The sequence below is a fragment of the Muntiacus reevesi genome, chromosome 1 (assembly GCF_963930625.1).
Source record: "Muntiacus reevesi chromosome 1, mMunRee1.1, whole genome shotgun sequence".
In the NCBI taxonomy this organism is placed as follows: Eukaryota; Metazoa; Chordata; class Mammalia; order Artiodactyla; family Cervidae; genus Muntiacus; species Muntiacus reevesi.
Window position 1 is genome coordinate 246,406,749 of NC_089249.1, and position 277,376 is coordinate 246,684,124.

General features: G+C 42.3%; 5 protein-coding genes and 1 non-coding gene across 9 annotated transcripts; 4 read left to right on the top strand and 2 right to left on the bottom strand.

The window, feature by feature from the left end:
* The first annotated feature begins 5,128 nt into the window (after positions 1-5,128).
* NIPAL4 (NIPA like domain containing 4) lies at positions 5,129-24,068 on the top strand. The gene is made up of 6 exons (XM_065918999.1): positions 5,129-5,347; positions 8,553-8,792; positions 12,849-12,905; positions 14,984-15,074; positions 18,995-19,155; positions 20,543-24,068. Exons 1-6 carry the CDS (start codon positions 5,311-5,313, stop codon positions 21,169-21,171), a joined length of 1,215 nt encoding a protein of 404 aa, XP_065775071.1. The 5' UTR covers positions 5,129-5,310; the 3' UTR covers positions 21,172-24,068.
* Positions 23,891-114,109, bottom strand: ADAM19 (ADAM metallopeptidase domain 19). Of its 2 annotated transcripts, XM_065918997.1 has the most exons (23): positions 113,913-114,109; positions 111,217-111,302; positions 103,548-103,618; positions 76,879-76,957; positions 71,477-71,553; positions 61,594-61,777; positions 60,741-60,806; positions 55,130-55,201; positions 51,545-51,711; positions 49,502-49,586; positions 48,693-48,832; positions 46,587-46,764; positions 44,727-44,816; positions 42,145-42,340; positions 40,789-40,897; positions 39,348-39,552; positions 38,306-38,383; positions 38,079-38,187; positions 36,884-37,028; positions 35,965-36,049; positions 35,448-35,672; positions 28,271-28,423; positions 23,891-27,448 (listed from the first exon to the last, which is right to left on the bottom strand). In XM_065918997.1, the coding sequence occupies exons 1-23, from the start codon at positions 113,977-113,979 to the stop codon at positions 27,395-27,397; spliced, it is 2,721 nt and encodes a 906-aa protein (XP_065775069.1). In that variant the 5' UTR covers positions 113,980-114,109; the 3' UTR covers positions 23,891-27,394. The 2 variants fall into 2 exon arrangements, with proteins under 2 accessions (XP_065775069.1, XP_065775070.1); XM_065918998.1 differs by lacking the exons at positions 103,548-103,618; positions 111,217-111,302; positions 113,913-114,109 and adding an exon at positions 100,249-100,302.
* On the top strand, positions 61,357-61,429 carry TRNAG-UCC (transfer RNA glycine (anticodon UCC)). Its single transcript has one exon. It is a non-coding gene; the product is annotated as a tRNA-Gly (tRNA).
* A 51,010-nt stretch (positions 114,110-165,119) lies between the features above and the next one.
* SOX30 (SRY-box transcription factor 30) lies at positions 165,120-204,098 on the bottom strand. 2 transcript variants are annotated; one of them, XM_065919003.1, is made up of 5 exons: positions 203,090-204,098; positions 201,267-201,506; positions 199,820-199,999; positions 190,210-190,702; positions 165,120-166,861 (listed from the first exon to the last, which is right to left on the bottom strand). In XM_065919003.1, exons 1-5 carry the CDS (start codon positions 204,096-204,098, stop codon positions 166,480-166,482), a joined length of 2,304 nt encoding a protein of 767 aa, XP_065775075.1. In that variant the 3' UTR covers positions 165,120-166,479. The 2 variants fall into 2 exon arrangements, with proteins under 2 accessions (XP_065775075.1, XP_065775076.1); XM_065919004.1 differs by lacking the exon at positions 190,210-190,702 and having other exon boundaries at positions 166,611-166,861.
* A 25,499-nt stretch (positions 204,099-229,597) lies between these two features.
* On the top strand, positions 229,598-236,585 carry THG1L (tRNA-histidine guanylyltransferase 1 like). Of its 2 annotated transcripts, XM_065919005.1 has the most exons (6): positions 229,598-229,790; positions 230,634-230,810; positions 231,719-231,888; positions 232,687-232,775; positions 233,972-234,079; positions 235,115-236,585. In XM_065919005.1, exons 1-6 carry the CDS (start codon positions 229,600-229,602, stop codon positions 235,274-235,276), a joined length of 897 nt encoding a protein of 298 aa, XP_065775077.1. In that variant the 5' UTR covers positions 229,598-229,599; the 3' UTR covers positions 235,277-236,585. The 2 variants fall into 2 exon arrangements, with proteins under 2 accessions (XP_065775077.1, XP_065775078.1); XM_065919006.1 differs by lacking the exon at positions 229,598-229,790 and having other exon boundaries at positions 230,689-230,810; positions 231,723-231,888.
* Positions 236,586-238,804: 2,219 nt separating this feature from the next.
* On the top strand, positions 238,805-251,382 carry LSM11 (LSM11, U7 small nuclear RNA associated). Its single transcript, XM_065919000.1, has 4 exons — positions 238,805-239,251; positions 243,572-243,711; positions 245,634-245,717; positions 246,183-251,382. Exons 1-4 carry the CDS (start codon positions 238,807-238,809, stop codon positions 246,591-246,593), a joined length of 1,080 nt encoding a protein of 359 aa, XP_065775072.1. The 5' UTR covers positions 238,805-238,806; the 3' UTR covers positions 246,594-251,382.
* The last annotated feature ends 25,994 nt before the right edge of the window (positions 251,383-277,376 follow it).

Here is a 277,376-nt window from a genome sequence, read left to right on the forward strand (position 1 = left end):
TCCCACACAGAGCAGGACCAGGAAGAGGTCTGGGAAGAAGTCTCTGGGCTCCTTAAACCAGTGCCTGGGTTAAGAGCACTACTCTGGGGATGCCCAAGCCCAGCTTGAAATTTGGTCCCTGCCTCTGTGTGTGACCTTGGCAAAGTCCTCCCACCACTTCTCTGGACTGCAGTTCCTTCATCTATAAAATGGGACTTAAAATGGTACCCAGTACCCAGAGTCAGGAATTACAATGCCCAGTGCCTGCACAGAGCTTACCATAGAGAGGAAGGATTTGATGTGCTGTTTTAATAATCATGATTGATGCCAGTTGCCTGTGGACCCCATCTCTGGGCACAGTGCTCATTCTTAGGGCCAATCTGAGTGCACTTGTGTCCATTCTAAGCATTATTTCTTAGGCATCTTATGAGTGTAAGACAGTAAAGCTCTCTTTGAGGCCAGCAACCATCCCGGGGAACCACCTAGAGAAGGAGAGTGGGCTGGCCTCTGCATACCAACCATCGAGATTCCTATGATTCCAGGTCAGCCTGGAGGAGGTGATAGCACTCTGTCCATCCCCTCCGTGCCCTGAAGACCAGCTCTCCAGGACTGGAAAGGACCATAAGCTGCATCTTTTCCAGCCCCTTTACCTGGTTTAGGTTGCCAGGAGGAAAAGTGGCCTACCCAAGTCTCATGGGATGTTACTAGACTTGGGACTGTAAGTAGTGTGTGTGGTATTGAAGAGAGTGTCTGCCTTTAATTCTTGGCTTCTCACATTTCAGGCTGTGTCCTCACTGGACTGGAAAATGGGGAAAATAATAAACCTTTGCTTCCCACGGTTGCTGCAAGAATTAAATGAGCATACATAAAATATATAGCAAGCCCTCTACAAATAACATTTCTATTACTCATGTCTTTACTCTGTGTTCTTCCTCCAGTGCTTTGCAGCCACACCACACTTGAAACACCCCGTATATCGATTTTGGAATATCCTCTCTGCTGTGAAACTATGTGGGAATAGGAGCATTGGCCTGGGATGCCAGTCTGGAAACCTGATTGGAACTCTGCCTCTGGGGCTCTGCGTTGCTCTGTAACCTGCCACAGGTCATCTTTCCTCTCTGGCCCTCAGTCTCTTCCTCTGTAAGAGCACTGTCCAATAAGAAAAAGAATGTGAGTCACATTCTATATATATTGGGTTGGCCAAAAAGTTTGTTTGGATTTTTCTGTAAGATCATATGGCAAAACTCAAATGAACTTTTTGGCAAACCCAATAATTGTAAATTGTTCAGTAGCCACTTTATAAAAAGTAAAAAGAAGTAGAAAAAAAGTAGTTTTAATAATTGATTGTTGTTCATTCGCTAAGTTATGTCCTACTCTTTGCAACTCCATGGACTGCAGCACACCAGGCTTCCTTGTCCTTCACTATCTTCTGCAGTTTGTTCAAACTCATGTCCATCGAGTTGGTGATACTATCTCACCATCGCATCCTCTGTCACCCCCTCCTCCTTCTGCCTTCAATCTTTCCCAGCATTAGGATCTTTGCCAGTGAGTCCATTCTTCACATCAGGTAGCCAAAGTATTTGGAGTTTCAACTTCAGCATCAGTCCTTCCAATGAATATTCAGGGTTGATTTCCTTTACGGCTGACTGGTTTGATCTCCTTGCAGTCCAAAGGACTCTCAAGAGTCTTCTCCAGCACCCTAGTTCTGTGTTGTACCTAATGTCGTATATCCAAGAAATAATCATGTCAACATGTAATCAATACTAGGAAATTATTGAATGAGATATTGTATACCTTTTTTTCTTATTAAGTTTCTGAAATCTGGATGATTCTCGATCTGGGGCAATTTTGACAATTGTCTGGAATGTTTTTGGTTATCAGAACCAAGAGGGGTAAAGGATGGCAGGCAGAGGTATGTGTGTGCGACTGGCATCCAAAGGGCAGAGACCAGGGATGCTGATAAACTCCCTACAGTGCATAGGACAGCCCCCCACAACAGAGGTTATCTGGCCCCAAATGGTAACAGTTCCTGTTTTACACATAAAGCACAGTTCAGGTTAGCCACTTTCCAAGTTCTAAATAGCCACATGGAGCTGGTGGCTACCATACTGGACAGTGCAGCTCTATAACATAAAATATTTGGACATGCACTTAAAAATTTTAGCCAAATTCTTAGGAATTTGGGTTTTAGTAAATTTGTTTTCCTGATCATCCCTGAATAAGTGGCCAAATGAGATGTAGCTGGTTCGCCCATCCCTGGCTGGCTAAGGACAGAGCCCATCTGTCTCTGACTGGTTAGACTCTTCCAAAGCTACCCGCCCTGCCCTGGGAGACTGAGCCTGGGCCGGACAGTGGACCCTGTTGTTCTTTTCTGGGGAGACAATGCTGCAGGCCCTGCTACCTGCCTGACAAGGCTATTGTGGCTCAGGGAGAAAAGGGCTTTGTCAGGACAGCAGCCGAGCAGCCTGCAGTTCAATGGGGCCCTTTATGTCTGCGCTCCGGGATGTTCGACGCCGGCCCTGTGGAGGCTCCACCCCCTCCTAGGACAAACAGGGACCCGGAGGCCCAGAGAGGGTGTGGAAGGCCCTCCAATAGATCCCGGTTCCCTCCACCTCAGCCCTTTGCCCTAAAACTTGAAATCCATCTAACTCTGAGAGGCCCTGCTTCAAAGCACAGAGCGAACTCAGTATTGCCCTTAAACTGGGCAAGGGGGCCCCGACCCATACTCTGAAATTTAGCAGCTCCACAAATCACAAGCATGTATACAATTAATGTATTAAAGAACACACATGTATTTGTCTCCCACGATCTAGGTTCAGCTCTGGCACAAGGCAGTGATAACCCAAGATCTTCTCTTGTGACTTAAAAAGCCCAGGCCAAAGCGAAGCACTCCATCTCTCTTGTCCTGTGTCCTTGGAGCAATGCAGTGAAAGTTTGAGGGTTGTACCTTGGCCAGCCTCAGAGATGGCTCTGTTTTATAGCACAGGTGGGATCTGAGTGGCAGAAAGGCTTGGCTAAGAGTGTGCGCATGCTCAGTCGTGTCTAACTCTTTGCGACCCCGTGGACTGTGGCCCGCTAGTCTCCTCTATTTTCCAGGATTTTCCATGCAAGAATACTGGAGTGGGTTGCCATTTCCTTTTTCCAGGGGATCTTCCCAGCCTAGGAATCGAACCTGTGTCTCCTGCATCTCCTACGTTGGCAGGCGGATCCTTTACCACTGCACCATCTGGGAAGCCCAGGTAACAGAAAAGACAGACTAAATTCTCTTATCATGTCCTCCCTCATTCATTTTTCCTGTAATGAAGTATCGTTTCCCAGGAGGGCCAATCTATGTCTTGCTGCTGTGCTTTCCAATTCACGCTGGTCTTGAGAAGTACTCACCTGCATTTGAACTCCGGCACCACATCCCTCCAAGGTTAGGGACAGGCTTGGATGTTAGGAATAAAGACACATGAACTTGGATCTGTTGCTTCCCTTTCCTTTGTAATCTCTGGACCTCTGCCCTACCTACCCTACGCTAGACCCCATGGTAAAGTTTACAGATAATGGATACACACAGACACACACACAGACAGAAAGGAGCAGAAAGGGCTGTCTTATTTGACAGGTAAGGAAACTGCTCCTTCTGGAGACAAAGTAACTTTTTAAAGTCATTCAGTAAGTTAAGGGAAGCCACATGCTGGAAGAACCCATCCTCTAGGCCCAGCTAGAAGGCCACCAGTAAAGGGGGGAGGGTGGTGGTTGGGGAGACAGCTGGGGGCATAGCAGCTCTTTTACTCCTGACACCCTCACTTACTGGCTATGGGACCTTGTGGTGTTGGGAGGGGTGTGTTTCTCAGTATTTAAAATACGACTTTTTCTATTCCTATATAAGATGTTATTATGGGAAACTGGTGACAGGTATATGGGAACTCTCGGTAATATTTTTTTAACTCTTCTATAAATTCAAGATTATTTCATAATCAAAAAATTATACAATTTTCCCTTATCTATACCATGGAGAGTAGCATCCACAGAAGGCTTCAATAAAATATGCCTGTAAGGCTTTAGTACCTGTTTGGGAGTGAGGACTCAGTAAATAACTACTTTAAGAAGCTATTTCCTCCAGGAGGCCAGTGACCTAGCAGAACTGACCACAACATGGCACTCCCATGTCCTCACTACTCAGGAGCACAAGATTATTTTGGCCTAAAATGCCAGGCTTGGTGTGGCTGCTAGGAGCATGCATTTCACTGGGCTCTTCCACTTCCCAGCTGGGACCCTGGGGCAAGTTGCAAGATCTTTCTGTGCCTCAGTATCCTTTCTTTAAATCATAAAGCTGCAAGTAAGATTGTCCTGAGGATTAAATGAACTGGAGACTTTCCAGCACTAAGGCTGTGACTGGCCCATAAGCAAGGAGTGCCCAAGTGTTTTTATGGTCTGGCTCAGTGTTTCTTGAACTTTTTACTAGCCCCCACAGTAACAAATGTATTTCCCCTCAGCTCCATTTTTCTTTTTAATGGTGATTTGGAGAGCCCCAGTCTCTGGGGAGTTGATCCCATTTTGTTTCCCCTATTAATGATACATAAGGGTCTTAGGGGACAGGAAATATTTCTGATTCATTTTGATCTCTAAGCACTTCATTCCCTTCTCTCATTCAGTTTACCAAGTTTCCGCCCCTCATTCATTCCACATATATGTATGGACCATTTGTTGAGTACCTACTTTGTTTGCCTGTTACCTATTAGTGTCCCCGTGCCGATCAGACGTAGGTTGAATGAATGAATAAGGCAGGGAGGCGGGAAGGCAGGCAGAAAGGGGGGGAAAAAAACCAAAAAACCAGGATCCCAGACACCCCTGGCCCGAGAGGGCTCAAGCTGGCAGCAGAGCCCCCTTTGCCACCCCCACATTCCCACTTCCACCTCGGCCAGAAAATTGCTCCCTCTGCAGCCAAGCTGCAGCCCATCCACTGTGTCATCGGGGACGGAACTGGGTGTCGTCTGGCATCGCGCGGCGGGGCGGCGCCCGGGGGCCCGCCCTCTCGCACCCTGTGGTGTGCGGTGGTGATCCTTCGCAGTGCGCCAGGCAGCCTTCACACCCCAGGAGGGCATGCACCCCTCCACGCGCAGCTGGAGCACAGAGCCCCCGGACTGCGGAGTTGCCCAAGAGGCCGGGTGGCTCCTCCCCGGGGACCCTCCCACTCTGGGGCGCGTCATTCTCCCCACCCCCGGGTCCCGACCCCAGCGGTTCCTCGCACCCTGGCCACGCTGGGACAGTTCTCAGCCACCTGCCCCGGAGCCGGGAAGCCGGGGCGCCGGCAGCCCGTGAGTCGGTGCGCGTGCCCAGAGCCCCATGGAGCTGCCGGCGGGCAACAGCAGCTGCGAGAACGGTGCGTGGGGCCGGGGGCGGGACCGGCGGGGACCCGGTGCACCCTGCACTTTGCCTTCCCGTCGCGCTGCTCCTTTCTTCCTCGTCCTCTCCTGCCAGGGGACCCCAAACGGGGCAGGGGGTCCTGACTTGTCCCCCCACCTAGTTCTCAGGCCCGTCTTGGGAAGGAGCAGGATTCTGGCTGACTTTCCCCCTCTTTGGACCTGGGGGGGCGGGGAGGGGGTGAAGAGGGGGGAGTGGGAGAAGGAGGCGTGGCTTGATTGTTTGGAGCTGGTCCATCTAAAGGATTGAGGGGAGGGTGTCGGGGTTTCTTTTATGTGTAGTTGCTTTGGATATTAGTTCCTGCCAAGGCCTGTCTCCCTGGGACTCACCAGAGATAGGGGAGTGGGCACAGAGCCCCACCACCCCCAAACCCATATCCACCTTTTAGGAAAAAGAGGGAAGGAACAACCCGGGAAAGGAAAAGGAAAGATGCTGAGCCTCATGCTCGAGTTATGAACCTGGGGATTGGACTAAGCTCTTCACTTGTATTATCCCAACTAATCCTTAACACACCTCTAGAAGGCAGGTAGATATTACCACCTTTGTCATCGTTCCAGAGACAGGCAGAAGTTGAGGCTCTGAAAAGTCCGATGAACTTGCTCAAAGTAATACAGTGGGGATATGGAATATAAAACCAGGGCTCTTGGATTCTAAAACCTGTGCTTACACCACTGTGCTCACCCCATTTTCTGGCATATCTCCATTTTTCTACCTGTCTTGGTTTTGCAGCCTGTGGAATATCCCTGTTTTTCTAACTTCTCTTCTCCAGTGAAGCTTTCAAATCAGGCCTGTTGGGTGTTAGCTGTCTTTGGTTTTCTGAACAACAACATTTTCAGCCTCACCTTCCCCTGGGGATACTTTCCGGTCCTAGCATATTCTAGGGGAGAAGTAGGGATCATCTGACCCGGCATCCATTTGTCAGCGGCGCATCCTCCTCAGGATTGAGTTCCCTTTGGCCCTCAGCCTTCCCCCCCCCCCTTTTTTTTCACCCCTATGGGAAGACTTGACTTGATGGTGGGCGCTAAGCTCCTTGGCTCCTCTGACCTCCCCCAAACTGCCAAGTCCACCCTTTGGCTCCACCTGCTGGAAATGTACCTTCAGGAGGGCAGGGGAAGGGCGTGGGGATGGGCTTGGACTTCCTCTGGGGAGTTGCCTTCCTTGGCTGGCATCCTCCGAGCTCTGGCTCTTTTCCTGAGCTCAGGGAACTCCCAGGACTTGACTCCTGTCCAAGTTGAGGAACAGGAGTGAGCAGTCAGGACAAGTCTGATTAAGGACTCAGATGGTTTCTCGTCTCCTCTTCTCTGGATTGTGACACAGGTGTGGGGAAGAGAGGTCTCCCACTGCAGAAGATGCCTGGGTGTCTCCTGCTGGGTTCCAGACTCAGTTCTGCCTCCAGGCTTTTGTGAGACTCAAGCAATTCCTTCCCCATCTCAGAGCCTCCGTTTTCCCAGCTGAGAAGAAAGAAGGTTAGATGGTCTGCTGCTATTCCATACTTTCTATGCTGTGGAAGAGAGGTCAACATTGCCCTTACTTTGTTCCACTAAAATGCCACTCTGTGCTCCAGATGTGCCAGAGCTAAAGCTGCCTTACCTTTTGGGCATTGAGGCTCTTCCAGTGCAGGCCCAGAGGTCTGGCTTGGCCCAAGGAGAAGTGCCAGGCCCAGCCTTATATCCTTGGCATGGGAGCTTGGGTCTTTGTAACACACAGTTTGTAAAAGACCTTCTACCACCGAAAGTCACAAATTCAGATGTTTCAAGGGGCCAAGAACATAACAACAATGACTGAAGAGAGCTGGGTCTGGACTCTGGGGAATCGGAAAGATCGTGTCCTATCTAGGGGCAAAAACCCTTGCTGAGCTGCGGCCAGCGGTCACCTGTGTGAGAGTGTACCCAACAAGGTAAGCAAAGGCAGCCCTGAAGTGGAGTTTTTGTGGGGAACCTCCTGATTTTTAAATGTTAGCAGTGAGTTCATATTTTAAGATAACCTTCAAGAGGCTAAGTGGAACCCAGCCCCCTTGCCACCTGCTTTGTGGAGGGTATGTAGTGACCAAGAGCATGGACTTTGGCATTCTATTCACTTGAGAAATAATCCTGGTTTAACTGCTTATCACCAATGTAACCCCAGGTTACTGAACTTATCAGGGCCCCAGTTTCTTCAGGTAAAACCCTGGGCATCATCACTGTACCATTTCTATGACAAGGATGCTCCTAGAAAGTCCTGGAGTAGTGGGCCCTGTGAGTCCCAGCCTATATTTTGTACTGATTCCTTGAACCTGAGCAGCTTCATTCTACTGACTAAGGGTCTGCCCCTCATGCCCAGGTTTGTCCTCTTGTCCTTGCTGTTTGGGCCAGAAGAACCAGCAAGAGTGTGCTGGCTGAAGGGCATGAGAACTGATGACTCTTGCAGACTTGGGGACTTGGAAAGAGAGCCTAGACAAAGCCTGTGTGGGATGGCAGGGACCCTGGTTCCTCTGAGGCCTGAAGGAGGCCCCAGCCACTGACCATGCACATCAGAAGTCTTCGAAGTAAGACCTGGGATGGTTTGTTCTCCTAGATAAAGGTGCTGGTATTTCATCACCTTCAGGCCTCAGAGGGGCTGTGCACTCCAGCCTCACTCCCTCCTGTTACTTGTAGGGACTCCCTGCTGTGGCTGGAGTTAAGTATATGTAAGTGAAGAAGCCTCTGGAAGGGGAGAATATGTGTGCTCCTGAACTGTTGGAGGTCTCTGTGCCCGGAAGGTGGGAGATGTTTCCTGTGGAGGCTAGGAGGTTGGATTCAGTGATGCCTGAGAGCTGGGGGGACCCCTGTTTGGTGTGTGGGAGCAGCTTTCTGGCTTAATGATGAGCTGCTGGAGCTCCAGAGTCAGACAGCCTGTGTTCTTAGACAAGGTTCCTGACCTCTCATGCCTCTATCTCCACATCTATGAAATGAGAATCAAAGACAGTGCTTACCTGACATGTGGTTGGAGGGACCTGATGAGTTCATAAAGTCCCTTGTCTGGAGTAAGCACTCCGTGAACCCTAACTGTTCCTTTTTAGTTTGGAGCCCGGGATGTGAATAGAATGCGGCAGTAGCTGAAGCGTGGAGTCTGAAACAGTGGCCAGTCCCAGTGCTTCTAAAGCACACACATGTCCCCACCTGACTCTCTCACCATGCTCTTCCCAGGTTCCCTGATCAGCCTGTACTGCTCCTCCCAAAGAGTCCTGTGCCAGATCGTCAGTGACCTCCAGCCCGAGGTGCCCAGCAATGTCACCTCCAGCAGCTGGCAGGAGAGGTTCAGAAAGAACTACAGCTTCTACGTCGGTCTGGGGCTGGCCATCCTGTCCAGCTTCCTCGTCGGCAGCAGCGTCATCCTCAAGAAGAAGGGCCTACAGCGACTGGTGGCCTCGGGTGCCACGCGGGCTGGTAGGCTCCTGAGGGGGCAGGTGCGGATGGGGTGTTGGGTGGTGAGCCCTCAGCCAGCCCTGTGAGCCTCTATTCATGGGCCCACTGGAGCAGCTTGCGAGCTGGTCCTAGATGGGCACAAAAGGCTTGCTGTCAGTCCCATTGGGAATCTCCTCCACCAGCAGGAGACCCTCCTTTATAATCCAGTAGTTCATGAGAACTACATGATCAGTTAATTGGGGTGAAGACAGGGAAAAGTCCCAGGGCCAAGACTAAGAAACCCCATGTCTAGTTCCGTTTTTTGTTTTTGGCTGCCCCAGGTCTTAGTTTCGGCACTCGGGATCTTTGATCTGTACGCGGGATCTATATCTGTGGCATGAGAACTCTTAGTTATGGCATGTGGGATCTAGTTCCCTGACCAGGAATCAAACACAGGCTCCCTACGTTGGGAGCATGGAATCTTAGCCACTAGACCACCAAAGAAGTCCCCTGGTTTTATTTCTTACCAGTTGTGTCATTGTAGGCAAGTCATAACTTCCATAAAAAATGGGAATATAAAACTTCTGCCCATAACAGTGTCAGACAGTAATGTGTCCTCACTTACTATCAATCTGAGCTCCTCTATAGGCTACAAAAGAATTACTGAGTCTCTGTCCACTGGGATTTGCTTGTTTGGAAAATAAGATGTGTATCCATGAAACAGTTGTTCAGAAAAGGAATCCTATGTAAAAGAATCTCTCCATTTAGGGACATCATTCATTATGTCCCTACTGTGTGTCAGGTGTCATGCTAGACCTGGGGACACAGTGCCCTTGTGGGTCATTGGGTTGAGTGAGAGAGATAGGCAAGTCAATGAGCAATTGTTCTGTAGCATGTTAAGTGCTATCATGGGGAAAATGGTTTTTCCAGTAGTCATATATGGATGTGAGAGTTGAATCATAAACAAAGCTGAATGCCAAAGAATTGATGCTTTTGAACTGTGGTGTTGGAGAAGACTCTTGAGAGTCCCTTGGACAGCAAGGAGATCAAACCAGTCAGTCCTAAAGGAAATCAGTCCTGAATATTCATTGGAAGGACTGATGCTGAAGCTGAAGCTCCAATACTTTGGCCACCTGATGCGAAGAACTGACTCACTGGAAAAGACCCTGATATTAGGAAAGATTGAAGGCAGGAGGAGAAGGGGATGACAGAGGATGGGATTGTTGGATGGTATCACCAACTCGATGGACATGAGTTTGAGCAAGCTCTGGGAGTTGGTGATGGTCAGGGAAGCCTGGAGTGCTGCAGTCCATGGGGTCGCAAAGAATCAGACACAATTGAGCAACTGATCTGAACTGATGGCAGTATTTTGGAGGGGCATGTAAATCTTAGGCTTGGAGGGTAGGGGAGGCTTTCTGTAAAGGCTAATTTGAGGAGCTGAGACTATATGACATGGAGATAACAAGGTGGGAAAAGAGAAAGATGTAGAATTCCAGGCAGAAAGAACAGCACGTACAAAGAAAGGCCCAGGGTAAGAAAGTGTGATTGATATTAGAAGTTGCAAGTATCATGGAATGGCTGGAGCATGGAGGGATAAGGGATGGGGTGAGGGCCAGCTCATGAAAGGTCTTGTAAACTAGGCTCCAGGGTTTAAGTGTAATTGCAAGTGACGAAAGTTTTAAGCAGGCGTAAATGATGTAGTTTGATTTATGCTTTGAAAAGACCCCTAGCTTCTGGGTGCAAACTGGATTTGGGGGTAAGACTGGAGGCTAAGAGACAAGTTAGGGTAGAAAAACAACAGAACTTGGGCAAGGAAACTGCGGTGGGAATAGAGACAAGTGGTGGAGTCCAGGGATAGTTTTTGAAGGTAGAATGTACTGAGTTTGATGGTGCCTGACTCGAAAGGGAGGGTGAAAAAATGAGTCAGGATGATTCAGAACTCTCCGATTTGAGCAAATGGAAGATGATGGTGCTATTTTCTGAGATAAGGGATTCAGCAGGAGCAGGTTTATAGGAAGATGATGTGTTCAGGTTTGGATGTGTCCAATTTAATGTTCTGCTTGACACTGAGCTTTGGAAGCAGACTCCTTGAGTACCAACTGTAGCTCCTTGGTTCCTGGTGATGTGATCCTGGGCAAGAAAACTCATTTTTCTGTGCCTCAGCTTCCTCATCTGACAGACTAGGGATAGGAATAGTCCAGGCTAAAGAATTGTTGTGGAGATATGTAGTGTGTTTAGAGAGATGTGTGGCACAGATTAAGCACTGGTATTAGTAATACTGTGATCTAAGTGGGAGGGCCTGCCACACAGCTGGATACCCAGGACTAGAATCAGATGTGCTCTAAAAATGGAGAGCTGTGAGGTTTGGGGATAAAGTTGGGGTCAGCAGTCATTGCTGCTCTATCTATCTCTACTTCCGGACAAGTGTTCCAAAGGCCGGAGACCTCCTAAAGTCCCAGAAAAACAGCGGCTTGCACCCAGGAGAGAACAGGGCAAGTATCATTGATCATTCAGAAAGGCAGCTTTCCTGGAATGAGTTTTTTGTTTTTTTTTTTTAATCTGCTATTTTGATACCTTCTGATTTTTCAACTCAATAAAATGCTCTCAGAGCTCTTAGCTTTTATGAGAGATTCTGACTCCTTTAAGAACCTGATGAAAGCTAAGGGCTATCTTAGAAAAATGGGTATTTACAAAAAACCACATTCAAGTTTTAGACAAAACTGTCTAAAGCCCATCCTCCTTCTCCTCCTCCTCATCGTTAACCTTGAGTTTTGGCTGTGTGCAGGCTCTGAGTCCATCATGTGACCAAAGCAGACACAATTCTTGGCTTCATGGAGCTTCCATTTTAGTAGGGGAAATGCCAGAAAATAAATAGATCAAATTATAGACAGTGTCACTGAGGAGAAGAACTGCGTGTGATGGGAGAAAAGCCCAAGGGAGGGCATTTTAGGGGAAGCAGCGTTCAAGCAGAGGCCTGTAGAGTAAGTCAAGATACAGGCAAGTGTTGTTAAGAAGACTATTCTGAACACGGAAAAACACACACAAAGCCCTTAAGGCCAAAACAAACTCATCATTTCTGAAGAACGCAAAGACAGCCGGAGTGGCTAGACTATAGTAAGAAGAATGGTGGGAGATGCCTTTGGAGAGGTGAGCAGGGTCAGAACCACGATCAGGCTTGTTAGGAGTTCTGGTCTTTATCCTAAGAGTATTTTGAAGCCACTGGCCAGCTCTAAGCTGAGGAGTGACATAATTGTTAAAAACCCCTGGCTACTATGAGAGGAATGGATTATAAAGGGACAGGATTGAGCTGGAGGAATCCTAGGAGGCAGTTGCCTCCACCCACCCAGGCCAGAAGTAATAGTGCCTGGGAGTTGGGTGGTAGCAGTGGAGTGGACACGTGTAGATGCTTTTTGGAGACAGAATGCAAAGGATGGACTGGATGCAGACTATGGAGTAGTGGGAGGGGCCAGTGTGATTCCCTGGTTTCTGGATCAAGCAACTAGATACACGGAGATGCCCCTTACTGAGTTTCATTTGGCCGGTTATTGTTGTTTTGGTTGCTAAGTCTTGTCAACTCTTTTGTGACTGTATGGACTGGAGCCCACCTGGCTCCTCTGTCCATGGGATTTCCCAGGCAAGAATATTGGAGTGGGTTGCCATTTACTTCTCCAGGGGATCTTCCCAACCCAAGGATCGAGCCTGCATCTCCTTCGTCACAAGTGGATTCTTTGCCATTGAGCAAACTGGGAAGCCCTCATTTGGTGGGTGGGAACATTTTAAAATCAAGAGTTCCATTTAGGATAGAGTCTGAGATACCTGTGACAGACCCAAGAATTGTCGAGTAAGCAACCGGATACACATCAGGGCTCAGAAGAAAGGATCAGGATGCATACATGAACTAGGGGCATGAGCATCCAGATGGAATTTAAAACTTTGGAAAGGATGCACTTGCCCAGGAGAGGGCCCAGAAGAAAGCCTGGAGGATGCACCACAGCTGATGTGTACTGAACCTTTAGAGACTGAGGAGTGAAGGGAGGGAAGGAAAGGTCCTGGCAAAGTGTGGCCAACCTCTAACTTAGTTCCCATTCCTTTCTACAGTGGATGGAGGCTACGGCTACTTGAAGGACTCAATGTGGTGGGCTGGATTTCTCACGAGTAAGTAGGTCCTTTCTCTCTCTCTCTTTTTTGGCTGTACCAAGTCTTAGCTGCAGCACACAGAACCTTCATTCCCCAAACAGGGGTCAAATCTAGGCCCTGTGCTTTGGGAACTCAATGTCTTAGGCACTGGACCACCAGAGAAGTCCCTGGTGAGTGGATTCTTTGCTACTAAGGACAGTACCCTACTGATGATAGAGGCAAAGATGAAAGAAGGAATAGATGTCTCTATTGTGCAAAATATGCATCCAAGGGCCAGATTTCTAGGGGGGGGAACCTTGATAGTCTTTGCAGGTAGAACATTTCACCTGGCATCTCAGGATACTTTCTCCATCCACAGTCATTCATCCACAAAGCATCTGTCCCCAGAGAGGTTTGTACAGAACTGGTAATGATAAACGTATAATTTCTCAACTTCCCCTGAAAGGCAGGGAACTATGACTGCCTGTCAGAGTCTCCCAGACTCCGACAGGGCACAGCCCAGGACTCCTAAGTCGGCTGTCCCATTCCATAAGCAGTTGTTGTCTCACTTAGGATGTGACTGTTCTGCCACCTAAGGTTTGTCCAAACTTGCACATTCACACATTTCCCCCCACTTTCCACCACCCTTTCTGGCTTTCAAACCCTAATTCTTTGGGTTGGATGGAGAAGTAGTGAGCTTTCTGTTTATAATCCCCTTAGTCAAGGCTGTGGTTTTTCCATTCGTCATGTATGGATATGAGAGTTGGAAAGAAAGCTGAGCACCGAAGAATTGATGCTTTTGAACTGTGGTGTTGGAGAAGACTCTTGAGAGTCCCTTGGGCTGCAAGGAGATCCAACCAGTCCATCCTAAAGGAGATCAGTCCTGGGTGTTCATTGGAGGGACTGATGTTGAAGCTGAAACTCCAATACTTTGGCCACCTGATGCGAAGAGCTGACTCATTTGAAAAGACCCTGATGTTGGGAAAGATTGAGGGCAGGAAGAGAAGGGGACGACAGAGGATGAGATGGTTGGATGGCATCACCGACTCGAAGGACATGGGTTTGGGTAGACTCTGGGATTTGGTGATGGACAAGGAAGCCTGCCATGCTGTGGTTCATGGGGTCGCAAAGAGACAGACATGACTGAGCGACTGAACTGAAGTCAGGTTTTAATCCCTGTCTTAGCCAGAGTTATCACATTCATTACCTGCTTTCAAAGGGCAGACCCAGGTCATTCTCTGTGAGCAGAGAGACAGGAGTCTTCAGACTGGAAACTCATGTGGGGAGAAGTAGACCCTTTGGGAATATCTGTCTAACCACCTGCCTGTCAGTCTAGACTATCCACAACTACTGTGGGAAAGACAGCTCCATGGACCATTTGGTACCTGGAGAATCGATGACTGTGGTTGTTTCTTTATTTGATAATTAACACTTTCTAGTTGTTGTTGTTCAGTCACTAAGTCATGTCTAACTCTTTGCAACCCCAGAGACTACAGCATGCCAGGCTTCTCTGTCCTTACCATCTCCCAGAGTTTGCTCAGGTTCATGTCCATTGAGTCAATGATGTCATCCAACTATCTCATCCTGTTGCTTCCTTCTCCTCTTTGCCCCTTAATCTTTTCCAGCAACATGGTGTTTTCCAATGAGTAGGCTCTTTGCATCAGGTGGCCAAAGTATTGGAGCTTCAGCTTCAGCACCAGTCCTTTCAATGAATATTCAGGGTTGATTTCCTTTAGGATTGACTGGTTTGATCTCCTTGCTGCCTCACTTTTTAGAACTTACTTTAATCATACAGACCAATCATTGGTTTGAGATACCCTTAACCGTGCTTAGGCTAGAAGCCAAGAGACCTCTAGAACAAGAAGATGCCATGTGACCCTGGACTCTAGGCCACCTCCTTATCTTTAAAATGAGAGGATTTGGTCAGGATGGTCTGGGTCTGACCTTTAGATGAGATTTTGCAGGGAGAAAATGTAAGGATCGGGATTATAATGAATGCTGGTCTGGGATTCTGTGAAGGGGTGAACACCGAACAAAGCTGTCTCCACCCACATTCATTTGGGCTGGAGATGGTGCATCGGAGGCACGGTGATCTCTTCTCTCCCTTCATTTCCTAGTGGCTGCTGGGGAAGTTGCCAACTTCGGGGCCTATGCATTCGCTCCTGCCACAGTCGTCACCCCTCTGGGAGCGCTGAGTATCCTCATAAGGTTAGTCACCTCTCCTGCTCTCTCTGACTCCTTCATGTTTTCAGTTGATGTCTGAAACTGCCATATGGGGTCAATTGCTACTTGCAGTCAGGGACCTGGGTCAGTCCCACCTCCCAGAAAGAGGCTCTGCACTGGGGATTGCATGCTGCATGTTGTTCTAACAACCCTTTGGTTGCCTGGGCAGTGAAGGGGCAGGCCAAGCTCCATCCAGGGAAAGGGCTGTCCCTGCCACCAGGCTGAAGGTCTCATGTCAGGGTTTTGTTGCCATAGTAGGAGCAGCACACCCATTGAAAGTACAAACCCTAGATTAACTGTCCCTGAGTTCTAACCTTATCTCTGCCACTTTGTAGTTACAATACATGGCAGGTCACTTAACTACTCTAAGCATCAATTTCCCATCTCCTAAGTGGGGATGTTCATAATACCTGCCTGAAGGCATTGCTTCAAGGCCTCCATGAGATAATGCACAGAAAGTGCATAGTACAGAATCGGCACTGAAGAAGAACCATGGCAAAAATGTGTTTAGGGTTTTTGTCGTTCTTGTTTAGTCAGTAAGTTGTGTCCAACTCTTGTGACCTCGTGGATTGTAGCCTGCCAGGTTCCTCTGCCCATGAATTTTTTTTTCATTTATTTTTATTAGTTGGAGGCTAATTACTTTACAGTATTGTAGTGGTTTTTGCCATACATTGACATGAATCAGCCATGGATTTACATGTGTTCCTCATCCTGAACCCCCCTCCCACCTCCCTCCCCATCCCATCCCTCTGGGTCATCCCAGTGCACCAGCCCCAAGCACTTGTCTCATGTATCCAACCTGGACTGGGGATCTGCTTCACACTTGATAACATACATGTGTCGATGCTGTTCTCTTGGATCATCCCACCCTTGCCTTCTCCCATAGAGTCCAAAAGTCTGTTCTATACATCTGTGTCTCTTTTTCTGTCTTGCATATAGGGTTATCATTACCATCTTTCTAAATTCCATATATATGCGTTAGTATACTGTATTGGTGTTTATCTTTCTGACTTACTTCACTCTGTATAATGGGCTCCAGTTTCATCCATCTCATTAGAACTGATTCAAATGTATGCTTTTTAATGGCTGAGTAATACTCCATTGTGTATATGTACCAAAACTTTCTTATCCATTCATCTGCTGATGGGCATCTAGGTTGCTTCCATGTCCTGACTATTATAAACAGTGCTGCGATGAACATTGGGGTACACGTGTCTCTTTCAGTTCTGGTTTCCTCGGTGTATATACCCAGGAGTGGGATTGCTGGGTCATATGGCAGTTCTATTTCTAGTTTTTTAAGGAATCTCCACACTGTTCTCCATAGTGGCTGTACTAGTTTGCATTCCCACCAACAGTGTAAGAGGGTTCCCTTTTCTGCATACCCTCTTTAGCATTTATTGCTTGTAGACTTTTGGATAGCAGCCATTCTGACTGGCGTGTAATGGTACCTCATTGTGGTTTTGATTTGCATTTCTCTGATGATGAGTGATGTGGAGCATCTTTTCATGTGTTTGTTAGTCATCTGTATGTCTTCTTTGGAGAAATGTCTGTTTAGATCTTTGGCCCATTTTTTGATTGGGTCATTTATTTTTCTGGAATTGAACTGCAGGAGTTGCTTGTATATTTTTGAGATTAATCCTTTGTCTGTTTCTTCGTTTGCTATTATTCTCTCCCATTCTGAAGGCTGTCTTTTCACCTTGCTTATAGTTTCCTTTGTTATGCAAAAGCTAAAGTTTAATTAGGTCCCATTTGTTTATTTTTGCTTTTATTTCCAATATTCTGGGAGGTGGGTTATAGAGGATATTGTTGTGATTTATGTTGGAGAGTGTTTTGCCTATGTTCTCCTCTAGGAGTTTTATAGTTTCTGGTCTTACATTTAGATCTTTAATCCATTTTGAGTTTATTTTTGTGTATGATGTTAGAAAGTGTTTGCCCATGGAATTTTCCAGGCAAGAATACTGGAGTGGGTAGCCTATTCTTTCTCCAGGGATCTTCCCAAACCAGGTATTAGGCCCGAGTCTTCTGCATTGTAGGTGATTCCTTACCAGTGTACCACCTTTAACCCTCACAGTATCCCTACTAATTAGAAAGGAGGGGAGGCCTGAGGCCAAGAGAGGTTAAGCATCTTGGCCAAGGTCACCCAGATCCCCGGAGACTGAGCCAGGATTCCCTCCCAGGCAGTCTAATTTCAGAGTCTGGATGCTTAATCACTAGGCCATGTTTCCTGGAAAATGTTTGATGATTTTAAAGATAACTGCTATTACATGTGTGTGCTTCCCATTGCCCTGTTTCTCCCAAACTATAAGACCCCTCCTCTGTGGGGGTCCTGAGTCCCATTTGAAGCTGGCTCTGATTGTTGCCCTAACCATGGTGCCAGCCCACCACACCCAATACCTGTAATTTCCTGTTTTGTTTTACCAGCTTGAAGGTAATCTTGCAACATCTATACAGTCAAAAACCAGATAGAGCCGTGACTCACACCGCATAGTTGGCTGATGTAGCTGTGATACCACTATTGCATATCTGTTTAGTTTACAAATTCCCATTCCATGTAGTTAGGAGAGGCAGGGAACCCTTCACTTTGTGACCCTTGCCTTTGCTAAGGCCACCAAATGCTGGTAAAAAGGCATCGTGGGTAAGATGCTTTTGGTAGTTTTTGAGGAGAGATGGGAAACATTTAGAGGAGCTTAGACAACAGTCTCCTCTTTTCTGATCTTTTTAAGCAGGACTTGTGAAGCCTCCTGGCTGACCTTAGGTCAGCCAACAGATTTTTACCCTAAAGTAATGCCACCCTTGTAAAGAAACAGAAGCATGCCCCAGTGATCATACTTGTCTTGTCCCATTTCCCTCCCATCTTCCTTCATTTGCCAGCTCATTTGGAGGAATGAAAGTCATATCACCAAAGAACAGCAAGGAACTGAAGGTGTTTTGCCCAGAAAAGACTCAAGTCATAATTCTTCTCAGTGAGATGTAGAGGGAAACACTATAGGCTTTATAATTAGAATTTGAGCTCAAATTCTGGCTTGTCTCTTACCAGTTGTATGATCTTGCCACCACTTAAGCTTCTATGGGACTCATTTTCTCATCTATAAAGTGGGCATAAGTATATTTTTTACTTCTCAGAGTTGTAAAATGTTAGTGAGGCAATAAATAGAAAGTTCCTAGCATAATGCCAGTGCAGGAGATGCAAGATACATGGGTTCGATCCTTGGACCAGGAAGATCCCCTGGAGTAGAAAATGGCAACCCACTCTAGTATTCTTGCCTGGAAAATTCCATGGACAGAGGAGCCTGGTGGGCTACAGTCCGTGGGGTCACAGAGTTGGACACAACTGCACATGCACACATGCAGTGCATGCTGATAAAGTGTGCTCAAGACACAGTGCCTGTAATGGTCATGATGGTTGTTTATACTGGCATATACAAATGGAAGAGGGAATGTTGCAAGGAATAAGATATGGGACAAGTAGAAATTACCACATTTGGGTAATACCTCATAGAATGAACCTATAATGGATTCATCTGCATTGTGAAGGGGTGAGCTGTTTGCCACGAGAGATATACAAGCCAAAGCTGAAAGCGTTTAACATTTGTTTGCAGTGTTACAGAAGATGTGCTCATTGGGTAGGAAGTTAGACAAGAATGCTCTGAAGGGCTCTTCCAACTCTTCTGTTTGGGGATACTCTCCGTCTCTAAAATGAAAGAAATTCACGTGGCTGTTGTCCGCAATTCCTCCAGCCTACACTGTAGCCCCCCCATAAGTAAGTTTTTATTTCAGACATTTTCAAGGGGTCCAGAAAAGCTCCCACGTGGGAGAGCAGTGAACCCTCGCTCAGACCCGGCCTTTCTCCAGGATTCTGGGGCCAGCCTGGCTACTCTGAGCCCTTTCTCCTCTTCTGCACACAGTGCCATCTTTTCCTCATATTTCCTGGGGGAGAGTCTGAACCTCCTGGGGAAGCTAGGCTGTGTGATCTGCGTGGCTGGTAGCACAGTGATGGTGATCCACGCCCCCGAGGAAGAGAAGATCAGCACCATCATGGAGATGGCTGCCAAGATGAAAGACACAGGTAGGTTCCGACTCCCCTTGAGCAGGAAAGTGCCGGGGGTGAACCCTGGGGAGGGGCTGACTGGGTTATGGCAGTCTCAGGTGCTGCCACCTGGAGGAGGAGGAGGACGCGAGTTTGGGGAAGAAAACTGATGGGCTGGTACTAAGGCTCGTTTACAGGGTCCCACTCTGGTAGGTATTGATGCTGTTTATTATGTGATGGGTACTGTTCTAAATGCTTTGTTTGCATTGTCTTAGTTCAAATATCGTAGACTGGGTGGCTTATAAACAACAGACATTTTTCACAGTTCTGGAAGCCATCATCAAGTCCTTGATAAAGCCCTATAGTTTTGTTCATGGACATCTGTGTCCTCACCTGGTGGAAGGGTCAGGGGAGCTCTCTGGAGTCCCCTTTAGAAGGGCCACTAATCCCTTCATGAGGGCTCTACCCTTATGACTTAATCACCTCTGGAAACCCTCACCTCCAAATACTGTCACATTAGGGATTAGGTTTCAGCATATGAATGGGAGGGGGAAGTCAGTCAATTGAGTATATTATCTCACTTAATCTCACAGAAAAAAGCTCCTATAGGGAAGGTCCTATTACTATTCCTATTTTACAAAGAGGAAACTGAGATCTTGGGGATTTAATGAAAACTTGTACAAGTTATTAAAAAGTTGTGTTGCTGGGACCAGAATCCATGTTTGGTTCCAGAGCCTAAATTTCCTTTTTTAACAACACAGATTTGTCTTTTTTTTTTTTTACTTATTTTTATTTGGCCATGCCACAAGACGAGCTTCCCAGGTGGCACTAGTGGTAAAGAATCTGCCTGCCAATGTGGGAGACATAAGAGACCTGGGTTCAATCCCTTGGAAGGGAAGATCCCCTGGAGGAGGGCACAGCAACCCACTCCAGTATTCTTGCCTTGAGAATCCCATGGACAGAGGAGCCCGGTAGGGTCACAAAGAGTCAGACACAACTGAAGCGACTTAGCATGCATAGTATGAAAGGGCTTCCCAGGTGGCGCTAGTGGTAAAGAATCTGCCTGCCAATGCCGGAGATGCAAAAGATGTGGGTTTGATCTCTGGGTCAGGAAGATCCCCTGAAGGAGGGCATAGCAACCCACTCCAGTATTCTTGCCTGGAGAATCCTATGGACCAAGGAGCCTGGTGGGCTATGGTCCACAGGGTCGCAGAGTCAGACACAACTGAAGAGACTTAGTTTCCCTACCAGGGATAAACCCACACCCCTTGCATTGCAGGTGCAGAGTCTTAACCACTAGACTGCCAGGGAAGTCCTCCAGAGCCCAGATTCTTAATGTGACATCCCGCTGCCATGGTGGGGGGGAAACTCTAGATGCTGATGGCATCCTCCTGGCTCAGGTCCTCTCTCTTCCTCCCCAACAAAGGGTACATCGTGTTCGCTGTGTTTCTGTTGGTGTCCTGCCTCATCCTCATCTTCATCGTCGCCCCACGTTATGGACAAAGGAACATCCTCATCTACATCATCATCTGCTCTGTGATCGGGGCCTTCTCCGTGTCTGCCAGCAAGGGTCTGGGCATCACCATTAAGAACTTCTTCCAGGGGCTCCCAGTTGTGCGGCACCCTCTCCCCTACATCCTGTCCCTCATGCTGGCGCTTTCGATCAGCACTCAGGTCAACTTCCTCAACAGGGCGCTGGACATCTTCAATACCTCCCTGGTGTTCCCCATCTACTATGTGTTCTTCACCACGACGGTGATGACCTCCTCCATCATCCTCTTCAAGGAGTGGTACAGGATGTCGGCCGTGGACATTGCGGGCACCCTCTGTGGCTTTGTCACCATCATCCTGGGTGTATTCATGCTTCATGCTTTCAAAGACCTGGACATCAGCCAGAGCAGCCTGCCCCACATGCACAAAAACCCACCTGCCACTCCTGCCCCAGAGCCCACTGTCATTAGACTTGGAGACAAGAATGTCCTGGTGGACAACATGGAACTCTCCAGCACCCCATCACCAGAAGAGAAGCCCAAAGTGTTTACAGCCCATTCGTAAAGCCTGAAATAGAGAAGTGAGAGGATGAGCCCCATGGTACAGCCTGACTGCTTGATTTCAGAGCCACCTGGGTTACTTCCAACACAACTCTTACCAATGGGCTCTTTTCTTGAGACTTTCATTTATACCTCATCGCTGTTTCCAGGAGAAAAATCCCTACTCAATGAGCAGTGGTGATATAACTTCCTGGAAACACAGCCTCAGTGACCAAATACCCTACTTTATTGGTGCCAGCAGGTCCCCTGGACCTCCCTTCCCACTCGTTTCCTCTGTGTTGTGGGGAAGAAGATCGGATTTGACCCACTGAATGTAGCGCAAGCCAGGAACTTCCCTGAAACGCTGGTCATCAGGAAGTTCTCCTCCTGAGATTGACTCACTGGCCGCGAGTTCGAGGCCGAAGTGCACCTGGCTCCCCGAGGCCCAGAGAGCAACTCGCCATGCCCCCCATCCAGAACTAACAGACACACAACTCTCGTCAAATGTCTTGTTGCTGTTGCCACCTCATCTTCGGAGACAGAAACAAGACCTCAGCTGACCTTCTTACTGTGAAAGCCTCCTGATGTCTCAGGGAATCCCTGCCACCAGCCCCATTCCCAGAGCAGCCAGCCTGGAGCTTAGCATCTGCTTCCATCCCACCACCCTCACCCTTCCCTCTCTGCTCAGACTCTCGCAACCCCGCTCCTCTGTCCATGGGATTCTCCAGGCAAAAATACTGGAGTGGGTTGCTCTGCCCTCCTCCAAGGGATCTTCCTGACCCAGGTATTGAACTCGTGTCTCTTATGTCTCCTGCATTGGCAGGCAGGCTCTTTACTGCTAGTGCCACCTGGAAAGGCCCCTTCCCTCTCTAGATGCACCCCAAGGAGTTGGTCAGAGACATTCAGGTGGTTGTCCAAGAACTCAAAACAACACACCACCACCACAACAAAAGGTGCTTCCCAGCCGAGCTGTGCTGGCCAAGTCCAGAGTTTCATTCTGCCTCACTCTAAGAGTATAGCAGTTGCACCATTCTTAAAAGTAGCCTGGTTGTTGAGTAGAATGCACTTTCCTTTTCCTCAAGGAGTAAACCACAATATGATTTGGGGAGATGGGGAGAAGAGTGAGGAGCAGAGTCAGAATTTGGCAGAGAGCAGACACAAGCTCTCTGGAAACCAGGGGCTAACCTGTGTTTATTCTGGTGGCCGACCAAGAACCCAGGTGGGAAAGGTAACCTCTGGGTGTGTGTGTTTTTTTAAAAATGCAGCATGCAGGATGTTAGTTCCCAGACCAGGGATTGAACCCATGCCCCTTTCAGTGGAAGCACGGAGTCTTAACCACTGGACCACAGGGAAGTCCCCTTCTGCAGTGGAAGCTCAGAGTCTTAACCACTGGGCTGCCAGGGACGTCTCCTCTGGGTAACTTCTGGGCTGAAGCCTTAGAGGCTTGGCCAGTGGCATCAGCTTTGAACTTCAGTGACCAAGTTGGGGTGTAAGCTAGGTACAGGGTGTCATTCTGGCCATGGACCAGAGTGCCGCCAAGTCCCCACTCTACTGAGGAGCTGCCCACCCTGGGAGGAGGTGTGTCACAACTGCTGTCCCACCACTGCTTTGGGGACTGCCCGTGGTCCCCCCACATATGGCTGGAGGCAGTCAAAAAGCCAAGAGCAGCTGGAGAGAGAATTAATATCGTCTCCCTTCCGGTCTTCTTCCCAGCAGTAAGAATGTGACAGTTGATTCAAGGACCATTGATATGGAGGTAAGGGAGTCAGTATATTTGTCAAGAAGGAAGCCCTGGCCTTCAGCCCCCCGAGCTGGTGTAGAGCCCCCTGTGTAACTCCATACCTGTGCCTGTGTTTATGTCCCGGGCCCTCAGCACAGCCAAGCCCAGGCCAAACTCCTGCTGGCCTTAGAGCGCCAATGAACAGACTGGCTTTCTGCACGCATTGCAGCCTCAAAGCTCCAATTCTGAATGACTGTGGATTTCTCTCTATAACTAAAATCAATGCAGCCCGTTGGATGTTGAGAATGTCCGTGATCTGAGGGCCCTGAGAGTGTGGTCTGCGGGGTCAGTAATAAAGACCTCTGAGTGTGTTTACATCTTGGCCCTCCTTGGACATGGAACAATTAAACTGGTTCTTCTAGTGCGGGGGGTGCCCAGTCTCTGGAGAGTTGTGGCTGTCAAGGAGGTCCTGTCCCTCCCGTGTCTTCTGCAGCCCAGCCTTCACTAAAGAGGGAAAGGTTGTCTGGGGAATACAGTCCGCCGAAGACTTCTGCACATCCCTTGTTTTTTTGTTGGTTTGTTTTTACCATCCCTTGTTAATGCCTGAGCCCTTAGGAGGAACCAATCACAATGCTAAGAGCCTCCCATGAACACTTTGAAAGTGAAGTCGCTCAGTCGTGTCCGACTGTTAGTGACCCCATGGACAGTAGCCTACCAGGCTCCGCTATCCATGGGATTTTCCAGGCAAGAATGCTGGAGTAGGCTGCCATTTCCTTCAAATCCTCAAGGTAGGTCTGTATCACTCATGTCCCGAGTGACCCCAGACCTACTTAAACTAGGCCAGCCTTTGTCCAGGTGCAAAGACCAGCAAAGACCCCAGGCTTCTCTGTGACTCAGGTTCTCCCACGGTGGTCTGACAGGCTGGGTGGATGGTCCCTGTGGGAACTCTTCTGAGGAGTCCTCAGGGATGGATCCTATCCAGGCTAGCCAGTGCAACATGAAAACAAGAGCTGTCAAACCAGCCAACATTTCAAATGACAATTTAATTAAATACAAACAAGGAAAAAAGGCACCATGGCCCATTCAAGTATTTTGCATAGATATACAAATATTGTAAACAATTAATAGGTGAATGAGAGAAAAGAGGATCTGTTTTCCGTGAACAATCTCCCAAATAAAAAGAAAATTCACATTGCCCTGGATCCCAGACACAGACGTACGTACACACAGTGGGTAGTGGGAGGGGTGTGTGGAGGGGTGGCTCTGGGGGCACTGGGCGTGGATTCTGCAGAGCCTCGCCTTTACGAGGCTCCCTAGGGAGGGGTGGGCACCATTCCAGTTGGCATAGTCTTGGTTTTCTTGGGTGTCCTGCAGAGCTGTTGTACATATATTTAACGCAATCTCTGACTTTAAAACCAGTCCCCGATTTAAAACATGAGAGTCTTCTATACCCCCGGCAAAAAAAAAACAAAAAACAAATTCTGACATGGGTAAGAGGCGGCTTTGTTCTAAAGGATTACAGCAAGATACGGAGAGGGGTCATGGCCACAGTGGATGGGGCTACGACATCACTGTAAGATCTACGAGACACTCTAAGGTCTGCAAGGCTCTCAGAGCTGGGGCAGAGAGAAACTTTTCTTTTACAGGGAGTAGTAAACAAGGCTAAAAAGAACTGGAGGTAAGCAGGCAGTTACCACTGGAGCCTAGTGCCTGGGCTAAAACCCACTGAGACAAGGAGAGTCAATGCGAGCTCCCTTGAGGTTTACATTTCAGAGATGCCTCCCAGGCTCTTAAGGAAAACAAGTCTAGGGTTGAAAAACTGGTAGGAGGCTAAATTAGCTTCTAAAAAGATTTACAGTCTCCATCTGAACAGAAGGCTGGTTAAATCACTCCACCAAGCCTCAGTTAAGATTCTTTCCTCCTCATCAGACCCTGAGCATGGACTTGCTCGCGTGGACTCGCCCTCGGCCAGAGCCGGCATCAGCCCCTCCCCCAAAGGCTGACCACAAAGTCTGTCCCTGAATGTGGTTCTTTCCAGCCATGCTCACTCCTTCCTATAAAAGGCCTCTTCCTTCCGAGCTGTGAGATGCTTACAGATCTTGCAGCCGCTCAGCTCACCCGAGCATTCTCCTAAAGCAACTGCCCCGGGCCCCTGACTCAACATTCCCTTCCCCAGTCTTGCAGTAATCCCTGCGAGTAAAGTCTTTCCTTCCCTAAATCCATACTGGGTTTTGTCACCTCCAAGCAGCACATGGACACAGGAGGGGAAAAGCGGGCCACAGTAGCCAGTCCTGTCCCCCCGGGCAGCCTCCCTGGCCTGCCAGAATGGTGCCTCCTGCCTCCCTGAACAGAACAGGAGAGTAACAGTAAATAGAACAGGTTGCCAAAAGTCTTACCAGATTTTAAAAATTCAACCATCTTCCAGTTCACAGTACAATTTTTATCACATGGAGGTGGTATTAAAATAATGGAAAACACACACACAAGAAAGCAACAACCCAGGTCTCTTTCCGGTTTGGTTCCAGGGAGGGTGGATTTCAGATTCAAGAGGCTCACACCTCAGAGCCTTCTACCTCCTAATGTGGGGGAGGAAAGCTGGACAGAACCACAGGATCATTGGTGAGGCATGGGATTGGGATTAAGAGTGATTTTGGTGGGGGAGGTGTTTTAGCCTTTCATTTTCTGGGACCCAGCCTTGAGGCCTGGGGCATCTAGAGTAGCACGCTTAAATGGAAGGCTGTCCCCTGACTTCACCAGGAAGTGAGGATGATGGATATTGGGTATGGGGCGCAACCAGGACCCTTGTCAGCAAGACAGAGGTGTGAATATCACCAACATCATAACTACCTGATTACCTGAGGGAGGAGAACTTCATTTCCTGAGCTCTTCCTAAATCCACCCCAAGAGTGCCCCAGGTGCACAGCCCAAATCTCCCACCTGTCTCCAAACCCAGAACAATGATTAAGCACCCATTGTGTATGGAGAGCTAGACTGGGGCCCTGGGCTAGTGATTGGGGGTGAGAACTCAAGCCTCTTCCTTGAACTGAGGTTTTCAAGAGCAAACATCTGTTCATTGCAGGAGGTGGGCAGCCCCCAGATGCCCAGCACCTTTCTGGGGTGGGAGACAGCCCCAGAGAACCTCGCCGGTGACTCTGACAATTGTCCCAGCCTGCAGAGCACCGCACAGCCCCCCTCCCTGTGGGGAGGACAGGACCAGAGGAAAGAGCACAAAGAAGTGGATGAGGAATCATCTCGCTGGTCCCGGCACAGACTCTGTTCCATCAAGGCTGCATCTCTAGGGAGCGCTAGAGACAGGTCTGCTCTCTGCTCAGAGGACAACAGTCCTGCCTCGTCGGTGATCAGCCTGGGGATAGTTGGGGTTCCCAGGACATCCGCTCCCTTCCCTACACCTGCTGCTGTCCCTGAGGACCATGCTTAGATTCAGGGCGGGGAGTGAGAAGAAGACCTGAGCTCTACTGAGGTCACAAAACCATGGACAGTAAAGCCAGGAGCTCACAGCCATGGCCCGAGGCCATGCCAGTCATCACTCGAGAAACCAGGAAATCCCGGGGCCAGCTGTCAGGCAGGACCCTGACCTGCAAGTCACAGCACCAGGTTCCAGGAAGTCGGGACTGCTGGGGAATCGTGTTCCACAGCACCACACGTTGGGCAGGTCCAAGAACGCAAAGAGAAATCAAAAGCACGAGGCACTTGGAAAGTGCAGAAAAGAGAAAACAGAGCAAGCAAGAATCATGGCGAGCGGATGGCGACCTTTGGCTTGACGGCTCAGAGGGGCCCAGGCTGTGCTCCCCCTGCTGTCTAAACGCCTACAAATAGTACCTGTCTGAGTCAGAGTGACCCGTGGGAATATGGGGAGGTAGGGGTTTGGGGGTGGTGGGGGTGGTAAGGAGAGGACTTGATTTGTTCACATGTGAGCACTGAGCCAGGAGTTATGACCTTGACCAAGCCCTGGGCAGTGGGAGGGACCCCTCGATCCCAGAGCTAAAAGGGAGGCTAAGTGCCCGCCTCCAGCCAGCCTGGGACCACGGAGGAAGATAGAAGCAATAGAAAGCTCTCACGTGTACCCTCCGCCACAGACGTGGATGGATGGCTTCTCCAAGTTGAGTCCTGGCCTGAAGGTCTAAACCAGTTTCCCAGCTGGGCTCCAGCTCGGACCACCGGCACCAGCTGGACTGGCACCCCTGGGGGGGATGGCCCAGCTGGAGGGTGGATGGGGGAGACGCAGCCATTCGTCCTCCTCCGCTTTCCTGTTCCTACCTGGGGCTGCATATTGCACAAAACAACACTTGGATGCCGTGGGGTAGTAGTCACTCTGGGCCCCTGAGGAGGCCGAGGAGGCACTGAGTCAAGAAGGAGATTTTCAGAGATGCGCTGGTACCAGGAGGAGGGGGGTGGGGGAGGAGGAGCTGAGAGGTGGCCAGACATGCTTCTTCCAGAGCCCATGGCTAATGGCTCCTCTGTGGTATTCAAAGTCCTCAAGGGAAGGGAGAAGCCCCTGTAGACGAGTCTAGATTTTCGAGCTAGTCATCCCCACAGCCCTCTGTGATCTGTATTCAGGAAACTGGGGCAAAAAAGAGAAGAGGGAGAAAGACGTCAGATCCGTGCGGATTAATGGAATCAGTGGGGCGCTGTCCTCTTGCTTGTGACAGGTGAGCAGACGTGACAGACAGCGGGGAACGACGGTTTCTACAGAAGTCTGCCTACGTGTCTTCTTGTCCATCAACTCTCCAGTGAGAGGCATGATGGTGCCCCCACCCCTCCTGACCCCAGCTGATCAGCTGTCCCCACTCCTCCCTCTCAGCAAAGCTGTACCTCAGTCTGCAGAGTTTGCAGGGCCTCGTGGGAACACAGGGCAGTCAGCCAGCTTCCTCACTGGCTCCCGTCTGCCCCAACCCCCAGGACTGGCCGCACAGAATACGTCAGCTTCAGGGAAGATATATTAGGAAAGGCCATTGTGCACACCCTACCAAAGGCTGGCAGTTAATCGTAATTAACTGCCTTGAGCCTCACAGCAACCCAGGATGGGGGTTGTCTACTGCTGCTTCCTAAAACCTCTTTCAAGATAGGGCATCGGAGACTCAAGAGTGACTTGCTCAGGGCTGCTCAGCTCATTAGCTGCAGAGCTGGTTTGAACCAGAGCTCAGCCTCCTTAACATCAGCTTTCGTGTGAAACTAGAACTCCCCTATTACCAGGGGGTGATACCACCAATTTAAGGGACAGTCATTCGGGCACCAAGAAATGCTAAGCTTTTTGTCCTTGGCTTTTGTTCTGGAAGTTCAGCCTTACCCAAGAAGCATGAACTGGTCTGTTTTCTCAACCATATTTTTGCCCCCTGGATCCCTCTGCTCTTAGCTTTTACCTCAGGGGTTTCTGAGGACTCACCTTTGGGGCAGCTGCCACCAGGGGCCGGGTCTGCTGAAGCCTGGAGGGAGGGGGCCGTAGGATGGAGGCGCCGCTTGGCCTAGGGAGGTTCTTGCGGCCTGGCACCGGGTTAGCCGGGAGCGCCTTCTGTGGCGGCCGAGGCCTGGAGAGATCCTGTGGAGAAAGCCACAAGCCTCACTCAAAGGCCAGAGGCGCCCGTTCAAGAGAAAGCGTCCTCAGTATGTTACAGGCCAAAAGCAGATGAGAAGAGAGATATACCGTTTAAAAAGAATCGTCCCATTTATAAAAACAGATTGTGTGCGTACATGTTTACCCGCTCAGGAAAAAAAGCCTTTTTGGAGAGCAAGTTGGCATCTATTAAAATCAGAAATCATACTCAATTTAGAAGTGATCATTCTCTGGCCTAATACATGATTCCACTTCCTTTTACCCATGTTAGAGAGCTACTTGCACAGGGCCACAGAAATGAAACTGCAAGGATGTTCCTCAAAGCACTGTTTGTGACAGCAAAAGAAATTATAAATAATTAAAATTTTCATCAACAAACTACTAAAATTACACAGTGACATATGAGGCAGCACTTTAAAAGAATGAGGCAGGCTGATAAGTGCTGAGGTGGGAAGATGCCCAAGAGGAATGGCAAGGTGTGGTACAAGCTGTAGAGGAGAGTTGAGAGAAACAAGACACCCTCCCTCTGCCCCCTGCCAGTGTAAATGCAGAGGGACGGGGGAAGTCAGAAAGGATGAGGACCAAATTGATAACAGAGGTGAGAGGTTACGAGTGGGCTGTGCATGGTGAGAGGGGTCGTCCAAGTGAACATTCAATTTTTTTTTAACATGACTATTACCTGTGCAAATAAAATTTTTAAAAGAAGAAATCATATTTTCCACATTGGTTGTCTGTGGGTGGCACAATTCTTTCCTTTGTACTTTCACACTACCTTCATGTTTTACTGCCTTCTCAATAAGGCCTTCCCTAATGGCCTTATTTAAAATTATAACACCCTGCAAACCACAACCATACACCATCTATGGGGTGCAGCAAAAGCAGTCCTAAGAGAGAAGTTCATGGTGATACAGGCCATCCTCAGAAAACAAGAAAAATCTCAAGCAACCTAGCCCACTACCTAAAAGAATTAGAAAAAGCAGAAACTTGGTTTAAACAAAACTTAAAGTCAGTTTATGGAAGGAAATAATAAAGATCGGAGAGGAAACAAATAACAGAGATTAAAAAACAATAGAAAAAAAAATCAATAAAACCAACAGCTGGTTTTCTGAGAGGATAAACAGAATAATAAACCCCTGGTCAGGCTCACCAAGAAGAAAAGACAGAGGACCCAAATAAAGCAAGAAATGAAAGAGGAGAAACAATTACAGACACTGCAGAAATACAAAAAATCATAAGAGAAAACTCTGAAAAAAAAAAAAGAAAAAAAAAACTCTGAACAATTTTATACCAATAAATCGGACAACCTAGAAGAAATGAACAAGTTTATAGAAACATACTGCCCTCCAAAACTGAATCAGGAAGAAATAGATAATTTGAACAGATTCATCACTAGAAGTGAGACACAATCTATAATAAAAAACAAACAAACAAACAAAAAAAAACTCCCTGCAAACAAAAGTCCAGGACCAGTGGCTTTACCGGAGAATTCTACCAAACATACAAAGAAGAACTTACACAAATCATTCTCAAACAACTCCAGAAGATTAAAGAGAAGGGAACACTCCCTAAGTCATTCTATGAAGCCACCATCACTCTGATACCAACACCAGACAAAGATCATCAAAAAAGAAAATTACAGGTCAATATCTTTGATGAATGTAGATGCAAGAGCCCTTAACAAAATATTAACAGACTGAATCCAACACATAAAAAAGATCATACATCACGACCAAACTGAATTCATCCCAGGGTCACAAGAATAGTTCAACATATGCAAATCAATTAATGTGATACACCACATCAAGAAAAGACAAAACCCACATGATTGTCTCAATAGATGAAGAAAAAGCATTTGATAAAATTCAACATTCATTCATAACAGAAATTCACCAAAGTGGGTATAGAGGGAACATATCTCAGCATAATAAAAGGTATTTATGACAAACCCACAGCCAACATAATACTTGACAGTGAAAAGCTGAAAGCCTTCCCAACCACAATCCCGGACAAGGATGCCCACCCTCACACTTCTATTCAACATAGCACTGGAAGTCCTAGCTACAGTAGTCAAGACCAGAAAAAGAAATACAAGGTATACAAATTGGAAAAGAGGTAAAGTAGTCATTATATGCAGATGACATGATACTACATACAGTAGTACATATACATGATACATATACATATAGAAAATTCTAAAGACTCAAACCACTACAGCTGGGATGTTCAGTGGTTAAGACTCTGTGCTTCCACTCCAGGAGTGCAGGTTCAATTTCTGGTTGGGAAATGACACGCCCCATGGGGCAGCCAAATTTTTTTAAGTAATAAAAATAAAAGGGAATAGGATTTAAAAACCTGTACCACCCCCTCATTCAGCATTCCCAGACCCCTTTATCCTAATCTACTTTTTCTTTCTTGGTATATATCACTTATCCCATTCTACCACAGTATACTCCCTTATTTTTTATTTTCTCTCTGTGTTCCCCATTAGACCAGAAAGAGGAGCAGGGGTCCTTTTCTGTCTGATTCAGTGATACAGCTCAAGCTTCCTGAACAGGGCCTCGTATACAGTAAGTACTCAACATACATTAGTTGAAAAAAAAAAACAACAAAAAAACTCTGCACTAGTCAGAAAAGTTTAAATAACTATATTTCTTCTGTGATCAAAAAAACAAATTTTAAGGGGCAAAGACTGGACCATGCCACCACTCACAGATCCCCAGGCTGGTACAAGAGAGAAGCTGATTCTACAAGTGAGGGTTTCAGGGCCTGCTGACTTGGATGGTTCCCCTTCTTGAGAAGGTCACAAGCGAGCATAAAAACGGCTAAATGGCAAGCATGGGGAGAGGGTGGGAGTAAATCAGATATTTTCTGCAAGAAGCTTCTCAGTAAGCAGAAAACTGGAAGCAGAAATGAGTAAGAGCAGCAGATTCTTGGGACCAAAAAACCACGCTGTCCTGCTCCATTCCTTCCCCTAAGGACCAAGAGATTCAACAACCTTCCAGGCCAGACAGCTGCCAAACCAGAGCGGCTGCTGGAGGCCAGGACAGAGACATTCTGGCGGAAGCAACAGCTGGGTGCAGATGTCAGGATGCAGTGGGGAAATGCTGTGCGTGTGTGTGTGTGTGTGTGTGTGTGTGTATGTGTCCGTGTCCACTAACAGAGGTGATCTGGGCAGGAACCTCGTCAGCATGGCAACACCGGGTGTGTGTGTGTGTGTGTGTGTGTCTGTGTGTGTGTCTGTGTGTGTGTGTGTCTGTGTCCACTAACAGAGGTGATCTGGGCAGGAACCTCGTCAGCATGGCAACACCGGGTGTGTGTGTGTGTGTGTGTGTGTATATGTGTGTGTGTGGGTGTGTATGTGTGTGGGGGTGTGTCCGTGTCCACTAACAGAGGTGATCTGGGCAGGAACCTCGTCAGCATGGCAACACCGGGTGTGTGTGTGTGTGTGTGTGTATATGTGTGTGTGTGGGTGTGTATGTGTGTGGGGGTGTGTCCGTGTCCACTAACAGAGGTGATCTGGGCAGGAACCTCGTCAGCATGGCAACACCGGGTGTGTGTGTGTCTGTGTGTGTGTGTGTCCGTGTCCACTAACAGAGGTGATCTGGGCAGGAACCTCGTCAGCATGGCAACACCGGGTGTGTGTGTGTGTGTGTCTGTGTGTGTGTGTCTGTGTGTGTGTGTCCGTGTCCACTAACAGAGGTGATCTGGGCAGGAACCTCGTCAGCATGGCAACACCGGGCCTCCCCAAGCAGGGTCGTGCCACTGGCCACGTACCGGAGGCCTCACCTGCGGATGTTTTTCTGGGGTGGAAACAGTCCCTGAACTGCTCTGGCCCAGTGCTCCCATTCTCAGCAGTGGCACCTGTCAGTCAAGCTGCACAAACCAAACCAGACATCAGGCAGCTGTGCACGTGGGGATCATCCCCTCCCAACCCTCAGCAGTAACTGTTCCCCAAGTCCTGTCTATTTTCTTTTATATACACCCCTCATGGGCTTCACCCTGTCAATGCTACCATCGCCTCTCCCCTGGACACAGTTTAAATCTTGTAACTGATAATGTCTGTGCACTCAGCCTCATCCCCCTCTGATCAATTGCCACCATAGTGGGCCTTTCATTTTTTAAAATGACTTTTTAATTAAAGTGTAATATACATAAAAAACATGAGTCATAAATATACAACCAAATGAATTATCAGAGTGAACACACTAACGTAATCCTCACCCAGGTTTAAAAAAAAAAGGGAAGATTAATAGCCCCAGAACCATCTCTGGGCCCTCTCTTAGGCACTGTGCCTCCCTCTTCCCTAAATGTAGCCCAAAGTGAGATCCCAAAGCAAATCTGATCACATCACCCACATCCCACCCCTGCCCTGTTCCCACTGAATGCAAATCTGATTTGTAATCCAGGCCCATTGCACAGTCTGGCCTGTCCTGGCTCTCCAGCTTTTTATCATAGCTCCTTGGGCCCCAGGCAAAGGGGCTCTGAAACTCCTTCCCTCTGTGGGCTCTCTTCATCACAAAGCTTCCCCACCAGCAGGTCCCTGGTCTTAACCTCTCCTGCCCTTCACAGCCTGTGAACTCCTGCTCACTCTAATGTCACCTCCTCAGGGAAGCTTTCCCAGATTTTCCAGACTAGATCAAGTCCCCAATAACTCTCTTTGTAAGCAAGCTGAACCTCTCCTTCACAGCACTTACCACTACTGTAACTACACACATACCAGTGTCTTCCCCAGCAGGCTGTGAGCTCCAGGAGGCAGAAATGGCTTCTGCTTTGCTCACCACTGCCAGGTACAAAGTAGAAGTTCACACACATGTGCAGAGAGAGCAGAAGAGGTTAACAAAGCTTGGCCTACCACCTCTCAAGAGGGGTCCATGTCACCAGGCTAGGAGGTGGTGGAGCTGAGACCTGAGAGAGTGGACCTCCCCAGAGCCCAACCAGGACCTGACACTCAACGTGGTGAAGGGTTTGGAGTCAGCCCTAGGTGCAAGTCCTGGCTACCCTACTTACAAACCACCCCGTGGCCTGGCCCCTTCAGCCCTGGGAGACAGCCCCCGCAAAGAGAAATCGAGGGCAGCAGAGACTCAGTCCTGGGACGGTTCCCAGGAAGGGCGTCTGCCCAGACTGAATCCCTGTAGCCCGCCCTCAGCACTGTTGAGAAATCCCTGTTTGGGCCTGAAGCCATGCTTCGGGTGTGTATTTCGGGGTCCTCTGGTCTCCCCTCATACCCTCGTCTGCGCGTGGTTGCTTTCTCCCCTCTTATTACCTTTCTCTATCCTTCTCTCTCCTTCTGTGCCCTTCAAAACTCACATGTGGTCACTCTAACCCCAGTGTCTCAGAATGAGAGTGTATTTGGAACATGGCCTTTAAAGAGGTGATTATGTTGAAATGAGGCCATTAGAGTGGGCCCTAATCCAATCTGATTGCCGCCCTTATTATAAGAGGAAATGTGGACACACGGAGACATCGGGGCGTACACGCACAAAGGAAGCACCACATGAGGACACAGGAGAACGCAGTCACCTGCAAGTCAAGGAGAGTCGCCGCGGAAGAAACCAAACCTGCTGGACTTCCAGCCTCCAGAACTGTCAGGAAATAAGTAGTCTCTGTGGTTTCGGCAACCGCCTCCCACCCCCCAGTCTGTGGTGTCTGTTACAGTTGCCCAAGGAGCCTAACACACTCTTCATGTCCTCTTCTCTCCTCCTCTCTCTTTCTTATTGCTTCTTCTCTCCCTGTCAGTCTTTCTTTTCTCTTTCTGTGTGGAATTTTCTATCCCACTCTTGCCCCAGATGAGAAAAATGAGAGAGCAGCAGCTTTGCAGGGTTTCCCAGGTGGCACAGGAGCAAAGAATCTGCCTGCCAAATTCAGGAGATGCAGGTTCGATCCCTGAGTTGGGAAGATCCCCCTGGAGAAGGAAATGGCAACCCGATCCAGAGTTCTTGCCTGGGAAATTCCCAGGATGGAGGAGCCTGGTAGATTACAGTCCACAGGGTCACAGAGTCGAACATGACTGAGCAACGGAGCATGCACTGCAGCAGCTTTGCATCATCAGAGAACCAAACCTGTTGCTTCTGACTCTGCTGAACCATGACACTGCCATGTGCCAGGGACCCCAGGACCTGGAGCCAACCACAGTCCTTAGGGGCAGGGACAGCCTGGGCCCCCTGGAGTCCTCTGGACCATGCCCAAGAAACAACAGTCCCAGGAGGGAAATGGGCAAGTCCCCTACCCCAGCTGAGGGTAAAACACACAGGTGCTTCCGGAAGGCACCATGCCTGGCCAGCACCCAACATCTGTGTCTGTGCTGTAGGAACTCCTGCCAGAAGGTACAGTGGAGCCATCAGAGCACAGACACGCGGGTAAACAGACTGCTGGGCAGGATAGCTCTGCTTCTAAAGAACACCGGTGATGGGGGGGTAGCCCAGATCCTGCCCACCCCTCCCAGAGCCCAGGCCCTTTGACCTGGCCCCCAGATGAGCAAGGCATCACCCTACATCCCTCAGGAAGACTTCCCGACTAGTACAAGGTACTGATCGGCACAATTTGGTGGAATAAGTACTATGATGAGGGACATACAGGGACACCAAACTTGGGCGTGGGGGTCACAGAAGGCTTTTTGGAGGAAGCAGCATTTAACAGGAAATCTAAGAATGAACACAAGATGTTGATGCAAAGGGAAGAAAGTGTATGTGGCAGAGGAAACAGCATTTGCAAAGGCCTAGCAGAGAGTAAAAGACCATGGGGCACTGAAACACTAACTGAACATGCATATTTGGGGTGGAAGATGGGCGCTGGCTTATCACAGAAGAGGCCAACCAGGGAGGAAGTCCTCTGCAGTATATTTCTCATCACCTCACACTCTGTGTGCCCAATATGGACCAGAATGCAGAAAAGGCAGCCAGCCCAGGACTCAGCAAGCTCTCTCTTCCCAGCCTCCATCATCCCTCATTCCTCGTGGCTGATGGCTTGACAAGCGGCGCTCCTGATGCAGGGTTGCTGAGAAACCACTTACCTGGGAGAAGACGCACTTAGGGGCGGGGGGCACTGGCCGGCTTGGGGGTGGGCCCCTGGAGGACTCTTTCCTCTCTACTGATGGTCTGGGCCCTGGGGAGTTTCTAGCAGCCTTGCTGAGGTGTGCAGGCGATGGCGCAGGTGGTGACACGATATGCAGGTAGTCTGGAGGGGGCCGGGGAGGAGGCTGGGAAGGCTTCCGTAGGGTTTCAGGGGTGTTGGTCACCTGTATGCATAAGACGAGGAACGCCTGAGACACAGGAACCCTTAATGCACTTAAAAAGCTTGAAGGTGGCCTTGGGTGTCCCACTGGCACAAACAAAGACCTTGGATTCCAGAGGTCAGATGCAACTTTTAAAGTCTTGAGTGGATGGTAGAAACAGCTGACCATCTCTCAGGCCAAGAAAGTGTCATTTATTACCAATCCCAAGGGGCCCACAAAGGTGCTTAAGGGAAAATCTAGCAGAGTCCTAAGAGAGAAGGTCAAAGTAGCAAAGTTCATGGTGCAAAGCCCTTACCTTTCGCCAGCCCTGGGGCGTCTGCAACTTGAATGTCGGGTTGGCGTGGCCTGTTCCACTGTTCTGAGATGCCCTGAAGGGACAACTAGTAACAAGGAAGGAGAAGCACAGGTTGTTCATTGAAGGTCACTGCCTGAGTTCGCTCTGACCCAGGTGTGGCCAGCGAGCAGCTCAGTCTTCCCTGAATCTGCCCTGGCAGAAGTGGGATTGGCCCTCCTGAAGCCCAGCTCCCTCAGCATGGAGACAGTGGCCAGTGGAAAACTCCCAAGGAAAGATAGTTGGCCTCATACACAGCACAGCGTGTCTCAGTATCTTTTCTTCATCCTTTTAAGACCTTTTCCCCGCAAGAAGACAAGGATGTTACCAGCCATCAACCAATCTCCCTCAGGCATCATTCCAGGAGGACCTGGGATTTAAAAATCTCGTCTGGAAAAAAGTATGATTTATAACAGAGGACTTGGAGACTATACATCTTCAATACCCACAGGAATGAATTACTTAGGGAAAAAATTACTCTTTGTCTTGAGTTTATGTCTAGCCACCTCTGTGATTGACTTGAGCTAGTCAGTTTTCCTCTGTTGCCTCACTTTCTGGGCTTTAAGATGGGGAGGAAATCCATTAGATACAGGATAGGTTTCATTTCATATTTCAGCTTGAATTGGTTGGGGGCATTCTGCTGAGAAGGCTTCTGAAGTGATGACCAGGCTCAATCAAGCTTACTTACAACATAAATCAGGTAGTAATGTTTGCCGTGGTCATGGAGTGTAACAGAAGGGGAGAGGGTGACATGCGCTGGGCATTTGCCTTCCAAGTAAATGACACCCACCACCACCAACTTCTTTTTTTAAAACCAGGCACTGCTTTCAGAAAGCTGTGACCCCCAAGTAGACCTCAAATCCCTCACAGCACCCCGTCATACCTGAACTGTTGCCTCAGCTTGGAAGGGAGGGCTAAGGACTTGAGGTAGCCCAGTTTGTTGTTCTGTTTACAGCAGCGGTACATCATTATCAGCGCCACCAGCACAAAGATGGCTGAAAACACTCCGGCTACCACAGGACCAGCGCCTTCCAGAAACAGAACCCAAGTGGCGGATTTAGAAGCAGTTGGAGCTTCAGTAGTGGACTTCAAATAATATGTTCCAGATACTCTTCAGATCCTTGATTTTCATTTACCTTGTACTACTTATTTTAACTTAAAAACTATAACAAAAAAACACATAAAATGTCCCACTGGGAAGTCACTAATATCATTACTAGCTTCAATAATCAGGTCAACTTGCTTGGCAGAGACTTCACAGTAAAGTTTCTCCGGCTACTTCTGCTTAATTGAAAAGCATTCCTTTTCATATAAGGTAAGGAGCTCTATTATTCCAGCCCTATTATTATTTACCATTTGTTTTCTGCCTAAATCATGATTTTCCTGGACACAAAGCAACCACAAAACACTGGGACATACAGACTGATCTATGATTAGAAGTCTCACACATAATCCACAATTTCACATTTGGTTTCACCAAACTCGCCTCAATGTTCTCACAAATTATAAATCTAAATGTACAAAATATATATAGACCAGTGATACACTACTTTTAACTGTTTTATATATTGAAGTTTCTCCCTTGAAAGATTTTGCTAAAAAGAAAAATTTTTTTTTTTGCTATTTTTTTTTTTTTAAGTTTTGAAACCAAAGAGCTAGAATCCCTGAAATATATTTCTGAGTTTCCAGCTCCTCATTTTAAGCTTTGTCCATCAAAGGGCATCTAAGTCACTATAATGTGACCTAGGTTCATGATTAATTTTAAGTGGCTGAGAAGGGGTAGTTGCTACCACTGACCCCCAGAGGGAATAGATTATTCAATAACCTGTGGTCTGTCTTAATCTCTCTGTAAGCAGGAACAGGCTCCTCAACAGAAGGGAGACAAACAGAGGAAGAGCAACTGAGCTGGGCCCCACACCAGGCTGGAGCCTGGGCCACTCATCCCACTCAGCCCCTCTTGTTCTCTCATTTATAAAAATCAGGATGACAGTGCTGACTTATAATAATAATTCATCTGCATTATGCCACCCATCCCTCCTCACTAAGGCGGGCAGAAGCCACGCAGGCCGGCCACTCACTCTGGGGGGGCATGGGCCCGCTGTCGATGCTGCCCCCTTGGCCTGGCGTGTTGCAGAAGGGTGGGGCCCAGCCCCGGAAGCAGTGGCAGTTCTGGTTGTTGTTGCAGACCTGGAGTAAGGGCAGGGCAGGGAAGAGGTGTCAGCACCCTAGAGAGCTCTGGCCTCCCACAGTGCCTGCCCCCATGGACATCATCGCAGAGGAGCCCCAGAACCCCCAGCATATGTACCCCATGGCCATTGCACTTCTTCGCACAGCCTTCCATTTCAAAGAACGAGGTGTTTCTGCACTGCCCCTCAAAGCAAATCTGTAATGAGAAGAAGGGACACTGGTTGGCGACTGAGAGACTGAGGTTTTGCATTCAGAACATATGGGACACAAAAAGGCAGCCTGCTTCAGGTTATTATAGTGGAAAAAACAACCTCAAAAGCCAGGGACAGGATGGCAATTAACTAAGTTCTGCTATTTCTCTCGCGATGAGGGTGCAAACAACAAATATTACATTTTAAGAAAACATAATAATATAACGCGTGTGCGTGCTCAGTTGCTACGTTGTGTCCGACTCTTTACAACTCGATGGACTGTAGCCCACCAGGCTCGTCTGTCCCTGGGATTCTCCAGGCAAGCATACTGGACTGGGTTGCCATTTCCTTCTCCAGGGGGTTTCCCTGACCCATGGGTTGAACCCGAGAGTCTCCTGATCTCCTGGCATTGGCAAGCAGATTATTTACCACTGTGCCACACCTGGGAAGCCCATATAATAAATATGTGTTATTTCATTCCATATTACTATATATTGGTTATATGTTAATTACTTAATTGTATATTAATATGTGCTAATTTAAATATTATACTTAAAGATAATGACCATGGTGACAGCCGTTTACTTTGTGCTAGGTACTACACCGAGTGCTTCAGACGTGTTTTACAACGTTATTCTCAGAGTTAACTCTCAGATAGCCGCTCCAGGCTTTCCGGACTCCTAGTTTAGACCATTTCATAATTCATGTGACAATTAATGATGAGGACAAAAGAGATATAATAGCCAATCCTTCTAAATGGTTTACAGGGATTATCTCATTTAATCCATACAACAATTCTATGCGGTGGGTCTTGCTCTTAATAATATGCTCTATAAAGAATGCAAGCCACAGGGCTAGAGAGGTTGGAGAAGCTGGGATTTGAACCCAGGCATCCTCTGTCCAGACTCCCACTTCAATCACTGCGCTCTGCAACCCAGAGGCTGAGTGAGGCTGGAGGAAGGAACTTACGTGATTATGGCCACACTTGGTCCCGGTCATCACCAGGCCAGGGTCCAGCATGTCACCCTCCTCCTCAGGACCTCGGTAGACGTGGGTGCCCCGACATCGAATCTGCCTTCCGTTTATCACAATGACGGTGTCGATGGGCACTGCATTAGACTCCAGGGGCCGGGCCTCGGAACTCTGACACTGGATCTTCCCACACTTGGCATCTCTGAGCCCAAGAGAGTAGGAGGGAAGGAGATGGAATCAGAGACAGAGAAGAGCTGGGATGCCAAAAGCTTCGATCTTTCTCGACTGGGACAACACGTTTGTATGGGGGAGAGGCAAAAGGCAATGAGTGTGCTGTAGGAATTAGCCGGAATTCCTCTGTGTGGTCTTAGACCAAGGATAGGATGCTACATACTTATTCCCAAGCAGATGTAGCCAGAGGGCTGGCCTTGGGAAGTCCTCTTTACCGCAAGAACAACTGCCTGATCTGAGCAACCTAACCCCTTATGCTCTTTGTACCCCATGCACCCAGAAGAAGCCTGGTGTCATCCCCGACCTCCCTCCTCCGTCCTATATACCAACCCAAGTTCACACCACCATCCTCTCTCACCTAGACACCAGGAAACTGATCTCCCTGCTCCAGTCTTGCCCTACAAGGGCCTAATTTCCAAACTGCTCTTAAGCCAAAGTCCAAACTCCCCTAGCCATGTACTCAAGGTTTCTCATGATCTGGTCCCTGCTTAACTAGCCAGGCTCATTTCTCAGTAGCCACCCCCCTCCCCACTGCACCCCAACATTATACTTTAACTATATCAAGTTGCTATCAGTTCTTCTAACTATATCAAGTTGCTATCAGTTTCACCAGTTTTTCTCTACTCATTTCTCTGCCCGGGACACTCTCCCAAGTACCAGCACCATCCCTCATCCTATTCAAATAGATACTTTTTCTAGAGCACAGCTTAAGCATAACTTCCCCTGGGAAACCACCTCAGTCCACTAAGGTGGGTTGGGTGGCCCCCACCATATTTCCTTTATTATACTATCCTGCTAAGTTCCATATACTCAGCCTAGTATCTGGCACATGGTAAATCCACAATAGATAGTGGATGGGTGTGTAGGTGGATGGATGGTTGAAATGAATGAATGACTGGGTGAATGACAGGCCATTCAGATGAGGATGTAATTAATGCCATGCGGAAATGACCCAAGGGGGCTGATGGGCTGCCCTAGTATAAGAAGGTCCCAAAAGGAAATGTGACCAGCCTTCTAGGAAGCACTGTATCCACACCCTCCCTCTGACTTCCTTAGGGCTGAATGGTGCATTGTCAAAAGGGCCTGGAAGAGATTTTCTTAAGGGCCCACTCTAGGGCCGGTCAAGCTGATGAGTGGGTGGGAGTGACGAAAGAGCAGGACTTGCTTTGTCATCCTCATCTTATGGGGTCTGCCCTATGGTCATCACCTCATGTTGCACTTCTTGTGTTTCCCATTCATGTCCTTCCCACAGTTTCCAAAGGTGTCCCCTGCCACATTCACCTTCTCGAAGCAGAGATCAGGAGCAGGCCAGGCCCCTGGGTGGGCAAGAAACATTCATCAGCACACTAGCCAACTTTAGTAGAAGTCAGAAGCCCCCAAAGGACAGAGCTAGCCATTGGCAAAAATCAGGAAGTTAAGGAAGTTTTGTGGAAGGGAATATTCAGCCTTTTCTTTACCCCTATCTGTTATTCCACCCCCACCTTCTCAAGACCTACTCATAAAAAAGGTTTTATATCAGTTCTTTACACTTTACTGAGGTTTTATATCTACGGGAGGTTTGTGTGCTAAGCCTTCGTTCTCATGAAGAAGCCCTGTCTTTTTCAGGTGTTTTTGTTTTTGCTCTTGTTTTTAAATAAAGGTAATACCTGCAGAAGATTTTTAAGAATAAAATATGTCTTTCAGTTTTTTCTACTTAGTCATTTCAGTTCCTACATCCCTAAAACCTGGAGAAGCAATCAATTAATAGTGTATTTTCTAAAAATAACTTTATCTCTACCGTCTAGATACAATTCTTGTGTATCTTCTATAGATAATCTATCTAATAAAGAGTGGCAGCATAGTCTATTCACATGATTTTTTTTTTTTTACTTAGTACATACAGAGCTGCGCCCTTTTATTCAGCTTATGGAATCCCAATCTATGGGTGCACCAGAATTACCTTAACTGGTAGGATTTATTGAAGGATTTATGGGTTGTTATTGCTCTAACAATGCTGCAATAAATATCCTTGTAAATCTACTTGGCCAAATACAAGGAATGTGTAGAACACATCCCTAAGCAGTAGTATGAATGGATCCAATGATAGGTACCCTTAAAATTCCGGTATCTCCAAACTGCTTTCCATTGGGGTTGTACCCATCTGTTTCCCCACATGTATAAAATGGTTTTCTCCACAACTATATTACTATTGTTCTTGTTACAGTACTATCATTCCAACTTATCATATTAATTCTTCAGTCTTTGCTAATATGATACATAAAAAAAAAAAATCCCATCTCATAGTTGATACTTTGCTCACAGCTCCATCATCCACCTGTTTTGTTGGATTATTCTTATCCATTCACTCACTGTGAGAATTTAAAGCATCAAGGAACTAGGAAGAACACTGTCTACTGCCTCCTGCTGAAAGTCTACCTTGAGGCAAGGGGATTAAAAAAAGGTAATATCTGGAGATGCTCTTTTAGAGCCTGATTCTAAGCAATCCAGAGTGTCTGAAGAGGGAGGCTGGCAAGGAAGCAGTGGGGTGGAAGGAGGGTCGTCCGCTCCCTGGGGAGAGCCTTACCAGGGCCCCATAGCTGCTGGCACTGCTCCTGGTAAGTGAGGCACATGCCATTGTAGCAGTAGGCCTGGCCGTCCTCGCAAGGGGTGCCGTCCATCTGGTAGAAGTTGGTGGGGCACTGGGGGGACTTGCCCGTGCAGAACTCCGGGAGGTCGCACTGCCGTGCCTGCTCACGGCACAGCGTGCCCGGGGCCAACAGCTGAGCCAAGGAACAAGAAGGGGGGATAAAGTCAATCTCCCACCTATCTATCCTCAATCCTCCCAGCAAGGGCTCATGAGCATCACTCCCATGGAACAGAATTGCCCATTACCATTATTTCAGAGCACTTTTTACATGACCTCACTAGCTTCAACCACCATAAATCATCTAACACAGAACATCTAACACTTAGTTTCAAGGTGGTTTTACAAATGTTAACTCTACATAGAGTCTTAAGAATCAGGTAAGAAATAATATTTATGTAACTATTTACAGTTCACTAAGAGTTTTAGTAATAACAGCTACTTTATGGAGCTCCTACTTAAATGCCCAGTACAAATAATACTTCATTTAGTCTTCATGACAGTCCTATGTAACGTAATTATCCCTGTTTTACAGATGATGAAATCTGAGGCATGTCTCCAAAATCTCATGGTTAGTAAGTGACAGAAGAGCAAAACCCACTAGTATATATGTACAGATACACACACACACACACACATAAACTAGCATTCATGCATCTTTGAATTCACAAGCACTCTGGCAATAATACACATTACTGAGTCAAGCTCCAGGCTAAGTATGTTACACATGTTCATCTCATGAGATCCTCACAATGCCCATGAGCTAGATGCTGCTATCTGCCCCATTCTGCAGATGAAATGACCTGATCAAACAGCACACCTTGGGCAACTGGTAGAGTGAGTTTCTGTTCGAGTCTTCCAGCCTCCCTGGGTGGGGGGCGGTGGGGGTCAGTGTTATTAGTACTCTTCCCATCTTACAGATAAAGAACTCAGGCTTGGATGGCTAATAGGTTGCCCCAAATCACACACAGGGCTGGAAATGAAGATCTCAGACTCCAGGGCTTATCTTTTCCCACACAATTGTCTGCAGGGAAACCCTTTCCAAGATCCAAGCTGAAATCCTGGGACCTGGAGATGAGTGCTTTCCACGTTCATTCTCGGACCTCAGCCTGAGACCCGAGGACCTAACACAGTACAGCCTCTCTGAGGGATGCCGGGTCTGTCTTAAAGTCAAACAGATGGCGTGGGAGTTCCCCTGAACAGCAAAGAGACCTATGTCTGACAACAGCACCCACCACACTGCTGGGTGACTCCACACCACCCACGAGGCATCCAAGGAGAGAAGGTGGGAGCAGGCCAGCTGGGCAGCTTGCTGACAGTCTCGGAGCAAGGGTAGCCTTCGATGCATCTCCCCACCCGAGAGCAGGATGGAGGGGAAAAGGACCCACCAACCCTGGAGCCAGTCTGCCTGGGTTCAAATCCCAGCTCCTTAGCCAGCAGACCTCTGTTCATGCACTTTCTCATGAGTGCATGAGGATAATAACCCTCTCGTGGTTATTGCTAGAAAGTCATGCTAGAAAGAATGTTCTAATAAAGCACTTGAACAGTATGGGGAACATGAGGAGCCCTGAGCATGTGGTGGGTGGAAGCACAGTCCATGATCCGATCTAAAACCCTGGGACCAGATGGGCACCAGACTTCACAGATTTGAGAAAGCAGACATTACACAGATGTACATACATATGTAAATGTGTATATCTCTCTATATATACATACACATGACATTTGTATATTACATAACCCAGAATCAAGGCCTAGGATTATACCTTATAATCAAACACACTAATGTTTCTGCAATGAAATATACTATTGGCTTTAAGTGTGATTTTTTTAAAAAGACGATAATTAGATTTACGTCAATTCAGGTCCAATTTTGCCACCAAATGAGTTAAAAAAAATTTTTTTTTTTCAGTTTTTAGAACTCCCTGAATTTCAGAATTGTAGATAAGAGATTGTAGACCTAGAATAACATTAGTGGTAAAAATGGTGTGATCTTCCAATCAATACTAAGAACGTGGGCTCCAGAGTCAGAGAAACTTGGTTCAGCCCTTCCTCACTGTTTAACCCTGGAGAAGTCACTTATACCCTCTGAGCCTCGGTCTCTACATCTTAAGTTGAGGATATTAACGTACACCCCATGGGGTTCTATAAGGACTGAACGAGATGACACATATAAAATTCTCTGCACTGTGCCTGGCACCTAACAAGCAATCTATTAATGTTAATCAACACTGTGATGAGGAATATTATGAACACCAAATAAAATCAAGCCTACTCTCTCCGGACATTTTTTAAAAAAATTTCCCACTTTCCAGGAGGCCCACACAGCCTTCTGGGATGATCTGAACTCAGTGAGGACAAATATAGAAAAAGGCAAACTTTGTTCAAAGGCTCTTTCTGGCTCCATGTTTCTGAAACTTTGACACCACCACTTCCCCAGGACTGAGGCTGAATCCTGACCATCAGCCCCTGCAGAGCCTCGGACTGTCAGGTCAGAACTCCGGGCGGGGAGGGCCCCTTACCTTACAGCGGTGACAGCAGGAGCCGTGCGCACACTCAGCCCCCTCTCTCAGGGTGCAGTTAGCAGCATTGCAGCAAGGGTTATCGCATTCCTGGGGAGGCAGCGAGAGGGGGTGTGAGGCTCCGAGGCAGCAGGGCAGGGAGATGGGAAACAAGGCAGGATGAGGGGTCTTTACCCCCATCCTACCTCCTGTGTCCCTGGAACTCCAGCTCCCTGGAAAATCTCTACCCAAAACATCACTTTATAGCTTTATCATTAAAATAGTATGTATATATTGTAGAGAATATACATAAGTGGAATCATCAGTAACACACAACTTAGACACAACTGCATTTTGACACATTTATAAACATATAGTTATTTTACAAAATCACAGTATCCATATTGCTTTTAAACTTAATATGCTACACCCACTTCTCCTTGTAATCATGGATTCTTTTAAAATGTGATTTTTCGCATAGTACTACATTATAAGGAAATGTCATGATTTGTTTTTCTCATCCCCAATCCAACATCCAGAGACCGTGTCTTCCTGGAATCCAGGCAGACCTGTTTTCCTTCCCTTCTAGCGCACCAGGTGTCTTCCCACCCCAAGGCACAGTTCTCCCACTAGCTAAAGTGTGACTTCCCTCCTTGTGCCCCTCGCTAACTCCTACCTCAGCCTTTGAGTGTAGGGTCAGAGTCACACCCCTGCCTGAGTAGGGCAGCTCCCCTCACATTACATACACTCCTAGCATCATGCTATTGGTTCTCCTAGTATTTACAACAGTTATATTTATATTTTTGCAGCTGTTTGGTCAATATATGCTTCTGGCTTTGGACTATATACTCCTAAAGGACAGGGACCATGTCTACTTTTTTCTACCTATTTATTTTCCTATCCCGTGCACATGACCTAGTATCACATACTCATCTGTTGAAGGAGAAACTGTTCTGAATATAAGCCACTGGCCAAGATCACTCATAGGCTGCCCCTCAACCTCACTGGACCCTCCATGATAATACAACTCTCTCCTTTCTGAAGGGTCTGGGCTAATCTGAACGCATGCTGGTGCAGGTGGGAAGCCTTTAAATGGTTCTTGTTTTATTAAAGTTATATGCTGGCATTTTCAAAAAGTCAAACCATAGAGAAGATTAAAAAAGCAAATAGTTTTTCCCACATAGACAGACCCTCAATCTCATCCCCATAGTTTATTCTGAATGCATAGACTACTGACACATTCTCCCACAAACTGTTCTATACGTTAGCGTTCATATTTTCATGCTTCATAAAATAGATATGAAACTATCCAGTTCTGCTTTTGCAGAACTGCTAGCATCTGTTAGAAGTGACAGAGCTATGATATGCCCACTAGTATTCATCCTGAAGATCAGAAGGAAGGAAAGGGCTTGTACACCACCAGTTCTGCTCCTTCTTCCTCCTAGAAGCCCCTTTCAGACTTGACAGGACTTCCTATATCCCCTTTCAATCATTTCTTCTACAGGTCAAAGAGCATGAGCTTGTTATTTTAAGTATCCTTATAATACCCAGCTTCAAGTTCACGTATCTGGCTATGGACAGCCAAGGAAGCCATCTGTAGCTCCACTGGCCAAGACTGTGGTTTCTGGGTAGACCAGATGCCCACAAGGAGAACTCCCCTGCATTTTAGACACAGATACTGTCAACCTCAAACTGGGAGAGTCTACATAAATGGCTCATATTTAAGGCTTACTCCCCACATGTTATTTGTGATGGGGTCTTTGACTGCCACGTGTATGTAGGAAATGCCTATGACTAATTTTCAAATGCATGCTCTTTAACCTTGAGATTTGAAGCCAATGTAAATTCTTCCCCTCCCACTAACACGGCACGACACCTTACCTCCTCCTCCCCACAGTCACACTCTTCCCCATCTTCCAGGTACCCATTTCCGCATCTCCGGCCTCCATACAGCGTCCTGGTGTCTGGCATGTTGGAGAGACACATCCCCCCGCCTGACTGCAGATACCTGTCCAGTTCCCTCCTGTTGCATCTGTTGAACACTCTGGGAAAGGGGTGCCTGGGAGGAGAGCCAGGGTGGAATCAGCTAGGGGTCTAAGCATCAAGCTGCCAGAATTTCATCAATCCTGCTGCCCATGAAGCTGATTCCAGCTACATTCAGACCCTCCACAGGCCCATGCACAAACATTCTGCCCCTTGAGAACACCACCTGTACATTAACTTTCTATGAACTAAGAAATATTAACCACCCCATAATGTTTTTTTCCCCCTTTCTCTCCATGGAGGATTTATTTGAGAATCTGAAGCAACAATTTCAGCCCTTTCCATGAAGGAGTTGCAATAAATAAAGGATAACTAGTATGTTACAATAGGTCTCTTGAGCCTTAGAGCAGAATAAAAATCCAGCCAACCCAAACTTTTCCTGAAGCTGATATTAGATGGAGATTTTCTTAGAACAGAAGGCCAGGCCAAAAAAGGCCAAGTTTATGGGTTTAATTTCTTTGTTGGGCCAGTGATCTGATCTCTGCTCTAACGATGCAGGCAGCACTCCAAACTCAACCGCCCAACTCACAAACACATGGTCTGTATTGCAAGAATGTGAAAGGCCCTGCATCCCGCTATTGGGGAAAAGAATCAGAAGTCATGCACTCCTTGGTGACAGGTGGGTGCCATGATCTGGGTGTACAGAGGAAGAATTATCCTGATCCCAATTACCTAAACCAAGTAAAGGTTAGACACTGGAGGGTTTCTTTCAGTTGTCAGGAAAGTCACAAAAAGCTTGTCACTAAAAATTGTTAAATTACTAAAATGACTGAACAGTTTAAAACAAATTGTAGTAATTAACATAACTCTTTCAACCACCTGTCTACAAATAAGATTTTTAGATTGAGAGAGAAAGAGGTGGACTTAACAGCAAGCTCAAACCCTGTTCAAACAACAGGGATCTGAGCACGAACCATGGAGCTGTCTCCTGCATATCAATACCATCCTTTGTGTGACACTTTTTCCACGAAGTGAGGAGAAGACACTGGAACACCAAACAAGCTGCATCTCCTCTCAGAGACACAGCAACAGCACTCCCTGAGGAGCATGAGCAGGCCCTAATGGCTTGCCGTAGGAGGAACACAAGCTCCCACCATGACGCCTTCTGAAGAGTGACTTGGGTCCCTGAAGAACCCGGTGCTCTCTGCTGTGTGAGTCCAGACACTGGCTAAGTCCTCTGAAGCAAATTCAGAGTTCTCTTTCAAAGGCTCTGGTTTAAAGACCCCTCAGGACTACAGTGAGATGGAGGTTCCTTGTCCCTGTTCCTTGTGGTAAACGCAGCCTGCAAAACCCCTGAGGAGTCACCGTGGGGTGTGAGGCTGCTAGCCTTCCTTCTCCTTATTCTGGAGGCGACATCAGCACTTCCAGTCAGGCCTAGGCATGACAGCCCTGATCACACTTCCTTCACATGAAGGGATGAAGGGTTGTGGCTGTTATAAATGGGTTCCCAGCAGAAATTTGTGAAGTGGAAAAGACACATGTGGTCAGACCAATTTTACAGCTGAAGACCCCAGAGGCAGAAATTCAGTGAATCTGAGGTTTCATCAGCTTCCCTGGTGGCTTAGTGGTAAAGGATCTGCCTGCCAATGCAGGAGATGCAGGTTCCATCCCAAGGTTGAGAAGACCCCCCTGGAGAAGGAAATGGCAACCCACTCCAGAATTCTTGCCTGGGAAATCCCAGGGACAGAGAAGACTGGTGGACTGCAGTCCATAGGGTTACAAAGAGTTGGACTAAACAATAACAACAGGTTCTACCACACCAAAGTTTTTGCTAGAAACCTGTGCTGCTTCCACTGTTTGTTTTCTTGGTCTTCTTCCCCTTCTCTCTTCAAGACCCGTGTCAGAAGTATAACAGAGGCTCCCTGAGCCAGGAGTAACACTTGGGCTGCACTGGCCTCTCGCACTCTGCCCTCCTCCCCATCCTCAGCTTCCCACTTGACTCACCCGGTGGCAGCCGCCATGATGCACCCACCGTCAGCTGCGCTGGCTGAGCAGCAATCCGCGGAATCGTGGCTCATGCCGAAGTTGTGACCCATCTCGTGGGCCATGGTGGCGGCCACGCCGATGGCATTCTCAGAGTGGTCCTGCTCAGGGAGAGCGTTCAGGTCAAAGACAGCTCCCCTCTGCAGCCCTGCCTTTTCCTCAGCCAAGCTCTCCACTGATAATACAATTGCTGGGCATACAGGCTCAGGGACTAAAGCCCATGATCTTGAGTACCCTGCAGCATCCGTCAGTAAGCACAGGTGGACAGAGAGGGTGGCAAAATAAACGCACAGCAGCCTCCTTGCTGTCCACTTCACCGGTCAGAAATAAATAGCCCAAACATTCTCAAAAATTCAGAGAGAACTTCAAAAGAAGGCAATAATTTCCTAACTGTGACTTTGAGACAGGTTCTTGCTCCATAAAGATATACAGAACAACCCGAGATTTGAAATAAAAGCATTTTTAATCTCTGTATCTTAAAATTTATCAGCCCTGGTCTGGACCATATAAGAGATATAGTGATGTATGATTCATGCAATTGCTTCAGGGTTTTCCTGAGTTTGAGAATTGGGGATAAATGACGATAAATGAAAATCCATCCCTTAGTACCTCCATCTCTTAGAACTTAATACCTTCATTAAAAAAAAAACTTCTCTTATGTCCAACCATTTTTCCTGTAATACTTCACACACAATTATTTTGAGAAGATGACCTCCTATTATGTAAGGCAGTTTTCCGCTTTCTGCAGCATTAATAATGGCTTGACTCACCATGTTGACTCCTCCAGACTGGTACACGGAGCACATGGCCATGAGGGGGGCCAGGCCGATGGTGGTGCCATGAAAGGACATGCCCCTGCGGGAAGGAAGGAGGGAAGGTGACTAGGGTAGGGGCTGAGGGGGCTGCTCCCATGTGCCCAGAAGCCATCATGGCCTTCCTTGGCCCTGCTGACATTCTCAGATCATTCCCAAGGGGAGAGGTCCTGCTACTCTAAGTCAATGCGACAATTCCCAGGTCACCACACCTCTCAATTCCTCTCACCTACTCACTGCTCTAGACAAACAGAAAAGAAAGCAAAAGGTCACTTCTTCCCACAGTATGGCCATAATCCCATCCCCTGGAAGGAAATGGGCAGGGCTTGCAAAGCTGCATCCCATTCCTGCTACAGAGGAAAAGGTCAGAGTGTAGAGATGACGGAAGGGTGGCACAGGTTCTGCTGCTGAAGTGAATCATGCCCACTTCCGCCAGCTGCCAAGGTCCCCCGCCATATCCCTGGCTCTGTGGTATGTGTATGGTGGGGGGGTGGGGAGGGGGACGGGGGGGGGCAGTCAGGGCAGCAGCTGTGGGCGTTGATGTTTCACTCCTGAATCACTCTGGGGCCAAGGAAACAGATGTGTCCCATCGGGACAGAGTGCAGCTGGGTGCGAGGATGAGCTGTTTCTGCCTTTGTTTTGCGACTGTGACCCTAATCTGCCAACAGCCAACTACATTCCCCTAGTTTAATACACTCATTTCTCAGCTGCCTGCATCCAGCATAGGGGCAAAGGAATGAATAAAATACTGGTGTTTTTGTGCATGCCACAAACCATGAAATTTATTTAAAGGATCTACATGGAAATTCATTACATCACGCTTTCATATCTCTGTGTTTGCCTTCTTATATAGTCCATTATATCTTAGAGAGCCAAGATTATCGTATTTATTTTGGGATCATGAGAACTTAGTTTAGAATCAGACACATAGTGGGTGCTTAACACATGTTTGCTGAATTCAATGCAGATTTATCTTTAGAGAAATAATCTGAAAAAAAAAAAAATACATGCAAATCTCTAGGAAGCCCTATTGGTTGTCTGATAAACTCAGACATGGCACTGAGGAAGTTATACTGGAAACTGGATTCAAGGTCTTGCCCAAAGCAGGACACCAGATTTTCAAAGATCAGGCCAAAGCTTCGGTAATCAAAGACTCTTCCCAGGTAAGTGAGTCATCATGAAGCAAGAACTCAGGTTTTTGGTAGAGCTATTTCCTCAGTCTCTTTTAAAGCATAAACAAAGGTTTAAATGATTGCTGTTTCAGAGATATTTAGGGAACAGGGGAAAAAATGGTTTTATTATGTATGTGCTTTTTGTTATAACTTCCTCAGAATACCTTTGGAAGTCAGCACTAATAAATACCAGATTGTCATCATGGGGGACTGTCACGGGCTGCCATGACCCCATCAGTTTCTGTCCTTTTCTCTCTGGAATTGAACAAACTCCAACACAGCCACCATCTCCTACCCCCACCCCCCCATGTCTCCTTCCTCTCAAACACACTATTCCTGCAACATCTGCCACTTGACCACCTCGCAGTTGGCCCTGAGACCCTGGGAATGACATGAAGGACAAGCCGAGGAGGCCCCTCTCCTGGGCCTGCATGGGGAGATTAACTCCTGCACTAGAACAAAACGCCATGAAGATCAGGGTGAGCGCCTTAGAGAGTCTGTTTCAAAGCAGCCGTGACAGTCAGTCAGTCACTTTCCAAATACACACCCAGTTGATTCAGAGACTCAACTCAATATGTCTAAGGCACTAATTTTCTAATTTGGGCTGTAAACACTTCTTGGAATTGCTATGACTCGGGCTTTTTAATATTTTCCTGAATATACTGGGCACAGAGCACATGCCTGAGGAATATCTGGTTACTGGAACGCAAAGTCAGCATCGCTTAGTACAGCCAACTGTCAACACTGGGGAGAAAGGACAGAGCACACGCCCTGGGGGCAGGGGCTTTGCAGCCAAGGGCAAGGGTAACACACGGAAAAGGCTACTTACGTGATTAACTGCGCGTTGTCATGGTTCTTCCGGGTGAGCAGTTTGCGCCTCCAGCTCAGAAATGACCAGAGGGTAGAGTACGGGTTCTCTGAAACTTCACACATGTTCCCATGAGTCCACACTTCCAAGCCCACGAGGGCAATCCGGATATTCAAGGATCGGTAAAACTGAAAACACACACGGAAAGTCACAGCGTCATCTGTCGGCACCGCCTTCCTAGTCCAAGTGCTCAGAGCTCAGGTTCCAGATTTCTCTTCTCTACCTGCCTCTAGGGGAGGAGGGAACAGGTGTTGCTCTTCAGATTTCTCAGAAGGGGGACAGCCTGAGAGAGGCATAACGTCCTGAGAGCAGCTCTGCCTGTGTAGCCGAGCTGGGATGACTTAGCTTAGAAAAACGAAGACTGAGACGGGACACAGAGTTGCTTTCAGACATGCACAGGGCTCTTAGTGGAGAAAGGACCAGCACTATCACACAGGAGCCTAAAGTGGGGCTCAGTTAACAGGTAAAACAGACAGGCAGACACATTTCATTTCAAAATAGGAAAAAACTTTCAAAGCTGGTCAAGAGCTAAGCCTCACTGTCATCTGTAACAAGTACCCTTGGCTCATGTGTCTGGTACAATCACCTCACCCAATTCCTTTCATGGCCCTTATTTTTATATATGTCTAAAAAGTTCTCTTGTATATGAATATTTAAAACAACTTTATTAAGGTATAATTTATATATCATAAACCCACCCATTTTAAGGGTAATATTTTTAGTAAATGTACCAAGTTGTAAAGTGATCACCATAATCCACCAAATCTTAGAGTATTTTCATCATACGAACAAGAAACCTTATGTCCATTTACTATCATTGCCCATTTTCACCCCTAGACTGGGGTAATAACTAATCTACTTTCTATCTCCACAGATTTGCCTTTTCTAGATATAGTCCATAAGTGGAATTATATAATACATGGTCCTGTGTGTCTTCTTTCATTTAGCATGTTCTGAGTCTCATCCATCTTGCTGTCTATATCATTCTGCCACTTCTTTTTTATTGCTGACCAGTATCCCATGCCATGGATATACCAAATTGTATATGACTTTACTGAAAGACGTCTCCCACTCATTTTGGAAGTAAATGGGTATAAATGATAATATACACAAAGATGTGCTTACTCTCGAAATTTCCTTCCCCATCACTGGAAGTTCTCGGGTTTTGTAAAGGATACCACAAACAGGTTGTAAGCATGAGACTGTAAATGTTCCAAATAATCCTTATGATTTTGTGCAATCCAGAGATCCTGAAATTCTATAAATGAGACCTGACTCTTGGGCTCCTTAAGGCTAGAGCTACATCTAATCTTTATTACACGCTATCTTTCATCTCACGCACACATAGCAGGAAGAAGGTTTTCTTTAAAGCTAAGTACTAGAAGGCGTAGATATCAGAAATTCCCTGACTGGCTAAGCCCTAGAGAATACTGAGGCAGCAACTGAAAAAAAAAATCATCATGGGGACTTTCCTGGTAGCTCAGTGGTTAATGCAAGGGGGCACGGGTTCAATCCCTGGTCAGCAAACTAAGATGCGGCATGCCTCATGCTTTGCCCTAAAAGAAAAAATCATCACAGGTAAACCTAGGTCATGTAAGCAGGAGATGTCATCTCAATCCAAAACTGGCAGGTACAGCCCCTGGTAAAAATAACAATCGTAGCACCAATGTTTATCAAGCACTTTCTACATATTAAGGACTGAGGCTTATAGAAGTTCAGTAATTTGCTGAATTCTAGGCAGGAAGCTGGCAGAGTTGGGATGAAGACTTGGATTATTAGACCTCAGTGTCTACTCATGACCCTACATTGAAGGGCTGCCCTATTTACCCATCCAGAGAATCAACTTGCCCCCAGGAAACTGTGGTGTAAATGGTCTCCAGATTCAGTAAAATATCAGTTGATTTCAATGGAAATTGTGATTTTCCTGTTTTGTGCCAGGTCAATCATTCCAGAAAATGAAGGGTTTGGGTTCCAATTCAAATTTGCTTCACTAGGGAGCTTCTCGAGGACTTGACTTGGCTTTTTCATAGGGAAGGAAAAACATTTTAGACTGGGTTCATGATTCGGCAAATGAGTGCAGCGCATTCCAGTTTTAGTCCTGTAACAGTTCAGTCCAAGGAGCTCGGTCAGCAAGCCTGAGAGAAATGGGCATGCCTGCCCTCACCCCAGCCAGGAGTGACCAACCTCAGCTGCAGATGAGAGAACCAAGTCTGCTTCACAAAATAAACCAGCAGGCAAGGTTGGGGACTTCCAGCAAGGATGGGGCTGGCTAGTGCCTCTCTTCTCCTTCCACTTTTCACCAGCACCCCCGATTCTAACACCCAGGCCAGCTGCAGAGTCCACAAAGGAGACCCAGCCAAGCCTCCCACCTGAAGCGTCTCCAGAACAATAGACGTCACGTGGGTGATAACAGGGTCTACCCCAGGGAAACAAGCTTTTCTTATTTTCCCAGATGCTGAGTGTTTGGGTTGTGGGATCATTTCGATGTTATTGTTGAGGAGTTGAAGGCTAGAGAGAGGACTGGACTGGGTCCCTGGAGTCCTCCCTTCCAGGAAATGCCAGTGTTTGTTTAACTTTCACCTGTCAATGACCAGCACTTCTAAAGCAAAAATAGAGGGCATAGACCCTCCCATCCAATGACTCCAGAACACTACCAAATTTGCTTGTAAATCCCTAAAAATATTGAAGTTCTCTTCCTTATCCTCCAATATTAAAAAAAAATGATTCCCCCTTCAGACTTGGGATCCATGAATCCCTAGCAGACCAAGAGTTAAGCTTCAGACATTTTCTGAGTGTCCTGAGACTGTATAATAAATGTGATCACATTCTCACAGAGACCTGCAATACCAAATGATTAAAATCTACTTTTTAAAACTATTTACTACTTGCCTATCAAGAGGTCACTGTCATTCTAGGTTACCTCTTCTACTTCGTTCTGCATTCTTTCATATAAACAAAATATTTCCAAGTCCCAGACCAGCCTATTCTAGTCAAATTAAAGAATCTGGGTATTTCCTAAGAGCATGTTTTAAAAGAGCCTGACCTAGGAAAGCTAACCCTTTGCTCAGCCTTTCTAAGAGACAAAACCAACTAATTTTAGAACAGTTTAACAGGCGGAGATGATACAGATTGACCCCAAGCAATCTACTCTTCAACTTTTAAGGCAGGGATGAGGGTGACGGTGTCAGAGGACAGTGCTCTGGGTCCTCAGCCCTGCTTCAGCTTTGAGGAGTCTGTTTTCCTGGGACTTTTATATTAGACGCTGAAAAAAGGAGTCCACTGAAAAAACACAAATAATTGAAAGCTATTGGTTTAAATCAACCCTATTTTGTAAATTAAAAAACAAAACTGCAACCCAAACAAGACAAGTTACTTGGCTAGGTTCATGCAGCTGATGACCTGTCGTGAGCACCGAGCCCCTGCGGCATTGCTACTGCCTCCTGGAAGCTGCCAGGGCAGCCGCTCCAGGAAGAGGCATGCCAGCTCCTACTGGGCAGCTCCGCTAAGGTGCTGGCACCTTTCCCACAAGTACACACCTGGTCTCACCTTATCAACGTAATTGGCGATCTCCATAAGCTTGTGTTTGGTGGCATCTTGGTCCCGTCTGTTCTTCTGAAACTAAATGGGACAAGCAGAACTAGGTGAGAACCCAGAATCCTTCCCAGGATCCCTCGTGTGTCCCATTACTTGTCTGTGAATTCCTTCATTTTCTCCCATCTTCTGTGAGCAGTCATTTCCTTAGGACTATCTCCCTGACACACACATGTCAGTTCAGCGAAGGCAGAACCTGAGTCACATCCATCCTGGTATCTCCAGCTAACAGTTCAGTGCCGGGCATATAGTAGGCATGCAGTAGCTGTGTAGTGAACGGAACTGTCTTCCTCCAGCCTCTGAGGTCGACCCTGTTCTCCTGTCCCCCTAACTACAAGGCCTTCTGCAAACTCCCACTGGGGCTTAGAGGAGGGACCAATCCAGTCCTTTGCCACAATCATCACCCCAGCATGGAGCCCCCATCACATGGATCACCCAAGGACTCCATGCAGGTGATCAGTCAACATGGTCAAACTGTTACTGAACACCCACAGTGTGCAAGGCACGGCACTTGGTGGGACACAAAGTGTGAGGTCCTGGCCCTAACCTTGAAGGAGCTTCAGTTAGAACACAGAGGGGATCAGAAATAACAACGAAGGCAGATTTTGTATTTAAGGAGTATGAGATTGAAACAGGCTGAGAACACCTACACAGAAAGAACTTCAATAAGAGGCCACATGAATGACAAAAAATGAGTGCTAGCAATGAGGATCTAAGACCCTGGCAAACAGGCTTCATCCGGCACATCACTGTGCCTTCCACAGTGAGAAGGATTCTGAGACTGCAAGGGGCTCAGCAGGAAAGAGTGCTGTGTTCGATCAGAAATGTCTGCCATGGGTACCAGGAGAAGCACATTTCCATAGGTAGCCTCACATTCATCATGCCTGCTTCAAAAGGATAGATCATGTTCAGCTGCAATGATGAACGAATGCTTCATGGCATAAAGATAAAATTTGCCACAACTGCAGCCTAAATTTGAAAAGAACAGGTATGTCCCATACACTGCTGTGGTAACACAGAATTACTGTGTTACTATCTGAATTACTCTGGATATACATGAATATATGTTACTTCAAACCTTCACATCCTTCCTCCACAAAATCCCACAAGAATATTCAAGAACAAAAAGAACACACACCCTGGGGTATTTGTCTGGATAGGGGTGTGTCTCCCCCATGATACAGGGAGAAACACTTTTCCTTTTCTCCCACTGCTTTGGGACCCTCCTGGGCCTCCATCAGAACTGCAACCAACTCACTTTCCAGACTGCTTTTTACACAGTTAAGTTGCATGTAAGACTCTGGGACTCAGACCTTTCCAAGGTGTCAATCCTGAAGCTTCTCTTTACAGTCACTGCATTTCTAAACTGGTCTCACTGCCCAGCAAGTGCTGCAGCATTTAGCGAATACTCATTAGAACATCAGAGGCAGACTTCATTGTCTTTCAAATATATTAATCCTATCTTCAAACAACTACCTGATAATACCACCACGGTTTAAGGAAAGTATCATGCTGTCCTGAAGAGCTTCAGGCAGGAGTCAGTCAACATTTTTTGGTAAGTGGCCAGGTTGTTAATATTGTAGGCTTTGCAGTCATACTGTCTCTACCAGAAAGAACTACTCAACTTGGCCATTCTAGCTCAAAAGTAATCACGGACAGTACATGCATGGATGTGTTTCAGAAAAACTTTACTTATAAAAACCTGGAGTGGGCTGGATCTGGCCATGGGATATAGTTTACAGACCTCTGATGTAAAGAAAACAGCACCTCCCCTTTACACTTTCTGGGTAGACCAGACACTAAAGCACAATGCATCACCTGGTCTTTCCCAACTGGCCCACACCCTGTCTGTATCTTGAAAGTCCTTGGCAGGCCTGTTCTCACAGCTACCCTGTCTCCCTCTACAACATCCCATCTTGCTCTTCCCCTGTCTAGGTCTCCCACTTTACATGAGGAATGAATAAGCTGAAAACCACCCCGGGGAACTTCCCTGGCAGTTCAGTGGTTAAAACTGTGGGCTTCCAAAGCAGGGGGAGCAAGTTCGATACCTGATCGGGGAACTAATATCCCACATGCTGTACTGCGTAGTCAAAAATAAAATAAAAAGCTTAAAAAAAAAAGTACCTGCTCTACCTTTCTAAAAACAAATAAACAAAAAACAAAACAAAAAAGCAAAAGACAAACCACTCCAAGTGCTCCAAACTAGGCCCATGGAGCTGCTTGATCATTTCTACTGCTAAAAACCCTCTCTCCAGGCAGTAACGCCATCCTTGTCTCTACTCCCGATGCCAAGTTCAGAGCCCAGGAGAAAGAAGCCTGGCCTGTCTCAGCACCAGGTTATAAATCACAGATAAGGTAGCCCACCCTGTCCCTGTCCTTACGTCCTTTCAGATTAATTCATTGTCAGGAATACATTGCTGCCTGTGGAGGATACGAGGCCACTTGGAGAGGGAGTAGGGGAGGAGGAGGTGATGGGGGGAGAGATTTGTGAGCCTGTGGGCCCAGCCTGGCCTCTCATATCCTCCACCCACCCCTGTCGTAAATCAGCCAAAGCCGGGACCTGGGAAGTTAGCACAGAGCCTATCCACCATCCACAGAGTGGCAAGAATCGTGGCCTGTGGCAACACCTGTGAGGCTGCTGGTGGAGGCACTGTCTTCTAGAACAGGAAGACAGTTCTCCAGGGTACCATAGTCCTGAAGGCACCTGGGGCTGACACTTTTCCTCTAGGGGTTTTGCTGTGACTCTGGAGGTCAGGAGACTAAGGACCCCAATTCATACCCTGCCCTCACTTCTCCAGCTTCTAGACTCACACTCACTGAAATCTTAAAACCCAGCACCAAGAGTCCTCTGGGGAGACTGCAGGGCCAAAGGGCAGCCTCACCCCAGCTTTACTTTAGAGCAGCTGTGCTTCTACACGCTTAACTATCGGGATCCCAGGAGCTGAACAAAGATTCTGTGGCTCTAAAAAGAAAGGATATCCCTGGTCGAGTGGCTAAGATGCTGTGCTACCACTGCAGGGGGCACAAGTATGATTTCTGACTGGGGAACTAAGATCCCACATGCCACACAGCATGGTCAAAAAATAGGGGGGAAAAAAATGGTTTGAGACTACCATATTAGATGACCTTAGGTGTAAGAGGGTCCTCATCCCTGCTTCAGCTTGGAGAAGTCTGTTTTCACTGGACTTTTATATTAGACACTGGAAAGGAAATCCTACCAGGAAAACAAAAATAATCGAAAGCTACTGATTTAAATCAACCTTAGAGGAGCTCAGCTTTCAACCAGCAATCCTCCCACTAAGGCAGGTCTGTGAGTCAGGGGCCAGGGCCATCAGCCCCTCCCAGACTGCATAGCTGTGGCTTTCAAATCACCTTTGGCTTTTGCTCCCCACACCACTCCCCCAACCTGCACACACACCAGTCTTTGGAAATGAAAACAAAAGGAAAAAAAAAAAAAAAAAAAAGGCTGCTGGAACAACCAACACCAACATCAGTTAAAAAGCAAAACTCCTCTCAAAGCAGAACAAGATGTTCCATCAGCCTGGAGGGCCTGGCACCTCCTTCTCTGTCCAGTAAATGACTCTATATCCTTGCAGACACTCCAGGGTCACCTCCTGCCTCCAACACTGGAAGGCAGCTCCCCCAGCATGAAGTCAAATGTTCTCCCCAACCCCATACAACCTCCGGGACCTGTGTTGTGGACTAACCACCTGAGAATAAGCCTCTGGGGAGCTTGGTCAGGAACCCATCTTGTAACAGGAGGTAAAGCGGCAGGGCACAACTTCTGAAAGAATGACTGAGCCCAACCAAGGACACAACATAAACTGATTAGAATCAAACGGGACCAAAATGGCAGACAAGACTAGACCCTAATCAACAAGTGAAATGACACACCCAGAGGTGATGTGACAGTTCCACTGTTAAAAGACCAAGGAGTGGACGGTGGCCCAAATCCTGGAAATCTCCACTCCCTCCCAAAAATAGGTGGAATAATCCTCCCACTCTCTAACATCGGAAATTACCCAGCCTATAAAAACTAACCACACCAAATTTCGCTGCGGCATCCGCCCTCTGTGATGGCCAGCACTCTGTCTGTGGAGTGTGCCTCTCTCTGCATCTGAATAAAACCACTTCTTATCTATCACTTTGTCTCTCACTGAATTCTTTCTGTGATGAGACACCAAGAACCTGAACCTCATTGGGTCCTGAAACCAGGTACTGTGGGTTTGGGCTGGGTTTGAGTCCCAAGCAGGGTTTTGGCTGGGTTCGAGTCCCAGCCATGTGGGTTTAAGTCCCAAACTGGATTTTGTCTGGGTTCGTGTCCCAGTCTGAGGTAAACGGTTTCTAGCTGGATGGAGTGTGACAGACAGGAGTTTGACGAACGCTGTCAAAGGGAGCCCCAGGTGAGGTGCAACGCTAGAACTAGGGAGCGATCAGTTCACCTCACCTTCCGTGCCTGAAAGATATGTCAGTATGTGGTTGAGCCACTACACAGAGTGATAATGAGGTAAAATACGGCTAACTTAGGCAAACCTGGGGTCTGACCTCGCTCTTTAGGAGTCAGCTTCAGTACCACCCCCTAAGGAAGGTTCCCCCCGGTTTCCAAGACCATGCTGGGGCCCTCTTTATCTGTGCTCTAATCCTCTCCAATGAGCAGTCATCACACTTGGAACTAGAGAGTTTTTATGCTGCTCCTATAAACTCTGCCATGTGGGGGGCAGGTCTGTATCTCTGGGGTCTAAGCACTGTGCTTGACACATAACAGAGAATCAAGAAATCAATGACTAAACGAAATGAAAGAGTGAGGGACACGAGTGTTTATTAAATTTTAGAAGCCAAGGCACAAGAGAACCTAACTTGAAGAATGTGGAATTAAAGGCCAAACAGCTACTCCTTTAGGTAAGTTGCCTGTGCATCAGGATCACATGGAGGCTTGTTGAAACATGGATTGTTAGACCCCAGCCCCACATCTGGGGATTCAGAATATCTGGGTGCAGACCCCAAATCTGTATGGTCACAAGTCCCTTGGTGCTGCTCATGCTGCTGGACTGGGGATCACATTTAGGGAACTTCAGTTTAGGTACTCATTTGGCACCAACACAATTATAAAAATGGATCCACATGTTGGCAGGAAATTGTTTTCAATCAGATAAATGCACTCCTTATCTTTGCAAAAAAAAAAAAAAAATTTTTTTTTTTTTTTTTAATTTCCAGAGAGAATTCATGGACTCCCAAAGAGTAAGCACAAAAATCTAAGGATCTTCCAGGTCTGGTCGAGGAGTGTTAATCCAAATAACAGTCTTTGTCCTGATTTTCTGATTAATGTATTGAAATTGAACGGACTTCTCCTTGCTTTTTTTCCCAACTATGTTTAAAATAGCAAAAAGAGTCTTTGGTCAGATTTAAGGTCAAAATTACATGATAAACCAGAAGAAGATGCATTTTTTTCATTATTTCCCCCATTCAGCATTTTGGCACTTCAGCATTTCCCCAAAGCAGTTTGAAGGCTGGAATGGAAGTGATTAAGAAAGTGATTTTTCTGTTAAACCCCACTGCCCCTCCTTACCTCTGCATAATCAGCCACAAGGTAAAGCTCCACATACTTCATGGAGTGTAAATCTTCCCTTTTCATCTAAGGAAGAGACATAAGCACATCAGAGCTATGGAAATGGTGGACTTGGCCTCATTTCAAAACACTGCTCAGAAGTGGTGGAGTTAATAAGCAGTGAACCTCATTACCAGGTTCCAGAAACAACTCAGCTATGATCATCTCGCCATCACCCTCACTACACCTTCTGCCCACCATCTTGGTTATCACTGGAGGCTGCTCTGGGACACCGGGTCCAGCTCTTCAGTCTCCAAAAATAATGAGCTGGCTGACCAGTGCAGACAGAACAGGGGCCAACATACTGTGAGGGAACATGCTGACAATCAAATTCCCAAAAATATTTAAACCACATAACTCTATCTTTGGTATAAATAAATACAAGCATTTTGTGCATGTGGTTAAGCGGCTATTTCAAAAAGGGAGGCATAAATTTTTTTTCTCACATTTTAAAGTTTCTGAAATCAGCACCTTATTTTAAATGAAGTAATGTTTTCCACCATAGCAGTTATTCTATCAAATACAAGGGTTTCTAACACTCAACAATGACTTAGACTAAAAAGGAAACGCTGGGACTTCCTTGGTGGTCCAGTGGTTAAGACTCTACACTTCCAATGCAGGGGGTGCAGGTTCAATCCCTGGTCAGGGAACTAAGATCCCACACGCTATGTGGCGCAGCCAAAAAATTATTTTTAAATAAACGAAAGGAAAAAGCTGTTGCCTCCTTCTTAGCCATCTCCATTCAATTTAGATCCAAGGAAAGGGTGCTCAGAAGGGATTATCTCCTGGCCGACTCTTGTACTGAGAAACTCACCCTGCGAGGTCGCTTCTTGGTCTGGTTTGTAAACTGGGGGACCCAGTCCCTGGTGGTGGGCTCGAATCCACAGTTCCCAAGAGGCAGCTTGAGATGTTCGGATCTGTAAATACGGTGGTGGCTCTCGCTGTCAGGAAGGGGCTCGATGACGTAACTGAGGTTACTACTCACTGTTATCAGTCCTCTGTCGACAAAAGAATTGGAATCTCTGGTCAAAGACTATGGTCCTGGAAAAGCCCCTTGCTCAGGCCTCAGTTTCCCTATATGCAAAATGGCACAGCTGGTTTTGATCACTGCTTTTTAATCTTATTATGGGGCCGTGCACTCCCTGATGAGAATCTGATGCAAACTCGGACCTCCTCTCCAGAAAAATGTGGACAGGAGATGTGGTGCACAGTTTCAGGGTGTGAAAGCCTATTACGGAGAAACCTGAAGGTTCTAAAAGGGCTGGAACAGGGACAGTTAATACTTGTAAAGGATGGCAGAGCTAGAATTCCAAAAAGCCTCCCAATCCCAAACATGGCATACAGCAAATCACAGGTCAAAACTTCACAGGCTGAGAAAGAGATGGTATGTTGACCATAGGAAGAGTGCTGGTCTAGGGGAGAGGAGACCCAAGTTCTAATCTTAGCTCCAATATTAAATTGCCAAACGCTCTTCAACAAACTTCTTCAATCACTCTGTGCCTCAGTTTCCCCAGAGGCAAATGCCAATGTTAATTTTCTAACTTCACAGGACTCCTGGGATGATTAAATGGAAAGACAAGTATCTTTATTTTTGGAAGCCAAAGCTAGAGTCATCAGCTACCAGCCCCAATTACCCTGGATCAGCAACGCAGCTCTGTGGTGAGGTGGTGGCCACAACCAAGCATACGTGACTACTTTTTTCTCTGGGTTATAGATGCTAGCCTTGAACTCAGAATAAAGATGTACATTTGTTCATTATATTCTTTCACTCATTGAGACCTTACTCTGTGTTAGATGTAATCTAGACACAATCCTTGTCCTTGAGTAACTCATTCCATTGGGGGACAGACAGACATTCATTCCACAAATGCTTCCTGCTATGTGCCAGGCATTGTGCTAGTTGCTAAGGATGGAGTAGTAAACAGGACAGATAAGATGCCTGCCCTCATGGAGCTTAGAGTCTGAACATGGGAATAAATCACTGTAGCATGTAACAGAGAAGGCAAAAAGCTTTCCCCACCCTTAACCCTGATGGATTCGACACAGCTGCATGGAATGCTGCATCATTGAGGCTTCTGGGCCCTTTATCTGGATTCGGTGAGAAAGAGTGCCATGACTTATCGCCAATCACTATCACCAATATCAATGGAAGGGACAGCAGAGGCCCATGTAGCAGGTATCTACCATCCTTGACACTACAAGATAAAAATTAGAGCAAGGGAGTGTGACCAGAGCCCTGGGGAAGGAAGATCCCAGCAATGAATCCCAGGAGTCCCATAGCATTTTGTGTGCTCCAAAACCTCAGGCTCTCTCTACCCAGAAATTTCAGAAGGTAAAGGACCTGGCAGGACCTCTCTTAGGCTGTCTCAGCTTCCATCCCCACCCTGGACCCCTCCAGATCCCTGCCCAGGTTTTGCCCTTTGGGAAGAGCCTGCGAGGCTCTCAGGAGAGACAGCGCCAGGTCCTAGTCAGCAGCAGCCCTTCCTGGAATCCATCCCTGGTTGACCTCGTTCCAGTGCCAGGGAGCCTGACGACTTTCCGGCTGCCTCGCCCAGGCTGACACAGCAATCCCGAGCCAGTCCCCAGCGGGACACCTAAGGTGCTCTCTGAGCAGCTGGGGGTGGGGATGGAGCAAAGACTAAGGGTCACATCCGCTCCTGAGTCCAGACGGGAAAGGGCAGAGGGCAGAGCTGCTGCGGGCATCCTGTTCCCAAGCTATCTGCTCATCTCGGCTGACCAAGGCCCCTCCCAACCCCTCAGTTTCCCCCAAAGGCTGCAAACACTGGAAGCAAAGGGCTTGACCACAAACCAGGTGACAGCTTTGCCTGCATTCTGCTGTGGCTATGAAAATAACTCAGTGGGTGGAAAGCCCCGTGTAACTGACAGGGCATCACCTGAACAAGCCTCTAGGCCAAATAGGACAGACCACACAGGATTCTGGTGCACAGTGAACAGCAATCGTGGTGGCTATAAATCACTGAGTCTGTGCTATCGACCATGCACTGTGCTAAGTATTTTACTCTTCATACAAACTTCTATGATTCTTACAAATATTATCCTCATTTTACAAATGAGAAAACTAAGGCTCAAAGAGGTTAATTAACTGACCAAAGTCACACAGACAAGAAGAACCTAAGCAGCCTGGTTCTATGTCCTGGGATCTTAACCATGACCTCACACTGTCTCTGTCATAACAGCCCTGTAGAGTGGCTATCAGTGACAAAAATCAGCACCTCTCCTCTGAGGTGTGATTGGCCATCACTCAACTCACTCGTCGGGAGTAAAACACCAGCTGGGAGAGGCATTGTCTACTTTTCATTTTTAGATACCATTTTGGGGAGAGTTAATTATGTGCCAGGCTTCGCAGAGTAAAGAGTCTGGAGTAAAGAGTGCCCCTGCCAATGCAGGTGTTGCAGGTTCGATTACCAGGTTGGGAAGATACCCCCGAGAAGGAAATGGTTACCCACTCTAGTATTCTTGCCTGGAGAATTTCATGGACAGAGGAGCCTGGAGGGCTCTACAGTCCATGGGGTCACAAAGAGTCAGACATGAAGGAGTGACTTAGCACACAATTATATGCCAAGGGCTCTGCATACAGTTGTTCTTATTTTATTCCCACATTAATGCTATAAAGCACCATCATGGGTCCCATTTTATAGATAAGGAAATTGAACCTCAAAGAGATTAATTAACAAACTCTCATGGGTATTGTGTGGCCAAAAATTTAAGGTCTGGCAGAGTCTAGATCCTACACCCTTAACCTCTGTGCTATCTGCCTCTATCAGTGAGCTTGAAATCTATGAGTCAGAGATAATAGGATAAAAGCTCCCAGAACTATCCATTAGAATACTCTACAGAATGTATTAAAAATGCCTATGTCCTAGAGATTGTCACGCAGAGTGAAGTAAGTCAGAAAGAAAAAAACAAATATTGTATATTACCGCATATACGTGGAATCTAGAAAAAATGGTACACATGAACCTATTTGCAAAGCAGAAATAGGGACACAGACACAGAGAACAAACATATGGACACCATGAAGGGAAAGGGGACGGTGGGATAAATTGGGAGACTGGGATAGACATACAATTATATACAATATATAAAACAGGTATCTAATGAGGGGGGAGGGGGAGCCGGGGAACACCCGTGTCCAGGCCCAGTCTAGGAAATGCAGATTCTGTAGTCTGAGCATCTACACTGTGAGCAAGCCCCACGCAATCCCCTGCACAGTCACACTCAGCAGCTCTGACCTGGAGCCCAGCCTCTGGAGGGTCCCGGCTTTTCACAGAGCTCCAAGCAATCCTGTTCCAGGGAGTGGGCAGATTATTGCTGGAGAAACACAAGCTCAGAGGGACCTGAGGGTCCTTGAGCAATAGGACTCTATGGCTGCTCTCCGCCCCTCCTTCATGTGGTCCCCCATACTTGTCTGTCACAGCTGCCATTCCCCTACTCCCTAGGGTGGAGAAGAGGCAGGCAGGGACCCCTGCACGTCACAGGGAAGCCAGCTCTGAGAGTGGGGGGATCTGTGAGAACCTAGTTCCCAGGGGCCTCCCCTCTCACCACCCCCAAGCCCTGCTAACTGTCCTGCCCTGAGCACTCCCAGTCATTTCTCCTCCTAAACATCTCTGTTGATCTAATTTGTGAAATGTAAGCACTGGCAGAGATTCACCTGGGGGGTGCTCAGGAGGGGGCCTCAGGAGGCTGGGTGGCCAGGACCTCACACGCAATTCTCCACTCTGCCCGGCATCCTATTCCTCATTGTTGAGAGCTTGATACAAATGAAATTGTACAGAGGAAGCCTGGCAAGGCAGGTCAGACAGGCAGTGGATTTAACCCCTCAATGACTGCTGGACTCACTCAAATGCATCCTTCCAGGACCTAGGTTGGAGAACAGTTTCTTGGGAATTAGTCCATTCAGAGCTAAACTTAAAGGGGACGCAACCTACAAGGCTACATCCAGAGCTTCCTGAAGAGGTAATCACTCCATCACCCTTTCCTTCCCTCAAAATGTGCGTGCAAGTGAGAAGGAGGGGGTTTCAAAGGCAGCACCAAGGGGAGCCAAGAAGGCACATGGGTGATGTGATCCCTCCAGCATGAGGGTGGGAGTCTGGGCTCAGGACAGGGACATACCTGGATTCAAAGTCTGGCTCTGCTGTCTGCTAGCTGTGGGGCATGGTACTCAACAAGACTGCCCTCTCATAGGGCTGCTATGAAAACTGAAGTCATAGGCAGTGCTTACTAACCATTAGGGTAATATTTTAAAAGGACAGCCAATAGTCAGTGGGCATGTATTATACATCAGACTGGTTCAAGGCATCTTATCAGTAGCCATTCAACACATATGTACTGTGTGCACCTAATGTGTGCCAGGGACAGTTTTAAGCACTGGGGATGCAGCAGGCTTATATAAAAAAAAAATCCCTGCTCTCAAGGAGGCTGCGCTCATCATCTAGTGTAAACCCACCAATGACGTCACTACTGTTGCTCCCATTTTACAGATGAGAAAACTAATGCGAGAGATCTGAAGCACGGCATCGGGCTTTAAAGCAGGAACTGCCTGACTCCAGAATCCACGCCTGGCACAACCTGACGCTGCTCCGTGAGGGTTTACTCGGTGCCTGACACACAGGTGGCCCACCTCATTTGTTCTGCAGAAGGAAGGCCAGGCAGGCAAAGGGACAGCCAGGCACAGCCTGGCTTCTTCTGTCCCGGGCAACCCGCCTCCCAAAACTCTGCCTCCTCTCCCCGTGGCGCAGAACTTCCGACACTGAAGGATCCTTTCCATAGTCTGGTCTACCCTCCTTTCTCAGACAAGAGGAACAGAAGCGCAGAGACACAGGAACTTGACCAAGGTCACTGAGTGAGGAGCTAGGGGCACATCCCAGGCCTCCTGTTGTCCTAGCCTCATTACTTATGGGTGGGGCCCTGATGCCACCCTCAGCCCCCCACCCAGGACCCGCTCCTGCACCATGGGATCCATCTAGAGGGCTGAGTGAGGCTCATGGGAGGCAACAGCCTGGCCGATGTGAAGCCGGAAGGAAATGAAATCAACCAGGGAGAGGAACACTCAATAGATCACACAGCCGAGAGGTGTGAGGCGAGATCTGAAACTCAGATCTCTCAACTCTGAACTGTGAGCTCCTTCCCAGCCATTATACACACGTTCGCACATATCCACCTGTGCTCACTCTCAGCTTCGTGCTCTCTCCCCCAGAGTCTGAGTCCGGGGAGCTGGGGTAAGGCACACCGAGTGTGGGCCCCAGAGCACTGAGGACACATCTGCTATAATCTGAGCGATGCATCAAACAGAGGACTACAGATGATCTACTGTGTGTCTCTGAAAAACTACATGTAAGTAAACCTGCCAGACATTAGTACGTAAGATACCATGCAACTATTAAAAGAATGAGTTTGACCTATGTGTGTCTAAGACATAATGTTAAATTGAGGGGGGTAAAAAAACTGACAGAATGGTACATACAGGGTAATCTCATTTGGATTAAAGAAATCATATATATACATGATTGCATATTTCAATTATGTATACACCTCCAACAGTGATTACAGATGGGAAATGAGGTTGACTGAAAGGGCAGGACAGGATAAAGAATTTTCACTTCGTTTAGTTTTATGCTCTTTGTATTAATTGAACGTTTAACACTCCCATTAGCTATATAATGATCATTTTTAATGAGTATTTTCTTTATAAATAGACTGATCACTCAGGTTAAAAAAATGTTTTTACTGCAATCGATACCTCTCCTGCTGCCACACAGGCAGTGAGCTGGGTAAGCTGGGGACACACACATAGGCACACACACATGTACACACAGTGTCTACCAGATCTCACAGGTTCAGTCAAGGACCTCTCAGCCCAGTAATGCCTAGATTTCCTCACAGATAATCACTGCTCCTAACATTTCTACTTTGTGTGAATCTGCAAAGCATTTGTGCACACAAGATGCTGTGCAGGACATTGAGAAGATGAGTCCTTCATCAAAGACAGGCTTGGGGACTGTGGATACTACGCTGTTATCAGTCGCTAAATCATGTCCGACTCTTTCCAATTCCATGGATTGGAGCACGCCAGGTTCCTCTGTCCACAGAATTCTCCAGGCAAGAATACTGGAGTGGGTTGCCGGGCCCTTCTCCAGTGGATACTAAACATCCCTAAGAAATGGTGTGACACATCTTTTCCTTGTATAGTTTGTAAGTATCCACAGCTGCCACTCAAATCTCAAAGGGGTCACTGGCCTAAACAAGATAACAAAGCGTTATATCACATATCCATGTTCCTTTTTGGAAGGAGTATTTCTAAAAGGAAACACAAGAAAGTGGTTAACAATGACTACCTCTAGGGAGAGGGATTCAGGAAACAGGAAGAGACCTTTTCCACTGTACATTCTTGTATTACTTGAATTTGTTTTTACTATGATCCTGTATTACTTCTTCAGTTACATTAGCCTAAAGTACTGCCTGGGGGAGAAGAGGGGACCCAGCAACAGCCTAGAAACTTAGCTGAATTCCTCTGGATTTGGATCATCACCCTGAGGATCTTACTTGGTATAAATCCTACCTACTTTCTCCAAATCACAAAGTGCTTGTTTCCAGGAGAGAAGCACAATTGCTATGGAGATTTTCCATTGCAGCATCACTTTATGAGCCTTGGTGGGGGGACAACGTGAGGGCTACATGGGTTTGAAGCCTGCTGTTGCTGCAGCTGCTCCTTCTCCAGAGTCCGAACTGAGCCATCTGGCTTGCATTTCCAGCTCTTAAATCAGTCAGGCCCACAGACACCCTTGGTTTCTTAAGGTGCGTAGCAAGAAGGCTGGGAAAATAAGGCGGGTGGACCCCACCAGAGGTAAGCATGCCAAACAGAAACACATGGATGGCTCACTCGGTTTTCCCCTGTCAGCATGGCTGTGGGAATGATTTATAAGAGGCTGGGCCAAGTTCCCACTGCTGCAGACCAAGAGGACAGAGGAAGAGGCAGAGAGAAGTGAGTTGCACCTGCATGTTCCCTTCTGTCCTCCTTAGGACAGACGTTGTTTACTTGCAGGCTGCAGGTGGCGGTGGCTGAGCCTGTAAACACCACTGGGAGTTGGCTGGGCTCAATCAGGTCACTTGAGCAGGGGATTTGGGGCCACTGTTATGGCCTCCCAGCCAAAGCTTGTTTCCTGCCTAATTCCCTCCGGCGAACTCAGCCTGAAGTCTTACAGAGGAGACATGGCTCAATTTATAAACAAACACATGGGATCAGCAGCATGATGGGCCTCACATTGGCATGTGAGCCTGGGTGAGTTTCAGAATGGCTTCACTGTGGTAAGATGATAGTAATCCCGTCTACATGCTGTAGAGTTAACACAGCACTTAGCATTGTCCACCAGGCCTATCATCCATCCCCATTTTACAGACGAGAAACTGAGGGCCCAGGAAATTACTTTTATACGCCTGTCTTCCCTCCACCTGTGTAGGGCACGGGCAGAGAGTAGACACCCAATATTAAGTTGCCGAATGAAAGGAGCAATCATCAGTGTCCATCAATGGATGAATGGATAAAAAAAGGTATGGTACATATATATAAGGGAACACTACTCAGCCATAAAAAAGAACAAAACAATGCTATATGCAGCAACAAGATGGACCTAGAGACTGCCATACTGAGTGAAGTAAGTCAAAGATAAACATTATGATATCACTTATATGTGGAATCTAAAGAAAAAATGGTACAAATGAACTCATCTACAAAACAGAGTCACAGATGCAGAAAACAAGTGGGGGAAGGGATAAATCGAGAGACTGGGATTGATGTATATGTACTATTGTATATAAAACAGATGACTAATAAGTACACACTGTACTGCACAGGGAACTCTACTCAATACTCCCTAGTAGCCTATATTGGAAAAGAAAGTAAAAAAGAGTGGATATGTGGACATGTAAAACTGATTCACTTTACTGTACAGCAGAAGCTAACCCAAAACACTGCAAATCAACTATACTCCAATAAAAATTAATTTAAAAAAAGAAATGATTATTGACTGAATCAATCAAGAGAGAGGAAGGGTAGGTGTAGGAACACCTCCTTCTGGCTCATGAGGGCTAACATGTATCTTTCCAATGATGCCTTTAGTAACATCACATTGACAGCTTTGAATTGGTCATGGTGGGAATATTTTTACCACTATATTAGCAAATGCTAAAAATAAGGGCTTTTCTTCTGTTTCTGTTTTCACCAACACACTGGGTACAGGTACTACATAGTATAGGCAATTAAAACTGAGGCAATGAATACAGACAATTAGGTTTTTCAAATCATCATCCCTTTTCCAAAAGGAGGGGAGGGTGGGAAGAGTATAAATAAATGATATTTATTACTTCAATAGACATGTATAAATCCTACTATATGCAAAGCACCAGGGTAGGCTGGAGGACAGAAACAGATATTGAGACAGAATTCATCTTCTCAAGGGACACACATACTCAGGTATAAACTATAACTTGCACACGAGTCATCTCGGGATCCTGGTAAAGTGCAGGTTATGATCCAGTAGCTCTGGGTGGGACTTGAGCATCTGAACAAGCTCCTAGGTGATGTTGATGACGCACCTCTTTGGGCCTCACCTAAGAAGCAAGGGTCTGGGAGGTGACCAAGTGCCCGTATGTACGGGCCAGTTAGCTATCTATTAGCACAATCTATGCTCTTGTGCTATCTCAATGTGCAATCCTCACAATAGAACAGAGGTCTAGTTCCCTTACCCACATTTTACAAGTGACACAGCTGGTCAACTGCTATTGGCTCAAAGCCATGTTGTCTGGCTCAGAGAATGAAGTCACTCTCTTTCCAACATGCCTCTAGATGGAACTTTTCACATTTCCTGTCCTGAAGATTATCCTTGCTCCTCCCTTCTCTTCCTGCTCTTTTCACTAGCTGCCCATTTCCTTTTTTACTGCTTATAAGCATTTCTACTGGAGAAGAACAAAGGAGAAGTGGGAATAAATGCTCCAACTCATCAATTTCAAGTGTACGAACCATGTCCTTCATGTCTGGTATTTTGGTGCTTTGACATCTGGGACCTTGCCCCTGCCCCCGGGGTTAGCCAGTTCCCTGAGACAGAACTCACCAGTGAGCACAGCATGCTGTTCCAATGGGGCTCTCATTCTCTGGGCCACCACCCTCTTGCCTGTTCACCCCAGGGCCAGGTACCCGGCACCGAGGGACAGCCCCATGCCTCAGATCCCACTGAAACTATTCAAATTATCCAAGCCTAAGCCCACTTACCCCACCTTGCCTGTTCTCTCCCACAGAAACCATAATAAAGACTTGCCCATATTCCCTCTCCCCCTCTGCCTCCTGAGTGACCCTTGTGCCCCCCACCAAGCATGGCATGACCGGTCCTCTTGGGATCTGGAATATAACCATCTTTCTAATAGCAGTTGTCTAATACTCTGTTGGCTTCCACATACCCAAATAATAATAAAACCTCAAATTCCCCAGGAAAAAGTATCTCAATCCCAGTGAATTTGTGGGTTATTTTTATCATCATCATGAAGGATTATCATTTCCGTTATCCCTCCCGAGCTCAGCCTTTCTCAGAGCTGGCTTGCACACATTCTCTATGGACAGCTTCTCAAAGTCCCTGCCCAAGGCCAGCCCCACTTGTCCTAAACATCCCATTCTTGGGGCCTCTTACCTCATTCCCCGGCAGGTGCTGAGCGTGACACTGGACTGCTCCGCCTTCCTCACTGTCCCGTGGTAAAAGCAGTGATCCTAGCAAGGAGAGAGTGGCGGTCAGACCACAGGACAGACAAGTCAGCCATGCCGGCATCCCGAGACAGTCAGGGACGATTGTACACCTACCGTAACCTTAGACCTGCAAAGAGCTTCCCCAGCCACTATTTTATTTGATCCTCATGATATTCCTGGGAGGAGGGACAGGGCAGATGCCATCATCCCCACTGAACCAATGAAGAAGCCGAGGCTCAGAGGAGCAAAGGGATTTGCTGAAGGTCTCTCTGCTGGTTGGAGAAGCCAGGATTTCAGATCTCTTTCTAAGACGTGATGCTGGTCACAGGAAACACTGGCTTCCAAAAAGCTTGCCTCACCACTGGAGTCACCTCTGTGACCAGCCCCATGAGAGCTGAACTGTGTCCCCACCAAAATTCACGTCTACCCACTTTGCATTTCCAGTGTGGGGGGTACAGGTTTGATCCCTGTCAGGGAACTAAGATCCCACAGGCCATGTGGTACGGACAAAAAAATTCATGTCTACTCAAAATCTCAGAATGTGATGCTACTTGGAACAGAGTCTTTGCAGGTATAACTAAATCAAGATGAGGCAATACTGGACTAGTATCCTTAGAAAAAGAGAAAAGGACACTGATACACACACACCAAGAAGAAGGCCATTTGAAGGTAGAGGCAGAGATTAGAGTGATGAAACTAGAAGCCAAGGGGTACCAAGGATGGCCAGGAGCCACTAGAAGCTGCAAGAGGCTACGAAGGATCCTCCCCTAGAGACCACAGTGAGAGCATGGCCTTGGTTTTGAACTTCTAGCCTTCAGAGATGTGAACAAACACATTTCTAATTGTCTTAAACCTCCAAGTTTACAGTTCTTCACTGCAGCGGCCCTAGGAAACTGATCTATCACCCATCTTCCTTGCCTCCCTTGAATCCCCCGTGCACCTGGACTCGACCTGATTTTGTACCTGTGTCCATGGGCACTTGCAGGCCTGCTGCTGTGCTCCCACCGGGGCATATGTCACGGCCATCTGGGCTTCCCAACCCAGCTGTATTCCTCCTGGCTACACACTGCGATGTGCCAGGCCTGGAGCTAGGCCCTAAGACACCACAGTGAGAAGAGTCCAAACTTCATAGGACTTAGCTTCTTGTGAGAGCCAGCTGTAGTTTAAAAGTCATACCAAGATATAAATCATAAAGAATGGCTTGAAATAAAGTTTGAGGTGTCAGCAGAGTGTTTGATAAGTAGGGTAGCCAGAGTATTTATGAGGCAAAGCAGGACTCTGCTGAGAGTGATAAAGCGCTAAACCAGACAGACAGACACAAACCAGGGCTGTCCTCAGCAGACCTATGGGTGATAACAAGGGACACATTCCTATAAACTTCGTCCCAAATAGGTCAAAAGAGATAAGTTGGAGCAAAGAGAAAAAAGGTAAAATCCCCAGAGCACAGTCTGGTTCTAAGGTCTTAAAAAGGATGTAAACTATGCAGTTGCAGACACGGAAGCCTTATCTTTCCCCACCAACGTCCTGAGAGCAGGGCCAATCGGGAATGTCTGGCATTCGCCCACTTAACCGTCTGAGTGAGCCATCACCAGGACCACACTTGACTGCGGTTGTTCCCTGGTTTCCAGCAGGCAGGCATGTGAACCAGGAGACAGTTAAGTAAGTCATTTGTCTACATTCTCCGGTTCCAGTACCAACCAGCTCTAGGCGTGACTGCAGTGTAACAAGCTTTAAATATATAAAGGATCTTCACACACATCACCATGTGACATAATAATGCCTGCCATTTACTGTTAATAACAACAAGAGCTAACATCTACCCAGCTCCTGCTCCTGGATAAACAACTTTCAGAGATTTTTTTTTTTCCCTTTAATTCTGATCATAGTCTTATGAGGTAGATACTCTTATTCTCATAAAGTTGGAGAGGTTTCAAGTCATTCACAGGGCCACAGTGCAAAGTGGAGATGCAAACCCCAGCAGCCTGACTTCAGGCTCCACAGTCAGCCTATCTTAGCAAAAGCAGACCCAGCAAAGTACATGGGCTTAATTTGTCAAAGCTCTATTATTGGGACTTCCCTGGAGATCCAGTGGCTAAGACTCCATACTCCCTAGGCAGGGGTGCCAGGGTTCAATATCTGGTCAGGGAACTAGATCCCACATGCTGCAGCTGAGTTTCCATGTTGCAACTAAGACCCAGCACAGTCAAATAAATATTAAAAAAGAAAGAAAGAAAAAAAAAAGCTCTATTATCTTCCAACACTGACCCAGACTGAGGTGTTAGTCTAAGCCTTGCTGCTCACTGAGAGCAAGCAAAAAGGCATGCTCCTTTTTCCCATCTCCTCTCAATTTCCTCATCTGTAAAATGTAGTGTTGGAAGAGATGTTTATAAATTCCCATAAAAATCTGTGATTCATCTTACCCTTCCATATCCCTGAGAGTCATATCTTAGCATATCCAATTTTCAGATGAGGAAACTCAACGTTAATATGGCTGAAAGGGTTTTTCAGGTCACACGGCTGGTTAAAGCCAAGACTAAAACCCTGGCTTCAGACCCCAAACTCTGCAACTTGTTCTACTGGAACACACTCACAGACCATTCCCCCAGTGACCTGACCTAGATCAGGGCTGGAACCCACGGGCCTGGCAATGAGCAGGATCAGGTTCCCAGAACTCCCACTACCCCCAGCCAAGTTTTGTGGGAGAGTGTGGTCCATAACACTTGGGTCAACTGAAGCTAAGTGGTTTATTTCATTCCCATTTCTCTTTGAGTCTTCAGATCCCCAATAAGAATGCTGACTTGGAGTCCCCGGGGCTGGGTGGGGGCTTTGCAAGAGCCCAGGAGGAGGGGATGTACTGAACAAGAAAACAGAGTCACCCCTACTTTAGCTGGGATGCACCCTGGTCAACAATAGCTCTGGGAAGGAGGGGGTGTCTGGGAGGGAGAGGAAGTTCTCTCACTGCCCTCTGCTTCTCAAAGGCCCTCACAAGATCTCTGCCCAATCCTGAGAGCACAAAGAACAAGTACATGAACACAACAGCCATGAAGTCATCGCATTCCTTCTGTTTCTCGGCCTGAGGGGGCCACCCTGAGGGGGCTTTTGTAGCAGGAAGCATGAGCTCATGGTAGACTCATGCACTGAGACCCATTCTTAGGCTCTGGGTACAGAAATGCAGGAGCCCAACCCAGAGGAGGGTGCTTTGTGAGGTCATAATGGTGAGGGGCTTCCGAGGCTTGTCCATCCCCTCCCACCTCGATGGGGACAGAGACCCAAAGTCTGAAGGGAGGAAGTAGTTTCAACCGGGGCCATGAAAAAGGTGTGGAGCCACAGCTGGCCAGCTCCCCCAGAGATGAAAGGACATGGGCTACTATGCTGCAGGCACTGGCCACTCCCTCCCCACCCAGGAAGGTCTGTGAAGAAGGCAGCACTGATCCTCACATCCAAAGATCCAACATAGCCCCTCAAATACCTACTGACTACAGACCTCACAGACCCCATCGAAAAATAACTGTCCTGTGTCCCTCTCCTCACTCAAGGGTGATCTGATCAACTCATCTGTGTTGTTAACAACTGACAGTGGCTGTCATCGTCTTCTAGGCTATTCTAAAGACCGGCAGGGCTATTTTAAAGATGGGGTCATGTGGTAATCTCGGGTTCCACAGGAAGCTGTTGGAAGGGCACTGAGGCACTGTGCTGCCTACACAGCACACCTCCCAGGCCTACACCCATGAAAGCCCATGATGCCCGACCCCAAAGGCAAAAGACACTGCTCCTCCTGCCTGCATCCATCTTCCCTTCTCCTTCACCCCTGCTCTTTGGCACGGAGTCTGAGAGTGCTAAGTCACTTCAGTTGTGTCCGACTTTTTGTGACCTTACAGACTGTAGCCTGCCAGACTCCTCTATCCATGGAACTCTCCAGGCAAGAACAGAGTCTGAGAAGGATCACTCAAATCTGGAATCTCTCAACTTGGGCACCACTAACATTTGAGACAGGATAACTGCTGTGGAGGGATGCCTGTGCACTGGAGGGTAACTGTCCTACCCACCGGACAGTAGCAGCCACCTCCCAGTCATGACAATCCAAACTATCTCCACACATTGCCAAGCCTCCCCTCCTTTGTTGGCTAAGATGGTCAAAGAAACAAATAGAACATTTTAGTTTATTTCGCACCTGATCAAATTTGGTTAAAATCATCATGAAGCATATTTTCCTTGCTTTATTATGTTAGTTACCAACAAATTCAACAAAGGTTTTAAGAAATGACTTAAACCAAAATCACTCCTAATTGAGAACCACCACTCTAATCCTACAAATTCTAACAGGTCACCTGCAGGAAAAGCTAGCAAATCAATGAAATGTGTGTGATTCATGAGCTTAAATGTCCACCAGTGACCAAATGGCATGATGAAGCAAACTACAAGGCTAAAACTGAAAGACCAGCTTTTAAATGACAAATCTTTGTACAAAGGACTTCCCTGGTGGCCCAGAGGTTAAGAGTTCATCTTTCATTGCAGGGGCTGTGGGTTCGATCCCTGGTTCGGGACCTAAGATGCTACCTGTGGTTGCTGTTTAGTTGCTAAGTCATGGCCCACTCTTTTGCAAGCCCATGGACTGCAGCCCACCAGGCTCCTCTGTCCATGGGAATGCCCAGGCAAGAATACTGGTGTGGGCTGCTATTTCCTCCTCCAGGGGATCTTTCCAGACCAGCAATCAAACCCTTGTCTCCTGCATTGCAGGTGGAATCTTTACAGCTGGGCCACCAGGGAAACCCAAGATCCTGCATGACGGGCAGCAACTAACCCACACACCACAACTAGAGAGCCCGAACACTGCTACTAAGACCCAACGCACCCAAAAATAAATGAATTAAAAAATTTTTTTTTCTTAAATTTCTGTGCTAACAGTCAGAGTCAATTTTGAGGGAGAAAAATAGCCAATATGAAAACAGCAGCAAAATAAGAAAATCTTCACATCCTAAACTCACACTGACAAAGCAGACCACAAAACTTTACCCACTCATATGAAAAAGCAACTAACACCTGACTGGGTGAAACAACGGCAAATCATTTCTTTTACTTAGATTTTTGTTAGGATGTGGGTAATTCAGTGATTTGTATCAATTTTAATCAGATGCAATAAGCTTAAAATATGGTTTATTTCACATTTTTAGCCAGCAAAGCATTATGAATCCATGAAACAACAAATTCATATGTTGCTTTTCCTGCTCATTCCCTGGATCTCAGTCAGGGAAAACAGTTCCTTCAGAAGAGACACTGTCTTCACTGAGCTTCTCTCCTGGCTTCCTAGGGGTGGGGTTAGGACACATATCTGTGTTGATCTGAACTTACCTCGGATTTCAGGGTGGTGGTTTGAGCTTCGCCACTTGGAGTATAACGAGTTTCTGTGTAGGCTGGAGCAAAAAGCTGCCTGAATAGAATAAAAAAAGACATTTGTCTCCTTAGAAGATAGACTTTACCCTCCTGGGAACAGTAATCAGGGATTCTAACTGAACTTGGTAGAACCACCCCCAAGGATCTCCATACAAAAGGTACAGGGCAGCCTTATGGAAGGGCTTAAGGAATAAAAAGAAAAACAGAATGAAGGTTGTTATGAATTTTGTGTTCACTGGGATCATCACTTAATCCAGCCAGAACCAGATGCTGCTGACCACCAAAGCAGTGATATGAGATCTTAATTTGTTCTGGATCCTGGGAAGATCATGTGCAAACACACTCACAGAATTTCCCAGGGTCTATGGACCCTACTGCATACCTTAACTGATTATTTTTCCAGCACATCCACTAACTTTTGGTATCAGCACACCAACCATTCTTTAAGGGAATCCCTCCTCCCTGTTGCAGGTTTTGTTAAGACTAACAATCAAGGTATCCTACCTAGCCTTGGCCCATTGTGCAAGCCAAGCCAATGGAGTAATGCTGCAAGAACGTAACAGATGGGAGCTATTTATCTGCTCCTTTGTTCCTGCTGCAAGGATTCTGGAAGTTTCCTTTGCCCATCTTTTATGAGACCTAATGGTTCAGATTTCCTGAGACCTGGTTCTGTGTGTTACTTTTTCAATATTTCTTTTTTTTCCTTTCTAAAACTGGATGTTGGTTTCTCTTCTGTTACAGACCTCTAGAAGCTGAGATTAAGAATCCCTCGTCCAAGGCAAGGTGACCCCAAATAAGGCTTTTAGAGAATTTCTCTGAAAGTTAAAAGAGAAATAAAAATGCCAAATGGATTCTTCAATTAGTTCAGCCACATTAAAAGCAGAATGAATCTAAAGAAAATCGAGGTCAGGAAGCAAAATGGTTTTTAATGGAAGGCATCATTAAAAACTGGAGTCTAACAAAAAAGAATTAAGTGGATCTATATCTTTTACTATGGAAAGATGTTTAAAATGGAGCCAGATAAAAACTTCAGGAAAGTATGTACTTTTAAAATCCCTTTAAATGAAAAAGTAATAGCAGTATACACTAGGGCATGCATTGACAATAGCTGGAGAAGGACACGCCTATCAGTAGTGGTAGTGATCTCAGGGGATTACAGAAGATGTTCACAATGTAAGCTGTATATTTCTGAAAAACTGGCTGATTAAAAAAAATAATTATCATGTATTTATTTTGAAAACGGGAAATCTAATTTGAAACTGCCTTTTAAAAAAAGAAAAAAATACAAGCTGAGGCCAGCACAGAAAGCCAAAGGAATCCGCAGGGACCACCCTGGTTTTGTAAGAGGTGACATTTCCCACAAGACAGGGTCACTGAAGAGGGTTTCTAGGGTCACTCCAGAGTCACTTCCAGCTCTAAGTTCTGGGACTCCAGACTCTCAGATTCCCCTCCGCCCACAGAGCACAGTCAGAAGGCAAATGCCACAAGGATCTTCTCCTGCATGATATCAAGCCCTTCAACATCCAGCCTTGAACAAGAAAAGAAACTCAATAGGGAGATGTAAAAACAAAGCAAAGCAGAAAACCTAGTTTGTGTAGAGAAACTCCAATTCACATGGCAAGTTTGGGTCAGTAGCTAAATTGCCAGATTCTTTCTTCCTCATTCTCTTTAACATCTAACCAGCCAAGGATCTAAGGGAAGAGCCACTTATTTGTCTGAAGGAGATAAACTCTAAGCCCCAGGAGGACAGAGGCCACGCTGTTTGCTCACCAGTATATATCGAGGCTTAACATTTACTCAAAGGAAGGATGTGTTAGCTAATTACTGAATGAATGAATGAGTGAATGAAGGAGGTAGTCACTGAGCATGCCAGGAGCTCAGGGCACGGTGTGGAATCTGAGACTAAGCTTCAGCCCCTGCTCTGACATTTACTATCTCTATAGCCAGGAGGGAGTTACTTTACCTCTCTGAACCTCTGTTTCCTCTTCTGCAAAAACCCTTTTGCTCAACAGAGTTGTCATCAGAGTAAAATGACATAATGCATGAAAAGAGCTTAAAATCAGGCCTGGCTCAGAGTGGAGCTCAGGAAACGTTAGTGATTATCACAATTGCTTTCAACGGGGATTGTGATGGGAAGAACCGAGAAAAACTGGCGGAATTTACCTATTTCCTTCCAACTCCCCCCAGCCATTAACTCCCCGGTATATCACTTGAAAGAGGCGAGAAAACAATGAGCTCATTCCTGCAGCCCATTTCTGTGGTCTACTTTCACAGACTGCATAATGGACAGCCAGTCAGGAGTTCAGAATCTAATGGTTGATCCCGGGTGCCAGACGTGAATGTTTCCACAGTAAGTGCACTCCTGGAAACACATCCTCAGCCCCTTCTGCATCTTGGGAGTTGGGGGGTGGGATGGAATATTCATCTAGTAACACCAGGATGATCCAAAAAAGAGAGCAATCCAGACAACCTCAGAGGAGTCCCAAATGCTCAGCCACACGTCCTCAGAAGGGTGAGCATCTTTCTACACCTTCTTGTTCTGAGGTTCTGCCTCTGTCACTCATAGCCTCAGCATTGAGAGAGACCTCAAGAATCATTAAGCCACACTCGCTAGACTATGTGTTCCTTGACAGCAGGGAGCACATGGCTGCCTTGTTCAAGGCTTCTCCTCAGCTCCTACCACCAGGCAGGTTTATTCTGTGAAAAAGTAGATGAATGGATAAATGAACAAACGAATGAATCCTGTACTTTGTGTAGGGATCTGCCAAATGGCCATCCTGCACTGGACATCTCCAGACCACCCGCTCCATTCCTTACCACATACAGTAGTTAGAGAAAGTTGTTACACTGAACCCTTTCTCTGTAATCTGTACCCACCGGCCTCATTCTGTCTTCTGAGTCTACATAAAACAATTCTTCCAACTAACTGCCCTTTTCAGGATCAGCAGCATCCGCATCACCTAGGAACTAGTTTAAATGCAGATTGTTAAAAAAAAAAAACAACTAAAAAACAATGCAGATTGCCCGACCTCATCCCAGATGGCCCGAAGAACACAGAAACTGATACTGCGGCCCAATCATCTGTTGTAATAACTCTTCGAATGATTCTCATGCAGAACCACTACCCTAGACCACAAGTTCTCAACATATTTTTAAGGCAGACAAACTTCAGAAATATCCACCTGTATCACCTTTCTGCATCCATCACACCCTGTATCTTTCTGAGCTAAAGAAACCCTGAAAAGTTGCCATCAAAATAGCTCATGTGTATTTATTTAAGTGTGAAGTCATTTCACCTTCACAATACACCTATGAGGACACTGCGACCTCAAGACCTGCAACTTGTCCAAGCTGTCACAGCACAGCATCAGAGGCAGGTTTCAAAGCCAAGTCTGTTAGACCAGACCACTTTTTAAGCAGTTGTCTGCTCTGTCTCTATTAGAAGTGATAGTTGAGTGATAGTTGCTCAGTCATGCCTGACTCTTTGCAACCCCATGGACTGTAGCCTGCCAGGCTCCTCTGTCCATGGGATTCTCCAGGCAAGAGTACTGGAGTGGGTTGCCATTTCCTTCTCCAGGGAAGGAAAAAGCATATTAGAAGGCAGAAGCATAAAACAAAAACATTGTCAGCAGTAGTCCAAGGCACAATTTCATGGTGATGACAGCAGCTTTGAGAACATGTGATGCCACAAAAAGGAGGCTCCTGGCTCTTAGATGTGAGAATATATGCAGAGAAGAGAAAAGGGGTAGCAAAGCACAGGGCAAGATAAAAAGGATGGACATGTAAGGACTTCAGTGCTACTTCAGTTGCTTTTTTTCTAAATAACCCTTTCCCCAAATGAGGTTGCAATATTAGCCAGGAAGGTTGTCCTTCCTTCTAGAAGCAAAAGGAAGCGTCATGTTTCATCACCACCATCTGTGCAATTGTACTGATTCATAAAACCCTGCTTTAAATGTTCCCCAGTGCCCCCAAGCTAGGTCCATCTATGTCCCCACGCCCAGGAGGTGCCTTGGCACTGCTCTAAGCACCAAAGACAATCCTCTCAGAGATGGGGCCGCAGAGCCCCTGAGCAGCCCAGCTCAGCCCAGCCGTCCCTTCTCCAACCACATCTTGTTCTCATCTCCTCTCTGACAAGGGGCTGGCTCAGCAGATCTGCAGGAAGCCGTCTCTCACCACTGGAGTGTATTAGGTTTTTCAGGAAACGAGTTGTGAGTGATGTGCGTCCAGGAAGAGAGGACTGTCCAAGATTTCCCACCCAGCCCCCTCCTTTTTCTGGCTTTGATGGAAAAGCAGTTTCTGAAGAAGTGCCTCCCACCCGTGCCCTCGGGGCTCACAAGCCCATCGGCAGGCAGAGATCACACACCATCCCAGGGCTCACTGCAGTGCTCACTTTGGGAGAAACCCTGGCCACCCTGGCCCCAAAGTCCACAAGCAATCTCCTGACTCTTTGCACCTTCTAAAACCCAGCTAGGAAAATAAACTGTCCTCCAACTACTGGATATAAAATTTAAGGTCACTCTCCAGAGAAGGACAACAGAATTACCCGTGGTGGCCTGGAAACTGGAAACTCGGCCAGACCCCAAACACACTGCAGTTGCAACAGCCCTGACTCACCTTTTCCAAGGCTCACAGCCCTCAAATCCAGAACTGTCCCTTTAATGATTATGTGTTATTGTTTAGTTGCTAAGTTGTATAGACTCTTTGCGACCCTATGGACTGCAGCCCGCCAGGCTCCTCTGTCCATGGGATTCTCTCCATGGGATTCTCCCAGCAAGAATACTGGAGTGGGTAGCCTTCTCCAGGGAATCTTCCCCACCAAGGGATCAAACTTTCACACTGCCTGCTTGGCAGGCAGATTCTTTACCACTGAGCCACCAGGGAAGCCCTTAAGGGCTATGGACTTGTCAGAACAATTTCAAATGCTTCTCTAAGTTTCTCTAAAACTCCTTCTGGGTAAAGAGAAGTGACAGGACTAAAACAAATTTGCAAAACATCTTCCTGAGTTCAATCCCCCTACCCTGCTGCTACAGATAAGCAAATCAGTGAAGACAAAATGATAACAATTTCCAAACTACCTTGAAAAACAACCTACCCAGACAAGCTCAGCATAAACAAACATTACTCTGCTCATCCCAGTAGCTGTTTTTACTGACACCTCCTTCTCCCAGGTCTTGTTTCGTATCTGGCTCTTTCAAGAGCATTGGGGCACTTATCCACTGGTGATGCTTGGGAGGTAAGCTGTGCTGGTCCCTCTTCTCCTCTCTGGGGGAGCTGCACCCTTACCCCGTCCACCTGTGGTGCTGGTAGCACAGGCTCTTTCATTTCTCACTCATATTCCTAATGCGGTCATTACGGGACTCGCCACAGTAACACAACACCCGGAAATGCTGTGTCAAAATATAAAACCCCAGGCCCCACTGCGAATTTAAGTCTCTAGAGAAGGACTCAGAAATCTATCTTTTTAATAGTTTTTCCAGGTGATGCTCTTTCAGGCTCTGGGAACTCTACTCCATTGTACCAATTTTAACATTCTTAATTCTTTTTCTCATTTCTAGCCTCCTAAAGCACCCTCTCAAAATCTAAAGATGACACCAGCCCAACCTAGAGGGCAAGTCCAGGGCCCAGACAGGTTTGGTTTCAGTACGAGTTGCACTCTCCAGTTGTCATTTCAAACCCTGAAAACGAGGCAAAAGATCAAGGTGGTGCCTTTCCATGTTATACAAGAGCACTGACAAACTGCAGACTCTGAGAAGCCTGACTGAGGTTCTCTGGACTCCGTGGGGGGGAATGTAGCTTTGAGAGACTATTTACAATTAATTAAGGCAGCTCTTGTAAAACCCTGTAAGATTAGATGTTAACTTGTAAAAACTTAATAAGATACAACATCGATGCAAAGGATTTCCACCTAACAGAAAAGATAACCTGCAAGGTTATGATTTTATTGCCCCAGGATATTAACCAATTTTATATGTAATTTAGCAGTTATCTCAGTATTCTCTGTCCACTATTGAAATGTATATGTATATATACACATACACATATATATGTTTCCCTTATCTATCCAATTTTTAAATCAGTTTTATCATTTTGTTGGTTCTCTCATTAATTAGATAAGAAAAACTTAGACAAATACTCACTATTTAGTGAAAAAGAGAACTGTTTTCACTTGAGCCACCTAAATTCTGTTTCCTAGACTGCAAATAAACAATGTGATAATTATGCTCTCATAGCCCCACTGAGAGGATCAAATGAGAAAATACATTCAAAATATTAGCTATGACATTTTTAAGTTCTGTGATTTTGGACAAATTAGTTAGCCACTCTGAGTCTCAGTTTTCTCATCTATAAAATGGGGGAATAATAGAATCTATTTAATAGACTTGTTATACAAAGTTAGAAAAGTATCTATGAATATCTGTTAAATAAAATGAACAAAAGCAAAAGAACTCTTTGCAAAGTATAAAGCATTTGTTTCTACAAATATCATTGCTGACATTTTCTCCAGGACTAGCTATGTGCACATGGGCTTCCCAGGTGGTGCAGTTGGTAAAGAATTCGCCTGCCAATGCAGGAGATGCAGGAGACCTGGGTTCAATCCCTGGATTGGGAAGATCTAGAGAAGGAAAGGGCAACCCACTCCAGTATTCTTGCCTGGACAGAGGAGCCTGGTGGGCTACAGTCCATGAGGTCACAAAGAAGTCAATCGAACACAAGTAACTGAGTGCACACACACATCTATGTGCACATGGGGTAAAACTAGGTAATTTTCGAACCAAGACAATGGGTTTCTGAGGTCTTAATAATACTAGTCTCTCTCCTTTTGGGTATGTTTGGAAATCTCCATATTCTTATTTAACTAGAGAGGTAATACTAAGCATGTCACAAGCTCCTCAGCCTCAGTTTCCCTTTCTCTCAAATGGAAATGGTAATACCCAGGACAAGCAGACATTGGGAAGAGCTTTTGAAAACCAGAGAGTGATATTCTAGTATAATAGCTAGTGTCCATATTTGGGACAAAATAACAGGTTCAGTAAGTAGTGTTTTGTTGTCTTTTGTTTTCAAAGAGCAAGAAAGAAAAGGGGAGGAGAGAGCTGGATCTGTCTCAGAACCAAGACTTCCAAAGCAGTGCTCATTTCACCTCTGACTCCAAAGGAATGGAAACAAAGCAACATGCCAAAGGCAAGGACCTAAAGCCAAATAAAGGGCCCACGGGCAGAGGCACTCCTTGGGCAGAGGCATTTCTCTTTGAGGGACCAGAAAACCAAGGAAGAGGGGTCTTCAAAGGTTGCTTTTGATATAAAGAGTAGATCTCCTCTACTGCAATCACTCACTCGGATCAAGCATCGTGGCTGCCAGAGGGCCAGCTCCAGAAGCAGTGCCACAAAGCAAGATGGTGCCACCCACAAGTCTGGCATAAAGCCAACGCATGTTGTCTTTCCTTCTATTAAGGAAGTGTCCAAACAATGCATTAAATCAACACTGCTTTTCACAGATCACATCTCATTACATCTTCTCCCAGTCCCTACAAGGCCTGGCACCCTTCCGACCAGCTCCTGGTCCTGTGTTTGGCTTTTGTGTTGTTGACCGAAGGATGTTTGGATGAGCACTGTTTACTCCTTTGGCCAGCAGGGTCTTCATTTAATCCTCTTCAGGCCTCACTCTTGGCTGCCTCCACGATGAATAACCTGTCTGTGCAAACAGGGCTGACCTCTTGGGATGGGGATGCTTAACTGTCAGGGACCTAAGAGGCCTGCAGAATGGCTCACCCAAGAAGAGTTTATAAGTTTGTTTTGCAATGTCCTGTAAAGTACCCATATAGGCACTTATGAACTGGATAAGAAGAGTTCGGGGAAATGGGGTACTACTCAGAAGTTTACTACTTCTGAGAAAGCTAAAAAAAAAAGTGACTAACACACTAGCAAACAGTTTCTGGTAAATAACCATAGTTATCAAATTAACCCGAAGGAAGAGTCAATGCAAGAGGCAATGGTTAAACTGTATAGTAAATTTTGGGGATAAGACACAGGGCAAGTGAAGAAAAGAAACCTCTAAGACCACAGGACCTTTGAAAATATGCTTAGAAAAAGGGAGTAGGTAGGACAACCCATGAATAAAAGCAAACAAACAAAAAATGAAAACCACAAACGAACCTGCCCTAAATGTGAGTTCCTGGTCCTTTTAAAGCTCTGATTAAATACCCTAGTAACTTTGATAAACCTTGCCCAGTGTTTTTCAGCATGCTAAAGGACAAATCATAGCAAATGCACACATCAAGAAGGTTTGAACTTGGAAAGTCTTCCAAGATCACAATGGACATGTGTCATCCTGGACTGCCCAGTATCTCTGCCACTTTTCTGGAAAAATAGTGCCAAGTTTGCATTTAGAGAAATATTCCCCTCTTGCTGCATGCTGAGTTGGGTCACCTGGAGTTAGTCATAACAAACTAGGACAATCAGGTCTAATTTCATTGAATTTCAAGATGAGTGACACCTGGTGAAAACGACTGGACCTGAGACACACCATTGGTGGCACCAGAAGAGAGCACCTGACTTCCTAGACCCTGTCATTTTCAAGCCTTATTTCTTTAGCTTTTCCCTCACTCTATTGCTTCACACCCTTCTCATAAAGCAGTTTTTTGGAGAGGAGGGGGATTGGTGAATAAACTTCCGACAGCAACAAAAAAAATCTTTATGTATAAAATCAGGCTCTCTGTTCAGTGCTTCCCCCCACCCCACCCTCTACTCTTACCAATGTAGAATTTGAAAAAGAACAAAAGCAACCTACCAACATCACACAATTGTATTTTGCTTCAAAACCCATCAGTCTAAATAAAGTTAGCTAATCATCAGCAGTAAATAATCCAAGAGTTGGGCTATCCAGACACTGCCAGGAGGCAGAGAGGAAGGATGTTCATGAAATCTCATCAATGAATGCTTATTAAGCAGCATAATATGGTACAAACTACAGGGCACATGACCTCAGGAAGGCCAAGTCCCTCCCGGCTTGAATTCATCATGTATTTGCTCTGAATTCTTGGCCAAGGTGTGGTACCTCTTCAGAACCTCAGGCCGTGTACTTGCAGGGCCTCTTTGGGACAGCCATTCCACAAATATGTACTGAGGGCAATCATGTGCCAGGCACTGTGCTAGGTGATGCAGAAGAGGCAAGGACTGCTTTCCTGCCCTCTATGTGGGAACTCGCTCATGAGGATTAGAGGAGGCTGAAGGGGTGGCAGATCATGGCACCCCGGATGTGCACCTTTAGTAAAATGATCATTCTGAGCTGAAGGCAACTGAGAATAAGCAGATACAAGGAAAGTTCCCTGTCCTCCTTCCATTTGTCTAAAAACAAGACATCAGTTCTCAAAGGTCCTCTACCAGGAAAGACAAAAGCTAATCACCTGAGACGGTTTGAGGCCCCATCAGCCTGGAGACGGTACCAGAGGAATCTACACAACAAATGTTACAAACCAATCTTTATCTACCATGCATTTCCCAAATATTTACCTTCCCACAGTTAACTGCCTTTAGAAGCCTAAAATCTCTTTCCTTTTTCCTACCATTTCTCTACAAACTTAATGTCTTTTGTTGAAGATGCTACAAAAGCCTGACTTCCAACTGTCGCTTACTTTTCTCTGGGTATCTCCCATGTATACGTTTTAATAAACTTCTGTTTTTCTCTTGCTAATCTCTTTGGTTACAGCTGAGAACTTGAACAGGTAGTCAGAAATTGATTTTTCTTTCTTTCCAAGGCCATCTGTGAAAGTACTTTGAAAACACTAACAGGCCACACAGAAGGTAGGTCTTACTAGTTGGTCCCTAGAAACCAAGTTTCTGTTTTACAACCTATTGGGCTGGCCAAAAACTTCCTTCCTTGCTAGAACTATTGCAAACCAGAGCAGCAATCAACTTCCAATTTCCCCTAACAAGCTGCCTACACAGCTTTGGAGGAGGGGTGCCTGTGCACGAGTGTGGGTGTGTGGAAAACACAGAGAGGAAGAGCTGCCTAGGGATCAGGGACTCACCATGCTCAGTACTGCTAATCTCCTTTTCCACAGCCATATTCCTTTCATCACACAAACGAAAGGCCAGTTTAACCTTTGCATTCTTACCGAAGCCCCAATCTAGCATTAAAGAGAGATAAAGAGCTTCTAGCATACAAGGAGTCTAATGTCTCTCCCAACACTTAGATCCCCTCTTTCTCTAGCACTTCAGTCTTCCTCCAAGGGAATTCCTTCCCATGACTTGTCCTTCCTTTCCCGGGAAGTGGGACTTGGAAAGAGAAACCACGCCTGATATAATACAGCCATTCTACCCCGTGGCCCATCTGGATCTCTCTCCAGGGAGACTGATGCAAGAGAAGAAAACATGGGGGCTGCCAGTTTTCTGCAAACCCATAACCTCAGGGGTGAAAGAAGGAGGAAAAGGGGGCAGTGGGGCACATGGGTGCTACAGAGGGGCCTGGAAGACAGCCATAAGTACAGAAATCATAAAGACCCCAATTCTCCTTAAACTGGCTGAGGAGTCTGGCTCAGCTCCACCCATTCAATGATATCATTGTTTTCAGCACAAATCTGAGAATCCACAAGGAGGCCCTCAGCGAGGCCTCACCAGTTCCTGGGAGACCAAGTGCTTAGAATTGTAGATAAGGGGGGAAGTCTATATACAAAGAGTCCAAATTATAAAGATAACCAGGGTAAGAACATACTTCACTTCTGCCAGGACTTTTAGGGTCAGGGAAAGAGTATCGGATGCTACTTTTCACATAGATTTTATCAGTGGATACCCAATCACCACAAGTCTGCAAAGTTGACAACTAGGGGTTGTTATCTTCAACTAATGGGAAAACTAAAGATCTGAGAAGAGAAGTGGCTTATCCAAGGTTCTGCTACCAGCTAAGGACAAACCCTGGGACTCAAGCCGCTGTCCTGGGACTCAAGCCGTTGTCCTGCTACTTTCTCGGGTCAGGAACCTCAGATTGGCCTTGGAAGCCATCCTCTTCCTCAGCTCATATTCAAGCCATCTCTCAGTCTCCATGATGCCACCCTATAAATATCTCTGGAATTTGACTTCTTCTGCCTATATCTGCAACCTCTTCCCTAAATTAGATCACCATCATCTCCCCCTCAGATTCTAAAAACCCTTTGGAATGGGTCTGATTACTATTGCCAGTCTTGCCCTTTTCAGTCGATCCTCCAAACTTCAATCTAAGTAATCTTACTCACATGCTTTGGATGCTGTCACTATATGGCTTTTAAAATAGTCTTTGTCAGCTTCCTGTTGCCCTCAAGATATACACCAACAATTTTAATGAGCCTACAAGGCCCTTCAAAGACTCTCCCCTGCCCACCTGAACCATTTCCTTCCTCTTGCTTTCTATTCTAATTTCATCATCGACAAAGGCCTTTGTTCTTGCTACTGGCCCTGGGTGGAACTCACCCCCTTGTAAAAGCCAACTCTCCCACCCCTCTACCACCACCCTACTTCTTCCTTTTACTTTACTTCCTCCTTGAAGGCTTCCCCAACCCCTGAGCCAGGGTAGGTTCCCCTTCCCCATTCTCCCACAGTACCTTCTACTTCCCCCCATCATGGCATGCCCCACACTGGTCAATAATGATTGGCTTATCTTTCTCCTCCACTGAGCAAGCACCAAGATAGCAGATAGTGTCTTGCTTGCTGTTACTCTTCCAGGAACACCCAGGACCTAGCCCAATGCCAGCCACATACCTGGTATGAAGAGTATTTGTTAAATGAAGGAAGAGAAAGTAAGAGAGACAGGAAGTTAAGAACTCCCAATGAGTAATCCTCAAATAATAACTTGAGTAATAACTCAAACCCAGTACACTGGAAACTCTTGTTAGAAAAACCAGGGATTCTCTGACCCAATAACTGCTCCTAGGTGAGTTTGAGCAAGACCTGCAATTTGCTCCAGGGTAGCCAAAAGCCTGTTCATTCAGCATTCAAGGTATCAACCAAAGGTGTGTGTATGTCACTGAGTTCTAAATAGAGAAAGAGTAAAGGCCACCTTCTTAAAATCAGAATAAAAATGTAAACATGGCTTCATTCTCAGGACAAAACCAGTCCAGAGGCCTCAGAACTAGCCTCCTCCTCCCACAGAGGAGGAGAACTCTTCCCCCAGATAATCATGCTCCATTTCCTAAGCACAAACGCTGAAGAGCAGAGATATCCTCCAGCTTCCAGAGAGTCTGGATGAAGAATCTAGGCACATCCTTGAAGATGAAAAATTAGGTCTGTAAGGTGGGACTTCAAGCACATCTCCCAAATCCAAATGCATAGCCATATGTCAACCTGCATCCTGGTCTCCAGGCCCTGCTTCTCAGGAGATGCCCCCCCCCCCCCCACTCTGAGTTGTAGAAGAAGCTATATTTGCCTTGGACCAGCCCCTCTCAGGTCAAGGCTCCATCCACCAGGTCCATCTCCATTCACTCAGCTCAGCCCAAGTTTCCCTTCAATGGAGAGGGGTGGAGAAAGGGCTTCTACTCATCGAGGTACAGGAAATACAGCTCAGCTTTAAATTGCACCTCAAGCCTCTTCCCTAAAAATATTACACCTACCTCTCTGACCATGTGGTTTTACCAGAAGCAAGAGAGAACCCAACTCAAGGTCAAAAATAAGAGGACTCAAAAAAAAAAAAAAAAAGTGAACTCTAAGTCACTCACATCCTCAGGTAGCCCAACTGTGGAAGGGCAAGAAACCCCTTCCCCACTGCCACATACCACTCATCTGAAATACAATGATTTGGCTAGCTGGAATACTGAATTCCTAAGAGTTTATTAGCACTAGAGTTTTGGTTCCCCTAGATCCAGACCAAATATTTATATATTAATTTCTCAGTCTGAATTCCTTTCTCATTCTTCAACTCATTTCTCCTCCCTTCTTCATCCAAAGCCTCCCCTCCTTGCTCCCACAAGACAGAGCTCCAAGGAACCCTCCTTAGGGAAGCTTTCTCTAGTCCCCAATCAGAAATTCTTCCTTCCTTATGGGTCCCTCAGCACTTTACTTTTAACTCTATTAAGTAAATCTATAACCAGCTGCTTATGCTGCGTGAGTATATTCTCACCCACAGAGAGTAAACAGCTAGAGGGCAAGGATGTGGTCTTTGCATCTACTCCCTAGAACACCTAACACAGGACTTTACACACAGGTACTCAATCAATATTTGCTGAAATAAATACTTCCAAGCTACATTCAAAACAACATGGTGTGGGCACAAAAACAGATATGTGGATCAACAGAACAGAACAGAGAGCCCAGAAATAAACCCACACACCTACCATCAGTTGATCTTTGACAAAGGAGGTAAGAATATACAATGGAAAAAAGTCTCAGCAAGTGGTGTTGGGGAACTTGGACAGCTGCATGTAAAGGAGTGAAGTTAGAACACATCCACTCACCAACACAAAAATAAAATGGATTAAAGACTTAAACATAAGACATGTCACCATAAACTCCTAGAAGAGAACATGAGCAAAACGTTCTCTGACATAAATCATACCAATCTTCTCTTAGGTCAGCCTCCCAAGGTAATAGAAATAAAAGCAAAAATAAACAAATGGGACCCAATCAAACTTATAAGCTTTTGCACAGCAAAGGAAATCACAAACAAAATAAAAAGATAACCTACAGAATAGAAGAATGTATTTGCCACTGAAGTGATGGAAAGGGGCTTAATTTCCAAAATACTCAAACAGCTCATATAACTCAACAACAAAAAAATGAACGACCTAATTCAAAAGTAGGCAGAAGACCAAAACAGACTTTTCTCCAAAGACAACATACAGATGGCCAAAAGCACACGATAAGATGCTCAACATCACTAATTATTAGAGAAATGAAAATCAAAATTACAATGAGGTACCATTTCACACCAGTCGGAATGGCCATTATTAAAAAGCCTACAAAAAACAAATGCTGGTGAGAATGTGGAGAAAAGGGAACCCTCCTACACTGTTGGTGGAAATGAAGGTTGGTACAGTCACCATGAAAAATAGTACGGAGGTCTCTCAGAAAACTAAAAATATAATTATCATATGATCCAACAATCCCACTCCTGGATACAGATCCAGACAAAACTATAATTCAGAAAGATACATGCACAGGAGCTAAGACATAGAAACACCTAATGTCCATTGATAGATGAATGGATAAAGAAGATATAGTACACACTGCTATATTTAAAATAAATAACCAACAAGGTGTACTATTAAAAAAAATGAAAAGATTAATTTTAAAAAGAACTATGTATGCCAATAAGTGTTAACAACATGAAAAAAAGATGTGAGATATATATATATATACACACACAATAGAATATATACACAATATATATATATACACAATAGAATACTACTCAACTATAAAAAAGAACAAAATAATGCCATTTGCAGCAAAATGAGTACCACTAGAGATTATCATACTAGTGAACTAAGAAAGAGAAAGACAAATACCATATAATATCACTTATATGCGGAATCTAAAATACAACACAAATGAATCTATCTATGAAACAGAAACAGAATTGTGGACATAAAGAACAAAGTTGTGGTTGCCAAAGGAGAGGGGATTTTGGTGGAAGGATGGAGTGGGAGGTTGGGGTTAGGAGTAGTGAACTATTAAATATAGCGTGGATAAACAACAAAGTCCTACCATATAAAACAGAGAACTGTATTCAATATCCTCTGATAAACCATAATAAAAAGAATATTAATAGAATATATATATATATATATATATATAACAGAATCACTTTACAGTACAGCAGCTGTTAACACACTATAAACCAAGTGTACTTCAATTTTTTAAAAAATTTGCTGAAATCAAACTTGTAGAGTTGAGTCAAGTAAGCTCTGGTTTAAAAGGCAGGAGATCCATCAACTGATGAATGGATAAGCACAGTACATTTGTATGAATGTATGTATGAATGTATGTATGTATGTACGTATGAATGTATGTATGAATGTATGTATGAATGTATGTATGAATGTATGAATGGAATACTACAAAGCAATAAAAAGGAATAAGATACAGATGCATGCTATACAACATGGATAACACTCAAAAACATTACACAGTGAAAGAAGCCAGTCACACACACACACACAAAAAAACAATACTGGATAATCTCATTTATATGAAATATCCAGAGTAAGTAAATCTATAGTGACAGACAGCAGATTAGTGGTTGCCTAGAGCTGATGGCATTGGGCAGTGGGGAGTGACTGCTTACATTAGTTTGTTAAGGCTGCTTTAACAAAGTACCACAGACTTAGAGATTTAAAAAATAGAAATTTATCATCTCACAGTTCTAAAAAGTTAAACATAAGATTAAGGCACTGGCAGGGCCATGCTCCTTTGAAGATACTGGGGAAGGATCTGTTCCAGGCCTCTCTCCGAGCTTCTAGTATTTCCTTGGCTTGTGGCCACATAACTTCACTCTAATCTTCACATGGCATTCTCCCTCTGTGCACGTCTGTGTCCAAATTTCCCCTATTTATACGGACACCAGTCATACTGGATTAGGTGCTATTCTGGGATGACCTCATCCCAACTAATTACATCCACTATGACTCTATCTCCAAATAAGGACACTGATGTACAAGGGGTTAGGACTCTGACATATGACTTTGGGGGAACACGTTCAACCTCTAACACTGCTAATCACTTCTTTTTAGAATGATGAAAATGTTCAGAAATTAGAATATAATGATGGTGGCACAACTCTGTAAATATGCTAACAAACACTGAATGGCATATTATTTAAACAGATCAACTATGTGGTATGTAAGGTACATTTCAATAAAGCTGGCTAAAAAAAAAAAAAAAAGAAAGAAAGTTTAGACTTAAAGCAACTGCCCAAGCTCAGCAACTAACCTGTAGTGAGAGTGTGTGAAACAACTTCTCTCAACACAGGCAGTGGGTTTAACTTACACAGAAGCCAAAAGCAAAGTGCCTTTATCTACCTACATGTTCTGTGTAAATTCCCTGTGACCCAGTGGTTCACATCTAGGAAGTGATCCTCCAGAAGTACCTCTCAAAGAACATGAAGGTGTCCACTCTAGCACTATTTGTAAAAATGGGGCGGGGGGGGGGGGGTGGGGGGGGCGGAATTGCTTGAATACCCATCAAAATGGGTGATTAAATTAATCATGGCATCTTGATTTTTACTGAATCTGAATGATGGGTATATAGGGATTCATTATATCATTCTCTCTACTTCTGTGCACATTTGATAATTTTCCATCATCAGTTCAGTTCAGTTGCTCAGTCGTGTCGGACTCTGCAACCCCATGGACTGCAGCACGCTGGGCCTTCCTGTCCATCACCAACTCCCAGAGTTACCCAAACCCATCATAAGAAATTTTAAAAGTTAATTATGGCATACACATACAGTGTACTATCATACAGTCATTAAAAATGATCCCATAAATTTACATAGAAATATATTCATAATATACTCCCAAACTGTGGTACAGCCTTTGAGGAGGGGAATCTGTGGAATTGGAAGTACAATTCGTCAAAAGTTAAAACATGTTAGACATATATGCTATATGATCTTGCAGTTCTACTGCAAGGTATTAATCCTACACTAATACTTGCAAATGTGTTTAAAGATTATGCATAAGACTATTATTGCAGCATTACTTGTAATAGCAAGGAACCATTCAGTGGAATCCTCTGTCATCATTAAGAAGAATGAAATAGATCTATAAATAAGCTAATGTGGAAGGGTACTGAAGCCGAATAATAAAAAAGCAAATTACAGAATGGTACATAAATTATGGTCTCAACTTTTTCTCTGTTTAAATAATACGCCATTGAGTGTTTGTTAGTATATTTACAGTTGTGCAGCCATCATTATATTCTAATTTCTGAACATTTTCATCACTCTAAAAAGAAGTGATTAGCAGTGAGTGTTACAGGTTGAACGTGTTCCCCCAAAGTATGGTTTTTAAAATAAAACCTTATTTTATTGTTCAATCACTAAGTCGCTTCCAACTCTCTGGTGACGCCATGGACTGTAGCCCGCCAGGCTCCTCTGTCCATGGGATTTCCCAGGCAAGAATACTGGAGTGGGTTGCCATTTTCTTCTCCAGGAGATCTTCCTGACCCAGGGATCAAACCCAAGTCTCCGGCATTGGCAGATTCTTTACTACTGAGCCACTAGGGAAGCCCAAAACTTTATTACTTGTGTAATTTTTTCTAGAATTTTATTATCAAAGTTTCAAACACTCCAAATATTTTTTCTGTAATGTTTAAAAAATTAATTGATGATTCTCATGCTGTATTTCAAAATTTTTTTAAAAAATAGATAATAAAACTTAGGCTATAGTATGATCCCATTTGGATAAATTTGCATGGAAATTTATACAGAGTTAAAGAAAACTATGCAAAATAGTATGTTCATGGTAAATGTTCACTCATTGGATGCCAGCTATCGTTGTTATCTTCAGGTAAATAGCTGATGGTCAAGGGTTCCTCAAACTCAAGAATCAACTCCCGACTTCCTCCAAGTACACAGCTTCCCTTCGCTCTGACAAGGGTCCATCTAAGGCCAACAGGGCAGTTGACAGCTTCCTTCCATTCATGTTACCCTGTGCTCCTGCTGAAGGGCTGCCAGGAGAAATAAGCTTGAGACAAAAGAAAACCATGGACATCCTTCCTGGCTACACAGGCAGCCCTGGCTGCAGGTCCCTGGAAGGAGAGAGAGCCGGAAATGGTGAACAAATTCTACCTGCTTATCAGACAGCTCAGAGCTTTGCCTAGGGAGGGCACGGACTCTGCAGGCAGAGACAAGAGGTACAGTTTGGCCGACTGGACAACCCCGCAAAGCTGCATTCTGGAGATACAGTTAGGTCAAACCGGGCACAGCGGGGGAGCAGAAGTGAGTTTCCTCCCAAGGGCAATGGACTTTAAGGTCGTCTTCCTAATTACATTTGGAAACCACCTCAGGGGAATTCCCTCTTACTACATTCTTAAATGTTTTTCCCATCCTGCAAAACACAAATAATAGCGACTCTTGGCCTCTCACAGTGCACCAGGCACAGAGTAAGTCCTCCAAGAGCACTGCGTTATCGAATAACACACAACATCTAACAAGGTGGCCACTATTATTGGCCCCATCATGTGGATCAGGAAACTGAGACTTGCAAAGGTAAAGCAACTTGCCAAAGTTTACACCTCCAGTAGGTACAGGAGCCAGGCTCTGAATCTAACATGCCAAGACTACATCACTACAATCGACTGAAATCCAAATCCAACCAGTGAAGGCAGAAGGAAAAGGAAGAAGGCAGGCAGAATATCAGAGAACACCAAGTGCTCATTGAAGAAGAGCATACCGATTAAGGACAGGGCATCCATGAGGCAATTTGAGGCCACAGCTAAGAGCCTGGGCTTGGAGTCAAAGAGATCGAGCTCCACCCTTCCCACCAAGGCGACTGTGACCAACACGTGCTGCTCCATGCCTCAGGGTCCCCATCTGCCAAACAGTACTAACACAGGTAACGACAACCCATAGGGTTGCTGTGACGATTCAATCAGATGAACTATGTACAGATTGCACAACAGAGCCTGCTGTAAAGGCATCTCCTACTTTGTAGCTATTACCATGACTGATGATATCGTTATCCCTATCTGATGATCAGTCCTCAGCCAGAAGCTGCCTGAAGGCAGACTGCATCATACAACATGACCTAGAACTCAGGAAATGCTGACAAACTGTAACAACACATGCTATGTCTCAATGTGTTTTTCTCTTGTCACTCTTACTTGAAAACACTCACAGGGGCCATATGTAATGGTTTGCATCACCAAGACACTTTAGAAAACATCTGTTCATGATTTTACATTAATGAAAGTTAACATGTACTGAAAACCAGCTTACTTATGCACTGTGATGATACTAAGCACATCGTAATACATTATCCCTAAGGCTCACAAACAGTGGATTTGTTTCCTAAGCCCAGTGTGTAACAAATTACCAGAAACTGGGTGGCTTGAGACAATAGAAAGTTAGCAACTTCCCCGGTGGTCCAGTGGTTAAGACACCATGCTTCCACTGTAGGGAGCACAGTTTCCATCCCTGGTCAGGGAACTCAGATCCCACTTGCCCCAGCCAAAAAAAGAAAAGAGAAAAAAAGATGAAAAACCAGAAAGAAAAAAAAATTTTAAACAACAGAAAGTTATTCTCTCAGGGTGCTGGAGGTCAAGAAACACAAAGTAAAGGTGTTAGCCAAGCTGCGCTCAGTCTGAGAGGTTTCATTCCTGGCCTCCCCCACCTTCCAGTGGCTGCCTGCATTCCCTGGCTTGTGGCTGCATCACTGCCCTCTTCGTGGTCACAATGCCTTCTCCTCTTCGGTCTGTGAGCAAATCTCCCTCTGTCTTCCTCTTACAAATACCAGTGACTGAATTTACAGCCCACCCAGAAAATCCAGAATCATCTCTTCTCAAAATCCTTCACTAAGTCACTCTTACAAAGATTATTTTTTGCCACATAAGGCAATATAGTCTCATGTTTCAGGAATTAGAATGTGGGTCTTTTGGGGGTAGGGAACATTTCTCAGCCTACCTTACCCACAATGTTATTTTCATTTTCTATGTGGAGGTAAAGTATAGTCAGAAGCAAATGGACCTGAGTTTGACTCCTGGCTCTGCCTGAGAGTCTCCCCATTTATAAAATGTCTATAACAATCATACCTTCTTAAAAGGGTTGCCACGAGGATTAAATAAAATGGTATGTGAAGTGTCTTTGCACAGTGACTGGCCCTCAGTTAATGCTCACTAGTGAGTGAGCATTATGGTGAATACTGAAGAAGAAACAACATTCAGAAGACAAGTGACTTACTGAAGGTCACCTAATCAGACAGTGTCAGTGCCTGGAACTGAATTTGGGTCCTTCCAGCACCAAAACCCAAGCCTGTCCTACTATGGATTAGGCATTTTGCCTTATGTTCTCACAGCCTTCAGAGTTAACACATCTGTGGGAGGTGGGAGGGAGGCTCAAGAAGGAGGGGATGTGGGTATACCTATGGCTGATTCATTTTGATGTATGGCAGAAACCAACACAATATTGTAAAGTAATTATCCTCCAATTAAAAATTAAAAAGGGAATCAACACATCTAGGTTGTTACAGTTGTGGATGCTGCCTGATACTCTCTTCCAGCTACTGTCTAGCTGCATCCACGCAGATCACCATTTCCAGTTACTGAGGCTGAGTTTACGCAGCGGACCCTAACAAAGCAGTATCATGTTTCTAATGATTCAGAAATAATGGAGCTCCTGCTTAAGCAGGGGTGGGGCTGAGAATTTAGCTTGTAGAAAGACACATCACATTGGCTGGCAATCCAGTCTGCAACTCCAGGGGTTCTGGGCAACATGGGAATCATGAGATCAATCTCCATCTATAAAGCTACAATTGGAAACTGCATTTCAGACAGGACTATATGGTCCCTCTGGGGCAAGGTGCCTAACCTAGCACTTAGAATTTAAATCTACTTATGCATTCACTGCCTCAGAGTCAATGCAACAGGGTTAATTCCAGTTCCTGGTATTTCAAAAAAAAAAAAAAAAATATATATATATATATATATATATATAAATATATATAAAGAAAATTTCAGCCATTTGGAGGCAGCTCTCTGCAAATTCTGATGTCCCCACCCAACTATCCAACAGTTTCCTCAGCACTGGTCTACCGGAGTTACAGGATCTCAGCTGTGGGGAATGGGGAGCCCAGCTGTGTGCTGAGTTTGGAAAAACATTTTGAATACTTTGGATCTGCCAAATACTTGGTTAAAGAACGATATCCTCCGATTTCTTAAGCCATGTGTATTTTAAGTGAAATGTAAGCCATATGTCTGTGACTCATTTAAATGCACTTCAGTGAAGCATGGTTTACCGAGAGCGCTAGGATATGCCTAAGCCTTTCTTAAGCTTCTCTTTGATCCAGGAAATTGAATTCTGCCAACAATAAATGAAGCTCCTGACAAGAGAGGGTCAAAGAGAGCTGTCCTTTATCCTAGATAAGATGTTAAAGTCTATTCCTCACCCACAAGAAAGCAGGGAGCTGGGAAGAGGTCCATGGTCTGGGTGGTATGTGGAGTTTTGCTCCAGATCAGCTGTGTATTAATATTACCGCTAGGCCTCCTTGGAAGAGAAGTGCAACAGTAAGTGGTGGTGACTAACCCACCCAATCTATTGCTGAGAAAAGTCCTCTTCTGCCTCTTTCTCCCATTCTTGGGTTCTCTGGTATTACATACAACTCAAATAGGGTTGAAGAAAAAGAGTCAAGGAGCTGGATCACTCCATTAGCAGTGAACAGCTATTCATTTTCCAGGCCGCAGCTTGATTTCTAGGATAACAAAAAGTCTCCATCCCTAAGATATCTCTGGAGGGACTGAAAAGAAGTTTGAGATACGAAGAGAGATGAAAGTCAGTAGTGGTAGGTACAATAACCAGTAAACCTCCAAATACCTAAATTCTGCCTTGACAATTACTGTTCCCCCTGAGGTCTGAAGGTAGATATACACACAAAAGAAAACAAATATCCACTCTTATATGCCAGCCTTGTACAAACTCTGCTTCTCTTTCGCTAACAGGGCTGTGGTGAGACCAAGGGACATCTCTCCCTTTCCCAAGCCAAAACCTAAATCTTAGCATCATTTAGACTCAAGGGAGGAAGTCTAACGAAGAGATGACAGTTCCAGAAGGTGTTTAAAGGATGAGCAGAGAGAAGTAGGTGGCCAAAGGTCCTCTGGGCACAGTGCCCACTGGTTGGGCTGCTCATCTGCTTTTGAAGGTGACCTCGTAATGTAGTAACGTAGTGAGCAGGTTCAACAGTTCAATGGAAAAAGTGGGAAGGGAGAGAGTCAGGGCCTACATCTTCCTGGAGGCATTCAGATGTCCAGATGCCTACAGTGAAGAAAGGCTCCATTTGATTTCAGCAAACAAGTTGTTGTCCAGTATGGTTTCTGGATTGATGAGGCAGTCCTCAGTGTCTGGGGGAAATTACATGGAGGACAAATATTATGGATTTATGCCTCAAAATTGTGGGTTATGAAAATAGCAGCCTGTAATTTCTTCCCTGTAATTTTCCTCCTTCTGTTTACGGTGCTTAAACAATGGGTCCTGAGCTAGCAGTTCATTCTCAGCTTCTGTGGTTTTGGAGGTATTTGTCTTTATCCCACTGCCCCCTCTTTCCAGGAATGTCTCCAGAACTGGGCAGCAAATGCCCTGAGGCAGGGACTTCTTTTTCATTTTCCACTTATGTGGTGTCCCTTAAATAAGTAGTGCAGGAAAGGCTCTTAGAGCCTAACTGGGACAAAACTGCCATGCAACAGATGAGAAGGTGGAAACCCAGCAGGGCCAACTGGCTTGCTGACCAATTCCACATCACCTGTCTCTGAGCTCAGTACTCTCTCCACTGTACCACAGAGTCCCAGTCACAAGTCAGGTTCTGCTAACCACAGCTATGTACCAACATTTGCAAATGATCAGTATGGGTGTGAATAAATATAAAATTAGTGAACATATGCTGAAGTTGAAGTTCCAATACTTTGGCCATCTGATGCAAAGAGCCGACTCACTGGAAAAGACAATGATGCTGGGAAAGATTGAGGGCAGGAGGAGAAGGTGGTGACAGAGGATGAGATGGTTGGATGGCATCACTGACTCAATGGACATGAGTTTGAGCAAACCCTGGGAGACTGTGAAGGACAGGAAGCCCGGAGTGCTGCAGTCCACGGGGTCAGAGTCGGACATGACTGAGCAACTGAACGACAAAAGGGAACATACATGTTTTTAGAGCAGAATACTACCTTCATCACTACAGTTGAGTCTATAAAAATAACTGTGGAGCAATATGTAACAGTACAGTCTCATTTCTGCTCTTGCATCATCACAAAAGTAGCAGCCTGGCTGTGCTTCTGTGTGACTGTGCCTACGAGTATCTATGTGCGTGCTCTCACACACAGAGAACAGGTCCATGGTGGGCCCACCAACCGTTCACAGTGGATTCTCCCTGTGGGTGGGAGGCTTTCATTCTTTTACTCATTATATTTTGGTATTGCTACATGTTTTACAATGAGTATGCATTGCTTTTGCAATTAAAAAACCACAAGCAAAAAAAAAAAAAAAAACCACAAGCAAGAAAAAAATAATAGCTGCCACCTACAAAGTATACAGAGTACAAGTCAGGCACTATGCTGGCCCCCTAACAGGTGCCATCTCATCTTGTGCTCCCCGTGGCTCCAAGTGTGGAACTCAGATATATTATATTCCAGATAAGGAAACTGAGGCTTGAAGAGGACATACAGTTAGTAAGTGGCAGGGTCAGGATCCAACAAGGAGGCCACATTCAGATTATCCTTGTGATGTCACTCTTTCTTACCTGCAATCAACAGGGGAAAGGGTGTGTATCCCCCATGGGAATGTCAGCCGTTTATCCTGAGCTGCTTCACAGTGGCAGAAGGCTGCCGCCGGCCACGTTATAGAACTAAGGCATCTTGGGGTGTCTGCTGCCTGAGCTGAACACCCATTTGCTATGCCCTCGCTCCTGGCCCAAGCCCCACACTCCTGCATCCTCACCATTGTTGGCAATCTCTCCACATGTGAATCCCACTAAAGGCTGGCTCACTGCTATTTTGGGCCACACATTAGCACTTGGGCTTTGATTAAATGAGAGAAGGCCAGACACCTCGGGATGATGAGAAAGAAATGAGAAATGTCCTCTCTCTGCCCTTACAGTTCCAGGAGTCCTTGTCCACAGCTCCTGGGAGGCCTGAGAATCTAACATGGGGAGGAATGTGGTTGGGGGTGGGCAGAGGGAATGGAAACCTTCATAGTCTAGTAGTGTTTTTGAACTTGGTGGCTGTCCCTGCTCCTTGGAACTGTCATCTCCCCGCTGTTCCTGTGGCTCACTTCCTCATATCCTTCAGGTCTGGACTCAAATATCAATTCACCACCAAGGCTGGCTCTGGCCGCCATTCCGAACAGCACCTCCCTCCCTCTTTGGAGCCCTAATGCTTCTTTGTTTCCTCCATAGCAGTAGTCATCATTTGCTTGTTTGTTTATTGCTCACCCCTACTGGAACACAAGCTCCAAGAAGGCAGAACTGTTTTATCCACAGATGGATCTGCACTGCCTGCACTGGTGCCTAGAGTACATGGATCCGAGATGGGAAAGATGAATGAATCAATTGAGGATATTAAGAATCAGAGCATGAGGATCCCTTAGCACAGGGCCTAGTTTCCCCTCAAATATCATGGGATGATAAAAAGTTTACCATTTTTTTTAATAAAGTTTGAAAATCAGAAAAGCAGCACCTCGTCCAAGCCCCTCCCCACCCCCCAAGCTGTTTTGAATCCAGGCTCGCACGCACCATGAATGAAAAGGCTTTGGGAAGTAAACACACTGGGAAGTCGTGTGCAGTTGGAGTTCCGCTTGCTAACACATGTTCAAAAACAAAAAGCCCAGTTTAGACGAAAATAGCAGGAAGCCGTCCCTAGGGATACCTGGTGAGGTCATATTGCTTGGCTCTGCTGCTTCCATTTTTGTCAGATCTCCTGCCTTCTGCCAATTGGAGGAGGCCAGGAACCATATCCAGCCCACTGCTGATCACTGGGAAGCAAGAGAGCTGCTCCCGGCAGCAGACAACTGAACCACATTTCCGGGCTCTCCTCTGGAACCTCAGAATGGGACAGTGAAAAGAAAAAAATCACAATAGCAGTCAATTACTTACCGTGTGCTCTGTAAGCACTCTGCATACATCACTGCATTGAGCCCTCACCGCCACGCTTATGAGGCAGGTGTTACTATCCTCATTTTATAAGTAAGGACACAGACTCCAAAAGAGCCAGCAATGTGTCCCCAGGTTAATCAGCTAGTAAGTCAAATCTGGGTTTCTGTGACACAAATGATCCTCATCTCATCTCTCTCATTTACTTGCTGTGTGGCCTTAGACAAGTTCCTTTCCTTCTCTGAGTTGAAGTTTCTGCTTCCACGTGTAAGGCTGCCACACTGAGTGTTTTCCAAGGCATCTTTGTGCCCTAACTTCCTATGACCTCTTGTAAAGATTACAAAATATGAGGGAAGGATGAGTCAGGCAAGGATCCTTGCCTGGCCAATCCAACTCCCAAGAGTTTTCCATGCCACCAACCCCATCACATGGGCAGCCCAGAGGAAGCTGAGGAGTCAGATACTATAAATGGAGGCAGGAGAGGACAGCTGAGATGGAAGTAGCAATAGGAAACCTTTAGTCTAGAGCCGGAGGGCTGGGACTGTAAGAAACTGAGATAGACCCTGAGAGAGACTAAGAACACACCCTCTGAGGGGCTTCCCTGCAAGACCAGAGGAAGATAGTGCAAGGAGAAATCCCAGGCAGACAGGGCCCACACTCTCGGCAGACACAGCCAGCCAGGTCTATTCCAGGGAAATGGAACAGAAAGAACACATTCCTGGGCCGGTTTCACTTCAGGAGGAAGGCACCAGGAAAGGACTGCTTTCACTACAAGGAGGAGAGCAACAAACATGCCTGAGATGCCCATTTTTCTGGCTTCCTAAAGGCCACTGCGTCCTGGAGGCAGAGGAAAGACATGGATGAGCACTGCACACACTGCTTAAGTCATGCTTATAATGCACTTCCAACACCACTCATCCTCCTCCGCGAGTGTCCAAAAAGCCCAAATTTGGAATAATTTATATCTTTGCTTTCCACCCAAGCTGAGCAGTCATTCCCATCCTTCTGGATATGGGAAGGTCCCTGTCTATCCCTTTCTTGGCAGTGATGTGTGTGATTACTCATCTGCTTCCAGGGGACTCCACGGGCTGCCAAGAGGAGACAGGCAGTTCTCTGAGCCATGCAGCCTTATCTGTGAGCAGGACTGTTGATGAGGAGACAGCAGAAGCCTTCAGAGGGCCCTGGCCAAGTAAGGAAAGCTCTCCAGTGCCCAAAACAGACTGGGATTGGTCAAAGACTGGGCAAATTTACCTGCTCGATAACATCAATCAAAATACAACTGTGCTTGACGGCCAATCAATGTGGAAATGTTTCTGAGCGAGGCAGCCACCCCAGAGAAATGAGGTTGGGGATATGGAAGAACCAGGCCGATGAAGCGAGGAGACTGCTGACTATGCCCTTATTGGCAGAAGCTCAGATGTAGCTGACCCAGAAGAGACAGAGCAGTCAGGGTGTGAGCGTCAAATCCCAAAACACCCCACCTCTCCTCTCTGCTGCTTTCCTCTAATCTCCTTCACTTCCTGCCATGTGCTGTGCTGGAGCGAGTGAAACAGCTGCCCAAGTCCTCCAGCCCATCCCTTCCTTAGTGTCTTTCTGTCTCTCTCTCTCTCACACATACACAGTGAACCCTAAGAGGACCCAGAAATTTCCCCAGCTTGAGGAAATTCAAGGAAGATGGTAAACAGTCCAGTAATTTCACAGCAAGTCTAGAGATTGTGGAAATGCAGGCTTTGCAAGAATGCTCCCAGCAAATGAACCCCAGGTTGACAGCCTGGGTCACTTCATTAACTACTTCCTTCCAAGTCAGTGGCACCTGCGTCCGGCACTGACACACAAGTGGGCTGTCTCATTTTAGACAAAGGAGAAGTCCACTTACTCATTCTTCTCCAGGTCCAGGATCAGCTCTCGCCCCTCAGCCATCACCCTGAGCTCCGCTTTGAGTGGATGCTAAAAGAAACAACAAAAGAATGTCAGTTCCGAAAAGCAGGGGCCGAGGCTCCCAGGGAGAGGCAGAGGGTTCAGCACAGAGCTGACATGGATGGAGCCACAGGAAGTGAATGAGAAAGGGTCAACTGCATGTGCAGCCCAAACATGAAATAACTTCAGTCCCAGAAGGACCCATTTCTCCTCCCCCATCTGCCTTCTCCTCAAAGACAAAGGAAAGAAACTCCAAGCTGAAATGTGGTATAAGTGCCTGCATGCAGGCCTGGTAAAGGCAAACCCTAAAAAACACGATCCTGGACAGCAAATTTGAGTGGAGTCAGATCTGGGATCAAGTGTAGGCTTCAACGCTACAGCCGTGGAATCAGGCATGTTACTGAACCTCCCTACAACTCAGCTTCATTTGTAAAATAAAAGTAATAGTCAACTTTGTGGGGATAGTGTAAGGACTAAGTGACAAAGTAAACGTAAAGAATTTGTTATTGTTCTTGGCACACCAGAAGCCCCTGTTACATGTTGGCTGCTACTTAAGATACCAGGGAAAGCCTCTTCATCATGGACTCTTATTTTACAGTGGCTTTCAGTTTGGATACCCCTCAGTCATCTCAGAGGAGACAACTGGAAGAAGCTCCAAGTAAGGTTTCAAAGGTCCAAAAGATAACATTTTACACAAAAAATTTACTAAGAGCCAAAGTAACTAGCTACCCAGAATAGACCATTTAAGGCATCATACAAATGGTCAATAAGCATTAAAAACATGTTCAGCATCACTGGTAACTGCCCACCCCCCCTACCCAAAAGTATTTTTTAAAGATATCTTTAAAAAAAATCAAAGCAATAAAGATTAAAAAAAAACCAAACAAACCATAAATCACAATGCAGCAGGGTATACTATAGAATGGGCACTCTCACACCCTACCTATGAGAATTTAAATTGATACCTGCTCACCAGAAAATAATATGACAGTATGAATCAAGAGTTTAAAAATGTTTAGACCCTCAAACCCTATAGAAGATTCTATCTGAAGGGAACAAATGGAAACACAGGCAATGGTTTATACACAAGGATGCTCATTACTTACAATAATAACTAATGAAACAGAATCCAAATAATTCAAATGTAGGAGAATGGTTAAATAACCAATAATCCATTCATATGACAAAACATTAGACAGCCATTCAGAATGATGGCTTTCAATCATTTTTAAATTATCAAGAAAGTACACATGATAATGATTAAGCACAAAGGTTTAAAACATAACACTGTGTGCTTTATTCATATATATTTTTATAAAGGGACAAAAGTAGAAATAAATCAAAAGGTTACCATAGTTACTTCTCACTAGTGAGATCATCTGTTGCTATTTAGTCGCTCAGTCGTGTCCTACTCTTCTGCAACACCATGGACTGTAGCCCACCAGGCTCCTTTGCCCATAGGATTTTCCAGACAAGAATACTGGAATTGGTTGACATTTCCTTCTCCAAGGAATCTTCCTGACCAAGGGATTGAACCTGCATCTCCTGCAGGTTGGGTTCTTTACCACTGACCCATCAGGGAAGCTCAGTGAGATAATTTAATTTAATTTTTTGCACTTTCCCATGTTTTTATAATGACCTTTTATATGTTCGGAAATGGACTTTTAATCCTCTTTTATCTAATTATTGTGGAAAATTTCAAAGACATTAGAAATCCAAGTCATCATAAACTTCCATGCGTTAACAAAAGTTCAATTTAGCACAGCTGAACTTTTCTTGAAGGCAGAAATTATTTAATTAAAACAAGGTATTTACGTATTTAAACATTTTTATTTCTTCTAGGTCTTTATTAAACATTTCTTGCATCTTTTCAATCTTTGTCTCCAGGCTATTTATCTGTAACTCCATTTTGTTTTCAAGATTTTGGATCATTTTTATCATCATTATTCTAAATTCTTTTTCAGGTAGATTCCCTATCTCCTCCTCTTTTGTTTGACTTGGTGGGCATTTTTCATGTTCCTTTACCTGTTGGGTATTTCTCTGCCTTTTCATCTTGTTTAGATTGCTGTGTCTGGAGTGGGCTTTCTGTATTCTGGAGGTCTGTGGTTCCTTTTTATTGTGGAGGTTTTACCCAGTGGGTGGGGTTAGACGATTGGCTTGTCAAGGTTTCCTGATTAGCGAAGCTTGCGTCAGTGTTCTGGTGCGTGGAACTTGATTTCTTCTCTTTGGAGAGCAATGGAGTGCCCAGTAATGAGTTTTGAGATGCGTCTATGTGTTAGGTGTGACCTTGGGCAGCCTGTATGTTGACGTTCAGGGCTACGTTCCTGCGTTGCTGGAGAATTTGTGTGGTATGTCTTGCTCTAAAACTTATTGGCTCTTGGGTGGTGGTTGGTTTCGGTGCAGGTATCGAGGCTTTTGTACGGTCACTTATTACTTAAAGTTCCATGTAGTCAGGAGTTTTCTGGTGTTCTCAGGTTTTGGGCTCAAGTCTCCTGCCTCTGGATTTCAGTTTTATTCTTCCTGTAGTCTCAGGACTTCTCCAACTATACAGCACTGATAATAAAACTTCTAGGTTAATGGCAAAAAGATTCTCCCCTGTTAGGGGCACCCAGAGAGGTTCACAGAGTTACATGAAGAAGAGGAGAGGGAGGAGGGAGATAGAGATGAGCAGGAGGAGAAAAAGGGGGACTCAAGAGGAGACAGACAGATCTACGCAGTTGTCTGTTCCCAGAGTGTTCTCCGTAGGCCAGACACCCACAAAGATTCACAGAATTGGATTGGGAAGAGAAGGGGAAAGGAGGAAATAGAGGTGTTCTGAGGTAGAAAACAGAGAGTCAAGATTGGGAGAGAATAATCAACACACTCCTGAATAAAAATGGGAACTGAATATTGGATTCTTAAATGTTCACAATTTATATCATATACTGAAAAACAAAAATTAAAAATCGAGAGTAGAGGTTAGACTCTTAAAAATACTATATTAAAAACAAAAACCAAAACACACACAAAAAATTTTAGAAATATATATGAAGTTCGGTTTAAAAATAGGGCTTCTCTTCTTTTTTTGTAAGGTTATAGTGTATTGAAAATGAAAATTAAGGAGTAGTAGAGGAGTACTAGAGGATTTTAAAAGAAATAAGAGAAAAAGAAAAATAGAAAATAGAAGAGAAAAATGAAAAAAAAGAAGAAAAAAAAAGAAAAAGAAAGAAAGAAAGATTTTTTTCCCTAATTAAAAAAAATCGTAAAAATCTATGAAAATGAACGTTAAGGAGTAATGGGGGGAGTAATAGGGAATTTTAAAGGAGAAAAAATAAAAAAGAAAAAAAAATTTTTTCTTACTTAAAAAAAAAAAAAGTAAAAATATATCTAGGAATTTCTCTGGAGCTGTCACGGTCAATGTGGGTTCAGCTCAGTTTCAGATAGCTCCTTGTTCCAGCTTACACTTCTCGATAGCTACAGGCCCTTCTGGTGTAGTCGGTGTTTTCTACAGGGATTTTAATTTGTTGCACTGGTTCCTTCTGAAGGGGTTCCCTTTGTTTATTTGGCTTCTGTTTGCCGGTCTCTTCAGAGCCTCATTTCTGCCCTGACACAGGCGGGCGGAGGTGGACTCTTATTCAGGTAGCGAGTTCCATCGTGCTGCGGGGAGGGGCTGGCGCTGCTTTCTCCATCTGCGCTGCTCAGGCTCCCGGCTGCTCTGTATGGAGTGCGCCCCGCGCTGCGCGCTGTTCCAGCCCTCGGGTGTTCCACAAAAGCGAGGAGCAAAAAGCTGCGCCTGCTCTTTGTGCCTTCCCCATCAGAGCGGTCCAGGCAGCCAGGGGCTTGACGGGCGCACTCTCCACGGGTGCGGCGCGCCCACTCCCTTCCGCGGTCCCAGTCTCAGTTTCCGCGGCGCCAGTCGCCAGTCGGGTGTGTGCGCCTTCTGCCCTCCGCGTCCCCAGCCCCAGTCCCCACCTGCGCCAGTCAGGTGCCTGCGCCCTGTGTCTTGCCGCCACCCTCCTGGCGGATGTCGACCATCCAGAATCTCAGGAGGTCTTTGATTAGAACCTGGAGGCCTGTTTGCAGTGCGGCAGGGGATGTGGTCCTTGGGGCAGAGCCTGCCCCCTTCCCTTCCCCCCTGCCTCCTGCCTCCGGCGGGGCTGGGCCAGTCCGCAGCCTGCGAGCTCTTCTCAGGACTTTCTCGGTCCCTTTGTTCTGCAAACGGCCGGCAGTGTGTTAGGGCCGGTTAATTTTCTCTCTCTTTTGGTCTCCCACAGTTCAAGTTGGCAACTCACAAAAGCTCCCTCCGATTGTCCTCAGGGCACTCAGGCCCGGACCCTACCCCAAGCAATGCCGCCCGCTCCTCTCCATTCCGCCCCCACTTGCTGGTGGCGGATGCGGGTGTCTGGGGTACTTTTCTGCTGGAAGTTGCTTTTAGGCTCGTAATCTGTGGGTTTTATTTATTGTTTCCCTCCCAGTCAGGTTGCCCTCCGAGATTCAAACACTTCCCCCAGGCCCGCCAGTGCGAGGGTTTCCCGGTGTCTGGAAACGTCCTCTATTAAGACTCCCTTCCCGGGATGGATCTCCGTCCTTAAGTCTTTTGTCTCACTTTTTATCTTTTATATTTTGTCCTACCTCCTTTTGAAGACAATGGGCTGCTTTTCTGGGCGCCTGATGACCTCAGCTAGTGATCAGAAGTTGTTTTGTGAAGTTTGCTCTGAGTTCAGTTATTCTTTTCATGAATTTGTAGGAGAGAAAGTAGTCTCCCCGTCCTACTCCTCCGCCATCTTGGGTCCTCCTAAATATTTTTAAAAGGATTGATTCTTTAGGGTGTTTTAGATGTACGTTCTCCAACTTGGGACCAAGGAACTGATAAACTCGTGAAGTCTCTTTCAAGTCACATGAAGCTCTTGCTAGAAGAAAGCTTCTATCCCTTTTAAGGTCAGCCTCAAAACTTAGTTTTGGCATGTATGAGAAAGTGCGTCACCTGCTTTGCCACCTCTGGTTGGGGGCCTCCCTCTTCCAAGCACATTTCTCTGATCAGCTTCAAACCCCATTTCCCATTAGGGTCCTGGGCATCCCTGAGGCTTTTGTGCCACTGAGGGCTCTGATGTGGTCCAAATATTGTGATCTCAGATGCTTGTGCAACCCCGTCCTTTGCTTTGTTTTGCAAATTTATCCTACTCACTTCTCTTAAGGGACATGTCAAAAACATGGAAAGAGGAAGTGACAAGGATGTTTATGCAAAAACTTGCACTAAGAAATTCACTTCTCTATTTTCTGATGCTCAGATTCAGCTCTACCCATACCTATTTCTGGTTTGTGGCTTCACTCTGGGGAGCTGTGGAGCAAGGGCCCTGTCCCATCACATTAAGCATCAGGGACACAGTCCCAAGTGGGCACTTGAGGAAACACACACAGCAATAGAGCTGTATCTATTCCCTTATCCAAGAGGAAGGTGGCCTAGAGTTCACACACAAAGAAGGAAAGTTGACACAAATCAAACCACTGTCACTTCTCCTCCAGAGAGACACAAGCTGCAGCCTGAGTATGAATATTTAAGTGGGTAATCCAAAACTATTGCTCTCTAGTCTGGAAGATGATATCAGACACTGATATTTAATATATGATGTTCCTTGTTTCCAGGAGATGTTTCAAGCAAAACAATGAAACAGCACTACAAAGATTCATGTAACTTCCCTGTCCCGATTTACTCAAGTTTTTCTCTCGCAACTCCACTCTGTTCTAGGAAGGGGCAACATCACCTTTCCTAGGAAGTGAAGGGAGCTGACCCACTGTTTATACTTCCCCGGGGCAGGGTTTTAAATGCCTTTCTCTTTTGAGGTAGATTAAATAGATCTTCAAGCTGTACAGGGTATCGGAAATCTATACTACGTGTCTACATCCTCCCTAAGACATAGTCATGTATATTTAGTATGTAGTGTTCAACTAACATTTGCTAAATGAAGTAATTACATGAATGAGAATAAGATGCCTGAGTGAGACGTACCTCTCCTCTCCCTCTCTGACATTCATTCATTTATTCAACAAATATTTACAGTGGCAGGCTAGTCCTACAAAGAACAGTGACCTGAGCAGATTCTAGGCAGACAATGGCTGGGAACAAAGACAGGATCTGAGCTCCACTTTGTTTCTCATGCCCTTCCTGAGGATGCCAGGCATCCCACATCTGGAGAGAACAGAGAGGCATCTATAAAAGTATCAGATCCATTCCTCGGACAATAATGGATAGGCTGGGATATCCAAGATCTTAATTTTTAAAAATAGCCTGCCCTAGGATGTCCATCCATTAATTTGTCTAGACTTTTCCTGGAGCTATTTTCAGTCTCTCCTAATTTTGGATGAAATGAACTCCATGCATTTATTATCTCTAAGATAAAATATTATTTGCTTTCATTTGTCCTAATATTTTTGCTGTAAGTTTCCTCCAAAGTGGAGCACTTTTTTGGACATGTCTGCATTCCTCCAGCCATAATTTCACGGATTCTGGGCATTTCTACTCTCCATTTACCTTTCCAGACTCAAGGACTTCAAAGTCTGAAATCTTTCCTGACATCGCTCTCTCCTCTCTCTCCTACTATAATCTTGCTGTTATATGTTGCCCAATAAATCACTGACCGTTTGAACACAAAGCACTCTTATTAAGCACCCCTCCTCTCCAGCCTTCTTCCTTCTTATCCCCTCTAAGCCCTATTTTTTAAATGAGGAAAGAGGGCTCAGAAAGTGAAAGGTCCGATAGCTGGTTATTGGCACACAGCAAGCACATCTTCCTTTCTAGTTCCTTTCCTGTCTCACTTGAGCTATAAGAACCAGAACCAAAGACTATCCTATATGCACAGGTCCTTCCTACAAGAACAGGATAATGTTTTCTGTCTTATTCCCAACCCGCTTGATGAGGCCTATGCATTCTGCTGGTGTTGTGGCCCAAGGAGCCTATTGAATTTTAAGATTATTGGATTTTAAGACAGACTTATGGCAGTACTAGATCCCTGCGTGTGTACTCAGTTGCTCGGTCGTGTCCGACTCTTTGCAACCCCATGGACTGAAGCCCCTCAGGGTCCTTTGTCCATGGGATTTCCCAGGCAAGAATATTGGAGTGGGTTACCATTTCCTCCTCCAGGGGATCTTCCCGACCCAGGAATCAAGCCCGCGTCTCCTGCATTGGCAAGTGGATTCTTTACCACTGAAACACCTGAGAAGCCCTACCCTGCCTCTTGTTTTAAAAATAGTTGGATTATCATTTTTCTCTCCAAGTATATCATCTCATCAATAAAGTGAAGCACATATTATGCAGAGCAAAAAATACTAGTGACAACATTTAATCAATCCCAATTGAGAGTCAGTGATTTTTGTGAAACATACTTGCATTTAGCTTATGTCGGCATTAACATGGATTTTCATTTCCTCAGCTACTGGCATCTGGAAGTGTTATAGTAGGTTGTCACACAGTGAAGGAAAAGTCCCATCGAGGATTTCCAAAACTGGAGTACACACAGGACAGAGTGGGCCAGAAACAGAACTAATGGTGACAACCATTAGCACCTCCAGAAAAGTCAAGTAGGTGGCCCCCAAGCCTCACAGAACAGAGTTGTCAGCTTCTGCCTGTGAAAACGAGATGCTTTGAGTCTTACCTTTTCTCTCAGGGGGCTTTCTGCAGTCTTCCACTGAGGTATTATCAGTTCATTCTGCAGCTGGGGGCTGCCTTCCCCTCTTCCTCCTGCCAATACAGCAAACACATCACTGGAATCCCAGACCTCTGTACCCTAGCTAAGCCAGGCATGCAGTGCCAACAGGGAAGACTCCACATTGGGGTGTTAGGAGACCTGTCGATTCCAGGCTCTCGGCACTTACTATGGGTCAGGCACTCTGCCAGGTGCTGATAATAGAGTGGTAGACCTGTGTATACTTCACTGGCTTACTTTCTAGAGATGGGAAGAGGATGACACAAATATTCTCAGATGGTACAACAGGGTCATGAAATAAAGAGACACTGAAGAGGGGGTACCTATTTCAGGATGATCGTTAAGGATAGCATTTAATTGAGACTTGAGGGACCGGAAAGAAGATGCAAAGATCTAGGGGCCTAAGAGTGTCCCAGGGAAAAGGATCAGCAAGAGCAGAAACAGCTTGGCCTGTTTAAGGAATAAGCAGAAGTTAGAAGTAGCTAGAACCGAGCAAATGAGAGGGGAAATTGGCAGATATGGTCAGCAAGACAGATATGGGGTCTGCTATCACAGAGGGCATGGAAAGTATCTGGATTTTATTACAAACCCTGTGACTTGGAAGGCACTGGAGGGTATAGACACAGAGCAATATGATCTGTATTCAGTTTGCGAAGGATCTGACAATTGGGTGGAGACTGAGAGGGCGGAAGTGCTGTAGTGGCGGGGGTGAAAGTAGAAGCTGGAAGGCAAGGATGGAGCCTTGCGGGAGCCCCAGTCAGAGGTACTGGGAACTCGGACTAGAATGACGTCAGTGGAGAGGAATGAAGTGTTTGGGTTCTGGGTATATCTGGAGGGCAAGCCCCTGAGTATTATTCACATTGTGCTTCAGTTTTCTCATCTGTAAAATGATACCCACCTGCCCATCTCACATCATTAATGGCGAGAGTTACTGTGAAAGTGCTTCCCAATCCACAAAAGCATCATTACTTTAACCTGAACTCCCATTTGCATATTATTTCCTACTTTCCAAATAATTCTCACCACCCAGACCTCTGTACTCAACACAACCCTGGGAGATAGGTAACACGATTCCTGTTTTTCAAGAAAGGTGAACTGAAATCTGTTTGCGGACAGACTTGTTCTAGGCAGGACAGACTTCAAACACTGGTTGCAGACAATCTTAATAAAGTGTAATTGCTCAAGACCTAAGTAAATTAGTCTCTGGTAAGAACAGGCCACATCCACAGAACTCTTGAGGTCCTAAGTGAAGACTCCAAAAATCTATTCTTTCTAAACCAACCACATGAATCGCATAGAATATAATGAGTTACATAGAAGATGGTCATATTTGTTCTGTTACACTGGCCCAATGATGGGTGATTAACTTCCCTTTCAGATTACTGATATGATGCATTCTCAGTCAAAATATATCCTAAAAAAAGTCATTAGACTAGCATTAGTGTTATCAATTTAGTAAAAATGAGAAGCAATGCATTTACTTACACATTTTCTGAGTGCCTAACTATAGGCCAAACACTATGCTAGATGCCTGATACTGGGGAATCAGAAAGACAGTTTCTGCTCTAGCGGCTCTGATAAATCTAGATTCTTTGCAACACAAAGGAATTATGATATTTAATAGAACATTTAAAGGAATGAAATGATCTTTATGATTGCAAAAATTATGGAAAGCTAGGCTCAGTAATAGAGAAACACAGTACAACTTAAGAAAAACTGTTCAAACCTTGGAAATAAAGCAAAAAAGAACAAGTAGGATGTCTTTTCAATGTCACATTTGGAGCATTGGTTAGCAGGCCTTTTCACAGGTTAGTGAATTATCCAGGGAAATGTACCTTTGTTTGCCTTTAATAACTAATAATTAAAGGCTATACCCTGTGAAGTTTCTACCATAACTTTCAGTCTGGTAGAGATGCAAATAACTCCAGCATAGTAGACAGATACCTAAGAATTATGGTTGTTTGGCCCCATGGAGCACTGACCACTTTTATATCTGTCCCAGCACAGGATTTCAACAGTCTCCAATGCCCGTATCACTCCTTTTTTCTCTAATGCTTTAAACTAGCTTTATCATTCTATTCACTGCCTCTCTGAGGAATCAGATCAATCCTTGCCAATCTTCCATCCTGTATTTGTTGAGAGTCGTGTTTTTAACTTTCTGAAAATTGTACTTCTGCAATTTCTTGGCGGAATTTACAATCATTGAAACCATGTTGTTGGAGAATGTAACGATGTGGAAATGCTCATAAAGTGAAGTGGAATATGCAAGACACAAAACCGTACATATGGTATGGTTCCAATTTTGTCCAAACGTATTTATAGGCACACACACAAAGACTGGAGAAAAGAGGAGAGACTCGGAAGGCAGCGGAAAAGCCAGAAAAACAGAGGAAAAGGAGAGGAAGGCAAGCCGGGGAGGGACCCACTGTTTTCTGCCTGCTCTGGATCTCCCGCATCTCCACCACCTCCCGGGACGCACAACGTGGGAACAAAGCCGGGGCTCCCGGGCGGGGGAGACAGCAGGGGCGCGGCCCCGAGTTGCTGCGGGGGATCCCCAGGTCCCCCAGTCCACCCAGGTCCCCCAGTCCACCCACCTACAAAGCCCCCCGTCACCCACCCCCCACCCCCTCCGCTCCGCTACTTACTTCGGGTCCATCCAGGCAGGGCGAGCACCAGCAGGCAGAGCTGGGCGGCGCCCACGCCCCGGGGCATGGTGGCAGCTGGCCCCTCGCGCAGTCGGCGCTCACCAGCACGCGGCCATGCCAGCCCCCTACCCGGGCCGCCGCGCTTCTGGAATCCGCCGCGCTCGCCCAGCAGCTCCCAGCCCGCTCCCAGCCATTGACCGTTCGCTCCGCCCCTCAGCTCCACCGGGGCTGGAGGAGGGGCGGGAGGAGGCTGGGTGGAAGCCAGAGCGACCCCTGAGCCTGGCGCGGGGGTGGGGCAGGGGCGGGGGAAACTGCTCAGGTGTCGGCGATCAAGGGAGGCAGGCTGAGCCCGGGGAAGGGTAGGGATTCTTCACGGTGGGCGCTGCCTGAGGAGGGCTGGGGGCTCGAGTTTGTAGGAATTAAACTGGACCCTTCTCTGCACAGCCCATTTTCTCTGTCCCACGCCGGGCTAGACTCCTTGGGTGTCACTCATGAGGCTGCTCACCCAGCACCGGCCTCCACTCTTGGAGGCAGGCTCTGAAAGAGTTAACCTGGCACAGATATCTAAGTGCTACACGGAGTTGTTTTCTTAGCACGACACAAATCGAGGATCCTTTCCTTCTGACTGGGAGGAGCGGGATGGTGAAGAGAGGATTCCTAGAGGAGATGACATCTGAGCTCCGGAGGAGGCGAAATGGAGCAGAAAACCCTAGACAGATACTAGGGCGGGAAAACTCGTGGGTCGAATTGGGGGGAACCGGCATTTGGGACAGTTAGCATTTAGGGTTTTGAAGGAAATTGGAGGGAGATGAGACTTGGAAATAATAATAATAATGACTGTCACTTACTGAAGGTTTCTGTCTACTAGAAGAAGAAAATAATAACTAAGACCGATACAGCATTTCCTAAGTGCCACCGTTCTCAGCACTTTACATAGGTCAACTTATTTAATTAATCTAGGAGAAGAATTACCTTTTATTGCCCTTTAAAATCTTCCAGGGGCTTTGTATACATCATCTCTTTCCATTAGCCCAATAATCCCCTGAAGTAAGTACTAACAGATGAGATGAGATGAGAAACCAAACCTGAGAGGCTAAGTAATTTACTCAAGGTCACACAGCTAAAGTCTGAGGCTGGATTCAAGTCCATATCTGAATAGTTCCAGAGCCTCTTACAGCATATCTTATTTTACAGATGAATAAACTGGGGGTTCCCAAGTGACTCAGATGGTAAAGAATCTGCCTGCAATGTAGACCAGAATTTGATCCCCGGGTCAGGAAGACCCCCTAGAGAAGGGAATGGCTACCCACTTCAGTATTCTTGCCTGGAGAATTACATGGACAGAGAAGACTGGTGGGCTACAGTCCATGGGGTTGCAAAGAGTTTGACATGGTTGGGCAACTAACACACAAACTGATAATCAGGAAAAAAAAACTGTCTTGCCTAAGATCCCTGGCAAAGTCTGAGCCTCAGATCTGTTATCTATTCCTTTCACTCCGTCTCCTTCTTCAAATCCAGGGTTGTACAGCTAAACAAGATGCTGTGTTTTGGGGAGGTATTAGTAGGTATGTCTGTTGAAACCAGTGGGCATAAATAAAATATATTGCTGTTGCCACTGATGCATTTAGAGGCTATGTTAGTCTGTTCATGCTGCCATAACCAAAAACTAAAGACTGAATGACTTGAACAACAGGAGGTTGTTTTTTTTTTTTATAGTTTTGGAGATTACGGTGTTGGCTTGGTTGCATTTCATATAAGGCCTCTCTTACCAGCTTATAGGTGGCTGCCTTCTTGCTGTGGCTTCACATGACCTCTTCTCTACTTGTTTGGAGAAAGCAAGCTCTGCTGTCTTCTGCTTCTTAAGGACACTGATGCCATCAGACAGAGCCCTACTCTTATGATCTTCTTTAATTTTTACTACCTCTTTATAGACTCAATCTCCAAATACAGTCACACAGTATTTGAGTGGTGAGGGCTTCAACATATGAATTTGGGGACATAGTTTAGTCCATAACATTCTATTCTGTGGCCCCCAAAATTCATGTCCTTCTCACATGTATCAACTGAAAAAAATGCACAATATGAGAGTTGTGAGTTAAGGTTTATTTGGGACAAAATGAGGACTATAGCCTGGGAGACAGCATTTCAGGTAGCTCTGAAGAGCTGCTCCGAAGGGCAGGTCAGAATTATATATGATTTTAGGGAAGGGGGGATGCATGCAATCAAGCACACATTTTGAGAGATGCTTGCTGCTAGTCACGAGGAGCAAATGTCACCATTAAAGATTTTAGTGCTTTTGTAGATATGAGGAGATGCAAGAATCTGAGCTCATAAAATCTTCTCCTAAAAATATCTAACTATCTCTCTAGAGGCCTGTTCTGCCAGTTTTTCCCAGAGCACAGGTGCCTCATGCTTGATCTCCACCCTTACCTCCTTTCAGGGAGTGTTGAAGGTCAGTTACTGCACTGGCTACTGACTTGTGTGCATACATGCTCACTCGTTTCAGTGGTGTCCGACTCTTTGTGATCCTGTGGACTGTAGCCTGCTAGGTTCCTCTGTCTGTGCAATTCTCCAGGCAAGAATACTGGAGTCGGTTCCTGTGCCCTTCTCTAGGGGATCTTCCTGACCCAGGAATTGAACTTGCATTTCCTGCACTGCAGTCAGATTCATTACCACTGAGCCACAGGGGAAGCCCAAGTAGTGACTTATTTCATTCTTATAGAGGGAAATGGCAACTTTTAGTTGACACATGCCAAATACATTTATCCCATCCCAGCAACACCAAAAGATTTGACCCATTCCAGCATCAGTTCCAAGCCCAACATCTCATCTGAATATCATCTAAATCAAGTATGGGATGACTCAAGGTATGATTCTTCCTGAGAAAAAAATTCTTCTCCATCTGAGAAACTGTGAAACCAGACAAGTTATATGCTTCCAAAATACAGGTTAAGAGGACTTTCTCATTCCAAAAGAGAGAAAGAAGAAAGGAGTCTCAAGTAAGTCCAAAACCTAGCAAGGCAGATTCTAGTAGATATTTTCTTTTAATTTAAATTTCTTTATTTTGATTACGCTGGGTCTTTGTTGCTGCCTGCGGGCTTTCTCTAGGTGTGGTGAGCAGGGGCTACTCTTTGTTGTGGTGCACAGACTCTAAACCAACAGGCTTCGGTAGGTGCGGCTCACAGGCTCTAGAGCATGGACTCAGTAGTTGTGGCCCAGGTGCTTTGCTGTCTCGAGACATGTGGAATCTTCCCGGACCAGGGATCGAACCCATGTGCCCCTGCATTGGCAGGTGGATTCTTATCCACTGCACCACCAGGGAAGTCCTCACTAGATCTTAAAGCTCTAGACTAACCCTCTGGCAGGATGTTCTGCCTTCCCAGCCCACTGGGGCACCAGTGTCACCCCCACAGCCCAAGGCAGTGGCCCTGCCCCCTCTGCTCTGGCAGCAGCCTCACCCTATGCCTTCTCGCTGCCCTTGAGGTACTGAGAAGGGGAGGACTGGCTCCCTGAAACCAAGAGGGTGTCCCATACTCTGAAACCAAGGAAGAAATAGCCTTTGCCCTCTGGGCCTGGATGCTCTATAAATAGTGAGAATGGCAGTCCTGATGCTCTCTCAATCACCTTCAGGTTGTTCTCCCCTTTTCTTAAAGGACAAAACATATTCACAACCAAAGAGCTGTATTGGCCTGTCCTATGGGTCCCAGTAGTTCAAAAGCCCTCATGTTATCTCTGTTCTCCTTGGTCCAAACTGGCACTGTCTCTGCTAGCATAAGTGCATCTCTGTTTCTGGTACCTGCAGAGATAGCTGATAAATGGCTTGAGTCATCTCCTTATAGAGCACTTGTCCAGCCACACCCTTGGTATCCTCTCTAGAACATGTGTTCTCCTTTTTTGCAATGTAGATAGGCTGAGAATTTTCCAAATCTTCAAGCTTTGGTTCCTTGTTGCTTAGAATCCCTTCAGTTTGTCTCCCTCCACTTGTATTTTACTGTGGGCAACAAGGAGAAACCAGGTCACACCTTGAATACTTTTGCTCAGGAACCTCCTTAGCCAAATATCCAAGTTCATCCTTGGAATTTCTACTTTTGTTGCTGAAAGCTCAGCTTCTCTGTACATGGGTGCCAAGTCAAATCTCAGAGACAGAGTTTTGGATGAATGAGAAAAGCAATAGCTTTATTGCTTTGCCAGGCAAAGGGGACACAGTCGGTTAATGCCATCAAAACCATGTGTCCCAATTTCGGAAAGATAGTGAGAAGTATTATTATAATAATTGCTCAAAGAGGGCATGATCAGCTTGTGGACATTCTTCTGATGGGTTAGCAATGAGGTAAGTGGGAGTCAGCATCAACCTTCAGGTCCAAATAGTCTGGGGTCTATATGCTTGTGGGCAGCATACCATTAACTTCTCCCACCTGGAGGGGGTTTCAGTATCTGCAGAATAGCTCAAAGATATTGCTGTGTGTATACCTTGATGGGAAACAGGACCTTGCCCCAAGGCTGCTCTTGGCTGTTTATTTCTCCCTGGTCTGGCATCCCCGTGTGTGTATGCTAAGTCACTTCAGTCATGTCTGACTCTTTACAACCTCAGGGACTGTAGCCTACCAGGCTCCTCTGTCCATGGGGTTCTTCAGAGAAGAATACTGGAGTGGGTTGTCTTGCCCTCCTCCAGGGCATCTTCCCAACCCAGGGATGAAACCGGTGTTTCTTATGTCTCCTGCATTGGCAGGCAGGTTCTTTACCACTAGCACCACCTGGGAGGCCCTGGCATCCCCTCCCTTCCCTAACAACTGCTTGAATCTTCCCATTGGAATTCAGGGGAAGTCATGGAGGCTGAATGAAGGTTATTTCCTATAATCAAAGAAGTAGGGTCCCAGAAAGGCCTTGTGCACAGAAGCCCCATTGGGCCCTGCACAATATCACTTTCCACAAAACACTAGGACACAGTTCAACCAAGTTCTTTATCAATTTATAACAAGGATCACCTTTATTTAGTTTCCAATTACATGTCCTACCTTTCCATCTGGGACCTCACCAGAATCACCTTTAACATTCATAGCTCTACCATTGGTCTCTTCATAATACGTATCGTCTCGAAAATGATAGTCACTTTCTTTGCACTACTTCTGTTTTCTTTCTGAACACTCACCAGAATTGCCTTTAACGTCACATTTCTACCAACAGCCCCTTCAAGGCAATCTAGGTTGTTTGTAGCATGGACCTCAAAGCTTATCCAGCTTTTACCTATTACCCAGTTTCAAAGTCATCTCCACATTTTTAGGCATTTGTTTTTGCATGACCGCACTTCTTGGTACCAAAATCTGTATTAGTCTTCGGAGCTTTACACAACTGAATACCATTGACTGGGGGTGGTTTAGACAACAGAAATTAATTTCCTCAGTTCTGGAGGCTGGGAGTCCAAGATCAAGGTGTTGACTGGGTTGTTTTCTGGTGAGACTTCTTTTCCTAGCTTCTAGACAGTTGTCTTATTGCTGTATTTTCACATGGCCTCTTCTCTGTGTGAGTATGCAGAGAGAGAAGCTCTGATCTTCCTCTTACGAAGACACTAATCCTATCCAATCAGGTATAGCCTCATTTAACCTTACTACGTCGTTATAGGCCCTGTCTCCAAATAGAGTCACATTGGGGGTTAGGGCTTCATCATATGAATGGGGGTGGGGAGGATACAATTTAGTCTGGAACAGGGCCTCTAGCCCTAGAAACATGAGACCAGAATTCTAGACCCAGCTCTCTCCAACCAACTCTGTGACTCTAGGTAAGTCTTCTAGATACTTCTCCTTTCTGGGCCTGAGTTTCTGACCAATAGCCCAATGGTAATGGTCACCCCAGTCCATCTCACTCAGGACCTAGGAGAAGTTATTGAGATAATGGTGGTGAAAGTGCTGTACGAGGTAAAAAATGCTAAAGTATCAAGTCTAACTCATTCTATGGACAGTCTACTTGCAAAGGCATCCAAGCTCCATACCTGAAATTTTCTCCCATTTCCTGACCCTCAGTTGATTAATATTTAATCAGCTTAGGTACCTGAAAATTGGGAAGTAGGTCATGAGAGAAAAAGTTTGGTGGTCTCTGCACTGACCAAAAAATGAGAAATTTCCCAATTCTGTCACTCATCTACCCCCTTCCACACTTATATACAGAAACAAACATATACACATCAACTTTTGACCCCCCCATAAGACTTTCCATTTATTTATAAAGAATGTGTTTGTTATTTATAAAGAATACTACATCTCTACATAATCTTTAAAATATTCATGCCATTTAACCTAGTAATTACATTTCTGGGAAACTAGCCTAAAAAAATAATCTGTGATTTATGGACTAGGATGTTAATAGTAGTGTTATTTATAATAGTGAAAATATTGGAAACAACCTAAATATCCAACTGTGAAGGGATAGTTAATAAATTATAGAATATTCGTATGATGGGTTACTATGTGGCCACTTAAAATAGTGTTTGCAAAGAGTTTATGCTCTGATGTTAAGTGAAAAAAAAAAACAATGTCCAAAATTACAAATGTAAGTATGATCTCAGCTATGTAAATAAAAAACTTTTTAAAAAGACTAGAAGGAAATGTGCCAAAATGGTAGTGGCAGTTACCTCTGGACGGTGAGACTATGGAACGATGAAGGGTTTTTTGTTTGGTTTGGTTTTGGGGGGTTTTGTTCGTCATTTTTTGTTTGTCTGTTTTGCCTCTTCTATTTTCTACAATACTTATGTACTTACTGTGTAACTTTAGCAGTAGGGGTGGGTGGATAAATGGTAAACATGGGAAAGAAACACGAAAGGAATATGGTTCATCTTGGTGTCTTATGAAGACAGTTTTGCATACTTGACCTCTATACACAAGCTTGACTCTCTCCTCTGATGTTAGGGAAACTGAGGCAGAGTGAGACTCACTAGTTCCAGATTTCAGGAGTCCAGGTGAATCAGGTCACTGTTCCTTTGAGCTACAGTGAAAGTACAATATCATAATTAGAATATGGCCATGCTTCCATGGCTTAAATCCCTTTTCTTTTCTTTACCAGCTGTGTGACCATAGGCAAATAAACTTTTCTGTGATTTTGTTGCCTCATCTATAAAAGATGCTAACAATGATAGTTCCTAAATGATAGAATTTTTGTGAGGCTGAAATGGGTGCTTAGACTAGTACCTCTCACATAGTAAGCAGTTAACACATGCTAATTTTAAATATTCCCATTCTACTGTTAATAATGTGGGGGTGGGGACCGTATTCATAATGTTTAGCTTGTGCTTTTAGTTGTATAATGTGTGAAGAATTTAATTACATACTGATTCCTTAATTATTATCAAAGATAATTATCATGTTATGCTGTATAAATAATTGTCTTTTTCTTACCCCGCATCCACTACATTATGAGTCCCTTGTGAACAGGAGCTGGACTTTTTCCTTCTCTCATCCACATTTGAAAGACAAACAATAAATGTTTAAGTTAATTATAAATTAAATGTGTGCGTTAGTTGCTCAGTCGTGTCTGACTCTTTGCAACCCCATGGACTGTAGCCCACCAGGCTCCTCTGTCCATGGAATTCTCCAGGCAAGAATACTGGAGTGGATTGCATTCCCTTCTCCAATAAATTAAATAACTAATAATAATTCTTTTACTCTGGTTCAGAACAAGCTTCCAAGATGCTCATGGAAGAATTGTCCTCATGGGCCCTTACTGTGAAAATAATGTTGGCTGTATGATAGCTTTCCTTTGTAAACCATTTCCCAGCAACTAGCTCTTTTTTTTTTTTAATTCAGTTTATTATAGTATAATTTACATACATTAACATTCTCCATTTTTTTGTTTTTCGTACACATGGCTATTAGCTTTGACAAATGCATATAATCTAATAACCACTTCCACAATCAAGATCACACTCCTGTCTCCTGTCACTTCTCACCTTAGGCAATCAATGACCTGTTTTATCCCCCTATGTGCATACATGCTAAGTTGTTTCAGTCATGTCCAACTCTTTGTGACCCTATGGACAAAGTAGCTAACCAGGCTCCTCTGTCCATGGGATTCTCCAGGCAAGAATACTAGAGTGGGTTGCCATGCCATCCACCAGGGGATCTTCATGACCCAAGGATCAAACCCCCGTCTCTTAGGTCTCCTGCACTGGCAGGCGGGTTCTTTACCACTAGCGCCACCTGGGAAGCCATGTCCCTATAGTGTTGCCTTTTCTAGAATGTTATATAAATGGAACCATACAGAATGTAGCCTTTGGAGTCTGGCTTCTGTCACTGAGCATAATGCATTTGAGATTCAGCCATAATGTTACATATATTAATACTTTTTTTTTTTTTTTAAGCCTCACTGCTTGTGAGATCTTAGTTTCCCAACCAGGTATTGAATCCTGGTCCATGACAGTGAAAGCTCCAAACAGGGTTTTCATCTCTAATTTTGAGTTTTTACCCGCAGAAAATGCAAATATCCCCCTAACCTGTAGGAAACCCATAAAGTTTTCAGAATCACTTACTTAACCAACAGCATTTACTATATGCCTGGACTTTGTGAGAATCTACCAAAACAAATATTTCTAAGATAAGGTCTCCACTATAAAAATTAGGGTAGGGGGAGGTAGGGGAAAGAGAGAAGGAGGTAGGAGCTGCCAGATAAAGGGCTAGTTATGCACAGTAACCAATTATCTTGATGTGTGACTTGGGTCTCTTGATTTCCTAACACCAGGTAATGTCTCCAGGATTGTGGATAATAATAATAATAATAATAATCACTATCATGTATTAAGCACCTCAAATGGTGCCAAGCACAGTACCTATATTATCTCAAGTAGTTCTTGTAACAGTCCCATGAGAGATTTTAGGTTAAACCATACAGTATTGTTGATTTTGAAGGTCATAAAGAATCAACCTTTGGAAGTATAACATGGTTCCGCATAAAGTGTGCTCTTCTGGGCTTAGTTACTCAGTTGTATCCAACTCTTTGTGACCGCATCGACTGTAGCCTGCCAGGCCCCTCTATTCATGGAATTCTCCAGGCAAGAACACTGGAGTGGGTTGCCATGCCCTCGTCCAGGGGATCTTCCCAACCTAGGGCTCGAACCCAGGCCTCCTGCATTGCAGGATTCTTTACCATTGGAGCTATCAGGGAAGCCCATATATGCTACTTTGGTATTACGACAAAGGAGCAAGCTGAGTGAAAGGTGAAGTTGCCTGAGGTGACTGTGGGATTTTCCATGCCCAAATGTTCAGGGCATCCTAGCTTCAAGTTCCTGGACAAACTGCACCCCCCCCCCCCTTTTTTTGCTTCTCCTCCTTGTCTCTGCAAATGGGACTGATTTCAGGTCATTCTCAGGAGCACTTCCATCAAGGCAGTGCCCACACAGCCAGGAAAGAGGCACTGGCAGAAACAAGAACCTAAAAAAAAGTTTCACTAGAATGTAAAAGAAGTATATTTTTTAATTAACAAATTTTATTATTTTAGAGCAGATTTAGGTTCACCACAAAATTTAACAGAAAGTAGAGAGAATTCCTTACACTTGCCAACTCACATACAACCTTCCCCTTCTTCATCCCTGGTGAACTTTCCTTGCTTTCATGTCTTCTCCAACTAAAAATTAATAAAGCTCCTCCCAATTACTTTTCTTTTGGATAGTGTTAGAATAGTATCTTTTTCTCTATCCTTTTAATTTATATATATGTATATACATACACACACACACATATATAGTGGGTTTTTGTATACATCTTGTCTTTTGAAACATTATGATTATCTCTTAAAATTGGTCATTTATACCATTGACATTCAAAGTGGATATTGATAAAGTTGGATTATTATCTATCATATTTGCTATTGTTTTCTATTTGATGCCTTTGTTCATTACTCCTACTTTTATCTTCTACTCTTTTTCTGCCTTTGGTGGTTTTATTTGAACATAATATATGATTCCATACATCAATACTTGTATGGATGTGAGAGTTGGACTATAAAGAAAGCTGAGTGCCAAAGAGTTGATGCTTTTTTTTTTTAGAATTGATTCTTTTGGACCGTGGTGTTGGAGAAGACCCTTGAGAGTCCCTTGGACTGCAAGGAGATCCAACCAATCCCTCCTAAAGGAAATCAGTCCTGAATATTCATTGGAAGGACTGATGCTGAAGCTGAAGTTGCAATACTTTGGCCACCTGATGCGAAGAACTGACTCATTTGAAAAGACCCTGATGCTGGGAAAGATTGCAGGAGGGAGAAGAAGGGGAGAACAGAGGATGAGATGGTTGGATGGCATCACCAGCTCAATGAACATGAGTTTGAGTAAACTCTGGGAGTTGGTGATGAACAGGGAGGCCTGGCGTGCTGCAGTAGATGGGGTCGCAAAGAGTTGGACACGACTGAGTGACTGAACAGAACTGATATGATTGCATTTTCTCTCTTAGCATATCAGTTATCTTTTTTTAAAAATTTTTTTAGTGGTTGCTCTAGAGTTTGCCATACACATTTACAGCTAATTCAGGTCTACTTTCAAACAACACTATACCACTTCACAGGTAGCGTGAGTACATTATAATAACAAAGTAATACTAACTCTTCCCTTGTATCACTGCCTTCATTCATTTCACTTACATGTAGTGTGTATATATATATATACACATACATACATACATACATATATATATATATATATATATATATATATATATATATAAAATGTATGTGTATAAACACACACAGTCAGTTCAGTCGCTTAGTCATGTCTGACTCTTTGCGAACCCATGGACTGCAGCACGCCAGGCCTCCCTGTCCATCACCAACTCCCAGAGTTTACTCAAACTCATGTCCATTGAGTTGGTGATGCCATCCAACCATCTCATTCTCTGTCATCCCCTTCTCCCACCTTCAATCTTTCCCAGCATCAAAGGGTCTTTTCAAATGAGTTAGCTCTTCACATCAGGTGGCCAGAGTATTGGAGTTTCAGCTTCAGCATCAGTCCTTCCAATGAATATTCAGGACTGATTTCCTTTAAGATGGACTGGTTGGATCTCCCTGCAGTCCAAGGAACTCTCAAGAGTCTTCTCCAACACCACAGTTCAAAAGCATCAATTCTCTGGCACTTAGCTTTCTTTATAGTCCAACTCTCACATCCATACATGACCACTGGAAAAACCATAGCCTTGACTAGATGGACCTTTGTTGGCAAAGTAATGTCTCTGCTTTTTAATATGCTATCTAGGTTGGTCATAACTTTCCTTCCAAGGAGTAAACGTCTTTTAATTTCATGGCTGCAATCACCATCTCAGTGATTTTGGAGCACAAAAAAATAAAGTCTGACACTGTTTCCACTGTCGCCCCATCTATTTCCCATGAAGTGATGGGACCAGATGTCATGATCTTAGTTTTCTGAATGTTGAGCTTTAAGCCAACTTTTTCACTCTCCTCTTTCACTTTCATCAAGAGGTTTTTTAGTTCCTCTTCGCTTTCTGCCATAAGGGTGGTGTCATCTGCATATCTGAGATTATTGATATTTCTCCTAGCAATCTTGATTCCAGCTTGTGCTTCTTCCAGCCCAGTGTTTCTCATGATGTACTCTGCATATAAGTTAAATAAGCAGGGTGACAGTATACAGCCTGGACATACTCCTTTCCCTATTTGGAATGTTAGGTCCATGAATCAAGACAAATTGGAAGTGGTCAAACAGGAGATGGCAAGAGTGAACATAGACATTTTAGGAATCAGTGAACTAAAATGGCCTGGAATGAGTGAATTTAACTCAGATGACCATTATATCTACTACTGTGGGCAGGAATCCCTTAGAAGAAATGGAATGGCCATCATAGTCAACAAAAGAGTCCAAAATGCAGTACTTGGATGCAATCTCAAAAACAACAGAATGGGGTTTCAGGGGTAGGAGGCAAGATGGCGGAGGAGTAGAACGGGGAAACCACTTTCTCTCCTACAAATTCATCAAAAGAATAACTGAACGCAGAGCAAACTTCACAAAACAACTTCTGATCGCTAGCTGAGGTCATCAGGCACCCAGAAGAGCAGCCCATTGTCTTCGAAAGGAGGTAGGACAAAATATAAAAGATAAAAAGTGAGACAAAAGAGCTAAGGACAGAGATCCATCCCGGGAAAGGAGTCTTAATAGAGGACGTTTCCAGACACCGGGAAACCCTCGCACTGGCGGGCCTGGGGGAAGTGTTTGAATCTCGGAGGGCAACCTGACTGGGAGGGAAACAATAAATAAAACCCACAGATTACGAGCCTAAAAGCAACTCCCAGCAGAAAAGTACCCCAGACACCCGCATCCGCCACCAGCAAGTGGGGGCAGAACAGAGAGGAGCGGGCAGCATTACTTGGGGCAGGGTCCGGGCCTGAGTGCCCTGAGGACAATCGGAGGGAGCTTTTGTGAGTTGCCAACTTGAACTGTGGGAGAGCAAAAGAGAGAGAGAAAATTAACCGGCCCGAACACACTGCCGGCCGTTTGCAGAACAAAGGGACCGAGAAAGTCCTGAGAAGAGCTCGCAGGCTGCGGACTGGCCCAGCCCCGCCGGAGGCAGGAGGCAGTGGGGAGGGGAAGGGGGCAGGCTTGGCCCCAAGGACCGCATCCCCTGCCGCACTGCAAACAGGCCTCCAGGTTCTAATCAAAGACCTCCTGAGATTCTGGATGGTCGACATCCGCCAGGAGGGTCGTGGCAAGACACAGGGCACAGGCACCCAACTGGCGCAAGCGGGGACTGGGGCTGGGGACGCAGAGGGCAGAAGGCACACGCACACGACTAGCGCCGGAGGAAACTGAGACTGGGACCGCGGAAGGGAGTGGGCGCGCCGCACCCGGGGAGAGTGCGCCTGTCAAGCCCCTGGCTGCCTGGACGCGCAGCTTTTTGTTCTGCGCTTTTGTGGGAACCGCACAGGGCTGGAACCGCGCGCAGTGTGGGGCACGCTCCATATAGAGCAGCCGGGAGCCTGAGCAGCGCAGACGGAGAAAGCAGCGCCAGCCCCTCCCCGCAGTGTGACGGAACTCGCTACCTGAATAAGAGTCCACCTCCACCCGCCTGTGTCAGGGAGGAAATGAGGCTCTGAAGAGACCGGCAAACAGAAGCCAAATAAACAAAGGGAACCGCTTCAGAAGGGACCGGTGCAACAGATTAAAATCCCTGTAGAAAACACCGACTACACCGGAAGGGCCTGTAGCTATCGAGAAGTGTAAGCTGGAACAAGGAGCTATCTGAAACTGAGCTGAACCCACATTGACCGCAACAGCTCCAGAGAAATTCCTAGATATATTTTTACTTTTTTTTTTTTTTAAGTAACAGAAAAAAACTTTTTTTTCATTTTTTCTCCTTTATTTTCCTTTAAAATTCCCTATTACTCCCCCATTACTCCTTAACTTTCATTTTCATAGATTTTTATGATTTTTTTAATTAGGGAAAATTTTTTTTTCTTTCTTTCTTTTTTTTTCCTTTTTCTCTTATTTCTTTTAAAGTCATCTAGTACTCCTCTACTACTCCTTAATTTTCATTTTCAATACACTATAACCTTACAAAAAAAGAAGAGAAGCCCTATTTTTAAACCAAACTTCATATATATTTCTAAAATTTTTTGTGTGTGTTTTGGTTTTTGTTTTTAATATAGTATTTTTAAGAGTCTAACCTCTACTCTCGATTTTTAATTTTTGTTTTTCAGTATATGATATAAATTGTGAACATTTAAGAATCCAATATTCAGTTCCCATTTTTATTCAGGAGTGTGTTGATTATTCTCTCCCAATCTTGACTCTCTGTTTTCTACCTCAGAACACCTCTATTTCCTCCTTTCCCCTTCTCTTCCCAATCCAATTCTGTGAATCTTTGTGGGTGTCTGGCCTACGGAGAACACTCTGGGAATAGACAACTGCGTAGATCTGTCTGTCTCCTCTTGAGTCCCCCTTTTTCTCCTCCTGCTCATCTCTATCTCCCTCCTCCCTCTCCTCTTCCTCATGTAACTCTGTGAACCTCTCTGGGTGTCCCTAACGGGGGAGAATCTTTTCACCACCTAGAAGTTTTATTATCAGCGCTGTATAGTTGGAGAAGTCCTGAGACTACAGGAAGAATAAAACTGAAATCCAGAGGCAGGAGACTTAAGCCCAAAACCTGAGAACACCAGAAAACTCCTGACTACATGGAACTTTAAGTAATAATTGACCTTCCAAAAGCCTCCATACCTACACTGAAACCAACCACCACCCAAGACCCAATAAGTTTTAGAGCGAGACATACCAAGCAAATTCTCCAGCAACGCAGGAACATAGCCCTGAACGTCAACATGCAGACTGCCCAAGGTCACACCTAACACATAGACCCATCTCAAAACTCATTACTGGGCACTCCATTGCTCTCCAAAGAGAAGAAATCAAGTTCCACGCACCAGAACACCGACACAAGCTTCCCTAACCAGGAAACCTTGACAAGCCAATCGTCTAACCCCACCCACTGGGTAAAACCTCCACAATAAAAAGGAACCACAGACCTCCAGAATACAGAAAGCCCACTCCAGACACAGCAATCTAAACAAGATGAAAAGGCAGAGAAATACCCAACAGGTAAAGGAACATGAAAAGTGCCCACCAAGTCAAACAAAAGAGGAGGAGATAAGGAATCTACCTGAAAAAGAATTTAGAATAATGATAATAAAAATGATCCAAAATCTTGAAAACAAAATGGAGTTACAGATAAATAGCCTGGAGACAAAGATTGAAAAGATGCAAGAAATGTTTAATAAAGACCTAGAAGAAATAAAAAAGAGTCAATTAAAAATGAATAATGCAATGAATGAGATCACAAACACTCTGGAGGGAACCAAGAGTAGAATAACAGAGACAGAAGATAGGATAAGTGAGGTAGAAGATAAAGTGTTGGAAATAAATGAAGCAGAGAGGAAAAAAGAAAAAAGGATCTAAAGAAATGAGGACAACCTCAGGGACCTCTGTGACAATGTGAAACACCGCAACATTCGAATCATAGGAGTCCCAGGAGAAGAAGACAAAAAGAAAGGCCATGAGAAAATACTCAAGGCGATAATAACTGAAAACTTCCCTAAAATGGCGAAGGAAATAGCCACCCAAGTCCAAGAAACCCAGAGAGTCCCAAACAGGATAAACCCAAGGCGAAACACCCCAAGACACATATTAATCAAATTAACAAAGATCAAACAGAAAGAACAAATACTAAAAGCAGCAAGGGAGAAACAACAAATAACACACAAAGGGATTCCCATAAGGATAACAGCTGATCTATCAATAGAAACCCTCCAGGCCAGAAGGGAATGGCAGGACATACTGAAAGTAATGAAAGAGAATAACCTACAACCTAGATTACTGTACCCAGCAAGGATCTCATTCAGATATGAAGGAGAATTCAAAAGCTTTACAGACAAGCAAAAGCTGAGAGAATTCAGCACCACCAAACCAGCTCTTCAAGAAATGCTAAAGGATCTTCTCTAGACAGGAAATGCAGAAAGGTTGTATAAACGTGAACCCAAAACAACAAAGTAAATGGCAACGGGGCCACACCTATCAATAATTACCTTAAAAGTAAATGGGTTGAATGCCCCAACCAAAAGACAAAGATTGGCTGAATGGATACAAAAATAAGACCCCTATATATGCTGTCTACAAGAGACCCACCTCAAAACAAGAGACACATACAGACTAAAAGTGAAGGGCTGGAAAAAAAAATATTTCATGCAAACGGAGACCAAAAGAAAGCAGGAGTCTCAATACTCATATCAGATAAAATAGACTTCCAAATAAAGGATGTGAAAAGAGACAAAGAAGGACACTACATAATGATCAAAGGATCAATCCAAGAAGAAGACATAACAATTATAAATATATATGCACCCAACATAGGAGCACCGCAATATGTACGGCAAACACTAATGAGTATGAAAGAGGAAATTAATAGTAACACAATAATAGTGGGAGACTTTAATACCCCACTCACAACTATGGATAGATCAACTAAACAGAAAATTAACAAGGAAACACAAACCTTAAATGACATAATGGACCAGCTAGCCCTAATTGATATCTATAGGACATTTCACCCCAAAACAATCAACTTCACCTTTTTCTCAAGTGCACACGGAACCTTCTCCAGAATAGATCACATCCTGGGCCATAAATCTGGTCTTGGAAAATTCAAAAAAATTAAAATCATTCCAGTCATCTTTTCTGACCACAGTGCAGTAAGATTAGGTCTCAATTACAGGAAAAAAATTGTTAAAAATTCAAACATATGAAGGCTAAATAACACGCTTCTGAATAACCAACAAATCATAGAAGAAATCAAAAAAGAAATCAAAATATGTTTAGAAATGAATGAAAATGAAAACACAATAACCCAAAACCTATGGGACACTGTAAAAGCAGTGGTAAGCGGAAGATTCATAGCATTACAGGCTTATCTCAAGAAACAAGAAAAAAGTCAAATAAATAACCTAACTCTACACCTAAAGCAATTAGAGAAGGAAGAAATGAAGAACCCCAGGGTTAGTAGAAGGAAAGAAATCTTAAAAATTAGGGCAGAAATAAATGCAAAAGAAACTAAAGAGACCGTAGCAAAAATCAACAAAGCTAAAAGCTGGTTTTTTGAAAAAATAAACAAAATTGACAAACCATTAGCAAGACTCATTAAGAAACAAAGAGAGAAGAACCAAATTAACAAAATTAGAAATGAAAATGGAGAGACCACAACAGACAACACTGAAATACAAAGGATCATAAGAGACTACTATCAGCAGCTCTATGCCAATAAAATGGACAACTTGGATGAAATGGGCAAATTCTTAGAAAAGTATAACTTTCCAAAACTGAACCAGGAAGAAATAGAAGATTTTAACAGACCCATCACAAGCAAGGAAATCGAAACTGTAATAAAAAAATCTTCCAGCAAACAAAAGCCCAGGACCAGATGGCTTCACAGCTGAATTCTACCAAAAATTTAGAGAAGAGCTAACACCTATCTTACTCAAACTCTTCCAGAAAATTGCAGATGAAGGTAAACTTCCAAACTCATTCTATGAGGTCATCATCACCCTAATTCCAAAACCAGACAAAGATGCCACAAAAAAAGAAAACTACAGGCCAATATCACTGATGAACATAGATGCAAAAATCCTTAACAAAATTCTAGCAAACAGAATCCAACAACATATTAAAAAAATCATACACCATGACCAAGTGGGCTTTATCCCAGGAATGCAAGGATTCTTTAATATCCACAAATCAATCAATGTAATACACCACATTAACAAATTGAAAGATAAAAACCATATGATTATCTCAATAGATGCAGAGAAAGCCTTTGACAAAATTCAACACTCATTTATGATTAAAACTTTCCAGAAAGCAAGAATAGAAGGAACATACCTCAACATAATAAAAGCCATATATGACAAACCCCCAGCAAGCATCACCCTCAATGGTGAAAAATTGAAAGCATTTCCCCTGAAATCAGGAACAAGACAAGGGTGCCCACTCTCACCACTACTATTCAACATAGTGTTGGAAGTTTTGGCCACAGCAATCAGAGCAGAAAAAGAAGTAAAAGGAATCCAGATAGGAAAAGAAGAAGTGAAACTCTCGCTCTTTGCAGATGACATGATCCTCTACATAGAAAACCCTAAAGACTCTTCCAGAAAATTACTACAGCTAATCAATGAATATAGTAAAGTTGCAGGATATAAAATTAACACACAGAAATCCCTTGCATTCCTATATACTAACAATGAGAAAACAGAAAGAGAAATCAAGGAAACAATACCATTCACCAATGCAACAAAAAGAATAAAATACTTAGGAGTATATCTAGCTAAATAAACAAAAGACCTAAACATAGAAAACTAAAAAACACTGATGAAAGAAATCAAAGAGGACACAAACAGATGGAGAAACATACCGTGTTCATGGATTGGAAGAATCAATATTGTCAAAATGGCTATTCTACCCTAAGCAATCTATAGATTCAATGCAATCCCTATCAAGCTACCAACGGTAATTTTCACAGAACTAGAACAAATAATTTCACAATTTGTATGGAAATACAAAAAACCTCGAGTAGCCAAAGTAATCTTGAGAAAGAATGGAACTGGAGGAATCAACCTGCCTGACATCAGACTCTACTACAAAGCCACAGTCATCAAGACAGTATGGTACTGGCACAAAGACAGAAATATAGATCAATGGAACAGAATAGAAAGCCCAGAGATAAATCCACGAACCTATGGACACCTCATCTTTGACAAAGGAGGCAAGGATATACAATGGAAAAAAGACAATCTCTTTAACAAGTGGTGCTGGGAAAACTGGTCAACCACTTGTAAAAGAATGAAACTAGAACACTTTCTAACACCATACACAAAAATAAACTCAAAATGGATTAAAGATCTAAATGTAAGACCAGAAACTATAAAACTCCTAGAGGAGAACATAGGCAAAACACTCTCCGACATAAATCACAGCAAGATCCTCTATAACCCACCTCCAAGAATATTGGAAATAAAAGCAAAACTAAACAAATGGGACCTAATGAAACTTAAAAGCTTCTGCACTACAAAGGAAACTATAAGTAAGTTGAAAAGACAGCCCTCAGATTGGGAGAAAATAATAGCAAATGAAGAAACAGACAAAGGATTAATCTCAAAAATATACAAGCAACTCCTGAAGCTCAATTCCAGAAAAATAAATGACCCAATCAAAAAATGGGCTAAAGAACTAAACAGACATTACTCCAAAGAAGACATACAGATGGCTAACAAACACATGAAAAGATGCTCAACATCACTCATTATTAGAGAAATGCAAATCAAAACCACAATGAGGTACCATTACACGCCAGTCAGGATGGCTGCTATCCAAAAGTCTACAAGCAATAAATGCTGGAGAAGGTGTGCAGAAAAGGGAACCCTCTTACACTGTTGGTGGGAATGCAAACTAGTACAGCCACTATGGAAAACAGTGTGGAGACTTCTTAAAAAACTGGAAATAGAACTGCCATATGACCCAGCAATACCACTTCTGGGCATACACACTGAGGAAACCAGATCTGAAAGAGACAGGTGCATCCCAATGTTCATTGCAGCACTGTTTATAATAGCCAGGACATGGAAGCAACCTAGATGCCCATCAACAGATGAATGGATAAGGAAGCTGTGGTACATATACACCATGGAATATTACTCAGCCATTAAAAAGAATTCATTTGAATTAGTTCTGATGAGATGGATGAAACTGGAGCCCATTATACAGAGTGAAGTAAGCCAGAAAGATAAAGAACATTACAGCATACTAACACATATATATGGAATTTAGAAAGATGGTAATGATAACCCTATATGCAGAAGATTAGATCTTCTGCATATAAGAAAAAGAGACATAGATCTTCTGCATATAAGAAAAAGAGACACAGAAGTACAGAACAGACTTTTGAACTCTGTGGGAGAAGGTGAGGGTGGGATGTTTCGAAAGAACAACATGTATATTATCTATGGTGAATCAGATCACCAGCCCAGGTGGGATGCATGAGACAAGTGCTCGGGCCTGGTGCACTGGGAAGACCCAGAGGAGTCGGGTGGAGAGGAAGGTGGGAGGGGGGATTGGGATGGGGAATACGTGTAACTCTATGGCTGATTCATATCAATGTATGACAAAACCCACTGAAATGTTGTGAAGTAATTAGCCTCCAACTAATAAAAAAAATAAATTAATTAAAAACAACAACAACAACAGAATGATCTCTGTTCATTTCCAAGGGAAACCATTCAATATCATGGTTATCTAAGTCTATGCCCCAGTCAGTAATGCTGAAGAAGCTGAAGTTGAATGGTTCTATGAAGACTTACAAGACCTTCTAGAACCAACACCCAAAAAAAGATGTCCTTTTCATTCTAGGGGACTGCAATGCAAAAGTAGGAAGTCAAGAAACACCTGGAGTAACAGGCAAATTAGGCCTTGGAATACAGAATGAAGCAAGATAAAGGCTAATCGAGTTTTGCCAAGAGAACATACTGGCCATAGCAAACACCCTCTTCCAACAACACAAGAGAAGACTCTATACATGGACATCACCAGATGCTCAATACTGAAATCAGATTGATTATATTCTTTGCAGCCAAAGATGGAGATGCTCTATAAAGTCAGCAGAAACAAGACCAGGAGCTGAGTGTGGCTCAGATCCTGAACTCCTTATTGCCAAATTCAGACTTAAATTGAAGAAAGTAGGGAAAACCACTAGACCATTCAGGTATGACCTAAATCAAATCTCTTATGATTATACAGTGGAAGTGAGAAATAGATTCAAGGGATTAAGTCTGATAGACAGAGTGCCTGATGAACTATGGACAGAAGTTGGTGTCATTGTACAGAAGAGAGGGATCAAGACCACCCCCAAGAAAAAGAAAGGCAAAAAGGCAAAACGGTTGTTTGAGGAGGCTTTACAAATACCTGTGAAAAGAAAAGAATCGAAAAGCAAAGGAAAAAAAGCAAAGATACACACACACACACACACACACACACACACACACCCAACACACACACATATGTTGTTGACGTTTTGTTCTCAGATTATATTGATGCTGAAGCACGTTTTGAGAGCCACTGTATTTGGATGTCACTGAAAGGAACTGTAATTATCCTTTTGCCTCATTTCCAATTTTTGGATAATTTTTCTCAACAGTTATCAACATTACAAAACCAGAACATTAAGAATAGGCAGAACACTCTTTATATAAATCATACCAATAATTTTTTTTCGATGTGTCTCCTAAGGCAAAAGAAATAAAAGCAAAAATGAACAAATGGTACCTAGTTAAACTTACATACTTTTGCACAGGAAAGGAAACCATCAACAAATGAAAACACAACCTATACAAGGAGAGAAAATATTTGCTAATGACATGGCCAATAAGGGGTTTATATCCAAAATACAAGCACTGCTCATACAACTCAACATCAAAAATACAACCTGGGACTTCCATGGTGATCAAGTGGTTAAGAATCCACCTGCCAATGGAGGGGACACAGGTTCAATTCCTGGTCCAGGAAGATTCCACATGTTGTGGAGCAAGTAAGCCCGTGCACCACAAGTACTGAGCCGGCACTCTAGAGCCAGTGAGCTACAACTATTGAAGCCTGCTTGTCTAGAGCCTGTGCTCTGCAACAAGAGAAGCCACCGCAATGAGAAGCCTGTGCACTGCAATCAGAGTAGGCCCTGATCTCCACAGTGCTCAGCAACGAAGACCCAGCACAGTCATAAATAAATAAATAAAAAGAAATCATAAAGCCTTCCCGTCACTAATTTCCAGGAAGTTGAAAGGAGAATGGTCTTGCCCAACATCTATACTAAGAATGAGAGGGAAAAAAAACATATCCCTTAAGAATTCAAAACAACAAACCAGTCCTTAGATTTACAACCTAAAGTCACCAAATCTGATAGGTATGGAAAAAAAAAAAAAACCAACCACAACCTGATTTATAAATGGTCAGAAGACCTGAATGGACATTTTCCCAAAGAAGCATACAGATGGCCAAAAGGTACATGAAAAGATGCTCAGCATTGTTAATCATCAGAGAAATAAATGCAAATCAAAATTATAATCAGCTGTCACTCACACTGGTCAGAATAGCTATTATCAAAAAGAACACAAATGACATATATTGCTGAGGATGTGAAAGAAATGGAACCATTGTCTACTGTTGATGAGAATCTACATTGGTAAAGCCACTGTGAAAAACAGTATGGAAGTCCCTAAAAAAACTAAAAACAGAACTACCATGTGATCCAGCAATTCCACTCTTGGGTATATATCCAAAGAAAACAAAACCACTTATTCTAAAAGATATATCTATCCCAATGTTCATAGCAGCACTATTTACAATAGCCAAGATATGGACACAACCTAAGTGTCCATCAACAGATGAATGGATAAAGAAAATGTGGTATATACACACAATGGAATACTATCCAGTCATAAAAATAATGAAAATTTCCCATTGTAACAACATGGATGGACTTGGAGGGTAATATGTTCAGTGAAATAAATCAGAGAAAGAAAAATCCTGTATAATATCACTTACATGTGGAATCTAAAAAATTAAACTCGTGAATATAAAAAAAAAACAGAAATGGACTAACCAATATAGAGAAAAATGGGGAGAGGGAAACGGGAGAACAAAATAGGAGTAAGGGATTAAGAGGTACAAATTACAATATATAAACTAAGTTATAAGGCTATAGTGCACAATACAGGGAATATATCCAACATTTTATAATAACTGTAAATTAAATGTAACCTTTAAAAATTGTGATGCCATGTTGTATGCCTGAACCTTTATTACATTCCAGAACAAATCTCTTTATATTAAAAAAATCACTGATACACAAAGAGATGCACCATAAAAAATATTTTAAAATTTGGAGAAAGTGTTTAAGACTGTTCACTGGATGCAGGAAGGGGAGTGTTCTGTTAAGTCTTTTCATACAGTATATAATATTTAAGATTAATCTTGAAGAATCAGTAGATATTTTCCAGGTAGCCAAAGTAGTTGTGAGTGAAGAATGTTTCAAGAAAAGAAAGTAATATTTATAAAAGCACAGTGGTGTGAATAAGTCTTCACTAAAAAAAAACATTCATTCAACCAACCTTCACTGAGTTTGCACTAACTGCTAGGCTCTGGACTAATAAGGGAACTGCAGGAGTTCAGACTGGCTGTCATGTAGGCAACCACAGTGGGGTAGAAATTCAGAACATAGTCTCTGGTGTCAGACTTGAGTTCAAATCTTGGCTCCCAGCTGTACAAACCTGGGTAATTTATTCAGCTTCTGTGTGCCTTGGCTTCCTCATCCATCAATACTTGCAGAGAGCATACACAAGAAAATGTATGCATTTTGCCCAGTGCCTGTGTGTGATCACATGTCACCCACCAGTGTCTTTCATGCTGTTCATTTGGTATAAATGAGTACATATTACTTCTAAGGGTATACTAAACAATGAACTTTGTGTAACAACAGTCCCAAAAAATCAGGAGCCTTTTTTCTAAGTCTTGATCCTGGCTTCCCTTCAAAAATTAGGTTGGGCAGTAATCAGCCTAAATTCTCCCCTGGTCACATCATCCATTTATTTTAAAGGCATTTGATTTCCTATCCCAGGAAAAGATGGTCAAGACATAATGCAAACTTCTGAAGACAGGCATGAGCATAGCTGGTTAATCCTCTCTGATTAATTCAGACACCAGGGCTGACTTCATGGAAGTATGACCCAGGCAGTTACACAGGACCCCGGTCTCAAATGGTCCTCATACTTGGCTTAATACCTTGCTGTTGCTATCTTGAAGTTCTTAATAATTTTTGGACAAGAGAAACTGCATTTTCATTTTGTAGAAGGACCCACAAATCATGTGGCTGATTCTGCAGCCACCCCACACTTAATCTTAACCTTCTCATCACCAGATTGCTAAGGAGGATGGAAAGGTGATTTCAAGATCAGAGATTGCAGGGGAGAGGGTTTTCAGAAACTATCTGGTTCAGCAGACAAGGTAATTATTTAATTTTATAGTGAGAGCTACCAAGGTCCAGAAGAAAGGAATTGAATTCCTCAAGGTCATGGACAAATCCTGAAAGAGGAGCCAAATTGGAAATCTAAAGTGATGAGTCTGCAAGGCAGTGAATACTAACGCTCCCAGTGAGTTTATGTATCTGAGGTACCTCTGCATACCAATGAGAAAATGCCTGTCTGTCACTTAGCTCAGTCTACTTTGGGTTGATCTGATTGAAGGAGATGGAGGTAGATAAAATGGAAGGGTGGGAGTGTGATCTTTAAATTGATCAAGAAAATGCTATAAACAGACCCAGTTTAGGGTAAGGATTGGAAGGGAGGAAAACATTATATATGAACTCCATCACTGTATTTGTTATAATGAACTCCATCACTGTATTTGTTATAAAGAGCAGGCATCCACCTAAACCCCAAATGAATTGCAAAGGGCGAAGGTATTCAGGAAATGCCAACATACTGCCTGATTAAAAATGGCAATCAAGATTCAAGGAGGCACTTAATTTCAGCTGACCTCACTTAACTGGAAAATAGTCCAATTACTTGTAGGTTTCATTCTGGTTTTAGGTTAATAACTGCATACACTCAGTAAGAGAGTTGAGTCTCTGCAGCTGACTGAGTGGTAAGCTAAACTAGGAGATAGGCAAATAAGTCAGCTCCAGGTGGCCTTGCACCTGTTCACATCTGCTTATGGTTAGAGTAGGGTGGAGCCTCCTCTCCTGCCCATCTACCCCTGTAGAGACAGTCAAAGAACCAAGGCCTGAGAGTAGGACTCCATCCCCAGCCCCATTGTGTTTGGCTCATTGTTGGGTATGCGACCCTAATCTGGACCAATGAGCATCCTCCCCAAGACTCTTGACAACCCTACCAAAAATTGCTTCCTTTTCTTCTGAGATGGTGACCAAATTGAGGATGTGGATAGTCCTTTTGCTACCATGTCTGGAAAGAACCTGTCTGAAAATTAAGTCAAATAGTGATAAGAGGCAGAAAAGGCAAGATGGGGGGTGGGGGAGGGGTGGAGCTACCTAATAATATTTGAATCTGTGGATCAAGCCATGTCTGAGGTGAACCTTCCCCCAGAACTTCTCAATTACATGAGCCAAAGGTTTCTTTTTTACTTAAGCTTGTCTTAGTTAGAAGTCTGAAAATGTCTGACTAACATAAAGGCCTTCTCCATCCCAGGCACTCTGTAAGGTGCTGGGATTATAATAGTGGACAAGACACATGTCATTTCTATCTTCGTGGTACTTAGAGTCCAGTGGGAGAATGGCAATAAGCAAGCAACTACACAAATAAATAAAACATAGTTATCAGACATTGGGGTTTGTAAACAAAAGCAGCTTTAAAAGAGGATAAGAAAGGAGGACTATGTAGACAGCATGGTTGAGAAAGGCTCTCAGTTGGGTGCTTTTAAGCTGGGAGTCAGCCATATGAGTAGCTTATGCATAAGAGCAGGCATCCACCTAAACTCCAAATGAATTGCAAAGGGCAAAGGTAGTATGTTGGCATTTCCTGAATACCTTCACCCTTTGCAATTCATTTGGCATATTGATATTGCCTCATTTTGTACATTATATAAATGGAATCACACAGGATGTGGTTTGTAGCTAGGGGAGGGGAGGGAATTATTGGGATGCCCTGGCTTCTTTTGCTTAACATTGTGTTCATCAGATTCTATTATGTTGTTCATGTGTTGTAGATTGTTCATTTTGTAAAATATTCCACTATGGGGATGCACCAGAAGTTATTTGTTTATTCTGAAATTTATAGACATTTGGAGTTCCCAGGCTGAGACTGTTGTGAACATTCTTTTGGTCACTGTATATCTGCATTTATTTGGGGTATAAGCTTAGGAGTCACATTGCTTGGCCATTGAATGCTGGGTCAGAGTACATGATCTACTTTAGCAAATACTGCTAAACAGCTTAGCAAAATGATTCTAACAACGTATTACACTCTCACCAGTTTTGTAATAGAATTTGGATGTTTTCAAATCCTCAATAAAACTTGATACTTCCCCTTTTAAACAACTGTAGTCATCTGGTAGTGGTATCGATTGTTTCAATTTTCACTTTCCTAATGATTAACAAGATTGAAACTTCTTCATAAGATTATCAGCCAATGGACATCCTCTTTTCTAAAGTCTATTCAAGTCTATTCTCCATTTTTTTACTGAGTAGTTGGTCTTTATCTTATTGGCTTACAGGGGTTCTATAAACATCTTGGTGACAACCCCAAGATATATGAATGCAAATATCAGCTTCCACTTTACAAAATGTCTTTTCACTTACTTTTGATGAAAATAAATTCTTAATATACTATTAATATATCCAAATTAATCAATCCTTTTTATGCTTAGTACCTTTTGAGTCCTATTCAAGAAACTGTCCTACCCCAGGATCAGAAAAATGTTCTCCTATGTTCTCCTCTAAAAGCTTTACTGTTTTTATTTTACATTTAGATCTACAATTTATCCAAAGTTGACTTTGTTTATAGTGTGAAGCAGAGATCCTGGAAATTTTTTCCATTTGGCCATGGCTCTCAAACTATGTAACAAGTCACCCTTGTGAACCACGGTAAATGCACACAGGTATCATGGGGTATTTCACATTTTTGAATGAAGCATAGTGACATCCATTGGGTATCACATAAACTATTAAGTTGAAGTAGTTCATAGTTTCAATATTGAATTGTACTATATTCTCTTCAATAACATCATATTTTTGTAAAACTGGGTTTTCAAAGTTCCTGTGACATAAAGGTGACACCAGTAGTGGTTTTCAATCAGATTCTAACACCTGATAAGGTCTGCAATGCCCAACAGCAAACATTATGGTTGCTTGAAAGTAAAATGAAATATTGTTTTTCTTTTAATTTATGTACATTATAGAAATACTAAGTTGCTTGGATCTAATTACTTAATACACAGAATTGTTAGGTAGATATATTTAGGTCTAGAGCTGCCATTAAAAAAAATGACTGAGACATTAAAGGTGCTATGTATCAAGAAAATTTTGGGGACTTTCCTGGTGATCTAGTGGTTAGGAATCTGCTTGCCAATGCAGGGGACACAGGTTCTATTTCTGATCCAGGAAGATCCCACATGCTGCAGAGCAACTAAACCCTTGTGCCATGACCACTGAAGCCCACGCCCATACTCTGCAACAAGCGAAGTCGTGGCAGTGAGAAGCCTGTGCACACAACAACCTGTAGACCCAGCTCAGCACAACTAGAGAAAGTCTGCATGCAGCAACAGAGACCCAGAGCAGCCCAAAATAAATAAACAAATAAATAAATAAAACTGGGGGGGGAAAAGGGAAGTTTCGGACCCTCACTGAGGCAGAGTAGAGAGCAGTCCCATGATTCCCATGATTTTGTGATTCCCCTCTTCATGAGTATACACTGGACCTGTGACTTGCTTCCAACCATAGGATATGGCAAAGGTGATAAAATATATGTGATCATGTGTCTGTGATTATGGTACTTAAAACTGTAACACTAAACTTCAAAGGAGACCCTCTCTTTTTCTCTCTCACTTGTTGGCTTTGAAGAAGCAAGCTGCCATTTTGTGAACTTCTCCATGCAGGGGAGCATGCAGCAATGAAGTGAGGGTAGCTTTAGGCCAACAGGCAGCAAAAAAATAGGCCCGCATTTTGCCAACCTGCAAGAAACTGAATTCCGCCAATAACCGTATGAGTTAGATTGTAGATCCTTTCCCTAGTTGAGCCTCTGATGAGACTGCAGCCCTAGACAACATCTTGATTGCAACTTTGTAAGAACCTGAAGCAGAGGAACTAGTTAAGCTATGCCTTAACACAAGTATTGTCCACAAAAACTTTAAGACAGTAAGTGTGTGTTGGGAATTTCCTGACAGTCCAGTGGTTAAGACTTGGAGTTTCCACTGCAGGGGTATGGGAACTGGTTGGGGAACTACGATCCCACGTGTCATGTGGCACAGTCAAAAAGAAAAAGAAGTATGTATTGTGTTAAAGTACAAGTTTGCAGTAATATTGTTACATGCCAATAGGTAACTAATACACTCATCATGTGGATATCACATTGAACAGCCTCATTTAATGAAAATATCACTCTTTGCAGTGTCACCTCTGGCATAAATCAGACACAACTTTTTAAATAATAATGAAAAGATGAAACCACCCAAATTTCTAATAGATTTTTGATGAATAGATCATGATACATTTTATCCACTCGACAGAAAAATAGATAACCAATAAAAATCATGTGGGGAAATAGCTAATTGCATGGAAAAGTTTTCACAATATATAACTGAGTGAAAAAATGAGTTATAAAATCATATGTTCTATTATATCCTAATTGTTTTACTTTGGCTGCATTGGGTCTTAATTGCAGCATGCAGGCTCTTTGTTCTGTTGCTCAGGTTCAGTAGTTGCCACACTCAGGGTTAGGTGTTCCTCGGCATGTGGGACCTTAGTTCCCTGACCAGGGATGAAACTCGCTTCCTCTGCATAGGAAGGCAGGACCACCAGGGAAGTCCCTGCATCTGCATTATAAAAATGGTGTTAAACTGCCTCTGAGAGAGGAAGGACCACAAGTGTTTAACAACCTTTTTGTGCATTTTTAAATTTTTCTACAGAGACATTGCCAAAAAATTTCCTACAAAGAGAACATATTACTTTTATATACACAAATTTGTACATACCTATTATTTAACTAAAGTCCCTGCCTTGAGGAATTTATAGGTGATAGGAGGAGACAGCTGCAGAAAAACAAGAAAATATAAAGTTAGAGACTGTACATTAATGACCATTTAGAGACACAATTTGAACCCTCTTGACACAAAAGCTCTTGGGCTGTGATTGGCTTTGCTTGGGTTATATACCATTCTTGGACCAACTGCAATATTTAGAATATGGGGTTCTAGGGCAGGATCCAGAGAAGGCAATGGCACCCCACTCCAGTACTCTTGCCTTGAAAATCCCATGGATGGAGGAGCCTGGTAGGCTGCAGTCCATGGGGTCGCTAAGAGTCAGACATGACTGAGCAACTTCACTTTCACTTTTCACTTTCATGCATTGGAGAAGGAAATGGCAACCCACTCCAGTATCCTTGCCTGGAGAATCCCAGGGACGGGGGAGCCTGGTGGGCTGCCATCTATGGGATCGCACAGAGTCGGACACGACTGAAGCGACTTAGCAGGAGCAGCAGGGCAGGATCATGAGTCTGCTCTATGGACCTTGCCTGTCATCAGCACCACATGGAGAGTTGGGGAGAGGGGATCTTCTCAAAGGAAAAAGAGTGCCATGAACAGAAGAAGAGGGATAAGAAAGGAGACAGTGAAAGACCAGACAAGAAGCAATCAGTTTCACTTGGAGGAACATGGCAAAGGCACAGATGAAGTGACACTTAAGCTAAGTGTTCAAAGGTGAGGAGGTGTTTTCAGGTATCTGGCAACAAAAGGGTATCTGAGGAGGAGGAGGGAATGAGTGATATGAATAGTGGTAAAGGGAGCCAGAGAGACCAGACGATCCAGAGGTGACTTCTGTATCAGCCTAAGGTGTTGAGCCTTCATCCTGAGGATAATGGGGAGCCCCCAAAGAATTGAAGGCAAGGACCAAATGTGTCTGATCACTTTTGCTTACCTTGCAAGGTACAATACCAGATGGATAAGCAAGAACAGTAATAATATTTTCTGTCTCCTAAACTGCCTTCATGAACTCTCCAGTGGCTGTGAGGAGGATACTTAGAGGAATCTTTTATGATAGCCTCCACTAAACCTGTATGTTTCCATGTTTTTGACCATGACCTTCAGTAAGAAATACCTTATACATCACAATTCAACTGGATTTCACTGAAATGTGTTTAAAATGAGCAAAACACTCCACTACACTATCAGCTCCACAATGGCAGTGACCAAAACCTTATGACTCTTTTGATCATCACTGTAGCGTCCATATTTGGCACAATGCTTTGACCTATGGTGGGCCCATATTACTTATTACTAACTATATGTTTACTGAATGAATGAATACATGGAAGGATCAGTTAGTGATTCAAAAAGCACCGCAAACTACAAAGAGTTATACAGATGCAAACAATTGCTGTTAGCATCCAACTAAAAGTTGGGTTTATGAGACTGCATGTCAGATCAACAGAGCAGGCAGCGGATGCTGAAGGAAGAGTAGAATTGGGATATAATGCCAACAGTCAGTGGTGCCCCATTCACCACATTGGAATGATTCATACTATTTCTAGAACCAGGGTCCCCCTCCACAGCCCCACTTCCTCTTTAACAGGCTATGAGTAATTTCAGTGGCATATGGAGACCATGATTCAGAGACTGGAGATGAGAGCCTTTGAAGATTTTCTCTCATCAAAGGTACAAGGTAGTCTTCTTCACTGACTAGGAACCTGGGTTTTAAAAGTCACTGCTTTAGATATCTTGAAAGTGCATTTGGCTCAGGAGGATCACCAGGGACCACTTAAGCCCATTATATCCTCCCTGGCTCTTGAAGCTTATTGATCAGTATTATTTGCAAGGCTCTTTCCTTGTCTTCTCTGTAACCAAAGTTTTCTAAGTGAAAAGCCAAGCCAAAGAAGCAAGTCTAAAAGGAGCAGTTTGCCCAAATATCAGCAAGGTTTAAGGATTAGGATCCCATTTGAAGAAGGGCTGGTCAGAAGAAATGATTTTCTGTCCTTTTCAAAGAGCCAGAAACCTTCCTGAAGAACAAAGTCACCATTAAAGATTGTTAGTCTCAGGATTGCACTAATGATAGTTTAATAGCTATAGATGACTATGAGAGGGCTTCCCAGGTGGCGCTAGTGGTAAAGAACCTGCCTGCCAATGCAGATGTAAGAGACACAGGTTCGATCCCTGGGTGGGGAAGATCCCCTGGAGGAGGGCACAGAAATCCACTCCAATATTCTTGCCCAGAATCCCATTGACAGAGGTGCCATGCAGACTACTGTCCATAGGGTTGCAAAGAGTTGGACATGACTGAAGTGACATAGCATGCACACATGCACATATGACTGTGAGAATTTCCAATGTCAATCACATAGAAACTTTTTTCATTCAAAAAGTAAGCCAAACAGTAAAATGTATGAAAGCTAAGTAAAGTTCAAGATGAAAGGACTTTAGGAACAAGACCTAGGTTGGATTCCAGTCTCTCCCCTGTGCCCTTTAAGTAATCACTTTGCACGAGTTAAAGAACATACCTCTCTACCTCAAATTTCTCAATTATAAAATTTCAAAGAAGACAAGGGTGTCCATTGTCACCACTATTATTCAACATAGTTCTGGAAGTCCTAGCTATAGTAATCAGAGAAGAAAAAGAAATAAAAGGAGTCCAGATCAGAAAGAAGAAGTAAAGCTCTCACTGCTTATAGATGACATGATACTGTACATAGAAAACCCTAAAGATACTATCAGAAAATTACTAATCAGTGAATTTAGAAAAGTTGCAGGATACAAAATCAATACACAGAAATCACTTGCATTTCTATATACTGACAATGAAAAATCAGAAAAAGAAATTAAGGAATCAATTCACCATTGCAACAAAAATTAATATCTAGGATTAAACTTACCCAAGGAGACAAAAAAAGTGTACACAAAAAATTAAAAGACCCTAATGAAAGAAACTGTGGAAAATTCTGAAAGAGATGGGAATACCAGACCACCTGACCTGCCTCTTGAGAAACCTATATGCAGGTCAGGAAGCAACAGTTAGAACTGGACATGGAACAACAGACTGGTTCCAAATAGGAAAAGGAGTACATCAAGGCTGTATATTGTCACCCTGCGTATCTAACTTATATGCAGAGTACATCATGAGAAATGCTGGGCTGGAAAAAGCACAAGCTGGAATCAAGATTGCCACGAGAAATATCAATAACCTCAGATATGCAGATGACACTACCCTTATGGCTGAAAGTGAAGAGGAACTAAAGAGCCTCTTGATGAAAGTGAAAGAGGAGAGTGAAAAAGTTGGCTTAAAGTTCAACATTCAGAAAACTAAGATCATGGCATCTGGTCCCATCACTTCATGGGAAATAGATGGGGAGACAGTGGAAACAGTGTCAGACTTTATTTTTTTGTGCTCCAAAATCACTGCAGATGGTGATTGTAGCCATGAAATTGAAAGACGGTTACTCCTTGGAAAGAAAGTTATGACCAACCTAGATAGCATATTAAAAAGCAGAGATATTACTTTGTAAAAAAAGTCCATCTGGTCAAGGCTATGGTTTTTGCAGTGGTCGTGTATGGATGTGAGAGTTGGACTATGAGGAAAGCTGAGCGCTGAAGAATTGATGCTTTTGAACTGTGGTGTTGGAAAAGACTCTTGAGAGTTCCTTTGACTGCAAGGAGATCCAACCAGTCCATCCTAGGGGAGATCAGTCCTGGGTGTTCATTGGAAGAACTGATCTGAAGCTGAAACTCCAATACTTTGGCCACCTCATGCGAAGAGCTGACTCATCGGAAAAGACCCTGATGCTGGGAGGGATTGGGGGCAGGAGGAGAAGGGGACAACACAGGATGAGATGGCTGGATGGCATCACCGACTCGATGGACATGAGTTTGAATAAACTCCGGGAGTTGGTGATGGACAAGGAGGCCAGGCGTGCTGCGATTCATGGGGTCACAAAGAGTCAGACACATCTGAACGACTGAACTGAACTGAACTGAATGAAAGAAATCAAAGATGACATAAACAGATGGAGAGATATTCCATTTTCCTGGGTAGGAAGAATCAATATTGTGAAAATGACTATACTACCAAACTCAGTCTACAGATTCAATGTGATCCCTATCAAATTACCAATGGCATTTTTCACAGAACTAGAACAAAAAATTTCTCAATTCATATGGAAACACCAAAGACCCCAAATAGCCAAAGCAGTCTTGAGAAGAAGAATGGAGCTGGAGGAATCAACCTTCCTGACTTCAGATTATACTACAAAGCTACAGTCTTTAAGACAGTATGGTACTGGCACAGAAACAGAAAGATAGACTAATGGAACAAGACAGAGAGCCCAGAAATAAAGCCATGCACCTATGAGTACCTTATTTTTGACAAAGGAGGCAAGAATATACAATGGGCAAAGACAGCCTCTTCAATAAATGGTCCTGGGAAAACTGGACAGCTGCATGTAAAAGAATGCAGTTAGAACACTTCCTAACACCATACACAAAGATAAACTCAAAATGGATTAAAGACTTAAATGTAAGACCAGAAACTATAAAACTCTTAGAGGAAAACATAGGTAGAACACTCGATGACATAAATCAAAGCAAGATCCTCCATGAACCACCTCCTGCAGAAATGGAAATAAAAACCAAAGTAAATAAGTGGGACCTGATTAAATTTAAGGGCTTTTGCACAGCAAAGGAAACTATAAGCAAGGTGAAAAGACAGCCCTCAGAATGGGAGAAAAATAATAGCAAATGAAACAACTGACAAGGTATTAATTTCCAAAATATACAAGCAGCCCATACAACTCAATGCCAGAAAAACAAACAATCCAATCAAAAAGTGGGGAAAAGACCTAAACAGACATTTCTCCAAAGAAGATATACAGATGGCTAACAAACACATGAAAAGATGCTCAACATTGCCCATTACTAGAGAAATGCAAATCAAAACTATCATGAGATATCACCTCACACCAGTCAGAATGGCCATCATCAAAATGTCTACAAATAATAAATGCTGGAGAGGGTATGGTGAAAAGGGAATGCTCTTGCACTGTTGGTGGGAAAGTAAATTGATATAGCCACTACGGATGGTATGGAGATTCCTTAAAAAACTAGGAATAAAACCACCATATGACCCAGCAATCCCACTCCTAGGCATACACCCTGAGGAAACCAAAATTGAAAAAGACACATGTATCCCATTGTTCACTACAGCACTATTTACAATAGCTACAACATGGAAGCAACCTAGATGTCTATCGACAGATGAATGGATAAAGAAGTTGTGGTACATATACACAATGGAATATTACTCAGTCATAAAAAGAAATGCCTTTGAATCAGTCTAATAAGGTGGAAATAAATATCATATTCTAACACATATATACAGAATCTAGAAAAATGCTACTGAAGAATTTACTTACAGGGCAGCAATGGAGAAACAGACATAGAGAATAGACTTGTGAACATGGGGAGAGGGGAGGAGAGGGTGAGATGTGTAGAAAGAGTAACATGAAAACTTACATTACCAAATGTAAAATAGAGAGTCAACAGGAATTTGCTCTATGACTCAGGAAACTCAAATAGGTGCTCTGTATCAACCTAGAGGGGTGGGATGGGGAGGGAGATGGGAGGAAAGTTCAAAAGGGAGGGGACATATGCATACCTAATGGAAGATTCATGTTGAGGTTTGACAGAAAACAACAAAACTCTGTAAAGCAATTACCCTTTGATTAAAAAATCAATTAATTTAAAAAAATTTGTCAATTCATATGGAAACACCAAAGACCCCGAATAGCTAAAGCAGTCTTGAGAAAGAAGAATGGATCTGGAGGAATCAACATTCCTGACTTCAGAGTACTTCAAAGGTACTCTGAGGATTAGAAAAAAAAAAGTGTGGAAAAGAATTTAGTGCTATATCTGGCACATCATGTGTTAGATAAATAGTTGTGGTAGTAATGATGATAATTGATGATGACAGTGGTAGTGGTGATAATCTTTATCATTTTGTTCTAACGCAATATAAAGAAATACAAACTCAGGTTCATATTCAGAATCCAGTTGGAAAAATGAGTTGGACTCCCAAATAACCACAGTACCAAGTCGAATTCAAGAATAAGTACACATTCCTATCTTCTTGACTTTATACAAGCTGTTTCATCTTCTGGAAAAGATGTCTTATACCATGTTCACCTCTTCAAATATGACCTGACTTTGTTTCAAATGCTATTATTCTGTGGTACTCTCCTTGGTCACTCAAGTCAAGCAAGCTTTCCTGCAAGCCTCCTCCTACCCTTCATTTGTGTGAGACTCCCCCTACAGCCTTTCAATAAGCCCTGCTTTCTATCTAAACTAATTTGAGTGAGTCTGCTTCTTGCAACTAAAAGAGCTTTGATTCAGATACTGCCATTGTGTACGGCTTTAGACATATTGAATGTGAGGGTGTTGGAAACACAAGGGAGGATGCAATCAAGCCAGGTGGAGGGTGGGATGTGGGAATCACAGGCTGATTATCAAAGGTGGTTCAGAGATCTCTAGAGAGGCAAAAAGAGATAAGAGAAAAGACTGGAAACATGACTGATTTCAAGAACTTAGATAAATTCTTGTCCCACTAAATGAAATCACACTATCACTCAATGTGGTAGTGACCGGGAACTGCCTAGTTACCAGGAGAGAATGTAAAGCAAACACAGCCTCCGCCCTTCCAGAAATTACAGCTACATCTTCTACTGAGTACAGATGAAGTGTAAAGATGACTATCTTGTGGTTCTTTATCTTATTTACAGGATCTTAAAACATGAACTAGAACTGGATAAGATCATACCAAGTAATATATTCAAAAGTACTTCAGAAATGGAAACAGCTTTGTATATATAATTGATACTAGTTTTCACTCCATAGTTATGACCTACTGTGCCAAGCAAATCATTTATACATATATATCAGGGGCAAATAATTTCTACATATTCTTTGAAGGGGAAAAAAAAGTACCCTAGCAGTAAACGCTATTATCCCACTTTACAGATAAGGAAAACGGAGACGCAGAGAGGCTAAGTCTTGCTCTAAGGTCATGAGGCTGGTGAGTAGCAGAACTAGAAGTAAATGCACGTTTGTGTTTAACAGAGTTTTGACAGAAGGGGGAAAATTATCTTCTCAATAAATGGTACTGGAACAACTGGATATCTGTATGAAAAAGGGGAATGTTGACCTTTACCTCACATTGTATACAAAATTACCTTGAAATAGATTATAGAGCCAAAATTAAAAGCTAAAACTATAAATTGCTAGAAGAGTCACAGAACATATTCACAACTGAGGGAGGCAAAGATTTCATGGACAGGACACAAAAGCATAAAAAACTGACAAATTAGATTTCATTAAAAAAAAAAGTTTGCATTTTGAAAGATACTATTAAAAAATATAAACAGCAAGCCACAATCTAGAAGAAAATATTTACAATGTAAATATCAGATAAAGGGCTTGTAACCAGAATATATAAAAAGAAGTAACTCAATCTTTTTAAATGGACAGAAGATTTGGATATACTCTTTATAAAACATGACATATGAATGGATAACAAGCACAGGAAAAGATGTTCAACATGACTGGTTATCAGGGAAGTGCAAATTAAGACCACTCTGAGATACCACTTTTTACTCATTTTAGATTGACTAATTTTTTTATATGACCTTCCCAAAGTCCCTAACTATCCCTTCCCTCCCACCCCCCACCCCTGCCCCTGCCAGCCATAAGTTCATTTCCTGAGTCTGTGAGTCTCTTTCTGTTTGTAAATAAATTCATTTGTATCATTTCTTTTTAGATTCCACATATAAGGGATGTCATATGATATTTCTCCTTCTCTGTCTGACTTACTTCACTCAGTATGAAACTCTGACTGCGAATCATAGGGAGAATGACTTTTAAAATGACTGACAATCCCAAGTGTTGTTGAGCATGTGAAGCACTGGAACTTTCAGATATTCCACTTTAGAAAACAGTTTGGCAGTTTCATGTGCACAGAAACTTCATCCATAATAACCAAACAATGGCTAACTCAAAGGCTAAACAGGTCATAGTACATCCATAGAACAGTATATTACTCAGCAGCAAACAAAGAACTATTAATATATACAACAACATTGATGAATCTCACAAACTTTATGTATGCCGAGTGAAGGAAGTTTGGGAGCAAAATACGACATTCCCTTTGGTTCAATGTATACGAGATCCTGAAAAAGGCAAAACTAAGGTGCAGCAGCAGAAGGTTGATCAGTGGTGGCCTGGGGTGGGGGGGTGAGGATCACCTGGAAGGGGCAGGTAAGAATTTCCTGAGGTTAGAGAAGTGTTCTAAATCTTGATTGTGTGGTGGTGGTTATCGAGTGCACTGCTGCTGCCGCTGATGCTTGCTCTCTCAGTCGTGGCCAACTCTTGGCAACCCCATGGACTGCACAGCCCACCAGACTCCTCTGTCCATGGGATTTCCCAGGCAAGAATACTGGAGTGAGTTGCCATTTCTTTCTCTGGGGGACCTTCTCAACCCAGGGATCAAACCTGGCGTCTCCTGTTTGGCAGGTAGACTCTTAACACTGAGCCATCTGGGAAGCTCATATGGGTGCACACTTTAGTCAAAATTTATTGAGCTGTACATACACTTAATATGGGCACATATTACAATATGTAAATTATACCTCCAGAAATTTTTTAAAGAAATCTTGAAACGTGGTGAATTTTTCCACAGGCACTATAGCAGGAAGGGTAGACGAATTGTGCACGACAAGGAGCTGGCCAGGGCCAGAAACTTTCAGGGACTAACTTTGTTTACAAACTCGCTCTCCACTTTGACCTTTCACACTCCGAGAAGCTGCAGTCCCTCCTCAGGTCCCATCAGACATGGAGTGCCGAGCTGGCAGGAGCAGGACTGCCCACAGGACAACTATTAACATATGGAGAAAGGGGTCTGTTTTTTCCTCTCAGCCCACTGAACCTAGGAGAGATCATCTGACTTAATTCTCAGTTCTCCATAAAAGCCCTCATGGCCTCTCCCTTCCTCTGGCCTCACTTTCCCACCTCACTTCCGTAGGGGCTGTCTCTCTGGCTCTCACTTGGCAGCCAGAGGCCCCTCACAGATCCTTGGGCAGCAAAGAGACTGTAATAGCCATCAGTTCTGAACCCTTCACCTTCTCCTTCAGGGAAGCCACAGGAAACACTGGATGGAATATATCCCACCAGTCACAAGCATTCAGACAGACTCATAAGCACTGTTCTTTTAAAAAGCTGGAAAGTTGGGTTGAGGAGTTTGGGGCTATTTTTAGCACCACACACTATAAAAAGGAAATGCCACTGATGATCTTAGATGGTTATATTTTTATATGGGATAATTCAAGCTTACTTCTTAGAGTTTCCAGTCATAAGAAATTCTTAATAAAAATATTACCTCAGGTCATACCCTCAAACTCAGCTTAACATTGCTGAAATCCATTGGGGCTATTCCAGTCAGGGCTGACTGAGAGAACTAGGATTGCATTTTTAGCCCATTTTTATGGCTACTTCCTTTCGAGTTGCTTAAGTCTGTCCTACCAGAAGAAAACAACCAATTAATCAACCTATGTACAAATATTTATTTGTAGTAACCATGTGGAAGCAGCATGGCAAATGAGTTTGTGTGCAGGCTCTTGTCAGTCTTACCCAAGCTTGGTCCCTATGTGGCATTAGGCAAGTGGCTCAGCTGTTCTGAGCTTTCCCAATGAAATGGGTCATTGTGAACCCTAAGAGCTAATGGTTAATGTTTGGCACTTAGTAAATGTTCAGTAAATGTTGGTTCATTATTATTATGGGTTCAGTATGCCTCTTAGCACAGGGACTGCAAAGTGTGGTTTTGCCTTTAGGAATTCTGTACTTCATTTTGATACTCAAAACATACAGACAGCAGAATAATAAAAGAACAACAGAAGTAATGAGATCTCATGGGTAGCTCAGCTGGTAAAGAATCCGCCTGCAATGCAGGAGACTTCGGTTCAATTCCTGGGTCGGGAAGATTCCCCTGGAGAAGGGATAGGCTACCTACTTCTGTATTCTTGGGCTTCCCTGGTGGCTCAGATGGTAAAGAATCTGCCTGCAACGCACGAGACCTAGGTTTGATTCCGGATTGGGAAGATACCCTGGAGAAAGGAATGGCTACTCACTCCAGTATTCTGGCCTAGGGAATGCCATGGACAGAGGAGCCTGGTAGGCTACAGCTCATGGGGTCACAAAGAGTCGGACATGACTGAATGACTTTCACTTTCACATTAGTGAAGGTCCTAAAAAACTTGCATTGTAGTCTTTCAGATACTGCTGGTCCCCTGCTTGGAGCATTATTGGAGAGCAATTTGTCAGTGTGTATCAAAAGCCTTTAAAACATGTTCGTCTTTAATAAAGTAATCTGTCCAATTGTATGGACACACAAATGAGGAATGACATTGGAGAACCATGCCATTCCTGTATATAGACTAGATAACTTTAAGGTCTCTTAGAACTCCAAGAGCCTGGGGCATCTTTAAGAGAAAATATTTATCTGACTTTGCAAAGTCATAGGGGTTTGGGGTACCTAACTCCATGTATTCTGTTTAGCTATGTTCTAACAGGTCACTAATTTCACAGAACCCAAGACAGGACTTGGGATTTACAGACATAGAAAATAGTCATGGCAGTTGTATTTCCATTGTATTTGCACCCATTACCTCTCATTCCAAGAACAAGGAATTAATCTGCAGTTGTTGCCTGAACTTCTGCAATCTGAAACAATTTGAAAACTACAGCTGTTAGAGGCATAAACCTGATTCTGGTTTTGTCCTTGGTCCATGTCTCATGTTTCATGGGACTCACTAAAAACCATGCTTCTGGGGGTTGAGTCAGAGAAGGCGACTTCTCCGAATCATCATCCTTCTAAAAAACAGAAGTGCTGAGTGCTGATTCCTAAGAGAACTTCCCAGTGTGAAGAAGAGTCTGTCCGTGCCTTGGTTCAATGGAACCAAACTCCCAAGAGGGGTGTTGACATTCCTAAAGTCCTACAAAAAGTTCAGCTACCACCCAGCTTTGCCCACTGGCTAGCAGACATGGATACTACGGCAAACACCAGCATCTGACTGCCAGCAGTCTGGCTATCTGGGGAAAGGGGCAGTCTGGAGGGCTTTAGTGCATCTCAAGTTAACCTCACTAATCCACCCTCACTTCCACAGAGAACAGCATACTGTATTCAGGGATCTCAGCAACAGCTGTGCCTTCCAAATCAAGACACTGTTCAGAAAGATGATCCAAATGTGGGCTATGTGTTTCAGCAGGATTTGGTGGGACTTTCCTACTCAAACGGTCTTTTGTGTGCTTCTCAAAGACAGGATATTGACTTCATGCATGGCTAAAGTATGATGGATGACTTGGAGTTCTCAATTTACATTTGGCTTGTGGTCAGAACTGAACTGTCAAAATGCATGGCTATCTGATGGACAGTACCCAGCTTGTTCAGACATGTTTCTGATGGAGTGAGTGGATGCTAGGGCTTTTGCTCCACCCAGGTTTGATAAGCTAAACATGGCTGGAATGTTAAAGTTCCTCTCGAGGCAGCAGAATTCAGTGTCCTGAATTGGCAGTCTCTTTTATCCTTTTTGTTTATATTCAGCATCTTTACCCAATTCCAGATCTACCCTGACACCTGTTCATTTGCTACAAGGTGTGGTCCCACCCAGCATGGAGGCAGCAGGAGTAGAGAGCCTTGGCTCAAGTCCCCTCTCCTTGCTCCTTAAAGTCACCTGCTTGGTCTTCTTGCTTTCTCAGTAAGATCCTTTGCAAGTGGGAAGTGCTTCTGTCTTCATCAGGGCTCTGGACTGTCTTTTCAGGCCAAGGGGAGTCAGAAGCTGACCTTCCCTACCTTGCCTGATACAGATTTGCAAAATTATATGACAAGAGTTCAACACTCCCAGGCTGGTAGTGGGGTGGGGGTTACCCCTCCATTCTCCTACAAACCACAGTGGACAAGGTGAAGAACTGAGATTTTAGAGATTCTAAAATGATTCAGATGTTTTGGGTCCCAACAAAACCTGTGGGGGAGACTTAGTTTGCCTGTTGCACTGAACCCTTGACTAGGCCCAATGGCAAACAAGTTACCGCGTGGGAGGAGCTAAGTTCAGTATCCATGGTGTCACAAGAAGTTATGAACCCAGAATCAAGGCATTATAAACCTAACAAAGAGCCCTGGGGAATGAGCACTCCTCTGAGCTGGCAGACCCTTCTCTCCACATGCTGAGTCTTTTCACTCAGTGTGATAAAGGTGCTGGAACTGAGATGTGTGGGCATGGCCTGAGAAGAAGGGAGGCGTGGGTTGGGGTAGAGAATGACTTCACTCTCCATCATGGAGCCCTGGTTCTATGTGTAGCCTCTGTACTGCTCACCGGCATGGGCAACAGTAAACCCAAGTGAGAGCCACCTCAGTAGAATGGGACTTATTCTTAGACCAAAACTTTGTGGGGTTTTTGTGTTCTGGCCTAGTCAGAGTGTAACCAAAAGTGGGGTCCAGCTGCTCGTTGCTCAAAAGCCAATAAAGAGGCAAGGTTGGTGGAAAGGAAAGTTTGCTTTATTTTGGATGCCAGCAACCAGGGGAGAGTGGGCAGACTCTTGTCCAAAGGCTGACTCCTCCCCATTCCCCCGACAATCAATGGGCTAGAGCTTTTATAGACTGAGAGAAGCAGGCTACATGTAGAAACAGTACAAGCAGCTTGACAGTCATCTTGAAATTGGTCATTGGTGGTCTGACCAGCGTCATCTTGATTGTTTTAAGTATAGCTTGTCTGGCCCGTTTGTTCTCATTTCCTTGAGGCCAATTCTCAGAACTGTGGCAGCTTATGTCATGGTTATGATCTGGTCATAATGTAGTTAACTTCTCCCATGTGGTGAGGGTTTCAGTATCTATAAGACAGCTCACAGGATATGACTCAGAATATTATATAGTCCTTAAGAAGGAACTGAGGCTTCTCTGATAGCTCAGTTGGTAAAGAATCCACCTGCAATGCAGGAGACCCTGGTTCAATTCTTGGGTTGGGAAGATCTGCTGGAGAAGGGATAGGCTACCCACTCCAGTATCCTTGGGCTTCCCTTGTGGCTCAACTGGTAAAGAATCTGCCTGCAATTCAGGAGACCCCAGTTTGATCCCTGGGTTGGGACGATCCCCTGGAGAAGGGAAAGGCCACCCACTCCAGTTTTCTGGCCTGAAGAATTCCATGGACTGTATAGTCCATGGGGTTTCAAAGAGTCAGACACGACTGAGTGACTTTCACTTTCACTTAAGAAGGAACTAAATGTCCTTGATTATGCTTAATGACTAAACTATTATTATTTGGTCTCCTTTGACTGTTTTCCTTTGTTTTGACTGTTTTCCTTTGTTTTTGCATTTTCTATGGAAAAGTCATTAAAATGACTACTATGATTAAAACTTATTCTTTGGCTAAACTTTTACCAAGAAAGCAGGCTGAGGACATGGGGCACAAGGACCATAGGGTCCTTGAAAGGCCCTTGAAACGACCTTCATTTTAAGAGGAACCAAGAGAGCCTCTTAAAATTTTAACATCATGGAAACTTTTACAAGATCATACTTTTAAAGCTCTGGCACTGAATTTACTTACAGGAAATCTATTCTAAAGAAAATAATTTGTTGTACTCTCAGTGTTGGTAATCACAATACATGTCAGAAATAATTTCAATTCCAAAAGAAAGGGATTGGTTAAAGAGATTACACCTATACAAGTAAACCATTAAAAATGTATTCTAGATTAGCACTTCCTTATAGAAATATAACCCACCACCAAGAAGTTAAAACCTGATCAAACCTTGAGATTTAATCACCAATTTACAGAAAATTCAGAAGGCAGAGAAATATGTTAAATGACAGCAAGTCAATGCAATCAGGAGAATTCAGAATGTAAGTATTCTACACAAATCTAGTCTATTCTCCAACAAGAAAAAAAATACCAAATGGGAACATACAGAGAAAAAGACTTAGGATATATGTGAACCAAATGCAATGGGTAGACTTTCCTTGAATCCTGAATCCTTTCCTCAGATATACAATTTTTTTTTTTTAAAAAAAAGGTCATTTATGAGACAACTGGAGAAGGTGAACACTGTGGGTGTGTGATATTAATGAATGATCGCAATTTTATTGTTTTTTTTAAGAGTCCCAATCTTTTAGTACTGAAATGTTTATGGATAAAATATAATATTTGCAATTTGTTTTTTAAAACTCCATGGCAGAGGAGAATAAGAATTACAGAATTGGTGATTATTGAATATGAGTGGTAGGTGTAGAAAATTTACGATAGTATTTATGCTCTTTTATACAGTTTGAAAATTTTCATAATATTAACTTTATAAAAATGTTGTAGAGGAAATCTAGTATCATGGAAATGTTAATGGCATATTACATAAAAGAGGGAGTTGCATCTTAAATCCCATTATGATCTCATTTTTATAACTATGTATATGTTGGAAAAGTCTGCAAAATTATATGAACCAAAATGACTGATAAACTATGATTAATTCTGAGTGACTGAATACAGTGATGTATACTTTTTAGTATGTTCACTGCTATACATTTTTACAATAATCATTATTCTTACAAGCATAAAATAACAATGAATATATTTAAAATTAGAAAAAAAAATTTCTAATTTTATATCTCAGGGGAACCTGATGTGCTATACTGCAGTCCGTGGGGTCACTAAGAGTTGGACACGACTGAGCGACTGACTGAACAAGAAAAAAATATATGCACAATTAAATTTGCACAGAAAAGTTATAGAAAGATAGTTCTAGGATTTGGAGCCTTCTTGTGTTTTCCTAATTCATTGAAAAGAGTAAAATTTATTATAGAAAGAAATTTAGAGCAAAGAAATGTCAGCTTTATTTTAGGGCACTGATTACCACCTTCAATGTGGAGTGGGGTGGTGATGTTGCCCACACCAACAGGCAATTCTCCATGACACCAGCTGTGTATCCTACAATGTAACTCAATTCTGACACCATCTACCTGAGGTAACATCAGATCCCACAGGTGAAGGGGTCAGTCTCACAAAAGTGTTTCCACCCTACTTCAGATGCCGGTCTTAAGCCAAGGTTACCACTTGTGCTTCTGACTGACCAGCTATGTACTGAAACTTTCCAGTTACCCTCTCCTAAGGTTCAGACAATTTGCTAGAGTGGTTCACTGAACTAGAGAAACATTCTACTTATCAGATTACCAGTTTATTATAAATGATATATCAGGACCATCCAGATGAAGACATGCACAAGGCAATGTATGGGGGAAAGAGGATAGAACTCCCACATCCTCTCAAGGCATGCTACTCTCCAAGAAGCTCCATGTATTCACCAACCTGGAAGTTCTCTGAACATCATACTTTGGGGATTTTTTATGGAGGCTTTATCACAGAGGCATGATAGATCAATAACTCCATTTTCAGCCCTTCTCACTTCTCAAGACAATCAGGGGTGGGGCTGAAAACTCCAAGCCTCTAATCATGGCTTGGTCTTTCTGGTTGACCAGCCCTCACCCAGGAATCATCCAGGAACCCACACAGAGTCATGTTATCGGAGCAAAGATAACTCCTATCACTTAGGAAACTACAAGGGTTTCAGGAACCCTGTATCAGGAACCAGGGTCAAAGACCAACTACTAGACCAAAAGATATTCCTAGTGCTCTGATCACTTTGGAAACTCCAAGAGTCTTATAAGTTCTGTGCCAGAGACAAAAACAAAATCTATATTTTTGCTATAAATCATAATATTACAGACATTTCAAGAAAATGCTTGAATACGTCGTAACTACCAGTTTATGTATTCTATCTCTGTATGAGGTTGAACCATTCCCTGGTAGACTTGATTTCTGCTCTTGAATGAGGACCTCCTTGATGTGGGACAAGTCAATTGCTCCTCACTGAGTCTCAGTTTCTTCAGCTTTAACTTATGTTTTTCATGTACTCAAAGGAGAGATCCAAGTGTACTGAAAGGCTTTATACAAATGTGAGGAGATGGTAAGTGGCTGGTACCCTCCTAACAATTATTTCACCACATCTTAAGGAAAAAGAAAAGCTAAACACTGAGGGCAAGTGAACACTTCAGTAAGATAAAACTCATTTCTCTCCCAGTCATTTTTTCCAAGTTGGCCTCATGACAGTAACTTGGAGGTTTTAAGATGGATGTCCCAGAGACATGACAGAATGGGGAGGTGGTGCTGTGTGCTGTTGCTAAAAACACAAGAGTGAAACATCAAGACACAACTGCTGCTAATAATATGCACCCAGCACTGTATATGGGCTTCCCAGGTGGCAGAGTGGTAAAGAATCTGCCTGCCAATGCAGGAGACATGGGTTCAATCCCTGAGTCAGGAAGATCCCCTAAAGGAGGAAATGGTAATCCACTCCAGTATTCTTGCCTGGAAAATCCCATGGACAGAGAAGCCTGATGTGCTACAATCCATGGGGTCATAAAGAATTGGACATGACTGACTGAGGATGCACAACACTGAGTATAGTCATTAATTCTCAACAATAATCTTATGAGACAATTATTATTTTATTGTTATTATTTAAGAAACAATTATTATTTTTATTGTTCAGAAAACTGAGGTTTCAAAGATGTGAAGTTACTTGCCCAATGTAACATAGCTCCAAAGTGACAAACCCAGGACTCTTCCCCAATTATGCCTGATCCCCAAATGGATAGAAATTCTTAAACACTAGTCTCTATGGCATCACTAGAGGTAAAAACTGTGCAATGTCAAAAGTATTCCCTGGGTTTCAAGATGTTAGATGGCTCCTTGCATCCCACAAAGGTACCTTTTTATATGTCCCCATGTTTGTGCAGACTAATTTGCAAAATGTAGAAACCCACTACCACAGCAAAAAAAAAAAAAAAAAAAAAAAAAGTTTGAACTAGCTAACTGGCTCAAGGAGCAGTGCAGGTGTGAGGTTGTGCTCTGTAGTGAAGGGAACCAAAAACTGAGTGTGGGTTCTCTCTATGTCATCCTGTCTCTACTTCCCTGTTGGCATCACGTGCTTCTACAAAAGATGGGCTTTACCCAAAATAAAGAGAACATGGCCACGGTGGCTCCACAGCTACATTCTTAGAGAAACACTTTCCACAAAAAATGTAAAGCTGCTTTATCATGTCCACTTAGAAAAATGCTTGCATGAATACGAAGCTGTGAATACAGGGCTGTGTTTGTTATTCTATTGGCCATCATGTATTTACTTTTCTAGTTTCTAGAATATTTGCTCTTGTTGGCTCTCAAGGAACTTAGAATATAGTGGGAGATATAAATAAAGGCGTCATATAAAGCAGGAACAACTAACTTAGTCTTTGAGGATTAGAGAAATCTTTCTGGAGTGGAAGTATTCTGAATGAGCTAGAATTTGGTCCAGCAGCATGTGATATAAAACACAAAATTACAGTGGGTTAAACTAGCTAAAATTTACTTTTACCTCACATAAAAGCCTTGAGGAAAGTAATTCTGTGCTGGTATGGTGTTTTTACTTCTCTCTTGTTTTTCTACCAACCTCAGCATGAGGTCTCTGTGGTCCAAAATGGCTACTCAGATTCCAGCCATCACTTGCATATTCCTGCCAGTAGAAAGGAGAAAGGGACAAAGAAAGGGCTAACCTCTCTGAGGGTATTTTATGGAAGTTGCACATGAAAGTTCCATTGACATCTTATAGTCAAGAACCTTAGGTACTTGACACCACCCCTTGTTTCAAGAGATGAAACATAGCTAAAACTACAGGGTTCTATTACTTTAAAAGAAAAGAAAAGCAGTCATTAAGAGAAAATTGACAGATATCTAAACTGATATATGAAGAATGATTAGCAATTAAAGTGGGAGGCTGCAAAAATTGTCCAGAAAGACGTATTGTTATGTTTCCTTTGTGGGAAGGGTCATAGTGCAGCACTTTTCTTTCCATGTGCTCTGTTCAACATCCTTCGCATTGTGACCTAAAGTCCAATCTAGGAATGAGACTGCTTGCTTTAGCCATTCAATCCTCTGATGTAAAATGACCTCTAAAATGACATAAAAACCCAACATATCACTGAAATTATGGCTGCTCAGAGTACTGGTTCTGTTAGTCTGTAAGAGTGCTCACTCTGAAATCTTATCATTGAACCTTACTAGGACAAATTACTGAAACCAATTTGGAAGAAACTGCAATCCTAACCCTTTCATGTGATTATGGCATATCTGTCTGAAGCAATATTATGCAAACATGAAAGGTCATCATTTATGAAGCTATACAGTATGAAAAACAGCTCATGATAAAATATTGAGGAAATGCAAATTTGTATATATGCAAAATTGTGTATGTGTTATGATTACAATTGTGTGAAAATGTGTGTATATGGGCAAATATAGAAAGACCATCATAAAATAAAAACAATTATTGGATGGATCACAAATGTTTTCTTCTCTGAAAATTCCCTTTAGCACAGTTACATTGTTTTCATGGCAAAATTTTAAATGCCTTGCAAACTTTACACGGTGTCAAAGATAAGAGTGCTTAAGAATAACTTGAAGAGCTTATTAAAAATGAATATTCCCAGGTTCTAGCCAGAGAAATTCTGATTCTATAGATACTGGGAATGGCTGCATTTTTAACAAGGATCCCAGATTATTTTGTTGGAAGCAGCATACTGACCACATCTATAAAACACCATCATAACTAGTATCTCAGAGATACTTTAAAAAATGATAGTTAGAATATTAGGTGTGCCCAAACAGTCCATATTTGCATTGTACTAAACTCTGGTGGATGCTTCCCTGCTGACTTAGATGGTAAAGAATCTGCATGCAATGCAGGAGACCTGGGTTCAATCCCTGGGTCAGGAAGATCCCCTGGAGAAGGGAATGGCTACTCACTCCAGTATTATTGTCTGGAGAATTTCATGGACAGAGGAGCAAAAGGTCCTTACGCTGGGAAAGATTGAAGGCAGGAGGAGAAGGGAATGACAAGAGGATGAGACGGTTGGATGGCATCACCGACTCAATGGACATGAGTTTGAGCAAGCTCCGGGAGACGGTGAAGGACAGGGAAGCTTGGCGTGCTGCAGTCCATGGGGTCACCAAGAGTCGTACACAACTGAGCAACTGAACAACAACAAAAGACTCTGGCCAATATTCCACTATCATTCTTGGGGAAATGGTAAAAAACTTTAAAATTCCATATTCACAAAAATGCTTTCACTCTCTGGTTTATAAAGTGAAATATCACTAAAAGGTACAGCTTTGATCATTTCCGTCTTCCTGTAAGGTTGAAGCTGTCTGATAAAAGCACCCCAGGTACTAATAGCTATGTGTCTCCAGTTCTCTTACAGGCTGTATGCATCCTGGCACTTACCCCATGCCTTTCGAATAGGCCTGACACCAGTTCGGCTATAATCTGCTTTTGTGAGTGAAGTTCAGTGATTTCAAACTCTACAACTGCGTAGCACAACAGGCGTTAAGTGTAGATCTACATAGATCCAGACGATCCAATATTCACTTTAATCATTAGAATGATCAGCTTATCTCAATTTGCTCAGGAATTCCCTGGTTTTAGCACTGGTCCTAGATCCTCCCCTCCCCCCCAAACTTGCCCCTCAGTTCTGAGCAAACCAGGACCGTTGGTCATCCTATACATTTCTACTGCTGTGACCCAAGTGATTATGCACAACTTAAAAGAAAAGATCCTTTCCAAGAGAGGTTATCAGCCTCCACAGACTGTGTCCAACGTAATACAGGCGAAAACATAGCTTTTGGAAGCTCTTCATTTGAAAAAACAATACATATAAAACGCTGTTCATTATTTTTTAGAAACAAAACATTTCCTGAAGTGGTTTCAGAGGAGTCAGAGGTATAAAAGTATACCAAACAGTTCTCCTCCTACATCTACATCTCCCCACTTTTCCTAAAGTGAAAAGTTAACTAAGATTCCTATGTGTTACGCATCAGAAAGAAAACATGTAGGATTAGGTCAGGCAGTTAGAAGGAAGAAGGTAGAGATAAAGGGTGAATCCGTCTAGAGGATGGAACTTCTCATCAAGTAGAACTAGAAAGTAACTTGCTTACAAGAAAAGTAGTTTTATACTTGAAGGCCTTGGAATCTAAAACCCTAAAAAGTTAAGATGATTCAGAACACTGGAAAAGGATGTTCCTCAGTAGAATCTATCCTAACACAGAGGCCAGATTTTTTCAGACTAACACTGTTCACCTCAAAATTAAATCTCTTTAAGATACTGCAAGTTGTGCATAGAATCCCCAGAACTTCATTTTGAAATCAAATGACAAAAGTTCCAAACTAGTACTTTCAAAAGTACTTGTATTTTTGGCTCAGAAATAATCCTTCTGACAGCTGATGTTCACTGTGAAAAGTATACTTATATGGCAATTTAATACATTTGTCCACTTGAAGCTTTGGATGCAGTATCAACTTTCATTAAAAAGCCAGTTTAGTGGACAATCGAAATTTAAAACAACTCTAAGTTTCAGCTCTTCAATCTTTTAAGACCATCAGACACTTAATGCAGAAAACAGTTTAATGAGCCACAACCTTCTTTCAGTAAAGGACTTAAGGAATTTTCCAGTTTATGTAGAAAACCAAATTGGAAGCCAGCAATTGAAAACTGAAGCAACCAACTATAAGTAGCATTTTCCAGAATGGATTCTGTTAGTAGACATTATGTTAAAAAAAACAAATAGAAAAAAGTATACTCAAGCTAAGGTAGAAAAGCACAAAATAAACTGAGGTCAACATATTTCTTCATGGCAAGATTTTTGAGAAGCAGGCAGGGGCTACTCTCTAGTTGTGATGCATGGGCTTCTCACTGCAGTGGCTTCTCTGTGGCAGAGAACGAGCTCTAGGTGTGCAGGCTTCAGTAGGTTGGTGCATGGGCTTGGTTGCTCCATGGCATGTGGGATCCTCCCAGACCAGGATCGAACCAGTGCCCCTTGCATTGCACAGTGGATTCTTAACCTCTTGAACACCAGAGAAGCCCCTCCAATTTATAATAGGAAGGAACAAGGCATCGAAATCTATTAGAATGCGCTTGTGGCTTCCAGTTTAGAGAATTTCACTCTGACAACTTGGAGAGGCAAATGAATTCATTCCAGAGGCAGCACTCCATTTAGTCTAGAGGGTCTCTAGTCAGAAATAACAATGGTTTGAAGAGCTATAAATGAACAGCTACGGGCATTTGTATCCAGACATGCTTAACTGCTACTGGATATTGTTTCACCTAAGAGATACCCATATTTCCCAGCCCAAATTATACTGTAAACCATCTGACTGACTTCTGTTCCCAGCATTAAGGAAGAGGAAGGAGAAGATTAAAAAAGGGTTGCCCTGACTCAACAGTCATTAAAATGAAGATTGGGGGGTTAGAATTTGCTGTGCAGGACTAGCCTAAAGACAGACAGTTCGGAAATACTGAACCATGCTCTATATTATTCCACTGCCTTACAAAGGCATTCCCTCAACCAATTTGTAATAACAAGTTCTGTTGGAAATACTGTCCCACACCTCTCAGAATGGCTATCACCAAAAAGTCTACAAATAACAAATGTTAGCACAGATGTGCAGAAAAGGAAACCCTAGTCAGGTGGCGCTAGTGGTAAAGAACCCGCCTATCAATGCAGGAGACATAAGAAATGCGGGTTTGATCCCTGGGTCGGTGAGATCCCCTGGAAAAGGAAATGGCAACCTACTCCAGTATTCTTGCCTGGAGAATCCCATGGACAGAGAAGCCTGGTGGGCTAAAATCCATGGGGTCGCAAAGAGTCAGACATGACTGAAAGCAATTTAGCACATACTACACTATTGGTAGAAATGTAAACTGGTAAAGCCACTGTGGAAAACAGTATGAAGGTTCCTCAAAAAACTAAATATAGAGGCACCATATGACCCAGCAATTCCACTCCTGGGTATACACCCAAAGAGAATGAAAACATTAATTTGAAAAGAAACATGTACCCCAATGTTCAGAGTAACATTATTTACAATAGCCAAGATATAGATGCAACCTAAGTGTCTATCAATACATGAATGGATAAGGATACACAAGCACATACAAAATGGAATATTACTCAGCCATAAAAAAGAATGTAATTTAGCCATTTGCAACAACATGGATGGAGTTGGAGAGTATTATGCTTTTTTTTTTTTTTTTGGCTGTGCCATGCATGCAGCATGCAGGATCTTAGTTCCCTGATCAGGGATCAAATCCATGCCCCCTGAAGTGGAAGCCCACAGTGCTAACTACTGGAGTGTCAGGTAATTCCTTATTATGCTTAATGAAATTAGTCAAATAGAGAAAGACAAATACTGTATGTTTTCACTTACATGAGGGATCTAAAATATAAAACAAATGAACATAGCAAAACAGAAGCAGATTCATAAATATTGAGAACTAGTGGTTACCAGTGAGGAGAAGGATTGGCAGAGGGGCAAAATAAGGATGGGGGTTAAGAGGTACAAACTACCATGTATAAAATAAGCTACTGGACATAGTGTACAGAACAAAGAATATACCCAGTATTTTATAATAACTTTAAATGGAGTATAATCTATAAAAACACTGAATCACTATGTTGTACATCTAATACTAATTAGTATAATATTGTAAATGAGCTATACTTCAGTAAAAAAGAGTAAGTTACTCTAAACCCAGTTTAGTATCTAAGGTGTTATTAAAATGAGATGGGATAAAATGGCTCAAACTCACATACAATGGTGTAGACATCTGTCAGGCGTAGACATTAAATGTGCTGTAGTTCCAACATGAAGTTACATGTTCATTCTCTACCAAGAAATTCAAGTTTTGGTCCTTAACCACATTCACATAACACTGCACAGAGTAATAATGAATATAAAATATGAAAATAAAAATTTTATTGGGAAAAGGAAATGCTATATACAATAAATCTATGGTTGATGAAATATATTACATTAACAGCCTTTGCTTAAGGGACAAATACAGGTTTAGTAAAGGAAGAAGTCGGAAGCTTAAAACAGGTTTCCATACACAACTTCCAAGCAGTTTTAAGTAAAAAAAAAAAAAATCTCAATTTGCATAAAGCATACAGATCATTGAGGGAAAGGTGTATTGGTATGTGGTTACATCTGATCATCAATTCACTTTGTGTCTTGTATTAATAGATCTTTTCTACCCTGATCCCAACTCTGGTGGTTCTGATCCAGTTCTAATATGGTTCTCTCTGTTCATAAATGGGTATTTACCAAGAGGTCACACTGCAAACAGAATTCTTTTGCTCACTGTGAATTAAACAAATCCCACGTGCTCTTAAATAAACTCTATGGTTTTAAAGACAACTTCCTGAACCAAATTTGGAAGAGCTCTTCCACTGAGGGGAGTGCTTAAGTCATAGGACAATCTGTAAAGAGTCTGGAAACGGCATCAGAATATATGCACACCATCTTCGCTGATGCAGCTTCAAGTAAGCTAATAGGATCTGTACGATTCTAGAGACTATTAAGTAAAAATAAAGATATGAATGGTAAGGACACTATTCTCATCTGAAAAACACTCGTTTGGCTTATTTCTATCCCCTAAACAGAAAACATCCAACAAGAACAATTTTCTCTACATTTATTTAATTATAACAAAAGTAGAACAATGCACACCAAATGGAAATATATCCAAAAAAGATGATGAAAATGTTTAGGAACAGAAATGACTAATTTAACTGAAGGAATTACTCAGGTTCCATTAAAACACATTTGCAACTTATAATTGGTTATTAGTGTAAATTAAATTTAGTAACTGAGTCCCAATTTACTACTAAAAGTTATCAAAATATTTTCAAAATGTTACACAAAAACTGAAATATCCGTAAGTATTACATTAACACCAAACAAAAAAAATCATATAAAGAAAAGTAAAGGCGTCCTGAGATAAACTACAAGTCACACTTATGACAGATTATACACTCCCTTTCCTCTCACATATAATTGTGAGGATTTGGTATTTTGCACATTCCAAGATAAAGTAATGATAATATATGCTGATGCAAATTTCAGCCATAAAAATAAACTACTTCATATCTTAAATATTCCTATGATGAAACATCAGACTCCAGTTTCACTAATCAAAACTTTATGAAGGCATAAATTACATTTGGTTTTGACTCCTCAAATCATGGCTGAAAACTCTCAGCAAAGCATTCTAGGCTTTTTTTTCTCACACCAAGTGACCCAGAATATATTTTAAGAAATGTTTATTTTCTGTGCATATTTGTTTTAAAATTATAAATTCCTGAGCACTTTTTCTTCTTCCTCCTCATCACTGTCAGTGACATTGACTTGCTGGATACTAGAGGGAGTTGATGTCGGAGCTGTGAAGACATTCTCCAAGGCTCCAATGTCCAGCTGAGGCATGGGATTTAAGTATTCTTCCCCACTGTGGCTATGACTGTTAGAGTAAGAAGTCCCATCCGTGTTCTCACAACTTCGAGAATCTTCGCTGTGAGCGTGTTCATCTGGGTAGTCTCTAAAAGGATAGTCTCTATTTAAAGCTGAAAACATAGCCTCGTGTTTTTGGTACCTGTCTTCATAATAACCAAGGCATTCTGGCATTGAACTTGGAAAATTTCCATAGCCAAAGGGAGGCCGACTATAAGGGCACGTGCTGTAGCAGAAAGACAAAAAAGGAATTATATCATACATTGCCCACATGTTGTCTTGTGTGCAGATTAACTGAGCAAGTTTAACTACATCATCTTTGGAGCCTACAGAGCTCCCAAGGTTAACTTTTTGCAACCACTTCATGTATTCATCCACATGTTGCCTAGTCCTAACATGAAATAATTGGCAAAGTAAGCTTGTAACTATTATCTCTCATCAGCCTCAGACTTCTTATCTTTTGGTAGACTGGATAAAGGAAAAATTATTAACAGTTATCTGATCCTTTCTCTCACAATGCTTTATGCCATGTAAGGTTTTAGAAATGCAGGCACCTGTTGTGCTTGCTTAAAAACTGACACTTGGTAAGTAGTGTAACAATTGTTCTTACTACTATCTGAAACAAACCTTATGGTGGGGGAAATGCGAAACTGGTTGAAACCAAGAATTCTTGGGGGTGGAGGGAGGGCACTCAGAGGATAACAATTTAACTTTTAAATTCACATTCAGTAAAGAATTATATTAAAAACACTCTTAATACTAGAATGACTTAGAACTGATATTAAACTAATTTTTCAGACTGTTTCTCAAAAAAAAATTTTGGAGAATGGGGATATGAAGAATTGAAAAGATTATTTTGCTGTTTTACAAACCAACGGTTATTCTTTTAAGGCAAATCTAAAATTCTGCCATTCAAGCTTACTTGTCAATCTTTTTTAAATAGTGTTACTCTACACTTCAAAGGCACAAAACAGGAATCATAGGAAGAGATATACAGAAAAGTCTATCCAAAATTTGCCTGGACTCATGGACTCCATCTAGTGACAGATAAGCATAATTCACGCAGTAGTGTCTGACTGTGACATCATGGACTATATATATATAGCCCACCAGGCTCCTCTCTCTACGAAATCTCCAGGCAAGGATACTGGAGTGGGCTGCCATTTCCTCCTCCAGGAGTGACAGATAATATAAGTATAATTACCATGCTCATTAACAAAACCCAAGACAAGCTGGGTGTTTCATTTCACGCTCCCACTTCTCTTTTAAAGGTTAACTGTTTCCTTCCCTTTAAAAATATAAGTACAACTAATAGACTGCAATCTCAAATTCTTTGGAAACACAGGGTTTCTTCAGTGGTGGTGTTTTAACCCAAATCTTCAAGTGCTAGAGACTTTACCCAGGATCAGTATTACAAATATGAAACATAGCTTCTGAAATGTTTCACATTTCCATTCCTACTACCACATCCTCATTCAGGCATTTTAATTTAATATATATGTACTGAATGCATAGCACTGGAAGTTATTAATACTATGACTTAGCTCCTTAGTTCTTCTACCTTTATGTCCTCCATCTGTTGGATTCCACAAATACTTCATATTCTACAAAGTTCAATCCCTCAGTTGTGTCTGACTCTCTGTAACCCCATGGACTGCAGCACACCAGGCCTGCCTGTGCATCACTAACTCCTGGAGTTTACTCAAACTCATGTCCATTGAGATGGTGATGCCATCCAACCATCTCATCCTGTTGTCCCCTTCTCCTCCCGCCTTCATTCTTTCCCAGTATCAGAGTCTTTTCAAATGAGTCAGTTCTTCGCATCAGGTAGCCAAAGTATTGGAGTTTCAGCTTCAGCATCAGTCCTTCCAATGAATAATCAGGACTGATTTCCTTTAGGATAGACTGGCTGGACCTCCTTGCTGTCTAAGAGATTCTCAAGAGACTTCTCCAACACCACAGTTCAAAAGCATCAATTCAAAAAAAATTCAAAAAAAACCAAAACAAAACAAAAGCATCAATTCTTCGGTGCTCAGCTTTCTTTATAGTCCAAGTCTCACATACATACATGACTACTGGAAAAACTATAGCTTTGACTAGACGGACATTCGTTGACAAAGTAATGTCTCTGCTTTTTAATATGCTGTCTAGGTTGGTCATAACATTTCTTCCAAGTAAACGTCTTTTAATTTCATGGCTGCAGTTACCATCTGCAGTGATTTTGGAGCCCAAGAAAATAAAGTCTGTCACTGTTTTCACTGCTTTCCCATCTATTTGCCATGAAGTGATGGAACTGGATGCCATGATCTTAGTTTTCTGAATGTTGAACTTTAAGCCAACTTTTTCACTCTTCTCTTTCCCTTTCATCAAGAGGCTCTTTAGTTCTTCTTTGCTTTCTGCCATAACAGTGGTATCCGCATATTTGAGGTTACTGATATTTCTCCTGGCAATCTTGATTCCAGCTTGTGCTTTATCCAGCCTAGCATTTCTCATGGTGTACTCTGCATATAAGTCAAATGAGCAGGGTGACAATATACAGCCTTGATGTACTACTTTCCAGATTTGGAACCAGTTTGTTGTTCCATGTCCAATTTTAATTGTGGCTTCTTGACCTGCATACAGATTTCTCAGGAGGCAGGTCAGGTGGTCTGTTATCTCATCTCAAAGAATTTTCCATAGTTTGTTGTGATCCACACTGTTAAAGGCTTTGGGGTAGTCAATAAAGCAGAAATAGATGTTTTTCTGGAACTTTCTTGCTTTTTCAATGATCCAAAGATGTTGGCAATTTGATCTCTGGTTCCTCTGCCTTTTCTAAATCCAACTTGAACATCTGGAAGTTCATGGTTCACGAACTGTGAAGCCTGGCTTGGAGAATTTCGAGCATTACTTTACTAGCGTGTGAGATGAGTGTAACTGTGTGGTAGTCTGAGCATTCTTTGGCATTGCCGTGAAAACTGACCTTTTCCAGTCCTGTGGCCACTACTTAGTTTTCCAAATTTGCTGGTATATTGAGTGCAGCACTTTCACAGCATCATCTTTTAAGATTTGAAATAGCTCAACTGAAATTCCATCACCTCTGCTAGCTTCGTTCATAGTGATGCTTCATAAGGCCCACTTGACTTCAAATTTCAGGTGAGTGAGTGATCACAGCATTGTGATTATCTGGGTCATGAAGATCTTTTTTGTACAGTTCTTCTGTGTATTCTTGCCACCTCTTCTTAATATCTTCTGCTTCTGTTAGGTCCATACCATTTCTGTCCTTTATTGTCTCCACCTTTGCATGAAAAATTCCCTTGGTATCTCTAATTTTCTCGAAGAGATCTCTAGTCTTTCCCATTATATTGTTTTTCTCTATTTCTTTGCATTGATCACTGAGGAAGGCTTTCTTATCTCTCCTTGCTATTCTTTGGAACTCTGCATTCAAATGGGTATATCCTTCCTTTTCTCCTTTGTTTTTTGCTTCTCTTCTTTTCATATCTATTTGTAAGGCCTCGTCAGACAACCATTTTGCCTTTTTGCATTTCTTTTTCTTAAGGATGGCCCTGATGACTGCCTCCTGCACATGTCACAAACCTCTGGGCTTCCTTTGTGGCACAGACAGTAAAGAATCTTTCCACAATGCAGGATACCCAGGTTCAATCCCTGGGTCAGGAAGATCCCCTGGAGAAGGAAATGGCAACCCACTCCAGTTTCCTTGCCTGGAGAATTTCATGGACAGAGAAGTCCGACAGGCTACAGTCTATGGGGGTCTCAAAGAATCAGACACAACTGAACAACTAACAAATACTACAAGGGGGGTACTCAAATCAACTTCCTCCACAAAGCCTTCTTCTCTTCAGCTAGAAACAATTCACCAACTAAATAGTCTTTCAGGACTCAGTATAGGTAAGACACCAAATCACAAGATTTAGTGGACAATTTAATTTAAAAAAATCTAAAATCCAAGTAGTATATACTTGATATGTGCTAAAGTGTGCTGTAATGCAAACATCACATGGCTATATTGGTGTGGTAAAACAAGTTAGTATTATATCTAGAGAACAAAGACAAGAATAATCCTAAAAGGTTACATAGATGAAAATGAATAACTGCAGAAGCATCTGCATTGTGGTGTAGTGGGAAAAGCACTACCATAGTGATAACTCAGTGTTGTTTAAATTTGCAATTCCCTAATGATACATGATGTGGAGCATCTTTCCTATGCTTGTCATCTTTTTATGTTGTCTGCTGAGGTACCTGATGAGGTTTTTTGTCCATTTTTAATTGGGTTGTTCATTTTCTTATTATTGAGTTTTCAGAGTTCTTTGTATATTTAGATAACAGTTCTTTATCAGATACATCTTTCAGAAATATTTTCTCCTAGTCTGTGGCTTGTCCCCTCATCCTATTGATAACACATTTTTTGACACTAAGTATTAATAGCATTGTGGAATTTGAAGCAAAGAACTGTGAGTCCTCCATCTTTGTTTTCCTTTTTTAAGATGGTTTTTTACTATTCCAGATCCCTTAAAATTCCATATAAATTTTAGAATCAGCTTTTCCATTTCTGCAAAAAAGCAATTGGGATTTTGAAAAGGATTGTATTGATTTTGCAAATCCTTTTGGGAAGTATTGTCATCTTAATAATAAGTCTGTCAATGCATATACATTAATACCTTCCCATTTACTTCAGTCTAATTTATTTCAGTGTTTTAAGGATTTCAGTTTACAAGTTTTGTACTTCCTTGGTGAGATTTATTCCTCTATATTTTACTCTTTTTGTTGCTACTATAAAAAGTAATTGCATTCTCAATTTCTTTTTTAGTTTGCTTACTGCTAGTGTACAAAAATACAACTGAATTTTGTAAATTGATCTTACCCCCGGCAACTTTGCTGAATTCATTCATTTGCTCTAATAAATTTTTGTGGATTTTTTAGGACTTTCTATTTATAAGATCATTCATATGTAGCATCATGTGTGAAAAGAGGTAATTTTGAATTAATGTCTTTAATTTGAATTTTTTTTTTCTTGCCTAATTGTCCTGGCTAGAACTTCCAGTACCACGTTGAACAGCAGTGGTAAAAGCAGACATCCTTATCTTGTTCCCCAAATTATAGAGGGAAAGCTTTTGGGCCTTCATCATTGAGTATAATGTTAATTGTCGGGTTTTTGATATATATCTTTTATCATATAGAAAAACTTCTATTTCTATTTTGCGGAGTAAGTTTTGAAATCAGGAATTAATTTTTATCAAGAAAAGGTGTTGGATTTTATCAGATGCTTTTTCAGCACCAATTGAGATGATCAGGTAGTTTTGTTCATTCATTGTTCTAATGAAGTGTATTGAATATGACACTGATTGATTTTCTGATATTAAACAACACTTAGAATTCTTGAGGGAAATCCCACTTGGTCATGGCATATAATCCTTTTAATACACTGTTGGATTTAGCTTACTAGTATTTTGTTGGTCATATGTTTATATTCAAAAGGCATTTTGACCTGCAATATTCTTTCTTGTGATGTCTTTTCCTGGCTTTGGTAACAGGATAATGCTGGCCTTAGAATCATTCCCTTTTATATATTTTGGAGGACTATGAGCATGATTAGTGTTAATTCTTCTTTAAAACTTTAGTAGAATTCACCAGTGAAGATATCTAATCCAGGGTTTTTCTTTGTTGGGAGATTTTTAATTACTGATTCAATCTCTTGATATATTCAATCTCTTGATATATTTGGTCAAGACTTATTTCTTGATAAGTCTGGTTCAGATTTTCTATCTCTTCTTGAGGTAGTTTTGGTAATTCATGTGCTTGTCCATTTCATCTAGGTCATCTAACTTGGTGTACAATTATTCTATAATTATTATCCTATAACCATTTTTATTTCTATGAGATCAGGATAATGTACCTGATTTCATTTTTATAGATTTCATTACTATAGATTTAGTAACTTATGTCTTCTCTCTTTTTTTCTTAGCTTAGCTATAAAAGTTTGTCAATATTGTTATCATTTCTAAAAGGTAATTTTTTTGACTTTTTTTCTCTATTTCATTAAGCTCTCTATTGTTTTTCTACTGTTTATTCCATTTATCTCTAATCTTTATTACATCCTTCCTTCTACTAGCTTTGGGTTTTATCTGCTCTTTTGTTTCTAGTTCCTTAAGGCATAAAATTAGGTTGTTAATTTGAGATCTTCCTTTTTAAATGTAGGCTAGGGCAGCTATGAATTTCTCTATCAGCACTGCTTCTGTATATAATTCCTTAAGTTTGGGTATGTTCTGTTTTCATTCATCTCAATGTATTTCCTAATTTTCCTTATGATGTCTTATATGACCAATTGGCTGTTTAAGAGTGTGCTGTTTAATTTCCAATATTTGTCAATTTTCCAGTTTTTCTTTCTGTTATTGATGACTAGTTTCATTCCATCATAGCTGGAAAAGAAACTCTGTATGGTTTTAAACTTTAAAAAATGCCTGAGACTTGTTTTGTGATCTAACATATGGCATATCCTAGAGAATATACCATTTTCACTTGTTAAGAATCTATAGCCTGTTGCTGGGTGCAGACCATATATATCTGTTAGATCTAGTTGATTCATAGAGTCTTCTATTTCCTTTTTGCCCTTCATCCATTTTTAGATGAATGATCTTCCATTATTATATAAAGTATTCATAGCTAACATCATACTCAATGGTTAATAGTTTAAAGTTTTTCCTCTAAAATCAGGAACAAAACAAGGATGCCTACTCTTCATACTTTTAATCAACATAGTACCAAAAGCCCTAGCCTGGGCAGTTAGGTAAGTAAAAGAAATACAAAGAATTCATATTGGAAACAAGGAAGTAAGACTGTCTCTATCTGCAAGTGGCATAATAATTAATGTATCAAGGAAACCCTAAAAACTCAACCCCCAAAAAACACAAAAACTACCTGTTAGAATTAACTAGTGAACTCAGTAAAGTTGCAGGATACAAAATCAATATGCAAAAATCAGTGGCATTCCTATACACTAACAACAGCCAGAAAAAGAAATTAAGAAAATCAAGCCCATTAACAATTGCAACAAAATGAATAAAATACCTAGAAATAAATTTAACCAAGGGTGTGAAAGACCTATACACTGAAAGCTAGAAGACACTGATGAAAAAAATTGAAAAAAGCACAAATAAATGAAAAATTATTCTGTGCTCATTAGAAAAAATAATATTTTTAAAATCTCTGTATTATCCAAAGCAATCTACAGATTCAATGAAATAACCTATTAAAATCCAGTGCATTTTTCACAGAAATAGAACAAATCATCCCAATTTTTTTTGTGGAAACAAGAAAGACAGTAAATAGTCAAAACAATCTTGAGAAAGAAAAATAAAGCTAGAGGCAATGCAATCCCTGATTTCAAACTGTAGTAACCGAAACAGTATGTACTGGCATAAAAATAAATGCATAAGCTCAACAGAGCAGAAAAGAGAGCTATAAATAAACCCATGCCTACATGGCTAATTAATTCATAGCTATTAACAAAAGTAGACAATGGGGAAAAGACAGTAACTTCAATAAATGGTGTTGGAAAATTAAGATAGCCAAATGTAAAAGAATGAAACTGGACCTCTATCTTATATCATACACAAAACTCAAGTCAAAATCGATTAAAGACTTTAACATAAGGCCTGGAGCCTTAAAACTCCTAGAAGAAAACATAGGCAATAAGCTCCTGACATCGAATTGGTGATGCCTTTTTGGATTTAACAGCAAAGGCAACAAAAGCAAAAATTAACAAGTGGACTACATCAAACTGAAAAGCTTTCACACTAAAAGGAAGCCCATCAACAAAATGAAAAGACAACCTACCAAATGAGAGAAAACATTTGCAAACCACACAAAACATCTCATATAAAATTAATATCCAAAATATATGAAGAATTCATATAACTCAATAGCAAAAAAAAACCCCAAACAAATCTCATTTAAAAATGGGCAGAGGATCTAAATAGACAATTTTTTTTTCCCACAAAGAAGTCATATAGGTAGCCAACAGGTCCAAGAAAAGGTGCTCAATATCAGGTGCTATTATCAGGGAAATACAAATTAACACCACAATGCTATCAGGAAATGCTGCCATTTGCCACAAAATGGATGGACCTTGAGGACATTATGCTAAGTGAAGTTAAGTCAGAGAAAGACAAAAACCATTTGGTCTCACTTATAAGAGGAATCTAAAAACAAAAACAAAACAAACAAAAAAACCCATCTCATAGATACAGAACAGTTGGGTGGTTGCCACAGATTGGGAGTGAGAGGTGAGCAAAGATGGATAAAGGTGGTCCCATTAGGCAAACTTTTTATTTAAAGAGTAAGTAAGCCCTCGGGATGTTATGTAGAGCATAGTGACTACAGTTAATAATACTGAATTGTATTTTTGAAAGTTTCCAAGTGATTAAATCTTAAAATTCTCATCACAAGAAAAAAAAATTTACATTGTACACCTGAAACTAATATGTCAATTATATCTCAATAAAAAATAAAGTAGTAAGTCTTCAACAATTATTACATAACTGTATTTTTTCCTTCAATCCTGTCAATTTTTGCTTCAACTATATTAGAGTACTGTTATCATATATGTATTAATTATAATTGCTATATCTTTTTAATGTTTTAAAGTAAATATATGGGAGTTCCCTGGTGAACTAGCACTTAGGTTTCCAGGTTTTCACTGCTGTGGCCTGGGTTCAATCCCTAGTCAAGGAACTGAGACCTTGCATAACCAAGATAAAGAGATAAACAAAATATGTAATGACTTTGTCTCTTGTAACAATTTTTGATGTAAAGTTTATTTTGTTTAATATTATTGTAACCATCTCAGCTCTCTTTTGGTTACTATTTGCCTGGAATATCTGTTTCTGTTTTTTCGCTTTCAACCTATTTCTGTCATTGGTCTAAAGTGAGTCTCTTTGTGGGAATTCCTTGGCAGTCCAGTTGTTAGGATTCTGCACATTCACTGCAGGGTGCACAGACTCAATATCTGGTCAGGGAAATAAGATTCCACATGCCACATGGTGTGGCCAAAAACAAAAAAACTTAAAATCTGCTCCGTGAATACCATGGTTATTTAGCGTATGCGAAGCCGAAGTGAGCACTGCCACGTTTATTTAAATAAACAAAGCGAGTTTCTTACAGATAAGAATTTTTCCCCCAATTTCTTCTAGGCTTTTACAGTCTGTCTGCTGTTTCTCCTGTCTGTTGTCCCTTAACACAGGCAGCAATGGATAGTATACACCTTTAAATATTTTCCACAGACACAAGCTGGGAGGCAACCCCAGCCCTAAGGGAGTTCTTCAGTTCAGTTCAGTTGCTCAGTCGTGTCCAACTCTTTGTGACCCCATGAATCGCAGCACGCCAGGCCTACCTGTCCATCACCAACTACCGGAATTTACTCAGACTCATGCCCATCGAGTAGGTGATGCCATTCAGTCATCTCATCCTCTGTCATCCCCTTCTCCTCCTGCCCCCAATCCCTCCCAGCATCAGGGTCTTTTCCAATAAGTCAACTCTTCCCATGAGGTGGCCAAAGTATTGGAGTTTAAGCTTCAGCATCAGTCCTTCCAATGAATACCCAGGACTGATCTCCTTTAGGATGGACTGGTTGGATCTCCTTGCAGTCCAAGGGACTCTCAAGAGTCTTCTCCAACACCATAGTTCAAAAGCATCAATTCTTCGGCGCTCAGCTTTCTTCACAGTCCAACTCTCACATCCATACATGACCATTGGAAAAACCATAGCCTTGACTAGACGGACCTTTGTTGGCAAAGTAATGTCTCTGCTTTTTAATATGCTATCTAGGCTGGTCATAACTTTCCTTCCAAGGAGTAAGCATCTTTTAACTTCATGGCTACAATCACCATCTGCAATGATTTTGGAGCCCCAAAAAATAAAGTCTGACACTGTTTCCACTGTTTCCCCATCTATTTGTCAAGAAGTGATGGGACCAGATGCCATGATCTTAGTTTTCTGAATGTTGAGCTTTAAGCCAACTTTTTCACTCTCCTCTTTCACTTTCAAGAGGCTCTTTAGTTCTTCTTCACTTTCTGCCATAAGGGTGGTGTCATCTGCATATCTGAGTTTATTGATAGTTCTCCTGGCAATCTTGATTCCAGCTTGTGCTTCTTCCAGCCCAGCATTTCTCATGATGTACTCTGCATATAAGTTAGATAAACAGGGTGACAATATACAGCCTTGACATACTCCTTTTCCTATTTGGAACCAGTCTGTTGTTCCATGTCCAGTTCTAACTGTTGCTTCCTGACCTGCATATAGGTTTCTCAAGAGGCAGGTCAGGTGGTCTGGTATGCCCATCTCTTTCAGAATTTTCCACAGTTTATTGTGATCCACACAGTCAAATACTTTGGCATAGTCAATAAAGCAGAAATAATGTTTTTCTGGAACTCTCTTGATTTTTCTATGATCCAGTGGATGTTGGCAATTTGATCTCTGGTTCCTCTGCCTTTTCTAAAACCAGCTTGAACATCTGGAAGTTCATGGTTCACGTATTGCTGAAGCCTGGCTTGGAGAATTTTGAGCATTACTTTACTAGCGTGTGAGATGAGTGCAATTGTGCAGTAGTTAGAGCATTCTTTGGGATTGCCTTTCTTTGGGATTGGAATGAAACTGACGTTTTCCAGTCCTGTGGCCACTGTTTTATTTTCTAAATTTGCTGGCATATTGCGTCCAGCACTTTCACAGCATCATCTTTTAGGATTTGAAATAGCTCAACTGGAATTCTATCACCTCCACTAGCTTTGTTCTTTGTGATGCTTTCTAAGGCCCACTTGACTTCTCAATCCAAGATGTCTGGCTCTAGGTGAGTGATCACACCATTGTTATTATCTGGGTCGTGAAGATCTTTTTTGAATAGTTCTTCTGTGTATTCTTGCCACCTCTTCTTAGTATGTTCTGCTTCTGTTAGGTCCATACTATTTCTGTCCTTTATCGAGCCCATCTTTGCATGAAATGTTCCCTTGGTATCTCTAATTTTCTTGAAGAGATCTCTAGTCTTTCCCATTATGTTGTTTTCCTCTATTTCTTTGCATTGATCACTGAGGAAGGCTTTCTTATCTCTCCTTGCTATTCTTTGTAACTCTTAGGAAAGTTCTTAGGAGAACTCTAACAGAGTTCTTAGGAGAGTCAAATTAAGGTGCCCCCTGAGCCAACTCTTCAGGAAGTCACCAGACAGGTCAAAAAGCACAATCACAACACTCTTTAAGAACAAGGTCTGTGTTGCCTCCTCTAATAGCAACAAATCACACGAGGAACATGAGTCACCATCTCCTTGTCATCACTGAACAGGATAAACAGGGATGGTTGTGGCTAAAATGCCACAATGCTATCTTAGCAAAATTTAGCAGCTTTCTTCATTAAACACCTCTTCAGATGATTCTGACACTGTTTTTGCCAATGTAATTACTGCTTCAGTAGAGAGGTAGATTCTTAGAGATCCCCATCCTGCAACTCTTTGTGACATTCTACCTCAATGGTATTTCATACTTTTCAAAGTTTTGATTTATACTGTTAAATTTATTCCAAAGGTTTTTAAACTCTTCATTTTATTGTAAATGGAACTGCTTTCTCAATTTCATTTTCTATTTATTCATTGCTACTGTATAGAAATATAATTCTTTTATATATATATATATAGAGAGAGAGAGAGAGAGGCTATCTACATATATATGTCTTATATCCTGATAACTTGCTGAATTCTTATTACTTGTAATAGCTTTTCTGTGGATTCCTCAAGATTTCCTGTATATAAGATTGTGTAATACATAAATACAATTTTACTTCTTCTTTTACAATCTAGATACCTTCTAGATACCTTTTATACCTTTTCTTTATCATGTCTAATTGTCCTAGACTAGTGAGAGTGAAAATCACTCAGTCGTGTCTGACTCTTTGCAAACCCATGGACTATACAGTCCATGGAATTCTCCAGGCCAGAATACTGGAGTGGGTAGCCTTTCCCTTCACCAGGGGACCTTCCCAACCCAGGGATGGAACACAGGTCTCCTGCATTGCAGGCAGATTCTTTACCATCTGAGCCACAGGGCAAGTCCAACTGTCCAAGACTAAACCTCCAAATAAATACTGAATAGAAGTGACAAAAATGTACATCTGTGTCCTATTCTTAATAATAACTGGATCTTGCTGATCCCCAGTCTCTACCATTAAGTATAACGATAGGTGTTTTTTGTTGACTGTGAAGGCTACTCCATTTCTTCTAAGGGATTCTTGCCCACAGTAGTAGATATAACGGTCATTTGAGTTAAATTCACCCATTCCAGTCCATTTTAGATCACTGATTCCTAAAATGTCAATGTTCACTCTTGCCACCTCCTGTGACTACTTCCAAATTGCCTTGATTCATGAACCAATGAACTCCAGGTTCCTAGGCAATATTGCTCCTTACAGCATTAGACTTTACTTCCATCACCAGTCACATCCACAACCAGGTGCTGTTTTCTCTTTGGCTCCGTCTCTTCATTTATTCTGAAGTTATTTCTCTACCGATCTCCTGTAGCACATTGGGCACCTGCCAACCTGAGGAGTTCATCTTTCAGTGTCCTACCTTTTTGCCTTTCCATGCTGTTCATGGGGTTCTCAAGGCAAGAATCAGTTCAGTTCAGTTCAGTCGCTCAGTCATGTCTAACTCTTTGCAACCCCACGGACTACACCACGACAGGCCTTCCTGTCCATCACCAACTGCCAGAGTTTGCTCAAACTCATTCCACTGAGGCGGTGATGCCATCCAACCACCTCATCCTCTGTCGTCTTCTTCTCCTCCCACCTTCAATCTTTCCCAGCATCAGGGTCTTTTTGAAGGAGTCAGTTTGTCTGACATTAGATAGCCAGAGTATTGGAGCTTCAGCATCAGTCCTTCCAGTGAATATTCAGGACTGATTTCCTTTAGGATGAACTGGTTGGATCTCCTTGCTGTCCAAGGGACTCTCAAGAGTCTTTGCCAACACCACAGTTCAAAACATCAATTCTTTGGCGCTCGGCTTTCTTTACAGTCCAACTCTCACATCCATACAAGACTACTGGAAAAACCATAGGTTTGACTGGAGGGACCTTTGTTGGCAAAGTAATGTCTCTGCTTTTTAATATGCTGTCTAGGTTGGTAATAGCTTTTCTTCCAAAGAGCAAGCAAGAACTTAGAAATTTCTTCTAATTTCATGGCTGCAGTCACCATCTGCAGTGATTATGGAGCCCAAGAAAAAAAAGTCTGTCACTGTTTCCACTGTTTCCCCATCTATTTGCCATGAAGTGATGGGACTGGATGCCATGCTCTTAGCTTTCTGAATGTTGAGTTTTAAGTCAATTTTTTCACTCTCCTCTTTCACTTTCATCAAGAGGCTCTTTAGTTCTTCTTCACTTTCTGCCATAGTGTGGTGTCATCTGCATATATGAGGTTATTGAAATTTCTCCTGGCAATCTTGATTCCAGCTTGTGCTTCATGCAGCCCAGTGTTTCTCAAGATGTACTCGGCATATAAGTTAAGTAAGCAGGGTGACAATATACAGCTTTGATGTACTCCTTACACTATTTGGAACCAGTCGTTGTTCCATGTCAAGTTCTAACTGTTGCTTCCTGACCTGCACACAGAGTTCTCAAGAGTAAGGTAGTCTGGTATTCCCATAGCTTTAAGAATTTTCCAGTTTGCTGTGATCCACACAGTCAAAGGCTTTAGCATAGTCAATAAAGCAGAAGCAGATGTTTTTCTGGAACTCTCTTGCTTTTTCAATGCTCCAACCGATGTTGGCAATTTGATCTCCGGCCCCTCTGCATTTTCTAAATCCAGCTTGAATATCTGGAAGTTCACAGTTCACATACTGTTGAAGCCTGGCCTGGAGAATTCTGTGCATTACTTTACTAATGTGTGAGATGAGTGCAATTGTGTGGTAGTTAGAGCGTTCTTTGGCATTGCCTCTCTTTGGGACTGGAATGAAAACTGACCTTTTCCAGTCCTGTGCTTCATTTCCCAAATTTGCTGGCATGTTGAGTGTAGCACTTTCACAGCATCATCTTTTAGGATTTGAAATAGCTCAACTGGAATTCCATCACCTCTGCTAGCTTCGTTCACAGTGATGCTTCCTAAGGCCCACTTGACTTCTCATTCCAGGATGTCTGGCTCTAGGTGAGTGATCACAGGACTGTGATTATCTGGGTCATGAAGATCTATTTTGTATAGTTCTTCTGTGTATTCTTGCCACCTCTTCTTAAAATCTTCTGCTTCTGTTAGGTCCATACCATTTCTGTCCTTTATTGTCCCCATCTTTGCATGAGAAGTTCCCTTGGTATCTCTAATTTTCTTAAAGAGATCTCTAGTCTTTCCCATTATATTGTTTTGCTCTATTTCTTTGCATTGATCACTGAGGAAGGCTTTCTTATCTCTCCTTGCTATTCTTTGGAACTCTGCATTCAAATGGGTATATCTTTCTATTTCTCCTTTGCCTTTCCCTTCTCTTCTTTTCTCAGCTATTTGTAAGGCAAATATCCATTCAATATCACAGTAATCCAAGGCTATGCCTTGACCAGTAATGCTGAAGAAGGTGAAGTTGAATGGTTCTATGAAAACTTGGAAGACCTTCTAGAACTAACACCCAAAAAAAGATGTCCTTTTCATTCTAGGCGACTGGAACGCAAAAGTAGGAAGTCAAGTGTTGTCTTTCTCTGATTTTTCCTATCAGAGCAATACTGACCTCATGGAATGAGACCCTTCTATTTTTTGAAAGAGTTTATTTATAAAGTGTTTACTGTAGATAACATGAATTAAGATCTTGATTTTCATCCAATTATACTGTATATGCCTTTTGATTATTTAATCATTAACATTTAATGTGATTTATGTCTGCCACTTTAGTTTTTGTTTTCTATGTGTCTCATATTATCCTTTTCGCCTTCTATTCCTTCTTTACTGCATGAAGTAAATATTCACCATTGTAATCTTTAATAACTTTTCCACTATTTCCTTGGTGGTTGCTCTAGCATTTATCATATACATCTTATGTTACAGAATCAACTTCAGATTTTTACTAACTTAATTCCAAGAAATATAGAATGTTGCTTGTATATAGCTATTCCTTCTTCTTCCTTTTTGTACTATTATTGTTATATAAATTAAAGCTATACGTGTTCTAAAACCAGGAATATATTGGTATGATTATTACTTTATATAATTTTGTGCCTATTAAATAAACTTAGAGAAAGGAAAGCAAGTATATATTCTGAAGTTTCTTTTTTTTCACTTTTATTTATTTTCTTAAGTTTTGGGTGCATCTCACAGCATGCAGGATCTTAGTTCCCCAATCAGGAACTGAACTCAAGCCTCCTGCAGTAGAAGTATGGAGTCCTAACCATTGGATTGTCAGGGAAGTCCCCGAAGTTTGTTATATTCACCTTCTCATGCATTACTGATGGTTCTCTTAATTTGTTCCTGTGGATTCAAGTTACAATCTGTTATCATTTCCTTAGTCCAAAACAACTTTGCCTCCACCTAACTCCTTCTGCTTTTATTATCAAATATATTACATTTCTATATATTATGGACCCAAAAATTATTATTTGCATATTTCTTTATATAATTGCTTTTAAAACCAGTCAAAAGAAGATTCATAATGCCTTTATGCTGTCTTTATAGTATTTTTTATTAACTTTTATTAGAATATAGTTGATTTACAATGTTGTTTGTATATTATAGCTAGTTTCTTCTATATAGAAAAGTGAAACAGTTATACATATATGTATATATATCTCCACTCCATTTTAGGTTTCCTATACTATCTTTTGTATTTTTACCTTTACTGGGGCTCTTCGGTATTTTGTTTGTTTTTATCCTACCATTAAAGATCGTTTACTTTTCAGCCTGAAGAACTCCCTTTAGTATTTCTCATAATGCAAATGTGCTAGCAATCTCAGTTTTGGATTATCTGATAAATGTCTTTACCTTGGCTTCATTTTTGAAAAATGGCTTCACTAAGTATACGATTCTTAGTTGACTGGGGTTTTTCTTCAGTACTTCAAATATATATTCTAGCCTCCATTGCTTTTGATGGAAAGTCAGGTGTTAATTTTATTGGAGTTTCCCTGTACATGATATGAGTGTCTATCTGCCTGTCTCTCTCACTTTCTCTTTGGCTTCAGATTTCACTATGATGTGGCCCTCTGTGGATCTCTTGGCTTTTAGACAATTCATAATTCATTACATTTCTTAAATGTATAACATTTTTCATCAAATATGAGAAGTCTTCGGTTATTATATCTTCAAATACTTTCTGCTTTTCCTCTCTTCCTTTATGATACTTTTATATATACATTGGTGCACTTAATGATGACAGTTCTGATGCTCTGTTCATTTTTCTTCATTCTTTTTTCTCTCTATTCTTCAGGTTGTATAATCATTACCAGTCTACTTTCAAGGTTTCTGATTCATTCTCATGTCAGTTCAAGTTTACTTCTGAGCCCCTCTAGTGAAGTTTTCATTTTGGTTATTGTGCTTTTCAATTCCAGAACTTCCATTTGGTTCTTTTTATAATTTCTATGCCTTTAATGATAGTATTTGTGAAGAGACATCATCATCACAACTTCTTTACTTCATTAAAAATGGTTTCAATTGTTTGAATATAATTATAACGTCTTGGAAACCTATGTTAAATTTGAGATACGAACCCTACCACTGGTAGTTTCTGTTGCTTATTTTTCTCCTTCATGTATGAATGGCGCTTTCCTTTTCTTTGCATGTCACAATTTTTGGTTGAAAACAGGACATTTTCAGTAACTTGGGAGCAATAACTTTCAGGAACTTGGGACAATAACTCTCTTTCACTTTTCCAGGTCTAGTTTCTTTTTTTGTTTTGCTTGTTTTTTGTTGACTTGAAATTTTAGTGAAGTATATTTCCCCTGCAGTGTAAACCCTGAGTGTCACTTCTTAGAGGGCACAGATTTGGACATGAATACAGTCACCCTAGGATGATAATGATTTTAGCAGGAATCTCTTTCTTTTTGTGTTAAGCTCTTTGACTCATTTGCCATTACATACAGCTTGAGGATTACACTCATTGCTGGCTGATTGCTCCAAGGTTTTCAACATGTCTTGGGGGCAGAGATTATTCCACAGTCTGACCCGATTAAATTCAGACAGGGGTCAATTTTGAGAAGTCTCTGAGGTTTGTTCTGACTGCAGGAGGGTTCTTAGTGTTTCTTTCCCTAGTTTTTTGGTGTACTAGCTGGCATACAGTTATATTCTTAGTCTTAGTTCCCAGATCAGGAATCAAACCCTTACCCCCTGCAGTGGAAGCCCAGAATCTTAAACAGTGGACCCTCAGGGAAGTCCCTAGCTTCTTAGTCTGGATTAAGTGATGCCTCTTTTATTTGCTTACCACCAGAATCTCCTTGTTTTCAAGAATATCCTTAAGCATGAACTTCCCCACACTGTTTCAGAAAAGTCAAATTCCTTTTGGAGAGAGTTTCTGAGCTCTCTATTCTTATGGCAAATTTTCTGGTTTTCTTCTGCCAGCATAGAACATCTCTTCTTCTAAAAGTGACCTGGATCAAGAATGCTCAGGGTCACAGCACTCTCTGTTTGTCATCCTTAAGATTTGAGCAGTTATCCTGTTAGTAGGTGCTGAGCAAAGGAAAGGAACCCCCAACCTCTTGGTCACATTCATCATGAATTTAACCTCTTTAACTAAGAGCTGGAGAGGATGAGAAATGCTACATCTCTCTGTAAGATATTGTATCCCTTGATTAGGAGCTGAGGGGAGAGAAAGCTATCTTCTTGGCCACTCAGAGTTGGATTCCATCAAGTTAACTGAGGGTGGGAGTAAGGGATAGTATTTTTCATGGCCCAAGTGTCATAGACTCTTGCTCTTCTTACCAAGTTTTAGGATGTATTCTTGAATAAATGTTTCCTTATCTGCTGTATGCCCTTAGGACACTTCCCAGAGAATTTAAGTGGTTGGTCTTTAAAAATAGTTTTTACCAGTTATGTTTGTTTGCTTGGGAGTAGGGTCACAGAACTCCTCATGCTGCCATTTCAGAAATGAAACTCCCTCTCTCTCATACTTGTAATCATACTATTTCTATTAATATCCTCAATCTTTGCTTTGGATATAGTTAGCTACTTGAAAACAGTAACTTTGATCACTTCAAGTCTTGATTTTAAGAATTTTTAGATAAACCATAGCAACATTTAGTCTAGATCTAGCTAAAACAAGACTCTCCAAGTAGTCAATATCCCATCAAGGTTTTCTAATCTGTTTGGTGAGAAAAAGAAATATTCCCAGCCTGGTGTGAGTGCTGGGCACTGCTGTCTCTGATTTGTTGGACAGTTTTTTCACCAGTCTTGGGTAATACTCCTCACAAGCATCAGCTGATCAGCATTCAGCTGAATACTCAAAAAGCAACCTATGCAGAGGTCCAGAATTCTTTCACTGTGTAACCTTCTTCTCTCGAATACTCTATCCCAAGAATTCTAGCTGACTTGGTTTCACTGGACTCTCGATTCTATCTCCTCAACTCAGCAAGTCTACAAGGATCTCCTGGTGTTTCTCCTTCCTGTTTCCATGGTTTCCATATGTTGCTCCTTCCTGTTTCCATGTCTCCTTCCATGGTTTCCAGGCCAGTAAGCAGGGGAGATTTCAAGGCTTACCTCATTTATTTTCTCTCTCTCAGGGATCTTCATATTCATTGTTGATAAACAGTGTCTTGAAAACCATATATTTTGCCTTTTTTTTTTTTTTTAATAATTTCAGATGAGGGTAGATTCAGCCCTAATCTTGGCTGGTACAGAAGTCCTCTTTAATTATTTGAAATATGGTTTTTAGTCTCTTCCTGATATTCAGTTCTGAAATCTGAAATCAGTTCTGAAATTCAGAAAGAGATGGGAATACCAGACCACCTGACCTGCCTCTTGAGAAACCTGTATGCAGGTCAGGAAGCAACAGTTAGAACTGGACATGGAACAACAGAGCAGTTCCAAAGAGGAAAAGGAGTATGTCAAGGCTGTATATTGTCACCCTGCTTATTTAACTTATACGCAGAGTACATCATGAGAATCGCTAGGCTGGAGGAAGCACAAGCTGGAATCAAGATTGCTGAGAGAAATATCAATAACATCAGCTATGCAGATGACACCACCCTTATGGCAGAAAGTGAAGAAGAACTAAAGAGCCTCTTGAGGAAAGTGAAAGAGGAGAGTGAAAAAGTTGGCTTAAAGTTCAACATTCAGAAAACTAAGATCATGGCATCTGGTCCCATCACTTCAGGGCAAATAGATGGGGAAAAGGTGGCTGACTTTATTTTTCTGGGCTCCACAATCACTGCAGATGGTGATTGCAGCCATGAAATTGAAAGATGCTTACTCCTTGGAAGGAAAGTTATGACCAACCTAGATAGCATATTCAAAAGTAGAAACATTACTTTGCCAACAAAGGTCCATCTAGTCAAGGCAATGGTTTTTCCAGTGGTCATGTATGGATGTGAGAGTTGGAATATAAAGAAAGCTGAGCACCGAAGAATTGATGCTTTTGAACTGTGGTGTTGGAGAAGATTAGTGAGAGTCTCTTGGACTGCAAGGAGATCCAACCAGTCCATCCTAAAGGAGATCAGTCCTGGGTGTTCATTGGAAGGACAATGTTGAAGCTGAAACTCCAATACTTTGGCCACCTGATGCGAAGAGCTGACTCATTTGAAAAGACCCTGATGCTGGGAAAGACTGAGGGCAGGGGGAGAAGGGGACGACAGAGGATAAGATGGCTGGATGGCATCACTGCCTCAGTGGACATGGATGAGTGGACTCCAGGAGTTGGTGATGGACAGGGAGGCCTGGTGTGCTGTGGTTCATGGCGTCGCAGAGTCAGACAAGACTGAGCGACTGAACTGAACTGAACTGATATTCAGTTATTTCAGATTCTTGGGTATTAATCTTACCATTTGTAGCATGTACTGACTCTTGCTCTTAATGAATCCTCTCCTTGTGTTCTATATGCTAAAGCTCACCTTTAATAATTATTCTCTCCCTTTGGACATTCCTAAGTGGCTTGAATGATTGAGGTATCTCCTTTAGAATAGCTGTCCCAGGTTAAGTCATCCCAGAACTTATTTGTGTGTTAGTTTATCAAGTGGATAGGGTGATTTTAGATTCTCAATCAGTGTGCAGTGTAATCTGGAATTTTTATTTCTAACAGAAGACCTTTTTCCATATATAGCCCTGGATAAAAACAAGTTTCCTTTGTGCTTTGTCTGGATCAGTGATAAAAAAAATCTTCTATTCCTTTATCAAGGTTGAGGCCTTTCTAAGGTCTTAGCTTTATGAAGGGGCATCCCTGGTGGCTCAGATGGTAAAGAATCCACCTGCAATGCAGGAGACCTGGGTTCTATCCCTGGTTTGGGAAGACCCCCTGGAGGAGGGCATGACAACCCACTCCAGTATTCTTGCCTGGAGAATCCCCATGGACAGAGGAGTCTGGTGGGCTACAGTCCATAGGGTCACACAGAGTCAGACATGACTGAAGTGACATAAAGCAGCAGCAGCAGCTTTATGAAGAGGTTTTAGTTTCACCTCCTCACCTTGAGAAGAGTCAAGATCTCATTTCCTTTCCTTATGTAGGCATTAAAACCCAAGTTTATAAATGCTGAGTCTATTTCTGAATCTGCAAACTATCCCCGGGACCACTGTACAAGTTTTCAGCTTATTGGTCATTTTGACAAAGGAGGATTTATTTTCCTTTCTTGTGATTTCAGCTAGGTATTAAATTGTTCATATTTAAATTCAATATTTATAATAGTTATAGCAGAAGGTATTCCATATAAGCTGAATCTATCTTGTTTTGGAACTATAAATTCTATCCTCCGTAAGGATTAGGCAAAATATTGTATATGTATGTAGATGTACATTATAATAGGAAATAGGTCCAAACCTCAATCAAATTCTTTAACAGGTCTATAAGCCAAACAAGGATTAAGGATAATTGCTTTGTAACTTTTGATCTGTCTATATTTGATCAGTATTTCTAAGTGCCTCTCTTTCATAAAATGATTCCTTGATTAAACTGCCTAAGCTCCTTGGTTTTTACTCTAGATACACAGGGCAAAATATAAAATATGTATATTTGGTATATACTTACCAAATATATATATCAAAATGTCATTATAATTATGGTATTGGAATGGCTGAATAATTCCATACGTAATTTGATTAGATTAGGGAAGAAATATCTTTTTTTTAAAGAAATATCTTTATAGAAGATTCTGTTATTAGTTGGGAGAAGAGCCAATAGAAAAATTGAGAAAGAATCAATTAATTCTGTTATTTAGCCAGACTGGATTTTACTGAAGTATATTATCTAAACAAACATAAATAAGATTACCCATATCCTTGAGGAAATTACCATCACACACATTACAGGTAGAAGTTACAAAGGAAATTAGACAATACTATAAGGCTGGTCTTGTTTTGGAAAACTATATTCAGCCTAATGTTTATAGCTGACATACTTCTTCGACATTCTTACATGAAATAAAATTCAGTATAATACTACTGACTCACTTCATTTGGTTCATCTAATAGCATTATTATTAATTAGCAATAATACCATTCAAGATGGGGATATACTTTTCCAGAGTTTCTTTTCAAAATGTTCTTTAAGTTATCAATGGTTTGTAAATTAACAGCCAAATCCTGTAAGTCTTGTCATGAGTCAGGAAGATAAACTTCCTATGATTTTATTTATTGTATAAAAAAAAATTTCCTGCCCAAAAGTCTACTGACTACACTACTTTTCCATTCAAAAATACAGGATGCATTTTCCATGTGATTCTCTTCTAGCAATTTACATCTACCAAGCAAGAAAAGCCATCATATTGAGAAGCTTTAGTGATACAGTGAAAAAAAACAACAACACAGAATTAAAAATCAGACAGCAAATCTAAGTTTGACTACTGGCTCTGCCGTTTACCAGTTGTGTGACTTTAACAAAGCTATTTATCTAACAGCTGATCGGTTTCTTCATCTGAAAAAGTAAAGGAATAATTATGCCAAAAACAAAGGATTGCTGTGAAAATTATAGATAAAAATACCAAGTTCTCAAAATGCTAAAAAGAAAAAACAATAACAACTAGAGTAAGACAGTGATATACAACTTATTCTAGATGCCTCTTCTATTCCTTTAATGTAAGTACTGTTCAAGTCTTTCTTGTGCTACAAAATGAATTATGTAACAAAGATAAAATTTCACCAATTTTAGTTTGTGAACCTCAAAATTCTAACTAAGGCTGATCTTTTCAAATTTACTCATTTATTAAATTCTAGCTATGTCCTTAGCACTCTTCTCATACATTAAAAAAAAAAAAAACTCACTGTAAAATTCTCTAAAATTCCTATAAAATCTCAGACCCTAACAGATAGCAATGAGAAGAGATTATCAACCCCTAGCCTTAGGAGTCTCTTAAAGTTTGATTTCTTAAACTAAAAGACTTCTGAAAGCTGTTAAAGAAGAGCCCATTGGAAAACAAAACAAACCACAAACAGCAGTATTTCCCTTTCTCCTAATATGATCCCCTATTTTCACTTTAAGTTCTGTACTAAAGACTTGAAAGCAAGCAATTCCACTATGAATTGAAGCAACATAACATATACTGCAAAACTTCTTTGAGGTTTTGGTACACCCAAGTAGGGAGTAGTTTTACTTTCTAAACAAGTAACAATAGAAGACATTCTCAACAGAAACCATCTCTGTTTGCACATTTAAGAGCAACTGAAAAGTAGAGGTTAGTGCCACTCTATCAAAATGCTTTCAAAGTTAAATTCTATCACTCCAAAAGGAAAAGTTACAAATGTTTTCCTTAGATACATCCCTGTGAAAATAATTTCTTTTACTGGTAATTTACCTAAGAAACTTTTTGGTTTATTAACAAGGGTCCTGAGAGGGTAAAATAACTTTGGACAAGTCATTTAACCTCTTAGGCCAGTGCTCTCTATATTCTTGCTATTCAAAGTATTCCACAAACCACAGAATTGACATCACTTGGGAGCTTGTTAGAAATGCAGAATATCCGGCTTACTGTAACCCTGTATAGGAACCTACTGTAACCCAGATCTACTGACTCAATCTGTATTTTATTAAGATCACATGTGACTTATATACATATAAAAGTTTCAGAACCACACTTACTATTCAGTAAGGGGGTTGGACTAAATGATCTTAAGGTCACTTATAACTGATGATTTTTTTCAAGAGAAAAATCAGATCTGACAACACTGGAGCCTGTATTCTCATGTGGCAACAGTAGGTGGGAACTCAGTAGCAACCACCCCATAAGATGGGGCATGCACTCTCCTTGACTCCCCAAGTCCTTATCCAGCGCCTCCATGTACTCATGTCAACTGGTTGGCCCCTATCTAGCCACTGAACTAAATTAGATACCAAACAGGATTGAGGAAGTTCCTTTTTCAGTAAATAAGAGAGGCTTTCAGGGGTAAAAATTCATTAACTATGAATGAATAGTTTTAGGTGAAATGGGAAAGGAAATAAACTGTTTGTTTACCTTGACGGGAAGTAGTGAGGTCCAGGTAGAAAGTAAGGGTGATGAAAAGAGAACCGCGGTGGTGTCCCAAACAATGCAGCTGGATGGCCAAGGGGTGGGGGCTGGTAGACGTGTGAGTGTGGAATAGGAGGAGCCTGGGAAATTGGAGTACTTCTGGGACAAGTGGAAACGCTGGGATACTCCTTGGGAGGTGGGATGGTCGAGGTTGCAAATCTGGAATGGGCAGGACTTGCACTAGTCGGAATCCTGTTGGTGCTCTCCAGAGAAACAGGAGTGGGTCTCTTCACAGAGTGATTGACTCCAGAATGCAGCCGATGAGTGTCCACTTGGGAGGGCCCAGCAAAGCGCTGGGGTGGGAGTGCTGGGCGGAGGGGCAGACTTGGAGCCTGGACAGCCACCTGGGCAGTACTGGAGACGCTGGGCTGGAAAAGCGTGATGGGGTTTGGACGCTGGACTGCAGGTGTGGGCAGCTGGATGGTTGGTGGAGAGTCACCTTCAGAAATAAAAACAGCATAGGTCAGGCATGAATTGAGTCACTTTCTATTTTTCCTTTTTTCAGCAGAACTTAATGAACTATATAACCAGAAGCTTCCACTAACCATCTTACCTAAGAACATCACCACTCTATTTATTTCATAACATCCTGAACAAACTGAAGCCATCTTGTTCATTTATTTTACATTCTTGTCTCTCTTTCCCACCTAGATTCTAAATGCCCTTTTCTGTTTGGCTCATTACTGTATCCCCAGGGCTCAAAATTCTGCCTGATACAGAATAGGTCCTTAAAAAAATATTTTTTGGATGAATAAATAAATGAATAAAATGTCTGAGTGAAAGACAAATACAAATGCTGGTATGTATATATAAATATTTCTAAAAGAAATAATATGAAACTATTGATAGTGGTTCCTTTTAAAAAGATGGTCATCTGGAAGAGGAGACAGGGCCATGGGAAGCCAGACTTTCATTTTATACCTATTGGGACTACTTGAATTTTCTATTCTCTAAATATATCAATTTTATGTATTAATAAATGTTTCATCATAACAGTATGGGTCATTTTTTTAATTGTTATACTCTATGATAAACTGAATTATGAATGACATTTTTAATTGAAAAAAACTAAAGAAACCATCAGTAAAATTATTTTGCTTTACTGCATCCAATGTGAATACATAAGGAAATTCCCAAAAGAGACTATGACTTGCCATAGGTCAGCAATTTGTGACAGATAGGAAGGAATATTATTGTAGCATGGCAAGATAGAGATAGCAGAATTTTTAGAGGCAATTAAAATAATCATGTATTTTATCTTTTTGATCCTGAAGGACTGCTGACTGAGTTACTAAGTTACTTAAAAGACACATTTAGCCTAAATTTAACTAAACTTCTCCAAAGAAATACAGAGGGAAGCCAAAGTAATAGATTCATGATCGAGTTTATTTCAGTGCAGTTGCATCTCTTAATATAGAAGATGCAGTCCAAGAACAGACTCTATGGTTAGAAATGTTTCTGTCAGAGGGCAAAAGGATTGTCAGGTAACACGTTCCTCTCCTTCCTTCTCTCCAGGTAAATCAAATAACTATCACCCTTAAACCTGGAGGTAGTGAATGAAGAGATATATCCATCTGCTTCAAGATGGCCTCTGACCCAGTGAAACAGAGGCACACAGTGTACAGATAAAGCTGTCATGATTCTCAGTTAATAGGGTTAAATGGACTAGCCCTCCCATATGTGAGGCACAGGCTTTAGGCCTTTCTGATTAATCAAGTATAAAGTAATCTCCCTCTTCATGTTCCCTCAGAAACTATAAATCTATCACATATTATAAAAATAGTGTAAATCTGCAGGTCTGCCACCCTTACAACAATCACAAAACTGGGAACTCAAGAGCAGGAGCAGTTTAATTCATAGTAATAGCCCCATTATCTGGCATAGAACCTGGTTAATAACAGTTAAGAAAGGTATGTATAACGAGATAAAAGAAAAAACAAACAAGCTTACAGCTGACAGAACCTCTATCTCTGATCTTGTACAAAAAAATCTCCTCCTCTAAATACATATTATACCAGGCTGACTTGTAAAATCTCTCAAAGTTTTATTCACTGAATTATCACTGCACTCAAGACATCTGCTCCTAAAATCTCCTCTGATGCAGATTTCTTTTCTTATGCAGTATGAAGTTAAGTAAGAAGTGTTGTCTACCTCTTCTGAGACTGGCCCATTAAAAAAAACTCTCATGCACAATCCTCCAGGCCCTTAGTCCTCAAAAAAGAAATATGCTCTTTTTAGCCAAAGGAAACAAAAAAATTACAGGAGCTGTAGTTACTTCAGTTACTGAAGAAGGAAGGGACTCAATCTTTTAGCTGATATCAAATATCCTTTTCTACCAAAGATATTTTTTATAAAATAAGGGGAACCAGTGAAGCATGAGGTGATGAAATCATGCACTCATTTACTTAAACATTTACCAAGCAACTAACATTTTGACCTGAGGTAAAAAATCAGATATATAGAGAGTTATATGGAAGTATAATAAAGATGTCCTAAATGTCAAAATTCAGGTTGCTATACCGAGAGGTTAATGCCTACAACACCTAATCATCACTGATAAACTCAGTGAATAGGGAAGACTTGGGGAAAGGGCAGAGATCTAATATATTACACTGTAGATAAGGTATGGAAAAGACTATCCAGTCACTTGGTTTCTCTCCTACTAGCACACAGCTAGGTTACATTTTCCAGCCAGCCTTGCAGTTAGGAGTGGTCATGTGGTTCAAGCTAACCGATGAAGTAAGTGTTGTATACCACTTCTGAGACTGGACCATAAAAAGCTCTCATGTACAATCCTCCATGCTCTTTTCCCTCTACAAGTTCATGCACACTTGGATACTACATATCAAAGACAGAAGAGCCATAGGGTAGAAGAAACCTGTGTCTATGAATCCCTTGGAAGAAAGTCAGAGATATTTATTTTGGACTTTACATGTGTAAAAATGTAAACCTTAATTCTGTTTAAACCATTATGTTTAGGAGACTGTTGAAGCAGCTAGCATTATCTAATTGTAACATGAGGTAAAGAGCAGAATTTTAGATCTATAGTACACTATGATAAGAACAAAAGAAAAAAATTAGTTATTAATAGCTGTCCATAGTTTCAGCAAATCCCTCTCACCCATTCCTAAAGAAGACTCCACTACCTGTGCTGAATGGATGAAGGATGTAACCAGGCTTTTGTTGTGTGACTGGGATGAACAGAAAGGAGTAGGGAAAGGCAGAAACTGAGAACAGACCAAATTTCTCTACAAGAAAAAGCTGTATAGCAGTACAAAGAAGGATAGGAAGACCAGCATATGGTTAAGAAGAGAGAAACAGAAAAAGGAGGAGAGGAGAGAGAGAGAGAGAAATAGGGTAAGAGTCGGAGACATAGAGACAGAGATGGAAAACGGAGACTTGGGAAGAACAGTTAAATAACTGCTAAGGATGGTGGGGCTTTGGTGAGAGAAATGGTAAAGAGGAGCCCTAAGAAGACTTAGTATAGTTTGAGCCATATGATTCCTCCTCCTTTGCTCCACAAGAAAACCCACAATAATGAGCTACATCACTTTTCAAGGAATTTGTAAGCCATATCTTTGTTTCTTCTGAACATAAAACTTTGCAAGAACTGATCCTAAGACAAGGACAAGATAAAGATTGTTTTTGGATTGCAAAAATATTAGAATGTTGGAGGTTTTTTCTGTTAAAAAAGAAGAGATGGGTAAACCAAAATGATACTATATATGTCTACAACCAAAAAATTAAAATAGTAGTAAACATTTTTGAAGTCAAAATTTAGAGAAAATGCATGAATTCAGAAGAGTAAAAGATATCAACTGAGTTTAGATGTAATAAGGAAAATTCATTTCAGGTTGCAGTAATAAAATGTAAAGAATGAAATAATCCCACCAGAAAATTCATAAATATATAAAACTAACATCTGAAAGCCAGCCTAAAATAAATATAGCTTCTACCAGATTTCTAGAAGCCTTTAAAAAATTAAACGTGATCAATTTAATAGAAGAATTATACAAGAAAGATCTTAATGACCCAGATAACCACAATGGTGTGATCATTCACCTAGAGCCAGACAACCTGGAATGCAAAGTCAAGTGGGCCTCAGGAAGCATCACTACAAACAAAGCTAGTGGAGGTGATGGAATTCCAGTTGAGACATTTCAAATCCTAAAAGATGATGCTGTGAAAGTGCTGCACTCAATATGCCAGCAAATCTGGAAAACTCAGCAGTGGCCATAGGACTGGAAAAGGTCAGTTTTCAGTCCAATCCCAAAGAATGTTCAAACTGCCGCACAAATGCACTCATATCACATGCTAGTGAAGTAATGCTCAAAATTCTCCAAGCCAGGCTTCAACATTCTCCAAGCCAGGCTTCAACAGTACATGAGACAAGAACTTCAAGATGTTCAAGCTGGATTTAGAAAAGGCAAAGGAACCAGAGATCAAATTGCTAACATCTGTTGGATTATACAAAAAGCAAGAGTTCCAGAAAAACATCTACTTCTGCTTTAATGACTACACCAAAGCCTTCGACTGTGGATCACAACAAACTGTGGAAAATTCTTAAAGTGATGGGAATGTCAAACCACCTTACCTGACCCCTGCAAAACCTGTATGCAGGTCAAGAAAAAGTCAGAACCAGACTTGTAATAACAGACTGGTTCCAAATTGGAAAAGAAATATGTAAAGGCTGTAGATTATCATCTTGATTATTTAACTTATATGCAGAGAACATCATGCAAAATGCCAGGCTGGATGAAGCACAAGCTGGAATCAGGATTGCCGGGAGAAATATCAATAACCTCAGATATACAGAAGACACCACACTTATGGCAGAAAGTGAAGAAGAACTAAAAAGAGCCTCTTGATGAAAGTGAAAGAGGAGTGACAAAGTTGGCTTAAAACTCAACATTCAAAAAACTAAGATCAAGGCATCCGATCCCATCACTTCATGGCAAATAAATGGGGAAACTATAAAAACAGTGAGAGACTTTATTTTCCTGGGCTCCAAAATCACTGCAGATGGTGACACAGCCATGAAATTAAAAGATGCTTGCTCCTTGGAAGAAATGTTATGACCAACCTAGACAGCATATTCAAAAGCAGAGACATTACTTTGCCAACAAAGGTCCATCTAGTCAAAAGTATGGTTTTTCCAGTAGTCATGTTATGAATATGCAAGTTGGACCATAAAGAAAGCTGAGCACCGAAGAATAGATGCTTTTGATCGTGGTGTTGGAGAAGATTCTTGAGAGTTCCTTGGACTGCAAAGAGATCAAACTAGTCAATCTGAAAGGAAATCAGTACTGAATATTCACCTGAAAGACTGATGCTGAAGCTCCAATACTTTGGCCACCTGACTCGAAGAGCTGATTCATTTGAAAAGATGCTGATGCTGGGAAAGATTGAAGGTGGGAGGAGAAGGGGACGACAGAGGACGAGATGCTTGGATGGCATTATCGACTCGATGGACATGAGTTTGAGCAATCTCTGGGAGTTGGTGATGGGCAGGGAAGCCTGGCATGCTTCAGTCCATGGGGTCACAAAGAGTTGGACATGACTGAGCGACTGAACCAAACTGAATTTAATATAAAATTAAAATGCTGGCATAGCTGGCATTAAAGACATTTGATAAAAGGAAGTATCTAAAAAGTATTCTGGACTATTAAGCTGTAAGGACTTTCAGAAACTGGAAACAGGAGATAAGCTCAATATCTGGGATTAAACGTGAGAGACAAAATCAGATTTTTGGAACTACAAATACTGACAAGGAAAATAAGACTGATAGGGATAACTAAAATAAAAAGTTTAGAAGAACAAAGGTTATTTTATATGATAATGTTAAAAACCCAGAAGGAAAAAATGTGCCTTAAAAATCAAAAAGTTGTTATGGCTAACTGACCAAATCAAAGTGAAAGTGAAGTCATCCAGTAGTGTCTGACTCTTTGTGGCCCCATGAGTGGTAGCCTGCCAGGCTCCTTGTCCATAGGATTTTCCAGGAAAGAATACTGGAGTGATTTGCCATTTCCTTCTCCAGGGGATCTTCCTGACCCAGGGTTTGAACCCAGGTCTCCCATACTGCAGGCAGACTCTACCGTCTGAGCTACCAGGGAAGCTTGACCAACTTAAAGAGTACCCACAAAAAGGAAAGATGTCTTTTTAAAATGAAGAGCTTGTCCAAATCCGTAAAAATGAAGCCAAAGTGTGTAAGTGAGATGCAAGTAAAAATTAGACAGCTTAAAAGAAAATTGAAGAAATTACATCTGTGGGACCTTAAACTCAATAGTAAGTGACTTTTTAAATAGTTTTACAGAAAGAAGAGACTCAATGGGGGAGTCATTATGGTGTAAAAGTCAACTGAAAGAACAGAGAGACTCAAAACCCCACTTCCTACTAAAGACGACCTTAAGAAGATATCTGAACCTAATTCATTTTCGCAGCAGAGCTTTAAAGAGCTAACCTAAGCTAAGAGCTTTAAAGAAACTCAAAAGTTAGAACTGAGAAAATATTGGATGAAGTAGATACAAAGAGTCTGTCAAAAATATCAATCCAGAGCATTTTTGGAAAGTCAGCATAATACCAGGTTATCAGAAGTAGTGAACTTGTTTTTGCAAATAGTAAAGCAGAGACATTACTTTGCCAACAAAGGTTCGTCTGGTCAAGGCTATGGTTTTTCTGGTGGTCATGTATGGATGTGAGAGTTGGACTGTGAAGAAAGCTGAGCATCAAAGAATTGATGTTTTTGAACTATGGTGTTGGAGAAGACTCTTGAGAGTCCCTTGGGATGCAAGGAGATCCAACCAGTCCATCCTAAAGGAGATCAATCCTGGGTGTTCATTGGAAAGACTGATGCTGAAGCTGAAACTCCAATACTTTGGCCACCTCATGCGAAGAGTTGACTCATTGGAAAAGACCCTGATGCTGGGAGGGATTGGGAGCAGGAGGAGAAGGGGATGACAGAGGATGAGATGGCTGGATGGCATCACCGACTCGATGAGCAAAAGTCTGAGTAAACTCCGGGAGCTGGTGATGGACAGGGAGGCTTGGCGTGCTGAGATTCACGGGGTCGCAGAGTCGGACATGACTGAGTGATTGAACTGAACTGAACTGAACTGAACTGAAGTTTACCTGAGAGCCATAGTTTGGTGAGTTGATTTTCTACACTTGAAAAGCTGGTGAAATCTATGCAATATTATTTGTATACAAACTTTTCTAGAAAAAGAGCAAACTGTTTCTGTTGAGATAAATTATACCTCAGTAACTTGGTATCTTCCTTCCATGGAAATAAGCAAGTTTGTAAAACACAATTACCATGATTTCATATTTAGAATATAAAATGAGTTGAACAAACAAAAAAGAATGGTATAAACATTTGTATCTGTAGATAATGAGCATTTAAAGGTAGATTTTAAAAGTAGATTTTCTGAGTTTAAAAGTAGATTTTCTAAGGGATTTGTGCTACAATTTTTTCTTATTTAAGAGTTTTATAAATGATTTAGAATGTAAAATATACAGTGACATTTCCAAATTTGCAACTGATACCAACTCCTCCAAGTACTATAAGCCAAGCTGATGAGTAAAACTAAAAGAACATATTTCAAAAGCTGTATGATTGGGCAGCAGAATAGCCAATAATTCTCATCGTAACTATTGTATAACAATTATATATAGGTAACTATTATATATGTATAATAGTTATATACATATATATATGTGTATATATAAGAGTATATATATTATATATGTATAATAATATGTATAATAGCACCGAAAACTGGATGCTTTTGAACTGTGGTGTTGGAGAAGACTCTTGAGAGAAGTCCCTTGGGCTGCAAGGAGATTCAACCAGTCCATCCTAAAGGAGATCAATCCTGGGTGTTCATTGGAAGGACTGATGCTGAAGCTGAAACTCCAGTACTTTGGCCACCTCATGGGAAGAGTTGACTTATTGGAAAAGACCCTGATGCTGGGATGGATTGGGGGCAGGAGGAGAAGGGGGCGACAGAGGATGAGATGGCTGAATGGCATCACTGACTCAATGGACATGAGTTTGGGTAAACTCCGGGAGTTGGTATGGACAGGGAGGCCTGGCGTGCTGCGATTCATGGAGTCACAGAGTCAGACACGATGAGCAACTCAACTGAACTGATTATCACATAACTGTATATATACCTGGGGAAAGAATTCCAAAACTTTTTATGTAAAAGATAATGATCTTTTTATAATTTGAGGTCCAATAAACAAATCTTTACTGATACTACCTAAGAAGAAATAAGAGAAATTTAAAAAGAAAAAAGTCAACAAAAAAATACCTAGATTTGATTACTTTGTATATGGTTCTAAAAGGTTTCCTATTTTGCTTTTCATACTTACATAAAACATCATGAATGTAAGAGCTCTACCACTGTTTCCCCAAACCTTTGCTCAGAATTGCATAAAGTTAATATATTGTATTAAAATGTCAGCTGCCTCAAGTTAAGAACATTGATAAATGTGTTTCTGAGAAGAGAAAACATACAGCATTTATTTAACTGTGGATAGAATGACATGGAAGAAAAGCCTTAAAAAAAGGTGTAAAGAGAAGAAACATAGATGATAAAAGTGTAAATCATAAATAACGTAACAGATTACCCAAGGTAAGTTGCTTTTTTTTAAAAAAAAGCATAATTAAACCCAGTTTGAATATAGAATTAAAAGAGATACTATAAAATAGCAAAGGTACTGGGAGAGGAACAGGGTGATAGGATCAGCTTTCTTTGCCTGGGGTCTGGATACTCTTGATGTGGCCTTGTTGGTATTTATGACTATAATGATACAGAGGAAAAAAAAAAAAACTGAAAATGCCTAAGTTCCTAATAAGTTAATTTTAAAACTGGAAAGAACAGCAGTTCTGGGACAAGTGATAGTAAGCAGGGAATGTACAAAGCTCTGCCTAAGAGATGACTAAAATAGGCTCTGGAAGAACAAACTAATGATGGATAGCCCTATAAAAGTTCTTAAGATATTAAATTCTCAATTTGGGGTCCTTAAAAGCAAAAGACAGGAACGTTGTAAAGAACTGATAATAGACGAGAAATTTTAGGGAAATACAATATAATGAACCAAATATCTGGTAGAAGATAGATTACTTACATTGCTTTTCTAGAGCAGCAGAACAAAAAAAAAGGTCTTAACAGGTCAGTCACCATTATTAAATTCCAGGACAGGATGCCTCATACCTCATCGGCAAGACATTCTTTTATGCTAACACTAAAAACACATTCCTATTTCCCACTGAATTACTTCAGTCATTTCCTGCATTATCTGCATAATCTATGGACTCATCCTGATTTGCTTAAAAGGTCTGACATGGATTATTTACTAGTCTGGCAAACCAAGGACTTTGATGTCTACTGAAATTTTTCCTTCTCTGATTTAATGTTTTCACTTTCTCACTTTTTGATTTTTTTTCTTAAAATTGTTGTTTCAACTCTTAAGCTATCAGAAGTAAAATTTCAAGTTAAAATTATCACATAAGCCATTACAAAAACTATAATCTACAACAAAACCAACTCACCAACTGGATGAGTGATGGTGTTTTGTAGGCTGGGAATTACCACAGAGTAGGTAGGTGAGCGATAAGGATAAATTGTTGTTGGATTTGTAGAGATGATATTCTGTGTGGTACCAGAAAATACATTGGAAACGCTTAGAGGGAAGCGTTTTCGCTTCCCTGGACGAGGTTGATAAACCCAACCTAGAGAAGAAGATTAACCATTTTTAATTTGAACCTACAAATCCTACTTAGCCTTTAAATAGTTCTTTTCCCATTAAAAGTCCAAAACACTTCTAAGTCTTAGTTGTCTAAAGTATCTTTTCCCCTTCTGTGATACTATTTCTGTGCATTTCAGCATATCTATCAATATGGCTCCTAGCTAGTGGTCAATGTTGTTAACTAATAATTCAAAGGAAGACCAAGAGCAAATGTCTTTTCTCCAAAGACACATAATGAATTTACAGTAAAATCAACATTAAAGGCACCGAGTCTAATTCCAAAGTTTTTCTTCTACCTATTAAAAAAAAATGCCTCAGTAAGACGCTATTTGTCTCCTCCCATTTTTTTACTTTCTGTAAGAAACAATTATCTATGTCTTACAATGAAGCGGCTACTAATGACCAGTCACTATTTTTATGCCTTCTTTAGGAAAAGTTACTCTCTTAGGCTTGGTAGTCTCCAAATCCACAAACCACCCAATTTCTTCTAAACCCAGAAAAATGGAATCACGGCAGTTGTTGCCACTGTACAAGCAAGAGAATCACTGGTCCCCTGTAACCACTACTCTGACCATTCCCAGCCTGAATCTCTCTGCTATTACTTTAGGAAAAAAATTATTTTCCCTCCAAGCACAACATGTTGGTCATACCAACACATATTAAGCTTTTACCAAGCTTAATAACAATGTCCTCACTGCTGGGGAGAAAGTCAGAATTTATTTCAAACTATATCATGATGAGGATAAATTTATCAGGCAGGAGGCAGGACTAGATTCTTATAACCATATAATATTAAAATGGAGCTTGGTGCTAATGCCTGCAGTGTGCACTGCATATTTTTTCTGTTGCTACGATCTGAACACTTCATTTTCTAATATATTTGAAATATCATAGCATAGAACTCTGGATCTTCACCTTCATTAAATTTATATTTTTAAATTAAATCAAAACCACTGTAAAACTGTATATCCCCAGGTTTGCATTAGTAGGCAAATGTAAGACCAGATCAGGTTTGCATTAGTTGGCAAATATGAGACCAGATACTGTTCTACTTTGTTCTGTTTAAGAAAACTTATGTCCAGTATCAATTCAATCATTATTATAATATTAGATATAATTTTCTCTATTGTACATATCAGACCATAAGAAAATTACATTTTGTCTTTCAATCTCAGCCTAACCTATTCTTTACCTAAATAAATAAATTTAAAAGAAATTAGAAAGAGGCTTTGTTCATTTCATTTGATTACCAGGAAATTCCTCTCTGTGCTTTTCTTTAATCTTTTGCGCTTCATCATAATAGGGTTTCTTTTGTTCTTCACTAAGTTTGTTCCATTCTAACCCGAGCTGGACACTGATTTCTGCATTGTTGGCTGCTGGGTTAGCTTTGGCTAGTGCTGGCCGGTGGATCCTTGCCCAAACCATAAATGCATTCATGGGTCGCTTCACATGACCATTTCTGTCCTTACTGAAGGGAGTATCTGGTATTCCTACATGACAAAAATTAAAAGATTAAATTAATGTGCCACGCACACACACAATTTTAAAGTGAAGTGCACCTCCAACTATATTTACTTTTTAAATATACAGAGAAAATATTCACTTCAATATAGCCAAAGAACTGCCAGTATTCCAGAATTCCTCATAACTCTTGAACTCAGCATTCTAAACTGTGGTTTAGAATGATTGTTCTTTTCATCAGAAAGATTATTATTATTGAAGACACTGTAAAATGTTGGCTTATTACTTCCTTGAGTTATAGTAATGCCTCTAACAACAGTTAACATTTGGCTTATTTCCCATTAAAAATATTCTATTAATGGGGAACAGGAACTATAACTTATTCATGTCTATAATTCTAGCACTAGGTGGGTGTACCCTAAAAGTTTAAAGGAATTCACTTACATGCCGCTGGAGTGCCCATTCAAGCAAAAATACTTATAATATTATAGTGTTAGTTATATTTCATTATTAAAGTGAAGCACCTGCCAAGGTGGGTCATTAACACTAGTCCCATGTCCTGGGAAAAAAGAGGAAAATAATAAAGGTGACTTTTTGAAAGTCACAGGGGCAACTGAAATTACAATAAAGGAAGATGTTTAAAGTCACATTTCTTATATAATTCATCAAAAGCCACTGTACATAAATTTCATATATTGTTTCTCTTTACCTTAAGGTTACTTGACATATAAAATTTTAAAATTCAGAAAGGATGAAACAAGTATTATAAAGAAAGCTTTCCCTTTCTCTCCTTTAGAAAATGAAAACAAAGTTTAAAAATTACTAAAGGTGAAAAGCAAGAGGGTGGAGAGGGAAGGAAGAATCAATAAAGAAAATAAGAATAAATACAGTAAATATAAAATTAGTGAAAACATAAAGTGAAGATTAATATGAATTTCCACATTTACTGGCATAATATTCTGTCTGAACTAAATCTTAAAATAAGAATTTTCTAGCTATGTATTTGGAAATAATGGATAAAAATAAGATAGCTACTTGTAATTGTTACTACTATAATTATGGTCCTTTATTTGAAAACTTTTACTTTCATTTTCAGTATTTCTGTTAAGTCCTTAGCTTTTAGAATACTGTTACAATTAATTATGTAGTCTTATCTCCTAGAAATTGCTTACTCTTCATTTTTTAAAAAGATGAATCATTTCTAAATCCATTATAAACTTCCCTTTTTTTCTTAAACATTTTTTATTAATACACGTAAAAATACTGAGCTACTATAATACAACATTTTAAAAAGTTGATTATCTGCAGCAATATAAACTGAGAATGTTGTATTTACCTAGAAAGACTATTTCTATTTTTGTGTATAAGCATTAGTCACACCTAAATCTCATTTAATGAGCCTCTAAAAAAATGTTATTTTTAATGTTTGGGAATCTTGAACGTGTTAGTGTATTTTACTGTATATGTACAAGTCAGAAGTGATACCTGTGCAGACTCTGCCCTGAATCCATGATTTTATTTTTCTAGTTTAGGCTTCTCAACAGCTGATATGTCAGCTATGGGGCAACAGACGAAGTTTGAAAACCAGATTGATTCCCCTGCCGTCTAATACCTGCATCTGAGGGAAGCACCGTGAGCGGGACATCTTTGGTTTCAATTTTTACAGAAGGCTCCAGTAAGGACTGCATTTTAATAGGCACTGGTGTCAACGGGACCTTGGTCAATCGTATCAGCTCTGAAGGTGGAGGTCCCTGAAACTGGATCCGGGCCCCGGGGGGTACGGTGTGAAGAGTCAAAGGGATCCTGAGGTCTTGCTGATGTGGCCCAAAGGCACTGGACGGCTGGGTCAGGATGACATCCTTGCTGCCATGGGCCAGGCCGTTGGACGCGGGCTCTGTACTGAGCCTGCAGTCCTCTCGAAGTCTCTCAGGCGCCTCCGTTTTGATGACTCCTTCTCTGAGGACTGCCAGGCTTTTGCCTTCTCCGCCTTTTGCTGCGTAGCTCACCATCTCCTCCGCCTCGAACCTGCCGTTCTTCTCGTCCCCTCGGCGGCTGTTGAGGGGCCCGGAGCCTTCTGCCTTCACCGTCCTGGAGGTTTTCGGGCACGCCTCGACGGCCCTCCGAGGCCCAGCCAACAGATCCAAGCCGGATCCCGGCTCCTGCTTCTCCACCTTAACGTGCAACGCTCGGGGCTGCAACGGGTGCAACTCAGGCCTGCAGGGGACGCCCTCAGACGCGGGGGCCGGCGGCGGCAGCAGGAGCAGCTCGGGCCTCAGCTGCAGCAGCCGCGCCTGCGCGGGAGAGGTGGCGGCGCCTTCCTCCCGGGCCTGAGGCAGTGGTGGCCCCGGTGGCAGCAGTAACACCTGCTCCGGCCTCACCTGCAGCAGCCGTCGTGCCCCTGGCTGTACGCCCGACGCCGAGGCTTCCCCACACGACGAGGCGACGGTCGCAATGGCGGCCGCGCACGGGGTGGGCGGCGACGGACAGGGCTCCGCGGCCGCTGCCCGGAAGGAGGCGCCCTCGACGGGCAGCGGGGGCGGAGCAGGGCGCAGCGGGCGCGGCGGGATGGCCCGCGGCAGTTGGCGCTGCTGAGGCGGCTGCTCCGGCCTGGCTCTCTCCATTGGGGGAGGGGGACGTCCCGGCCTGGTCCCAGGACGGATTGTGAGCTCAGCCGTTTGTTGGCGACCTTCCCCGTCCCCCTTTCAGTTAAGACCCTTCCAAGGTCTTTGCTACCCAGAACCCTACGCGGTTCAAAAAGCAGTCCTTGGCCTTGGCCTCGCCCAATCACAAGCGTCCTGGTACCCCGGCCCGCCAATCACAGGGGTGTTCTCCGGCCCCTCCTGCCCTCCGCGCTCCTCTCGTGCGGAGCCCTCGAATCACTCTTGATGGCCTGGGCCACGACACGTGCTGCCCATTTTCCCCGTCTGACTCTCCCTCTCTTCCGGAGTTCTCTTCCGGCCGTTGTCCTTAGTTACCCCTCCCCCGCCCAGAGCGCCCGACAATGGCGTTGCCCGGAAACAGAGCTGTTCGAAGCCGCTGACCTCCAGGGGGTAAAGTCTCGTGAGTCATTTACTAGAGCTGGAGATCCCGGCCGTGTATACGCAGTTTGAGCTTCCGGGATAACCCATGGATACAGACCCTCACGGGGGACTTTGGATTTATGCCACGGGAAAGGGCAAATTTTGCAACGTCTCAATAACCTTATTACTTAATCTTGCAGGGGAGAGTGTTGGACTTAACCATTAGTGCTAGACTTTACATTAATCACCACTCCTGTGGGCAAAAATACACCACTCATACTTGCAAAACACATCCCAAATTCTTCCACCTCTTTCGGTTTTTCCCATTACTCCGTTCTGATCTTACATCATCTTTTTCACCTGGATACTGCTGTAGCTGTATATGGTAAATAGTTTTCTTGCTTTTTGTTTTGGTACCACTACACTCCAGTTGCCAAGAATCTCTGAAAAATACAAATCTAGTCCTCTCATAACCTGCTCCCCCCCCCACCTCCAAAAATTTTCTCAGGACTCTCCACAGGTCAGACAATAAAGGTTTAATATTCTTGGCAGAATCCATAAGGCCTCAGATGGCTTGGGCTCTAGTTCTCCTCCTTAACCACTCTAGCCCCAGCTTCAGCTACTGCTACCTCTTATCATTTCTCCTACTTCAGAGATGTTTGAATATGCCCTCAGTTGTGTTTTTCCCTTGTGTCTCCTTATCGTCTCCTGGCATTTCAAATAATTCATCTAGCACTTCTTCAAAGACATGCTCTCTAACTCGGAAAATCAGGGCAAATCCCCTTTATGGCCTCATATCTCTATCACTTCTTTTAAAGCTCTTACCACAATTTGTAATTTTGTATCTGTTTGTCATTATTCTCCTGCCTCCCACTTTGCTTTACAGCAAGCCCCGTGCATAGGAATGTTCCCAGAGCACCTTTATAAATTGAATTTGTCTGTAAGTCCAGCAGAGGTACCCAGCAGAGGTACCCTAGGTACTCAACTATACATAAAACAAAAATAAAACATTTTTAATCTTATAGTAGTGTACCTTGAAAAGTATGGTAGAACAGTGTAAAGATTGGCATACAGGGACTGGCATCAAGGGAATAAACAAGAAAGGTGGGAAATTGTAGAACTGCAGTATTGTCAGCAATAGGAGACAAAGGGTAAGCTGCAGTTTCACTTGTGCCTTCCGTGATTGGACATGCAAAAACACGTTTGCATCTTTTAAATTTTGCAACTTGAAGGTTGGTGTGTAGGGGACTCGTTTTCTCCTTGAGGATAGACTGTGTTTCGTTCATTTCTGAATTGCCAACGCCAGTTATGGAGCCTGGTGTATAGTAGACATTCAATAAATACTTGCTGAATGAATAAGGACTGCCATAGTCTAATAATAATCACTGTCTATATTAGGGGCTTACTTTTATCTAGGCATTGGTTCAAGTTCTTTGCGTTCTTATGCCTCTCCTTTAACTAGAATTGCGTTTGTTTCCATTAAATATCACCAAGAAAAAGAAAGAAATCTTGTATTAACATTTGTTACATTTCTAAGATGTCCTAGCTAAAAGCTATAGATTTATCTTGAAGCAGATAATTATTTTGCCACCAGGACAAGTTAGCTCTCAAAGAAGACCTGAACCCAGCTCTCTTTTTAATACCCTGTAGTCAAATGTGGCAAATAGGAGTTCTTCCAACTGGAAGGTAGGTAAGAGGAGTGGTTCTCAAACTTTTATCTCAGGAATCTTTTATGTCCACAAAAATGAAGATTCTAAAGAGCTTTTATTTATGTGGTTTTATTTATCAATATTTGCCATATTATAAATAAAAACTGGAGGACTTAAAAAGTTATCAATTCAAGTATCAATAATAAACCCATTACATATTAACATAACACATTTTCATGATAAAACTATGCCCCCCCCCCCCCAAATTAGAAGAGTGGAATTGTGACTCTAATGTCTAACTTAGGTTTTTAAGAAAAGTTAGATTCTCATGGCTGCTTCTGCATTCAGTTTGTTGTGATTCAGGTCATACAGGCTCTAGATAGCTTCATTATACAGTCATGAGTGTATGAAGTAAAAAAGGCAAATATTGTCTTAAGAATTATTATGAAAGTAGTGTTAACCTAGCAGGAACTCTGAAAGAGTCAGTCCCTGAACCACTCTTGACCAAGCTAGTTGCACAGTCGTGTCAGGCCCTTTATAATCCCATGGACTGTTGCCTGTCCACCTCCTCTGTCCATGGGATTCTCCAGGCAAGAATACTGGAGTGGGTTGCCATTTCCTTCGATGGGGTATCTTGCCGACCCAAGGATTGAACCCACATCTCCTGCATTGCAGGCAGACTCTACCAGCTGAGCCACAAGGGCAGCTTTGCACTTTGAGAACTGCTGATGAAACAAAGGCTAATGAAAGAGGCAGAGAAATAAATCATGTTAGGTTTTGTGCAAGACTAGTTCATATATCGGAGAAGGCAATGGCATCCGACTCCAGTATTCTTGCCTGGAAAATTCCATGGATGGAGGAGCCTGGTAGGCTGCCGTCCATGGGGTCGCTATGAGTTGTACACGACTGAGCGACTTCACTTTCACTTTTCACTTTCATGCATTGGAGAAGGAAATGGTAACCCACTCCAGTGTTCTTGCCTGGAGAATCCCAGGGACAGGGGAGCCTGGTGGGCTTCCGTCTATGGGGCCGCACAGAGTCGGGCACGACTGCAGTGACTTAGCAGCAGCAGCAGCAGTTCATATATTCCAGTCTGAATTAGTAATTTAAAGCAAGCGATCTGACAGTCCTCTGTGACAGCAGTGCAAACGGTATCTGCTCCCATCTTCAACCCCAGACAACCACATATATGCTTTCTATGTCTATAATTTTGTGTTTTCTAGAAATTTTATATAAATGGAATCACATAATATGTAGGCATATATGTCTGGCTTTTTTAACATAGCATGTTTTTGAGGTTCATCCAAATATAATATATCAATAGTTCTTTATTTTATTATAGCATGGTATTCCATAGTGTGGAAATACCAAATTATACAGGGATGTTTTGTTTAAGATGTTTCCCATTCATTTTGTTTATCCATTGACTGGTTGAGGAGCATTTTGATTATTTTTAGGTTTTGGCTGCTATGAATATGATGTCCATTCATGTACAAATATTTGTGGGGACATAGATTTGCATCTCACTTGGGTAGGCACCCAGAAGCAGAACTGCTAGGTTATGTGGTAAGTTTATGCATAACATTTTACAAAACTGCCAAACTGCCTTGCAAAATGTGTCATTTTAAATTCCCATTCATACCATATGAGGGTCCCAGTTTCTTTACCTCTTCTCCAATATTTGGTATTGACAGGGTAACAGGCAGGAAGGCCAGGCGTCTCCAAACAGAGGAAATAGGCTGCAAGTGTCTCTTAAAATTCTGTTTTGCTATGAAGACACCTGGTTCCACCAGAACTTAACTTTTCTCAAACCTTGAGCTAATCAATGCATTTTTCTTATGGAAATATTTTTCTTAAACTATGTTAATGTAACTATGTATCTGCTTTGGAATTTGCCTTTCTTCAAAATGGTTTCACCTAAGCCTAACTTTTTTCCTTTTCTCAAACCTTGGGCTGATAATAGCCCAACAAACCAGTACTCTTTATCAATTGTTTTATGGCTGGGGGATGACACACCTCGTGCCATCCTATCTCAAAAATGCATGTTGTGGGAGAGGGGCCTGGTGAAACTTCCCTCAGCCTTGAGGTGTCTCTCTTATCTGATTAATAACTTTCTAACAGACATAAAACAGCATGCTAAAACTAGCAGGGGTGGGGGGGGGCACTCTCCATCCTCCTTCTGATGTCTATGTCAGAAGCTTTCTCTGTCCCTTTTTCACTTTATACAACTCTGCTACACAAAAACTCTTGAGTGATCAAGCCTGGTCCCTGGTCCCGAAGCTGAATCTTCTTCAGAGATCACGAATCCCACATCGTTCACCATAAGCTATCAGTATCAAAAGCCTTTTAAATTTTGTCATTCTATGTAGTATATATAGAATAAATTATAGTTATAAAATATGATAGTAAATAATTATACTTTAAAACTGTATTTCCACACTGAATAATGCTGTTGAGCATCTCTTCATATCCATCTTCCTACATATTCATGTGTCTTCATTACCTAGTTTTGTTAAAGTTTCTTTTGCCAGTTATTTAGTTTGTGTTGGTTTTCTTTTTTACTTTTAAGGATTCTTAATATATTCTGAATATAAACTCTTTATTAGATATGGATTTTACAAGTATTTTCTTCCAGTCTGTAGCTTCTTTTCATTCTTAGTAATCTTTCCAAAAGCAGCATTTTTACCTTTAATGTAGTCCAATATATCAGTATGCCATTATTTGTATTTAAGAAATCTTTGCCTAGCCTAAGATTACAAAGATTTTTCTCTTGTGATTTTCTCTAGAAGGGTTTTAGTTTTAGCTCTTACATTTAGCATTGTGATCCATTTCAAGTTAATTTTTCTGTGAAGAAAGAATCTAGGTACTTACCTAACACCATACAGTTGTTTCAGTACCATTTGTGGAAAAGACTATTCTCTTCCCATTGAATTACTTTAGTACTTTTGCTGAAATTTAATTGACATATGCATGGCTTTATCTCTGAACTCTGTTTTATTCCTCTGACCAATGTCTGTCTTTAGGCTAGTACTACATTATCCTGATTATAAATCTTTATGGTAAAAAAATATATATTTATGGTAAATATGGGGATTAGGTCATATAAATTCTCAAACTCAGTTCTTCTTCAAAATCATATTGGCTAGTCTTGGTTCTTTGGGTTTTCATATAAATTTTAGAGTCAGCTATCAATTTTTACCAAAAACAAGCATGGTGATGCATGTAGCCTGCACTGGATCTATACGTGAATTTTGGAAAAATGGTCCATCATGGTCAATGAAAGAGTCCAGAATGCAGTACTTGGATGCAATCTCAAAAACAACAGAATGATCTCTGTTCATTTCCAAGGCAAACCATTCAATATCATGGTAATCCAAGCCTATGCCCCAACCAGTAATGCTGAAGAAGCTGAAGTTGAACAGTTCTATGAACACCTAAAACACCTTTTAGAACTAATACCCAAAAAAGATGTCCTTTTCATTATAGGGGACTGCAATGCAAAAGTAGGAAGTCAAGAAATATCTGGAGTAACAGGCAAATTTGGCCTTAGAGTACAGAATGAAGCAGGGCAAAGGCTAATAGAGTTTTGACAAGACAACACACTGGTCATAGCAAACACCCTCTTCCAACAACACAAGAGAAGACTCTACACATGGACATCACCAAATGGTCAACACTGAAATCAGATTGAGTACATTCTTTGCAGCCAAAGATGGAGAAGCTCTATACAGTCAGCAAAAACAAGACCGGGAGCTGACTGTGGCTCAGATCATGAACTCCTTATTGCCAAATTCAGACTTACATTGAAGAAAGTAGGGAAAAACACTAGACCATTCAGGTATGACCTAAATCAAATCCCTTATGATTATACAGTGGAAGTGAGAAATAGATTTAAGGGACAAGATCTGATAGAGTGCCTGAAGAACTATGGATGGAGGTTTGTGACATTATACAGGAGATAGGGATCAAGACCATCCCCATGGAAAAAAAATGCAAAAAAGCAAACTGGCTGTCTGAGGAGGGCTTACAAATAGCTGTGAAAAGAAGAGAAGCGGAAAGCAAAGGAGAAAAGGAAAGATTTTCTCATTTGAATGCAGAGTTGCAAAGAATAGCAAGGAGAGATAAGAAAGCCTTTCTCAGAGATCAGTGCAAAGAAATAGAGGAAAACAACAGAATGAGAAAGACTAGAGATCTCTTCAAGAAAATTAGAGATACCAAGGGAACACTTCATGCAAAGATGGGCTCGATAAAGGACAGAAATGGTATGGACCTAACAGAAGCAGAAGATATTAAGAAGAGGTGGCAAGAATACACAGAAGAACTGTACAAAAAAGATTTTCATGGCCCAGATGATCATGATGGTGTGATCACTCACCTAGAGCCAGACATCCTAGAATGTGAAGTCAAGTGGGCCTTAGAAAGCATAACAAAGAACAAAGCTAGTGGAGGTGATGGAATTCCAGTTGAACTATTTCAAATGCTGAAAGATGATGCTGTTAAAGTGCTACACTCAAAATGCCAGCAAATTTGGAAAACGCAGCAGTGGCCACAGGACTGGAAAAGGTCAGTTTTCATTCCAATTCCAAAGAAAAGCAATTCCAAAGAGTGCTCAAACTACTGCACAATTGCACTCATCTCACACGCTAGTAAAGTAATGCTTAAAATTCTCCAAGCCAGGCTTCAGCAATACGTGAACCATGAACTTCCAGATGTTCAAGCTGAATTTAGAAAAGGCAGAGGAACCAGAGATCAAATTGCCAACATCCACTGGATCATCGATAAAGCAAGAGAGTGCCAGAAAAAAACATCTATTTCTGCTTTATTGACTAAGCCAAAGCCTTTGACTGTGTGGATCACAATAAACTGTGGAAAATTCTGAAAGAGATGGGAATACCAGACCACCTGACCTGCCTCTTGAGAAACCTATATGCAGGTCAGGAAGCAACAGTTAGAACTGGACATGGAACAACAGACTGGTTCCAAATAGGAAAAGGAGTATGTCAAGGCTGTATATTGTCACCCTGCTTACTTAACTTATATGCAGAGTACATCATGAGAAATGCTGGGCTGGAAGAAGCACAAGCTGGAATCAAGATTGCCGGGAGAAATATCAATAATCTCAGATATGCAGATGACACCACCCTTAAGGCAGAAAGTGAAAAGGAACTAAAAAGCCTCTCGATGAAAGTGAAAGAGGAGAGTGAAAAAGTTGGCTTAAAGCTCAACATTCAGAAAACTAAGATCATGGCATCTGGTCCCATCACTTCAGGGCAAATAGATGTGGAAACAGTGGAAATAGTGTCAGACTTTATTTTGGAGGGCTCCAAAATCACTGCAGATGGTGATTGCAGCCATGAAATTGAAGGACACTTACTCCTTGGAAGGAAAGTTTTGACCAACCTAGATAGCATATTAAAAAGCAGAGACATTACTTTGCCAGCAAAGGTCTGTCTAGTCAAGGCTATGGTTTTTCCAGTGATCATGTATGGATGTGAGAGTTGGACTGTGAAGAAAGATGAGTGCCGAAGAATTGATGCTTTTGAACTATGGTGTTGGAGAAGACTCTTGGACTGCAAGGAGATCCAACCAGTCCATCCTAGGGGAGATCAGTTCTGGGTGTTCATTGGAAGGACTGATGCTGAAGCTGAAACTCCAATAGTTTGGCCACCTCATGGGAAGTGTTGACTCACTGGAAAAGACCCTGATGCTGGCAGGGATTGGGGGCAGGAGGAGAAGGGGATGACAGAGGATGAGAATGGCTGCATGGCATCACTAGCTCGATGGGCATGAGTTTGAGTAAACTGCGGTGGTTGGTGATGGACAGGGAGGCCTGGTGTGCTGCGATTCATGGGGTCGCAAAGAGTCGGACATGACTGAGCGACTGAACTGAACTGAACTGAAGCAATATAGGGAGATAGTGAAGGTCGGGGAATCCTGGCATGCAGTCACAGAGAGTTGGACATGTCTTGGTGACTGAACCAACAACAAAGCAATACTGAGTCTTCAGTTTGCAGACATGGGATATATGTCCGTTTGTTTCAGTCTTTTTCTTGACAGTGTTATATAATATTTGTGTACAGTTCTGCCCTATTTTGTTAAATTCGTTCTTCAGTTCAGTTCAGTTTAGTTCAGTCACTGAGTTGTGTCCGACCCTTTGCAACCCCATGGACTGCAGCCCGCCAGCCTCTCTGTCCATCACCAACTGCCGGAGCCCACCCAAACTCATGTCCTTCACGTTGGTGATGCCATCCAACCATCTCATCCTCTGTCGTCCTCTTCTCCTCCCACCTTAAATCTTTCCCAGCATCAGGGACTTTTCCAATGAGTCAAGTCTTTGCATTAGGTGGCCAAATTATTAAATACTTTAATTTTGATGCTGTTATGAATGTAATTGTTTTCTTAATTTCATTTCTAGTTGGTTATATACTGATTGTATATTCATTGCGTTATTGCACTGGCTAGATGCTCTCGTGCAGCGTGGAATATAAGTGGACTTCCTTGCTTTGTACCCAGTGTCAGGGGGAAAGCAGTGTCTTTTATCTTTAAGCATGATGTTAGTTGTAGATTTTATCTAGCTGTTATCAAATTTAAGAAGTTTCTTTCTCTCCCTAGTTTATTGAGAGCTTTTTCATGAAGATTTTCTGCATTTTATCAAATGCTTTTTTTTTTTAAATCACATCTAAGAATGGTTTGACTTCCCGTGTATTATAAATATTGATATTTTATCAACAGCTTTTTCTACACCTTTTGAGATTATCCTATTCCCCTTTAATCCAAGTCAGCAACATTTTCCAGAAAGGCCTATATAGTAAATATTTTTGGTTTTGTGAGGAATATGATCTTTGTTGCAGCCAATCAACTCTGCTCTTGTAGAATGAAAGCAATTATAGATCAAGTGTAGATGAGTGGGCATGATTGTTTTCCAACAAAATTTTATTAACAAAAACAAAAGCCATGCCAGATTTGGTCTTTGAGCTGTGGTATGCAGACTTGTGCTTTATTCTGTTACTATTATATGTATTACATTAGTTGATATTCAGATGTTAAAGTAGCCTGCATTCAGTTCAGCTCAGTTCAGTCACTCAGTTGTGTCCAACTCTTTGCGACCCCATGAACTGCAGTACACCAGGCCTCCCTGTCCATCACCAGCTCCTGGAGTTTACTCAAACTCATGTCCATTGAATCAGTGATGCCATCCAGCCATCTCATCCTCTGTCGTCCCCTTCTCCTCCTGCCCCCAATCCCTGCCAGCATCAGGGTCTTTTCCAATGAGTCAACTCTTCCCGTGAGGTGGCCAAAGTACTGGAGTTTCAGCTTCAGCATCAGTCCTTCCAATGAACACCCAGGACTGATCTCCCCTAGGATGGACTGGTTGGATCTCCTTGCAGTCCAAAGGACTCTCACTAATCTTCTCCAACACCATAGTTCAAAGCATCAATTCTTCGGCACTCATCTTTCTTCACAGTCCAACTCTCACATCCATACACGACCACTGGAAAAACCATACCCTTGACTAGACAGACCTTTGCTGGCAAAGTAATGTCTCTGCTTTTTAATACACTGTCCAGGTTGGTCAAAACTTTCCTTCCAAGGAATAAGTGTCCTTCAATTTCATGGCTGCAATCACCATCTGCAGTGATTTTGGAGCCCTCCAAAATAAAGTCTGACACTATTTCCACTGTTTCCACATCTATTTGCCCTGAAGTGATGGGACCAGATGCCATGATCTTAGTTTTCTGAATGTTGAGCTTTAAGCCAACTTTTTCACTCTCCTCTTTCACTTTCATCGAGAGGCTTTTTAGTTCCTCTTCACTTTCTGCCTTAAGGGTGGTGTCATCTGCATATCTGAGATTATTGATATTTCTCCCGGCAATCTTGATTCCAGCTTGCGCTTCTTCCTGCATTACTGATACCCTTACTTGGCCATAATGTATAATCTTTTTTTTTTATACATTATTGTATACAATTACTATTCTTCATTACTTTGCCAACAAAGGTCCCTCTAGTCAAAGCTATGGTTTTTCCAGTAGTCGTGTAAGGATGTGAGAGTTGGACTATAAAGAAAGTGAAGTGAAGTGAAAGTCGCTCAGTCATGTCCGACTCTTTGTGACCCCATGGACCATATAGTCCATGGAATTCTCCAGGCCAGAATACTAGAGTGGGTAGCCTTTCCCTTCTCCAGGGGATCTTCCCAACCCAGGGTTCAAACCCAGGTCTCCCACATTGCATGTGGATTCTTTACCAATTGAGCCACCAGGGAAGCACGAGTGCCAAGAAAGCTGAGTGCCAAAGAATTGATGCTCAGAGGTTAAAGCATCTGCCTGCAATGTGGAAGACCCAGGTTTGATCCCTGGGTCGGGAAGATCCCCTGGAGAAGGAAATGGCAACCCTCTCCAGTATTCTCACCTGGAGAATCCCATGGATGAAGCAGCCTGGTAGGCTACAGTCCACGGGGTCTCAAAGAGTGGGACATGACTGAGCAACTTCACTTCACTTTCACAATTGATGCTTTTGAACTGTGGTGTTGGAGAAGACTCTTGAGAGTCCCTTGGACTGCAAGGAGATCCAACCAGTCCATCCTAAAGGATATCAGTCCTGGGTGTTCATTGGAAGGACTGATGTTGAAGCTGAAACTCCAATACTTTGGCCACCTGATGCAAAGAGCTGACTCATTGGAAAAGACCCTGATGCTGAAAGGGATTCAGGGCAGGAGGAGAAGGGGACGACAGAGGATGAGATGGTTGGATGGTATCACCGACTCAATGGACATGAGTTTGAGTAAACTCTGGGAGTTGGTGATGGACAGGGAGGCTTGTCGTGCTGCAGTCCATGGGGTTGCAAAGAGTCAGACATGACTTGAGCAACTGAACGGAACTGATCTAAGAATTTTAGCATTTATATTAATAATGTATTGGTTTGTAATTTTCTTGTTATAACTTTGAAATTTTGGTATCTGGGTAAAATGAGCTGGAAAATGTTCCATTCACTTCTAGTTTTGAAAGAGGTTGTGTTGGATTGGTAATATCAATCCCTTCAATGTTGATAGAATTCATCAGTGAAGCCATTTGGGCCTGGATTTTTCTTTGTAGGAAGATATTTTAGTAACCCAATTAAATAATGTAATGTCTTTTCTTGACTTAGGTCTTTTCATATTTTATATTTTTTCTTGAGTCAATTTGATAATCTCTGTCTGTGAATTTGTCCATTTCAGCTCAATTGTCAAATCATTGGCATAATATTTCTTTATAATATTTTAAATTTCTGTAGGGTTCAGGTTGTTTCCATTTTCATTCCTAATTTTGATAACCTGTATATCTTTCCTCTTTTTTATTGGTCATTTTACTAAAATTTTGTCAATTCCATATGTCTTTTTGAAGAACTAACCATCAGTTTCACTGATTTTTCTCTATTGTTTTGCTGAGTTTTTTTTTTTTTTCCTTTTAATTTCTGCTATAGTCTCTATTACTTCACTCAATTTACTTTGGGTTTTATTTGCTCTTATTTTTCTAATTTCTTAAGGTGAAAGCTTAGCTAATTCATTTATTAAAGTTGTTGATTTTAAATCTTATGTCCTTTTTAATAGAAGCATTTAAAGCTATAAGTTTCCCTCTATGCACTGCTCTACCTGCTTTCCAGGTAATGATATTTTCTAATATGATTTCTTGTTTGCCCTATGATTGATTTAGAAGCATAATGTTTAATTTCCAAATATTGGGAGATGTTCCAAATTTCCTTCTGCTTTTTATTTCTAATTAATTCTACTGTGGTCAAAGGACATTTTTTATATGGTTTCAATTCTTAAATTATGATTTCAATCTTTATATTGTGACTTGCTCTATCACCTTGCATATGATCTATTATATAGAACGTTTCATGTGTGCTTAAGAAGAATGTATATTCTACTGTTGTTAAGTGGATGGAGCATTCTAGCTGTTTAATAGTATTCACGTATTCTATATGCTTTCTGGTTTGCTTCTTTTCATACCTATTAGTATTATCAATTATTGAGAGAGAAATACTGAAGTATTCAACTTTAGTTACTGAATGGTCTTTTTCTCCTTTAATTTTGTCAAATTTTGCTTCACATATTTTGGCGCTCTCTTGTTAGTTTCCAGTATATTTGTAATTGTATCTTTTTGATGAATTGACACTTTTGTCATTATGAAATGTACCTCTCTGTCTCTAGTGATATTTTTGGAATTAAAATCCATTTTAGTATAAACTCTCCAGCTTTCTGTTTGTTTGGTATACCTTTTCCCATCCTATTACATTTGATGTATTGTATTTTAAGCAAAGTATTTCTCCTGTAAACAGAATATGCTTTTTAATCCCATCTGATTGTTCTGCCTATTAATTAGAGTTTTTAGTCCAGTGCAATTTAATGTAGTTATTGATATGCTTAGAGTTGTGTTTATCATTTTGGAATTTGTTTTTTATGTACTTTTCTTATTTGGTTTCTCCTATACTGCTTTCCTTTGATTATACAAATATGTTTTAGTTTACCATTTTAACAACTCTGAGGTTTAGTGTGTTTCTATAAGAGTATATGTGTGCATACACACATGCATGCTCTTTGGATTACAGTGTTCACCTTTAACCTATCACAGTCTTCTAGAGTCTTCCTATACGGACCTAATTCTGATAAAAATACCACATTTCACTAGTAGAGCTCCATCTCCTTCCTTTATGACATTACTAATATATATAAATATTAAGGCTATATATGTTATAAACCAAATGATAGAGTAATATATTTATTGCCTTAAACAAGCTTGTATTTTTCAAAGAAAATAAGAGAAGAGAAAAAGTATGTAGTATTTTATATTTACCCACACATTTACTATTTCCCATGTTCTTCTTTCCTTCCCACAGGTACAAGTTATTCTCAAGTATCCTTTCCTTTAGTATTTTTTGGAAGACAGATCTGCTCACAACAACTTCTATCACTTTTGTTTATCTTCAAATATCTTTATTTCACCTTTATCTTTGAAGGCTAGTTTAATTGGATATAGAACTCATGGCTGACTTTTCTTTTTTCTTTCATCACTTTGAGTATGTCATTCCACTACCCTTTTGTTCTGAGAAGTCAGCCAGTAGTTAAACTTTTGTTTTCTCTTTACATAATGAGTCATTTTTCTTTTGTAGCTGTCACAATTTTCCCTTTGTTTTTGGATTTCAGGAGTTTTACTATAATAAACATAGATGTGCTTCTCTTTATTTTTATCCTTGGAATTTGTTAAGTTTCTTGGATCATCTGTTTTGTTTTCTCTTAAATCAAATTTGGAAAAGTTTTAGCCATTATTTCTTCATGTATATTTTTCTACCCATTCACTTTCTCTTCTCCTTTGGAGACTCCCATTAATACATGTTGGGACCCTTATCATTATCTTGTCTCAGATATTCTGTTCCTTTTTCTTCAGTACTTTTTATCTGTAATCTTTGGATTGGATAATTTCTGTTGATCCAGTCTAATTTTCAAGCTTGCTGATTCTTTCTTTGGCATCTCAATTGTACTATTGAGCTATCTAGTGAAATATTCATTTTAATTGATGTACATTTTAATTCTAGAATTTCACATTTTAATAACTTTTGTTTATTAAGATTTCCTACTTGTTTGTTATCATATGTTCTTTAATTCTTTGAACATATTCTTAATAGCTTCTTTGCAGTTTTTCCTGCTAAATCCAATATCTAAACCCATTTACAGTTTCTATTCACAGAAAGCTATCTTTTGATTTGCTAATAGGTCCAATAGACTCTTGTTCTCTTCTCTCATCTCTCATGCAAGAGTATCAATAATAATTGTCAAATAACATAAGATATTAATTTAATTAGTTTGTTCCTTGACAGTTTATATAAGGCACAGTAGAAAGTGTTGTTTACTTATTTAGGTAATGATGTAAATCTATCTGCCAGTAGTAATTTCCATCAGATTCCTTGAGGTGTGCAGAACTTCACAGTGTGACCTTATTTGGAAACAGGGTCTTTGGAAATGTAATTACGTAAGAAATGAGATGAAATCATACTGAATTTATCCAATGACTAGTGTCATTAGAAGAAGAGAGGATACAGAGAAGATGATGTAAAGATTGAGGCAGAGATTGAAGGGACGCATTTACAAGCCAAGAAATGCTAAGGATTGTTGAGAGCCATCAGTAGCTAGGAAGAGGCATTGAACAGATATCCCTTCAGAGCTTCCAGAAGGAATCAGTCCTGATTTTAAAGTGCTAGTCTCCAGAACTGTGAAAGAATAAATATCTGTTGTTTTTAAGCCTCTTAGTTTGTGATATTTTGTTACAACAGTCTTTGGAGACTAATTCATTCCCTTTTCTTAGTAGAGGATTTGTAACAGGGAGTTCTGGGATTATTTCTTTTCTATGACTGCTAACATCCATTGATTAAGGCCCAGAGGAGAAATTCAGTTCACTGATTGATTTATTCATTCAACAAATATTTGCTGAACCCCCTAGAATCTGCTTAGTTCTGTGCTAAGTTCCTAGCACAGTTCCTGGTTCTGGCACTAGGAATATAACAGAGAATAAGGCAAGCGATTCCTATTTCCATACACAATTTACCTTTTTAAAAGAAATTTTAAATTCATACTAAAACTATCCAACATCACAAAAGTGTACCCAGAGAAGGTTACTTAAAATGAAACCAATAAAACAATGTTATGGACTGAATGTCTGAGGCTCCCAAACTTCTCTACTGAAGTCCTACCCCACAGTGTGCCTGTGTTTAAGGTGGGATCTCTAAGGAAGTAATTAAGGTTTAATGATGTCATAATGGTGGGGTCCTAAACTGATAAGATCAGTATCTTTATGAGAAGAGGTTCGAGAGCTCTCTCCATTCCCCTACTTACCTCAAGAACACACTATGTCTTATGTGGATATAGTGAGATGACCATCTGCAAGGCAGGAAGAGAGCGCTCACCAGGAACCAGCTCTAGTGGACCTTATTCTGGGGTTTTCAGCCTCCATAACTGTGAGAAAATAAATGTCTGTTGTTTAAGCAGCCCAGCTTGTGGTGTTTTGTTAGCACAGCCCAAGCAGATTAATACAAACAGGAATCAAATATCCATGGTAATTAGTGGAATGAGGTATTTTTATCCTTAAAAAATTATGAAATGAGTTTGATTAAACTTATCTTTTAGAAATCTTAAATTATAGGTGCCACTACATGCTAATTGTTAGAACAAAGAGAATGAGCCGAGTGCTAGCTGTTTATGGGGGACAATAGACTTTTGGGGGATGGAGGCATTCATTCAGTGCAGAAAATTGAGTTAATTATTTCCCACAGATCCAGCAGGTTATTAATTTTGGTTTGTGCAAGACCCTGTATTAGTTTCCTATTGCTGTTGCAGCAAATCAATCACCATTATCTTACTCCTGAATATTTTCATCATCTCAAAAGTAAACCTCAAACCCATTAGTAGTTACTCCCCATTCTCCTTTTCCCAGGCCCTAAAAACCACTGATCTACTTTCTGACCTTATGAAGTACAATTTAAAAAAGATCTTACCCTTGTCATTATAGGTAAGTCTGGTCTGGTTCTGAACTCTTTTGAGTTCTGCATACTGTGAATCAAGCACTTTTTAACTTCTCCATTCCTCTAATGATGGACTCCTAGGGTGCCTCTACTGAGCTCCCTCCCCAAGCAGCATTGTTGTGGATATGTCCCCATAAACCTGTACAGCAGAGGCTCTGCAGATATACCCAGAGGTGGCATTGCTGTATTCTAGGGATGCACATACAACTCTTCACTAACTATTGCTTTCCAAGGTGGCCATTTTATTCCACTTCAGACTCCCGACAGCAATACATAAGGATTTCCTTTTTACAACTTCCTTACCAACACTTGGTTTTGTTCAATAAATTTTGCCCATCTTATCGGTGTATAGAGACATCCAACTGTTCTTTTAATTTGCACTTCTCTGATCTTTAGATAGGTTGAACGTCTCTTCATAAACTTTTTAGTCTTTCAACTTTGCCCATTAAAGACGTTCAGTTAAAACCCTCTGCCACTTTATTATTGTATTTTACACTTTTTCCTTGTTGATCTCCAGGAGTTCCTTATTTATTACGGATATTCAAATATTGCAAATACCTTGTTCTTATCTGTGGCTCATCTCGTCTCTTCATTTGTCTCTGACATCCTCTGTTGAACAGAAATCCTTAATTTAACACAGTTGCATCCATTATTTTTTACCTTATATTTTATGCTTTTAGATCTTGTTTAAGAAATACTTTTCCAGCTCAAATATCTCAAAGAAATTCTCTTATATTTTCTTCCAGTAGTTATATAATTTTACCTTTTATATTTAAACCTATAATCTTTATGGCATTTTATGTGATATAAAAATAGGTATCCAAGTTAATTTCATATAGTAATCTAGTTATACTGATACCATCTATTGGTTCATGTTTTCTCTCCCTGTATCAAGTAGCCCTATGAAGAGATCACATGGAGAGGGCTAAAGCTTCTTGCCAACAATCATAGTTGAAGTAGATTCTCTAGCCCCAAACAATCCTTCAGATGACTAGACACCCTGCTCACATCTTAATTACAACCTCATGAAAGACTGTGAACTGAAAGAACCCAGCGAATCTACTGAATTCCTGACTTACAGAAACTATTTGAGATAATAAATATATATTATAGGTTTAGGCCACTAAGTTTTGGGATAGTTTGTAACACAGCAAAGAATAACTAATACAGTTTTAATACTGAATAAAGAGTAAGTAGAACTCTTTGGTCTCTATCATATGGTGCCCTGCAGTTTTTGTTTCATCACTATCAGAAGAATCAAAGTAAGTGATGACTTTTCAGTTTCAATGTTCCTAAAATAAAAATGTAAGATAGTTAATAAATGGAAAAGATGGAAAAAGAAAGAAAGAAGCTGAGGAAGGAACAAATATTTAAGACCCCTTACAGTGCCTACTATGTCCTTTATTATCTTATTTTAATCAAAAGAGCATTTAGTCAGCTGCCAAAAATGTGGTTGTTGCATTTATATTATCTTCAATCTCCTACCACATAAACTGGCTGTTGGCCAAAGTGAGGAGACAAGAACACTGTTGGCTTTGACTTGGCTGAAGCCATAGGTCACAAAAAGGAATGAAGCAAATTTGGAAAATTCTGTGAGGGAAATGCACGTGTTGACAGAAATGGAAGTAAAAATAATATTTATTAAACACTTGCACTTTGTTTTACTTTTTTGTTAAAGGAACACTAAAATTTCCTATTCCTTTCCTTTTTATTTTAGGAACATCAAAACTGAAAATCCATCACTTACTTTGATTCTTCTGATAGCAATGAAACAGAAATTGCAGGGCACCATATGATAGAGACCCTAACCCTAAATTGTTAGGGTAAGGACTTTGTCTTAATCAGTTCCTAGCACCTTCTATAATCTATGATTTATAATAGTTGCTTAAGAAGTATGCAGTGAACAAATAATAATTAAATGAATGGATAAATCTATAAATCAACGTGATGATGTTATTAGGAGATAGTGTAGAAAATGGTTAAGAGCATAATGTCAGGTATTACATTTCTGGCTTCCAGTCCTAGCTATACCACTTAGTAGCTATGTGACCTTGGGCAAGTCACTTAATCTCTTTAAGGCTGTTTCCTCAGCTATGAAATGTGTATAATAACAGTATACACCTAAAAGAACTGTTGTAGGGATATTAAATATTCTGTAAAAAGAGCTCAATATATAATTTCACAGCTAACAAATACTAAGGTGTTAGCCATTATTATTAGAGAAAAATAGGAAAGTGCCAGCAATGATTCCAAATTTTTAAGCCTGGTTAGCTAGGAAAATAAAGATAAATTGAGCCAAAATTCACTGTGAAAATGAAAAAGATGATGCTCATCTTCAGACATGGGTAAAACAAAGCCTAAATATAGTTAGAGAGTAAAGGTATTTTGGATATAGAGAGAGTTACTCTGTTTAGACTCTGATTTAATTGCAGTTACTCATCCTGAAATTCTATAATCCCAGAATTGTACTTTTAAATATAGTAATTTAAAGAGGGTATCTATCAGATTGCATCTATGATGAGTCAAATCTAAGGAGGTAGTAGTTTCTGAGATTCTGCCTGAAAATGTGTTCTCAAGTATTATCTTCAAAAACAAAATATTACAGAGAGAAAAGATTTCCTTAAATGGTGTAAATTCATGCAGTGTCAGTATGTGATGTGGTTAAGTCTCTAAAATCCCTTGAATCCTCTTCCCAAGTTGATTATTTCTTCACAGAAACAGAAGAAAACTATGCTGGAAATATTTAGAGGGAAATTATGTGTATTAGTGTTCAACCACTTTTGTTCCTCAACTAGTCAGAACCAGTAATGCAAGTTAAGCATGGGGGTGGTGTATGGCTAAGAGCAAAGTAGGAAGACCCTGAGCTTGCCTTCTGCTATGGGCACACTAAAGTTACAACTATCTATGAGAGCAAATATCTATGAGAATGACATGAAGACTAGCAGAAAATGTTTGCCACAACTAAAAATATGAAGAAGGAACCAAAATGAGATGGGTAGAAGGGGTGGAGTTGCAGTAGAGTGAAGACCCATAACCGTGGGATGGGTGATCCACAAATGGGAGGAAATAACTATTACAGGATTCTCCCCAAGGAGCAAGGAATCTGAGACCCACATCAGTCTCTCCAACATAGGGTTTCTGCACCAGGAAGATGAGAACCCAGAGTGTCTCACTTTGAAGGCCAGTAGGGCTTGCATATTAAAGCATGTTAAAAAGCAGAGACATTACTTTGCCAACAAAGGTCTGTCTAGTCAAAGCTATGGTTTTTTCAGTAGTCATGTAAGGATGTGAGAGTTGAACTATAAAGAAAGCTGAGTGCTGAAGAATTGATGCTTTTGAACTGTGGCGTTGGAGAAAACTCTTGAGAGTCCCTTGGACAGTTAGGAGATCCAACCAGTCCATCCTAAAGGAAAGCAGTCCTGAATATTCATTGTAAGGACTGATGCTAAAGCTGAAACTTCAATACTTTGCCCACCTGATGCAAAGAACTGACTCATTAACATGCGTTAATGAAAAGACCCTGGTGCTGGGAAAGATTGAAGGCTGGAGGAGAAGGGGATGACAGAGGATGAGATGGGTGGATGGAATCACTGACTCAATGAACACGAGTTTGAGTAAACTCCAGGAGCTGGTGATGGACAGGGAGGCCTGGCGTGCTGTTGCCCATGGAATCACAAAGAGTCGGACACAACTGAGCAATTGAAATGAACTGAACTGAACTGAAGGGCTTGCATACAGGAGAGCCAGAGGGCTGTAGGAAATAGATGTTCTGCTCTTAAAGAGTGCACACGAAATTCTCATGTTCAGAATCCCATTACAGAGACAGCAGTTTTAAAAGGAACCTTGGTCAGACCCACTTGCTGATCTTGGCAAATCTCACAAAGGGACAAGAGGCAGCTAGGACTCCCCCTACAGACATAGTTACTGGTGGCAACCAATTTTGGGAATTTGTTCTGCCACAAGGACACTGGTGCTGGAAAGCACCATTTTGGAACTGAATGCTAGTCTATTAGCACCAGGAATTACCTGCCCACAAGCAGGCCAGCACCAGCTCGGTGCCCCAGGGTCCTGCAGCTGACCACTTTGGGGCCTGACCCTGCCCACCAGTAAATCAGCAGCCATCTCATGAAGCAGGACCTGAGAGCCAGCCAGGATCGGGGCCACTCCCACTGCAAAAAGGACCCATGCAGCCCACGTAGGGGCACCCCCAGAGCATATAGCTCTGATGATCAGAGGAGAATGTGCTGTTGGACCCTCCAGGACATCTATTACATAGGGTCACTTTTCCAAGATCAGGAAACATAACCAGCTTACCTAATACATGGAAATAAACAGAGAATTGGGCAAAATGAGTATACCCTTAATGAATTAAGACATCTAGAAACCTAATTTCATAAATAAAAAAGGAACTTACTGGCTTAATCTCTCAACAGATATTTATTGATTGCTTCCCATGTGCCAGACACTGTTATAGGCAAGGGGGATACAGCTTTGAAAAATATTAAACAAGGTTGATGATTTTCTGGAACTTAAAAGAGTCTAGGAGTATCACTATCTCCAGGCATGGTGCTCAACGTCATCAGACATTTTTTCTTTATTTCTTGGATGTTTTCACTTTGTGTTGGCTAATTTGGAGGGAGGAGGGGCTCTTCCTACTTGAAGCTACATGGCCATCAGTGCAGCAACTCTAATAGGAAGAGAGTCATTTTCATAGTCATTATAACACAGTGCCAGTCTGTCTCATTGACCTGACTTGGTCTAGGTGCATATCTCTGAGCCTGATTAGCCAGATCTCAGTTATTAGTGAGGCCACCACAAGCGTTTGTGCTGGTTGTTATTCATTGTAAAGAAAACAAGCAGAAGCTGAGGTTGTAGGGCATACTTACCACAGTTTTGCCTGATACATGCTATATCTCCTGGAAAAGAGTGCATTTTTCTAATTCACACCATGACACTACAGTGGTTTTAGTCAAGGGCTCACCCAGGAGCAAAAGTGGAATAGGGTTTTCCCCATGCAAGCCAAATGGTCTGAGGGTGGGGAAAGGAGAGTTGGGGTGCCTTTGCCAAAAGAGAGTAAAAAGGATGCTGAGTATGCAAAAACAGCAGCTATCCACTTCATTCCTTTAAAACATAGAAAGGCAGGGTGGTAGAGTGGAGTAGGCCTGGGCTTGGCATCAAAAGGACTGGGTTCTAATTCTGGCTTTGGAAGTCATGGGATATTGGGCATATCACTTAACCAATTCCCATAGAGTTTGTTTCCTTTCTTATGAAGTGGTGAAGTGAAGTAAGTCACTCAGTCATGTCCAGCTGTTTGGGATCCCATGAACTATACAGTCCATGGAATTCTCCAGGCCAGAATACTGGAATGGGTAGCCTTTCCCTTTTCCAGGGGATCTTCCCAACCCAGGGATCGAACCTAGGTCTCCTGCATTGCAGGCAGATTCTTTACTAGCTGAGCCACCAGGGAAACCCAGACCAGAATACTGGAGTGGGTAGCCTATCCATTCCCCAGCAGATCTTTCCAACCCAGGAATCAAACCAGGGTTTCTGTGTTGCAAGTGGGTCCTTTACCAACTGAGCTACCAGGGAAGCCCTTATGAAATGGAGAGGATTATTTTTCTTCCTCCCCCTCAGACTCATTAAAAGGAAAAATGAGATAGTAAATGAGAGTATGGTTTGGGAATTCTAAGTTTTTTACACCTGGGAGGTATTATTATTTTTTTCTATTTTCCCAGTTAGTACCTTGTGCAGTGCCCTTACACATTGAAGGTTCCCATTAAGTATTTATTAATTGGCTGATTCATGATATTGAAACTCCCATCACTCCACGTACTTTTCTAAAACTTTATACAAGCAAAATGTTTCGGTGAACCATTCATTCATCAACTCTAGAAACATACAGAGCAAGCAGTCTTTTGATCTCATTTTTCAGACCTCAGTTTAAGTGCTACTTCCTCAGGGAAAACGTCATGGTTCATCCCCAGTCCCCCACTCAGGGCAGGGCCCCCAACCTGTTTCACAATACTTAATACAATTCTAGTTTAACAGTTACTTGTGAAACTCATGTTTAATATCTGTCGCCATCATTGGCCGTGAACTCCATCATGCAGGTTGTTGTGTTGTTAAGTCACTAAGTCGTGTCCGACTATTTTGCAACTCCAAGGACTGTAGTCTGCCAGGCTCGTTTGTCCATGGGATTACCCAGGCAAGAATAGTGGAGTGGGTTGCCATTTCCTTCTCCAGGGGATCTTCCCAACCCAGGGATCAAATCCATGTCTCTTGCATTGGCAGGCAGAGTCTTTACCACTGAGCTAAGCAGGGAAGCCTCCATTGTGCAGGTAACATGGCTATATTGTTTACTGTTGCATCCTATTGTGCATGGTACACAGCAGGAAATTAAGAAATATTTGTTCAATGAGTGAATAAATTTGTGAGAGTGGAACAAGATCAAGTGGACTATGAAACATACATTTAATTTCCCCATTTTGTTCTAATATTTTTTTCAAGCCCTCCAGTGACCACATTGTGGAACCTCTACTAAGAAGAGAAAGAATGAGTTTAGTTGACTAAACCTATCTCTTTAAGGACACACAGTCAGTGACTATTCAGAAATGAAATCCATTCATTCTGACTTATACAAGCTACATCTCAAAAAATTCAGAATAAATGTATTACAGCAATTATAAGGCCTGTAATCATTAATTTACTTTAGAGTAATAGTTCTAAATCTTATGCTGTGTATGTCCTGATATGTCCTAATGCTTCTCTTTGCTTCCAAACTATGTCAGAACCAAGCAGTTCATTCCTGGAAGAATATACGTAACTCTCAGCCAGAAATTTGATTAGAGTGGTTCAGAGCAGGGAAGGAGACTTAAGAGCCAACTTATTCCTTCTTAGCCGGATCCACCCTAAATTTCATTTACATAATGCAGCTCTTAGTACAAATGAAATAAGTCAGCATCAGGAAAGACAAACTGAAATATGGCTTCCATACCAAAGGCAACTTTTCTTCTGTCAGTCTTATTGAGTAAGTGATCTTCTAAGTAATAGAATGTTTTAAAAAATAGACATCAGTGTCCAGTTAGCTCATTAATCTCTGTTGTCTGCAGAATTTAACTTCTAATTTTGTAAAATACACATAAACAAAAAATTTACCATTTCAACCATTTGTAAGTGTACAATTCAGTAGTGCTAAGTACATTCACATTGTTGTGCACCCAGTCCCCAGAACTCTTCATCTCACAAAACAGAAATTCTATCCCCAGTAAACAACTCCCTTCCCCCAACCCCCCCTGCCCCCTAGCCACCATCATTCTGTGTTCTGTCTCTATGAACTTGCCTTCTCTAAGTACTTCCTTAAGTTTCCAGAATCATACAGTATTTGTCTTTTTGTGAGAAGTGTCCCCTTCCTCGAAGCCCCAAAGCAGGCCAGGCCTCTTAGTTGAAAGGGCTTGGAGTGGGAGGCCCAGGGTCTGCTCTTTCACTCTGCTTGCTCTCCAACAACCTGAAGTCAAGGTGGGAGACACAGTCTGGCTCTGAGATCCTCTGCATCACTCCCCTGTTTTCAAGGTTTGATTCCCATCGAGGGCTGGATTGGGGTATGGACACAGCAGGTGCATTCTGTGTAACTGGCCTGGTGATGGAAAGTCCTCTCTTCCTGGGTTGGCTAAAATGGTGCCTGGGGCCATTTTAGCACCAGCCAGAACCTCCAGGGATTCCTTGAAGAGGAGCAGCCATAGCTCCCTTTGGCCCTTCTCCCTCTATCTCCAAGTCTTCTCCAGGAGGGGTGACTTTACTTGGTCAGGGGCCTCAGAGGCAACTACTGGCTCCTGCCTCCCACCAACCTCTGAGAGCCTTCTCATGGGACTGAAAATGAATGACCTTTTCCAGGCCCCAAAGGCTGAAGGGGACCATATTGAGGTATCCCCATCCTTTCCTCAGGTACCACACCATTAACACTCCCTCTCGTCTTGCTGCTCCAGAAACCTCCAAGTGGTTTAATATTTCAGATCCACTTGTTTATCACTAAAGTTGTTTAAATCCACTTGTTTATGGCAAAAACAATAAACAAAGGTTTTTTTTTTTTAAAGAAATAAAGCAGTTTTCTGTAAGAATGAAGTAAAATTGTGTCAGGGTGTCATTATCTCATCTGTTGTGATCAAGAAGCAGTCAATAGCTCAGCTGCCGAGGGGCCCCACTTGGGACTTATTAATAAAAACAGACTAAAAAGCAACTATGGTGAGGAAAAATATAGACAGTAAGTACCTGGAGTTTGTGAGGATTGTCCAAGAGTTTCCACCTGGGCATGGTGAGTCTTCACTGACCTAAACAATTCTCTGACGACCCTGGGCATTATGCCCCTGCTGGGGTAAAAGTGACTCTTACCACAGTGGTGAAAGCTATGCAGCAACCTCACAAAGATCACTTTGCCCCTCACACTGGGCTTCATTGCCTCACAACATACTCTATCATCAGGGGACTTCTTACTTTCCTTTAGCTACCAGCTAGACATCAGCTTGTGGTTGGTTAAGCCAACTCTCTTGAGAACCAACCTTATAGGAAAGATACACTTCAACTGAATCTGGACTTTATTTCTCCTATCTCCCCTTGCCTAGAACAACAGTGTAATCAATCTATCATTTGCAGTAGGTTATTTCTTTATTGGCTTATTAAGAGACACATCCTGTATGCTATTGTCTTGTGAAATTATAATTCTCAGTAAACCTATAGTAGATAAAAATTAGCAACAATTTCAGTCTCGAGCATAATCTACCTCAAAGACATCTCTATCTCTGTGTCCATCTCTCTCTCAATATCTTTTTCTGAATGGGTACACAAGAAATTGGTAACAGTAAATGCTTAAAGTACAGAGTTAGGGGTCAGTGAGAGATTTACTTTTCACTATTTATCTTTTTATATTGTTTGAATAGTATTTTCTTAGGGTATATATATGCAATGAATTCCAAAACGCTTTATAAATCATACAGCATTCTACAATTATTAGCGTTTTATTGTTACTAGTATTTACTAAGTCTTCCCAGGTGACACTAGTGGTAAAGAATCCACCTGCCAATGCCACCCGCCTGCCAATGCAGGAGACATAAGAGACGCAAGGGTTCCTTCCATCCCTGGGTTGGTAAGATTCCCCTGGAGGAGGGCATGGCAACCTACTCCAGTATTCTTGCCTGGAGCATCCCATGGACAGAGGAGCCTGGTAGGCTATAGTCCATAGGGTCACAAGGAGTTGGACCAGACTGAAGCAACTTGGCATGCTGGCAAGCAGCAGCAACAACATCTCAAACATTTAGTCTTTGTGAAAATTTGAATGAGTTAATAGTACTATATATGTTAGAATATGAGGCCTTTTTTTTTTTTTTTCTTTTTAAAGTCACTCTTTGGCATATTTAACAACGTTGGAAAAATACTCAAGGTGAAAAATATAAAAACTGTACAAGTGTCTGATTCCAATTTTGTGTGTTCCCCGTGTAAGCATAATATATAAAGAGACCGTTAAGAACCATCCACAATGCTTTGGTGGGGAGAAGGGAGACATCGTGTTAATTTTCCTAATTTTATTTTCCGATACATACCACATTTTTTACAACAAATTAACAAATGCTATTTGGAAAGGAAAAAAAAATCACAATTAAACCTTAAAACTTGGCCAGAAATGAATTTTTTTAAATTTCGTGAGAATGACTTGTTGCAGACCGGGAGGACATATGGCAGCAATCAAGAATAGTACTAAGGGAAGACTGGAACCCTCTTTCCAGGCCAGGAGGTCCATTACAAACTACAACGAGAGGCAAGCGATATGCTGGCCTCCAGTACGGCTAGAGCGACCATGAAAAGACACAGGAACTTCCGGGGCGGAGCTCTCTGTTCCTTTCCCTTCCTTGGGGGAAATGTGGGCTGCTGGTACATTGAAAGTTCGCGATTGCTTGGCTGCTACTTCCGTCACTCTGAGACGGTGCTTGAAATTGGGAGCGACTATGGCAAAAAGCAAATTCGAGTACGTGCGGGACTTCGAGGCTGACGACACATGCCTGCCCCACTGCTGGGTGGTGGTACGGCTGGACGGCAGGAATTTCCATCGGTGAGCGAGCTCCGGCCGGGGCTGCGTGCTTCGCAGGCATTTCCGGTGACCCGGCCCCTCGGTAGCAGCCCGCAGCTCGTGGTTACCGTGGTAACGCGGCAGCCAATGACTGCGCGGCTTTAAGCGTCACGCTATGTGCTGTCTACAACTGGCTTGAACGCGAGTAGTCCGGATAATTAAAAATGAGACAGGGTGCTCCCCTGGTGAGGAGCTGGCCTGAGGTGTCCATTGGCAAGGCTGTAGTGGAAGAAGTCACTCTTGGGCGCATTATTTCAGCTCTTCAACCGATGGCCAAACTGGTTGTTAGGTATCTTTGAGGGCTTACTGTTCAGCGGCCTGTTTAGGGCTTGCTATGGGCTACGCTATACGGAGTATATTCTTGTTTCATTATAAGTAACAGAGCACATGGACTGGATTCAGAGGGAAAAAGTCAGAAAAAACAAAGTAACAGAAAGATGGGAATTTCTTTAAAAATGCTACTTTGGTAGTGATTACTGTAGTTAAAATTTATTGAGCTGTCCAAGGAGCATAGTTATGTTTGTTACCTCCCTCTAACCTTCAGGACAATCCTATGAAGTAGATTTATCCCCATTTCACAGAAAAGGGAATGGAGGATTAGTATATATGTTCTTTTTTCTCAGTTGATCAGAGCTAAAAAAAAAAAAAGCAAACAAACAAACCTGGAGTTCTTAACGAAATGGGTTGGGTTGTGGCTCCTGGAATGTTTGGACTCACAGCACTATTACAGTGTCTTCCTGTATGAACAGCCTGTTCAGTCTGTGGTCTTACTGACAAGGTCTCTTGCAGCCATGCCCTTTTCCCTTTTCTTTTTCCCATATGAAGGTTTGCTGAGAAACACAGCTTTATAAAACCTAATGACAGCCGTGCTCTTCATCTAATGACCAAATGTGCCCAAACTGTAATGAACGAACTGGAGGATATTGTGATTGCATATGGACAGAGTGATGAGTACAGCTTTGTGTTCAAGCGAAAAAGCAATTGGTTTAAAAGAAGAGCCAGGTAATTCTGTGGCCTAGCTCCTTCAGAAAATTTCCTACCGGCATCTGGCTTCTGCTTGGGCTTCCCTGGTGGCTCAGCTGGTAAAGAATCTGCCTGCAATGCGGGATACCTGGGTTCGGTCCCTGGGTTGGGAAGATCCCCTGGAGAAGAGAAAGGCTAACACTCCAGTATTCTGGCCTGGAGAATTCCTTGGACTATGTAGTCTATGAGGTCGCAAAGAGTCAGACAGGACTGAGTGTCTTTCACTTTCACTTTCAAGTTTTAATCATAAACTTGCAGACTAGTATTTGCAACTGCAGAGTGTGTGTGTATGTCTATATATATATATGTACACACATGCACACACATCGATATACTGATAATATGTATAGAAGTTTAGACTGTTGTACTTCCATCTTATGTGGGCATTCTGTATGCTTCTTTATTCTTTTTCTCCCATTTCACATCACCTTAGCTTCTAAACTGAACATTAAAACTAGAAACAGAAACTAAACTTTTAAGTAAGGAGGATCTCAGTACAAATTAGACAAATCTCATATTTAATTTGGCAGTATGTTGAAACTTTCACAGAAAACAGGTCATGTAATGAATTGGTGTGTTTTTAAAACAGTGGTTCCCCCTCCCAAGACCTGAAGAAAATCCTCTTGAACCGTCAATTCACATCACATCCTATAGGAAAACATTTGATAATAGTAAACTACTTTATAGGACTAGAAAGAGAGGCAGGCTGCATTTTAAATATATAACTGAAATATTAAAATAGTTTTTCTTGACTCAATTTATATTATCTCTTGGCTCTCTAGACAGTTTGTGTTATCACTGTGTTGCACCCACATACCCTGTCATGGCGTTAAATTAATATCATGTATTTTCTCTTTTCTTGCTCCACCCAACCTACCTTCTGCAAGTAAGTTTATGACTCACGTGGTTTCCCAGTTCGCCTCCAGCTATGTGTTTTATTGGCGGGATTATTTTGAGGACCAGCCACTTCTGTATCCCCCAGGCTTTGATGGAAGAGTCGTGGTGTATCCTAGCAACCAAACTCTAAAGGACTATCTCAGCTGGCGGCAAGCAGATTGTAAGTGAAACCAAATAAACAGATGTATTGATGGTTACGTCACTAATTCGTTATATTAGAGGTAATGCTCTGAAATAGTTTTGGCTCATGTGTATTTTGTTTGGAATGCAGTATTTCAGGTTTTTAAAATTGAAAATATTTGAAAAATTGGGTATTTTATTTAAATATTCCTTATTATTAGCTTTTTTTTTTAATCAGAAGATCTGGCAATACTAAGTCTGTATTTCCACCTAGCATTGGTCAGACCCTGTATAGTGACATCTGCCTTTATACACACAGACACATACGCACACACGTGCATACACATGTGCGTGTACACAGGAGCCAGTGTGCCTCAGCCTCTGCTTCTCTGTTGTTCCTCTGGTCACCTACTCTGCTTTCCACACTTAGGTTCATGCTGGCTTTAGTGGGTATTTGAGTTGTGACCCTGCCTTACATGATGAAATATTTGTGAGACTTTTACTCATTTGATGTGTCTTGATTTTTCCAGAAGAATTGGAAAAGAGGTGGGACTAATACAAATCAAATAACTTTGAAAGTATTCCTTAGCTTAATGCACAACAGACTTGTGTGGAGCACAGCTGAAACAACAGGATAAAACTGTTAGAAAATAGGTTTTTTTTTCTGCTTCACTGCTTCCCTGTATATTCCCTGTGTGTGACTTTCAGCAGGCAACTAAATATTTCTGAGGTCTCTCTACTTTAAAGAGGAGAGAAATTGGGCTCCAGTACTCTTTGAAGGGTGAATATTAAAAAAGATTGTATATCCCTACACAGTGTTACTCTGTTTTTCTTACAGGTCACATCAATAATCTTTATAATACAGTGTTCTGGGCACTTGTGCAGCAGTCTGGCTTAACACCATTACAAGCCCAAGAGAGATTACAGGTATATTGATCTTACTGCATTAAGACTTCAGGGCAGACAATTTATGATCTCTCGTGACATTTTGCCTTCTTTTTAAGCTCTTAAGTTTTTACAGCTTTGTTTTGAAAAGATACAAAGATCACAATAGTAGCAAGTCTTCTGCTTGCTTGCTTTGTGACTGTGGGTAAGTTGTTAACCACTCCCTGAGCCTCAGTGTCCTCTGCTGTTAAATGGAATTAATCTACACTCCCCACATGGTAATGCTTGACTGGAGCTACATATTGGCTGCCCTCTCTACAGGGCACATGGCTCGTCTTTTCTGTCAGCCCCACCTGGCTGCTTCATCATTGTCATTCCCTGCTGGGGACCTGGAGTTTGGGGTTAGGACTCTTGTGTATCAACAAGACTTCAGACTCCGGGGAGTCAAATAATTGTACTCAGATGTTTTTGTTTAATTTTACCTCTCTGCCTTAGTTTTTCATAGGCAAAATGTGGAAAATAATAGTTCCTACCTTACAGGTCTATAAGTGAGAATTTTAAGTGGCATGAGGCATGTAAAACACACATAGACTAGTGCAAAGCACACTGTAAGTAACTAGTAAATACTTTATTAGATGCTATTTTATTATTAGATGCTACTTGCAGGTAAACTGTGAAATGATGTGTTGTAATAGCTCCTAATACAATGCCTGGTACATTATAATGACTCAGTAAATGGTTGTCATTATTAACAACAGTGGTAAAGATGTGTAGCAATAATAGGAAGACTGGTAGATGTAGCCAGAGTTTGGAAGCACTGAATTTAGATTTTGATTCTTATTCTTAAGTATAAGAGCACCATTGGCCTTGGAAAATTTACATAATCTTTCTAAGCTTCTGAGCTCTCATCTCTAAAATGGAGATGGTTATGAGGGTCAAATAAAATATACAAACCATCCAGTACACAATCAGTACTCTTAAATGTTAGTGCCTCTCTCCATCACAGTAGTGATTGGTGAAGCCAGTTACTTGCTACAGGAGAGAACTTTATGGATTTTTGTATTTAAATAAGATTTGAACTGCTCTTAAAATTCATTGATACCTATATGATGTTTGATGAAATGCTTCCACTTCTTGATTTGTTGCTAGAAGTTTAGATAAGAGAGTGGAATGGATAGGTGGGGCTAGGGGAGAGAAGAGACCTACCAAGCTTTTTATATTTGTTTTTATTTCTTCAGGGAACTCTTGCAGCAGACAAGAATGAGATTTTATTTTCTGAATTCAACATCAACTACAATAACGAGCCACTGATGTATAGGAAGGGGACCGTGTTGATATGGCAGAAGGTAATGCTGTTGTGTCCAAGGGAAAACGAAGGTCAGAAAGAAAGCCTGCGACCAGCCCACGCCTTGTCTTTCCTGCTGCCCGTGTGCTGACGTGACTCCAGTCACTCTCACAGATTAGACCCTTCCCAAAACGAGATGCTATAGATTATTACTATGGATAATGGCTTTGTCAGTTCATCAGTCAAGTTTGTGACCTGGACTCCCCCCTTCTATAAGTAGAATTGCAGAATTTTAGAATTTATTTTTTTGTGTCATAAGCTCTCCCCAAATAAAATCAAACCCCTTTAACAGGTACAGTGCTGATAAGAGAATTTTTGCATTCAAAGAACATTTTTTAAAAAATCCCACACTGGACCATTAAATGGCCCACCCATCCCATGAGAACTATAATTTGAGGAACTGATGTTGCATGTGAAGGTTCTTTCCCTTACAGAATGTTCGAGAGATTCTCTAGACAGTTATAGTTAACTTAATATTCTGTCTCCTTTCATCTAAATCCTTAATTCTACCAATATTTTCTCTCTGATCCAGCTCCTGGGCATAATGATGTCTCTAAATTTATTTCCTTCTATCTAAAGTATTTTTTTCTGAAATGAATGTTTTTAAGTATTAAGGGAGTAAGTATCCTAAGAGCTCAGGATCTCACTGGCAACTTCAGCTCTTTTATTAGTATTTTTAAAGTATTTGTTCTTTGGACTCGCAGGTGGGAAAGCAGAAATATCTTTAATTCTATGGTTATTGCTAACAAGGAACATAGAGTCCCTTCTGTGTTCCTAAGATCTCCTCTCAAAATAGAGCAGCATAACTGTTTAAAAAGTATTTTTAGTTGTAAAGAAATTCAGGTATGGTAAGATATGTATCTGCCTGAAAATATATATTTTTCAGAGGTATTGGGTTGGCTAAATGTTTATTTGGGTTTTTCGAAAAACCCAAATGAATGTTTTGGTCAACCAAATATATAGCTCACTTCTCTGTCTTCGATGTCCCAAAGCCATTCTCTAGTTAACAATGTCAATATTTTAACCTTACCTATAGGTGGAGGAAATCACAACAAAAGAAGTTAAGCTGCCAGCAGAAATGGAAGGAAAAAAGATGGCGGTGACCCGGACCAGGACTGTGGTGGTGCCCTTACACTGCAATATCATTGGGGATGCTTTCTGGAAGGAACATCCAGAGATCCTAGATGAAGACAGCTGACCCTTTGCTTTTCAGTCCTGGCGTGCTTAACCATCTCGGCCCCCAAGTCTCCTGACTTTTGGTGGCCCTAGCATCTGTGCCATGCAGGTGTCCCGGGAGTGACATGACTCTGGTTGGGAGGGGAACAGAGAAAAGAGATGGATGTGGGTGGTATGTCTTATTCTACTTTAAGTGGAACACCTTTTTTGCAGTGTTGAAACATGGTTCCTTTGATAGAAGTGCATTTTTTAAAAAAAATTGCGGTACTATTTTTATAAAGCGAGAACTATGTTATGCCTTGTAGATGAATCATTTTTAGATTGTGGCATGGGTCTTACAAAAACATGTCAAGCTTTTTTCACCTCTTCTAGAAGATGAGCCCAAACTTTACTGTCGCCCGCTTGTTCTTTACCACAGAATCCAGTGACCTCGGTAACCTCACTTTTCCCACCCACCTAATTGCATTCCTCTTTGGCAGACCTGGAGCTAGTATAGGTTGATGCCTTCCCAGTGCCTCTGAATGCAGGAATTCCAGGGCAAACTCAGGGCTTTGTGCCATTATCCAAAGTTGGCAACCTGGGTTGAACTAACGAGTTGTAGCTTGGGTGTCCTTGCATAAATATTGCGTGGACTGATTTTGTGGAGTTGTCAGCATGACCCTCATCATCTCACCAGGGGCAGTGATCACAAGGCTGGATCTCAGGAGAAAGAGAGTTACATGTCTATATGGGAGGAGAAAAACGTGAGAATGAATGAGCCAGGAGGAAGATACTCTCTGTCTTCTTGGCACTTCAGTTTTGAAAGTCACCTTCTTGTTGGACTTCCTGAAAAAGATTCTCAGGTAGCCTCTGTATAATAAAACAATGACATTTGACTTGGAGAGCAGAGGGACCAGCACTCACCTTTGGGTCACAGGCAGTAGAGGAGCCCTAATGGTTCTACCTGCTGATGTGGAGTTGGGTGAGGAGCCACAGGAACTGCATGTTGCTCGTGGCCTCCGAAGTGAGGAGGCAGTGGGGATAGGCGGTAGAGAACTCACATTTCCTTTTATGTTCATTCCATATTTTAGAGGAAAAAGATTAATTTTGTTCTGTAAAGAATTAATTAAAAGCCCACATCACAGTGCCTGGTCTCTCACTGTAGAATTTACAGCCAAGAAAATGTATTTTTGAAAGAGGGATGGCTGGTCTCATCTCACTAATTGACACCCCATCTGTTGATGCCTTTTCTTCCCTCCCTGTTCTCACTCCACGAGAATTGGAGACATGGCTTACAGTTGGTAATTGATAAAATTTCTTTGAGAAGAAAAAAAATAAAGGTTTCAACTCCCTTGGCCTAAATTTTCAGTTATTTTTTTCATACAAATGCAGTATATGAGTCCAACTTTGATGTGTGAACGTCCTTACATAAGCCAGGCTCACATCCCTTCATCACAGTGGTGGTTCACAGACTTCTGGATGCAAAAATTTGCTTGAAATGCTCGTTTAAAATGCCAGTTCCAAGCTCTCTCCCCATGAAGAGTTTGGGATTCAAAGACTTTTGATGGGTATGGTCAATATGCCACACTTTGGGTAACAAGTCTATACCAAAACCTAGACTTGTACATCTAGGTGCACTGGGATAGGCCAAGTAAGGCAGTAAGAGTGTAGCTCTTGATTGGCAAACATAAGGGTAAATAAATTACAGCATTCTATATCAAAACAAGTATAGATAAGTAGGTCTTTGTACAAATTTTTTAGACGCCACCCAAGAAAGTTTTGTGTTTTCTGTTGGTGTTATGTGATACTACAAAGGTATCACTTGATTTTGTTAGAAGATAGGAGGACACGTGCTTGCTGGTTGAGTTGCCAGCAGTTTGCAGGAGTGAGGTTTGTCTTGGGGAGGGTGGTTTTGAGCAAAGGAATATCCTGGGTTTAATATTTACACTGTAATCATACCTATTAAGTAATGCTGTCAGAAGCAGTGTTGGATGGGACTTCCCTGGCTGTCCAGTGGTTAAGACTCTGGGTCCCCAGTGCAGAGGACACGTGTTTGATCTTGCATGCCGCATGGCCTGCCCCCTCCCCGCCCGCCCCCAAGTACTGTTGGCTGGTTTGTCATCTTTATTTTGCAGTATGTCTTTATTCTAAAGTATACTTCACAGTTATATATTAATTTTCATCCTCTCTTAAGAGACTAGTATTTTCTTGGGCTTCCTTTCCAAAGCTTAAGGAAACTTTAAAATATACACGGAAGCCACTAATATAGAATTTATGCCAGTGGATTGCCCTTTGGGAGAGTGGTGACAGGAAAGTGATTCGTGTGACCCCTAGGTGACTGGAGACATCTTGGTTCTACTGGTTGAGGGCCTTTGATGTAGACTACACTACTATTTTAACATCAAGAATCAAGGTTCTGCTAAACAGAGGCTCTAAAGTACAGCCAGGTTTTATAAATATGCCATCCCAGTTGTGGGAGCCTCCTTTCCTCCAGGTGCTTAGCAATACTTAGAAGAATAGTGATGGTGATTTTTCTTTAATACTAGCATCTTTCTGGTGTATGTGTAAATTTCTTTTTGCCCAGGTGTAAGAAATGCAGTACTAGGGTCCACTCATCATCTTTCACTTTCATTGGACACTTAATGTTAACATTCGTAGAGCATTTATTACACCCTATTTGCATATCTTTCGTTCTTCAGACAGTTTCTTGAAACCGTTTCTAGCATAGGCAGACACGACTGAGCGACCGAACTGAACTGATCATATCTCAAAAGAGAATGTAAAGCTCAGAGAAGCTAAATAGTTGGAGCCCAGGCGTCTGAACGCCAGTGATGCAGAGCATAAGAACAAATTGGGACATTCCTTGTTCTCTTCCTGGACTTCCCTGATAGCTCAGTTGGTAAAGAATCCACCTACAATGCAGGAGACCCCCGTTGGATCCCTGGGTTGGGAAGATCCGCTGCAGAAGGGATAGGCTACCCACTCCAGCATTCTTGGGTTTCCCTTGTGGCTCAGCTGGTAAAGAATCTGCCTGCAATGTGGGAGACCTGGGTTTGATCCCTGGGTTGGGAAGATCCTCTGGAGACGGGAAAGGCTACCCACTCCCATATTCTGGCCTGGAGAATTCAGTCCGTGGGGTCGCAAAGAGTCGGACTTGACGCAGCGACTTTCACTTTCACTTTGTCCTCTTGCCACTGCTTCCCGCCAGCTCAAGCTACTAGTAGACCATAATTCCAGAGAACCGAGAAACACCTGGGGAGCTTGTCAAGCTGACGGTCCCGGGCTCCATCCCCAGGGAATCCGGACTATCAGCAAACACCTAAAGTGATAATGATATTGATGGGAAAACTTGCGTTAACGCAAATGAACCTCTTCCCCAGAACGCTGATGCGCTCCGAGCCCGGGCCGAAAAGCTGCCGCGCACCACACCCCTGGCGGCGCACAGCGCAGGCAGACGCTGCCCCCTGGCGGCCGCCCCAGCGCAGTGAGACTCTGCGCCGCGGCTGCGCAGTGACGCCCTCTGGCGGCCCCGCTCCTTCTTCCCATCGGCCTCGGCTTGCGGGCCTTTCAAACATGGAGGAGCGGGAGCGGGGGGCGAGGTCGGCTCGCGCTGCGAGCCCCGCGCGCCCGCCCAGCCCGCGGTTGGATGTCAGCTCTGACAGCTTCGACCCGCTGCTGGCCCTGTATGCGCCCCGCCTGCCTCCCATTCCCTACCCCAACGCGCCCTGCTTCAACAACGTGGCCGAGTACGAGAGCTTCCTCAGGACCGGGTTACGGAGCGGCGGGCGCGGGCGGGCGCGGGGCGCGGCCGCTGGCTCAGGGGGCCCTGCTGCGGCCGCCGGGCCCTCGGGCAGGACCCGCCGCCGCCCGGACGCCCCCGGCCCCGACCCCGAGCGCATCCAGCGCCTCCGCCGCCTCATGGTGACCAAAGAGGAAGGGGACGAGGCCGCCGAGGCGCGGCGGCGGGGTCCGGGTCGGAGCAGGAAGGCGCCGCGCAACGTGCTCACGAGAATGCCCTGTGAGTCCCGCGGGCGGGGCGGGGGCCGGGCCGGCTGTCCGGAAGGCGGCGGCCCTGCAGGCGTGTGCCGGGTGACAGCCGCTCGGCGCGGACCTGTGTTTGTATCAGGGGGAGGGTCTTGGTGAAGGCTGAAGAGAGAACCAGCGACCGTGGGGAGGTCAGCTTGAGGAACTGACGGTCTGTAGGGGCAGTGAGCCAAGAGTGGCAAGGCTCTAGAGGTAATAAGTAGCCACGGGTAGGGTCTGCTTGGATAACATGCGTAAAGGTGATGGGGGCCACAGAAGTGGCCACAGAGGTGATGAGGAGCCTGCTGAAATCGGTCTGCAGGAGTGACTGGGGGGTGGGGGGTGCCCGGGGGATTCTGGAGAGGTGGTGAGCCTGGAAACGGGACATCATGGGGAGGATTTGCAGAGGTGATGAAGTCTTGGGGCCACGCATGGTGAGAGGAGGGAGGGCACAGCCGGTATTGGGGCAGGGAGAGTGGTTTGGTCAGTGAGATTTGTGGGTGATGGGACGCAGTATGAGGAGATTGTTCAGATAGCACAGGGGACATAATCTCATGACCTCTGCACATTAAGTGACAGCTCGTTCTCGGTGCTGTAAGCAGAACGGGCTGCAGGGTCTTGACATACATATGTTCACAGAAATGCAGCAGGCGCAGAAGGCCACTAAAGGGCAGACACTTTTACAGCCTCTCTGCCGGCTGAGTGCAGGGACTCTTGTCTGTCAGGCTCCTATTACCATATGCACAGGTTATTTTGAGTTCTGAAGGTGTAAATGGCATGAGGGGATTTCTTGCAGCCTCCTAATAGTTCCTTAGAGTAAAGCTGTAAATAGCAGAGATTGCTAACGTGTGAATTAGGTCTTGTATAAACGGAATAGAAACAGCCCAGGGTCATGTCTTCGTCATCTGGCAAGCAGTTCTGACATCTGCCCCATGAACACAATGACCTACTTAGCCATTCAGAGCATCTGTATCCTGATAGCTAAATTGTGGCTTTATTAAATCACTGCCTTTGGAATGGAGGGTTTTGCTAAGTAAAGGAATATTTTGTTTCTTTCCTAGAAGTGTGTTAAGAGAGCAACATCCTGAAAAGCTGAGTGCTGTTAGCGGTGCCTTTGTGATTACAGTGCCAGAGCATCACTGCCTAAGCTAGGGTTTACTCCAGTTTGCTTGCCCAGCAGTGACACAGATTATGCATGTGCCTAAATGAAGAGCAGTTTGGGGGAGCTTATTTTGCCCATAGTTTTTGCCACTATCAGATATTTGAAATGCCCTCCAAGTCTCAGATTGTAACATTTATTTCCATTTTGCCAATTATTGCTTTGCTGCCAAGATTTTCCAGACAAAAGAAGTATTTCTATGTGGTGAGTGGTTTTGGCTTTACCGGTGGAGCACTTTGCCATATTATTAGGATGAAAGAGTGTGAAAGCCAGCTTTATCAACTTTCCACAATTAAATGTATGCCTGGAATCAAAGTCTCAAAATGTGCTCTAGGCACTGAAAATTTTAACCCCACCACTGGAAACATGGTAGAGATGAGCAGATATCACAAAAAATTGATGATCTTCAGGAAGCAAAAAAAAGCATAGCAGCAGGGGTGAGGATTAGATTTTTTCCACAAAAGAATTCATATAGAAGTCAGCTTTAGGTCTTGCGGTTAAGGAAGGGCATGCTTGACGATAACAGTAATTATTTAAAAATAAGGCTGTTGAGCATGTAATAGATGCTAAATAAGCATGTAATATATGCTAAATTACATATAGCAAAATTCACTCCTCAGGTGAGTAAAAAGGTTATGAATTCATCACCACAATCAAGGTACAAATCAAGGAGTTCCCCAGTGACCTAGTGGTTAAGATGCTGCACTTCCAATGCAGGGGATGCAGGTTCAAACCCTGATCAGGGAACTAAGATCCCACATGCTGTGTGGCAAAAAAATAAAATAAAATAACATGTAAAGTTAAACTTACCATAGGGCCTGGCCCATACTGAGGGCTCAGGAATTGGTGATAATATTGGTGACAGTGATGCTACTGCTGCTGTTGATGTGAAGGAGGGGAGCTTGGAGACTCTTGAAGTGAACCAATAGTATGATGAGGCTCTGGACTGTATGTGGAAATAGAAAAGAAAGGTCAGGTCTTAGTTATTGAGAATCTCTTGTCTGGACTTAGTATTGGCTATAGGAAGGGAAAAATAAAAGAGTGGGGTTAAAAATGACCTGAATTTGGAAGGCTGTGGCCCAAGGGTAATGGCAGTGGAGAGCGGGATTTGGAAGAATAACTTCTTCAAAGATAAGGCATAGATATAGTTTTAGAAGCCTGGCTCATCTCCATTTGGAGTTTGTCACAAATACTGCTGAGAAGAGATTCAGAATGTGCCTTGTGATTCTGAGTGTGGAACTTTTTTATCTCTTGGGATTTTGCTCTGATAGGTGGTGCCAGTGTTGTATTTTTGATTACATGAGAGAAATATTCCCTGGAGTTATACCTTGTTAAACCTTTGGAAGAAAAAAAAATCAAAAAAGGTACAGATATGAAGGTTGAAAACCTGAGTTTACCATTTGTTTAATTAGAACAAGAGATTTTTGTTAAGGTACATGCTTGTCCTTTCTCCCTGATTTGGGGGTGTGTGGGGAGTAATGCCCCTGTTTTCTTCCAAGTTAGAAAAAGAGTGGCCTTTCTAACCTTTGTGGAACATATGTGTATAGTGGGAAAGAGGAGTGAATGTGGAAGGCAAGTAGAGTAATCTAGGCGTTGTGACCAGTTTCTAAGAAATTTAATTATAGGAACTTATTCATTACATGAAACTAGAAGTTACCTAGTCTAACCTCATCTTGTGAATGGGGAAACTTGGCCTTGTAAAGAAAAAGTTGCTAACTAAGTTCATACAACTAGTTATAATGACCTAAATGTTGTTTACAGTGCTTGGTTTGACACCATCTATAACACATATACAGATGTGTGTATATAAACATACTTTAGTATGTCAGAGGTTCAGAGAATTTTAAAATATGGCTAGAGGAGGGATGGATGGTGAAGGTCAGGCCAAGGTTCTCATGTTCCTTTCCAAGGCCACTGTTTCTGACACTCTGCCTTCTTGCTGAATCTTCAATCTGACAAGCTCCTGTTTCTCATCTGCAAAGTCACTTAATCCAAGAATATCTTCTTTTATTAACTTATCCCTGCCATCATTTATAAGCCAGTCCATGAGTGAGGCGTAAGGAGGTTAAGAGTAACCACCTTAGGTGTCCAAATTGAAGTGCAAGACACTTGTTCTCTTTTATGCTTATACTAAAAATAAGACAGATATTTTTCTTTGTTTACTATCAATAACAATAACTTCCAAAGAACTATCCCTTTCAGACTTGAGGGGAAGAATGAGATTGTGTAAATGTGAGTGTGTGTGTGTGTGTGTGTGTGTGTATGCATGCATGTGCAGTTTTCTTTAGGTAGGTTTTATGTAGTACAGCATACTGTGATGGCTAAATTAACATGAAATAATAGAAATAAAACTCAGCCTTGCTTTCAAGCTCTGAAAAAAAAAGAATCCATCATAATAAAGGCTGCAGTTTATAGTCCCAGCATTCCTCACATGAATTGTTATATCTCTTTTCATATGATGCTTATCAGCAATTTCATAGGAGTCAGCTACTCAGCAGGTGCCTTTACATCAGTGAGGCCTGGAACATAACCAGGCCTCTTCCTCCTCATGTGAAGATGATGTTCACTGAAAACGCTAGTGGCCTAAGAGCACGAGCTTCTGCGTGATGTAGCTTAGACAGAGAGGGCCAAAAAGCCATTCTGTCTTAGATGATTGCATGTGTTTCAGGGCAGATGAGTCACACAGTCCATTTCCCTTAAACCTATGACCAAAGTTCTTGGTTCTTTGGAAGGCTCAGGCTGGGAATGAAGTTCGTGAGATTTATCCTGAAAACGGTTGTTATACAAGGCAGAGAACTGAGAAGAATCTAGCTGCTGATGTGCACGTTTAGTATAGTATTTTTTTGCCCCCAAAAGTTTTTAAATGATGCTGCCTCTTAGAATCAGAGACATCATAGAAATAGGATTTGGAGGTAGTGAGACATTTGGATGGTAGCCTCGCGGGGGGTTTACGCATGTTCCGGGCGTCTTGTCTCATTTCAGTGCACATCGCCTACCCCTGACATGCTGCCCCCGGGCCTTCCTGCTCCTGTGGCGAGGTTGCCAGAGCCATACTCTGTTGCCTTGTATTGCTGGAGATGGTTGGGTGGTCTTGGTTGTTAATTCTGGGAATGAGAGCAGGTATTCATTCTGTGCTGACGGTTCTTCTTGTTTCAGTGCATGAAGGCAGCCCTCTGGGTGAACTCCATCGTTGTATCCGGGAGGGGGTGAAGGTGAATGTTCACATCCGCACTTTCAAGGGACTTCGGGGCGTCTGTACTGGCTTCCTCGTTGCATTTGACAAGTTCTGGAATATGGTAATTAAGCCTTCCTCAAGGAACTGGAGCACCTCCTAAGGATTAAATCTTTTATATATCTCAAGGACTTTATTCAGCGAAACCTCCAGAATAACTTCCCAGAAGCCCTAGAATCTTTGAACTCGCTAGGACAACAATAAAAAAGTTATTTTTATTGTTTTCCCTAAAGGCAGTGGCTTTCACCTGGGATGATTTTACCTGTGCCTCCTTCCCAGGGATACTTCGCAACGTCATCTTCTGATTGTGGGATGGAGTACCACCAGCATCTAGTGGGTAGAGGCCAGGGCTGCTGCTCCGCGCCCTACAGTCCACAGAATACCGTGCCCACAACAGAGAATTATCTGGTCCAGAATGTTACTAGTGCCAGGGTTGAGAAATCTAGCCTTAAGGAATAACTACTTATTACATCTTTTAGTAATTTTATATTGATTTCTTACCGGTTATTTTTCATTCGTTTAAAAATATTTATTGACTTTCTACTTTGGCTGGGCACATTGCTAGGTAGAAATTTCAGGAAGGAACTTAAACTACAACTTTTGGAAAGATAGATGAGGATAGAGGGGAAGCAGCCATATTAATAAGCCAGACACTTTGCACAGTGTTTGCTTATGAAGGAGTGTACCGTGTGCCCTCAGTCTTCTAGAGGCTTACTGTCTATTCACGAGACATCTGGAAGAGAAAAAGGACACAGAGCACAACTCCGATACGAGACAGTTCAAATAGGGGCCACCAGGGCTTTCTAGTGATTCTTTCCATACGATCTTCTATTGCCAGTTTTTCTTCTCTTTGTGCTTTATCTTCATCTGTGCATGCCCCTTGATTACAGTAGTAGTTGCTAATACTTACTAAGCACTTGCTATATGCCAGCAAGGACTTTATATATAATAACTCAGTAAATGAGTTGTAAGTCTATCACTGTTCTATTTCACAAATGAAGTAACTGAGGCTAGTGATTTTGGAAGGTTGGTCCCAAATCACACTCTTAGTAAGTGAAAGGGACTGTAACTTCATCTTTTCTGGCTTCTGAGTCCATGTTTTAAACTGTATGGAGTAATAAAACTTGGATTCAAATCCAAGCTTAACGTTTGGTAGCTGTGTAACTCTAGGCAAAGTAATTTCTCTGAGCCTCAGTTTTCTCATTTCTAAAATGTAGGGGGGAATATGTTTTATTATTGTAAGTTTGCCTTTGAAGGGATTTAAGAGAATATATTTGACAGTGGTGGCAATAACAATACTGTCAGCTTATGTTTGTAAGATGATTCACACTTTTCAAAGTAATTTCTCATACATGATCTCATTTGATTCTAATGGCTGCCCTGTAAGGTTGATCTTTCATCAAGAATTCACCAGCATTTCTGTGTATTACCTTGGTTAGTCGCTTCATTGCTGTCATAAGGCAGAGAGACCGAAAAGGGAAAATCAGGAGTAGTGTTTCGTAAGGTGTGGTCTGAGGCTGTCCTGCATCAAAATCATGGGGTTTCTGGTTAAAACAGAAAGTTCCCAGGCGTACAGAATCAGAATATCTTGGAGAATAACCTTAGATTTATATTTTGCCACATTATTGACAGGAGGATTTTTGCAGAAACTAATGCCTGTGGTGTTAATACATCTCTGGTCAGTAATGTGTTAATAAGCTTCCTAGATTATTCATGCTCCCTGAAATGTAAGCGCCTCTACCCTGAGTTTGCGATGGCCCCTTACCATAGGAGAACCCCATCTTACATGGTCGTAACAGCTTGGTGTTCCTATTCAGAGGGGACCATGTATTACCATTTGTTCCTGCCCAAGAGCTGAGTCACCTGTTAAGTTTAGTCTAGTATAATTAGATGGTATTCTGCCTTTAAAATTTTTTCCTGAAAGCTATAAAAATAATATTTTGAATGATGCCATATTTTTCCTTCCTTTGGTCTCTTTTTCTCTAGGCACTTACTGATGTGGATGAGACCTACCGAAAACCTGTTCTAGGCAAAGCATATGAACGGGATTCTTCATTGACTCTCACCAGGGTAAGCAGTTTCCCCTGACTTTGAGTACCCAGTGTGTTTTCAAGCTAAGGAATTAAGATCACTGAGCCTAGGGATCAGGGTTTCCCAACAGTAAAGCCCTATTGCTGTCAACCAGGCATGCTTGGACCAAGATCCTCATTAGTCTGCTCTCATGCATCCAGTGAGCAAAAAATGAGTTTGTATTTCTTACTCGCATATTGTTTGAGCAACAAATTACCTCATCAGGTCTGAATGTCTTTCAGTTTTATACCATAGAAGAAGTGGGTACCTTTTCTCTTTACATACTTACTGATTTATCTGAGTTATGGCTAGAAGTAGAAAATTTGTTACTAACTTTTTTAAAATTGCAAAGCAAACAGTCTACAGAGCATGATTAAGGAATCTAGTCTTTCTTTTGTATATCGAAAAAAAAGAGATGTTGAAAACTGAAGAGAAGGCTAATACTTGTCATTGCTTTCCTTGCAGCTCTTTGATCGACTAAAACTGCAAGATTCCTCCAAGAAGGAAACAGATTCTAAGTCTGCAGTTGAAGACTCCACTCTCTCCAGATACTCCCAGACATCCACATGGAAGGTGGCCTCGGTGTGGGGAAGAGGAGACACTGACCGGAGTTCACGCAGGCGTTCCCGCTCCGTCCCTTCTTCCCTGCAGGCGTCTGCAAGGGAGGAGTCCAGGTCAGAGCTGTCAGGGAGGACTACACGGACAGAAGGGTCCAGTGCGGGGGGTACCTTTTCCAGGGCTACCACCCTTTCCAGGGGCCAGTCCCGTAAGAAAAAGAGAAAGCCCAAAGTGGATTACCAGCAGGTTTTCACTCGACATATAAATCAGATTTTCATTCGAGGCGAGAACGTCCTGCTGGTTCATCTTGCACAGTGACTGGCTCAACCTCACTTGAGCTTTGGTTTTAGAAATACAATGCATGAATTGCTGCTATGCTGTATCCTAGTTTCCCAGTGTAACTCTGAGTTGGAGTGATCCCTCTGGTCCAGCATGTGCAGAGTATAGAGCCAGGCTCAGGCCCTCTGGGAGATGAGGTCCTGAAGGGAAAATAGGGCTTGAGAGGGTGGTGGGTGTTTGCATTAATATCACAGCAGAAGCTGTACAGAGCATGGTATATGCATCTGATTTGGTATTATGGTCTACTGCATACACTCAAACCAAATATAAGATCTTGAATTGGGGAGCATGGTATGAACTGAATTAACTTCACAGACACTATAGCATGGTGAAGGAGAAAGCCTCCTCAGGGAGAATGATCTCATTTCTAGAAGCTAGTGCCCTGAGTACTCATGAACTTGTATCTAAGAGTAGCAGTATAAATCACCCCGAGCCCTGCATCCGCACCTTGTAACTAACCTTTAAGTTTCTCTCTTGATCGAGGAATGTACTTTGCTATCTCTTAATATCTGTAAGATATAACAAGGCTACGCATTTATGTAAGAGTGAAATCTGGGTGGGTGGCATGCTCCAATGAATGATGTGTCTTCATCCCGCTCCATGTATGGGAAGAAATAGGGGACCTTGTTGTTGGTTTTCCTCTTGCCAGAGGGAGTTTCTGCAGATGGTGTACCAGGTGGGACTGTAAGATGCTCTTTTCCTTCTCTTCTTTCACTTTTGTGGCATGGTGCTAGTGCATGTACCTGCGTATTGCTCCTCTGTGTATAGTGTGACCTGTCCTGTGAGCTTTATAGCAGGAGGCTGTGACCTTCATGACTGGCTGCAAAGAGTTCTGCATGAACTCAAGCATACACACACATCATGTGGCTGAGAGCACCCTTTCTGGGCAGGGCTGGCCCTGTCCCGAGTGTCTTTCAGGATGGTTTTCCATGAAACCGGGGTGGAGTTTCATTCCCTTGTGTCAGGCCAAAGAGGTTCTCACAAAGTACAACAGTGGTGTCTCTAAGGGACACGTTACTCAGCCCGGCTTGAGTAACCGAACACCAGGCCACCTGCTACTATTTCTACTTGAATTATATGCTTTTTCAATCACCAGTGCAAAATAGGCTATATCTCGACACAGACTGTTAGGCAATATTGACCTTTTGTTTTGTTAGTTTATGTTAGGTTTTATTTTAGATATCTTACATTCAAAGTGAGAATGAGAAATAGCTCACTAGTTAAAATGTTTGAAAAGAAAAACTTCCTCTGCTGTATTTGTTGTGTAACTTAAATGAGCCTTCTGAGAAGCAGGTGAGTCTTGCTCAGAGAGTTGGGCTGGGACTCCTGGGCCTTCATCTGGCTGGGCCTCTGGCTCTTCATGGAGTGAGAGGAGAGCAGAGTAACCCCTCTGTGCCTCAGGTTTTCCCCACCAGACACCTACCTCACAGGGGTACTGAGGAAAAGACTGTGGGGAAGGCGTTTTACAGCCTTTTAGCATATGTAAGTGCCATGAGTAACCTTTACTCACTCTGTTTCATAGCTTGCTAGAAGTTCACTGTCTCATGAGCAGAGTAGGTGCTATATGATATAAGAACATAATCTCTGTAGGTGTTAACAGTTATGATCTTCTTGTCATCAGAAGGCAGTGACATCTTCAGGAACTACTTTCCACTTTCCATTCCTCCTAAGGGACAATGGAAGTTCTCAGAAGAATATCTTTAGTGAAAGAAAAGTAACAATTTTTTTGCTGCTCTCCCACATCCCAGCTCCCACCCTTTTCTGGTTGTGATGAGAGGGAATTCCCCTGCACTTTTTGGGGGGTTTATATGCCAGCACTGAAGGAAGGATGTGAATCTAAAAATAGCACATCCCTGAAAGGGAATCTGTGGAAGTTGTTTTATTTGATTTTGTTTCAAAGTGGGTTTTACATATACTCTTTAGAACCAGATGAGATGCACTAAACATTTAGAGAGGTTCTAGTTTACACATGCAAGTGAACACTTATCTTTGGACACCGCCAGTCTGAATCTTTTTAAGTAGTATGTTCTAAAATCAGTCATCTTGTTAATCATCAGGCACCCAACTTTACCGGTCTCCCCTGTTTGACTGTCCCCATCTGTCTGTCTGTCATGTCCCTCAGCTAGAAGCTGTAATAGTTAGCTAGATGTTCGCAATAAAGGAGAAATTTGGAATCAAATGGAATATAATCAGTTTCCATTCATTGTAGTGCCTGATTAAATCTAACCTTATTTTAAACCCATGCTTATTTCCTTGTTTGCATATGATTTTCATGTATCCATATAACGATTGATTCACTGCTTTTCTGCCCAACAATTATGGCTCTAAAAATTATTTTTAAACCTGTGTGCGATCTGTGTTGCGTGCCCATACCCCCCCCCCCCATTTATTGGTTTGGACAGTGATTCTGGGATGAGTACTGTCTAGTAAATGTGATGTTTTGTACAAAACATGATTATCATTATTTTAGAGAAGTAAATTTTTAAAATTATTGCTTTTTCTTTATTATTGGAGAAATTTTTCAAAATGAAGGAAAAATATATTCTAAAAATGTGTATGCTGCTCAAAAATGTGATCATCTAGGACATTTTTAACAAATTGCTATGGAAATAACTGAAGTCTTCCTCAGGAGAAGGCAAGGAAAGAAAAAGGGGAAATAACAGCCAGAACGGTAGATTTCTGGAGGCCCCCCATCAGCTCACTAAGGGGGCCCTAAACAGCCGATATACACCACAACTGGCTTCTAGTATTCTCCAGGGATTTGAGATTGAGTCTCTAGTTCTTATTTTTTTTAACTTTGAACTGAAGTTCTTCAGAGTAATCTCTAGACAAGGTTCCTGTTTTCAGGGCAGACATACGAACTTGTTGAGGACTTCTGAGGGGTATCCAAGTTTGTTAGAAAGTAACACGGGACTGAGAGATGGAAGGTGTGGCTTCACCCCCAGGACGATTTCATGGACCATTATTTGTACACAGAGGTGGTTCACTTCTAGGTGAGGTGCTTCACCTACTTCTACTGCTTCACCACTAGGAGAGGCTGCACTTTAGGTTGTTTGTGCTGGTATTTAGGAAGTATTTCTGCTTTCTTTCAGAGACCAGCTATGATAGAGGTGGGCTGTTTGTGAGATGGTTAGCTAGAGTTGTCAGTGGCAGGTGGCCTTAGACCAGTTGATTCCTTCTTCTGCATGGTGCGTGTCAAGTCAGAAAACCTAGAAGCTGTTAACATTAAAGTCAAGATGCATAGGAGTCCTTGCTAGAGTCGTTAGTGAATGAAGAAGGGCTTTACCTATCCTCATGGTGAAAAGGTCCAGGAGTACCTTTAGAGATTATCAGCCCCAGCCTCAGAAGCCTTATACAAACCTAGGTGTACTGCTTGTACCCCTTGAGAAAGAACCTAACTTGATGCAGAATGGATATTTGTATTTCTATTTGTACTATTTTCATAGCAGCAGACATGGGCAAAATCATGAAATAGAATCTGTTCTATAAATTAGTTTTTTAAATTTTCTCTTATTTTTGCCTTTAGGAACAAATTTAAATTATTCAAAGACAGCTAGCTGTCACTGGTGCTGCCCCAAAGCTTTCTAATCTTTTATATATTTTTATGAATGAAATGGTTGCTGTGGGAAGACCAAGATTCATCTAAGAGTGTCATGGTATAAACAGAATGGTTTGCAGTTGTTTGAATTTTACTTTTACTATGCCAGATATAGAATGCAGTCGACCCCTTTTCAGTAGCTTCTGTTCATCAGCTTGTGTGTTTCTGGATAGCAACTCCCAGAAGACTTTTCTTAGTGTTTGTGAAGAAAGAAAATCTCATCGAGGCCTGTGTTGCAAAGGTGGGTGGTCTGTCATTACTTCCCGGCAAATTGAGTTGATGGATTTAAGATAAGCCTTTGGGGTTCCTCTATCGTTTCCTGGGCTTTGAGGAAGGGGTGGCCTCCTTTACTCATGGTGTTTTGAGTGTGTTTCAAATGTTTGTAAGTTCTCTTGCACTCCTCTAATAAAAATGAAAGCTGTCTGTGAAGACATGGCTTTGGATGGTTTGGAGATCTAGGAGGAAAAAAAGAAGTACACCTGAGACCTTCAGTTGGTCTTTTATTTATTTAGAATAAAAAGTAGTTTGATAAGCTACCAGAGCTAGCGCTTCTTTAGAAACATTCTCTGAAGAGATAGGAACTGTCCCACAGGAAAGCTATAAAAGCTATTCCCAGTACATTGCAATTGCTTTTGATTTTTAATCCTTTGGAGCAAATGTCTGATGTTATGTTTTTAGAGCTGTGGGGGGAAAATGTTCTTTAAAACAAATTTAGGGGTGTTACTGAAACAATGACTGGCTGAATTATGTGTGAGCTAAGCTCTAGGGCAGCTGTCCAGTTCTTTTTCTGTTGTCCCGACAGTAAAGCAGATAGTAAGCGATGTCTTGAAAAGTGATTTGCTTATTCCATCCTGACATCTAAAGGCATTAGCCTCCTATTTGGCAGCCCTGGGGAACCCCTCCGCACCATGACTTATTACCTTGTTTTTTAGACAAGGCTAAACCTGGATGACTCTGTGTATTAATAGTTTCACTCTTCATATACCAGCTGCTACAAGAAAAACCATGACTTTTAATCTTGTCTTGAAGTTACTCCTCACTGTTAAATTCACCTAAACCCTTCCTGTGTATGAAGGGTTGCTGCTAGTAATGTCAGTTTGCAATGTTCTGCTTTCGGTGTTTGTCATACGGGAGTCTGGAAACTGTAATAAACATGATTGTCTTAATAAACTGGCTGCTTTGTCTCTGCTAATTGAGGCGGGATGGGTGGAGAGGAGGCGGCAGGGGAGTCTGTTACCCATGAAGACACCCATCTAGAAAGTTAACACGTCACAAGCCTTCTGCAGTCTCATTGTTGTAACCTTGTGGCTTTTCTTTAGCAAAGTACACATATCTAGATCATTATCCTCCAAGTTTATTTGAAGTTCACACTTAGAAAAGGAACTTGGCCCATGTTTGTGAATTCTCTTCTCTAAGCCCCAAGCAATGGTCATTGCCCTGTGAATTTGTCCTACCTAATAGCTCACTGGTGTTAATCCACTCTTCACAACCTGTTGAGATCACCATTGACTCAGCTCCCCTTGGAGAATTTTACCACATCTCGCTGATTGACACACTTCCAGGAATATCTGAATTTGCCACCGGCTCCTCTGTGCACATACAGGAAGTTGATCTGCCCAGAGATTTGCCACATTGATTACTTGACATCCTCTGTGTGCTTCTAGCCCTGAGTCACCTGAATAAGATGGACAAAAATGACATTGATTCTTAGAGGGGGGAACCTCAAGGTAACTATCAAGACCCAATTCCCTGCTTTCAAAGGATCCGTTAAGTTGGGCACAGTTGACATACAGGAAGTTTGTAGCCATCACAGTGGAGAAAAGAGAGGCAAGACCCACATGCTCCAGTTCTGGTGCTTGCTTGTTTTACATCTCAAAGACTTGTGATTAAATAAAAATGTCCTCATTAATCAAAATAAAGTCAGAAGAGTTTGCTAGCTTGACCTACAAAATGCACAGGGATGGTTAAATATTGGCAGGGAGTGGAGGCCAGTGGAATGAGATTTATCATCTGTTACTCTCCTGTTGCTTTCTGGATGGGAGTGGCAAAGAGAAACAAGTGCTTTGTCCAGCCCCGTTGTCCAGCCCCGTTTTCTCCTTGGACAGGAGTGAAGGGTATGTCAGTCTGCTCAGTTACCACTAGATGGCAGTAGCTTAAAGAGAACTGCTGAAGTGTAGACTCCCAGAAGGACCTGAGGCTCCGGATCTCCAGTTACTGCTACCATTTATTGTTAAATACTCACCAGTCTGAACTGAGATAATCAAGGAAAAGCAAACTGTAATCAACCCAAGTGGCAATACAACCGTCTCTTACCACTGCTGAGTTTCCATAATGTGAAGCTAAGGAAGCCTGACGGCAGCCTTCAGCCTGTGAAAGTGCCTAAGGAAGGGAGAAACGGCAGAGTGTCCACTATTTTAGGGAGTCTGCTGATATTCTCACATGGTGGAGTTCCTCATTTCTTCTCAGACTGCTGTCAACTCCACCTGGCCCCTTCCCGCCTGCTGGCAGGAGATTACTTCAGGAAAACTGACTTGATTCCCCTATTTCTCAGCTGCTGTCTCGCTTTTGGAAACAATTCACTTTCTCCCAGTGTTAATGCCTGATGCTCCTTTATGAGAGAGGTTGCATTTCTCTTGTGATTCCACAACCAGAATAAAACCTCCAGACCAAGGCTGCAAGCAAGGAAAATTTCTAATAGACACAGAAAAGTGTGGTGTTTTAGGCTGTGCACTGGGAGCAGGAGAAATAGGTGGGAAGTGCTGGTAAACCTCCCAGCACTTCACATCAGGGCCTTCAAAAGACCACCTTTTCTCTCCATCAAAGAATAATTTCCCAGCAGCCTATGGTGAAGAGGAATATACAAGTGCCAAACCTATTACATACATTACCTTGTTCAGATAAAGCCACAGCAAGGGGGAAATTTTATCCCCAATATGTGTGTGAGAGAACTGGAACAGATTAAATAAGTTACCAGCATCTCCCCTGGTAATAAATGGCAAATTTGGGATCTGTGTCTCTGTTTGTTGCTAGCCAGTTGTACCTTAAACATACCAAATTTCTCAGGCATTGAATAGGAAGCTTTGAGGACAATTGGAGTTAATCCCCTTAGATTAATCAGAAACCAGAGAGCTGATTTAAACTAGAGCTTTTGGTTTTTCACATGTCTAGTTCCTTTTGCCCAGTTCTTTGGCTGAAAGTGGACATGTCCATGGGGCTTCGTGGCTCCCAGAACGGACTGTGGCGGTGGGCGCCCCCAGGGTAGTGGTCCAGCTGTGGTAAGGGTGCCTGCCAAATGAGGACCATGTGGTATTTCATTTCACCCACCAGTTGGTTTGGCCCTGGAAGTGCCAAAGGTTTTTATCAACCTTGTTAAAAAGCAGATGGGGCAGCTACTGACCTTTCCCAAGTCCTCAGAACGCATGTAGAAAGCCTGCCACCCCTTTCTTTCCAGTGTTCTCCAAAACCTGGCAGGAATGCTTTCTGTAGGTCTTGACTTATTCATCTTATTAAAACAAAACAAAAAACCAAAACTTTTCTCAGTGCTAAACTCTGGATGTGCTAAAGCAGGAGAAAAGGATTAGCTGAAGGCCTATAGTCTTCCTAGAAAGATTGGCAAGCTGTCTTGTAAAATTTCCCTTCAACTGGATGATGTGTTAAGTTTCCAGAATATGACAATCCTAGAAGGAGCCCTTATCTTAGATGCTCACTAGTGGTTTTTAAACCTCAGTTTCCTCATCTCTAAAATAGGGATAATACCACCTATCTTATAGGGTTGGTGACAAAGTCCTAGGGTTTGCTGGGACTGGGTTGCTGTCTCAGCCCAGACAGCAAGTTTTAATGTCATTTATGCTATGATAAGCTTGCTGTGTGATGCTTAGCTGCTTTCTTCACTTCCCTGTGCTTGTGTTTCTCGTCCTGAGACCAGGCAAACAAGTGGACGCAGCACAATGCTGTCATCCTTTTTTTCCTAGCACACAGACCTTGAAAGATTGTTTTCAGGCTTCCTGAGTTCTCAGCACCTCCTCAGTTGTTTCTCCCTAGATTAAAACTTGAGCATATCATCAACTTCTTCACTGCTGGGAGAGTGTTGTGCTCCCCCAGGAATGACTTTAGGCTCCATGGGACATTCATTAGTTGGGGTTACAAGAGGACCACAGGGCACTGGAATGGTAATTTCCTACATGCGACCTCAGTGACCCAGAGGGAGCTAGCTCAGCTGGTCTGAGCATGTGGTTAATGAGGGAAGGGTCATGGTTTCACTCCTGTGTGGGCCAATTAGTGTCACGTGGAGAAGCACACTCCTGGGGCCCCAGGCAGCAGCTTTACACGGTGGCACTGGTCTCCAGGATGACTGTATGGCCATCATCACTATCAGAATCCCAACCCACAATGTACATCTTCCTTATTACTACATAGCCCATGGTTTCCAAGACTTGGGTCATTTGCAGAGCATCTCCATGATTTTTCCGCTATCCCAAGCAGACCACTGTATTTTTATTTATTTGATGTTTTTCTACACATTGCCTCACTTTTTTAGCTAACACTTAAAAGGAAGCCGTGCGTTACTACCATCAATGCAAATTAGGGAAATTTGCCTTAAATTGAAAGTACACATAAAAATAAATAGGCAGTAATTGAAATTAAACTGTTTATCTTCAGATTATAGGCAAAGACCTCCTGAGCCACAAGTGATCGATATCCTCCCATGTGTTAATAAATGCATGGATATAAACTGCATGTCTTACATAATAAACATACTGTTCTGTAATAAAATGGCCAAGTCAGCAAAAACAATATTCTAAAGCAATTGCTTCCATGGGAAAAGTTGGGATCAGTGACTAGGGAGTTTCACACTTGAAATGATGAAATTATTCTTGCAGGAATTTCAGCACCAAAGGTCTTTCTAGTAGTCTTTCTAATAGCCATAAACGTGTAACTATAAAATCTATAATCTGAACCAATCTGGGGTTTAATTTATATCCAGCTCTTGCGCAAAGTCATGGCTTTTGTTCACACTCTCCACTGGCACTATCATTAACACCATGCTTCTTACACATCCTTATCATTATCTCCCGTTTTATGATAAACAAACGTGCAAAGCAGATGTCTTGACTGCACAACATCTTTCTTCCCCTCCAGTCATGAGCCAGTGCACGCTGATCTCCCTAGTCAGCCAGTTCCTTACGGAGATCAAGATGTAACCAGTAGTGGTGCTGGTAATAAAAATGTATTCCTTAATTAACTGAGCATGTTACATCCAATCCAGTTATGAAAATGCGCACTGGAGGACAAATACACATAAAAAGACACACAGCAAACACATATGGGCCTCTTCAGGGTTGAGAGGGAGCCTGGCCACTTCCATTATTTGAGGCTCCCAATGCATTTAAAAAGTAAAGAAATATCAAAGAGTTGTAAATGTGTACATTTGTAAATTTTGGGTTGAATGTTGGACAGCTTCCAGTCCTCTCTGAACCTGTGAGAGGGAGCATAGCCTCATTGGGAGAGAATCCCAGTCTGTGTGTGAGTTCTTTGAGTGTGAAGTCCTAAGTCCCTGCCCCAAGGTCCGGAGATGAGCCCCACCAGGAAAATTATCTCATACAAAGATCTGGATTCAAATATGCCATAAGGCAGAGCATAACATTTTAGCCACGTGGAAACATGAAGCTATCAGGGACATAGAAGTGTTGGAAAGTGAATAGCTTTTTCTTTCTTATGTCTTCATTACTTTGTGGATTCTTGCTGTGACCACTTGTGTTACTTCAGTGCCATTTGGGTCTTCCCACTTGGGTAGGTTTCTCATCATCCTTAGAAAGCCCTGAATTAGTAGCAAAAGGGCCAGACCATTTTATAAGTGCCAGAAGACTTACTTAGATTTGTTGTTTAGTCACTCAGTCGTGTCTGACTCTTTGTGACCGCATGGACTGCAGCATACCAGGCTTTCCTGTTCTTCACCATCTCCCAGAGTTTGCTTAAACTCATGTTCATTGAGTTGGTGATGCCATCCAACCATCTCATCCTTGTTGTCCCCTTCTCCTCCTACCTTCAATCTTTCCCTGCATCAAGGTCTCTTTTAATGAGTCGGCTCTTCGCATCAGGTGGCCAAAGTATTGGAGCTTTAGCTTCAACATCAGTCCTTCCAATGAATATTCATGACTAATTTCCTTTAGAGTTGACTGGCTTGATCTCCTTGCAGTTCAAGGGACTCTCAAGAGTCTTCTCCAACACCACAGTTCAAAAGCATCAATTCTTTTGCAGTCAGCCTTCTTAATGGCCCAACTCTTACATCCATACATAACTACTGGAAAAACTTAGATTAGAAAATCAAAACATAAGAAATGGGAATGCAGTATCAGCTTTCTTCCACTGTATGTGGATCCACTGACTACTTTAACCACAAGAACTACTTTGAATGACTGCACGTGCACGTACACACACACACACACACACACACACACACACACACACACACACACACACACACACACACACATACAGACTCACAGTAAAGAGAAAGCAGACGCCTCCATGCCAGGAACATCTATAAAGTTCTCATTGCATGATTTTTGCCAGATCAGTAAGACTTTGTGACTGGGGAGTGTTACGTGAAATAGTGTGAAAATAGTATTTCCTTAAGATTGATCTATTAGGATTCCGTTTGTATGGCCTTGTTCTAAGACTGATGCTTACTTTATGCTCATTGTTTCTGAGGGCAGAAAGCAATTAGTTCATTTGAAACTCCATGTGATGCATCTGAGGCCTATGGTCTCTTTCCTACCCTCGCCTGGTCCAGTTGTCTCAGCAAGGCATTTCACTCCTCCTCCCTATCCCCAGAGTTCATGTGAACACAACTGTTGCTCCATGAAAAGTATCTTGGCAGAAGCTGCTCTGCCCTGGGCTGACTAAGAGTCATCTGTCCTGACTGGCTCACAACTATTTTAATTTATTTTTAGAAAATTATATATATATATATACACACACACACACACACACACACACACACACACACACACAGAGAAAGAGAGAGAGAGTCACATTAATACACCCTTAAATATTAATATATGTGTCATTTTAATAGAAACCAACATTATGACACCAAACCAAGAGTCAAATGGAGATTCCAACTCCGAAATCGTTGGGAGAAGCTGTTTTAAACCCTCTCATGGCAGAGGAAGCACAGAGAAGGATTCTGAATGTTTACTTCTAGATCTACCATCCATAATATTCCTTCCAGGATATGACCCTCAGTGATCATACTTCAAATCTAGGCTCTCTTGCATTAAGTGAGTATTCAAAACTGAATACTAACTCTTTATTTTGAAAAAATTTCAACAAGGGCCTAGGAGATCTATCTCAGGTCACAGATCTTACCAGGAAGTAACATGCCTGGGGACTTTCTGCACAGGACTGCCCAGATGGTGAGCTGTGGCATCTTGACTCATATAATTTGAGGCCTTCTCAGTTCTTGGAACCTGTGGGCCAGTCACTTCCAGCCACAAGCATCAGTGGCTCCATCAGGGTAGCTGAAAGGAAAAAGGTACAGAGGTGTGGCCCATGGCTATGTGAACATCAAATCTGACAGGCCCAGTGACATCTGGATTGTTATGCTCCCCGTCAAGGAACTGAATGCAGCAGCTCAGAGGTGGCTTCACATCTCAAAAGCCAGTGGTATCCGTTTGCCACTGCCCATCATGAAGACAAAGGCATAGGTTAGCTACTGAAAGAGTTGGTGTTCCAGGTGTCCCAGATGCCAGCACCAGCTACATTACTTAAAGGGCTCCCTGAAAAATGAACAAACATGTGGGGCTCCAGATTCAAAATTCATTTCAAGATGGTGACCACAGAGCATCAACCAAGCACGAGGGCCTTCTAAGTGTGGGGCCCCATGCAGGGGCACAGGTTGCACGTGAAGCGAGCCCTGAAGGAAGTGCGGCGCGGGCCAAGGTGGAGGCAGCTGGGAGTCCCACGGCAGTGCGGAGGGGACGGGGCACTCCTGGCAGGCAGAGCGCTGCCTCCGTCTTCACACGTGTTGGATTCTTTCTTCTGCTGGTAACTGACGTGCCCTTTCAGTGGTATCTAAGTTAGCTGTGCTTAGTAACTATTCTAACTTTGCGTGACTGGTGTACAAATTAAAGCATTATCATTATTTTAAAATACTTTGAGAAAGTTCCCAAAGATTTTAAATTCATTCACACAATCTCAGGGAATTTCGACAGTGCAGTTGTCAATGTAAGGGAAAAAACTGTTAGATTCTTTAAATATGACTCAAATGTTGTAAAAAAATTTTTGGAAGGGTTTCAAAAAGTTTTTCACTTTTATTTATATCACCTGTGTGAACAAAGTTTATTGTTAGTGATGACTACCAAGAATTTGAAGAGACCATGATTAGAAAGTCTTGATTAAAGTCTTCATCAGGAATTGCTATTTCAAGCATAAAATCTGATATTAAAAAACTATATTCATAAAAAGCAAATGCAAAATTTTCATTAAAAATTAAAGAGATTATTTTTTAGAAATTTCACACAAATTCAGTATTTAATATCTTCCCTAAATTTTGAGTTTTATTTTCTTATAATTATATAATAAAAAGAGTAATGAATGCTTTTGCCAAGTCCCATAGAGATGCCCAAGTCCCTCCACATTTACCCTAGGGTGTGCTTTAAAATATTTTCATTTCCCTATGTGTGCTATGAAGCAAAAAATGGGAGAAGGGGCAATCTAGCCAGCAGTTCTCCCAAGGATTCTGAAGCGAGTCATTTGCTTTTGCCCACTGGTGGTAATAGAGGCTATGAGGATTGACTTTAAAAGTCAGGGCATGAAACAGGATCCACACATAGTGACAACCAACAGTAATTCATAGAGCTGTTGAAGACATGAGACACCGCATGTTAGGTGCTCAGGATAGAGCCCGGAACATAGGAAATACTCAGTGAATGGCATTTACTCTTATCTGGCACCTTAGATAACTAGTAAGTTGACAAATTCTGTTGACTTTGTATCTACAATGCCTTAGCTCTGTTCTTTGTTGTTATTGTACAGTTGCTCAGTCATGTCTGACTCTGTGACCTCATGGACTGCAGGATACCAGGCTTCCCTGCCTTTCACTATCTCTCAGAGTTTGCTCAAACTCATGTCTATTGAATCGGTGATGCCATCCAACCATCTCATACTCTGTCTCGACTTTCCCCTCCTGCCCTCAATCTTCCCCATAATCAGGATCTTTTCCAATGAATTAACTCTTCGCATCAGGTGGCCAAAGTATTGGAGCTTCACTATCAGTCCTTCCAATGAATATTCAAGGTTGATTTCCTTTAGGATTGACTGCTTTGATCTCCTTGCTATCCAAAGACCTCTAAGGAATCTTCTCTAGCACCACAGTTTAAAAGCATCAGTTCTTCTGTGCTCAACCTTCCTTATGGTCCAACTGTCACATCCATACATGGCTACTGGAAAACCAAAGCTTTTACTAGATGGACCTTTGTTGGCAAAGTGATGTCTCAGTTTTTGAATATATTGTCTAGGTTTGTCATAGTTTTTCTATCAAGGAGCAAGCATCTTTTAATTTTATGGGTGCAGTAACCATCCACAGTGATTTTGCAGCCCAAGAAAATAAAATCTGTCACTGTTTCCATTTTTTCCCCATCTATTTGCCAAGAAGTGATGGGACCAGATGTCATGATCTTCATTTTTTGAATGTTGAGTTTTAAGTTAGCCTTTTCTCTTTCTTGTTTCACCTTCATCAAGAGGTTCTTTAGTTCTTTGCTTTCTGTCATTAGGGTGGTATCACTTGCATATCTGAGGTTGTTGATATTTCACATGGCAATCTTGATTCCAGCTTGTGAGTCATCCAGCCTGGCATTTCTCATGATGTATTCTGCGTCTAAGTTAAATAAGCGAGGTGACAATATACAGCCTTGATGTACGCCTTTCCCAATTCTGAACCAGTCTGTTCCCTATTCACTTCTAATTGTTGATTCTTGACCTGCATACACGTTTCTCAGGAGGCAGGTAAGATGGTCTGGTATTCCCATCTTTTGAAGAATTTTCCACAGTTTGTGATCCACACGGTCGAAGGCTTTAGTGTAGTCAATGAAGCAGAGGTAGATGTTTTTCTGGAATTCTTTTGCTTTTTCTGTGATCCAACAAATGTGGCAATTTGATCTCTGCTTTTTCTAAATCCAGCTTGTAGATCTGGAAGTTCTTGGTTCATGTACTGTTGAAACCTAGCTTGAAGGATTTTGAGCATTACTTTGTTAGTATGTGAAATGAGCTAAATAATTGTAGGGTAGTTTGAACATTCTTTGGCATTGCCCTTTTTGGGAGTTGGAATGAAAACTGACCTTTTCCAATACTCCAAAACCTTCCAATACTTCCAAAACTCCAATTGTTGAGTTTTCCAAATTTGCTGGCATATTGAGTGCATCACTATAACAGCACCATCTTTTAGGATTTGAAATAGCTCAGCTGGAATTCTGTCACCTCCACTAGCTTTGTTTGTAGTAGTGCTTCCTAAGGTCCACTTGACTTCACACTCCAGGATGTCTGGCCTGAGTGACTTTACTTTCCATTTCTCTTTTTCCGCAGTACCATGTTTAGCATTTTATCACTGCTCATCTGACAGTTGTATTTGCCTCTTAATTTGTCTTTTAGCTTCCATCGTCTTCATTTTTGAACCCTCTGTTTCAGTTAAGACACTTTAAGCAGCAAGTAACAGAATATCCAACTCAAGTGTGTTCTTCCATATATTCAGTTCAGTTCAGTCGCTCAGTCATGTCCAACTCTTTGTGACCCCATGAACTGCAGCACACCAGGCCTCCCTGTCCATCACCAACTCCTGGAGTCCACCCAAACCCATGTCCATCGAGTTGGTGATGCCATCCAGACATCTCATACTCTGTCGTCCCCTTCTCTTCCTGCCCTCAATCTTTCCCAACATCAGGGTCTTTCTAAATGAGTCAGCTCTTTGCATCAGGTGGCCAAAGTACCGGAGTTTCAGCTTCAGCATCAATCCTTCCAATGAACACCCAGGACTGATCTCCTTTAGGATGGACTGGTTGGATCTCCTTGCAGTCCATTTTTAAGATGTCCAAAGTTTCCAGAGTCAGTTCAGCAATTCAACAATATTAGGCCTCAGTTTTAGGGAATGTGTTCATGTGTGTGTGTGGCTTTGTTTATTTTGTCTTTCCCCTCGTGGTCTCAGTTTAGCTGCTATAGCTCCAAGTAGCACCACTACTCATGCTAACATCCTAAAGCATTGTGTACCTCCTTATCCATGGTGGAAATTTCTTCCAGAAAGGCTCTTCAAGTTCCTCAGAACACATCTGCCTTAAACCAATCTTCAAGTTCCTCAGAACACATCTGCCTTAAACCAATCATAGGCAAAGGGCAATGGGATTGCAACAATTGGTTCAGATTTCTCATCGTTTATCCCTAGGCCTTGGCCTGCTTTCCTTGAGCATAGTACTAGTCCAATACTCAAACAGAACTGGGATTCCGATAGCCAGGAAGGAATGGCAGCTGTTGAGTAAATAACCAGCATTTCAGCCAGTCCTTCCTATGTGCCTCTGGCAGGTTCATCAGGGATTTCCTGCTTGAACAAGAGCTCCCAGCAGGCCATTTGCCTGCAATTAAGTCTTTGGTCCCTAATCTAGCTGCTGAGGTCAGATGTTACTAGCAAAATGCCCTTGGAGCATCCTATACTTTTCCTTCATAACTCCTTATCACCTATTGTAATTAAACATGAATTTAGGGAAGTTTTTGACTAGTATCTCTGCCCAACTAACTCTAGAATATAAATGCCATTAGGACCAGATGTGTTTTGCTTACCCTTAAACTCAATACCTAGCAATTCTTGGACAATTCATTCTTGAGTGAATGAATGCCTATACCTGTCAAAAGGGAGCAAGCAATTTCAACAGCTAGATATTTAGCCTAGCAAAAACAGGTTTCTACCTAGCTATCAAAAGAGGTTGAAAGAATTTGGTACCTCAGCATCACCAACATTTTGTTAAAGGACTAATTGCCAAGCCCCTTGTGCACGTGGGACCATTAGTAATTCTGTAGCTATGCAAATTAAAACAGTGATGTATGATTTATAGCTTTAATAACATTCTGAAGGCTCTTAAATTTTAATCACTTGCAACATCCTTTTTAATATTCAATTACTTTATTAACTAATTAGGTCACTTGCTGAAAAAGCACATAAGGCTTGTGCTATTTTAATATCAGCTGAGCCTCACAAAATACCTTTGAAATGGTGCAAATGGTTTATTTATTTTAAACAGATCATTAAGATGCTATAATTAATAAACCAATTATGAAAAAAGGCCTGATAGTGATAGATGCACAAGTACGATAGCACTGTCCAATGGATTAGTCATTTTTATCCACATACATCAAGGGGCTAAACTTAAATGAAAACCCACTGTAAAAAGTGCCTTCCTAAATAATTAACGTGTACAATGACTGATAACAGTATCACGGCAAACCTGACTTGAGGCTTGTTCGTTACACAAACCTGTAATGTGTACTTTGGTTTCATCTAATGACACTCGTGATGGAAAATCCATGGCACGCTAAGCTCGGTGTTTCTTGATTACTTACAAGGGCTTAATTTGCAGACGGAGCTGGGCATTTCACGACTTATCAGTGCTTTGGAGTGAGCCGAGCCTCCCAGAGGAGAATCAGGAGACACATTCAGGTTTGGCGGCATCCCTGGGTATTGATTTCTCAGCACCGTGTTAAGGTCTTCAAAGCAAACAGTGTGAACAAAGAAAGCTGAGGCCATGCCTGTGGGGGTTTTTCACCCAGTATTCTCAAAGGAGACCATGGATCATAGCTCTAAGCCTGCTTGTCAAAGGCACAGAGATGTTGGGGGTATGGCTGAGGATAGGTAGGAAGCAGCTTGGAGACTTGGAATCAAGTTTTATTTCTAGGATCAGGGTGAGGCAAAAGGAACCAGTTCCTTGGACTGGTTTGGGAAAGAATGCTGGCAAATCCTAGAGACCAGGTGATCTTTCTGACTTGTTGTTGTTTAGTCACTAAGTCGTATCCGACTCTTTGTGACCCCATGGACTGTGGCACAGCAGGCTCCCCGGTCCTCGACTATCTGCCAAAATTTGTCCAAATTCATGTCCATTGAGTCGGTGATACCATCTAGCCATCTCATCCTCTGTCACCTCCTTCTCCTTTTGCCTTCAATCTTTCCCAGCATCAGGGTCTTTTTCCAGGTTACAGCAATATAAAAATAAAACCATAATAACCATCATGTACTGAGTCCTTTCTATCTACTTTATAAACACTGTTGATTGCCTGTATCATCTGTTGGCTATTTCAGGGTATTTGTTGAGTCAACATTTATTTACCGAGCACCTCCTGGGACCAGGTGCTGTTCTCGGCACTGGAGATCTTGGGATGAACTGGATAGACAAGTCCCTTGCTTTCATGGTGCTCACATTCTATTAGGGAAGAGGAACAAAAATCATACAGCACAAGGAAACAAAGTATAAACAGCCACTTTACCCAATGCAAAGTGCCAGTGAAAAGGCCAACCAGAAGATGGGAGATGGTAATGGCAGTGACTGAGGCAGGTTCTTGTGACTGATGCATCAGGGAAGTCCTCTCTGGCAAATGGACGGAAGGGTCTTGGCCAACAGAGTTTGTTCCCTCTCCTCCCCCACCAACTCCCACTCCCAGTTTCACCAGTTGTTAAGGACAATGGGACATGGCATTATTATGCTGCCGTCATTAGCATCGCCATTCTTTTTGCAGGTTCAGGCTCTTTTTTGCAGTCAGACCCCAATATGAACTTGTGTGCATTTTATTGTTAGTGTATATGTTGGAAGATGAAAACTACAGAGAGAGATATTTCTCTTCCCTTGTGTCTTCCTGCCAATGTCATGCTCTGCAAATGGTTACAGCTATGTTTTATGTATTTCCAGCCTGTTTTAGCACCTACATGATGTGTTGATGAAACTTTAAAATATTCATAAATTTCCACATTGTCGCATGGATGCTAAATTCTTTGGGAAGAGCAACATAGCCCAAACAATGATGTGGGTGCAGCTCAAATACATGGAGGAAGTATCATCCTGCCTGGGGCCCTAAGGGAAGACCTCAAAAAGAACCCCTATAATCTCTGTCCATTATAAATTTAAACAGTGTTTTATGTTTTAGCAAAGTGGGATCTTAGCTTGTGAACCACTGGGCCTTTTAAAAAAATATATATATCCATGAGGACCAATATGTACCTGACTCCCAGCACCAGCTCAATTTATCTCTTAGAGGTATGTTGAGAACATAATTTTTGAGTAAGATAAGAAAAAGTTTAATATAACCAGACCCCTATATTAGTGAATAATCACTTTGGTGGGTGAAGTTCTGTTGGAGTCAAATGACACTTTATTCTTTCCCTCTTTTCCAACCCACAAATGGATGCTGATCATGAATATAAGTGAAAGGAGTATACTAGTGATACTCTGTATCAAGGAAGGGAAGCGTTGTGAATTTTGCAATGAACTTGGACAAGAAAAAGCCAGTTCTGTATCTCTTTCTTGTCCTTCAAGAAGACTAGAAAGTCTTTTCAGAAGTCTTCACAAAAGTTTCTATTTTACATTCTCATTGATTTCTCTACCTATCACATGGTTCAAAATAATTTTTTAAATTTTTGTTCCATTTAATCACTAGTATTATAACAACACTATAATCTGTATGTCATTGCAAGTGTCTATTTCTGCCACATTGAGTATTAATAGATCTTTTCTAAGAAAATGGATTACTATAAATTATTTTATAGAAAGATTAACTCTGAGTTATAGATGGATACTAGGAAGATTTGGGAACCCAGTCCATTTGTGGCTTAGGTCTTCTTTCTTTTTTGAAATTTGGAGCTGGAACAAGATGGTTGCATTTTGAGATCTCCAAAGGACTGTATCAGGGCTTCCCTGGTAACTCAGTAAAGAATCTACCTGCAATGCAAGAGACCCTGGTTCGATTCCTGGGTTGGGAAAGATCCCCTGGAGAAGGGATAGGCTACCCACTCCATTATTCTTGGGTTTGCCTTGTGCTCGCTGGTAAAGAATTCACATGCATTGTGGGAGAGCTGGGTTCAATCCCTGGGTTGGGAAGATCCCCTGGAGAAGGGAAAGGCTACCCTCTCCAGTATTCTGGCCTGGAGACTATATATAGTCCATGGGGTGGCAAAAAGTCAGACATGACTGAGTGACTTTCACTTTCACTTTTCAAGGACTGTAAGAAATAGCCTATGATCCTTCCCATGTGAGGGTTGCCTCTTGGACACACATGTTTATTCAAGGGTGGTGTCTTCAGGGTTTTCTACCCTCTTGCACTCAGGGATAGATAGGGGAGAGAGCAAGCGTGCCTAGAGCAAACAGTTCACAAACACACTAGTAGTGCAAGTCTTAGTCTTAACACCCCCTTTATCACATTTGGTAGTAATCACACTTTTTTGATTGAACATCCTAACATAAATGGTGTTTAGTGTCCCACCCCCAAATATGTACAATTATAAAATAGACATCTGCTCTATTGTCAGTCTACATATTAGTCATTAGTAAAATTATCTTTCTATATTTTAGACATGATAAATACAAATAGATACTCCATTCTTGTCATGCCTCACGGATCCTCTGGCATTAACCTGGGCCTGTGTGAATTTACCTTTGAAGATCACTGCTCTGAACAGTTGAGGTAACTTGAGGTAAATGAATAAGAGTTCTTAAAGACATGTGCCTTATGTTGTTGGGGAAGAGATCCACTGCTAGGAGCACCTTAAGAGCATTTTGGGCTTTTCTTGCATGAGAATCTGGATGGAAAATGCATTAAATAGGACACTCTGGCCTTTGACCTTCCCTGGAGTTTCTCTTGGGATCAGTGATCAAAGCTTTGAAAAGAGATGTGGAGTTATTTCATATGCCAATGTCTCCTCAAGTTCTGCCCCACTCATATTACCATCATAATTTTTACCTTGTCAAAGTACCATGGTATTGTTATTTTAGGAATAGTTGTGTTTAAATTTTCTCATTTTCACTTAAATTCAAAAAGATATTTTATATCACTATCATAAATGGGAAGTCAACTTCGCTTGCCATAAATAGAAATTAAAAAAAGAAAGAAAAAGCATGTAATTATTAAAAATTTTCAAAACCACAATGAGCTATCACCTCACACCTATAAGAATGGCTATTACCAAAAAGATATGAGACAACAAGTGTTGTCGAGGATATGGAGAAAAGGGAACTCTTGTGCACCATTGGTGGGAATGTAAATTGGTATAGCCACTATGGAAAAGAGTATGCAGGTTCCTCAGAAAATTAAGAATAGAACTACTGTACAGAATTCTACTTTTGGTTTATATCCAAAGGAAATGAAAACAGGATATAAAAGAGATAGCTGCACTCCCAAGTACACTGCAATATTATTTACAGTAGAAGAGATATGGAAACAGCCTAAGTGTCTGTCAATGGATAAGTGGATAAAGATATGGAATATATGTACAACAGAATATTATTCATCCATAAGAAAGATGGAAATCTTGCCATTGGTGGAAGCATGGATAGAGCATAAGGGCATTATGCTAAGTGAAATAAGTCAGACAGAGGAAGACAAATACTGCACGTTATCACTTGTAGTGGAATAAAAAAAAGTCAAACTCATACAAACAAAAAGTAGAAAAGTGGCTGAGAGGTGAGAGAAATAGGGAAAGATTGGTAAAAAAGTACAAACTTTTGCCTGTAAGATGAATAAATTCTGAGGATATGATGTAAAACATGGTGACTGCAGTTTATAACTGAAGTTGCTTACACAATACTGAAGTATCATATAACTGAAGTTGTTTACATAGTAAAACTTAAATGGTCTCATCCAAAAAAAAAGTATATGAGGTGATAGATGTGTTAATGAAGTAGGTGGGGGAATCCTTTCACAATGTAAACGTGTATCAATCAAATCGTTACAGTGAACATGTTAAATATTATACAGTTTTGTCAATTATACCTCAATAAACCTCTGTTACCTTTTATTACCTCAATAAAGCTGGGGGAAAAGCCTTTAAAAATGTCCCTTCCCCCTAAAGAAGAAAGAATTTCCACATGCTACCCAAAATCACCAAACCCACCCAAACAAACAGAAAATCCAAAGCACCACGTGTTGGGAAGTATTGCCTTAAGCTATTTAAAAATTAACTTTGAGGGTTTCCCTGGTGGTTCAGAGTGCCTGAAGAACTATGGACGGAATTTCATAACATTGTATAGGAGGCAGTGATCAAAACGATCCCTAAGAAAAAGAACTGCAAAAAAGGCAAAATGGGTTCACTGAGGAGGCCTTACAAATAGCTGAGAAAAGTAGACAAGCAAGAGGCAAAGGAGAAAAGAAAAGACATACCCATCTGAATGCAGAGTTCTAAAGAAAAGCATGGAAAGATAAGAAAGACTTCCTAAGGCTTCCTAATGAAAGAAATAGAGGAAAACAATAGAATGGGAAAGACTAGAGAGCTCTTCAAGAAAATTAGAGATACCAAGGGAACATTTCATGCAAAGAAGGGCACAATAAAGGACAGAAATGGTATGGATCTAACAGAAGCAGAATATATTGAAAAGAGGTGGCAAGAATAAACAGAAGAACTATACAAAAAAGATCTTAAAGACCTAGATAACCACGATGGTGTGATCATTCACCTAGAGCCAGACATCTTGGAGTGCAAAATTAAGTGGGCCTTAGGAAGCATCACTATGAACAAAGCTAGTGGAGGTGATGGAATTCCAGTTGAGCTATTTCAAATCCTAGAAGAAAATGCTGTTACGGTGCTGCACTCAATATGCCAGCAAATTTAGAAAACTCAGCAGTGTCCACAAGACTGGAAAAGGTCAGTTTTCATTCCAATCCCAAAGAAGGGTAATGCCAAAGAATGCCCAAACTGCCACACAATTGCACTCATTTCACATGCTAGCAAAGTAATGCTCAAAATTCTCCAAGTGAGGATTCAACAGTACGTGAACCAAGAATGTCGAGATGTTACAGCTGGATTTAGAAAAGTCAGAGGAACCAGAGATCAAATTGCCAACACCTGTTGGATCATAGAAAAAGCAAGAGAATTCCAGAAAAACATCTACTTCAGCTTCATTGACTACTCTAAAGCCTTTGACTGTGTGGATCACAATAAACTGTTGAAAATACTGAAAGAGATGGGAATACCAAACCATCTTACCTGTCTCCTGTGAAACCTGTATGCAGGTCAAGATGCAACAGTTAGAACCAGACATGGAACAGACTGGTTCAAAATTGAGAAATGAGTTGAGAATTACATCAAGGCTGCATATTTTCACCCTGTTTATTTTACTTATATGCAGAGTACACCATGCGAAATTCTGGATTGGATGAAGCACAAGCTGGATTCAAGGTTGCTGGGAGAAACATCAATAACCTCAGATACGCAGATGACATCACCCTTAGACAGAAAGCAAAGAGGAACTAAAGAGCCTCTTGATGAAAGTGAAAGAGAAAAGTGAAAAACTGGTTTAAAATTAACATTCAAAAAACTAAGATCATGGCATCTGGTTCCATCACTTCATGGCAGATGGGGAAAAAATGGAAACAGTGACAGACTTTTTTTCTTGGGCTCCAGAATCACTGCAGATAATGACTGTAGCCATGCAATAAAAAGATGCTTCTTCCTTAGAAAGAAAGCTGTGTCTCATGCATCCAACCTGGTCTGGTGATCTGTTTCACCCTTGATAGTATACTTGTTTCAGTGCTGTTCTCTCTGGTGCACTGGGAAGACCCAGAGGGACGGGATTGGGAGGGAGGCGGGAGGGGGTATCGGGATGGGGAACACATGTAAATCCATGGCTGATTCATGTCAATGTATGGCAAAAACCACTACAATATTGTAAAGTAATTAGCCTCCAACTAATAAAAGTAAATGAAAAAAAAAAAAAAAGAAAGAAAGCTATGACCAACCTAGACAGTATATTAAACAGCAGAGACATTACTTTGCTGACAAAGGTCCATTTAGTCAAAGCTATGGTTTTTCCAGTAGTCATGTATGGATGTGACAGTTGGGCCATAAAGAAGGCTGACTGCCAAAGAATTGATGCTTTTGAACTGTGGTGTTGGAGAAGATCCTTGAGAGTCCCTTGGACAGCAAAAAGATCAAACCAGTCAATCCTAGAGGAAATCAACCCTGAATATTCATTGGAATGACTGTTGCTGAAGCTGAAGCTCCAATACTTTGGCCACCTGATGTGAAGAGCTGACTCATTGGAAAAGACCCTGATGCTGGGAAGGATTGAAGGCAGGAGGAGAAGGGGACGACAGAGGATGAGATGGCTGGATGGCTTCACTGACTCAATGGACATGAGTTTGAGCAAGCTCCAGGGAACAGCACTGAAACAAGTATACTATCAAGGGTGAAACAGATCACCAGACCAGGTTGGATGCATGAGACACAGCTTTCTTTCTAAGGAAGAAGCATCTTTTTATTGCATGGCTACAGTCATTATCTCCAGGAATGAAGGACAGGGAATCCTGGCATGCCACAGTCCATGGGGTTGCAAGGAGTCAGACACACCTGAGCAGCTGAACAACAACGGTGGATAAGAATCCGCCTGCCAGTGTAGCAAACACAGGTTCCATCCCTGGTCTGGGAAGATCCCACACGCCACAGAGCATCTAAAGCCCGTGAGCCACAGCTGCTGAAACCTGTGTGCTAGGAGACTCGTCCCCAGCAAGAGAAGGCCATGCACCGCAGTGAAGGGCAGCCCCCACTGATTGCAACTAGGGAAAGCCTGCACAGCGACGAAAACCCAGTGCAACCAAGAATAAATAAATAATTTTTTAAAAAAACAGTTAATATATTTTGTAGACTTTCCTTTAATTGGTTTTGCTGGCTCTCTTGACATGTGTAATCATGCAACAGATTATATCCTGAGCTCCATGAGATGTTTTCCTCTTCCGTTTGGAAGCTGTGAACTGTGCAGGGTGTAGCACTGTGTGTGCTGGGGTTCTCAGGCTCCGTCTCGCTCTGCCACTGATTGCTGCGCTGCGTGCCACAGGCCCTTGTTTCCCCAGTCATTCCCTGACCTGAGTCACTGAGAAGTCTGTGTTCTCAGCTCTGTCAGTGTCAGTGGTCGTCCTCCCATATCATAGGTTTCTGTCTGGTGTTAGTGGTGTCAACAATTTGAGAATCAACTTGTATGTTCTCTGGAAATATTTAGTCTCAGTTTTTTTCCTAGCTCTGTCAAGAAAGTTACAGGACCTCCGTTTCTCCTTCTGGAAAAGGAAGCTAGCCTAGTGCAACTGAAATATGATGGGCAGAAGAGTCCTTTGTTTTCTGGGGGGGATAAAATTACGCTGCGCAGAGAAGGAAGAACCAACCTGTATAAAAACCAACACCCAGATGGCATGAGTTATGGCAGCCTAGCTGTGACATCTCCTCAGGGCTGCGTCCTTAGTGCCCTTGGCAGTGAGTCAGCATTGCCTGAATGCTCAACACAGCCACTCTTGTGGAGGAAGGACAGTGGATCAAGCACAGGTCCAGGCAGCATGTGGGAGGCGACTTCAAGGGCAGCTCTAAGGGGCCACATGCCACACCTCCAGCAGGCTGGGTAATAGCACAAGCTTGGGAGTTAGAAGAGCTGCCAGGACCGTGGGCCATTTTCTTCAACTCTGCTGAGCCCCTGTTTGCTCCTAACCTGGAAAATGAGGCCTACACTGTGGATTTTTGTGTTATTTCCGTAGCACATGATAAAGAGTATGGGCTCTTCTCCGACCCTTCCTTCTTTGAGCATGTTTGGCCTGGAAGAGATGGTGAGAGGCCCAAGTTCGCTGTTTCCTCGGCTGGGTGCAGTTTCCACCTGACTCTTTGAGTGTGTCGTGGTGTTTAAAGACTCAGGTTCACACAATTACACTCCAGTTTACATATATTTTATTATGTGCTGTATGTAACTTTACATGTTTATGCATATATAGTTGTGTAGGCTTATATACACAAATCCATGACAACTTAAGAGATTTTCAAGGGTAATTCTGGTACTACCCAATATCTGTCATATTCCTGCTTCTACAATCAAACCCAACACAAGCTGTAACTTCCTTGTATAATAATTTCAACTGACTGGACCTCATGGGAATTCAATGGGAGAATGCCCAAAAACTTTTTGGCATAATGCCTGGCACATAGATGATCATAAAGGTTAATAGAACCTTGATTATAATATTATTATTATTTTCCACCCAGAGAGGGAACTATCAGTTGTAAGTGCCTACTCTGTTGTTGTTATTGATATAATTATCCAAGGAAAGAGAGAGTGATAACTTCCCCTAAGTTCCTCAGTCTTCACAGAGAAGTATGACGGGTTTTCAAGGTGAAGGCCTCCAGGATCCCAGTTCAGTGATGGGAGAACAGGCGCTGAGTGTGCCTGCACTTCAGAGCGGTTTCCCTTGGTTGGTGCATGTGAGCAGAGCTAGTGGATAGAATCTGGAAAGGTAGCCTGTAGTTAGATGGCCTTGAATATCTAGACTTGATTCTGTTGGGAATGTTATGAGTGGAGAAAGATGCATAAGATTTCTGAAATGAAGGGAAGATTAGAAACATGGAAACCAGTTAGGAAATTGTTACAAGGTGTTTGTGAAAGTCCTTTTGAAATCAAATGAGAATGGTGGCAGAGGGAATGGAAAAGATGTTAGTTGATTCAGAGCCATGTTAATCCCATGTATTTCCTGAGCAGATCTTGTATGTTTTATTGTTCTTTTTAACTACAAAGGGTTATATAGTCTCATCTTTTCAAAGTTTTTGATGTTTTTTCCATCCAATAACAAATTTTGAAAATTCCTTTTAAAGTATAAAATATGTGATTTTGAAAGCTACAACAGGAATTTAAATAATGAGTTAGAATTACTGAAGAATTTGATCAACCACAGCACTGATGGCTGATTCCTGAGAATGCACCTGGGAAGCCCATAGAAAAATCCCCAGCATGGGGCCCATACTTGCCATATAACAATAAAAATATAACATATAGCCTTGGCAGAGAAAAATACAATCCTCTCAGTTTGCACTCCTAACTGAAACCAACTGAACCTATTAGCTGCCACCAAACAATTTTGGAACATGATATGGTAAAGGGGAAAAAAGAATAATAAAAGCAGTTTGCCTCACACATATGTTACAAGGGGTGAATGAATATTACTATTTATATGTTCTGAGTTTAAACTATTTGTTAGTGTTTAAGATGTGCAGTTGTACATATGAGATGCATGATAATTTCTTAGGAAAATTTTTCTTTAAAAACAAAAAAATTGTTTTGTCACTTTTGTATTGAAAATGCTACAAGTATAATTACATCTGCTTGATAGTATGGCATTAGAATTCCTTCAAATAAATGTCTCCCCTCCCATTCAGAGTTAGAGATTATTATTGCATATCCAAACATATGATTTCCTACTAGTTTGTGACATAGAATATTATCATAGTTACATGAACAATACAACCTGTTCTTCCCTTCTAAACCACTTCCCTTTATCACTGAAGTTTTTGGTATTTGCCTTTGCATCTGTAATGTGAACATATTAAATGGGGTGGTAGATGTGGTGTCAATTTTTATATAGTTTTGGAGAGAAATGGATCTTACATTCCTACAAATAATGTAATAATTTTTGTGTAAGACTTCAAGGTAATGTTTTATTTAACAAAGGAGTTGCTTGCACAACTGAGAGATTACAGACTTTTACATTTGTATTTGATACTATGGGTTCTTTCAAAGACAACCAAAATTCTCGATTTGTGACAGAATACCTCATTTGTAATAAAACACTTTCCTGGCATAGGGAATGAGTGGGTCTTAATTCCCATTTTTATACTTATTCCCATGGTATGCATTTTCACTTATTTTCCAGCCATGAAATGAGAAAAAAATCAAAATAAACAGAATAAAGTCTAAGGACTTTCTTCTTGAAAAGACCAAGGGGAGAAAATGGAACCCAATCAAGGGTCCAATATCAAGGTAAGATGAACCAAAATCCAAAATAAACCAAATGACACTTCCTAAAAATTAAACTCAGAATTATTACATGATCCAATAATTTCACTTTTGAGTATATACTTAAAACAATTGAAAGCAGGAACTAGAATAGATATTTGTGCACCCATGTTCATAGCAGCATTATTCACAACAACCAGTAAGTGGAAACAGTGTATGTTAACTAACAGGCACAATTTCATTCCATTTTCCATTTAAGGCTGACTAATATTCTATTGTGTATACATACTTTTACAACAACAACAACCGAAAGTATGTACACAAAATAGAATACTATTCAGCCTCGAAAGGAATGAAATTCTGACATACTTTAAACTTTGGATGAACTTTAAGACATGCTGAGTGAAATAAGTCAGACACAAAAGGACACATACTGTATGAATCCATTTATATCAGGTCTCTAGAGTAGTCAAATTCAGACTGAAAGTAGAATGAATGGTGGTTTCCAGGGGCCGAGGTGAGGGGCAAGTGGGGAGTTAGTGTTTAATGAATACACAGTTTCAGTTGGGGAAGATGGAAAACTTCTAGAGATGGATGGTGATGATGGCTGCACAATAATGTGAATGTATCTAAGCCATAGAACTGTACACTTTAAAATGATGAAAATGACAAATTTGATGTTATTTTACCACATTTATACACATAAGTTCACCACATTATACACATAAAATATATTATGTATTTTTTTTTACCACAGTTTAAAAAGGTGAGCCAAATAAAATAGAGAAGATAGTTGAATTGAATTTACGAGAATTTCCAATTTTCCTAATTGCCCTTAATATTTTCCCAAATGTATATATAATCAAGTACTTCAGTGAAAACAGAATGATGGGTAGACATATAGTTGTGAAAATGCAAGTTCTCTTAGGTCTAATATCCCCTCATCTAGGATATAATCTCAAACAAGTTTTTCAAGCATATATCCCTCAAGAAATCTCATTAATAAACTAGGGAAGTGTGGTCCTGATCACACAACTATTGGATGGGTGCACCACTTACTTGAGGGGCTCATTTAGATTGGTTATCAATATCTGACTCCTACCTGCATGGGGAGTGAGGGATGCCTTTGAGAGATCCAGCAGTTCCCAAGTTACCTGCAGAGACATAGCATTTCCATTCTAAATAGTTTCTAATTCACTTGAAGTCCATCTTGTATCAACTTGAGCCTGTTATTTCCTGCCTTTCCCATCTGGAAAAGCAAAGGCTTTCCCTGCCCTTCCTTGTTTAATTTTGTTTGTTTTTGGCTGTGCTGGGTCTCCATTGCTGTGTGGGCCTTTCTCTAGTTGTAGCGAGCAGGGGCTACTCTCTAGCCCCTAGTTGTTTCTTGTTGCAGAACATGGGCATGCGGGCTTCTGTAGTTGCTGGTATGTAGGCTCTGTAGTCATGGTTCCCGGGCTTTAGGGAACAGGCTCAGGGTTGTGGTGCAGGGGCTTAGTTGAGCATGTGAGATCCTCCTGGACCAGGGGTCAAACCTGTGTCTCCTGTACTGGCAGGTGGGTTCTTCACCACTGAGCCACCAGGAAAGCCCAAGACCCCTTTGCTTTACGAGTCTTGGCAAATGTGTGGTTCAGTAGAACACAATGGAAGACGTTTTTGAAGCATAGACATTGTAAGCCTCAAATCAGGCGCTCAGGAGAAAGAAGTAGTACTTAAGTGTGGCCACTAGTTTGGAGAGACTGTTAGCGTGAGTATAGAGCTACAAAGACATGAGTAGCTAACAGTGGATTGTTAACCTCCCAAACTCGATTCAATGTGACAGTGACACTTCACAGCACATTGCATCCAATCTCATTTGAAGCTGACAAAGATTGTTTCTGCTTTACATCTATTGGTTTATTAATGGTCTACAGCCTCTTAAGCAGATGCATATTCATTAGGTAGCCAGCTGTTAGGAGGTTCCCAGATGTCGAATGTAACTCTGTCTTGGAACATTTTTTTTTTTTCCTTATCATGAAACAAAGTAATTGAGGCCTTATTAAAGAACTAGTTAATTACTAAAGCGATACCTTATGGCACCCTTTTTATCATTCAAATTTGAGAGCTCTTGGGATATCTAAAAATTTGGAGAAGAGACAGCATTTAAGAGCCAATCTTTATTATATAATAGTAAATATATATAGGCAAATATTTTACGTGTGGAGATAATACATACATACTTTTCCATGTGGGAGAAGTTAATAGTAAGTGAAACGTTCCTAATAACTGAAAAATTTCAACTGCAGTATCCTTTCCTTTGTTTAATTAGGTCCAAAGGACAACACTGATAAGCCTACTAAATTAAAGTTACGTTAATATTTCTTTTATCTAACCTTATCACTTTCCTATAAAATATGACTTGAAAAATGGGTCTTTGTGTAACATGCCGCACTTACGCTTTCATTGAAGCTCCTATTTTTTTCTGTCAAAAGTAAGATAGTTCAATTACTGGCAAGCAAACTAGGATTTTCAAATTGCCAAGTATTTCTAAAGCCCTTTATAGCAGTCTATATATATAGGGAGAGAGACTGTGCCATATCTATCTATCTATCTATGATTGTGTTAAGTTGTTGATCTCTTAATTTCAAATGCATTTAAAAACCCTGCATTTGTACTCTCCTCCTTTCACATTTACTGTTTTTGATGCCATATTTTACATCTAATTGTTTTATATATCCCTTAGCTGCTTATTGTGGATATATTTTACTACTATATAGTAGTATTATATACAGTATATATAGTATATATATATATAGTATAGTATATATATTTTACTATATATAGTATATATTTTACTACTTTTGTATATTTTACTATATTTTGTATATTTTATATATACAAATATATTTGTATATATTTATTTGTATTATATATATATTTGTATAAATATATTTTTATTTATTTATTTGTACATTTATATATACAAATATATTTGTATATATTTTACTACTTTTGTATATTTTACTATATTTTGTATATTTTACTATATATAGTATATATTTTACTACTATATAGTAGTATTATATATAGTATATATATATACTATATATATATAGTATAGTATATATATTTTACTATATATAGTATAGTATATATATTTTACTATATATAGTATATGTTTTACTACTTTTGTCTCGTAATCTCCCTACTTAGCTTGGTGAATGGATGATTTCCTACCTTTACTGTATGTTCACCTGTACTAGTGAGCCTTTTCATTTTGTAATTTTCTCATTTCTAGTTGTGGTATTTTCTTTTTTGCCTAGAGAAGTTTCTTTAAAATTTGTTGTAAAACTAGTTTGGTGGTGCTGAACTCTTTTAGCTTTTGCTTATCTGTAAATCTTTTGATTTCTCCATCAATTCTGAAAGAAAACATTGCTGGGTAAAGTATTCTTGGTTCTCAGCTTTTCACCCTTCATCACTTCAAACATTGTACCACTCTGGCTGGACTACAGAATTTCTGTTGAAAAATCAGCTGATAGCCTTATGGGGGTTCCCTTGTGTGTTATTTGCTGCTTCTCCCTTGCTGCTTTTAATATATAATTTTTGTCATTTTGATTACGATGTGTCGTGTAGTGTTCCATTTTGGGTTAATTCTATGTGGGACTCTTCGCTTCCTAGACTTGGGTGACCATTTCCTTTCCCAAGTTATGGATGTTTTTAGCTATTATGTCTTCAAATATCTTCTTAGACCCTTTATCTCTTCTCTTTTTGGGACCCCTATGATATGAATATTAGTGTACTTGATGTTGTCCCAGACGTTTCTTAAACTGTTCTCATTTCTTTTCATTTTTACTTTTTTCTGATCAGCAGCAGTGATGTCCACTACTCTGTCTTCCAGCTTGTTGATTCATTTCTCTGTGTCATTTACTCTACTGTTACATCTTTCTAGTGTAGTTTTCCTTTCAGTTATCATATTCTTCATCTCTGGGCTTTTAAAAAGTATTTTCTAACTTTTTGTTAAAAACTTCTTTGTGCATCCGTTCTTCTTCTGAATTATTTGATCATTTTTAGATCATTTCTCTGAACTCTTTCTCAGGTAGATTGCCTATCTCCACTTCACTTAGTTCTTCTGGGATTTTTTCTTGTTCTTTCACCTGGAACATATTCCTTTGTCACCTCATTTTGTCTGAGTTG

Coding starts and splice junctions, on each gene's coding strand:
- SOX30 (XM_065919003.1), bottom strand. CDS start 204,098: ATGGAGAGAGCCAGGCCGGAGCAGCCGCCTCAGCAGCGCCAACTGCCG. Junction 201,507..203,089: donor GGTGCTTCCCTCAGATGCAG/GTATTAGACGGC, acceptor TTTGTCATGTAG/GAATACCAGATACTCCCTTC. Junction 190,703..199,819: donor CACCATCACTCATCCAGTTG/GTGAGTTGGTTT, acceptor TTATTTCTGAAG/GTGACTCTCCACCAACCATC.
- NIPAL4 (XM_065918999.1), top strand. CDS start 5,311: ATGGAGCTGCCGGCGGGCAACAGCAGCTGCGAGAACG. Junction 5,348..8,552: donor CAACAGCAGCTGCGAGAACG/GTGCGTGGGGCC, acceptor TGCTCTTCCCAG/GTTCCCTGATCAGCCTGTAC. Junction 12,906..14,983: donor GTGGGCTGGATTTCTCACGA/GTAAGTAGGTCC, acceptor TTCATTTCCTAG/TGGCTGCTGGGGAAGTTGCC.
- THG1L (XM_065919005.1), top strand. CDS start 229,600: ATGTGGGCTGCTGGTACATTGAAAGTTCGCGATTGCTTGGCTGCTACT. Junction 230,811..231,718: donor TGGTTTAAAAGAAGAGCCAG/GTAATTCTGTGG, acceptor ACCTTCTGCAAG/TAAGTTTATGACTCACGTGG. Junction 231,889..232,686: donor CAGCTGGCGGCAAGCAGATT/GTAAGTGAAACC, acceptor TTTTTCTTACAG/GTCACATCAATAATCTTTAT.
- ADAM19 (XM_065918997.1), bottom strand. CDS start 113,979: ATGCCCCGGGGCGTGGGCGCCGCCCAGCTCTGCCTGCTGGTGCTCGCC. Junction 111,303..113,912: donor CCTGCCTGGATGGACCCGAA/GTAAGTAGCGGA, acceptor CTGTATTGGCAG/GAGGAAGAGGGGAAGGCAGC. Junction 40,898..42,144: donor CCAGCAGCTATGGGGCCCTG/GTAAGGCTCTCC, acceptor TTGCCCACCCAG/GGGCCTGGCCTGCTCCTGAT.
- LSM11 (XM_065919000.1), top strand. CDS start 238,807: ATGGAGGAGCGGGAGCGGGGGGCGAGGTCGGCTCGCGCTGCGAGCCCC. Junction 243,712..245,633: donor TTGACAAGTTCTGGAATATG/GTAATTAAGCCT, acceptor CTTTTTCTCTAG/GCACTTACTGATGTGGATGA. Junction 245,718..246,182: donor CTTCATTGACTCTCACCAGG/GTAAGCAGTTTC, acceptor CTTTCCTTGCAG/CTCTTTGATCGACTAAAACT.